The sequence below is a fragment of the Pholcus phalangioides genome, unplaced genomic scaffold (genome assembly GCF_987345545.1).
Source record: "Pholcus phalangioides strain wild (caught in Gottingen) unplaced genomic scaffold, Ppha-v1.0 ptg000039l_1, whole genome shotgun sequence".
NCBI classification, from domain to species: domain Eukaryota; kingdom Metazoa; phylum Arthropoda; class Arachnida; order Araneae; family Pholcidae; genus Pholcus; species Pholcus phalangioides.
This window is the reverse complement of record NW_028301625.1, coordinates 7,318,966-7,577,120: the sequence shown is the minus strand read 5'-3', so window position 1 is coordinate 7,577,120 and position 258,155 is coordinate 7,318,966. Positions and strand designations below refer to the sequence as shown.

General features: G+C 37.2%; 4 protein-coding genes, 1 long non-coding RNA gene and 1 other non-coding gene across 8 annotated transcripts in view; 1 reads left to right on the top strand and 5 right to left on the bottom strand.

Annotated features, from left to right (window-relative positions):
• The window catches only part of LOC149065525 (uncharacterized), an 11,775-nt gene extending 3,189 nt beyond the window's left edge, over positions 1 to 8,586 (bottom strand). Inside the window, exons 1-2 of the long non-coding RNA XR_016195612.1 lie at positions 8,447 to 8,586; positions 7,417 to 7,533 (exon numbers count right to left, since the gene is read on the bottom strand). This is a non-coding gene — a long non-coding RNA (uncharacterized LOC149065525). The remainder of the gene's footprint in view (positions 1 to 7,416; positions 7,534 to 8,446) is intronic.
• Positions 8,587 to 52,188: 43,602 nt separating this feature from the next.
• LOC149065524 (serine/threonine-protein kinase PLK2-like) lies at positions 52,189 to 179,987 on the bottom strand. 3 transcript variants are annotated; one of them, XM_089253741.1, is made up of 14 exons: positions 179,774 to 179,986; positions 178,100 to 178,273; positions 152,540 to 152,647; positions 133,225 to 133,341; positions 117,124 to 117,344; positions 85,120 to 85,215; positions 77,024 to 77,299; positions 72,978 to 73,068; positions 66,470 to 66,569; positions 66,284 to 66,358; positions 59,196 to 59,358; positions 55,773 to 55,902; positions 52,744 to 52,857; positions 52,189 to 52,472 (listed from the first exon to the last, which is right to left on the bottom strand). In XM_089253741.1, exons 2-14 carry the CDS (start codon positions 178,259 to 178,261, stop codon positions 52,275 to 52,277), a joined length of 1,851 nt encoding a protein of 616 aa, XP_089109867.1. In that variant the 5' UTR covers positions 178,262 to 178,273; positions 179,774 to 179,986; the 3' UTR covers positions 52,189 to 52,274. The 3 variants fall into 3 exon arrangements, with proteins under 3 accessions (XP_089109867.1, XP_089109868.1, XP_089109869.1); XM_089253742.1 differs by lacking the exon at positions 52,744 to 52,857 and having other exon boundaries at positions 179,774 to 179,987; XM_089253743.1 differs by lacking the exons at positions 178,100 to 178,273; positions 179,774 to 179,986 and adding an exon at positions 155,259 to 155,791.
• A 31,221-nt stretch (positions 179,988 to 211,208) lies between these two features.
• On the bottom strand, positions 211,209 to 216,244 carry LOC149065523 (uncharacterized). The gene is made up of 3 exons (XM_089253908.1): positions 213,513 to 216,244; positions 211,664 to 211,757; positions 211,209 to 211,514 (listed from the first exon to the last, which is right to left on the bottom strand). The coding sequence occupies exons 1-3, from the start codon at positions 213,812 to 213,814 to the stop codon at positions 211,482 to 211,484; spliced, it is 429 nt and encodes a 142-aa protein (XP_089110034.1). The 5' UTR covers positions 213,815 to 216,244; the 3' UTR covers positions 211,209 to 211,481.
• A 15,646-nt stretch (positions 216,245 to 231,890) lies between these two features.
• Positions 231,891 to 232,682, bottom strand: LOC149065522 (uncharacterized). The gene has a single exon (XM_089254002.1). It carries the CDS (start codon positions 232,680 to 232,682, stop codon positions 231,891 to 231,893), a length of 792 nt encoding a protein of 263 aa, XP_089110128.1.
• A 573-nt stretch (positions 232,683 to 233,255) lies between these two features.
• LOC149065521 (E3 SUMO-protein ligase PIAS2-like) lies at positions 233,256 to 244,327 on the bottom strand. Its single transcript, XM_089253980.1, has one exon. It carries the CDS (start codon positions 244,160 to 244,162, stop codon positions 241,853 to 241,855), a length of 2,310 nt encoding a protein of 769 aa, XP_089110106.1. The 5' UTR covers positions 244,163 to 244,327; the 3' UTR covers positions 233,256 to 241,852.
• Positions 244,328 to 244,498: 171 nt separating this feature from the next.
• On the top strand, positions 244,499 to 244,571 carry TRNAF-GAA (transfer RNA phenylalanine (anticodon GAA)). Its single transcript has one exon. It is a non-coding gene; the product is annotated as a tRNA-Phe (tRNA).
• Positions 244,572 to 258,155: the final 13,584 nt, after the last annotated feature.

The window sequence follows — 258,155 nt, the reverse complement described above, 5'->3', positions numbered from 1 at the left end:
CACTTTTTTGACCACCACTGAACAATGTTCAGAAAACCTAAACTGCTCGTCAATGAGAATTCCCAAATCGATGACCCTAGTTGCATCTGGGATAATGACACCATTCAACTCGTAAGAGAACTGTGGGTTGTTTGAACCAAAATGAGTGGTTATGCACTGGTCACAGCTAAATGACATGCTTCATTCATTTGCCCATGCTTCAATCCTGTTTAATTTGGTATTTAGTAACTCCCTATCGCTTTGATTCCTGATTACCCCCATTAGCTTTACGTCATCTGTGAATTTGCTAGCAATCACATTGATATATGGTATCCTATACGATTTATAACTTTAACTATTTAGAAATTATAATACAGGATGATCTAAAATGGAATTTGCAGTGTGAAAAAATAGTTAAAAAAATTAGAATCTATATAGCAATCCTGTATAAACTCAAAAACACAATTGATGATAACTTCCTAAAAGACATATTTTATGCATGGATTTATTCACTAATAACATGAAATTTATGCCTGGGGTGGGGCATATGATATAAACATACAAGAATTAAATAACACATACAATAAAATAAGGTCAATAATAAGTACTAACTTTAACAATAATAGAGCAGAGTGTCACACTCTTAACATAAAACAAATCTATATATACATATATGATTATAAAATTTGTAACAGTAAATTACACATGGCTAACAATGAAAAGCAATAGGAAATTTGCTAAATTTGCTTAACATTGTAATTTTAATAAATGTTATATTACTTTAAATTTATAAGAGTTTCGCAATACTACACATTGAAACTGACGGTTCTTTGCTTAAGTTGTCACTCTGCTTAAGCCATCATAATTTTTTGATAACATGAGCTGACGCAACTTATTGAGGTTTTACTGTATGCCATTTATTTATGATCTGGATTTTCAATCAGCTTGTGATATTGTATTGTCCTGGTGAGTAAAAGCTGTCTGCCTTTACAGGAATTTTAAAATAAATAAGGAAATGAATCCTTCGTACATTTCTGGAAGTTTTCTTTTCTTCTCTTGTATTGCTCTGAAAGCACAGTTGCAACCATGGCACCCAGGCTGGTTTCTTTTGCGGGGGCCCCCTGGTGAAACTTTTCACGGGCCCTTCTATAGTTAATTTATAGCGTGAAAAAGTAAAAAAAAAGATAATTGTGTCCCATGCCCTTAGGCTAGAGCCTTGTTAGCCCCACCCATGTGGGGGGCCATGGTTGTAACCTATTAATTTCTATAGTAAGCATAGAAGCCAGAACATAGGGGCTGAGGCTATTTGAGCCCCACCCCCCAATAATTGATGAACATACTATACAATGAGAGATAGATGGCTTTTTCTCAGCTCGAGATATCATCATCATCATTTGGTGTCCCATAGGGGAAAAGCCTAGGCAAATTTTGCCCATTGCTCTAACACCAAGTGGTTCAACATGAGTTGTGGGTCATGTGAGAATGAAGAGAAACATTATTCTGTGGAAATACCCAGAGTTTGGTGGCTGCTTCGGGGACGAAAGTTATGGTATCTGTTACCACATTATATTGAATCTCTGTATATGGGAGATTATGGAGAACCGCAACCGGTAAAGCCATGTCTGAAAATTTGAGGCTGCTCCTGTCTGCGGTGTCCTTTTAGAAAAGGAGCAGAGAAGGTCTCAGAGATATGGCTGAGAACTCAACATGAAGTTATTAAATAGTAATGCATGAAAGTTCAAGTTAAAGCAGAATTGAAACTCACCATGAATTTAGGTGTTTAGTGTAATTGAGAAAATTTACCAGGTAAATTTACCATTAATGCTCCCAGCATTGTAAATGCTGGGAGCATTAACAACTTCACTTAGTATCACCTGATGATCACCGAAGTAGTTCCTTCTCGGGATAGAGAAGGCGGGACATCGTCCCACATAGTGGAGTGGAATTTCGTCTTCTTCTCCACACGCAGGACAAATATGTGAATCTGTATAGCCACAGTTGTGTAGGTGTTTTGCTAGGTTAGCATGACCAGTGATGATCTGTATAACCTGTCGAATTTGTTTCCTGTTCAATGAGATAAGTTTTTTGGCAATATTCAGTTCCCAAGGCCAGCTTGGCCTGTCTGCAGTCCTGCCTTGAGTTCCATTGCCGCATGTGTTCGTCTTCTATCCATTGTTTGACATCTCCTTTGATGGTTGACATCGAAACAGGATAGAAAGGTTCAGGTCCAGATAGCTTCATTTTCGCTGCCTCTTTGGCTATCTGGTCTGCGAGTTCATTCCCCTGGAAATTTACATGACCAGGAACCCAGTAAAGGTTGATGTTGTTGCTCAATGCTGCCAAGTTATTCAGCATGTCAGTGCAGTATTTTACACACAGTTGAAACTTGAGGAAATTGTCAAGAGCCAATAGTGCTGCTTGGCTGTCAGAGAAGATAACAATTTGTTTGCCATGATACCCTTTGGTAATCAGACTTTCAGCCAGTATGGCTATTGCTAATACTTCAGCTTGAAAGACTGTGGGCGTTTTGCCTAGATACAAATGTATCTTATGGTAGTCGTGATCCACTCCAAAGATGCGGAAAATTGCTCCAGCCCCGGTATCAGTAATCCTTGAGCCATCGGTGTAACACTCAATAATTCCTGTTGAGATGCTATCAATTATGTGAGCAACTTCATTTCTCCTGAGTATGTGGATAGTGAAGCATTTAGTAAAATTTTTTGTTTTGGAACAGGAGTCTTTTGGCATTAGTAGAGAGGGGATCTCCACTTTTCCCAGTGGACAGCTGTCAAGATGATTCTTGAAAGAAGGTTTGTATCCCATATATGGTCGATTGCACCATGTACCATTTCTTTCCATCCTATACATAGTTTTAAATACTTCTTGTAGGTACCATCTCAGAGGTGGTATCTTAAGAGTAGTTTCAAGGGCGATGGAGGGAGAGCTGGGTAAGGCTCCCGTAATAAGAATGCAAGCTAGTCTTTGCACTTTTTGTAGGACAGTTTCATAAGAGGTCTTTGATAACGCCTGATGCCATACCACACAACCATAGCTCAGCATTGGGCGTGCAACAGCAGTATAAATCCACTGAGTGGTTTTAGGGTTTAAACCCCAGGTTTTACCAATAATTCTATTGCACAGCATAAGTATATTAGTGGCCCGTTTAGCTCGTTCTTGAATATGGGATTTCCAGGAGAGCTTAGAATCCAAATGACATCCAAGGTATTTCACTCTGTCACATATGGTTAATTCTTGTCCCCTGAGGATTAAGTTTCCAATTACACATTTTCTGTTCCATGTGAAAATCACAATTCTGGTTTTTTCCGTGGAAAATGTTAGTTGGTGTTTGTCACCCAATCTGCTGACAGAGTTTAAAATTTGTTGAGCAAGAATCCTCATTGTGGATAAATCATGCCCTTGAATGAGCACGACTAAGTCATCTGCATATGCCTGTGTATACCCTGGTCCTTTCATTAGATCAGAGATCAGGGAGCTGAAGACCATGTTCCATAGAAAGGGAGAAAGGATTCCTCCTTGTGGACATCCTCTTCTGATAGCTCTTTCAGCTTGGGCATCAAGAACACGAGCAGTGATTGTTCGGTTCCTGAGCATGTGATCAATCCATCTAATTAACATAGGTGGAATGTTAAAATCTATTAGTGCCTTACATACAAAGTCAAAAGTAATGTTGTCAAAGGCTCCAACAATGTCCAGAAAAATACCAACAGCAAATTGTCCATTGATAATTGTGTTTTCAATTCTCCAAATCAGTTGATGCAGAGCAGAGTCAGTGGAAAACCATGCTGGTTCACATTAATCTTACCCATTAAGAGAGGAATATCTTGAAGATGCCAGAGTATCAGTTTTTCCAGTAACTTTAACTGGAAAGAAGATAATGTAATCATTCTGAAGGATGATGATTTATAATAGGTCCTGGTTTTCATAGGAAGACACCTCTGGAGCTCTTCCATACTTTGGGTATATATCCCAAAACTAGGCTGGCTTTGAAGAGGCGAATCAGCTCAATGCCTATAACTTCCCATCCTTTTTGTAAAAAGATAGGATATATTCCATCTGTGCCTGGTGACTTGAAGGGAGAAAATCCCCTCAAGGCTTCGGTACATTTGTCATATTCAACTATCATGTTGGCTATTGAGGTGTCTACTGGTTCCAGGATGGGCCTAGCCTGTACACCACAGTCTGGTTCCGTTGGTTCACCTAGGTGATAGTCCACAAGACATTCCAGCGTCTCCACTGGACTGGCAATATAGTTACCATCTGGTCGTTCTATTCTATAACATTAATTTTATCATAGGAATTGTTTTTGATCAATTTGGTAACCTTGGCACTTTCTGACAGTGAATTCATCTCTGTACAGAACTTCTTCCAAGAACTATTTTTCACTTTTCTGATTTCTTTCTTGAACTTCCTTATAGTAAGTCCAATTCGATTCAAGTTTAGTCCTAACAGCCTTCCTGTGTGCCTTCCTCGTTTCTTTACGGAGGAGTTCAAGATCTTTAGTCCACCAATTTTTTGAGTAGACTTTAGATTTGTCAGGCTTGAGTGGACACGCCTGATTTGCTGAGTTCCTGATCACCTCTGTCAGAATGGCAGCATGGTGGTCCAAGTTATCTACTGTTAAGATCTCGTCACCGGGGTTGGTGAGAGTGTTGAGCTGGCTTTCCAGGTTTCTTTTAAAAATATCCCAGTTTGTGTTCTTAAAATTCCGAAAAAAGTGGGAGTAAATGTTGCTTCGTAATAGAAGTTTATGAACATATGATCAGATAAGGAGGGTTCATCACTGACCCTCCATCTCTTGATCGTGTTTGCAATATCTATTGAGACCAGGGTCAGATCAATAACTTCTTCCCGATTACGTGTACGGAAAGTTGGTGTGTGCCCTTGGTTAGCCCAAACCAGATTTGTTTTCATGAGGAGCTCTAGTAATGTTTCTCCTCTTTGATTTATGTCTGAGCTGCCCCACGCTGTGTGGTGAGCATTGGCATCACATCCAAATATCATACTTATATTGTGGTGTTTGCAGTATTCCACCAGTTCACAAAACATTTGCGGAATTTTGAGATCATAGGCCATATAGACTGAACAGATCATAATAGGGTGATTCTTGTTTAGTCCCTTACCCTTTATCAGAACTGCAACAACGTCTTCTGATGTGAATTGTGGCAGTGCCCAGGCATGGATACTTTGGCAAGGTACACACATGCTCTTGGATGAAACCCGTTCCTTTCTTAACAAAGAGTTGGGAGTTGAGTAGACGGCCCATAATCATCCCATTTCTGACCCATGGTTCTTGAATCAGAGCTACAAAATGATTATGGTTGCGAAAAGAAGCTGCAAGGTTGTAGGATGCAGCCTTGCTATGTTGTAAATTTATCTACGTAAATAACATTGGCAAGGTATGTTACAAAATTTACTTACCAGTGGGTAAATACAAATACCACGCCACAACAGGCAAATTGCCCAACGAGGTGGCTGACATCATGGATCCCGAGCCATTTTTTGGAGGCCCTACCTACTACTGCTACACCACACATGCACACCGCCCACACCCCCCCCCCCCGCGGAAACCCCAACGAATCGGTACATGCGGGAATGTACGTGAAGTTTTTGTTGTTTCTCTGTAATGCTTGTTATGTGTAGTGCTGCCATCTGCCACCAGTTTTTCTAACTATGAGTGAAGTGTTATGATTGAATGATTTATCGTTGTAGGACTGTTGCTCTCTGTGGCGAGACTTTTTAACGGGGAGATCGGCTCGCATTTGCGCCTTGAAGTTGGGAACCACAGAAAACCAACTTCAGCCGACCACCACTGTGGGGTTTGAACCCGGATCCTCGCATCGCGAGTCCGTCACTATAACCACTCGACCACCACAGCGGCCAATAACACTCGGTGTATAGGTTTAACCAAGGAGGTTGCAGAGATGTCCTAAGATAGATCAGAGTCGGACCTGGTGTTATACTCCAGGTCCAACGCCACTTCCATCTCGAGATATCAAGGAAACAGTTATTTTCCGGATATTGACTTTGACGGGATGACTTTTCTTTCCGAGTTCACCTCAGCATAACATCCGGAAAATAACTGTTTCCTTGATACTATACAATGCATCTCTTTCCCTCCTGTGTATGCCTATAATATATGGTCCCATATATACAAGATAACTGGCAATTTTCAGCCCCTACAATATTTCCTTCATGCCAACACCTCTGATAATAAGTGTATATGATGTTAATTAAATTCAAATAAAACACTTTATATATAATTTATATATAATTTATTTCTCGCCCTTAGCAAGGGCAAAATATAAAACTTAATATCCCAACAATATGGTGTCATGCTCTGTGTGACCAAGATATGTAAATCTAGTCATTCTCTGTGTGGCCAAATCCTTCTCCATTTTTTGATTATACATATTTTTTCTTGAGCGATCTCTTCATTGAATTCGGAAATCTTTAGATTAGTATGTGTGACTTGAGATTTTCTCTCTTCCTTTTTATACCACCTTTCTCCTATATCAGCAGTCCAATTTTATAGTTCAGTTCTTGATTTAATTTTGAATATCAGAATGAACTTGAAGACACCCAGGGAGAAGATGAGTTTGGTGCCCCGGGTGCTGAACTCAAGAGGGCACCAAATTCACTCTTTAACTGCTCCTTCTCCATTACACTGGGGCACCAAAATACTTGTTTGTCCCGGTTGACAAAATAAATATCTAATTGCAGCTCTGAGGACACCATTTCAAAACAGCACAATCTCTCTAAGCAGCCTGAAGTGTAACGTGGCATACCATTAGAAATTTTTTGTCTTAATTGTCATTCTATCTGGTCGATCTTATGGCAGCCTAAAGTCCAAATTATCTGGAAATCACTAGACACTTTTTCACTATATTTTAGCTGGATGTTTCAGTTTTCATCTCGCTGAACTACATAAAATTTGAATTCCGGACTTACAAATAATTTAACTTACAGAAGTCGGAGTGGCTATACTTATATATCAAAAAGTTTGAAAACAAACACAGAGCAACAATTTATACAGGGTTGCTTCATAAAACCTTGTATAAATAATAATAATAAGAAAAAAAAGCAACAAAAACATCTGCACCTTAATGCACGAACTGAAAGGTTTAAAAAATGAGCTTAAAAGTACAATTTTTGTTCCAATCATTAAATATACAAAACTGAGAATGTTACTTGATCCCTATATACTGCATAGATTGCAGAAATAGAATAACTGGCAATTATAACATCCAGTCCCCTATTGTAGAAGTGCAGAATGGGAAGGGATTTGGTCGCTCAAGAGCATGTAACCAACAACTTATTTAAGCTGTTTTTAATGATTTTCAAGACCACTTTGTCAAGGTGTCATTCGAAGGTGGCTTAAAGAGATCTTTGCAAACAATTTTTTTTTTCTAGGTTTACCGCTGCAATAGCCTGCTTGAAGTTTTGTCATACAATGAGAAAAACAGCTTTCATTTCATCCTTGGTAATACCAAGTTGGTATAACCGTGTTTCATCAGGACATATGATATGTGGGAGCTGAAAGAGAAATGAAATTTGAGAAATAGGACTATATACAAACACATTTGACAGTATAAAAAAAACCAGACATGAATTTCAACCCTTTATCTATCACATTATGAAAAATGGAATAAGAAGAAAATAAAAACATGAATATAAAATAATAATAAATTATCACAAATTATTTGGTAAGCCAATTTAATACTAATTAGAGACAAAAAAAAAAAAAAGGAAAACAGTTTTTTCATAAAATATTCGAGACGTAACAGACTGAGTGGTTTACGTTGTTTTAGGGAGTGCCGAATAGGGCCGCAACTAAGACCAGTGCCGTCTAAACGCATGGGCCCACCCGGGCACGGCCTGGGGGTCGCAAAAAATGAGAAGTAGTTGAATTTTTCGAGAATTTGCCAGGTAGGGCTTCAGAAAAATCACTTGGCCTGGGGGTCCGTGATTACGGCCCTGACTAGGACAGGTCTGGGGCCTCTGGTGCTGGACCAGAGGGGACGTAAATATCACCCTTTTATCCCGTTTTCAGCATTACTGGGGGTGCTCCCTCAGTCCCTCGGACAGTGGTCCCGTGCGGGCAGTACCAAAGCCTCCTAAACATACCTATCTAGGAGTCTTTGGCAGTAAATGAGGCCCGTAACTAGATTGGGCACTGTCCCAGGCCCCGGGTCGAATAGCCCCCCCACAAAATTTACACTTATTTTGCAATTGCATAATTTTAACACTTTCAAGAATGACTAGAAAAGTCTGCCCTGAGAAGGCTCACTGCGTATAGCCTCCACATCCTTGAGCAGGGCCAGGGTCCCTAGGCCAGACACACTTTTCACGTTCCCTTCTATAGTGACTTTATATCATGAAAAAACAATAGTAATTGTTCAGGGCCCCAGGGCTGGAGCAAATTAGCTAGCCTGGCTCATTAACGTACCGTCGATAGATATAGGGTTAGTATTCTGAATTTCAGGCACGGGTGAATCAAAATCTGATTAAAAATAAAAAAATAGAAAAGAAGCAAGTATGAGAGATAGAGGAGATGGGATTTTTTAAATAGAAAAAGGTTAGAGTTTTGAAAATCACTGATAGATGGCGCTGAGATGCATATTCGAAGCAGATTTAGGCAAATCCACAAGTCAATAAATTGGATGGATTCACATGCAGTAGAATTCCGAATATCCGGGTGGATTAAGTGGGAAGCGGATTAATCTGGGTACAGAAATTTCAAAACTATGAAAGGTGAAAACGAACTTGATTATGCAGTAATTGCTCAGATCACGTAAATTTCGGGGGATAACATTTGTGATATTCAGGAGGCAGGAGCGTAGGTGGAGATAGACTTGGAAGTCTGGGGGGGGGGCACGATGATGATGTAAATTCATATATAGATATATCCCAAGTATACATTAGATCAGTCGACTCCACCTTTGACGCTGGGGGGGGGGGGGTAATGCCCCCACCCGTATCTCCGCCCATGGGTAGGAGAGTGATGTTATTTGGAAATTAGAAGAAGGTATTGAAGTTATATGATTATTAGGTAAAAAAAAAACGAGAAGCATGACCAGGGGCGTCGGAAGTGTTTCGAACCCGTGGGTGCTCGTCTTGAGTTCCATATAGGAAATTTCGATTTCTGAATCAATTCTGTGGGTGCTCGGACCTGTTTTACAAATTTTCGTGGGTGCTGGAGCACCCACAGCACCCCAGGCTCCGACGCCACTGAGCATGACTGCCACAAGGGTGGGGGTTGACAGGGCTCGAGACGATTATTATCATTTTTTGTTTTTTACACTACATAAATGCCCTATGGAAGGGCTAGTGAAAAATCTGGAATGGAGTCCCGCCCAAGGGCCCTGCAGCTGGATGTGAAGACGGGGACGAGAAGCAGATTGATTGTCAGTAATGACGTTTCTGAAGAACAAATTTTATTGCTTTACTTGCAGTCAGGAGTTCGACTGAAAGACAGACCATAGGTGGAAATAGATTTGGGGGGGGGGCATATATATATCACATTTTTTGGGCATAGGCGGAATTGACTTGGAAGTCTGGGGGTGCAAGGCCATTATTGCTGGGGGGGGGGGCATGATGATGATGATGATGTCAATTCATCTATACATATATACATTAGATCAGTCGACTCCACGTTTGACTGTGGGGGCGTTGCCCCCCCCCGTATCTCCGCCCATGGGGGGGGGGGCACGACGATGATGTCAATTTATATATACACGTATACATTAGACAGTGGGGGATTACAGTCGATTGAGGCCCCGGACGAAAAAGAAAATATTGGGTACCTCAAATTAGAAAAAAGTGTAAAGTTTGAGTTTTTCGGGGCCCTTCAGAAGACTGGACCCGGGCGCACCCGCCGTTAAATCCGCCTAAGACAATCGACTCCAAGATCAATCGACTCCACCTTTGACACTGTCATGGGTGGAGATACGGGAGGGCATGGGGGCATGTCTCGGGCACCGGACCAGAGAGGGCGAAAATTTCACCCTTCAACCTCTTCTTCAACATTATAAGGGGTGCCAAAATGCGTGCTTGCCCCGGCTGACCAGCCAGGGCGGTCTTATGAGTTTCATGGACTCCCGGGCCAAGTGATTTTTCAGAGGCCCGACCTGGCAAATTTACATGCTTATTCTAAAAATTTTCCAGATCTCATTTTTGTGATGCTCTCGGGCCGTGCCCGGTCTGCTCATGCGCTACGACGGCACTGTGACCAACCATTTAATTGCAGCCCTGTTTAAAAATGCCCTGGAAAAAGCGGGCATTTAAGACCTGTGTGAATACGATAAAAAAAATGTTTGGTTTATTAGCGAACCGTTAAAATTTTTAAATTTAGGGTTTATAAATTGTATATTAAATATTAGCACCAACTGTCAGTGCCTTTTGGAATTTTTCTCTTCTCTCCTTACAAAACAATCCCATAAAATCGCTCTATGATCCCCATTCGTGCAAACCATAATTTTTTTCTTTTCATCATTTGCTTTTTCTTAAATGATTTTTAAAATTTTAACGAACGTTTTTTTTGACGATATGTGAATTTTATCGCGAAAGTACCTTGTACTTTCTCGATAAAATTCACATATCGTCAATGTAACGTTACGTATTAATGATAGGCCTATAAACTAAATTTAATTTTCATTAATTATTAATTGCCACGGAACATACATATTTGAACAAAATTAAATAATTTTATGTGTGTGTGTCTGATATGCACCAAAATCATTTCAAAAAATTATAATTTTTCTTGAAAAATTATAAAATTTTTCTTTTAAACTTGATAACTTTTCGCACGTGCGCGTTTTTTGATTATTTTATCATGAAAAGTTTCAGTCATTTAATACATTTTGGACATTTTGTCAATGATAAAATGTATTTTAATGAACTACGTAAACATACCATAATTAGTATGATTAGCTATGGCTAAAATATATACAGTAATTATAATGTATAAAATAAAATATATAATTATTACAAAAAAATACGTCAACGTGGCCAGGGCCGCAACTGGGGGGGGGGGGACAGGCGGGTCTCGTGCCTCGGGCGCTGGACCAAAGGGGGCGCAAATTTTATTCTCTCAAACCTCTCCATCAACATTACAAGGGGCGCCAAAATGCGCACTTGCCCCGGGTGATCAAGTATCTAGTTGCGGCCCTGAACGCAAAGACTGAATTTCGAACAGTGGCTGGGTGGACTGGACAATTTTAACTTTGGCAGTGACATAATACATCCTTTAACTTTTGAATCATTTATGATAGAAAGATAGAAACATGCATACAATTAGGAAAAATATTTAAATAGCATGTGATTTTAGATATGACATTTTTATCTTTCAGAGGGTTGTACAGTCAAACCTCGTTAATGAGTCACTCTTGGGAGAGCAAAAATATGACTTAGTAAGCGGAGTGACTCGTTAAACGGAGTAAGCTATAGCTGTGCCAATTCCTGTCTGAGGACAACTGGGACTTCCAAAAAGTGACCCGTTAAGCGAAGTGACGTGTTAACCGGATGACGCACTAACGAGGTTTGACTGTATATGGTATTAAAATACAAAATTAATTTTTTTATGCGGTCTCTTTCATCGAAAACTTATCTAGAATTTTTTTTGAGTCAAACAAAAAAAAGTTCCATATTTCAAAATGAAAATAAACGTCGAAAAATATTCTGTTTAAAATGCATGATTTTTCCTACTCTACAAAAATAAAATAAAAAAAAGAATCAATATTTTGAAAAGAAATACCAAAACTCAAACACAATACTCTCACCAATTAAATATCTAAAAAATCAGTCAATACGCAATTATAATTTTGTTGTTGTTCACTTTGCTTTTGAAATCCTAATTGATTTATGATACAGGGCTCCAGCCCTGTGATGAATCCAATTACTAGTATTTTTCATCTATGTACTTACTGTAGATAAAAGCCTGTGAAAAATCCTGGCCTGGGACGCCAACCTATGGGCACAGTTGCAGGATGTAAGAGGCAGGCCGGACCAAGCCTCAAAATATTAGGGGCCGTAAAAATAGATAAAAAAAAAGCACGTATATTTCATCAAAATTTAAATATTATAAAATTTTATTTTATAAATAAGATCCATATCTGAAACTCTGGGCCAGACTAGGATCCAAGGGGGGGGGGGGACCATCTCTTCTAAGAGCTGAATCATGTGGGAAAAATAGATCGGAGTAAAATAGGGGACGATCCAACGAACCTACATTATAAATCAATCCTCCCGACACCCTGGGTCCACCCTACCTTGGGCTAGAGTTTATTGAGCTTCTTTCTTGGGGATGTATTTATGCATGGCCGTCTCATAGATTCCGGACAAAGGGATGTTCTAGGCTCCATACATAGCTAAAAGTAATAACTTACATTGTTCTGGGGGGGGGGGGCATACTTAGCTGGAAGTAACTAACATTTGAAAACCATAGTTCTAGATCTCATTGTGTTAGCCCCATGGCTCCACATGGGGGGGGGGCGGGCTGACAGGGCTCCAGCCCTGGGGCCCGGGAGTCAGGGGGCCAGTGGAAAGATCTTTTTGATTTTCTTTTCTTTCAGATATGTCCCATAGGAAAATAGACAGGACTGTTTAATATCAATCATATCAATTTGTACTCGTATGGACGGATATCTTGAACTACGTACCTTAGATCTCATTGAAATTTTTTTAAACTATAAACATGTACAAATAAACGAACCCCCCCCCCCCCGGAAACGAAGAAAAGAACATTGTACAAGCCCCCCCCCCCGGCTCTCATGGCAGTCGTTCTCCTAGGAAGGAAGAAAAGACATTGTGATGGTCATGGCTACTGAGACGTCAAGAACACCAGCATTTCGTGTGCCCTCAGGGCTATAGCCACTAGAATAAGGGAGGCCACTAGAATAATCCTTATCCAGTCGTCGAGCGTGTGTAGGGACCTACAGGGCTACCGCGCGACCCCTGCGGTTTCAGTTCGTAGAAGGCCATAATGTCTCGATAGAATGAAAATTGGAGTAAACAGACGTCGTATTCCACAGTGAAATTGCCTCTGGGTGCTGATAAAGCACATGAACCCCTCCCCCAACATCCTGGAACAGGGGCCCGTAGGCTGCGCTCTTCAGCGGACCCCCTCTATAGTGAACTAATAGTGTGGAAAAAAGACGAAAAATGACAAGAATGGTCCAGGCCCCAGGCCTGAAGCTCCGCCAGCCCCACTCTCGTGGGCGGGTTACGATACTGAGACAGCTTTGCTGCAAGCTTTTGTATACAGTGGATCCCGCATTACTTTTTCCTCCTTGGGTCTCTGGTGCCAACTCTTATTACTGATACTCATCGAGATTTCTCGTTTAAAGCGTTTTCCCGCAAAAAGTATTGTACGGAATGGCTGTAATGACGTGTGTACTGAATCAAGTGATTTCGCTCACGGTCTCTCTAGTAACCCCCTCCCTCTCCCAGTCCGTACAAATCAAGGGGTTTTTTCCTTGCTTCTGAAAAAAAAGGCTACATTCCGCATCGGCCTTTTTTTATTCGCTGTACTGTCTTGAGGACACATCTCCCCTCAAAGCTTCTATTCACAGACGATATTGTTGAACAGAAAAATATTTACGGTTCGCGTCTGCAAAAATACAGTTGTTCGAAATCTTTTAGTAAAATAGTTGAATGAGTTTGCGTACATCAAGGATTAATTTTTTTCCCACGTGTATGAATCCTACGGTTCTAGTCCAAAAGAACGGTAAGCAAAGCTAAAAATTAAATTTTTATTTTGAGCATTAAGAGTTAACTATAATAAATCTATGTCCGAAGAGTTTGGCCCTGCCTCGAGGCCAGTTGCGATGTTTGTTGAATTGTGTTTCATAAAGTTTAAAAACGATTATTTTTAATAGGGCATATCTACAAATTGCAGAGTAACCTCGTTCATACGTCACTCAGTTATACGACTTTCATGTTTATACGACGTTTAACTTGGGTAGCAATTGGTAACAATACATTTTAAACAACAATACAACAAATACATTTTAATGTTAAAATACAGTAAAACCTCGATAAGTCGTCACCTCAAGTTATCGAAAAATTATGACGGCTTAAGCGGAGTGACGACTTAGAGGAGTTCCGTCAGTTTCAATGTGCAATGTTATGAAAATCGTATAAATTTAAAGTAATATGACATTTATTAAAGTATGAATAAAAATAACAATATTAATAAAATTTATAGATTGCGAAAGAAAAAATAATAGCAATTTTTTATCTTTTTTATCTCTTATTACTTAAATTATTGTAGTGAAATGTACTGTACACTTTGATTTATACTAGTAATTTTTAATTTATAGACTAACAGAGAGCAACTGTTTGAATAAGTAGCTTTTCTTCATAACAGAACTCTCTATTGCACATTAATTTTAAATATACATCAAATTTAATTTTAGTGTTTGAATTCTTCATCAGTAGTTCATGATGCAGCTACAAAGTAATCTCGAACACTTTTGACTTGGTGGAGGAGCCCTGGGCAGGGAAAAGTAAACAGAAGACCTCAACTTGGGAAAGAATGTCAATGTTTTTTTCAACAAAGATATTTTGTTTAAATTTCAAGCCCTAAATTAGGCAAGTCCATGCTTTCTATGATTATTTATTATCCGTGCCCGTTGCACTTTGACTTTAACTTGATTAATTTGATTCTTTGATTTACGTAATTTTTGATTTCTTTTATGTAATCTTTGACATATCAATAATTTTTGATTTTGCCGGAGATGCCGTGCCCACCCCCCCCACCCGGGGGGGAGGGCGAAGTGCTTACGTTACTGCTTGTGACAGAGCTTGGGTGTTTTGTCCAGTTTCTCCAATGGAGATCAGGCAGAAATGAGATCTAGCTTGAACAGTCCCTAACGTTCCGAAAACCATAGTCGGCAAATGAACTTCCTCATCGTAACTTTCGTTACTTAAACTGTTCCGTTTGGGTATATAGGATTTTATGGTGACTTTTTTAAGCATATGGCAATGCTGTTAACAAGCTCTTTTTTTAATGGGAGCCATAAAAATAGTCTGTTCCTCTTTCTTAAACTTTTTCATAGTGACGACTTAACCGAAATTAACGACGAGTAAACGAGGGTTTAATAACATTGTGGTCTATGAGAGCTGGAAGGGTCTGAAGAAAAATGACGACTTATCAGAGTGACGACTTAATGAGGTTTTAGTCTATTTCATTCATTTATTTAACGTAAAACTCGGAAAATTTTGAAAAAAGAAAAACGTAATTTATATCCATCAAATGCGCACAAAATTTTTGTATGCAGTGAGAAAGCGTTGCTGCAACAGTTCTTGCATATTGTCACCGCAAAAGACATAAATTTTAGGGTGATTGCTGACGTATACGAAAATTGCCAGTGAGATGGCTGATGACCATTTAGAGTGGACACTTAGGTGATTTTTTTTATTGCCTCTTTCTGAGAATACGCAGATGTGGAGAGTCCCGAAGAAATGGGTTTCAATTGTTTTGACGGCCATATTACCTTTCAGAATTTTTTCTCTCCCTATGTTTTCAACGTTATCCCGAGAGGGTGAGAAAGTCTACTGTAAGCACTTGGGGGGTACAGGTCTGCCGAAAATAGGTACACATGCACAGCAAGTTCTTTCGATCATTTCCTGTAGAACTTTCTTTCGATGTGGTGCTTTGCTTGCTGACAGCGCTGTCTTAAGAGCATCATGGGCCTCCGGGCCAATTGATTTTTCTGAGGTCCAACTTAGAGAATTCTCGAAAATTTCAATTACTTCCCATTTTTGTGAGGCCCCCGGGCCGTGCTCGGGTGGGTCCATGCGTTCAGACGGCACTGCTTGCTGACTGTGTCAAATTCGTCGTTCGTAATGTCGGAAAAACAAAAAACGCTCTCTCTAAAAAAACTGGAAATTTTGGAAGAATTCAACAAGAACTTTAAATTGATAACGAAAGTTCATCTTGGAAACAGGCCCGTCATTTGGAGGGGGGGGGGCTGGCTTTTGAAAATACACTAAAAATGGTATATATATACATACATTGAGTACATGTGTTCCCCCCCCCCCTGGAAAAAGTTGAAATAACGGCCCTGCTTGCAAACCAGTTGAATATGTTCGTTTCAACTTTTTGAAACGATTATAAAGTAGAGAAACAACCAAAGAGCAAGCTCCTGATTGAAAATCATCTACTGCCAAAAAAAAAAGTCCAAGATGGGGAAATTTTCGCAAGTCGATAAGATTTTGTTGCAATTTTGTACCCAATGTCGTGTCCCAAAGGTAATGTTGTGCATTTTATTTCTTTAAATGATTTGAAATGTGATTTAATTTCCTCTCAAGTATGAAATATTTTTTTGGAACAGAATTGGAATGCAATTAAACACAAAATTTTATAACATTTTATATGTGGGGGGGGGGGATGATTTTTTAAAAAGGCTGTTATATTCACTTCGACTTATACATAAAACGTTTTGACTCGCCCTCTTGAACGTCGTATAAACGACTGTAACAGAATTGTAAAGTTGCTCAGTTGAATAGATGAAGTGAACATAAATATTTAAATTATTTCGGTTCAATTTTTCAGGCCGGTGCTTCAACCAAGGCCAATGAAAATAGTTTTCAGTATTATTACTTTAACTCTTTAATTCCCTAAATTTATTTATTCTTTTTGCACGCCTGTAGTGAATCGTCTGGCATAACGGAATCACTTCGTTTTATCAAAAAAATCATTGCATGGAATAACTTCACGTTAGAGCAGGGCGTCTCAAACTTTTTCCACCTGAGGCGCCCTTTCCCCCATTCAATGCTTATCCGCGAGCTACACCGGCCCTCCAGAGCTGTTTAACAAAGAATATTTTCGAAAACCTCACACCATGACAAAGGTTGGAGGCGCACAGTTTGAGAACCCGTACGTTATAGGAAGAATCTTTGATGTTCTAAATTAAAGTTAAACGTTTGGATAAAAATTTTGTTTTGTGTAAAACACGTTTCAAACTGGTTCGTCATGTGTAGAGATTCTACAGTAGTTTCATTTGGTGTAGTATGAGTATACTTGCTTGCTTGGTGAACAATGAAACTATAGAGATGCGGTGGATATCTTATCTGAGAGAAACTAAAAATAAATTTGATACTGTGCATATATATCGATACTGTATATAATTGATTTTCTGTCTGTGTGTATGTTCTCTATACAAATCCACAATTTTAGATCGATCGTCGCCAAAATTTGGATATATACCAAACAGGGCCCGGATTGAACGATAGGCTACTTCAAAAGTTCGTCAGAGAAGGGCAGATACCCGAAATGGACGAAAAATCGTCGGGCAACGATGGTTTCTGGGCCTCAACAATCACTTTCGGAATGTTTACTTTGATTACCGTGGTTCCCTAATAATGCGTTTTACACGTGCCTTTACAATGACTTGTCACTTCTTTAATCCTGTCAGTATTATATATTTATTCCTTTGTAATGGTTTGTCACTTTTCCAATCCTCTCAATAAATGAAGAAAACACGGGCAGCGCCGGGTATTGTAGCTAGCATTATGCATGATAAAACTGCAGTGAAATCTCAGTATAACGATATTCTGCGGACGAAGAAAAATACCATAATAGAGGTATTATCGCTAATCGAGAGACTTTGACATTGAACACTAGCCATCAGGGCCGCAACTAAATGCTTGATCAGCTGAGGTAAGCACATATTTTGACATTACCCCCCCCCCCCGTAATTTTGAAGAAGAGGCTATAAAAGGTGAATTTTGCGCACTCTTCTGGTCCTGGGCAAGATACCTGCTTGTCTCCCCCCCCCCGCCCCCCCAGTTGCGGCCCTGCCGACCATGGATCATTGTAGATGTATTTATTATCGATTATCGTGTGTGTTGTAGCGATGTTTTGCTGCATATACAAATGCCGTATCGTATGCAGGATTTTCTCGTGGGGGGGGGGGGGGACATTCAACATTTTTTTCTTTCCGAAAGGGATTTCTTTTTTTCTTTTTTACTGAAAAAATACACCATGATCTTTTCTCAAGGGAGGTGCACAAAATTTTTCGGGAGGGGGGGGGGGTAGGGGGCCCGCGAAAAATCCTGGCCTGGGGGCCCGGCACTAGCATGTGGGGGCCATGGTTAGCCCCCTATGGATATGAGGCCCCGGGTTATACACAGATGAGCCCGTGGGTTGAGATGGTCCTGGTTCTATGAACTGCTGTGGTGGATTCTGAAAGTAGTCACAATTTTTCCCCACCATATTTCACTTGAAAGCTTTTATTACGTATATTCACAGCTCTTTTTGTGGCCCACTTCATTATTTGTCATGGCTCCCCCCTCCATCTAATTTACCTCTTACCTCTGTGGCCCTCTTAGAACATCCCATATCACAAGGGGGCCATGTGGCCCCAGGTTGGATCATTTGATCATTTTTGTCGCACCACGGTCATTTTCTGCACACGAGGGCTAATTAGACCGGGACCTACAATTTATTGTTGATTCCGAACGGCAGGCTTATTTTTTATACTCATCGAGAGGTTGGTGCGTAACCCATCGATGGGGGCTCCCTGCGGTAGCAATTTCTTCTGCGGTCATGTCACTGTTTTTGCTGTACCCCTGTGTCAGGAAAGTACGAACCGGGTATCGAACTCGCGACACCACTAAACATCCTTTGGTACTTTAAGCGAGTACCTTATTGACCTGGGCTACCGCACCCCGACCCCAGGTTGAGAACCACTGCCCTAGACCACTGCACCACAAAGGCAACGAATATCTCAATCTTTCCTTGGAGCTCGTGTGCACTGAACGGGACCGTTCTAGTGGTTTAGGGCGTTCACCCGAAAAGTGAGAGGACGTGGGTTCGATTCCCCTCAGGAGCAGTTGAATTTTCTCTTTCGTGCATATATCTTCGCATCAGCCAGCTGTTAAAAACCTTCGTATGATCCTATATGCTCAGCAGTAGTTTTTGCGAAACAAAATTCATGAAAATCTTAACATCTACACACAAATAATTTTTTCTACACAAAAATATCTTTTCAACTTTCATTTAAATACAGATTCATATTTAATTTTTTCAATTGAATATATACAGTTCATTCCAAATACATTTTCTAAAAACCAACAGAAAAATATTCTTGAATCTTACAAACACACCAAATATTTATTGATACAGCACTCGAAAAGCAATAATTCAAATCTTTGATCTGGCTAATATTTTCTAAAGAAACTGCCATAACACGACTTTTCCGTTTCCTTTTTGTTTGTGAAATCTTTTTAATATTTCGTTTTCGAAATTCACTTTTTTTCTCCGTCTGTAGGAGGAATCTATGTTTGAGGAGAATCTAAAGAAAATAGATAACGTTAGTTTTTCTGGCATGGCTTTACAAAATCTGATTTACTTTTCTTGGCATTTCGTAATATACCTCAGAGAAACACCTCACATTTTTTTTTAGTGAATGCTGGCAAAAGAAATAAAATAACAACATTGCAACATTTGGTGCGGATTCTCTTTAAGCAGCTAATGTGGTTGCGATCAGTATAAATTCAGTAGTTCCTGCTGTTGTAAAATGATTTCAAAGCTTCCGTTAGGAAATGTTTTTTAGTTTTAGTTTTTTTTTTTCATTTCTCACGCTCAAAGTGGTTTCTTTTCTTCATTTTGAGGCAAAAAGTCGGAAATAAATTCTCTTCAGTGTATTTTTATGTTTTTTCTTCAGGATTCATTCATTCGTAGCCTAATGTCTTCGGCGTTTCAATCGTTAGTTAGTGTAGAATAAAGTTATTGTAATTCTTTTTTTTTTCCTTAATGGAAATATTTTGGTTATATTTGGTCAGTCTTTATTATATAATTTTGGCAAATATATTCATCTAAGTTTATGATAAAGATTTAGCGATAAAATCCAGGAATTTATAGTATTTGAGTATATTAATGTCATTCTCAAAAATTTTATTAATGACTCTAATAATCAAACTGGAAGGCATAAAGTTTGGATTTTCTTTCATAAGACTGATTTTTACAAGAATGACTTTTACATTTGTTCAACAAAATGAATATCGTAGACCATAAGCTGATACAGGCTCGTCGAACGGGGGGGGGGGGGCGGCGAATCACCGAAAGGGTGTATTGTGAACGTGGTATGTGAACGTCAATCTCTGCCTATGATAATAATACAATATTTTTGATGAACGGGTGGGGGTGATTGCGCTCTCACCCTTTCCCTGTATCCGCCTATGTCGTAGACCGTATAAAAAAAAATCGGTTAGAAAGAAAGGTCTAGCACAACGTGGGCGGTTCTGACAGCAAACAGGACAGCATTGTGCATCGCACTTTGACGAACAAAATCCATTCATTGTATAGGTACATCCATAGCTCCCACATCTTGGAGCAGGGCCCCTAGGCTGGGACCTTTAGCGAGCCCCCGGGTCAGATTTTTCACGGGTCCCTCTATAAGCAATTTATAGCGTGAAGAAACAAAAAGAAATTATGAGATTCGTCCCGGGCTCCAGGGTTGAAGCCCTGCCAGCCCCACTCTTGTGAAGGCCATGGGTACATCGAAGCCATTAGCTCATTTGTGTACACTATGCTAAGCCATTGCACTATTCCTGTTTTTGTTTAGTTCAGCGTGGGCTCTGATCCGGACTTAAAAATGCCCCAACTTTCCTATGCAGAAATCAGACCTAATACAGAACGTACAACATATAATGCTAGTTAACCACCACGTATGGAACAAAAAAGTATGATGTACAGTTGAAAATTGAAAACCAGTTGATACATCTCAGAAACTGGTATCTTTGTTAATATTTAAAAAATAGAGGAGGGGAAAAGATGGGAGTAGCAGGTGTCTCTTTTGTTATCAACCACATATGCGCCCCTTCTTCTGTACAGGGTGAAATTGAATTCTTTATTCGGTACCCCTAGTCTTAACTTGCAATTAAAAAAATGTTGTCTTGTAAAAAAAAAGCTCCATGCATCCAAGCGCAATACTCACCGAAATATTGTTCATTTAATGTTAAGGGGGGGGGGAATCTCATCATTTAGAAAATTTTTCAGCAATATTTGACTTCAAATATATCTCGTCTTTCTTTCTTTCCAACCGAGCATAACTCAGGTATATCGCCATGGGCAATTTACTGCCTAGTGAGTTATGTCGGAAGTGTAAGTGTGTGTACCTAGCAGTCTGAGTGCGTATCTAGTGTTATGTCTGATTTTTCAGTCTGCCATCCATATTTCAGAAATGAAGTGAGTGAATTGTAATGATTGAATATTTGTACCGTTTGTAGGCTTGTTGCTCTCTACTGCGAGACTTTTAACGGAGAGATCGGCTTGCATCCGCGCCTCGAAGTTGGGAACCACAGAAAACTAAATTGCTCGTCAATGAGAATTCCAAAATCGATGACCCTAGTTGCATCCGGGATGGTGACACCATTCAACTCGTAAGAGAACCGTGGGTTGTTCGAACCAACAAGATGAATTTTACATTACATGATCCGCACGCTAATGTACAGGCACCTTAAAATATTGCTTCCAGCTAATCTAGAACGAGATATCTCGGCCTCGTATGGGAAGAGGTTGAAGAAAATACTAAGTGTTCAACCAAATTTTTCTATGCGTTAAAAAAATTCCGGATCTTATTTTTTTTTACGGCCCAAAGCAAATGCACACTTTTTACCTCCTTACAGTGAGTATAGTTTTTATACAACATTATCATACTTTTTCTCATGTCTCGCCGATTTTGTGTTTTATCACGCCCTCACCGATAAGTAAAACTTCATTTAGTTACCCAGGAAGCTACCAGAAAGGAAAATAAATGATCACACGTAGCTGCTTTCATCTAGTACAGAAAGAGATGAACTGAAAGAAAAATTGATGAGAATCACACAAGATCGCTACATCGGAAGAGTTTTATGATAGGCTCGATTCGAGCGAAAGCTTACATAAAATATGTATTATCCAATGAATCATACCAAAACCAGCCACTAGTTTTTTCGACTTAAGTGTTATTTATTGCTTTGGGTTTTCGTTTCTACACGGAGTTCTTGGCAGCAAAGAGATACCATACACACAGTATTTGTCTTTTTTTTACGTAAAAACTGATTGGGAAACATCGTGTTTTTTTTTTTACATTAAATCTGTATAAAAAGCGTTTGTGATTCTGATCAGGGCTACCCTTATCAGACGCGAGGCGAAAATAATTTCGGGGGTCCTAAGCCCCCGGATTTTATATCTTTTGTAAGGGAGGGGAATCGGCATCCAAAGAGAATTCATGTATTACTACAAAATATATAAGAACGATGAAAAAATATCTATTTAACAACGAAAATTCAGAGTTAATCGAAGAAAAACTCCCAGAATTTATAGAGATGAAAATTCAGAATTAATGGGAGAAAAAATTCCAGAATTGGTGAAAATTCATAATTAATTAGAGAAAAAAAAATCCCAGAATCGATGGGAAATTCAGAAATAACGAGAGAAATAATTCCGGAATTGATGGAAATCCAAAATTAATGACAGGAAAAGAATTGAAAATATGTTTGAGAAAAATTATATATTTTTTCACTTCTCTATTATCAAAAGTGCGGGGGTCCGGTGTGACCGGGCACCCTAAGGGCAGCTCTGATTCTGATAAACTTATACATAAGTGATTGGGCCAATCTTTTCGTTTATTATGGAAATATCTCCGATTTCCAAACCGGTAAACAATTGTCATGATTGTCAAAGTCACTTTGAACGGATAAAGGGTAATTATTATTAGAATTCTTGGAATGTGAAGAAATCTAAAGCGATTCGCATTGAATAAAAACAATAATGATATTGATATAGCTGCGAAATCATTTGGAAAATGAAAGAAAGAGGAAGAAACTATCACACGACAAAACATAATGGCCACTTTTTTCCCGAAGAGATTTGGAAAATTGATAGTAAATTTTCTGCGAGGATTATATTTTCACGCAGATGCTCAGTATTTCCTAAGGGCTTTTAAATTATATTGCGCTGCATTTCTGGGTATCTCATTAGTTTGATGTATAATCCTTTTTCTCAGAATTCTGCGATTGTGGGAGTATTATTATCTGATGACACTTTTTGTTGCTAAAAACAAATACATTAACCCTTTATCTACCACATTATGAAAAATAAATTAAGAAGAAAATGGTTATATATATATATATATATATATATATATATATGCAAATAAAAATTATAAATGTAATTATATAATAAATAATAGTCATTTAAATTATTTGGTAGGCCATTTCAGTTCTAATTAAAGACAAAAAATGTTTTTCAAACAATTAGTAACACATTATCTAACCCGGTACTTCAAAGTACCATCAGTAGATGAAGGGTTAATATAACCACAATACATGCAATAAATCTTGTAGCAGGGGCGGCTCAAGATTACTTGCCGCACGGGTGAAAAACCTCTTGCGCCGCCCCTAAAGAAGACCCTGGCGGGTGGCTGACAGGGCATTAGTCTAAGAGACCCTGAGATAAACCCGATTTTCGTTTAATACAGTGCTGCACACAATTGTTTACCGAACAAAATCTACGTGATCATACGTCCCGCTTTTAAAGAAACTGTGCCCCCCCCCCCGGGTTTTGATCCAGGATTATTTCACCATTCTTAATTACGCCAGATAACTTAATATATTAAATATACAAATCTTATTGATAAACCATCATTACCATGGCCCTTACAACCTGCAGCAGAATCCTTAGGCTGGGACCTCGGGCGGCCCTTCTATAGTTAATTTATAGTGTGAAACAACACAACGAAAATTGATCACTACCCGATTGTTTGCAAGTTACAATTTGATTTTCCTAACTTAAATAAATCTAATACAGTCGTGCATGCAATGAAAAGCTACACTGCTATGATATCATATCTTCAAAATTATAAATTTAAAACTGATAACCCGCATAGTGGACTCTTTTTTGATCACTTTCTTTCTATTTCACACACAATTGTTCAGAATCACTCGAGATATGTGATTAGTGCTTCTATAAGAAATTATGGAAAACCCTGGGTTACCAACGAAATTCGTTGCTTGATAAAAAATAAACAAAAACTGTACTAAAGACTAAAAAGTACCCTTATATAGCATCTCAGTTGAGTCAGCTTACAGAAATGTAGCATCCCTAACAAAAATCAAAAATGAGAGAATTGCCAAGAAAAACTACTACTCAATTGAATTTACTAAATGTCAGAGTAATGCTGAACGCTGGAAATTTGTTAATAACATACCGGGTGCTGAACAGAAAACAAAAATTCTCCCCGATTATCTTAAACCTCAAAACCTGGTTAATCAATTTAATTCACACTTTATTAATGTCTCATCAAACATAGGAGTTTTGGATGATACTCATAAACAATGTATTCAAAACATCAATAAATACATTTTTGTCTTTCCCTCGGATATTGCTGAAATAAAAAAAATCATAAATAATTAAATTTTTTTTTTTTTCAGTTACATCTTCTGATTCAATTAATGCAAAAGTTTGGAAACATATCCCGGATAATGTTCTACAGATATTTTCCAGGCTTATCAATGATAGTTTGAAAAATGGAATTTTTCCGGACTCATTAAAAAATACCGTCATAACCCCAATCTACAAAGCAGGTGACAAAAATGACTTGAACAATTGTAGACCCATTTCGGTACTTTGCACAGCATCAAAAATTATGGAAACAATTATGAGAGACAGACTATTTTCATATTTAAATGTGCATAATTTCTTTTCAAACAGCCAACACGGGTTTCTTCCAAATAGAAATACAGAAACTGAACTTCTCAGTAGCTATGTTGTTGATAATATAGGCAAAAATCAAAGAAAACAATAGCTATCTTCCTGAATATACGGAAATGTTTCGATAGCATTGACCACATACCATTTTACTTAATAAACTTCAACTGTATGGAATTAGAGGCAATGCATATAGACTATTTAAATCATACTTTTAATCATCGCAACTGGTTTTCTGCAAATAATCTTGAAATTAACGTATCGAAAACAAAATTTACGAGCTTTTCTTTGCATAACAATACAGATATTAGACACAATATAATTTTTCATAGCCAAAACTGCCCGTATAACTTTTCGTGCACATGCTCATCTCATTGAACAAGTATCTTCAATAAAGTATCTTGGTGTATCACCCAGGGCCAATATCAATGTTGATCGCCTCCTCCCCGTAATTTTAAACAGGAAATGAGTAAATTCTCCACCCTTCGTGGTCCAGCGTACGAGGCACCATTTCCTTCTGCCCTCCCACTAGGCTCTGATCATTACTTACACTTATACCGTAAAGAAGTAATATAACGAGGGCAACTTTTATAAAGAAATTCATTTGAAATTCGGTTTTGAAGCTCCAGAGCACATTCTTGTTTCCGATATAGAAAATTTCAAAAATTTTAATGTCTAACTACAGCCTAAGCTGCCGCACCTTACAACCTGCCATTCAGGTGCACCGCACCCCTTGCACCCTCTTGCTTAAACAAAAATTTAGATTTTTTATTTATTTTAGGACAAACTGCGTTTTCACTCTTGGAACTGGTACAAAATGACCCTTTTGAACACATTTTGAGCATTCTCTAAACTGGAATCATTCCTCTACTATGAACGGTTGATGAGATAAAGGCAGCATTAGGACTTACAGGACTGTGTACTATATAAAAAATGAATTTTATTTTAAGGCCGCTAATATTTTGTCATTTGGTGCGACTGCACCCTTCGCGCCTGTTTGAGGGGTCTCCTACCTTTTAACATGGTTAAAAAACTTTCTCATGTAGAAATATTACTAAAAATGCTATTTATCCATTGAATTATTTCACATTTTTATCACATTTATTAGATTGTGTATGCTATCCTATGCCAGTACAAAATGTTACCTATCTCCAATGCTTTATTTTATACAAATTTTCAAAAAACAAACCGCATTAAAAACAGCTTGCGTAATAAGATATCATGACATCAATGAAAAATTGAATAAAAATTGATTCAAAACAAAGGAGACTGTTCAGTTCATAGAATGATGGAAAAGATTGATATTTTATCGATTCAATCTTATTCAACTGATTTTGAAATTTTTGAAATTTTTATAAAAAAAATCTGTAAACCAATTTTTATTGTTATTTATTATATTTTATTTATTTATTATATATTATTATATTTTATTTATTTATTATATATTATTATATTTTATTATATTTTATTTTATTATATTTATTTTACAATTATATTTTAACCAAAATTTATGAATAGATATATTTTTTTGGTCATTTTATGAACTGTTTCCTTTATTTTGAACCAATTTTCATTCAATTACATCGATTCCATGCAATTTTTATCATGTGCGCAGCTGTACAAATTTTTACAAATTTCCAAAATTTGTAAAAAAATCAAGTATTGGAGATATGTAAAAAATTTTGTACTGGCATATAAGATATTATACACAATCAAATACTCGTGTGCAAAAATAAGAGAATTAGCCCATTATGTTGAATTTCTGAAAAACTAGTGGACAGATTTTAATGAAATTTGGTACGAATACACAGTTATAACAGAGAAAGATGTACCATACAAAAGTCATAGTACGCACGCATTATTTTCAGTAAAGCTCATCATTGCAGGAATGTCCAAAATCCACGTTGCGAGATAGAACCGAAAATGAGTCTAATGGACACGAGGCAGTTGAGGAGTCGGCAATCGGTCCCACTCCTGCAGCAACGCAGTTTTCAGCCCCGGGATGGTTCTCGGAGGGGGATGGCGAGATGCAATTGCCCTCCCAACAGACATGTTCCATATGGTTTAGGTCAGGAGATCTGGCTGGCCGAACATACGCCGAATGTTCTCACTTTCTAGATCATAGTTTCCCAAACTTTTCATTCCATCGCCCCCTTCTTCAGAAATATTTTTCTCTCATCGCCCACCAGGGGGCGATATTGCCCACTTTGGGAAACACTGTTCTAGATAATCGTTGACCAGGTGAGCCCGATGTGGACGAGCGTTCGTCGTCTATTAACAGAACGAACTGCGCCCCTGGAAAGTCGAACAGCAGTCGGGGACCCTATGTCAAACACATGGAGGGGTGTGCGGCCGTCCAACATGATGCTTCAAATCAGTGTTTCCCAAAGTGGGCAATATCGCCCCCTGGTGGGCAATATCGCCCCCTGGTGGGCGATGGAATGGTCCAGGGGGGGGCGATAGAAGCTACGGATATAGCATAGGATCCTATGGGTTTGCTTAAGTTGGGGGGCGATGAGAGAAAAAGTTTCAGAAGAAGGGGGCGATGGAACAAAAAGTTTGGGAAACTATGCTTTAAATAGACACAATGCGCGGTTTCTCTTAATTTTGCACACGAGTGCATATGTGGTAAAAATGAAATAAATCAATGGATAAATAATATTTTAAATAATGTTTCTACAATTTTTTTCTCGTGTCCTGACTATAACTATCGGACTCTGTATGGCAAAAATGAAAATTGCTGTACATATTCATTTTTTTTTCGAGTTTGAAAATCACTATTTCCTAATTTGACATATAGGGCTACATTCAAGCATTATTTGATAAATAATTCAAATTTTGAAAGTACGTTTTATCCGCTTCTTATTCTCACAATAGTTTAGTGGTGGAAAAGTTAGTTCATGCATATTTATTACTTATCAATATCATAACACGGCCACAGCTTTTAAGCTGTCAATACTTGATCGCCTCTTTCATATATATGTGTGCTACGAAAGAGACTGCAGTATTATTTCCTCCGCTTATATATTTGCTAAACGTTAGCAAAACCTCTTAAAACCCATGAGAGAAAGATGGTGGAAAATCCTTTGTAAACTGAAAAGCTGTGTAGACATTGGAGAAACGGAAACCTAATGGATTCCTGATATCATTGATGATCAAAGAAGAATCTCTGTCAAAAAAATACAGTCAAGAGGATCGTTAACCTGTGCCGTTTTTCGATGGCTACCGGCAGAGTTATACAGGGTGTCCTGTAAGTCATAATATGACCTTTATCATCAATCGTTCGTCGTAGAGGTATGGCTCTAATTTAACAAAATGCTCGAAATGTCTTCAGAAATTACCTTGCACCAGATTTTAGAGTGAAAATACCGTGCCTCACAAAATGAAAAATCTTAATTTTTATACGATCCCCCGTCCTCTGATTTCCAATTAAAAAGTTGTTCCTCTTTCTCTTCTGTGACACGAACAACAAGATTTCATGCCTCCAAGTGCAATATTCGCTGAGATATTTTAATTCTAAAATAGGGGAAAAGTTGGGAAAGAACAGCATAAGAATAAAATAATGGACAACGCTTCTCTTTCCCTCATTCACGTTTTTCCGCAACGTTTCTCCGGTTTTTAAGTTCAAATATCTCGAATCAGGTGAATATTAGAGACGTGAATTTGTTTTGTTGGCCTCAAAAGAGACAGGGCAACAAGTTTCTAATTGGAAGTTTGAGGACAGGGAGATCATATAAAAACTTAGATTTATTTTGCGACACACTGAACTTTCACTCTCAAAACTGGTACAGGGTGATTTCTGAACACATTTTGTGATCGTTTTTAAATTAGAACCATACCTCTGGTTGGTTTGAAGGTCTCGACGTGACGGCTTGTGTTCGATTAAAACGAGAGGCATATTCAAGAACGTCAACCCCAGAGAACTTCTAACTTAACATGATTTATTAAAACTTAAATAAAAATTATTAATAGTTAACGAAACATAATGTTAAAATATACTGCAGTAAAATATTTTAGCGTTGATTGAAGTGTGTGAGCAGCTTTCTTAAATAGTGGATGAGGGCGTGACAATAGGTAACTAGAAACGATCGCATCGCTTTGCTTAGGGAACGCAGCGCCGCCACAAATTCAAATATCTCGGCGAATATTGCGCTTAGAGACGTGAAATTTTTTTGTTGGCCTCAAAATAGACAGGGCAACAACTTTCCAATGGGAAGTTTGAGGACAGGGAGACCGTATAAAAATTTAGATTTTTTAATTTGTGATACACTGAAGTTCCACCCTGAAAACTGGTACAGGGTAATTTCTGAACACATTTTGAGCATTTTTAAATTGGAACCGTACCTCTACGATGAACGGTTGGCGAGATAAAGACCGCATTAAGATTTACAGGACACCCTGTTTAGTAGACTACAAAGTTGCAAATTATTGATTGAAAAATAAAATTATAATTCAGCATAACTATATATGTACACATACCTGTTCTACTTTTCCATAAATTATTACACTTCTAAGTTGAGTTAGGATAACCATATTCCTTCTGAAAATACGGGGCATTACCAATAGTTACTAAAATAATGCCTAATTGTTCCTGATTGCTATAAATAGGCCGTAATCAAAAAATTCCAATCGGTGGGAAATAAAAGTAATTCAAATTTGAATCTACCGTAACAAAATTAGGAAGTGAATCGGCTTCGAATTAGATTACAGATGTTTCATAATAAAAGATGAATATTCATATTTCAAGCTATATAAATTATGTAAATTATCTATACTAACTAAAGAGTGATTCCAAATTCGTAGAAAAAACCAAGAGATGATATAAGACACCTAAACAAGCATTTTTGATCATAGAATGTGCGGTCGAATCTCAATAGCAAAGGTGGTAGTGGGTGTATTTAGAGATGGTTTTTTTTTCATTACATTACACTGCACTCTCGAACGGTTGATTACACTTATTGCAACAATTGCGTCAGAAAAAAAACCATGATATTTGCTTTTGGTGAAGTGCTGTTGTGCACTCTCAAAAAAACTCCATCGCCTTTCGACCACACATTCTACGACTAAAAATGCTTGGTTAGGAGCGTTATATCATCTCTTAAAGTTTGTCCCATGAATTTAGAATCACCCTGTATACTAGGGTGATCGTATACCTTATGTTTTTCGGGACAATATTTTTAGTCATTTTTTGATAAAAATTTTCCTTTCAACGAAACTTATGTGCATTTGCAATCTTTACTGAAATAATGCATATTGAACACATAATTTGCATCCTTTTTTATATATTTGAATAATTATGACTAAAATGTATATTAATGTTTCTCTTACTATCTGTCGTGTTCTGGTTTTTTTTAGTGAAGTAAATTTTATTAATTCATTGAAGATTCGCTGTGGCCCCCTTTATTTCCCGCCCATTAACAACCGAATTTCAACAATACCATAGTTGGCAAAGGTTTTTGAAGACAATTAACGATGTTCCAGTATTGACAATCTCGATATCCTGTATTTTTCTCGATCATATAATGCGTTCATGATCAAATATGTTCATCATAATATTGAAGGTTACAGTGAAAATTAATTAAAGTAAGTTTCGTTGAAAAAACAGGATATTTTTATAGAAAAAAGAGACGGGACGACAAAAAAATGTGAAAAATATGATTGATATTGACCCCACAGTTATGACGGACATCGTTTCTGTTGACGGATGGGACACCAACTGTTCGTGGGCAATAAAAAGTAATAAGGTTTAGAATATCAGGTGCATCAATATCAGAGTGAATAATTTTTACAAAAAACCTAGTAAGGGCCCTGAAACGGCGAGTTCCAAGGGAATCATAACAGAACGATGAGCGAAGTATTTCGTTTGATAAGTAGTGATTATATGACTGATGTTTCTTAAAATATACATATCGTAAAAACCTGTTTTGAACACGTTCAATTTTAACTATATTAAATAAGCAATGTGGATTCCAAATTATGCTACAGTATTCCAAATAAATAAATAAATAAATATACAGGGTTAGCATCGCTAGGTCACGGGAATTTTTTTTAAGACAGGAAAAAAACCCCTCAAACAGCCGATAGGTGGCGCTGACGTACACGAGTCAAAGAAAAGATACGCAAATGACGAACAGAATGCCTCCAAATCGTTTATTACAGCAATATTCTAGAAACCTTGAGTATATGTTCCACATGACCACCACCACAGGGGATAACACATTGCAGGTGAGTCGCAAATACAGCAACGGCAGAGTGCAGCAGGTCCATATACACGGTTTACAACGGTGAACTGTTTTTTGTATTAGGAGCGTAAGTTCTTATAACCCTCTCATTTGCATATTTCCACCGAAGTCGCTCGTACCAGCGCCACCTATCGGCTGTTTTTTAGTTATTTTTTTCTGCCTTAAAAATTTTCCCGTGACCTAGCGATGCTAACCCTGTAAATCGTTTTTTATTTCGTTTATTTTTCCCGGTTTTTATTCATTTTTAAAGTTTCTACGCACTTTCTGCCCACTCTGTATATATAGTAGAAACAAAATCACAAGAGATATGAAGATATGGAATGAAGAAATAGCGAAAATAGCTTTTCGAATGACAAAAGCGCTATAGTGCTGCTCACTTGTTCATTAAAAATATATACCTAAAAGGAAATTATTTGACGAAAAAATGAATACAAGATGGATTTTTATGAGAGTGAAATAGAACCTATGCAGTGGGTCGTCATCAGGAGGAACCCCATGCATAGTTCGAAAAGAGTAGGCGTTTCTGAAGGGTGGCTAAGAATGATTGCATTAAAAATGCCAACCCTTGTTCCCTGACGCCTGCCTTCTCAAAAAACATGTTGGACGAAAAAATGACAATGAAAAAATATGTTGAAGAAATACAATATTATAGAAAATATATATACAGAGCTTCAGATTATAAGCAAGACGAAGCACGAGGAAAAACATATATACTAAGTTACAAGAATACAGAAATTACTGGGAATATTTTACAGAGGTAACAAAAAAATGGCAAAAAGTCCAAAATGTAGTCAAAAATCACCGGAAAGACCTTAAGAATGGGGAAACTCGTTGTTTTCAAGATTTTTTTTGGAAATGTTGAAGAAAGCGGTGAGAATACGGTTGCCAGATGTAGCTTTGAAAAGATTGAGGAGCACTATATTTTGAATTCCTGTTTATAAACAGGAATTGAATACAGTAAAATATTCCATCTCATATATATATAATATATATATTTATGCGCGTGTATGTGCTTATTTTGTTCACTATTCCATGAAATACGTATTCTTAAAATTTAATTCTGAGCCAACAACTGTATTTTATCAGCAAATGATGTCTGGACAAAAAAACATGCTTTATAAATATTCTCAAGACTATTTTTCAATTGAGATTCTTCAGCAGCTATACGAGTAAAAGTTTTTAAAAGATCTATTTTAGTTAATTAAAATGTTGGCGTTGCATCCTGTTTCCAGAAACTTGATGAATCCGAAAACGTTCGATTGACCATGAAACAGAGACTTAATTGAACGCCGCGCTGCTTCAAAAACCCTTTTTGGGCTGTTTTCATTTCAAAAGCACGCTTCTATTCATTCGGCCTTTGAGGAACGGAAGCCGTCGATGTGCGTCAGTAATACATAAAGCCCAAATACTCACTCCCGTATTTTAGAGACTGTAATTAATGCTCGCCTCCGTATACTTGTGAATCGATGAACAGAGAATTTTGAAGGTTTCAGATAAAATACCAATTTCAGTTCCGCTTGTAAGTATTGAAATGCGTAAAAAAATAGATGTGTGATAGGTGGCGCTTATACCGAGTTGTTTTCATTTGGAATCAAAGAATTAGGTGAGACCAGACAAACTGTATATTTATAGAATATCCTTGAAGAACTTTTAAAAGGTCAAAATGGAAGTCGATTTTCATGTTCTCCATTGAAAGACCGCCTATAACCAAAGGAAAACAACAAAACCCGGCAAAGGTTCCATCCGTAATTGTTAGGATTTCGGCATCGAGTTAATCGTGGTACCATTGATCTTGTTTACTGTGAGCTTAAGTTGTTGGGACCTTCGATTTGAGATGAGTGTCACGGCCACACGTTGCTTAGTGGTGATAGGTTTGCTCTATTTTGAGTATCTTTGATTAACTTTTTTTCACTCTATTTTCTATCGTAATCCAAAAAGAAACATCCCTAACTAGAAATCTTATTAATGTGTGACTATGAGTGAGCAAACTCCGGCCCATTCGAGATTTCCATCCGATCAGGGAAGCAATTTGAAACAAGTACTGTACATTTAAATTTATTTTTTAACCAGTGTTTTTCATTTCTATTCGGCCATCAAAGAAGTTATGCTGCTTTTATACGGTATTCTACGAAGTTATTACATTTTATATGACCCTCAAAGAAGTTATTCGGCTTTTACACTTTACTTTTTCATTACGTAATTAAGCTTTTACGTGGTTCTCTAAGGGGGCTTCTTAACCTTTTGTGTTCCACGGACCATTTATACCATTAATATTAAGGCTACTAACCTCTATTGCCAGTAAAATGAAGGCCACGGACCTCTTGCTAGTAAGATGAAGGCTAGGAACCCCTTAACAGAATAACATCCAACATATAATGATGTAAAAACAAAACGTTAATGGTTGATTGCTTTCTCATAAAAGCTCAGGACTCTACTCAAAGAGAGAACTCCCCGTAAAACCTCTCTAAGGTCCCCCCTCCCCAAAGGGTGCGTATCCCCTGTTTAAGAACCAATGCTCAAAACTTTTGTACGGTCCTTTAAAAAGACATTAAGCTTTTATGTGCTCCTGAAAAAAGTTTTTCAACTTTTATGTGCTCCTAAATAAGTTATTCAGCTTTTATATGGCCCTCAAAAAAGTTTCTCAGCTTTTTATACGATCCTCGTAGGAGTTATTCAGCTTCAATATATAGGGACTGTTAAAATAATCCTGTACGAAATAGTCGTATAAGTCAGAAAGTCGGCACCCATCTTACATAACAAGACATTCAGAACCTCAAAGCTTTTAGTGTCGCCTAATGGCAATTATTGGAGGATTCGTACCGATGATTCATATTTTTGGTTCATTCTGATTTATATCGAGATATTTTTAGCAGTATCGAACACGAAGCTAAGCAGAAGATCAAATCTCAAGTTCTGGAGAATATCTTACAAAAAAAAAAAAATCATCCTTTTAGCCAACGATTCTGGCTTTGAAAAAAAAAGGAATAATCTGACTAACGTGAAGTTTTTTCTCCCCAAAAACATCTCTATCGATGTATTGCCAAGTCTGTTCTTTACTGTATCACAGAAATAACCGAAAGCCAGAATATCTCGCTTCGTTCGAACTGTATTCTAGCAAGTACTGTATAAAGGATTAGACATTCCCCTCCATAAGCCGATTATGTTGCCTAGATATGTAGAGTCAAGTTTTACAAGAACTTCATCCTACCAAAATCCTAGGACGGTAGCAATCCAAATGAATGAACTCTGGTGCAAAAGTGAGTGTCGTTGAGGATATCGAATTGTATTCGACAGTAGTTGGACAGCCTGTTATCATAATGAGAGCTTTTCAAGTAGACGACATATTTCTTGGATATCATTTTAAGGATACAATATTTTTCGAACATTTTTTTGCCTCGAGCTCGTTCTTATCAAATGTTTAGTAACTTTTCATCACAGTGTTTGTGACAGTGTTCATCACAGTCAGATTTTATAGACATAATTTAATTTTAAGGAGGGCTAATTAGACGGGAACCATAGATTCATAAAAATGGTATAAATAGCACATAATATTTAGTGTCTTAGAAATCCTATTTTTTTTATACAGTAAAATTTCGTGTAATTTTGAATTCATTTTCAATTTCACATTCATTTTGAATTTTATAAATACAAATACAAACACAAAGCCCCCACAACAGGCAAATTGCAAAACAAGGTGGCTAAAAAAAAGATGCCCTTAAAAAATATGAACGTCAAATATAACTAAAATACAGCAACCCGATGTAAGAACATATATCTCGAAAATATTTAATACTATACAGGGTAATAAGGAAGGTCCCTAGAGGCCATAGTTTACTCTTGAACCGTTGATCTTAGAGACATACTTCCAATTGAAAAAGTATCCAAATACAGACGAATCCCATTATAACGAACTCCAAGAGACCGGTGAAATCACTTCGTTATAAAAGAATTCTAGGTATTTGCATTGATCCTATGTAAACTATCTGGGGGGGGGGATTTTCGCTGTAACTGTATTCGTTAAAACGGGATTCGACTGTAAACTGTATACCTCAGATGCGTCATTCATGTTGCAAGAGGTTGTATAGTTATTAAAATAAAAATGTTAACTTTTTATACGGACATCCTGTCTTATAAACCCTATTAAAAAGTTGTTGTCCCGTCTCTCCTGAGGCCAACAAAACATCCCACGTTTCAAAGTAAAATATTCGCTGAGATATTTGAATTTAAAAATTGGAGAAAAAATCGGGAAAGAACAGCAAGAAACTAACGGACAACGCTTCTTTCTCAACTTTTGAATTCAAATATCTCGGTAAATATTGCACTTATAAACGTGAATCTTTTTACCCCAAAGAAGTTAGGGCAACAACTTCCTTATTGGGTTTTTGAGGATAGGGTGCCCGTATAAACAGTTAATTTCTGTATTTTAATATCTAGACAACCCCTTTCAAAATGCATCTGAGGACCACGCGTTATTACGATAATTTCTCTAATTGGAAGTATGCCTCCAGGATCAACGGTTTACCGGTAAAATGTGTCCTAGGGATTTTCCTTACTACCCTGCATAAATATACACTGCCCATAAAAAAATTATGGTTGTCTTTATCTTAGTTTGGATATAGCTTCTCCATTTATCTCAATATATGTTTATTGTACTGCTTTTTTAAACGTGTCAATTTTGTTAGAATTTGCCATCCCCCGGAGGTAAGCTGTTCCAGTTATTAACAACCCTTAGAAAAAACTCTTTGCAACACCACAACCTAGAGTTATCCCTAAATAATTATTTGAACTGTAAAATTTCATGGAATTTTTTAATTCATTGTCAACTTTATATACTTGCATTTTCATACTTATTTTATATTTTATAAATCATCGATTTGAACTGTAAAATTGTGACTGTTTAAATCGTAAAATATGGCTAGTTTTCAACTCATTTTCAGTTACTGTCGGTCCCGCTTATAACGTTACCACTTACAACGTTTTCCAGCTTAGTACGCCTTATTTTCGTGGTCCTAACTCTAACAAATTCTCAAATTCTCATTAAGATTTCCCGTATAAAGTGTTTTCTCACTTACAACGTATTTCATGACGATTTTTTTAAAAACGTTATAAGCGGGATCCACTGTATAAATTTTTTTCCATTTCATTATCAATCTTTATTCACCTTTTACATTCATATATATATATGATACATTTTCTATTTTTATTAGTTAATTTTGTTCATTTTTAAGGTTTTTATTTTCATTTTTAATATTTTTATAGGCTTATTTTACTCACTTTTTTTAAACATCATTTTTAGTTGTTTTAATTTTTTTTGGTGTGGAATGGTTTGCTTTATTTACTTTTTTAAAATAAATTTTATTCGTAATTGGACTGTTTTTTTGTAGTTGGAATAATAATAAATAAATATTTCAATGTGTTTGTGTCAACTTTTTCTTTTGTGATGGTTTGGGATGACTCGTATTTTCTCCGTATTTAAGGTTCTCTATTTACTGTATTTTTGTCTAAGAATTATGGGCAGCCTACCCATGACCGTATTTAGGCATATGAAACAACTGCAGCAATTTGACAATTTTTTTTTTTTGTATTTTTTGCAAAAAAAATTTTCTTGCGTTTCCTCTTATTTACGAAGTATCATCGACTATTACAGATGAATTTCCCAAGGCGCGGATACAAGCGAATATGTGAGGAGGGGTGACTTATTGTGTAGGTTCTTTGGATTGTCCAGTATTTTATGGGACAGACAAATTTTCCCCACATTTGGTATAGGCCTACTCTTGCCAAGGGCGATCGCTACCCTCCTCTGAATCCGCGTCTGAGCGAAAGCAGGCATCTTCAGTTTCGAATGGAGCGAAGACAGACATCTTCAGCTCCTAATGAAGCCGAGGCAAGATCTTCAGCTGGGAAAATAGTGGATGCAGGAACGGATCCCGACCGTTGTGTCGGGAGAGGTGATTCATTGTGTAGGTTCGTTAGATCGTCCCGTATTTTACGGGACAGACACATTTCCCTCATATTATTCGGCTCTTGAGAGAGGCGATCGCCCCCTTCAGCCCTCCAAGATCCATTCCTGAATTTCTCTCGCTTTACTGATAATTTTTCCCTATTAATTTCATAGCGATTTCAGAATCAACCGCATAGGGGGACCACAATGAATTCAAGCTACTCGATGGGTGGCGAAGAGTCCCAGAAGTTCACTTCCTACATCGACTTCGGAATCACCATTTGCAATACCGGAAATTTCGACCTACATTATTCGAATATAGTGCGTAAATCGAGTCCTACGAAAGCCCTATAAAAAATGTGATACTACTACACTCATGCACGCATTTACCGTTTTTATACGTCTAATCCTGGAATATCGTTCGCAAATATGGTGTCCGTACAAAACGAAAGACATAAAATTCATCGAAAAGGTCCAGTAGTCATTTACCAAGTAGCTCTGGGGTCTTCTGTGCCACCGCCCATACGAAGAAAGGCTGGGCAGTCTGGGGGTCCACTCATTAGAATGGCGTCGCCTTCAAGCCGACTTAAAGCTGTGCTTCAAATTTATACACAACTTAGTCTATACGGGTCAGCCAACTCGATTTTTTGAAATCATTGCCAAACCATCACTGAGAAGACATCCATTTCAAATTAAAATTCCAACTGCCAGGAATAATGCTAAATTTTATAATTTCCGATGCCGCGTTGGAAGAGTATTGCCACCAGAGCTCGTATATTCATCCACATATCACAGATTTTGTCACTCTCTCGGCGCTAATCTCTCATCATTTTAGTTCATCATATTGAGTTTTATTGGTGTATAATGTATGCTTATTTATTGCTTATTTGTATGACACACACGCATGTTTGTGTTTTTTTTAATCTATTAATAGGCGTCATCTTTTATGTATTTTTTTTCGCTTTGTTTGCGTTTGTTGTGTGTAATCTTTTTTTATTGTTTTTACTGATTTCGCTGCTTTTTCCCCATCAGCTCTATTGATTATTTTAATTTGGAATGACATGCACAATGGTTTTTTAATACTTTTAATTAATTTATTTTCAAATTATACACTATTTTTTAAAATATAATATAATATATAATTATTTTATTTTAAATTTATATATTATGCACTCATGTCCATAAATTAAGGATAATGCCAGCTCCGGCAAATAAATTTTCAGAAACAAAACAAACGTTACTTATTCATAAAGCCCATTTATTAAACAAAAGACAAAGAACAAAAACGATGGTGTATGTATGATACCATTCATAAAAACTACGATTTTTGCTCGCTGGAGCAATTGTAAAAAATATCTCCTTTACAAAAACTTACTATTACATGGTTGGTATGATGGTTAATACATTGTATGTCTCCCATGCGATGAAATACAGTCCGTACAACGCCTAGGCATGCTGAGTATCAAATTATCGATCTGATCTTGGGGAAGATCACTCCACTCAGCAAGCAATGCTCTCCGAAGTTCCGGTACACATGTAGGAGGTGGTTGACGGGCTGCAACTCGTCGGCCAAGCATGTCCCACACATGCTCTATCGGATTCAAGTCAGGTGAGAATGCTGGCCATTCCATACGGGTTATATCCTCAGATTCAAGGCATTCGTTTACGATGTTTGCTCGGTGAGGACGGGCGTTGTCATCCATAAACACAAATTCTGCGCCCATGGCATCCCTAAACAAACGTACATGTTGTTCCAGAATGATGTCCCGATAAATTTGGGCTTTCATGATTCCGGTTTGAACATGCAGATCTGTTCTGGAACCCAGTATAATTCCACCCCAAACGAGCAATCCTGCACCACCTTAACGGTGTCGTTCAATGATGTTGTCTTGGTGGTAACGGGTACCTGGCGTTCTCCATATGAAAGTCCGACGTGAATCAGACTGCAAGCTAAACCTGGACTCGTCGGAAAACAAGCCCACTGTGACGATGTCCACATTGCATGTTCTCTACTCCAGGCTAATCGCTGCCGACAGGGAGTTGCCGTGAGCGGAACACATCTGACAGGCCTGCGAGCATATAGACCAATATCTCCCAAACGTCTGAACACGGTTTGCTTTGAAACTGTGGTACCCGTGGCTGCAGATAGCTGGCGAGACAGGTCGGATACTGTGCTCCGTCTGCTTCTTTTGGCAGTTACTGCCAAATACCGGTCTTCATTCGGCGTTGTAACTCGGGGGCGACCTGTACTGTAACGTCTACTGACATTTCCATTATCTTGGAATCGTTGCCAAAGCCTAGAGATGACACTTTGGGCAATTCCAAGTTCCTCGGATACTTCCATCTGAGTAGCCCACATTCCAGGCGGCCGATAATTCTACCACGTAAAACATCATCCACATGCGTCCTCTGTGTCATAACTATTCGCTTATGGCACTGAGCGCCTTACAGAACTCTTGTGAACAATTTTACTTCTTTGCCACCATTCCTTATATAGCCCCCTCTTACACTCTCGTCATTGTGACGTACTATCGGCATCACCTAGTGGCTTCCTGAAATTTGCATATCATTCTTGCAGATGTGTGTGATAATTCTACAGGTGAAATTTTTACTTTAGATTTCGATTTCCGTGTGATTCGGAATTATCCTTAATTTATGGACATGAGTGTATTTTGTGTGTATATTTTTATATATTTTCAACTTATATACGTTCATATATTGAATTTTATTTGTGTAGCCATACATGTTTATATTATTGTTTGGTTTGTGTTCGGGGATTTTTTTAAACTTATTTTTTGTGTCATATGTTAATCAAAGGCGTATGCAGAATTTTCTCAAGGAGGGGGAGGGGGGGGGGGTTCAATTTTTTTTTTCTTCTCAAGGGGAGGGGGGGGGTTTACGTTTTTTCCTGCAAAATAACACTATAATCTCGGCTTGAGGGGTGTTACCCCCCCCCCCTTGCGTATGCCAACGTATGCTATGCATTCTCCCTTCGCAGATGTTCGTGTGTGTGAATCTGTTATTGCTTTTTACTGATATTTTCTGCCAGAGGCGGAGTTAACAGCGGGCGCGCGTTCAGGTCCCCGACTTCTAAAGGGCCCAAAAAATCCAAACTTTACACTTTTTTCTAATTTAAGGGGTCCAATATTTTCTTTTGCGTCCGGGGCCTTGACCGACTTTAATCCACCGCTGTTCCCTCCTGTTCTTTTCAATTTATATTGATTGTTTGAATTGTGCACCTGTGAAGTTAGAGCCTACTGGCCTTACACACACAGGTTTGTATATTAAATAAATAAAATAAAAATATTTATTCCTTTCGCACACTCGGGTAATAGTGTGCAATAAATACAACAATGTTTGACTTTTTTCCATTTTCAGAGATAGAATGCATGGAACATATTGACCTTTTTTCATATGACTTACATGAGGAATTTTTCTCACAGAAATACCTCAGTATATTACATATATATATCTACGTATTTGCTGTTCAATAAGGTTTTGAGAAATCGAGATGGGGAAACCTGTTCACAAATTGGCAATTCCTGAATTCCCCGGAATCGAAAGTTGAATTTTTTTTCCCCCGTTTCGCTGTTGCATTTTGAGCTTTGAAAAAGATGGCAAATAGTTTCTGCGGGAAACGAAAGTGTAATATAACTCAGTCTCTAAGAAAAAAAATAGCAAAAAAAATCTATTTCTTCAGTTGTTATATCTCTTCGCGAAGCTATTTCAACTCCTATTCCCGTGATTACTCTTCAGATTGATGTTCCTTTAAAATTATTCAACGGGAAAGTTTCCTGGTGGATCTCATTCAAAAGAGCTCCTTGAAATTTATTGCTTTTATACGTGTATTCAGGGTTGTACGCTACGAGTGTCTGAAATCAATAACAAAATTCTTGTTTTTTGGTACTCAAACTAACCTAAAATATGAAAAAATGATCAACAAAAAACAGGATAATTCAGCTTTGAAGGAAAGGTAGAAATTTAAATTTTTATACTACCCCAATAAAAAAATATGAATTATTATAATTTGATAATTTGCTTCTCTCTTTATTATACCGAAAGAAATTTTTCCGGACCCCTTAACATTCGGATAAAAATTCGTTGAGACATCAGTAGTTGAAATTTTTAATTTTTGTAACTTTTGAGCGATAAAATGATTTATTCTGGAAATTAATACCGGAAAGTAAAAATCGTCAATTTCAATTATAAATAGATATATCAGTGGATTTTGCTTCAAATACGTAGGGACAAATTTCTTTCGGTGTAATGAAGATAATTGTAAACTTTATTCATGGATATTTTTTTATTGACTCCTATAAAAATTTTAATATTTTTATATTTCTCACAATTTTTTTTTTCATTTTACGGGAGCAAAACTATCAGCTTGATTTCCATTTTGCCGATCATTTTTCATATTTTTTTTGAATTTAAAAATAGTTTTTGTCCGTTCCTAGACCTTTTATGAAGTTATTCGGTCTCCTCTTGCCTTTTTTACACTTCTACCACGTTCTTTGCTCTCTTGGGAATTTCTGTCCTTTTGGCTCTGTTATAAAACTCCGCACTTTCTGCCCTTTTCTACTCTTTTCTGAATTTCCGCCTTCCCCCCTTCTGCATTTTTGTCTTATCTGCCCTTTCGTGAAATTTCACTCTGCCCCAACTTTACTTGTAGTTTTTCTAATTTCTGTTCTCTCTTTTCTTAATTCCTCTGTGAAATTCTGCCCCCTATTGCACTTATCTGGTTTTTTCTCTTGTTTTTGCCTTTTTCTGAATTTTCGTCCCTTCCTCATTTCTAGCCTTTTTTCCCCCACGCCAAAGTCCCGCCCATTTTGCCCTTTTCTGAATTTCCACCCTTTCTAGCATGGATTTCTACCTTTTTTGCATTTTTCTGAATTTTCGCCTTTTCTGCATTTTTCTGAACTTCTTGCCCTTTTCTGCATTTTTCTGAACTTCTTGCCCTTTTCTGCATTTTTCTGAACTTCTTGCCCTTTTCTGCATTTTTCTGAACTTCTTGCCCTTTTCTGAATTTCTGCCCCACTTCTCCTTACTTGAAGTTTCTCCAATATTTCTGTTCTCTTTTTTTCAAAATTCTGCAACCTACATTTTTTTTAAATTTCTGCCCCAGGGCTATTTCTTAGAATTTTTGACCCTGCGTTTTTTTGTTGTTGTTTTTTTTAGAATTTCTGCCCCTGTGCTTTTTTTTAGAACTTCTGTCCGTACCCTTTTTTTTTGAATTTCTGCTTCTGCATTTTTTTAAAATGATTTTTACCCCCGTGCGTTTTCCAGAATTCCTGCTCCCCCTCCCTTGTGCTTTCTTTAGGATTTCTGCCCCCCTTCCCCTTTTCGACTTCCTATTACTCCACACATTTGAGCCACGAAAATAATTCAAAACGCTTCAATTTCTTGCAAAATACGGAAACAAAATGAAAACGAACTCGTCCGACTCCGTCGCGGTCATCATTTGCATAAACAACCATTTCCGCCGACGCTTTCATGTTTCCGTTTTGTTTTCTCATGCTTTGATTTCGCGTAAGAGGGTGCATCAGACACGGACTGTTTAGAGATCGTGGAGCTACTACCCCAGGTCGGCGCTATAGTTTTTCTTGTTCTACCTTCGGTTACAATAGTCACGTGGTGTTAGTTGGCGACAAAATTTTTATAGTTACCATTCGTACCAAGACCAAGGTCTCGCAAAAGGAAATGACAAGCACGTAATGAAAACAAAAAAGAATATCGAATCGGACAAGTGTGTTTCGAAACCATGGCGATAGGCTTTAGCGATTGCATGACAACGAGGTTTTTTAGCATCGTTAAACAGGTGAGTATCATGGAAATCGATCGACAACGACGTCATCAGATGTTTCCGTGCAAGACCACCCGACACAAATCCGGAAAATAATTAAACTAACCTGTTTATAGTGATGAGAAAAGAGAACACATTTCATTATGTTCCCTTCACAAATCAGTATTTAATAATGGTGATTTATCTATACATACATACATATATATATATATATATATATGTAGGCCTGAATCTGAACTGTCAAGAACATCGACGAGAATACATCAAGTTGTCGAATAGTTTGTGAAGCCATCTAAAGAATTAATAGTGTATTCCAGAGGTCCGTTGTTGCTCTGGGATAACATGGGGGCCACGGGTGAAAATCAAGTGAAAGAAGAGCCATGGTAGGTAATTAAAGGGATACTGATAACTGTGGAAAAGTTTTGTTGTGAAAAATTTAAATGAAATATCACGCGGAAAAAGGAATTTTTAGAATCCAAAACACTAATCCAGCGCCGTCTTAAAAGCATCACGGGCCTCTGTAAAAATGATTTTTCTGATGCCCCTACAAGGTTATAAATGCAGGGTAACTAAACTAGAACACGAGCTTGAGATACCAGGGTAGCCAATGGCTAACCGGTTCTGTCAGGGCGATGACGTCAGCTCCAACGCGTCATGTGACAACCCTAAAGCCCCGTTCCCATGTGCAAGATTGGGGGTCGCTTTGGTGATAATTGCCGGCATGACAACTTTTTTCCCCTCGTAGGGAAGAAAAAGGTGGGAGAGAAGCTCACCATAAAAGCCCATCTTTCTTGGGGTGGATTGGTGGTCGACACCGACCTTCTCTCCCATAATCCTTTGCGCCGCGAAAAATACTGCAAGCTCCTTCATCAGCCATCTTGAATCAAGCACTTCCGTTCAACCCACGTAACCAGTGACGACTTCCGGAAAGAAGAGGGGATTACCGGCATAAATTAAACATCATGTGAATGGTTTGTAGCGAAAATCCCCGTTACCGGGAACTTCTCGGGATGTTTTATTGCACATGTGAACGGGGCTTATATGGCGCTGTTAGAAATGCCTGTCTACACCCACGCCTGCTTACTTTCAAAAGTTTTAACCAGATCTCAAGGGTAGAGGGAAGAGTCATGACAATAAGATATGGATTGAATTTTCGAGAGTAAGTGTATTGGTATAGGCTGGTATTTCTAACTAAGCAGGACTGCCGTCTCAGAAAAATAAGGTTTTCGGGGGGGGGGGGATTTAACATGTTCTTAAGACGTCCCTGGCTTTGATTCGCATCTGGATGGACAGAAACATGTCCGAAGGGTGTATACAGCCGTACCTAGTCGTAAAAATAGAGCCCGTAAGAACGGATTAAAATATATCTACACTATGAACTATACGTATTCAATTTTGGTTTTAATTAAAGCCCTAACTGACAATTTATACATGTGCCACATCAAAAATATATTGATCATGCGCCTTATCAACAACACTCGCAAAAGAACCGTGTTCCTGATACTGAGTTTTACGGGATCCCCTCACACAGCGAGACTCCTATATTCATTTTTCGGTGAAATAATAATAAAAAAAATTAAAAAGTGTAGATTCTAAGGCTAGAGCCTAGTCTGTTTCACCGAACGAGCAACTATTAAGATAGGCATTTCGTTCGGTGAGGCCTCTCTCAGTGAATTTGTAGTAGGAAAACTTAATGCTAAAATAATTGTCCTGACCCCCGGATTAAAGAGAGAGCCCTGTCAGTCCCACCCTTATGTAGCCATACAAATAGGTATCTTAGAGGGCCTCAAAATGTCTAAGCATGGCCCTGGTTTCACTCAAGTCGAACCGATCCACAAATATGGACATGATCCCGAAAACATCATTTTGCTAATGTTTTACAAGACTCATAATGATACAGGCCAGAGAAAGGGCGATCAAACACATGTATGAATAAGGTGCAAATGTAGGGTGATGTGGGAAGGGTGGCCTATCGTGTCGGTTCCTCTCATCGTCCCGTATTTACGGGACAGACAAATTTTTCCTACGTTATTCCGGTTTTTTTGGATGAGCGATCGCTCCCGTCTGGATCCGCGCTAAGTAAATACCCATTAAACGACCTTTCAACCCGAAAAATCCATTCAATATTAATTTTCCTGTCCACTTTCTGGATTAATATCGATGTCTTACTGGTCAATGGACCATGGGCATCGGATCATCCAGGCGCGAACATGTATTCACGTCAGCAACTTTTAAAAGAACTAGAGTTTTATCTTTCGCTGCCATACACACGCGTTTAAGACTTAAAAAATATATATGTACTTTTATATCGAAAAATAGCAAAAGAAGACCTTGTTAATCTTCGATTGGAATTACCATCACGTATCACCAGAAATTACCGGTAATGTTCCGGGTCAACGAAACGGGAATAAAATATAAAGATTCACGGGAACCGCTAATAATTTAAATGATTCCAGTTAATCTTCTATGTGGTTAATCCTCGAGATGGAATTCAAGTCGACAAAAAGGCTCATTGTAACGAGATTAGTCGATTTATATTTAGTTAAGATGGCAACAGTCGAATTTTCTAAATGCGAAAATATAATCTCACTCATTTCCGGAAAAAAATAGGATTTAAATCCTTTTTACTTAGAGAGGAGACTTTACTATCTTACTGGAGAATCGGGAGAAAAACAAAACTAAGTATTTCTAAAGATAATTATAGAAAAATAATTGATTTCCTGGAAGTACTGTAAGTACTTTTGATTCTATATTGTTGACTCGATGATTATTATCGTGGGTGTTTGGATTTCATATATCCATTGGTTCTAAATTTATTTTCCTTACTTTTTCCCGAGGTAAATAAATCACCAGGAAAAGGAAAGGATTTCTGAGAAATGGAAGAGCTAAAAATAGTTTTAATGGGATTGTTTTGAGGATTTGCAGTATTTCTTAATACTTACTTTCGTCTTCTCAAAAAAGCTCTTATGTGATGTTTTTAAGAGGTTGTTAACGTTTTCTTTCTGTGTGCACGTGTGTAGTGTTACACGGATTTCATGATGGAATGTACTGTACATATACAGTATTTGTGAAGAGGGATTAACATCTAAACCTCAACCGAATGTTTTAAAACTATTTTAGGATTATTATATCCTAGTATTTCTTATTTCTACGTTTTACCGAGTAATGGACTTATTCCAAAACTGTTTCAGTTGCAGCATGCAGTATAGGGTGGTAATAAAATAACTTTGCCGGCATACGAGCCCCTAAAAAAATCAATGATTGCAAATGAAATTAGAGATATAGGTGTTCGAGACCATGCACTCATGACTTTTTCGAAAAGTCAAATAGCCGACAATCATTTTTATGCATTGCAAAATGATTGGCACAGTAAAAAAACCATGAATGGTGTTGCGTGAAACGGTACCTGTATCAGCATAAACGTCGGCGCAGGACGCAGACAAAGAAAGAAGATTTCACCAAGGACTTTTCCCCTGAATATTTGACCGAGTTTTCCGATCGAGCGGTTAGCGCACCATCCCCTTCCCTTGGTGAGATCTTTTTTCTTTGTCTGCGTCCTGCACCGGCTTTCATGGTGATACACGTACCGTCTCAACGCCGTTCACGGTTTTTTACTGCGCAAATCATTTTGCGATGCATAAAAATGAGTGTTGCTATTTCAATTTTCCGAAATTTTTTTACTGTAACCGTGAGAGCTAGGTTTCTTTTCTCATCTCATTCTCGAGCGCATACTTTGAAACCAGATATATCTCGAATTTCATTAGCATTAGTTAAATTTGGCGGTCACTAGGGGCTCGTATATCGGCAAAGTTATTTTGTGACCACCCTGTACCTTCAAATGATACAGTATTAGAATTTCGAATGTGCCGCGGGACTAAAGAGTGCCACGCAACAGATTTTGGGAATCATTCTAACGATACGTATTCAGCAAAACCTTTTTCTTTGTGGACATCTGCGGGTCAAAAAAATTCGTTCGTAAAAAGCGGTGACCGTTTATCAGAGTTTTAAAATACAATAAAACCCTGGATTTGCGGACACCGGCAGGACAAAAAAAATCGTCCGTAAAAGACGGGTGACTGTTAAGAGAGGTTTTACTGTGCAGTTGGCTATTGTTACTAGCATCATCTATAAATGTTGGAATCTATCACACATCAATAACCACATTAAGTTATTTCCTTATTAAAAATAATTGATTATTTTTCGATTGGATGCGACTTTTTTCGATATGTATTTGCTCAGGGCTACATAATAAGGGCTGTTTCATGACACGCCGGAGCAACACCATCTATAACAGATCTGCTGTAGATGGTGTTGGCCAGAGTCGGTACCAGCTCAAACAGAACCGAGTGCACCCGCTTTGCTACCCTGTCAATTACGATAGTTTGGAATCGCTATAACGCATTCCATTGAATTATTTCCAGAATTGTCTTTTCAATTATTGTCATTAGTAGCTGTCTATTCATTGGTTTGCTTTTTTCAACAATTTAAAAATTTAAATTAAGAAATTTCGCATTTGCTAATGAGGTAACTCCCTCTGGAAATATTTCTCTCGGACCCATTTCACTTGAATCACGTACGTTAATTTTTTATCGGGTTGATTGAAAGCCAACTCGAGACAAATAATTTCAATTATCTTTTCAACTTTAATAACTTTTGATTATCTTTTCGTTTTCATTTGAATTAGGTGTAGGTTTTAGAAGTGTTAACTTCGTTATTACCAATACAACTGCAACATAAAAACATGGGAAGCAAAAAATATTTAAAAAAAAAATCCTAATATAAAATGTTTGAAGTAATTATTGCCATTTCGAATGCCAATATCAAAAGACATTATGACTTATCTTGTGTGTGATGAGAAAAGAGAAGAATATATTTCATTACGTTCTCTTCACAAATCATTATTTAATAATGGTGATTTATTTATACATGTACAGGGCGCATAGCAAACAGGGGGGTATGCGGGTATGCATTTTACTGGCGAACTGTTGGGCTCTTAGAGGTATACTTCCAGTTAGAAAGAGTTTTCAAATAACGTATAGTACTTACTCAGATATGTCATTCATGTTCAAAGGGGTTGTGTAGTTATTAAAATTAAAAAAAGTGACTTTCTATACAGTCCCCGCGTGGCCAAAAACTCAATTAGAAAGTTTTTGCCTTGTTTTTCCTGATGTCAACAAAAAAAATTCCGCGTTTGTAAGTGGAATATTCACTGAGATATTCGAATTCGAAAAACGGAACTGTTTTTTCCCCCCAAATTTCCTCATCATTACTTATATTCAACTACATCTTGGATTTAATCCATTTTTTAGGTTATAGATTCAAAAAAAGGATTATAAAATTACCACACGCGCATATTTGTGACACTACAATAGCATCAGATCACTCAAAATAGCGAAATAAGCAACTAAAATGTAAAAAAAAGAACACGTTTCTCGTGTGTTGATGTCGTCTGCTAAAAAAGTGTTGAGCAGTGACCTCACGCGATAGCTCCGAGACCACGCCCACTTACCCAAGGCGGCAAGCGTTCCCGGCAACCTTCCTATATAGCCCTGGTATTTGTTACACTTAAAGCCCGAAGACTGGTAAAACATAGAGGATTTACCAGTAAGAACTAAGTTCAACCAAAGTTAGACCGAAATTCCTGCCGATTATTAATTAATAAATCACCATAATTACTTAACTAAAATTAATTAATATTTAACAGATGAATTAATTAACCACCATGAACCACTGTGTAAAAAAAAATTATCGTAAATTTTTTTATTAATTGATTTAAAGTTCATAGTATGTTCGGAATAAACTAAAAAGCTTGTTTTTAATGAATCAATTGACCATAATTAATTTATTACTTCCTCTGATGCTAATTAATTAATAATCATAATTATTTAATAATTATAATTAAAGGTGAATCGATTGATTATAATTATCAGTTATTAATTTGTTAATTAATAATTGAACGCTAATTAAATAATTTAATTGATTATGAGGTCATGACAAAATAAAAGTTTCACTTAAATACTTATAGTTTTCAATGATATATAATGATCAAATAATTGCAATAATTAATTTATTGGTAAGTATCATGAATTAAGTTCATGATGGTTAATTGATTAATTAAAACGGGCTTCTTCTGTTTGGAGTAAAATAATTGATTAATTAGTGAATGATAATTAATAATTGCGGAGTTGGCGTCAGAGACTAATAACTATAATTATTCATTAATTAATAAGCGGAGGGATGGTTGATGGATTCATAAAAAATGGGCTTTGACTTGGTAAAAGTCCGAAATGAAAACGTTTACAAGCGTATATTTCGGGCTTTTATCGTAACAATCAAATTGGAATCAATTATGGAGTCGGGATAGAGTGGCCAGATGTCCCGGTTTTTCGCTATTTTCCGCCGCTTGTTTGTCCCGGTTTTCGTTTGCGCAATGAAATGGAATTATTTCAATATTTTTCCAATTTAACTTTTAGCTACGTTAGATATGCTAGGAATTCGGTATTTTACTTTTATATTTTTGTCTACTACATTGCTGATAGCTCTTATTGATATGACAGTATACTTATTGATTATACTGATTGGAAGCAAGCGACTTACAGAAATATGAATTCAGTTTTGAAGGAATTATGGCCAGATTGCTTTGCTGGCAGAGAAATTTCTAGAGCTTTGACACTGAGATTATAGATGATGCAGTAAAACCCCTTTTTACGGACACCCCTCTTTTGCGGACGAATTTTTGTCCCGCCGGTGTCCACAAAAGAGAGATTTTACTGAAGAAACCAGACATGCCCCGCTTTTGCTCCGATATGGCATATAAGCTCGTTAGGTTGAGATTGCCTACTCTAGGGAAACGCATTTTTAGTGTTAATCTAATAATTTCAATCGGTTTTACGTTATGCACTTGAGCGCAAAGCACTGCTGTGGAAGTTCACACAAAAATTATTCGCAGTCCTTGTAAGGAATTTTATATATATATATATATATATATATAATCAATTTTACATTGATTCCTATGGGGAGGGGGGAAATAAGAAAAACTATTTCGGTTTCTCAACATTTGGCCTTTTTCAGCATTAATGCATATAAATGCATAAAATTGAAGAATTTTCAGAATAAGTGCATATTTTTGGAAGTTTATTTAAGCGTAAACACTTTTTTTTTTAATGATTTTTAAAATAAATATTGCTAATAATGCAGTAACACCTCTCTTTTGCGTTCACCGGCGGGTAAAAAAATTCGTTCGTAAACGAGGGGTGGCCGTTGACCAGGGATTTGAAATGTATACATCTAATATACAAGGGGAAAATATTAGTTGGCCGTAAAAGAAGGGTGACCGCATTCGACAGGTCTCCGAGAGAGGTTTACTATTATTTTTATAACATCTGTTTTTCTGCCGCAAGAGGAATTTAATGAATTAATAGAGATGTTCGTATTTTCCAAGTATATATATCAAGTATTCTATTATTAAAACTATTTCTGGAGATATGTCAAAAGCGTTCAATTTTTTCAGAAATAGTGTTGAAATTCTTTTGTGTTACTGGTATTTCGTTACTGAGCAGCTACAACAAACTAGAAGTTAAAAATGTCTAAATAAAAAATGTGTAGAAGTTTTTTGCATATGCAGGTATATGTGGGGGGGGGGGGCATTTTTTGTAAATGAAATATGGACTAAGAAATAGAAAATATTCATTTTAAAACATTTTCATGATTTTTTAGTGTATATTTTGGGTTTTAATGCATATTTTGGCATTTTTGAGTGCATATTTTAGCATTTTTAAGTGCATATTTTAGCATTTTTAAGTGCATATTTTAGCATTTTTAAGTGCATATTTTAGCATTTTTAAGTGCATATTTTAGCATTTTTAAGTGCATATTTTAGCATTTTTAAGTGCATATTTGCATATTTTTAGAGCATATTTTGTCACTTTTTTTAGTGCATATAATCCGGGCTGTAATGATGACATTTGGTACTATGATTTCTGACAGTACTGTATGTAAATTGGTAGGCAGGTACTTCATTTCAGGGGGAAGAGAACTTATAAAATCACTTAGCCCCGGGGGGGGGGGTGGAAGGTCCCTGATGCTGTCAAGACTGTCCTACGAGGTTTAGTGCGTATGTGTTTATTGAAAAACACTGGGATACGCCGATAGATTTTCTAACAGTAGGATGGAAGTGTACGAGTACCCTGCCATATGTGTCTCTTTTGGGTGATATATGTACATACGTATATACAGGGTGATTCCATAATTCCTATTGTCGCATTTTACTGGCGAACATGAAGAACCGTTGATCCTAGCGGCATACTTCTAATTAGAAAAAGTATCCAAATAATGTGTTGAACTCGGATACGTCATTTATGTTGCAAGGGATTGTATTAAAATATAAAATTAACTTTAATAACAACTTAATAAAATTAACTAATTAACTTTTTATACGGACAACCTGTATTCAAAATTCCAATAAGAAAGTTGTTGCCCTGTCTCTCCTGAGGCCAACAAGAAAAATTCCACGTTTCCAAGTGAAATATTCTCAGAGATAATAGAATTAAAAATCGAAAAAAGTTGGGAATGAACAGATAAACGAGAGGTAGAAAAGCGTCGTTCGTTAGTTTATATGTTTTTTTTTTTTTTTTCTTTATTTTCTCAGATTTTTAAATTTAAATATCTCAGGATTGCACTTAGAAACGTGGAATTTCTTTTTGACCCCAAGAGAGATGAGGCAGCACTTTTCAATTGAGTTTTTGTTGACAGGGGTCTGTATAAAAAGTTAATTTTCATATTTTAATAAATATTTAACCCATTGCAATATGAATAACGCGTATTTTACATGTTATTTAGATACTTTTTCTTATTGGAAGTATGCCTCTTGGATTAACGGTTCAGCAGTAAAATGTGACAAGGGGAATTATGGAATCATCCTGCATATAGTTGACAAGTGCATGGTCGCTCATTTTGGTTTGAATAACCCACGTTTCTCTTACGAGTTGAATGGTATAACTAACTAGAGTCACACCGATTTGAGAATTCTCATTGACGAGCGGTAGTCATCAGCGCAGGTCAAAAAAGCGGATAGAATGCTCGGTTTCATTTTCAAAAGTTCCCTTGGCGTTCTCCCAAATTCTTCCGCTTTTCCGAAGCTTAGTTCGTCCTGGACTGGATTATGCTATAACGCAGGAGTTCTCAAACTGTGCGCCGCGGCACCCTGGTGCTCCTCTCAGGGAGCTGCGAAGCGGTGACGCTGACAAAGATTTTTCAAAGAGATTCATTGTTAATTGCATTTGTAATTTTAATAATTACCGTACAACTTAAATTGCAGCATTAATCGATTTCGGCATTAGGAATTTTAAATTATAATTGAAACAATTTTTTTTTGACGTTACTATCTGTGGAAAGACATTCCCAATCAAAAAACGGTGCGATTTTCGACCTCAAGGAATCGCGTTTCATTATTATTGTGCATAAGCGTTATTATATATATATAAAAATATAAATCAATCCAAATAAACGATGAAATCAATAAATGTTCTTTTTTATTATTTGAAACACAATGTTGTGTGTTTCGTAAAATTTTGGCTTTATTCGGATATTGGCATCTTACAGTCCCTCTTTGTCCATGAACTGTTGCAGGATCCCCAGAGCGTATCTCAGTCTGTTATGCAGTCTTCTGTTGCAACCTTTCTTTCTGATGTCTTTGAAGACGAACATGAATGTGTCCTTGTTATGATCAATGTAAATCAAGTTACCTTTTGTGGAAGCCTCCATCACGAGTTTTGTGTGGTCAGAAAAATTGACCTACCAAATAAATAATGTTTCTTACATAATAACACGCATCAGTAATTCAATTTCGATTATAAAATGAAAAAATTTGTAGTTAGATAAATTTTCAGTGTGTGTGTGTGTTTTTTTTAATGTAAATTAGAGTGATTCCATTGTTGGTATGGTCTCGTGAATGAAATGAACCAAAAATTCCGGCTTGGAATTAAATACTTACGATAAGGATTAATTTATTACGATGAGAAACCAAATGCTTAGCTATTTATTCTGACCTCCTCGTTATACGTACCTGAATGATGTTGTTACTGAGATACATGAATATGGCGTTAATTGTTCGAAACCACTTCTTTAGGTACACCGGAGATTTCTTATCCCATCGGCCTGGTGGAGGCAGAGGTCCACCCTGGAAATGGTAAAAAAAGCTAAACATGGATTTGGTTGTTTTTTTTTTTGTAGCGTTTCCCAACCTTTCTAAACCAAAGGACCAGTAGTAAAATATGTGGAAAAAATTCGACGGACCACTGACTCACAGCATGGAAAGTGTGACCATGTGATACATTTTACGGGGCACTCCTGAATTTTTACCGTTCCAACGAAGCTTCTTTGAATTTGTAAACTTTACTAAAATCGTGAATAAGAATAATTTTCATAACTTATAAATTATATTATAGCTATAAAAAAATATCGCATTCATTTTTTCAACTTTTTTTTTTCTATGAACTACATTTCAATTTACTGTTATTTCCAATAGCCTTTCACTTCCCGCTTTTTGATCATTTTTCAGCGATTTCAGCAATAATTGGTGCTGATTTTGCCAACTTACAGCAGCATTAACCATAATCTTTTTTTTATGGGCAGTAAAGCCTCACTACAACGATACTCGATATAACGAAAAATCCCTCTACAACGATATGTTATCAAATCTTGTTTGGAATTGCCTATAGTCTAATGTTAAACTTCTCTTGATCATGGGCCCCCGGGCCAAGCGATTTTTCTGAAGCTCTACTAGAGTTTACATGCTTACTCTCGAAAATTTCAATTAGATCTCATTTTTGTGAGGCCTCTGTTCTCTTGAAGCCCTCGGGCCATGCCCGATTGGACCCATGCCTTAAGACGGCCCTGCTCTCGATACAACAATATAGTATCATTTACAACGATATTTTTTTGAAGATATTTTCGAAACCACTACAACGATATTTTTCATATTTCGCTCAAAATCCCCTGCAATAAACTGTATTTTTTGATTCCTTATCAGTTTTTGGAATCGCCTATAGTCCAATGCTAAACATCTCTCGATACAACAATATCCTTTAATACGATAAATCCCTCTATATCGATATTTTTAGGAGATTTTCGAAAAACCGTTACGAACGATAATTTTTCATATTTTGCTCAAATTCATTTTGAATTTTAACTTCGTCCCTTATTTTTGTTCTTCTGAAGGCGTCTAATAGCATCAGTAATTTGCACCACAAAATCACCGAAAGCGCTAAGGAAGTTACTGCTACCACTACTTTCTGTGGAAGACACTAAAGTACAAGGCAATAAACAACTTTACAGGGGCAATGTATTCAAGTGAATTTTATTAATAAACCAATCAATATTGCAATTTTTCGCGGTGAATAAATGCATAAACGTACATTTTCTGGTGGTACTAACAACGCCGATATAAAAAGATGCCAACACCAGCATAAATCTGATGGCACGTTATGTTAATATGCCGCCTCTCGATGATATATAATCTCTCTACAACTATATTTTTCCTTGGCCCGTTAGAGTATCCTTGGCCCCAGAGTATCGTTATATCGAGGTTTCGCTGTATTTTTTTTTTTTTGTGATGTATGCTTTTATATTGGATTGCTGTATTTTGGTTATATTTGACATCCATATTTTTTATGGACAGTTACCTCGTTTGGCAATTTGCCTGTTGTGGTCTTTGTATTTGTATTTTTGATAGCAATTGGCGATTCCCCATATTTTGCCGTATGTAAAAAAGATTCGAATTTTTTCATATTTTTCTCAATATATTTTCACTCTAGCAATTTAAAATTGTTTTTTTAGTGAAATGTATTTTTTGCTCCGATTCGTAGGAGTCATTTATTTCAACGTCTTTCAGCAATTTTAGAAATAAATGACAATTTGACGAAAATTGCCTTTTTTGGGTCAAAATTAGTGGTATTCAAAATTTTCCGTATTTTTTTCGATAGAATACGGTTACCCTAAGTATGAAAGTCCAATTTTCTATTTTAACCTATGCGAACACCATTTATATCAGTTGCAGCAATTGAATAACTTCTCATTCGGTTGGAATTAATTATCAAGTCTTCTTGCTGACCACATGTCCTATCTTCGCTGACCATAGGTTGAGAAATGCTGCTTCAATGCAATTAATTCAATTATAAAATGTGATAATGAAAGTGTAAGTGGTTTGGCAAAATATGCAATAATGTCTTTCACCTTTATACACTTACCCAGTTATTTCTGCCAGATTCTGCACAACTTCTGTATACAGTGCATCCCACTTATAATGTTCTTCCGCTTAGAACGACTGATTTTTGTGGTTCCAAATACAGGCTGGGAAAAACTTTAAGAGGCAATAGTACACACCAATACAAACAATTGTCATTAAAGAATGCATGGTCTAACATGAAACGCAAACGCGCCAGCGCGTTTCGAAACGGCCGCTCCGCAAACATTAAAACGACATTCCCGTTGAAATTTATCGGGAGAAAAAGAACACCATGCATGCAAATGTAACCTGGGGAAGAAGAAGAAATCGTATGCATATCTGCGTCACAGTGAATAAAAGGCATGTCGGCTTTTCCGGTATTATCCCGTACGTTACAACTGTTAGAACGGTTGCACGCTGGAATGACTTCGCAGGGCTGGCATTCGCGCTTTTTATTCACTGTGACGCAGATTTGCATACGGTTTCTTCTTCTTCCCCAGGTTACATTTGCATATATGCATGGTGTTCTTTTTCTCCCGATACATTTCTACAGGAATGCCGTTTTAACGTTTGCCGTTTCGAAACGCACTAGCACGTTTGCGTTTTGTGTTAGACCATGCATTCTCTTTGATGACAATCGTTTATATTGGTGTGTACTATCACCTCTTAATGTTTTTTCATCTTTTCTGAATCACCCTGTATTAATAATACTCATTGAGATTTCCCGTTTAAATCGTTTTCACGCTTGCAACGTTTTGCCATGAGGGTTTTTTTTTTTGAAAAACGTTATTCAGTGGGATTTACTGTAATTACCCGCAACATGCATGTAAGTCTTTCAGACATTGAAAAACATAAAAAGAACCACTTACTTCGACCAAATTTTCTTCCATATATCTTGCAAAATGTTGCAGCACTGCCAGTCTAGGTTTTAATATCTCTGGTATATTCTCGGTTTTCATTGTAATTTTCCTTCCAGAAGTCGAAACGAACACCAAATGTCTAAAGGAAAGACAAGCAGAAAAACACAAAATCGGAATTTGAGTTTCTGGTTATGCAACAGAGGTTTAAATTCTTCCCACACTTCTCATCACGATAATAATTATAACTCTAATTGCATTATTCTATTATGCGTTATAATAAGGGGCTGGCCCGATTAATCGGTCAATTGCTAATCGCAGTTAGAAATTTTAGTTGAGTTAATCGACTCGATCAAAATTCAATTAAAATTTTCATTAAAAGTATGTAAATTAACTTTATTTTTTTATTTGAAGAAACCGATTAGATGTCTTAAACGGTGTTCCTCTTCATAGCATTTTAGATAAGTAATCCATATTCAAGTATTCTCGAATCAATTAATTCAGCAAAGTTTTTTGGGATTGGGATATACAAGTCGATTCAAAAAAAAACTGGGGAAGATTTGAGTTCCAAATTGAGTTTGATTGGAGTTTCAAAAGAAAAGCTCAAAATATATTGTCTCCACTGTTAACATCAGTTTTGGCGTTAGGGAGATATGACCCCCCTCCCCCCCAGGAGCGAAACCTCTTCTTAAATATTCCTACAGTTTCGAAAAGAAAAGAGCAACAGCATGAAGATCGAAAGATGTTTCGAAATCAGTGACTAACCTGAAATTATATCGATTTTCTAAAAAAAAAACAAGGTCCGAATTAAGAAATCCTAGGATATATATGACAAAATATGTTCAGCTTTTAAATTGTTTCATGCGGGAGGCCAGAATTTCTCAATCTATTCCTATATTTTTTCACATCTAGAAAATAGGTGCTTGAAATGAATGAAATATATTTTTATAGCATCAATTAATATTATATAGTCGCCAATACTGCGTTCGTCATGAATGGTTAGCGTTCAAAAATATTCGATTAATCGATTAAAGCTTTTTGGTCAACCAGCTATTTTTTAACCAAAAATTTTAATCGATTGCAGTAATCCGCAGATGCAAGTTTCGCTACTTTGAGGAAAAAATATCATCGCGTCATCCACATGAGAAAATTTCATTATTCAGTAATGAAACCGTAAAGAATAGAAAAGGTGTTGTTTGTCACATTTTTTGTAGAAAAAATATTGATTTTTTTACTCACATCAATACGCCATCTATAAATCTTTAAAAAAATGATTTTTTATACAAATTATTTCTAACTTCTCAAAAAAAAAAGAAGCTGTAGATAAGACACGCAGCGGTGTACAGCATGTCCAGAAAGTCCTTATCCACTGCCTTTTCTTCTCAACCATTGCTCTTAGACAAAAACTTCTAATTGTAAAAATGTTTTAAATGAAGTAAATATTCATATATTATGGTTTTTTTTTATGTAAACAAATAAATTTAAAAAAATTACAAAATTTTTAACTTTCTCTTTATTTTCCCCAGAGAATCTCCTGTAGTCATTATCTAGAAAAAGTTTACCTTTTCAGAAATACGTAAAACACAAGTTTTTAATTGACGCACGACAAATATTGACCAAGACAAGAAATTTTTAAGTTCGAGGGGTGTGGCATTCAGGGGTCGTTCTCAAATTGAACAGCAAAATAGATAAATCTTTATTTAACCAAGTAATGAGATATCCGTTCAAACCCGCCTTTGATGTTAATTTCAATGCTGTTTCGATGGACATGCGCAAGTGCAAAAAACATACAGACATTTTTTTTTTTTCATGAGTTTTATGATTGATATCTCCAAACTAAAGGATCAGAAGGGAAAATAAGAGAACAAATATTAAGAAAATCGATTCAAATCTTAATTCGGCCGGTAAAAGGTTAATATTCTACTGTTTGAAGAAAAAAAATTTAATAAACTTCATAAATAGCTTGTCTGCAAACACGTAATTAATCAATTTTGTTCATTATTGTTGGTATATGATATCGAGAAGCTATCAATACTTACTTAAGACAACCATAATCTTTTTTATGGCCAGTGCGGGCAAAAGTTTTTCAGTCACCTCGTTGGGCAAATTGCTTGCCCTTGTACTTATTACTTATTTGAAGTATGTAGCATAATTATTAAAAAATTTCACCTGCTAATGAATTGCAAACAAGTAACCCTGAAAGATATTATAGGGGGGGGGGGAAACAACCTCATATTTTTTGCACCGACCCCTCAATGACAGCTGTAAAGATGGCTTCCAGGGACCAGGATCTCACAAAATCATAGACTTTAAAATTGAATGTCTCGCTTAATTCTTGTACGGTAATGAAACTTATTTGTTTTTTACATTACTGCAAGGAGAAAATTTTTTTAGATATGACTTAAGGGGGGGGGATATAAAAAGTAAGATTTTGTGATTTTTCAAAAAATTGAATCTTTACGTAAAAGAGGAGTGCCATAATATAAATATTTCACTTCATAAACACATTTTTGTGATTGGAAGTTTTTGTCTACGACAAATGGTTGAGAAAGGCCTGGGGAAGGACTCTCTAGGCAGCCTGTATAACCTGCACTAGGAAATTGCGGTGATTTTTTTTCGACGCATAATCCGCGGTTTATACTGGTTAGTTATAAATAAACTGACACTACTCAGACATATATAGCGCCCATTCTGTGGTGGAGGTATTTTGATGAAACTTAGTATATAGGGTATATAGACCACGGGGAAAAGAATAATTCGATAAAAAAAAGTTCAATTCTGACCACCAGGTGAAGGAGTGGCGCTTTTTTTATCGCAGTTATCTTTTCCCCCATGGTCCGAATTATACCAAATTTCAATGAAATACATTCACCACAACGAACGCTGTATAGGTCGGAGTAGTGTCAGTATAATTAAGGTATTTAAGCAAGAACAGCAGAGACAAGTTAATTTTACTTACCTGGCCCGGGGCTACCACCGATAGATGGTGCCTTCATTTCCCACCCACTTCCACTTGTTGGAAATTGCAGTATGGCGATATATAACCGGAGTTGGTGTGTGGTAAAGTAGTGAAATTAAGCTAAGTAGTGTCAGTTGAATTATACTGGGACTACTCAGACCTATGTAATGCCAGTTGTGGTGGACGTATTTCATTGAAACTTAGTATGTATGTTATTTGGACCATGAGAAAAAGGTAACTACGATAAAAAGCCCAACTTTTTTATCTGATGTCAAAAATTGAACTATTTGTTTTATTGAATCTTTCTTTTCCCTAGGGCCAATACATCTTATATACCAAGTTTCATCAAAACACCCCCATCAGAATGGGAGCTACATATGTCTGAGCAGTGTCAGTTTATTTGTAACCACCCTGTACCTATCTACAATATAATTTGTGTTTTATACCCCGACAAGGGAAAAAAAACACGTGCTTACTTAGTATCAGGCGAAAGACTCAAACAGTAGCCATCGTTGAAAATGACTCCCACGCACTCATCAGACAGCTGGTATCCGAATCCAAATTTGTTCGAGAAATCCATCCATTTCGTAATGAATAGGAAACCTTCTTTCAAGGCTCTACCTTGGACAACGGATGTTTCTACCAGAAAAAAAAAAAATAACAGTCTAACATGTGCGTGATGTTAATTTGGCAACAATTCCACTTCGGAAACTACAACGATAATGATGAGGAGAAAGGAATTAATTACACCAAGGCGATCCGGTAGACATTGGCTGACCTGATGTTGTTATTGTTGCCGCTGCAGCAGAGTGAAATTAATTCGGCAAAGGATCGTATTAATCTATTTTTAGCTTTTCCCAGAATCATCAGTATCATCGATCTGTGCAGTCGGCGTTGACTGATGACTCGCGTCCGAATGTTGTCCACACTGCGTAGGCGAGACATTTCAGACTAGAGCTTAAATTCAGCGAACTGGAATGTCTAGACGGTTGTTAAAAGTACAGAACGCGTCTAGTTTTATGCACCTTTGGTTCTTCTGATGTCAATTATCGGTTCCGGGAATTGCGAGATTAAGGTTCTTAGATCTGCTAATTACTGAATTTGTCATCGATCATTCGAAATAGATGCCTTAAAAGAGAAGGCTGTAAACAACATTCGTAGGTTGAATATCGATTCGCAAGTTTGTTCAAGCGTTTGATGTGGAATTACTGAATATATTTATTTTCAGTCTTCGACTTTCAACTCCATTTTTGGTTTTTTTATAGAAAAAACTTTCCAGAAAAATTTCTCTGACAGCGGTTAAAGGAAGCGAAATAATAATTTCTCCAATAGCAATGTTCAACACAAAACAAACTTTTGCGTCCCGTTTTCATCATATTTTAATGACTGGTTTGGAGTAGTCTTCATTAATTCTCACTATCCTTCATTTTCATGTCGTAGTGTGTTTTAAGAGTTTCCTTTATTTTCAAACTTTTAGACACTCATAGTTTTAAGTACATTCATTCTAATTTCCTAGACAGGAGATAAAAATGTACTTTACTTTTCATATATGTGTAGAAATTCTTTCTGCCACGAATTTTTAGCCGCATGACAAAGATATATGCGAGGGGAAAATAAATAAATTTTATAAATGTTTGTGCGGAAGAGTCGAGACAAATGTTTTTTTTTTATTTTTTTCCAGCCCTTCATTACATTGGAGCCATTTGTCGTAAAGAGAGAAAATGTTTAAGAGCAAAAGGTTCCTTTGACGTATATTCAGCGTTGAAAATTCGATGGCTGACTGAAGTTTAAGTGCCGCACGTTTTGTGATGGAATAAATTGCTCCGAGGATTACCATTAATCAACAAACTAAGGGGAGTTGAATTCCCTACGGTTTTTACTATTTCAAAACAATATTTTTCGACGTATCCATACACCGTCTGTACAAAAATTTCCCGGAATTAATTTTTTTGGTTCTGTTTAAAACGTCATCTATCAAACATCGGTGGCACTTGTTCCTATGAAACGACATCTAAGCCCCTCAATCAATATACAGTGAAACCTCGTTATAACGACAATCGATATAACGATATATCCCGCTACAACGATATTTTTTCAAATCTTGATTGGAATTACCTATAGTTTAATGTTAGACTATACTGTCGGCCCCCTGTATTCGCGGTTTTCGTACCCGCGGTTTTTTCCTTTATTGGAAAAAAAATTCCTCGCAACACACACAAATCGTTATCCATGTGTTTTGTTTACAAAATTTGAGTTGTGCATGTTCAGGATGACTCGCTAATGCTATTACTGTGATCACTAGAGCCGTGGCAGCTCTTACGAGCGAAACAGTCAACTCGGGTTGGATTAACCCTATGGCCGCAATGTGCGCTCCAGGACACAATCATTTCTAAAGATCTGTAGAAATGTCTTCAGTTGGCTCGAAGAGATTATAAGAGACATTGTCACGGTAGCGAAACAGGTGGGTGGAGAAGGGTTCAATGTGATATGAATATAGAGGAAGTCGAACAGCTAATTAATAGCAAGGGCGTGGTAGCCCAGGTCGATAAGATACTCGCCTAAAGTGCCAAAGGATGTTTAGAGGTGTCGCGAGTTCGACACCCAGTTCGTCCTTGTCAGAAAACTTTCCTGACACAGGGGTACAACAGAAATGGCGACATGACCGCAGAAAAAATTGCTACCGCAGGGAGGTTCCCCCATCGAGGGGTTAGCGCACCAACCTCTCGATGAGTATAAAAAACAACAAGCCTGCCGTTCGGAATCGGCAATAAATTGTAGGTCCCGGTCTAATTAGCCCTCGAGTGCAGAAAATGACCGCGGTGCGAACAAAAAATGATCAAATGATTAATTAATTGCAATTCAGAGGTATTGACCGAGGAGGAATTAATGCAGCTGACTGCTCCTGAAACTGAAGCGGTACCAGATGAAGAAGATAAAGAAGTGGAAGACAAGTTCACCCCATGTGCAACATAGTGACGGGCTTCGCAAGTTCAAATCAGCAATATATTATTTTCATGATATAGATCCCTCCATGTTACGTTCTTCACATGTATAAAAATTGTTAGATGAAGTCTTGTCAACATAATTCAACATACTTGATGATACGAAGAAAAGCAGGAACGGCAAACAGAAATCACTATGTTCTTTCAGAAAACATCGCCAACAATCGCTGCACCCTCTTTTACATTCCCTTCTACCCTCTGTGTCACCCTGCTCTTTCTCATGATGTTCAATAAACGAGATATACAAAAAAAACCTATGGTTTCGGTTATTCGCGGATTTCCCGTATTCGCGGCCACCCCCGGAACGTAACCCCCGCGAATACGGGGGGGGGGGAGACCGACTGTACATACATATACATCTAATGTTGGACTATGTCTACTCCTCTCGATACAACGATATCCTTCACTTCGATAAACCCCCTCTATAACGACATTTTAAAGAAATTTTTGAAACCCTAACGCGAGAGAGAGAGAAAACTATAACTATTGAAACAACTATAATGATATTTTTTTATATTTTGCTAAAAACCGTTCTGAATCCAATTTCAGCTTTATCGCTTGTTTTCGTTCTTTTGAAGGCGTCTAATAACATCGATATTTTGCACTAAAGGAAGTTATTGGTATTGATACTTTTTGTGTAAGGCACAAAGGTGCAATGCGGTAAACTTCTTTACAGGGGCAATGCATCTAAAGTGAATTTTATTTATAAACAAACAATATATATTATACAAATTTTTGCGGCGAATAAACACATAAGAGCGTATTTTCTGGTGGTATTACCAATATCGATGTAGAATAGATGACAACAAAAGCATAAATTTGATCATACGTAAGAATAATTTTGCCTCTCGATGTAACGATACAAGGATATTTTTTTTCTTAGTTCCGCAGAATATCGTTATATCAAGATTTTACTGAGCTATGTTACTTGCATTTCGCGGTAAGTTATTAGTAAGTTATTTTAGCAAAGGTTTTTAAATCAATTTCTATTTAAATTCTCACGACTATATTTTCTATATGCAAAAATGGAACAACCGCTTGAATGAATTTTTTGAAAACACTGAAATTGAAATACAAATACAACGCCACAACAGGCAAAATGCCCAACGAGGTGGCTGAGAAAAAGATGCCCATAAAAATATGGATGCCATATACGGGGTGATTATAAAAAAACTACCCCGACATATGGGCCCCTAACTATCATACCATTCACAGAAACTGAATGAAATTTTGGCATAAGGTATTTTGATGTATGCGCTCAAGAATGATATTGAAAACAATAGTGTCACTCTAACAGTTACGGTTACAGTGAGAAAATTTCGAAAATATCAAATGGCAACACCAAGTTTTTTGTATTGGAATGTGATCTCCATTGTGAAAAACCCTAAATAGCGTTCGAACGGCAACTGTAGCATGAAAATCACCGGCGGTAGATAGGCTAAAAGTGAGGACAACCAATAAGGACAGAGAAGCAGCATAAAATAAAGCATTTTATTGTGTTTCACAAATTTTCCACATGACCTCGTTCACACACGATGACACTTTGCATGCGGCAGATGGTGGATTGCACTGCAGCACGTACTATGGCAATAGGAATCTCTTGAATCGCAGTTCTGATGGCATCTTTCAAATCAGATGCAGTTTGCGGACGATACTGATACACTTTGGATTTCAGATATCCCCACAGCCAGAAATCCATTGGTGTGAGATCAGGAGACCTTGGTGGCCACGGAAACGGGAAATGACGGGAGATAACTCTGTCACCAAACTGTTGACTTAAGACACGTTTGACTGAAGACCCTACATGTGGAGGAGCGCCATCTTGCATCCACACAACTTCAGATAGAGCATTTTGCCGTTGCAATGCGGGAATCGCGTAACGAGTTAACATGTTCAGATAGCGAGCACTCGTTACTGTACATGTTTGCAGATCACCGGCAGTAACCTCTTCAAAAAAGTAAGGGCCGAGGATGAACGTACTCGTTATACCACACCACACAGCCACTTTTTCCTCGTGTAATGGACGTGCAAGCACATCATGTGGATTATTGTCTGCCCAGTGCACACAATTTTTCGAATTCACGTTACCAGTTAACGAGAAATGCGCCTCATCTGTCCACAGAATGCGTAAAGGCCAGCTGCTATCTTCATCGTACCGGATAAGGAATTGATTCGCAAAATCCAGCCGTAATTGATAGTCTCCCGCTTTCAACATCTGGACACGCTGGAATCGATACGGAAACATGTTTAGAACAGAGCGCAGAATCTTGCGGACAGTTGAATTCGGCAGATTCAGAACACGTGAAACACCGCGTGCACTTGCGGGACGAACTGTGCTTATCGTCTGATGAACTTCTGCAACAGCTTCCACGGGAACGGAAGGTCGTCCAGACCGAGGTCGATCGCATGTGCAACCAGTTTCTTCAAATTTATGAATCAAGTCCCGTACAGCTTTAACAGTGCACGGGCCTCGCCGTAATCCATGGTTTCTGCGGTAAACACGCAATGTCTCTGCGGCATTTTGTCCATTCAGGTAATAAATCTTTACGATTTCCCCACGTTCTTTCCCTAAAAGCGGCATCTTGTTCGGAATGGCAGAAAGCAACATACGTGGCTCGCATTTCGCAGTGCCTTTTCTTTCATCTAGCGTGACGACGTCAGTCATGACTGTGTCTTACGTAGAACCCGAAATTTGCATTCCTTGGTTTCTTCTTCTCGTTTTGTGGAGGACTAATCAGGCTGGGATCTCAGCCGAAGAAACAGTGTGACGAATGAAACGAACATTAATGCTCTGGTGCACGGCAAAGTCCTTTTTACTTTTTCCTTGCCTAGCTCCGGGAATTTTCGTGCTACAGGTGCCATTCCAACGCTATTTAGTGTTTTTCAGTATGGAGATCGCATTACAATACAAAAATCTTGGTGTTGCCATTTGATATTTTCGAAATTTTCTCACTGTAACCGTAACTGTTTGAGTGACACTGTTGTTTTCCATATCATTCTTGAGCGCATACCTCAAAATACCTTATGCCAAAATTTCATTCAGTTTCTGTGAATGGTATGATAGTTAGGGGCCCATATGTCGGGATAGTTTTTTTATAATCACCCCGTATTTCAAAAATACAGCAATCCAATTAAAAATGCAATTAACAAAAATTATAAACAATATATACATACACTTCCATACAATTATTTTGAGCACCAAACATCAGGTAGATGCCAAGAGAGAGAGAGAGAGACACTAATTATCTTCAATTAATTTCATTACAATATTGCAAATTCACGTTAAATAAAGTTATTAGCGGCAGGTCAGATAGATCCTCTAAACGGCCGCATCTGTCCAGCACCTCCTAGAGATAGAAGGCCTCCGCCCGGGTTGCCATAAACGTCATTCAGACTACCCAGCAAGTTTGCCGCATTTTGAAACACAGCATCTTATTTCGTTTCTTCTTATTTTTGTGTAGAATCTTCCTGATTGGCTCACAAATACCGCATAGCGATTGGATGTGGGGCATAGAAATTGCCAATGCAATGAATTTTTTCCCTGAATATTCTAAGGGAAAATGGACTACTTACTGACGTCGCAAGCAGCGTGTGGATGCCTTCTATCTCTACATTGCTGACGTAAGCTACGATATACTGGCCTCTCTTCAAGTTTTAAATCCAAAATTTCTCGTTCCAAAATGCGACTTAGTGGCAGTTTTCTCCATCCAAAAAAAAATTGAACATAATATGCAATTCAGCCAAGTTGAGCTTGAATTTTTCTCTATCTGAACAGATACAAATTGTTCAATTAATTAAAATAATAAAAATTACAAAAATTATATTTGTGAAAATTGAATACTGGTATCATTGAATGAAATTTTGTTTTTTCGACCCCAAGAACATTGGACCACGAGCCGCCACTGATGTTAGGGATCGTTTGATGTCAAACCCACATACTGGACCTTACTACTGTGTGTTTCTGCGGTTAAACTAATAATATATTTATTTAACGGAAAAATAATAAAAATGTTACAATTTCGCAATAAAAATGTCTCACAAACACCGGATATTTATTACAACGAAATCATTTTTTGAATTTTCGCCAGCCGCATAATTTTTCAGCGTTGAAGATCGCGCGAAAAATAATAACAGTAATTAATTAAACTTATCTATCAGTATTTTTGTCGGTGAGATTGTATTCAAATTTGCGCTTACGAAAGAGATTCAAGTGAAAAGTCAAGTATCGGCTAATAACTTTATTTTAACATGAATTTGCAATATTGTAATGAAATAAATTGAAGATAATTAGTCTCTCTTGACATCTACCTGATGTTTGGTGCTCAATTTTCACGGTCCCGAAAATATTAAAGCGATGAATCCAGCAGATATGCTTCGTCATAACATGAACGAATCATATATCATAGGATAATGAACTGCATCACAATTTTTAGTTAACATAATAACAGCTGTCGAAAAATCGATTCATAAGCATTATTATAGCGTATAATATTGGTGATAATGCTTGATAGAGAAGTTGGCTAGCCAAAGATGTAATGATGCAATGTAATGAAAATACTCACCGACTGGAGGGTTTTTCAAACACAAAGTCAGCCTTTTTGTCAGGCGTGTTAGCGGAGTACTGTCTTTCAAAGCAGCTGTACAATATATAGTTAGTAACAACAGTTACAAGTTAGCCATTCATAATAAACTATAACTAATGAAGCAATGTTAACATGAAGTATAAATAAACAATACGATTAACATACATTTCGTGTTTGGAAAAATATTCAATATTTTCTTCCTGAAGCTTATTTTGAATTTTCTTTTAGGCTTATGCAACCGGAATAAAGCATTAGTTTCCAGTTCCTGTAAATAAACAAATATTTTCGTTATTTCTGCTGCTATTTTACAATCGAGATTAAACTCGAAACAATGTAATTTTATGTACAGGCTGAAAACTTGAGTCCGTGTCGCAGCTGAAATAAGTCGTGTACCACCGAGATGTTTGAATTCTAAAGACCTGAAAATGAGGGGGAAACAGCATGTATTAAGAGGCAAACGAGAGGAAAAAAGGTGCGAAGAAAACGAACTACTTTTCAAAGTTTGCAGTGCATTAAAGCTTTTCCGAAGATGTCACTCTCCGTTATCCATACAAAGGTTTTTAACAGCTGGCTGATGCGAAGATATATTTTGGAAAAAAAAAAAATTCAACTGACCCTGCGGGGATTCGAACCCACGTCCTTTCACCTTCCGGGTGAACGCCCCAGACCACTGGACAACAGAGGTAACTTCGGCCCGACGGTCTCGTTCAGTGCACGCGAGCTCCAAGGAAAGATTGAGAAGTGAAAGGACGTGGGTTCGAATCCCCGTAGGGGCCATTGAATTTTCTCTCTTTCCAAAATATATCTTCGCATCAGTCAGCGGTTAAAACCTTTGCATTAAAACTTTGCTAAAATTCTGAGATGCCCCTTTAGGTTTTAATGCATCTCTTCGAATATTGCTCGTAGAAACAAGGAAATTTTTGACGTGAATACATCTTCATCTGACGATACGACGTATTGGGAGCATTCACACAAAAAGTTGTTTTAAATTCTTTAAACGCTCATATCTCAAGAAGAACCCAACGCAAGTCAAAAGCAATGTGGTATCGTCAGATGCACATTGCAAAGACAATTTCAATGTGGTCTCACTCCGGTTTTAATATCTTTCCCTATCTGGGCACCAGGCCCGCTGCCCTGATTCGTAACAAATTGTTTTCCGCTATATCTTGAGCAGTTCGTAACGGAAATAAACGACATTGGTATCGTTTGTTAGCTATTCCAAAACAAAGCCGATGATAATGATATAATTTGATTATTTCAGTGCCTACCACGCGATTCAAGGCACAAAAAACGTATTCACGTCAAAATTTGCAGCCATGTTTATATATGACACAGCCCACCAATTTCTATTTATTTATTTATTTATTTTGTTGGGCTCAGTAGTGACAAGGTAGCCGTATAAAAAAAATTAATGTTTTATCTCAGTATACATTGACAGCCCCTCGTAAAAAATGGTTTACCAAAAATCCAAAAATGGTCACGATATTTGAATACTTTTTCTAATCGAAAGTATGTTTCTATAACCTACGGTTCACGAGTTATTTGATCTGACACGAACTTGGTTTTCACCCAGTATGCACTTCAGAAATCTTTCGATTGCGTCTTACGAGACTGTTGAAAAGTGACATTATACACATTTTCTCGATATGATACTTTTCAGCAGTTTTAAAGCGTTTCGTTAGCGCCACAGCGTAATAATATTATTTGGTTAACCCTCCATGGTTCGCTCCAATAATAACGGATTGAAATTTTTTTGTTACAAATACTGATGTGAATGTGAGTGCTGTGTGCGTATTAGCAAATTTTTAATTTAAACAATGCATCAACACAGCAATTCAGCCAATTAGAGTGGATGTTTTAATCAGTTACAATGACTAATTAAGGATGAGAAATATAATTTTCCTTCATTTTATACTGTTATCTATAAACAAATAAAATCTTGCTTAGCAAACTACCAGCAATAAATAAATAAATAAATAAAATAGCAAAAACCTTGAATTTTATTTCCGATTTCCTCAATTTGGTCCGATTTGATGAATCTCTCATCAAATAAAATTTCAGTGGCTCTCACAAAACGACACCGACAAGGAATTCGATCAAGAAAGTTTGGGACGGGACATTCCCGTAATTTTACCCTTCCCGACTTTATTTCATATAAAAATGTCCCGTTTTTCACGGGAAACGGAGCTTATTTTAATTCATAATCTTTATTAAAATCTGGGATGAAATTGATTTGCGTAATTTATAAATTTTGAGATAATGGAATACTACGTAATTTATAAAATTGAGATATGACTACAAATATAAAAATTCATACCGCAATTTTTCATGTTTAATTTCTTTTTCTTCCATCGAATACACTTTAAATCATCGTCAGACTTGTTGTACCGCTGTATTTCTCGCCAAAGGTTATTTATAAGCAATATTTAGCGATTTCACTGCCCATTGGGTACATTTTTGACGAGCATTGGTGATATACCGTATTTATTATCCCAATTTACAGCATTTTCCTCGGTAAAATATGGTCACCGCTATTAATGTTGGTTTTAGCGTAGCGTTGGTTCTTCGCACTTGTTTAAATTTAAGTTTTATTGCAAAATATGTGGGTAGTGCACGTATCATGTACGGGTAAAAATAATTAATTGCTTTAATGAAGAGAAGAAGGGTTATAAATTTTTCTAAATTTATCAGACTTTCCAACTTTACTTGGGGATTATGCACAATCGCAGGTAAAAGGGATAAATATCGTAAAATTTAATCAAACTTTCTTTGTCGAGACGAATGATGATTATACATAACCACCGGTGTATCACTTCTACACACAGTAACATATAGGAACCAATTGCGACCGAAGCCAAACGTCGTTAAAATGAGGCTATAATGTATATCGTACCTTCCTAACAGCGGACACTCCCCGTTAGCGGACGAAAGTTTTGGTCCCATGGGTGTCCGTTATCGAGAGGTTCTACTGTAATAACATTCCTTTTCCACTTTTTCTAGCCTTAGGACTGGCATACTTTCAGAATTCTTTGAAATGATTTTGAAAATAAGGTGTGGTCAGAATTGGTTTTTTTTACACAAATATGTCGTCGTCATAAAAAAATGTGTCATCATGTCATAAAAAGTAGTTACGCTTGCAGCTGAAAATTATTCTCGTAGAAATTCATCTAATGTCCGATTCTAGTAATTGTGAACTATTTCAAAAATTCTTTTTTCAGTGCCCACAGCTCTTTTACGATTCTTAGAATTTTCTTGACCGAAGATGCACTGCCCTAATTTAATTAAATAAAACTGTAAAAACCATTAATCATAAACACTGAGAGAAATGAAAAAAGCATCCCCTTTGGTGGGATTGTGGAAACGCTTACTTCATAGCATATAGGGACGCACGTTCGAAATCTGTCAAAATGCTAAGGGGCTTGAGTCCTGTGTGATTTCAGTTCCTTTAAAGCAGGCATCTTCAACCTGTTTCTCGCGAGCACCACGGTGCTCCCTGAAGCACCCAGAGTGCTCGAAGCTCCTGCCAAATTTAGTGCTCGCGAGTATTTGATCAACGTTCCAATCAAAAACCTTGTTCGAATTGCATTCGAAGATTAAAATCATCCTGATTTTTCCATGCATACATATGGTAAAACTTGCCGTAAGGGTGCTCTTCTTTCTACGATGGGTACAGAGAGTGCTCGCGACTAGATAAAGGTTGAAGACTTCTGCTTTAAAGCTTGGTACACTTAAATGTTAAAATCTGTTGTTGTGTTTGCCATGGAGACATACACTAGTGGAAAAACTTGCCCGCATTTCAGTGCGTGAATAGTATACAGATGTTGAAATAATAGATTTAAATTTCCCATTCCAAAACCAGTGTTCGCTATCTTTCAGATGATCCTGTTTCTAGTAGCAGTAAACTGTTCACGCTGAATTGTCGTAGATTCGGAAACGATGCGTTACTGCAAATCGCAATGGATTAAAATGTAGTAAACGAAAAAAAAAAGTTCAACATGACGTGTGTGATGAATATATATAGTTTTACAGTGATAATTTTTTTTGCCATATAATTAATAAGTTAAAGAAATAATTTGAATCGTAAATTTAAGTAAAGAATAAAAATTCAAATAGGCTTCATAAAAATACGGGAAAAAGGGGTATTTGAAAAAAAATTTAGAATGACCAAAATTACTGGAAAATACAGGAATTTCCCGGTCATATGGTCACTCTACGCCAGCGTTTCCCAACCTATGGTCCGCGGACCAGAAGTGGTACAGGTGGTCCACAGACAGGCTTAATTTTAACTTTTTATTAAAAATTATTTGATTAAAAAGTATAAATAAATAAATAAATGTATATATATATATATATATATATATATATATAATTTTAATTCTGACTAAATGGAATTTTTGTATTGATATATTAGTTATATCATAGTTTCCCAAACTTTTTGTTCCATTGCCCCCTTTCAGAATTTTTTTCTCTCATCGCCCCCCCCCCCCCAACTCAAGTAAACCCATAGCACCTTGTGTTAAATCAGTGGCTTCTATTGCCTCCCTGGACCATTCCACCGCCCACCGTGAGCAATATCGTCCACTTTGGGAAACACCGAGTTATATTCTTATGGGTTCAAATAAAAACCTTCATGCTGAGGGTAATCATATCTAATCAAAGAAAATACTAGGAATCACAATATTGAATATGAAGTAAATTGTAACCAGAAAATGTAATATTCATGAAAAATTTGCTAAAATTGTTGAAGAGTCAAGAAATAAAGTACTGCAGCAAATCGCAGAAAACTAAAATGTATTTCATGGAAAAAAAAAAAAACTTCATTACTGGAAACCACTTTCACTACGGAAAACTGTGATCTGAAACACGGCAAAATACAGGACAATGCTAATTATCACCAAAAACGTTGCTATAAGTCGGCAAAATCACCCACTGTTGATAAAATCGTTGAATATTGTGAATCAGTGGAAAAGTGAAGGACTACTGGGAGTCGCAGTGAATTGAAATGTAATTTACGAAAAAAAAAAAAAACGTTGAACGTGACAAAATGTGCAAGATCTAAGATAAGTATTTATATTTTTAGTCATAACTATATCACAGTGTAATTTATGTTATCAAAGTTATCTTCATTAACCATTTTAAGTAAAGATTACAAATTCGAATAAGCTTCGTTGAAAAAAAAAAAAAAAAACCCGGGACAATTATATGAAATCGGAACGGACAAAAGAATGTCCCGTAAAATACGGGAAGCATGGTCACGCTACTCATGCTGTAAGTTGGAGGTCCGTCGAACTGTCTGAGATATTTTGCTGGTCCTTGGATTCAGAAAGGTTGAGAAACGCTGCTATAGGTCGGGGTGCACGAACTTTTTGAAGCACGATCCCCTTTTGTCCAAAAAATTTATTGGCGAACCCTACATAGGATGACCATATTTCCCGGTTTTCCGGTACATTCTGATTTTTTGCCAGTGAACGTGCTGACCCGACAGCCCTTTACGTCGAAGCCCTTTTTGGAAAGCTTGTTTCGATTTTAATTAGGCGATATTGACTTCCGAAAATATTAAATTTTTTTAATATCATATTTAAATATTTACTTTTTTTTTTAATGTACTTAGTGTCCCTTATGCAAGATGGAAGTGTAGCGAGGTGTATGGTCCTTGATTTTCGTATACAAGTTGGTTAAGAATCATCTGATTTCAAAATGATTCCAAACTTGAAATTGACCATTAAAAAACCATTTACCCCGTATATTCACATATTAGTTATCATTCTATTCTGTGTTTTTAATTTTTAAGAAATATAGAATTTTGAAATCGAGTGATTCTCTCTTTAAGTCACCCTGTAAAAGTAATAACTTGATATCGTGCGTCGCATTCCCGAAGCACGAATGTACAAATTTTTATTTTTTTAATCAGCTGTTTGGATACCTTGTTCTGCTATGTAAGTTATGCCTGAAACGCGAATGTGTATCCCTATTGAAACACACGTTACAAAACATTTTAGGAAAATACCTTCCATGCAGTAACATGGGTAGAGTAAACATTCAAACGCCATTGTTCTTTGTTCTTTCGTCGTCCCACGTTCTTTGTTTTGCAAGCATATTGCACATTCGTGATTCTGACATGACGCAGCCGATACAAGTAGAATTTGATAGAATTACATTGTGTGATACATGGTAATTAGCTCAGCTGAATAAAGACATTCTTTAGTTTTGACATACTTTTAAATGAAAATGAATTTCTTATTTGGAAGCTTTTTATTTTTAAAAATCACTCGCGACCCCCTTAGTTCATTAACGAGAACCCCCCCCCCCCCCCCCCCCGAGCCGTGACCCACGGTTTGCACACCACTGCTCTAGGCCATACCAAATATCCACCATTACCCTGGAGAAAAAATAAATAAATAGAAAGCATAAAAGAAAGAGTGTCATATCACGATATTTCTCTTCTCTTTTAGTCCATTCTTTCTTATGATATTTCTCAGACAACAGGGCACAAGCTGTCTATCTTCCATGGACAGAAATCGAAGAAGAACAAAATAATAAGAAATAGACAAGAGGTCACGAGAAAGAAAGAGATAAATCCTATATCCAGTCGAATTCCTCACTGTAATATGACAAAATTGGGTTTTAGGAAAGAGAAAAAGGAACGAGAGAAAAGAGTTTTCCTGGAGCTGACCTTTTCCGTCTGCCAGAAGAGATGAAGAGCTGGCATTGAGCTGTTCATCTGGTGCACCCTTTCGATCCTTCCTGAAACTACCGGCGCAGACCTGAAATAAATCACAATAACAGTTTGTAACAGTTCTTATATGAATCCAGGAATTGCAATAAAGAACGCGAAATCGAACTTGAAAAGAAAACGGTTTTTATAAGGAAATCGTGAGAGGAATCCTTAATGGTGGTAACCTCTTGAGTAATTCTCAAGCGAATTTTTCAAGTCAGTAAGCTCTTTATGTTGGTGTTACTGTATATATATGCGTGTGTCCCGTTTTATTTTTCTTGTCCTGGTATATCTTACTTCCCTTTTATATAAGAGCGCTTGTTGAGGAAATATACAATGAGAAATCTATACAAGTCTCTATTTGATTTTCATTCTCTTTTAACCTTGGTTTCAGTTTTCTTTACTTTTCTTTAAGTAAGAATTGGAATTTTTCCAGGAATTTTTTCTTCTGCAATACATCAGTCTTTTTACTATAAATGGAATGAGATACGCGTGTTATTGCATTTCTGGACTCACAAAGACTATCCAGGAATTCCTAAAATGTTCGACGTTTCAGACGTTTTACGTTATATACAGGGTGATTCCATAATTCCTCTTGCCTCATTTTACTGGAGAACCGTTGATCCTAGAAACATACTTCCAATTAGAAAAAGAATCGAAATAACGTGTAAAACTCAGATACGGCATTCATGTTGCAAGGAGTTGTATAGTTATTAAAATATATAGATTAATTTTTTGCACGGACACCCTGACTTATAAAATCAAATTAGAAAGGTTTGCCTTGTCTCTTCTGAGGCCAAAAAAAAAATGGACGTTTCTAATTACAATATTCGCTGAGACATCTGAATTCAACTAATTGGAGAAAATTTGAGAAAGAACAGCATACTAACGGACAACGTTTCTTTCCCCCGATAATGTTGTTCTTTCTCAAATTTACTTCGATTTCTGAATTCAGATATCTCTGCGAGTATTGCACTTTTTTTGTTGGTCTCAGAAGAGACAGGCAACAACTTTCTTTTTTGAGGACAGGGTGTAAGTATAAATTTTTTTTTTGTACTTTAATAACTAGACAACTCCTTGCAATATGAATGCCGTATCCGAGTTCTACACGTTATTTGGGTACTTCTCCTAATTGAATGTATGCCTCTAGGATCAACGGTTCGCCAGTAAAATGCGGCAACGGAAATTATGGAATCACCCTGTTTATAAGGGTGTAAGGTTTAGACGTTCCGCATACGAGTGTACCATAACTCTGTTTCCAAAACGAGAGTGGTGATATAGTACACGTCTAGATGAATAGATTTTGCAATGAAATCCAGGGGTTGCAATCGATAAATTCGGTGGACATATACGACTGCATCACGATAGTTCAGAAGTCGCTAAAATATGGCAACTTTGCTCACATCATGAGACGTTAGAAGGGAATTTTAATTAAAATAAACATTAATTTTTAAAATTAACATAAATTTTTGATTTTCATTACTTATGAAATTATTTCCCTCATTAATTTTGAATTTCCATTGATTTTGAGATTATTTGTTTCTTTAAATGACAATTTTTTTTTAATAACCCCGAAATTCTTTCATTAATTGTACACTTTCAATAACTTCGACATATCTTTTTACATTAACTCTCATTATTCATCAGTTTTGAGATTATTTGCTTAATAAATTTGAAGATTATTTTGTTTAACCAATTTGGAGATTATATTTTGTCATTAATATTTTGAGATTATTTACTTACTCAATTTTAATCATCAAGTTTTGAGATAATTTATTTTATTAATTCTCAATTTACAATAAATTCTAGTTTTATACATTATACTCTAACTTTTCGATAATTTAGAATTTTTTAAAATTTTCTGCAGCCTGCTCATACAAGGTGTCCCAATACTTTACCGCCAAAATGATAAGGGTGATAGTACAGGCCAAGACAAATAATTTTCAGTTTTTTCCTGTTCAATCTTACAGACCCTCTCCCCTGAAAAATCTTTCCCAGGACCCCCAAGGGTACAGTGCACCCCTGGTTAAGAACATCTGGCTTGGACGGAACATTGCTCGAGTGACGGACCAGAGTGGCGCCGAAACAGGCGCGTAACTAGGCTGTGAAAGCCTGGGGTCCCGAGCCGAATGCAGGCCTCACAAGAAATGTACACTTATGTTGCACGTTAATAACCCATTTGTAACTCAAGAAAAAGTCTGCCCCAGGGTCCCGTGAAAGCATGCTACGGCCCAGAGCCGAAATCTCCCTTGTCTTCCTTTGACCGTTGATTCAAGATTACGCGGAGAAAGCATCGAAATGTCTACTTTCACCGGGTAATAGCGTACATTTTTGTTTCTATTTATAGTCCCCAGAGGTATACAGAGAAAAAAGCTAGTTATCTAGCTCTCTTATACAAACAATCTGAGTCTGGATAATTACTGAAACTCAATTATATTGCAGTGCGACACCTCTTGAAAATATAGGTAAATAGCTTTCAAAAAATTTCGAGATTTCTCTGAATGATTTTCTGTTTATATAGATACTGTCATCTATTTTTCAAGCTATCAGCACGCAGAGAAATAGTGAGGGTCTCATATTTTAATCTTTGGAATCTGAAACCATCATTCATTGAAAGTATTTGATTACAATGGCAATTGTACAGTATTTCATTCTATAAAGCAAGTGTTTCCAACATTAAACTTCTCGCGGAACCCTTGATAATCGGGATTTGTAAGGCTGTTTCGCGGAACCTTGATGATAATGAGGCTGTTACACGGAACTCAAACCAATTTTGAATATTTATCCAAAAAAATTTCCCGACTGCCGTTTCAACAGTATGATAGCCCCAGGGCAAAATGAAAGAGGGTTCAGAGCACCTCTGAATTTACGTATTTATTGTCATAAATCTCATTGTGTGTGATCTTATCGTGGAAGCCCCTATGAAAATAAAGTCCCCGTGCCTTGCCCGGGTGAGACTTGTGTGTTAAGATGGCCCTGGGAGTCCCGTGAAGTACACGTAAATGCTGCAATTCACGAATTTCTAACTTCTAGTGGATAAATAATTTTCCAAAAAACATCGTTTTTACAACTTTTAATTTCCTGATGAAACGAAAACTGACATTTATAACGTTCTGATTCAAAAACTCGATGTGAAAAAGTATAATGTTATTAGAGAGATAGATGGTTTTTTCTCAGCCCAAGATATCAAGGAAACATTTTATTTTCTGGATATTATGCTGAGGTGAACTCGGAAAGAAAAGTCATCTTGTCTCCGCCGGGACTCGAACCCAGGGCCTCTTGCATATCTGGCAAGCATGCTACCATATACACCATTGGAGACACGACCCTGCCTTCCTTATTTCACTCACTGTGACGTGAGGCACTGAAGTAGAGACATTAGTAGCCTCTCTTAACTTCAGGAATTGGCCCACAGGTGGGACGGTTTAGAGAGATAGATGGCTTTTTTTCTCAGCCCAAGATATCAAGGAAACATTTTATTTTCTGGATATTATGCTGAGGTGAACTCGGAAAGAAAAGTCATCTTGTCCCGGCAGAGACAAAAGATGACTTTTCTTTCCGAGTTCACCTCAGCATAATATCCAGAAAATAAAATGTTTCCTTGATATAATGTTATTGTTTTTAAGTTGTTTAGTCATCCAAGCGGTCCGGAGTTTTTTTAAACAACACTATCTCGTTAAAATTTCAAAACAAAGAACAACTTGCGAGTATCAATAACAAGAAAATTTTCTTCTTTGTAAAGCTCTCTGGGTTCCGGGATTTTTAAGGGTTCCATGGCGTTTGATCATGCAGAACCCCAAAAAAAAGCTGTCACGGAACAGCAGTTGATAACCCATGCTATAAAGAAAGGAATATTCGCGGAATTTCTTGTAATTTCGGGGACATCTGTTTCCTTTTCATAGTATTGATATTTTTCTTCACGTTTTCAATAAAGAATAACAAATTATATTTTGAAATGTACGAAACAGAATGATGATGAATAGGTTTCAAAAGAATAATCGCACCTGTTGGTCGGCCATCGATCAAGTGCGTTGCAACGTTCAAAGTAATTGTCGAATAGATCGCCTCGTGATGAGTTTTCTCGGATGAAAAATGGATGATTCAAGACTTCTGCAGCTGTTGGCCTGACTTCGGGATTTTTCTGTAATAAAGATCTGATGAGATTACGCGCCGGTGGTGCTATATGGTCTGGTATGAAGTACATGCTGTTATTTATACGTGAATACGTCTCCTTCAGGGTCGTCGACTCGAACGGTGGTTGTCCAACAAGCAAGGCGTACCTGTAGGACAGAAATTACGGCGAATTTCTCTTCTATTAATTTGTATGAAAACACTATTAATATAAAAATATCATTAATATTAAGTTTTTAAAACGATTCCCCGCATTAATGATAATCCACGGTGTCAAAAACTTCTCGAATAAAGTTTAGGAACGCGTCAGAGGATAAACTAATCGCTTGTAACTTTAGCGGACATTTTTGGTGATGTTATTAATGCGATTTTGATGAGGGTGTTATCGTTAAACAGAAAACTATTACCATAAACAGGTTTGACGTGCAATGAGTAAATTTTCTGTAAATATAGTGAAGTTTGGGCAAGTTGAATCCCTCCAAAAAGATTCTTCTACTGAAATATTGTTTTTCTCCTGCAAATTGATGTAGTAGTTATCATAAATCATTCAAGAGAAGATTATTTAAGCGAACAAATAAAAATCAATAGCGTTTATCCCCCTTGATATAACATTCGTCCCCTGGAGGAGATTTCGTAATGCTTAACGGATATAATTGCGAATTCCCGTGAATTCAGTAGAGGTATAAGAATAATCGCAAGAGTAATTATCGATCTCTATGTCGAATATCTCACTTTATCTTCACAAAAATGCGATATTTAATGCCAAATTAATCAGCACAGTGCATCAGTAATGACAATAATGATCATATGTTTAGATGTTTAACTCGAACATTAATAAAGTTGTGCTTATTAGTTTTGTCGTTGTATTATTGTAATTCATGACTAGTGTGCAAGTTACAAGAATTTATCAATTATGTTAATCTCGGATGGTGGGATTCTCAAGTAGCGGTGCTAAAGAAAATCGTGTTTGAAAAGTGATTTTCCACACGTGTGAGTTAGAACATTAATCATTCCATTCAAGCGAATGATCTCGGAAGCATTTGCCGGATCATAAAATCTGTTAATTTATTGTCATCATAATCATCAGCACCCCTTCAGCACTGCCCGTATTCTGGGTACAATTAGCCAATGTGCTAATCCACGATGCTGAAAGATTTACAAGTCCCATGTGGAAGAGTCTTATTTCTTTTTACCGAATGAACGTGAAGGCAGCTTTATTGGTATTAAGAATAATCTGGAAACATAAACGAGAAATTTCTTCACAGCTAATAAGCAGTCTAAATAATAATATAAATAATTATTCTCACTCAGTTACTGAAGGGGCCAGAACTGGGGGGGGGGCAAGGGGGAAACTGGCCCGGGTGGCAAACTTTAGGGAGTGGCAGATTTTATTAAAGAACAAAAACACCGTTTTAAAGTCATTGAATTTTCGAAGTTGTATGGGCGGCAAAATTGTGTTTGCCCTCCCTCACAAAAATTCTACGACCTTGACTGAAGCCGCATAATAATGCAATTCAGAACAAGTGAACACGGCCGGTAAGAAGCTAATGTTGTGGCTGTATGTGGGAAAAAAATTCGATACCGATTCGAGAAAGAGCGTTGATGACATCTTTGGTATTTAGGCAATTATCTTTGATGAATCGCCTAGTAGACCGTTATCCTGGACATTTTCGGTGATTTGATTTTCCCAATTCCTATTCATATTTTGTCGAGACGACGGCAATTTCAATTTATTTATTTTTTATTAAATAGAAAAACTCTGCAGTGTCAAGAACTAATTCACGATTTTTGAAGACTTTATCTGCGCTCGAAAAGAATTTATCCTGTATTTAACGCTGACATGAACTTATCCTAAGGCATGCAACGAATTTTGGAAAGTATGCTAAACATACGAAGTTTTTAATTAAAAGGCTAATAAACAACCCCTTGACATCTCCGACTTCGTCTCGGGAGTTTTACATCATAAGTTCATCGTGAATATTTATTGCATCGCTATCCTAAACTGCTTAGAAACTCCTCAATGTGTTCAGCGCGTAATGCAATAGAATAGCAAACATTTTCTCGAGGAGCAGAAGACTGTAAACATGGCGATGGAAACAATGAGAATATGGCTATTGATTCTCTCTTGACTTCCGCAGAGACTGTTCCACAAACTTGACATATCACAACGGCCTCGGCCCCAGGAACGAAATAACCTAACCGAGACGTTACTTTGCATATTGAAATCGTTAGAGGACTCCATCGTGGAAAATGCGAAAATTCTGAGCAAACAGAGAATAAAGAGGTATGTAGACCATCTATTAATATACCAGATGAGGTGGGTACACAAATCCCGAATCGATATTTTTAGACCGTTAGAAAATTCGATTTCCAGTTTTAAGAGGAGGAAAAGCTCGTCTTCGTTGGTGAGATGAAGGCGATTACTTAGTCGATGTCTCTGGCATGAATTAATGGCGCCATAGTAAAATTATCAAGCTAGATCAATGAGCACTTCGGCTTTCATATATCCCTTCGAGAAAGCACTCAGCCCTCGTTAGCAGTCCATTTTCTGCTATTCCGATTGAAATACGACGCGTGATACGAATAAGATCAAAGTCAATCTTCCAGAAAGAGACAACGTAATCATTCGAGGAGAGCATATTAGTTACAACGAGTTAACTTGATTTGCACGCAAACATCATGATTACGGAGGAAAGACACAAGAGTAAACAGTTTTTTCTTTTTAGAGATTCGAGTTTTTACAAATGTCCAAGTCCATTGCCCCATTATTAACATGAAAACATTTTTCTCACATATAATTGCATTAAATATTGGATGACGTTGTGTTAAACGAGTTCTATGTTATCAAGTGCTCCTTTACACTTGTGAACGTTCAATTTTTTACCACATCTTTCTTCGATATAGCATCGTCTTCACGGAATTTTATCAGTTTTTGATTAAAAACAACTTTGTTGACAATCTTCTAGCTCCTCAAGGAAGCCATGTAACTCTACAAACTCTTACAGTTCTCAGTTTGAAAGACGTGGAATACAATTTCGAAATAACATCACGTATCCCCCGATGATAAAAGAGAGTAAGACCAAAACTAGCGTGGCTCTTATAAGGATTTCAGACTTCAACGTGATTGGATTTTTTTTTCTCAAATTTTATCTCATTCAACACCATGGAGACGGCGCCCGGACAGGTCAGCTGAAGTTGGTTTTTGTTGTCTTCAACTTCTAGGAAAGATCAAGAACCACTATTCACTAGTAATTCGGAAGCACGATAGGATCCCCACTTACACGTATGAAGCATCTCTTAGATATACCCATACACATGTTGTTATTTAGCTTCCCACATCTCTTTAAATTTTCAAATGTATGATATGCCGAAAAGTTGGGTTTTCATCATCTCGATTCGTGTGAGAGTAGTTTAAAGTAAGATCTAAACGAAGATAAGAACAATGGAACCCCGGTATAACGAACTTCGTTTTAAATAATTACTTGATTTAACCAATTTTTTTAGAAATCCCTGTACGTATATTTGTAGCCCCTTCGATTTAACGAATAAAGATGTCGGTTTTATCTGATTTATTAAATCGGGGTTCGACTGAATTAATATACCGAATGTCCCGTAAAGACTTCGTAAATTCTGTGGAACAGGAATCTTCCTTCCGAGTAGATAAAAACTGTTAAATAATCATACCTCTTTTTGATCATTAGTTTCCGAGTTAAACGCAAAACCAAATTTTTTGACGTCACATCCGAGAACACGCAGGAGCTTTTCAAAACAGGTTCTCTCTCCCTACGCAAGTTGATTGGAGGCGTGACAGTAGCAAGTGGTAGACGTTATCGATTGTTAGTAGGGTGACCATACACCCCGTATTTTTTGGGACAGTCCCGGTTTTTGACGTATTTTCAACGAAGCCAACTTGACTTGCATTCTTCAAATCAACGATTAAAATTATCTTCCCAACTCAGAAATTACATTGCGATAATTACGACTATACATAAGAATATTTATTTCATATATTTGTCTCATGTTTTTTCAATTCGCTGCAATTTGAAGTGGCGCTTCATTTCCCTCGATTAGCTACTTTTCTGTGATTGTAGCATGAGTTGGCAACTTTGCTCACTTTTGGCACCATTTTTTGCGATAACTGGCAATGTCCCGTATTTTCCCGTATTTCGAAGCCCGATTTCACGTATTTTTCTCGAGCAAATATGGTCAGCCTAATTGTTGGGACGCTGGTTCCAATTTTGTGCCTCGGATGTGACCATGCCCTTTCCCCCACAAGGATGGGACTGACAGGGTTCCAGCCCTTAACGATTTTCATCATTTTTTTGTTTCTTCCCGCTATAATTTCACTATAAAGGGACCCGTGAAAGTCTGGTCTGGGGGCTCTTCTCCAGGATGTGGGGGCCATGGATGTGACGTCATATATTTTTTTATGCCCATCACTCAAAAAGTGTCTTTAAGGTCATAGTAGTTCTTTGAAAATTTTTCATCGACTCTAAACGAGTTTCGCAGAGTTTATGTGGTCTTCACAGGATTCCCTGTAAGTTGCGGGGCAAATCTCTAGCATTTTCTATTCGATCAAATGGAAGAAAAATATCAAGTGTGCTCATGATGATAACCAATCACCAAAGGCGTGGGATCGAAATACGTTTACTGGAGTAGAGATTTTCGCTGAGCGAAGCTCGATTCTGTTTGGCTTATTTATCGAACGATCAACGCCATTGATATATATAGTACGTACATAAGAGAAATAGTTCGGCTTCAGATTCAGATAGAGCTGACTAGAGGATTATTTAAGGATTCTTATCAGTGATCTTTAAGAGCCGTTGTCACGTCATAATAGCCAGAAAATATGATCTCCCGTAACGCTCATGATGTATTATTATTATTCATAGAACTACAACGTATTCTTATTGCTTCAACTATTCAACAACGCATACTCTTTATCCCTAACCCATAATTTCAATATTTTATTACCTCATCAGTATAATTTCGTCATTAAAATCTCTCGTTTTCCTTCAATAGTTTTTAATCTTCCTATAAAAATTCAATTCTTGGTTAAAAAAGTTTTCAACATGCACAGATTTTTCATGAAGAAAAGAAAAACACGTTCATTTTTATTGGAAAAAAATTATTTTACGTTAAATAAAAAAAAACAAAAAAACAGTAATTATGTGAAAATTGTTGAAAAAAAGACAGAAATAATGGGCAGAATTAACCTTTTTTTATCGATAATTTTATCGAAAACCTTTTTTAAATAAAAGTAGTATAACATATTTTGAAGAAAATTTCTTCTTTTATGGAAAAAATAGAATTGGAAATTACCCACACATGATTTCATTTTCTATGGCAACCGATATTCTAAAACGATACTAACTTTGTGACTAGAAATCTCTTCGTGGCCACTTATTATGATATAAACCAGGTATCTCCAACCTGTTGGCTCACGAGCACCGTGTTGATAATTAATTTCCCCAAAGGTGCTCGATGCTTTTTACCCGTGAAGTACTTACCGATCGACATCCAAATTTAAAAAAAAAAAACGTACGTTCAAGAATTGACTTTAATCCTATTTAAGTTTGAGCATCTGACGGAGTTGCCATATGGGTACTCTTCTTCTGATAATGGGCGCTACTAAAAAAAACTAGAGGATACCTTTTATTAAAAACGATGAATCCTCCATTTCGGAAAATTACCATAGTACTATAATACTGTAGCAACTTGCAATACGTCACTTAATCTTCCAACGATGGAATGGTCTGATACTAATACAAGTACTTTAATGATAGTCATGCAATTAAGTCCTTTACAGTCCACTGGACTGCATGAATGAATGTGAAACATATTCAAGAACTCACCTTAGATGTTTTTTTGGATGAACAGAGTTATAGTTTGACCAGAAAAAGAAGTCCGTACTATAGGAGCGTACTTATAAAAAACAGAAAATACTGAACCTCTTTAACAAATTTCGATCATAAAAACCATCTATGAGTAACTCACCTGTGAAGTTCTGAACGATTGTTAGACAAAAGAAAACACTGCACAATCGTCTTTATACTATAATTTTTCCAGTTGAGCAGACATCGGCAGTCATCGTAGTTAGATGTCATGTTCCTGGATGTTCCTGGAGAGTTCGGTGAAGTTGATTCACAGTTCGTTGTTACAATTCTAGAGCATGTTGAGATACCTTGCGGTTGCTCATACGAGCATACAACTAATCTCCTTCTCGGGGTAGTGGATTTGCCGCAGGAGTCTCATTCTCATTGGCGATAGATCAGAATTGTTTTCGGTTCAGAAAGATGGAAAGGAAAACGAACATTCCCATTCGAGAGCCTGTTCCACCCTCGACGATTTAAACCAGTAACAAGAAGACTGGGCGAGTCACAAAGACAACCCACCAAGTTTCAATCGCGCCTATCCAATAGCGTCAGTCCCGTAAACGTCTAAAAATAGTGATACCCAGTGAACCTTCCATCCCATAATTATTTCGAAGAAAACAGCGTTCATTTTGGTCAAACACTCATCTATGCAGTCGAACATCTTTCGAAGATTCAAATTTACCGAAATTTTAAGCCGATCTGACAGCTGAACATGTCTCAAAGATTCGAAACACTAGTCTTTTCTCAATGCTGAACTCATAACTAGTCAAATAACGCAGGAAACCGGAATCCGCAACATTGTATATCGTATATTTTATTCGAACAAGTCACATTTCCTTTCGTGAAACGTTCGGAAGTGCAGAATATTATCCATTTCCTTGAGATATAAGTTTTTTATTATTATTATGACGATACCATCTATTTTCGGTACTACGAGTGGGAGTTATTTCACGCTGCTGTTATTTTTAGTTTCCTACCAGATATATCCTCATTCCACTATTGGAAAGCCTCTTTTTCGATTTTAGAACGTCACACAGGCGGAAGGTTGATATGGAAACAAATCCAAATAATATAATAAATTTCAAATATTTCGCCATTCATATCTAATTTATTAATGGATACACACGAGTCAAGTCTTATTGCTGTTTTACAACCGTTAACATGGAAATGAGATTTAGCATCAATTTTCCCCATAACGTTTCATTTTAAATTACGCATATCCGATATAAAAATGAATTTCAAATATATCAAATACGGTAACCAAATAATCGGAATAAAGATATTACTGAGAAACTCGTATAAAAATGGCGGTCCGGATAATACTTAAGGAAGAAAATGATTAAGGTATATATGCATGTGTTATATATATATATAATACAGGTCCTTCTGTGAATTTTGATTAAAATATTCTTTCTTCATCGATTCATAATAACCGTCTCAAGAGTCCTCGATGTCTTGGTGAGTGGGAGATTAAGTCGAAGACATATGTGTTCCATGTAACTAGACCCAAAGCAAAAAAGACGATTCTCAGGAAATGGCGACTGTCAGATTGAGAAAGATAAGAGAAAACTTTTATTTTTACTTATTTATTATTTTTTTTGTTCTCAGGTTTTGTAGCGTTTTCTCCATTTATCAGAGATTTTCATCAGTTAATACGAGAAGTGGCCATCACATCATCCTCTTTTGATGCGTTTTCTTCTCTCTTTCTCTCTCTCTATTTTCTTTTTATAATACTTTTTCCATCTCTTTTATTACGAGAGAGAGAGAACTTGGATGCATGGGCGTGGATGATCAGATTCATTTTCTCTTTCCCTCCACCACTAAAAGGTAATTTGTGTAAATGTTGGATATCACACAAGATAAGGAACTCACCAATCCAGTTAATATTCTAATGTACACTGACAGTGAACGAAATGAAACGCGGGAAATGGAAAATATAATGAGATTTATTATTCATTTCTAAAAGGACTTCATTTTGCTTTTACCATATATGCTAAATTTAACTCTTTAATTCTTCGATTTTATTTAATTATAGGTATCAATTATTTTTAATGTCATTTCCAATGAAAAGAAAAATTGGATTATATACTCACAAGATACAGCCCATGGACCAAACATCAGCAGGAAATCCGTGGCCTTGGACATTTAAAACTTCGGGTGCTATGTAATTTGGCGTGCCGCAAACAGTCCTGTAAATATAAATAAAAAAATCCCACAAATGATATTATAGCGTCGTTAGTACTCGGAAAAATCGATGTTATGAATGGAGAATAAATTAATCATGTATTGGATATCGAAAGAATAATGCATGTCTTTCGTTTCGAGATATTGATCGCATTAGTTTCCAAGAAGGTGACGGCGAGTTTTTTGTCTATTTTCACGCTTTGAACGTTTCCAGAAAAATATTGCTGTACGGAAATGTGGTGGTTAACATAAAATTCCAATTCGATTGGAAATATATTACCATCACGCCCACAGTAGACGACGATAAACACAACGATTACCTCTAGAATTTTATATTTTACAACATCAACTGACTCAACTTTTCATGAAATTTCAGTTGGATCACGACTCTTATTCTATTTCAATGGTATAATCTCTCGTTTTATACCAATTTATGTGAAACAAGTCGAGCGTAATATGTTTGAAGATCTTACTAAAGTTTCTAGTATACAATATATACTACTGTACATATGAATAATACATATCTTTTAGGAAGAGATTATTTTCAAAAAATAATATTTATGCATAAAAACCGAAGAAATTTCAAATCGTTTTTATTGAATATTAAAATTGGAATTATTATAGATAATAATATAGATTATTATAGATTACTAACAGGATTAACAACGCGTCTCTTATCATTTATTTATCAATTATTTTTTTTTAATGACACAATACATAAATTGAAAAATAATTTTCTGGTAGAAAAATCTGTCACGTCAATTTTCCTTCTCGAATATTTAACGTTAATCTAATTTTGAGATAATTTTCTTTAAAAAGTAAAACAAGGGCCAAATCAGCCGCTGATGAATTGGCAGGAATACAAATTGATCAACTTCTAGTGTGAATGGTGGCTCCAATATACAGGGTAATTCAGAATTCATGGGACAAACTTTAAGGGGTCACAGAACACGCCTAAACAAGCATTTTTCGTCGTGGAATATGCAGTCGAATATGAAAAGTTTAGGTGAAAACTCTGTAATAAAACACATTGGTGACAAATTAATGAAAACAAATTCCGCGAGGTAGTCCTCAAAGGTTTCAATGGCAATCGCGTATTCAGAAGATGGGCCAACAATAAGAAATCGAGAAAAAAGAGAGATAGATGACGTGATGGGCTCACCGTATCTAATTCATTTGAGCAGAAATGTAGTGTTTGATTAATTTCGAGTTTCCATGCAAAAATGGGCCGGTTTCATCATGTTGGAACCACATCTGCCCTCGGATTTGCTTACATTTTTGTTTTTATTGGCGCAAGGACCATCAAGGTTATGCTGCGCCAAACAATGATAAGTAGTACAATGTTTTATGGTACATTTTGCGTTACCCAGGTTGAACTACGAGGAAGCCTACTGCAATGTGACCCCTGCACCTTTGGATGGTTGACAGCACATAACGCAGTAAATCTGTTGGAAAAATGTATTTGCTACTGGTGAAGTGCTATATATTGTGCAATCTCTAAAAGTATCTCTAACGCCTTTGCTATTGTGATTCGACCACACATTCTATTGCACAAAAATTCTTGTTTAGGTATCATCTCTGTAAAGTTTTTCCTATGAATTTAGATTCACTCTGTATAACCCGTCACATAGTAGCCCAGTACAGTCAGAGGCGGATTTAACGGCGCGCGCCCGGGGCCCCGACTTCTAAAGGGCCCCGAAAAACCCAAACTTCATATTTTTCTCTAATTTAAGGAGCCCGATATTTCCTTTTGCGCCCGGGGCCTCGACTGACTTTAATCTGCCACTGAGTACAGTAACCTTAGTGCAAAAAGAAAGAAGTTTTCACATGTTTATATTGATCTATTTTTTTATGGCTTTTCTTATATTGAGTCAAAATGTTTACACGTGATTCAAAGATTTCAATTTTTGGCGACTTATTGCAATTGGCGTCAGAATACATCCCTGGTAAATAAACAGAACTGCTTCGTGTTTTTAACGTGTTAGACGAATGTTATCATTACCTCGTATACCGTTTTTCACGTAATATTACGTCCGCAGCCACATGGGGGGGGGGGGGACGTATGTTATTAACAATATCACAATATCAGCGGCATTCACGAAGCATCTCGCCTTCTTTTAAGGAGACGAGATACTTCGCATTTTTATTTTAGCATTGACATTTTTATTTTCGCACTCTTATTTTAGCATTGACAAGCAGAGATATTTCGTAAAATTGGTTCCTCAATGAAATAATGTGAATAAATGGAATAGCTTGTCTCTGGTGGTCGTGAATTCTGACACTAATGACATGTTTTAAAAGAAATACGTTGCTTATAATGGAAGGAATCGAGAAAGCATCCATATCTAGATGAGACAACCATAATCGTTTTTATTGACAGTGTACATTAATTATTAGTTTTTTCGCGATATAAGGTCTTATACTGAGTTGCTGTATTTTAGTTATATTTGACAACCATATTTTTTATGGGCATCTTTTTTAAGCCACCTCGTTGGGCGATTTGCCTGTTGCTGCCTTTGGTTTTGTATCGTTATTTGTATAAACACTTTTTCCTGCACCCCTTACTTTGTACCTGCTGAAAATTGAAAGAAAGCCTACTTCATTGAAAAGATACGGCAGTTAACAGGGGGTTCAGTGATTTCTGTTATGTCGCTGCCGAGTTGTGACGTCCAAGTAATCCTCTGAAGAAACTAAAAAAATAATCTCCGCTCTTCCAAAAGTTATGTTTTCTTCTTCATCAATGTAAAGCGTGGCGAAAAGACTTGAAAGCATCTTTTATACGAGTCTAATTAGGCCAGGATTACACAATAAGAGTTTAATAAAAGATCTCTCACAAAACTTTAAAAAAAAACAACCAATAAGCCTAGGTTACATTCGAGCGAATGTAACCAATGCGCTTATTGGTTGTGCATTTTTTAAGTTTTATAAAACTTGAAAAATGCTTTCAAAACTTTCATAAAACTTTTATAGTGTAATACCGGCTTTAGTATCAGAAAAAAGAACATGCTAATTTCATTAATTCCTGTTCAACACTTTTTTCCTGGTTTCCAAAATGTGAACTAAAATCATTGGTGACTTTTTGCCAGGGCAAAGCTGAAATACATTCCACTGAGAAACAGAGAACAAATTTCATAACCCAAAAATTTCGTATGGTAGCCAAATATCTGAATGCCTGAGAATCGAATGAGAAAATGAGCTGGAAAAACGAATTTATATGAAGACGGTTTTGGGGAAAAATTACTTGAAACATTTCCCAAAGTACCTCTGGCTTCTGAATACAATAGATAATGTGCTACAATCCTTTCATTTTAAATGCAAAAACAAAAAAAACCATACATTTTACAAACGGTAGAATAACGGCTTTTATTTTATACCTTTTTTTTGCATCAAGTTGCCTGACAGAGAGAATTCGTGAAAATTTCATTCCTTACGAAGGAAAGAAAATCTAATTTCCAAACTTCGCTGACAAGATTGTTTGAATAATTTATCAAGCAGTTCTATGACAAGTTGATTAATCATTGAAGACCGATTCTTCTTCTCCCTCATCTTTATTATACTCGCCGATAAATTAAAGGATTTGCTTAATTTGTCCCACGATTTGCTTGCAATTGACAACCTCCTGCCGTTCAAGGAGTTGAGATTGATGTTATTTAATTTGCATATCCATTAAGGATTGGACTAAAAACGGTATGCTGAATAAACACGCAAACGGTATTGCGTTTCAATTTCTGAGAACGAAAAGTTATATGAGATAAGTTTTAAAAAAAACCCTCTCATTCCTGTTTCTTTTGTGCAAATAGAGAGTGTTTGAATAAATACATTGGTATATGCCGGTTGGACCAATTTGCATCCTATGTACGAATTCGAGATATGTATATTGAATTTCAAGGAAACAGTTATTTTTCCGGATATTATGCTGAGGTGAGCTCGGAAAGGAAAACTCACGTCTCCGCCGGGACTCGAACCCAGGCCCTCTTGCATACCGGGCAAGCATGCTACCATCTACACCACTGGAGACACATGAATCTGCCTTCCTAATTTCACGCACTGTGTCGTGAGGCACTGAAGGACTTTTCTTTCCGAGCTCACCTCAGCATAATATCCGGAAAATAACTGTTTCCTTGATATCTCTGGCTGAGAAAGAAGCCATCAATATCTCTCGAAACCGTCTCACCCGGGGGTCATTTCCTGAAGTTAAGAGAGGCTACTAATGCCTCTACTTCAGAGCCTCACGACACAGTGCGTGAAATTAGGAAGGCCGATTCATGTGTCTCCAGCGGTGTAGATGGTAGCATGCTTCCCCGGTATGCAAGAGGGCCTGGGTTCGAGTCCCGGCGGAGACGTGATGACTTTTCTTTCCGAGCTCACCTCAGCATAATATCCGGAAAATAACTGTTTCCTTGATATCTCTGACTGAGCAAGAAGCCATCAATATCTCTATATTGAATTTGTTAGCATAAAATGTCGTAATTAGGAAACATACAAATGAAACGGTGGAGTTTAAAAGGGATAAGCAATTAAAATTACCCAAATGCCAAAACCTGGAAAAAAATGTTCGATGTTTTACGATTTTTGATAAGAATTCATTATACAGGAGTTATACATAAGATTATCAAACAGGAACATTATACAGGAGTTTTGTTTGCATATGGTCAATATATGATAGCGTCACCAATTCTAGTGAGTTTTCTTTTAATATACATGGTGGCCGGAAATTAAAAAATATTTTGAAAATTAATCAAATAATAGTTAGAATGATGCGGTTTTTATAGAAATGATTGGCATGAAACGAAACTATTATTAGAATAGTTTACATCTTCAACCACCAGATTGCATCACATTATACCAGTAGCTTGTGTAGCGCTCGAGTGATTCAGTGGTATGATGCTCGTCCACCACTATGAAGGCTACCGTCAGTCCGTGGGTTCGATTCCGGGGCAGAACATAGACAAAAAAATTCTTCCCCCACCGAATCTCAAGTGACAACTCGATCGGTATTAAATTGCTGTATGGCGATATAACCACAGTTGGTGTGCGGTAAAGTAGTAATAGCTTGTGTTTAAACTGCAAACTACGCCATACAGCGAATTACGTAAAAAAAGTTTGGCACTATCTTGTGGTTAGAAATAACTATTCTGTTGGTAAAGTTTTGTTTTTTTATTCATATCAAATCCTGCTTCATTACACATCACACTAATTTCTGTGAAACTACATTCCAAAATGTTCTTCCCTTTACGATCACCCTGTATTATACTGGTTCTCACTTCTGATCCTCGACGAAACGTTTCATCAGGGCCGGGGGGGGGGAAGCAGGTGGGCGGGCGGGCCTGGTGCATAGGCGTACCGAGTTCACCATTTAACTTTGTTTCTTTCGACATGGCAGAGCGCCAAATGTCGGTTCACCCCGGGTGTAAACGTATCTAGCTATAGCCCTGCATTTAATTATACGGATCCAGTTCACCAAATTAATGGATGCCTTTTTACCCACGTCGTCAAACAGCATGTCAAGTCTCTAAGTTTTTTCTCTATTTGGCGACAAATTTTGTGTTGTGTTTGATATTAACCAAATTGCTTCAATTCGCAGGAAGCTGGCGGAAACCCTGATTCAAGCATCATCATACCTTGGCGACAAAACAGAAGAGAAGTTGCATGTATTTGGCAACCCTCGACACTTTCGGTTTGTAACACATTTGACCCATTCCGGTTGTTCCGCATGAATCTTACCACTCGTTATAGATATCGTTTCCAAAAAAAAAGCAAAGTATTGATATTCCATAAATATCGATACTAATGCAGCAACAAGTAAACTGAAACTTATCTACAGCAAATATGCTATATAAATCTTTCTTTTTTACTATTTTTATATGTGGATCATCATCTGTCGGGACATGGGAGATAAATCTCACCACTCCACCTTTGAATGTATGTACGTATTACTGTGCTGTTCCTCACTACGGTTTCACTTTTCTCACGTAAGAGAATCGGAAATCAATATGGAAATGTAATATTCTTGAAGACTGCGTCAAGAACTCGCATAACTAAAAGGAGCAGCAGCAAACTTTGCCGCAGCGGTTGCTCTCGTTGCAAACGTGCCACGACGTGCTTGTGATTGAAGACCCGACCATTCTCTCTCTCTCTCTCAGTTCTTATGCTTTTTGCCTTATATTTTTATTTCGCCTCCGGAATTCGGATCGTATATCATCATACAATGTCCTCTTCCGCCGAGTAATTCCCACGAATAACTAAAAGACGATCCCACAGTTCGAGAAACGCGCAAAATAAAAGACAGGGTGCGTTATAAGGTGTCAGTTTGCCAATTATGGTTGCAATTTTTCATGTTCATCGCTACCTTGATCTTCATACCCTGTTTTTACCAAAAAAGAAAAAATTAGAAAATATTCTTCGGCTCTACGTATACATTCTTCGGTATACATGCAAGACAATGTCAACTTGGTCCATCACTTTCGAATTATTTCACTTCTGTTTGTTAACGCCTAACTTACTCCATTAACTCACCGAACATTCAAGCCATTAGACAGTATTATTTTTGGTCAGTTTTCAATGATTCATCAAAGAATGAATGACTGTTTTAGAGATGAGTTACATGCTGCTATGACGGTTATGTCTTGCTACAATAATCATCGGAACCAATTTGACAGAAATTATTATCAGAATTCAAGTCGAATCGATTGCTATAAAAAGGGTTGATGCTGTGACTGATTTAACAGAACACGTAATGACGGTTGACCGCGCTGACCAGTCAGTTACCACGCGACTGGTTGGTCTAAGCATCCGTACATATGACACTGAGTTTGACCAGTAATCGATCAAAGCGAAAAATAGAACTATACGGGGTGATTTTGAACTCGCGATATAAAAAAATTTGGTAGGGTGATAGAGAGCAGGCGAAAACTCTTTTGTCAAATAATGCATGGGTGCGAGGGATGCATTTAGGATGTAGAGCAAGGGTGCTCAACCTTTTAGGGAGTGCGGGTCACTTAAATGGCTTTTAAACGTGTCACGGGCCACTTATGTGATCTATAAATGTGCCACGGGGCCCTGAAATAATCTGGAACTGTGCCGCGGGTCACTTAAAGTCTGTAAGTTCGTCGCAGGCTGCTGAAATGATTCGTGAATGTGCAGCGGGTCACTTAAGGTCTGTGAATTCGTCGCGGGCTGCTCAAGTGATACTTAAATGTGCCGCGGACCACTTACTTGAAGTGAGAATGTGGCGCGGGAAACTTACGTGATTTGAAACAGTGGCCCAGGTCACTTAAATGATCTGTAAAGTGCCTCGGGTAAAACTTAATTGATCTGGAAATGCGTCGTGGACCACTTAAGTAATGTGGAACAGCACCGCAGGTCACTTGAATGATCTGGTAATGTGCCACTTGGTTCATTTTTACAAAATCAGGTTTGAGGCTGCGGGCCAAGGGGTGCGCATGTGTGATCTAGAGGCGTATTAGGGGTTGTTAGATTAGAGCAGGGGGTTCTCAACCTGTTCTCCATGGAGCACTAAGGGCTACGCGCCATTCAGAACCATAAAATAAAATAAATCATTAAATTTGATGAATAAATTTGAAAAAGCGGCTTACGGGGCTCCGCAATAGAAATTATAGACTAAAAAGGGCCACGAGTCAACAAATGTTGAGAACCACTGGATTAGAGTGTTATCAGTAGAAAACAACACGATAGAACTACGACAAATTCCTTATTTACATCATCCCTCAAAAATTCTTATTCATATCATACCTTAACCCGTTTACATGAAAGGCTTTTGGCAACAAATTTGAATGATGTTCAAGTATCAGTGATATATCTCAGAAACAGGTATCTTTGCTAACATTTAGGAAATAGAGGGAAAAAAAGTTGAACAGTTTAGCCACATTTCCCCTGTACGATAATAATTTTATTTCGCGATAGGCCGAAGCCCTTTTTGTTAATTATACAAGAACCCTTTCCCTGTATATATATGATAATAGATTTGTTTTACTCGTCAAACCGCAGCGAATGAGAAAAAAATATATAATTATGAGGTAAAGGAGAGAAAGTTTCTAATTCTCCAGTTTATAGGATTACCAATAAAGTGTCTCGATGAGGGAAAGAAGGAAGAGAGAGCTCGAACACACACATATCTTCTATCTATTCTAGATCGAGGTATCTCGCCCTTGTACGGGAAGAGGTTAGAGATACTGATTTTTTACATCTTATCTACAATGTGTTTTTTTTTCAGCAGTCTAACGTGCTGTTTTGGTGTTGGCATTCTTCAAAATCACATCTCACAACAAAAAAAGCACTGTAGAAAAACATTGTGAATAAATAATTTTAAGGAATTAAGAAAATAAGGAATTTGTTGCAATTCTTTTGAGTTGTTTTCACCTAATAGCACTTAAATAGGCTTGTAGAACTTAAACGCGTCATTAGCGCTATTTAAATTTTGTACCACGAGTTCTAAATCACCCCAGTACAATTAAAGTGATAATAATCAGTTAATGTTGCATCAAGAGGTGCATCACTTTTTTCGTGATGTGTCCAAATTACAAAAAAGTAAAGAAGCAAGAGAAGATACTAAGAAATAACTACGGTATTTATAAAAATCATCTTAAATGACGTGTTATTGTTGCCTCCTCATCTAACCCCCGTTATACTACCAAACACAATCTATTCGAAAAAACCAAATACATATCACGAATCCATTTTTCTTAAGGATATTTTTCTTTTATTTCATTTCCCTTGTAAGGGTTTAGTGTTTTTATAAGCAATTCAAAAACAAACCAAGAAAACACACAAAATCACTATTCTTAGGAAATATCTCTTCGGAACACTTTATGAATACCCCTCTCCCCGACAAAAAAAAAAAATGGATTTCGAAAGCTAAAATACAAAGAAGAAAAACAGACACATCTATTCTCCGAAATCGAAATTAAATTCAGGGATTCATAGCGTGGGTTTTACAGAAAATTGATCGAAAATGTTTTGTTTTGTATAAAAATCGATATATGTATATATTTATCACCGATTTCCAGGAAAGTGCTATTTATCTGAATTCATTCAGCGGTAATCATTTTTACTTTACTCATCAATTCGAAAATAGTGTTCCTAAAAATTGTGGAAAATACTTTCCCCGTTAATGTTTCTTTCTGCCTTTGAGGGACAAAGAAAAAGAGGCTTAATATAAGAGTCGTGGCCGTTCTCTCCATTGGGGAATGAATGACACCTCTCTTCCTATTTTTTTCATTTATATCATTCCTTTTCCGTTATTTTTCCTCGGGAATTATTTTTTTTGTCAATTTTTTGATTGGTTAATCCCATGTTGGAATGATGGGCGGGATAGCGGGAGGAAAAAGAAAATAATGACAACTCTGAGTTTGTTGGCAATAAAACAGGCTATGGTACCATCTTAGTCAAAAAAATCTCTTTAATCTTCGAAGAAAATAAAGGAAAAAGTGAAAGTACCATTCTGTGGTAATGATAAAATACCATCGACTAAAGTTCGGCCCATTTAGTTGCTTCATTTCGTCTCGTAGATTAAGGGTATATATTAGACGATTCTTCTTGTATTTATTTTCCTCCCATCATTCCCTTCTTTTGTGATTTTTCTTGTCTTTTCTGAAGTTTTCTTGTCCGATAACGAATTGGAAATCCAATTCCTGTATCGATTCGCAAAATTATAACAACAAAAACGTGTAAGCTAAATCGAAGTTATTCACCGATAAAACGGCATCAAAGCAGAAAACCTTGATTATGAAACGAGAAAAAAAAGGTAAAATAAAAACAAAATGAGATCAATACCGGATTTGTATTGATTATTCATATCTGGTTGGTGTTTATGTGTTATTAATTTGTTAGTGTGAAGCATTAGGATTGATAAAATAATACTTAACAGAAAAGATCGATTTTCAATTAATCGATCATGATTTACAAGGTGCGCATAAAGTAAGTTGGCTGATTTTCGAAGATTATTCTGCAGCAAGTAACAGCTGGATCGATACTGAAACCTGCACGCATACTTCTCAAAAAATTTTCCTAATGAAACAAAAAAAAGTTACTAGTCACCCGATAGAGGGCGATTTATTTTAGTGCGGTGTTAGTTCACATCCACATTGATTCTAGAATCTTACTTTTACGAATAAATCAATGTCAATGGGCTTCAGACATGTTCTGTGACTGTAACTTATTGGTACAGTATCCTAGTTGCAACAAAGACCGTGTCGCGATGCCAACTCTTTTGTGCAGATGGTGTCCCTCCTAATATTCGAAAATTCTTTAATGGTAACATTTCACCATGCTCGAATGATTAATCGCATGTTGCGAACGTTCTTCAGACTTTAAATCCATATTATTTTTGGTTGTTGGGATACCTCAAGGATGTCGTGTATCGTGGAATAATGACGAAATCGGCTGAACTAAAAAAAAGTGCATCGAGCTACGTGTGGGAAACATTGACGGGTGACTACTTTATCCAGTGATTGAGCACATTCAAGTGACACATTTATGGCTGAAAACATACTGATACTGCATAGTTCTTTGAAATGATACTGGAATGCGGAATAAATATGATTTTTATCAGTTTGTTTCTGCACGTTCGGCTGTAAAAGCTCTCTTGACCGGACAATTTTTGAAATTTACCATTGATTACAGAACCGTTGAGTGCATCCTTTCGATGGTGCGTGTGTGAATTTTGACACAAAAAAAGGTATCGATCCGATTATAGATTAAAGCAGCAAAATGCTCTGAATAAAAGGAGCATAACTGAACTTATACGCATATGTAGTTGTTTTTTTTTTTTTTTCTCTTCGTCGGGTTTGCGGTAATTCTGAGTCAAACTTCGGAAACTTTTCGCATCTTAAGATGATAGCTTCCATCTTGTGACTCAAGAGTGGATTGAAACTTCAACAAGGTGTCTCTAGGAGGAAGCTTTTATTTTTCACGCTTCATGGTTTTTCCAAGTCACGTATCTGGAGCGGTTCTTGAATGTACATGGTATGATTTTACGAAACCGCCACCACGAAGTGATGATCGAATCAAACCTAGGAAATCGTGTTAAGACTTGGGAAGATGTTCAAGAAGTGAGAACGTTTGGGAAAATCACAAAATTACGAAAAAAAGAAACACATGTTATGACAAAGCTGAAGACAGAACTTAAGCTTGAAGGGAAAAATTTCGATTATATTCATTCATGTACTTTTGTACAAAAAAGAGAAAGAGAAAAGAATTGAATACCCTTTCTCTCACCTAATTTCCCAAATGGGTTTTTCATGAGAAAAGCTTTCCTCCTCTTTTCTCTCATTTTCTTGAAACACCGAAAAAAGAATAAAATTGTCGAGTTTTTTAATGAACGTACCTTTCTTTTAAAAATCATAATTACTCAAAAGGACATAAAAGTTATGGCGTGCACAACACTCGTGCTTTTTTCTATTTCCTTTGTTCTTTAGTTCTTTTTCTTTAAACAATAGAATGTTTCAGTTTCTTATCTTTTGAAAATGAATATATTTTTGGAAAGTTGTAGGTCGGCTGCATTGCAAATAAACTAGCTTCAATCAACCTTGTCTGACCTTCGTACCCTTTATCATAAACCTTTCCTAAACAGTTTTTCAAACACGAGGTTGCGAATCTCATCGTCCGTTTTATTGGAATGAACACAACCAAAAACGGTGTGAAAGTTACCAATTTAATCTGGTCACGCACGACGTTTGACTTCTTCACCGGAAGAGACGTACATTGCAAGGAGGAACTTGTACATGCCAATCTTTGAATCCAATAATGTCTCGGTTCATTAAGATCGAACGAGTCGCGACGAGAAATGTTCTAGAATGACAGATCCGAAACAACTGGTCACTTGGGATCGTAGCGTTTCTTTTTTAAACTTCAAGGAAACATTCGGCAAACAACGCCTGCGGTTTACATTAACGTTTCCGATTTCTGGCAGCAGCCGATTACTCTCGCGAGAGAGTTGTTACGTGTTTTTTGCACACATTTTTCCAAAATTACCCACGATCACTTGACGTAGCTGAATGCAAACATCCGTTACTACCACCAGGGCAGTTGCGAACACAAAAAGGAAGTCGTTAGTCATTGCATCTGGTGTTCCAACGGCAAACGCATTTATGGTCATGGAGCAGCGAATCTTTCAAAATTGATGGAAGGCTTGCAATTCGTTCACCACGTGTAAAAAGAGCGTGAAAAGATTTATCGGGAGAGGAAAAGTTTACAGACATGTTCACAAGTACAGCTGCCATCTCTCGTAGCGAGAATTCCTATCTATATTGAAAGTTTATTTTCCTCTTTCACCCCTTCTGAAAATATTCTTTCACTCTTCCACGCTCAACAATACAAGTATTTTAACTCTTTCTCGAACACTTTACTTAGGTTATTACGACATTCCGGTACTCGAACATTGTACATTGCTGATTTTAAAGTCCCGAGATATTTAGTAAATACTCAAGTATGAATGCAACGATTTATAATATGATACAATAATGAACAAATCCACAACATTAGCCTATTGAACGAGACGTCAATAAGGGACAGTAAAGGTGCTCAACCTTTAGAAGAGTGTGGGTCATTTCACTGGCGTGAAAACGTGCCGCGGGTTACTCAAGTGATCTGGAAATACGCCGCGGGTCACTTGAGTCATGTGGAAATGTGACGTAGGCTGTCTGAGCGATGTGGAACTGTACCGCAGGTCCCTCGAGTGATCTGTAAATGTGCGGCGTAATTAATTTTTTTTATAAAATTAAGTTTGAGGTCACAGGCTATATCAGATGACTCCGAGGGCTACGTTTACCCCACGGGCTATGTGTTCAGCATGTATAACCTATGTATTCATATGTTTAAACTATGACCAACATAAATGATGAATGTTTGAAACGGGTATACGATCTTTTTCGAGTATAGAGTCGGGTACATTAGCACTCTTAGTACTTTAATCCCTTTCCGACTCAGTGTGCCCGGTCTGGGCACACCAAAAAACTTCCTTTTTAAACACTGAAAATAAACGATAAATTAAATGAAAATAAGTTTGGGGATTACTTTGAACTTTCTTTAACAACACTAGATAACAGCACCCACAAGCCGATCCATACTTTTGGCCTGTGTTTTTTTTTTTTTTTGAAAACCCTTATTTTTCAAAGAAATGGATTCAAATTTCAGTTGTTTTTTTTTGCATATAAAAAGGATTTCTGAAAAAAAATGTTCGTGTTATTTTGTTGGCTGTACATAATAATTCTGTAATAAATTTAACTTTTTACATTGAAAACTTGCCTAAAATCGAGTCCCGAATTCAAGGTGTTCCCTGTTTGGGCACACTAACAAAATTAAAACGGTAAGTGCACAACTTTTATAAAATTATACCTGCTAGGCCTGAATGGACTGCCTACAATTTTTTTTTTTTTTTTTGAAATTCCAATTTTAAAGGGTAGCGTGCTGGAAAGGGTTAAAAAGCACCACGACGCGTACTTGAACTGTCATCGACACGCAATTTCGAACCAGACTCTGCTGCAGGAATATCTAAAGGTGTTATGAAGTCTTCTATTCTTTGGCTTGAAGGCGGGTAGAACAGAAAAGAAAAGGGGGCTGAAGAAATGAGAGGATCAGAACGAGACACTTTCTGTCATACTGAGGATGAAACGGGGTACCTAGCCGCAAATTTTAGGGCGGAGGAGGGGGTTGTTTTCAATTTTTCCTTTGGGGGGACAACACTGGTATCTAAAGTTTGGGGAGGATTAAATATTCCAGAAAAATTTCAAGTTACTAGCTTTCAAAGAGCATTTTAAATTAACAGAAATCGATTACAACAACATATAAAGATATTTTTTTACAAAAAAGTTTGCCTCTGATGTTTATTTATAACCATCCCGTCCTATTGTTTCTCCTGACATTTTCGAGAAAAACAAATCTAGCCAAAGCGAACAACAAACCCGGAAAATTGTAAAAATATAACGCATTCCCTCATCGTTAATTTTAAAGCCGTGGTCTACACACACACGCGCGTGCTTGATCATTTGATCATTTTTGTAGCACCACGGTAATTTTTCTGCACACGAGGGCTAATTAGACCGGGACCTACAATTTATTGCCGATTCCGAACGGCAGGCTTGTTTTTTATACTCATCGAGAGGTTGGTGCGCTAACCCCTCGAGGGGGGACTCCCTGCGGTAGCAATTTTTTGCTGCGGTCAAGTCGCCGTTTTTTGTTGTACCCCTGTGTCAGGAAAGTTTTCTGACAAGGACGAACCTAGTATCGAACTCGCGACACATCTGAACATCCTTTGGTACTTTAGTCGAGTATCTTATCGACCTCGGCTACCGCGCCCCAAGAAGTCAGACTTTGTGTATTGTTAGCCCTTGTTGTTGAACAACAAATCAAAAAATCAAACACATCAAAAAGTTTGAAAATATAATTCTGGCGTAATTTCGGCACACTATGGATGTTGTTTTTTCGATCTTCACTTCTGGTTCGAACTTCCATGCTAACACGCTATCTGCTGAGCAACGTGTAAAGAAATATGGAGCCGTTCCTGAAGATAAACAAAGGTTTTATGAGAGATAGACTTTCGATAAAACTCAAGTACCGTACTCTTTTCTTCAAAAACGGTACCCTTTGTACACTATAACCATAAAAGTCAAAACTTAATTTGTTTTTCTCACTGCATTTATTGAATCAGTTCGGAAAAAAAATTGCCGTGAGTGGTTTATTTCAAATTTGAATTGTTAGCATAAGAGAAAATACCAAAATGCTAATTGGTAAAGTTGAAATTTGTTTTAGTGTTTCCTTTTCTTTGATAATGTAATGCCTATTTTAACATTGCTCGGCTGGAGTGCATCGAGAATGCGGACCACTTGATACGAATTATGTTGTTCAACCTAGCGGTCAAAGTGTTCCATTTAAAATCTGAAACTTGTCGTCATTAAAGAGCATGGAAAGTACAAATTATGTATAATACGTTAATTAAAATATACTTCCTTAGTAGCATAAGAATGATTAGCGAAATTTGAGAAACAGTTTCGTAATTGATGATCATGAACTGTTTCCATAAATGAGGTTTTGAGCATGGTGAAGAAATTCTGCATTGATGCTGATTCTAGAACAGTGGAATGATGTAGCAGATAAGATCAATTACCATAATTATCAATTACTAAAATTGCCGTAAGTGATTCAGTTTGGGAAACTTTCGTAACCGAGTATCAAATTTTAGTAATTGATAATTATTATCCAATGTTAATCGGTCGCGCGGTAGCCCAGGTCGATAAGATACTCGCCTAAAGTACCAAAGGATGTTTAGAGGTGTCGCGAGTTCGATATCCGGTTCGTCCTTGTCAGAAAACTTTCCTGACACGGGTACAACAGAAACGGCGACGTGACCGCAGAAAAAGATTGCTGCCGCAGGGAGTCCTCCATCGATGAGTATAAAAAAACAAGCCTGCCGTTCGGAATCGGCAATAAATTGTAGGTCCCGGTCTAAAAAAAATTAGCCCGTGTGTGCAGAAAATGACCGTGGTGCGACAAAAATGACCGATGTTAATATTGATGATTTAGTTGCCGCCTGGCAGTCCAGTGGTTAGGGAGCTAGCTTCTGACAGTGCAGGTCTGGGTTCGGGCATAGATGTCTGCTAACAAATTCCCTGGACAGATCGTAAAAATCTCTTGACTAATACGTGATGATCACGTTATTAAAAAAAACATTTTATGGATCCAGGATTTTTTTGGTTGATTGGATAATTCCAATTTTTGAAAAATTTGAAATTTTTTCCAGTGACTTTGGACTTAAGAATTAACCAAGTTCGAGTGTAATATATTTTTCCCAAAATCCATACGTAGCGATGATCGTAGAATGAGGTAACTCATTATCGTAAGAAAAACTAACTTTCCTTAAGAATCTTCGAAATCTCATTAAAGTTTTCCGAAACCTGATAAGTCCAATAAGAGATGCCATTGATTTTTTTTAGATGCACTGTAATGAAGCAGACATTTTTTTTTTTCTTTTGGTTTTGAGATTCGGAAAGAAAGCCGTAATTTAATTACAGCGAGTTCTTATCTCGAGGAACATTTGAGCAATTGCGACATGGTTAAGGTTGCCTTTTTTTTTTTTGGCCCTTGAGGCAATCGAAGGAAATTTACCCTGTCCACTATTCTGAGAGTCGGGAAAATTCTACTGTATGTATAACAACTATCTAAATTATTGGAAATTTCAATGGCTTCACGGCATTTGTTCATGCATTTTGTTTGCGTTTTTATTTATTACCGCTGTTCAAATAAAGTTGACTCAGTAGTCGTGATAGTAATGGGATGTTGCCACTCCAACAAATGACCCAATCGATGTGGGACACATTAACGTAATACACGCGTTGCTCAGATATCGCTTAAGCGACTATTTCAAACCAGTGTCCATTAGACGGACAAGGCTAATTGTTTCGGTTTGCATTACGCAAATAGAGTGTTTACTGAGAGAAACGCTGTAGTTCTGCGATTGTTGTGGGGATGAATCGTGCCAAGTGTAACAGTAGCGAGACAGAGAGAGCTTACTCGTGATCATTGTTTGGCGATTTGTGTTGCGAAAACTATAAATTACCCACAATGACAGCAAATAAATGTCCCGTGAACGTAATGTTCGCAAATAGGATAAAATTTAACTTTAGGGGTTAATTCAAGCAATTGTACTATAACGTGAATATCATCATTGTTTTTTAAGAAAATGATATTTAGTGCAAAATTAAAAAAAAATTATAAAAGTTGTTTTATCTTGAATTTTTGACTTGACTGGTTTGGAAATTCCAAGAAAAATTTATATTTTGTGTACCACCTACACAAAACACTACCGTAAACACGGGTTACTTTTTGTTTAATCTTAGATCGGGATTAAACTGTGCAATTTTTATAAAACTTCGTTCTTTTATAAAACTTGAAAAATGCAACCAATAAGCGTATCAGTCACATTCGTACAAATGTAACCAATAGGTTTAGTGGTTGTTTTTTCAAGTTTTGTAAAAGATTTTTATCAAATTTTTATGGTGTAATCCCGGCTTTATGCTAGAAAATAACGAATAATAGATATTGCGATTTAAAGTAATTTTTAGATAGTTCAAACCCCTTTCTCCAAAAGACTGATACAACAAATCCATTTTCCCTCTATAATATTTTTATAAAATTTGGTTATTTTTGTTTTGGGCCAAAGTAGAGCCAATACGTTAGAGTAACTTTTCGTCCCATATCAAATATCCCTATTTTAAAACACCGTAAACCGTGCTTGAAACAAAGCAAACCCACTGGTTTTGAAGACAAAGTACACTCTCACATATCAGTACACAAAAAATACACTTTATTTATTCTTTGTTTGAATTGGTATTTTTTGTCTAAAAAAGATACAATATATTTATGATATATATATATTATGATTTAATATATATATATATATAAATCAATAAAAAAAATACTAAACAACATCAACCTTATTAGAAGTCTTACATAGGCACGGTATCTTAAGTATAATCTTTGTATCAGCCTTTTTTTTATAAGTTCAAAAACAACTTTCAATTCTTGACCATACAATATTCACAAAAAAAGTCCTTTTTCAATGATTTTGGAGGTTCTATCACTTGAGTGATATTAGACACCTGAAAAAAAGTCTATTTTCTGTTGGCCACTTCCAAGTCTATTTTGTAGGCTCACGGAATCCACAACAGTTTCTACTACTCATAACAATTCCAGGACTTGTTTTAAGTGCGGTAGAATTTTCTTTTAATTTTCTTTTTTTCCCCAAGCAAATTACTGTTATATTTCCTTTTTCCAAAGTGTTCTTTGGAGATTGTGTTTCCACAGTTTCTGGCGGAGTCGATTTTCATCAGGCTTGTTAGTTTTACCACTACCAGTTCCCAATGTTGGCTCAAGCATTTCCCGCTACTTTTTTTCCCCACTTTGTTTTGGGGTAAAGTAGTCCGTTTTTTGCAGATACCAGTACTATTTTTGATCTATTTATTTTACCAAAATATCCTAAAATAGTTCAACAAAAGCATTTTATATATTCTTAATCACGATAATACTGGCTTTAAAATTTGTTACTTATCTAAACTAAAACATGTACTGGATTTCTTGCACAAACGAAAGTTTGACAACAGCAAAACACGATATGGAAACAGCAGTGCTGCGTCCTAGCGGTGAATAACTTGAGCGATGTCTAGCGATGTGCGAACTTGAAGCAATCGGCTTGTAACACTCATGTTTCAATCATTTTTTCGTTTTGGGACAAAGTAACACTCCAGGGTCAAAGTAGCAAGCGCGTTTACATTACCGACTCATCCTCAAGGAACGCTTGATCGGGGATCCTAACATTGGGGCTGTACCATGGGGATACCCAGAGAACTAACACTTGTCCTGAGATCCTAGCCTTAAGGTACGAACATTGTGTAGGCTTGTTTCCGATTCCGCAAGTCAGTGCCGTTACGGATAGGTTGAAAACCTTAATCTCTGGTTTTTTAACCAATCCGTAACGGTGCAGAATTGCAGAATCGTGCCAGCGTGGACTATGTTCGTGCCATTGTTCGTTTGCGGGGCGTGCCATTGTGGGTACTCAGAGAACGCTTGCTCTGGAATCCTAGCCTTGAGGGCGTACCGGAGGTACTCGGGGAACTCTTGCTCTGGGATTCTAGGCTTGGGGTTGTACCAATACTCATCCTCAGGGAACACTTGGTCGGGATCTTATCTTGGGAGGGGGGGGGGGGTGTACCACCGCTGTTCGGGATCAGTATCTAAATCAGTGGTTCTCAACCTTTACAAGTCCACGGCACGGTCGATTTATTTTTTGCGAGTAGAAGGCCCGGTCATACACACAACTAATGGGAAATGCAGTCGAACGTGGTCAATTCGAAGTAGTCACTGGAAAAAAAGTTTGACTCATCTAAGATTCGAATTATTTAATTAATCTTTCCTGGATCTGTAAAATGGCTACAAATTGCAACTTAATCAACATTCACATAGGATTAAAGTTTTAATCATATATTATTAAAACTTTATTATCGGTTACGAAACTGTTTCCCAAATTTTTATAACTCATAATTATAGTAATTGATCTTAGCTGCTATTGTTCTGGAATCAGCATCACTGATGAATTTCTTCACCGTGTTCAAAGCCGGATTTACGGAAATGGTTCATGAAATGGCCATTCAAGAAAATATACTTTCATTAACGTATTGCAATCTGAACTTTCAGATACAGTAAAACCTCGATAAGTCGTCACCTCATGTTGTCGAAAATGTATGACGTCTTAAGAGGAGTGCCGTCAGTTTTAATGTACAATCTTGTGAAAATTGTATACAACTTGTTGTACATTTAATTTAATTGTATACAACTTGTTGTACAACAAATTGTTGTACATTTAATTTAATTGTATACAATTTGTTGTGGAACAAATTGTTGTACATTTAAAGTAATAGGGCATTTATTAAAGTATGAATCAAAATAACAATATTAATAAAATTTATAGATAGCAAAAGAAAAATAATAGCAATATTTTTTACCTTTTCTGATCTCTTATTACTTAACTTATTGTGGTAAAATGTACTGGTACACTTTGATTTATACTAGTATTTTTTTTAATTTAGACTAACAGAGCAACTGTTCGAATAGGTAGCCTTTCTTCATAACAGAACTTTCTATTGCCCATCAATTTTACATATGCATCAAATTAAAAATTTTAGTGTTTTAATTCTTCATCAGTAGTTCATGATAAAACTACAAGGTGATCTCGAACACTTTTGACTGGAGGTGGGGGGCCCTGGGCAGGGAAAAGTGAACAGAGGACCTCAACTTGGGAAAGAATGTCTGATTTTTTTCAACAAAGATAGTTTATTTAAATTTGAAACCGTAAATTAGAAGGGTCCATGCAGAAATGAGATCTAGCTCGAACAGTCCCCTAACGTTTCAAAAACCTTAGTCGGCAGATGAAGTTCCCAACGTAACTTTCGCTACTTAAACTGTTCCATTAGGGTATATAGAATTTTATGGTGACTTTTAAGCATATGGCAATGCTGTTAACACAAGCTCTTTAATGGGAGCCATAAAAATAGTCTATTCCTCTTTCTCAAACTTTTTCATAGTGACGAGTAAACAAGGGTTTAATAACATTGTTGTCTATGACGACGTATTAGGGTGACAACTCTCTTAACGAGGTTTTACTGTACTTTCTATACAAAAATTACGACAAAAAAATCCAGATTTCTCGAATGGCACACCTTTATCTATAGGTTGAAAAGTATAATCGGTATTAAGTGGTACACAGTCTTGATGCACTCCAGCTCAAAGATGTTAAAACGGGCATTAAATTATTAAAAACAAATAATGGAGAAAAACTGAATTTTCAAACTTATTAGTCTTTAAAAATTTGTTGTTTAGCAATTTGATCGCAAAGTCTGGCTCTTTGTAGAATTTTCCCAAACTAAATTTGCTTATACAAAAATCATGATTCCCCCCCCCCCCCAACTTCGAATTATCCAAAAAGTTAAAATTAAACAAGAAATTTTAGCATTGAATTAGATAGAAAATTCTCAATAGGAGTTCATAAAAGTTAGAACTATCCAAAATTCGAATTTACCAAGTTCTGCTGTAAATACGTAAAAAAGAAATGGTGAACCTACTCACAGCCCCCACTCCCCTGATGTCAGGGACTGGTTCTGGCCGCGGCCCGGTGGTTGAGAAACACTGATCTAAATCGACTCATCGTATATTCAAGAGAGCCTCTCTTCGAGCTTTCACATGATGCTGCCACCTGTGCCCTCCCCTATACTACTGTATTGTCATTACATGTAATAGTGCGATCGATAATAGCATTATCGCCTATTAAATTTACTCGGCCGGTTCCAGCTTGGCAGCGATAATGAATCTTCATCTCTTTGTTTGCTTCAGTAACAGTCGAGCTGATAATATTAATGAATTATCTTCATCACCACTTCGATTAAACATCGGAGGAAAGGAGGCTTTTCGAGCACGAACCCAAAAATCCTTTTCACGTCCACGAGAGATAAGTCATTCGATCGGAAACAACTTTTCCTTGCAAGTATTCATTTTAATGTTTGGGAAATGCGTCGGAAAAGAATTATCGGGAAAGACTTTCTCTGTATGTGTGCGGGAGCATTCAAATTCCTTTATGTATGGCTACTGCTGTTGCGGGGGAAGAGGCCATATAAATGATTAAGAGTGCACAAAACACACAAACACGGAGAAAAATTCCATCTGTATCTTCTAAAAATAGCACAATCAGTTTAAATCCAAGACGGAATACCATTTGAGGTATAAAAAAATAGTCTCTATTCTCTGCGGATTCGTTGATTTGAACAGTCCATAAAGGTAAAAATATCATTTCGCGTGGGCACAAAATTGTACGTAGCATCACAAAAAACACCCTATCAATGACTATTGCATAGGAATTGGAATTAAAATGATCCAAATCGGAAAAGCTGTCGTTTTAAGTATAATATCTAACATTCTTTTTCCCTAGGAAATAATAAAAAGAAAGAAAAAAAAAGAAACCGTAGCTGCGATCGATCGGTTTTCGCCTTCTGTAATAGATGTTTGCTTTGTTTCCTATACTTCGATAGAAATAAGTCTTCTTCTAGAGTTTAAAAGAAGTCTTTTTTTCAAAAGAATGAAAACTCTTTTGTGAGATATTCATGGGATAGGATTCTCCGCATCGTGAGAAAAGAAACCTTCTTGTGTATATTGAAAAAAACCTGGACAAAACCCAGCTTAAAAGAATTGGATCCATGTACGCTAGCTAACAGAGAAAATTTAGCACCATGAAGTTTGAAATTTGAAACATGTTTTAAGCATGTTATCATCATTTTGAAATCTCGCACCTGACGTGTCTAGTGGCTGAATATACGTGGTAGTATGTAAGTAAAGAACCAACATAAATTTCTATGAATTCAGCTAATTGTAAAAGGACAGATTGCAGTGGTGTCAAGCTACAGATTCCTGGAGCAATGAATGTGTGTTGTTTGGAGCAATGAATGCCAAGGATGTTTCTCTATTCTGTGTTGACACTGATAATAACCGATTAAATTTATGAGATGTCCCGGAAATCTTGCTTCTCCTTTCCTTAGGGGCCGTTCAAGTATTACGTCATCATCGATGGGGGGGGGGAAGGGGGTTTCTGATTTGATGACTTTTGATGACAAGGGGGAAGGGGGGGTTTGGATAATGCTTACGTCATCAACCACCCTTTATGAAAATATGCGTTAGGATTCAGAGGGGCAGAGCTGATGACGAAATTTTGCTGACAAGGGGGGGGGAGGGGGTCAACGTTTTGCTGACTTTCGCTAACAGGGGGGGGGGATAAAAAAATGGCTAAAAATTTGTTTACGCAATACTTGAATGGCCCCTTACTGTTGAATGTCATGCAGTTCGTCAACGTAGCAAGCAGTACGTGTATGTGTGATTTACAATTGGAATCAGCACACCGATAATAGATTTTTCTCGTGCGACTAACGGCTCACGAGCACATTAGTGATGTTATACAGCATGGTGTCTTACCGAAAAATCATAAAATGCTCGGTGGTTGTGTTTGATTTCGTACTCAAGAGTTATTTTGATTGACACACCAGAATATTAAACTTCTCATTCATTTTGCATTCGAGGATTTGCCTTAACCTGATTTGAGTTTGAAAATATGTCCGAGTTGCCGTAGGGTGCTCTTTTTCTAATAATAGGCATAAACGCATTACTTGCGTTTCGAAAAATGTGGAAGACTGATGTTGTGTGCAGCCAGTCGGATATTCGGACGACGCCAGAGCCGAACTCTGTTTCCGGCAAAATAATTCTCGCCTCCACACAGCAGGCAGTCTCTGCAAGGTGTCCAAATACTTCATCGACCAGCACGATCCCGAGACCCCTTTCTAAGCGAGAATTTTTGCATTAATCCACAACACATTATGGTGGCTCTTACTTACATACTGCCATGTAAGTTCGATCACTACACGGGTATAAGATTTCAAAATAGATAACACATTCGAAACATGTCGGGGTTCTATATATGTTTCAATCGTCAATTTCATGTTTTACTTCATGGTGTTGTCTGGTAATTAGTATATTACGGGTTCTCATTGCCGTTTACAAACCAGTATGGTTATTACTTTTAAGATATTCTAGACTTGTTATAAATATCGATACAAACTGGATAATCTTTACCCTTTTTAATGGCTACTTCTTGGTAAATATGTATTGATTGTGACTTCTATAAATTAAGCAAATTGTAATTGGAAAAGCACTTGAAGGAAGGAAATATTGGAAAACAAATTCATTCTGATCCTAAGATTGCGTGCTTAAGACGACGGAAAACAAACTGCCTCACATGCACACAACCACGTTAGGAAACATTCTTCATGTTGAAGTTGGTCACGGCAGTATAAAGTCGTAAGTACTTTGAGATCCTCCTCTTTCTGGGTAATCTTTTTCAGCAGTAAATTCACGTCAAATTAATAAATGCTCATTATTATAACATGCATTAAGATGACATAGAGTGTGTGTTCCTCGACCTTAGGTACAGTATACGTCAGTGAATAATAATTGTTTACTAGATATTAATTCTATGTCTAACGAAAAGGAATGCTTTATAAGTTTTAATTAAGTGTTGTTGAGATTTTTATCCATCTTAATACCGAATTTTGCAGCATCCCCCTATTGATCATGACAAATGAGACGGTATAGATGGCGGAATATCACGCTATCTGTCTCTATGAATAGGCATCTCAGTTTTTGAGGATTTTTGAAGTATCGCAAACGATAATAGCGAGTAATATTTCAAAAAGGCACGGTTGCGCTCATAACGAACGCTATTTTCGATGCCATAAAGAGACTCTTGGGCTAGGATTATATACCTAATTACGTGTATCAAAGAGATAAGTTGTCCTTTCATGGCGTTTCGGATGCTGGCTTGTGAGTTGTTATTATATTACCAATTACTTCTCTTTCTAGAAGTAGGAAAATTAGTTTCAGATATTTTTGGATGAATGAAGCTCAATTTTTTCCACGATGTAGTTCGTTAATATGAAAACTGTCGGTTTCAGAGATCAAAAGTATTAAACTTATTTAAACCGATTATTATTCAACATTATTCTCATAGCAAGACGAGTAACACGTCATATGTTGCTTTCATTTATCATTCAGAGAAAACGGATTTCATCTGGATGTTTACTCTTTGAGATAAACATGCTCAAGTGGTTATCAGACAGACATCAATCTAATTAACTGACTGAAAAATCTGAAAAGGATCAATAAATACAGCTTCAAGGATGCGATTGCTGAATCAAAAAGTCACCGGTAGCGCTCGTTTTCGAGTCAGTTCAAAGGTCACATCATGCAACCATCCGAAGAATCAGTGAATTATTTGAAATAATTTATAGAAGATGCCAGATGATATTTATGACATCCTATCATTTATCGGATGAAAAAGATGTACTGTAAGTGTTTATTTTTGCAAGCTTTCCAACGGCACATATGCAGGTTGGATCTCTTGAGGGGAAGCTTTTCCTTGACAGGGATGGCCCTGATAAAAGTTTGATATTCACATTTGTACGAATATACAAACCATATCATATTCTGCTTACGCGAATTCTTTCGAAAAGTCTGTCGTGAATATGACGAGCGCTGTCTGGCGAAAAAGAACAGGATGCACAGAAATCGATCTTTTTCCTCCAGGAAACGCTGAATCGTTGAATTTTGACTCCGGGTGAACTTTCTATTTTCATATCTGAAGATCTATGTTCCCTACATTTGCTTTTCTTTTTACGCATTCTTACCATAAAATTCCCTCAGGATATTATTTGTATTCGGTCTCTTACAGTTACGCCATCAAAAGCAAAAGAAAATTCACCGACTTCAAAAATTCTGGAGCATTATCATATAGATTACTGTATTGCCAAATAAATGTATTTCTTATGTTGTGAAAAGTATGATTGGAAGGAAACGATTTCTCTAACATGACATATTGTTACAAATCTAGACACTATTCTAACCTTATCACTGTATTCGACCACCATTGGGGTGGAATGGGGATCAGCCGACTGCAGAAATACGCCGAAATCGGAGCCTTACGTTTTCTATTACAACCATTCCGTGACATCTACAAACAAGTTCCGTTACGAAGTGTATGAATTGAAATGTTTGTAAGATAAAAACATGCTCAACAGTTGAATTTGAACCATTTCCGCCAAAGTCACACCCACCAAGACCGCCAAAATATATTTCTGTTTGTAACTCGGACATTCAGCCACTGTGGTGGTCGAGTGGTTATAGTGACGGACTCGCGATGCGAGGATCCGGGTTCGAACCCCACAGTGGTGGTCGGCTGAAGTTGGTTTTCTGTGGTTTCCAACTTCAAGGCGCAAATGCGAGCCGATCTCCCCGTTAAAAAGTCTCGCCACAGAGAGCAACAGTCCTACAACGATAAATCATTCAATCATAACACTTCACTCATAGTTAGAAAAAAAAAAAAAAAAAAAAAAAAAAACTGGTGGCAGATGGCAGCACGACACATAACAAGCATTACACAGGAACAAACTTCACGTCAGGTTTCACTACACGTACACACACATTCCCGCATGTACCGATTCGTTGGGGGGTTCCACGGGGGGTTGTGGGCGGGGTGCATGTGTGGTGTAGCAGTAGTAGGTAGGGCTCGTAGGTAGGGTAAAAAAGGGCTCGGGGGTCCATGATGTTCTTAAGTCAGCCACCTCGTTGGGCAATTTGCCTGTTGTGGCGTTGTATTTGTATTTGTATTTGTATTCGTAAGTCAGAGAGAAGCTGTATTTTTGAGCGAATTTCTTTAAATAGGATTTATCAGGGGTGATGTTTGGCGGCTTATTGGCAATAATCTCGATGTTCACTGACGCAAATGAGTTAATATAATTGTATCCTCAAGAACAGTCTGTTTTTTTCTTCCAACATCACTAGTTATTTACCGATTTTGTATAGACTCTGTATACAAATGCAATTTGAAAAACATTGACAATACGCGAAATAGCTTTTATCGCACATTAAAAGGAATTATTCTGCGGGGTGCGTTATTGTTGGCAAAGGAGAGAATTTCGAGTTATTTACAGGGCGATTTGCATAAAAGGGCATTTTGCGCCCATAATTTGAGTGTTTATTATTGTCCCCGTTGGCCATAATTTCATCGAAATAAACAAATGAAACGCACTTTGCTTTTCGTCAATCCATTAGCCAACTCAGTAATGAAGTTAAGCCTGAATTTAATTACTCAGATCTCGGTTTTGCTGTGAGATAGCTTTTAGCATTTGAATAAAAACACGCACAACACATACACAAAGATCTTTGTTCTCTTTTTTGCTATTTGCCCCTGTGTTGTTTGTTATGTGTGTGTACTCTCTTTCGGCAGTTTCTTCATTTTCCTCACCACCAGGTGAAATAATTGGAGTCTTTTTGTTCTTGGTTTACTCTCTTTTTTTTTGGTCTCTTTGTACGTATTTCCGAGTCGAGATAATGGTATGCGGGTTAATTAAAGCGACGATTTATTGAGGTGTAAAATAGCATTACAGGGTTATTCGAGAGGTTCTTTTGGCCAGACTTTAAAGATTCTTAACTTTCCACGTTCTACGAACTCATTTTTAGAGAGAGAATACTATTCAGTATATAACACAAAAAAGTTAATTGATTGTTTTTCTCATCCAAGCTCACAGACCCCCTCCCCCAACATTATTCCAAGAATTACCTTAATCCTATTAAGCTGATTAAGAGAGCTCCGTCTTTAGAGAGTGGTAGTGGGGATGAGGGGCATGAATTGTATATTATACGCACCAATTAGGATCCCCGCACTCTAAAGTGGGTCACAAGGGTAGAATATTTTGTGGGCCTCAAGCAGGCGTGGATCTAGGGTGATGTGTTGGGAGGGGCTATTTATTGTTTAGGTTCATTCAATCGTCCGGTATTTTAAGCGAAAAATTTTATTATCATTGTTTGGAATTTGGGAGGGACGATTCCCCCATCGCCCCCTCTGGATCAACGCATGAGATGAAACAGACATCTTCAGCTGCGAATAGAGTAAAGGCAGATATTTTCAGCTACGAATGGAGCCAAGGCAGATACCATCAGTGGCAAATAAAGCCGAGGCTACAAATGAATCGGAGGTGAAGTAGAGGCAGACATCCTCAGCGTAGAATGAAGGGGAGGCAGACATCTCCAGCTGTGAATGTAGCCGAGGAAGACACCATCAGCTAGGAAGAGTAAAGGCAGACATTTCCAGCTACAATGTGGTGGAATCAGACATCATCCGCTACTAATAAAGTCGAGGCAGATTTATCCAGCTTCTAATGTAGTAGAGACAGAAATCATCAGCTGTGAATGAAACCGTAGCAGATGTATCCAGTTATGAATGGAGCGGAAGCAGACATGTTCAACATCCATGAAGCGAAGGCTTACATCAGTTGCGAATGAAGCTGAGGCAAGTGCTGATATAATAGATGTTGGGAGCGATTTATTGTCGGGGTTTTTAGGTTCGTTGAATCGTCCCATATTTTACGAGACAGATAAATTTTTAATTCATGTTTTGGATCTTGGGAGAGGGGGAGATCGCCCCCCTCGCCCCCTCCTCTGGGTCTGCGCATGGCCTCAAGGGTAGAATATTTTGTAAGCCTCATGGTCAGAACTTTTGGAAACTACTTGTATTGATTTTCTAGTAAGCTTATGATTTTAAAAGTTGTGTTGAGATAGATTTTCGAGTTCTCCGGATAAAGACAAGTCAGCCTTTCCATTGTATAGGAGTCGTAGTATCAAATTGAAAGAGATTTTCGTGAAACGAAGTTTCTCCAACGCTAGTGGTTGGTGTTATCAGGATGTGTCTAGTTTGCAAAATCAGTTCAAATCATAAATTTCACAGTGAATTCGTTGTTTTGGAGCCAGTCTCCTTCATCTTAGGAGATCAAATGATTTATGATAAGTATATATGGCTACATATCCTTTGTCATATATAAAGAGATATGAAGTACATATCCCCAACCAGTGAGTATATTTTTTCGCAAGGGCAAATGAAGCACATGCTCGGAGCCCACGAATTTTACAGGGCTTAAAAAATTATTCAATACATTCACTTTCTCATATTGAATTCTTAAATGTTAACATATTCGCGAGTGTTATAGCATATTTCAATATATGTTTTGAAAGTACCTGAGTTACGGCCAAAGCCTGGCCAGTCAGCGAAGCAGCCAGCCAGTTTGTACATTCACTATAACTTTGATACATAGCTATCATCTAACAGTACTAATAAATTCTGAGAGAATGGTAAGGCCAAAAGAATTGGGGGCCAAAAAATTCATGTTTGCCTTGAGTCCAGTTTGTGAGGAATGGCCCTATCCCCAACGACCAATCAGGGCAAAGCCGCACCTGACAGGCAAACGTGACTATGCAAAATAGACCATTAAAATCGCCCGCATTGTGCTAGCTACACCTCAAAACCGGTTTTTGCACTGCGGAATCCTGTGGAACCGCTTCAGCGTTGAAGAAACATTTAGAAGAAAATTAACTCACACACATAAAGACAAATTTTCTTCGACGTAGAAAACTGATACAAAAAAATACGGCTGCATCAAATACAAATACAAAGCCACAGCAGGCAAAATGCCCAACGAGGTGGCTGAGAAAAAGATGTCCATAACACAAATATTGATATCACATATTTCTAAAATACAGGAACCCATTTAAAAATGCAATAACAAAAACTATAAACAATATACGTAGGCCTATATATACATGATAAAATATTATACAATGCTTATGAAATGTATTTATGGTTGTCTTGTTCTAAATATGGATAGCTTTTCGATTTACCCCAACATATTTATCGTATTTATTTTTAAACGTGTCAGTTTGTTAGAATTTACTACCCCTGTGGGTAAGCTATTGCATTTATTAACAACCCGATGTGAGATATAATTGTCCTTTACCAAATGATACTGGTGTCCCCTTGCAGCAGTTGATTGACGGCGAATTAATAAATCATGGTCCATCCTATCCATACCGTTGAAAATTTTGAACATTTCGATCATATCTCCCCGACACCTGCGTTCATCCAATGTCAACATAGGCAAAAAATAAAGTCTCTCTTCATAACTCAGAACGATATCGTCAAAAATAGCAGCAATTAATACTCGATATTTCCCCTTTCAGTAATTTATTTCGATTTGAATAAATAGAAATTTTCAATGAAGATGACTGTGTAATAAATCGATGGCGAATCGATGGAACTTCAACATGCAATTCATTTCAGTTGCGAGCATAACTATCATTTATCCTACAGCTGAGTAGTAGTCAGCGAATCAGAATTTCTGAAAGGCCTATAGATACGCAACGAGTTTTGCCAAGGATAAATCGCAGCGATGACGAAAGTACGAATTTAATTTCAAGTGCTCCTTTGGGCGAAATACAGTTACACAGTTCTCTGAAAGCTTCTACTGATTAGAAACAGATGGCTAAATAACTATTGGATGCAGCAATTAAATCTTTGAATTTCAACTACCAAACTTCTACAAATAGTTTGGAATAAATCCATTTCTAATCTGTACACTCCGTATGAAGGGAAGCACAATACCTAGAGTGCGTATATTTATTTTAATTATGCTTCACTTTGTTATTAATGCTTAACGTTCATCTCAGAAGAGAAATCGATAAGGAATAATGCTTTTGCCGCAATACTGTTCCATGGATTCATGGAAAAATTCAATTCAACTACAACGATTGAGTGGGTGCGTGAGTGACCGAATCAGTAAGTAAATGAGTAAGAGTGAGTGAGTAAGTGAGTAAGTAAAAGTGAGTGCGTGAGTAAGTAAAAGTGAGTGCGTGAGTAAGAGTGTGTAGTGTGTGAGTAAGAGTGAGTGGTGAGTAAGTGAGTCAGTAAGAGTGAGTAGTGAGTCAGTAAGAGTGAGTAATGAGTAGGTGAGAGTGAGTATTGAGCAAGTGCGTGAGAAAGTGAATGAGTAAGAGCGAGTAATGAGTGAGTGAGTAAGAGTATTAGTGAGTAAGTGAATAAGAGTGAGCAGTGAGTAAGTGAGTACGACTGAGTAGTGAATAAGTGGGTAAGAGCGAGTAGTGAGTAAGAGTGAGTAGTGAATATTGCACTATAAAAGTTTGATAAACGATCTTTTACAAAACTTAGAAAAGCAGCCAATAAGCCTATTGGCTACATTCGAGCGAATGTTACTGATACACTTATTGGTTGCATTTTTCAAGTTTTATAAAAGAACTTTCCTAAAACTTTTATAGTGTAATGCCGGCCTGAGTAAGAGTGAGTAAGTGAGTGAGCAAGAGTAAGTAGTGAGCCAGAGCAAGTAGTGAGTAAGCGTAAGTAGTGCATGAGCGTAAGTAGTGAGTAAATGACCGCGCAAGAGTGAACCCTGTATTAAGTCGGTTCCATATCCGCACTGCTACGCCACTCAAAAACCTGTTTCGAGGTGTGGCCGTGGTGATTTTAACTGATTCTGCCGTCAAAAACCAGTTTTTGCGCTTCTCGGCATAGCGTAGCACGGTATTCTGGACCCGGCTTTAGGTGTGACCAAGAAGGAACAAGAGCTGCAGAAAAATTTCGCGACCGTACTGCCGGAAAAAATGAAAATGTGAGTCAGTATACTGACGAGCGCTACATAGGTCTGAGCAGTGTCAGTGTACGGAAACTACTCAGCGGATGTAGCGTCCGTTCTACAGAATAGGGTAACTTCTGGACATATTCCATTGAAACTTTGTATATATGCAATACGGACCGTGGAAAAAAAAGAAAATGCGGTAGAAAACGCCTTTTATCCACCTGGTGATAAAAAATTAAACTATTTTTTATTTTATTAATCTCTCGCCCGTGGTCTCATTAAGATATCCTGAAAATTTGGCACTATTCGGATGAGTAATTTTTAAGATAAAAACCACTCAGGGTACGAGAATAATTATAAACACTCTGTATACAGGAAGTAAAATTGAATCCTTATGCGCCCATTATTTTTTTAACTGTTGGTTACAGAAGCATATGTTCAATTAGAAAAAGTATCCAAATAACATGCCCATGTTAGATATGTCAGTCATTTCATTAGGGGCTGTATATGTGCCGAGATACAAAATTTAAGTTTTTATACAATCGTTCCGATTAGAAAGTTGTTGGACAGTCTTGACTGAACCCAACAAAAACATTACATATGTATAAGGGTGCGATATTCACTAAGATATTGCTCATTGAAATTAAGGGGAGAACTCTAAATTCAAAAGGTTATAGAATATTTCAAACATATACTGTATACAGGGCCGCATATGGGGGGGGGGGCGAAGAGGAGCATGTGGATCTCGTGCCCCGGGAGCTGGACCAGAGGAGGCGAAAATTTTATTCTCAAACCTCTCCTTCAACCTTACAAGGGGGCGCCAAAATGCGCACTGGCCCCGGGCGACCAAGCATCTAGTTGCGGCCCTGACTGCATATATTTTCATGCTGTTTTTGTCAAGTTTGTCCCATAACTATACTGTTCTTTCCCTCATTTTTAGAGGTTTTTAATTCAAATATCTCGACCAACATAGCACTAACAAGGAAAGGGTCCCAAGGTGACATTACCACTGATTCTACTCACACACACATTTAAATATGCACAAAGATATTTAAAAAAAAGCCTGCGGAATTATTAAAAAAATGTAAATATTAATGTTGTGAACACCAGTAGAAACCAAGAATGAATTTAAAAATGCCGCAACTTAGAGTGTTAGAGTGCTATCGTTCAAACAATACATGAATCAGGTACAGCACAGACAAAGAAAGTGAAAAAACAAGAAAAAAACTAGTTTCAAGAACAGAAACGCTGGAGAAAAGAAAGTGAAAAGAAGTTTTTTATAGATATCGTCAAGAAGCGCGAAAAGCGATGAGTCACAATAAATATCGATCAACTTACGCAGCTTCAGTTTTTCCGTCGCAGAGTCTTGTGGCCAAACCAAAGTCAGCAATCTTCAACTCCATGTCTTTAGATAGTAGAAGGTTCCCCAATTTCAAATCACGGTGTACAATACTGTGTTCTTCGTGGATGTAACGGACGCCTTCAGCTAATTGTCTCATGAAATAACGAGCCTCCATTTCTTCAAGGTTTTGCTTGCGGCGAAGTACTTGGAAGAGAGACTGTTTCAAACAAAGATAAAACTAAAATTGAATTTTATATAATAAAAATTACTATTATTTATATTACTCTATTAAAGTTTTATAAAAGAACTTTGATAAAACTTGAAAATGCCACCAATAACCGTATCGGTTACATTCGAGCAAATGTAACAAATAAGCTTATTGACTGTTTTTTCAAGATTTGTAATAGATCTTTTATCAAACATTTCTTGTGTAATCCCGGCCTAAGGCTGGTACAGTGGACGCTCGTTATAATGACCCCATCGAAAACGGCCGTATATTGGGTGCTCGTTATATCGAAAGGTAAACATATAGGATATTTTTTATGTGGAAAGCATTTGGAACTTATCCTACCGGTCATTGTAATGGAATGGTCGTCATAACGAGCGTCGACTGTTTTAGGTCGGGATCACACTATAAAACTTTTATAAAAGTTCGTTTATAAAACTTGAAAAATGCAACCAATAGGCGGATCAGTTAAGTTCGCTCAAATGTAACAGATGTGTTTATTGGTTACATTTTCAAGTTTTATAAAAGAATTTTTATCAAAGTTTTATAGTGTAATACCAGCCTTATAGTATAAAAATTTAAATTGAAGCAACCAATAAGCCATTTGATCATTTTTGTCGCACCACGGTCATTTTCTGCACACGAGGGGTAATTAGACCGGGACCTACAATTTATTGCCGATTCCGAACGGCAGGCTTGTTTTTTATACTCATCGAGAGGTTGGTGCTCTAACCCCTCGATGGGGACTCCGTGCGGTAGCAATTTTTTCTGCGGTCATGTCGCCGTTTTTGTTGTACCCCTGTGTCAGGAAAGTTTTCTGACAAGGACGAACCGGGTATCGAACTCGCGACACCTCTAAACGTCCTTTGGTACTTTAGGCGAGTATCTTATAGACCTGGGCTACCGCGCTCCACCAATCAAACCGAGCACAACTCAGGTCTATTGCCATAGGCAATGTACTACCTAGTGAGTTGTGCCGAAAGTGTAAGTGCGTGTACCGAACAGTCTGAGTGCGTATCTAATGTTGTGTATGACTTTTCAGTGCTGCCATCTATATCTCAGGAGTGAAGTGAGTTTATTGAAGATATTAGATGATCTGATGATATAAAGAAGATAGTTCATCAAATCTTCATTAGTTGTTTGACGTGAAATTTTTCTTGATCTATATTCTCTGGCTTGTTTATAGTCTTGACGAGTCACACATAAGGCCATTTCAAAAATTCCTTACGTAAAAAGGGGCGGCTGGGGGCGGCTAAGCATAATGCAAAACGTTCGCCAACAACATGTAGAACATCAGGAAAAACATTTCACGATTGAACAGAGTTAAACTTTTTTTATAACTCACTTTTTGTGCTTAAAACTACTCAAAAATGAGCCAACTTTCAAAGACGAATTACGAAAATTATTTCCTCTTCCCGGAGCTTGGAAAATAACGAACCGAAAAGGACAGAAAACTAAAAATGAATAGCAAAAAGAATTTCATAGTTCCACTCAAATGCAACAGAATGACAACCTAGGGAAGTTAAGCTTTTCATCACATTTCGGCGAGAGCCCCATCTGAGTCAGTCATTACCCCCCTTTGACCCCCCGGAACCCCCCCCCCCGATGTACACAAATATCACGAAACAAATATCACCTCAAGATGCACCAGACATTTCTCTACCCACCCATATGGTTTTTATTTCCGAAGCAAAAACTTGATTTTTTTTATTTTTTTCCAGCTAATTTCCCGATTTGGACCACTGTGCGCCGGTTGCATTCGCTCGAATGTAACCGACGCGCTTATTGGTTGAATTTTTCCAGTTTTATAAAAGACCTTTTATCAAAATTCAGGCACCCCAAAATGTCGCAGATCTAGAGCAACAATTGATGAATGTCTGGCAGAATGTATCGCAAGATGAGATTAAAAATCTTTATAACGCCTTTACATCGACGTATACAAGCATGCATCGCCACCGGAGGGGGGGGGGGTCCAATCAGTCGATGTCCAAACGGCACGGGTCCAAATGTCCCGCGTTAAAACAGCTGCGTCCAAATGGCCACGTCCAAACGTAATGTATCATAAAGAGGCATGTTAACTGTTTTTGGGGGCGGACTTGATCCCCGACTTCTTATATTTGTGGGGAAAATGGGTTTGCGAGTCATAAAATTGTTACAGAATACACACAGGCGGAGATCCAGGGGTGACTGACTGACTGTGTAGGTTCGTACGATCGTCCCATAAAATACTGGACAGACCCTATTTCCCCACGTTATCCGGTTCCTGGGAGCGGAGACAAACTTCCATCGCTTTCCCGAATCCGCACCTGAATGTCCATAGAAATGTTGGAAAATATCTGTACAAATAAATACGAGCGCAATAAAAAAAAATTCGATGAAAATTTATTATTGATAAAAATTTGAAATTGATGAAAAAAAAATGGTTGTAGAATTAATGAAAATTGATAATTCGGTAAAAATTTGGAATTGATGAAAGAAGTGCGTAATTTTTTCCAGAAACAACGAAAACGTGGACTTGATGAAGAAATAATTCGCGAGAACTATTAAAGATTTTTAAAATTAAAAAAAAATTAAAAATTAATGAAATGAATAATTATAGAATTAATGAAAATTCATTATTGATGAAATGAATAATTATAGAATTAATGAAAATTCATTATTGATGAAATGAATAATTATAGAATTAATGAAAATTCATTATTGATGAAATGAATAATTATAGAATTAATGAAAATTCATTATTGATGAAATGAATATATAGAATTAATGAAAATTCATTATTGATGAAATGAATATATAGAATTAATGAAAATTCATTATTGATGAAATGAATATATAGAATTAATGAAAATTCATTATTGATGAAATGAATATATAGAATTAATGAAAATTCATTATTGATGAAATGAATATATAGAATTAATGAAAATTCATTATTGATGAAATGAATATATAGAATTAATGAAAATTCATTATTGATGAAATGAATATATAGAATTAATGAAAATTCATTATTGATGAAATGAATAATTAAAGGGAGTTAATGGAACTTCATAATTGATGAAAATTCAAAATTGATGAAAGTTCAAAATTAATGGAAATTGGAAACTATAAAAAATTCGGGATAATTGAAATTTCAGAATTTATCAAAATTCGAAATTAATAAAATAGATAATTATAGAATTAATAAAATAGATAATTATAGAATTAATAAAATAGATAATTCTAGAATTAATAAAATAGATAATTCTAGAATTGATGAAAATTAATAATTAATAAAAATACAAAATTAATGGAAGGAAAAACAATTTTTTCTAATTACCACGTCCACAGCAAAATTGGAAAATATACAGTATCAATATAAAAAGGACAGAAATTAAATATCCGAGCAATAAATAAATCCGAAACATCTATATTCATAAAATAACTCAATATTTCAAAATCCTGAAACAGATTTCATTTTTATTATTAAATTTTTAAGGAAAGAAATACACACAAAAAATTTTCGGGATAAAAAGATTTTCCACCGTTTTTGAATTTTTTCAATCAAACAGCATCAAGTTCTAGCGAAAGAAATTTTCCGAGAATTTTTGACGAAGGAATTTTCCCGGAACAGACGTTGCCAGATGATGATTTTTTCCTTTTTGAAAATAAGGTAAAATAACGAATTTTATTAACTTCAGAAAATAGGGTTTTTTTCTGGAGCTTTTTCGGTGCTCGTGTCGCAGAAAATTTTTGACATTCCTGACAGAGGATATTTTCATGGTTCTTGGAATGTCTATGAAATCAAATATTGATTAATTTTAGACAAAAAATTAGTTTTTTTTTATGTAGTCTTTGTTGTCTGAAGTCGCCAAAGTTCGGCGTCGTGTTGATCGCCAATAATCAGTGCCTAGTGCATTTGTTACAGTAAATGTGATAAATCTGGTTATTATGCAACATCGCCGAGCATTATGGTAAGTTTGAACCGGCGATTACGCATAGTACCCAAACGTCGTTAGTAAATATAATAAGTAATGAAAAATTATCACTTTTACCGGCGATTATGCGTAAGTCCCAAGTGTCGCGTCATTGGTAAACATGATAATTCGTACTATATGATATAGTATTGATAATTCGTACTATATGATATAGTATACATGATAATTCGTACTATATGATATAGTATACATGATAATTCGTACTATATGATATAGTATACATGATAATTCGTACTTGTATTGCATCATTATATCGGGGTATGACTATATATTCATCAAACATACTAGGCTTATTTGGAATTTTTTTCATATTTATCAACTTACCAAGACGATTATTAGTAAGTATGCATAATAACCGGTTATTATGCATAATACTCCCATAATATATATAACCGATTTATCACATTCACCGTAACACATACATGCTCGCCCCTTTGCGCGCAGGGTTAAATGTAGCCCTCGGAGACATCTAATAAACCCCGCGACCTAAAACTTAATTTTTAAAAATGAACTAAGCAGCACATAACCAGATCTTTTCAGTGACCCGCAGCACATTTACAGATTACTTAAGTGACCCGCGGCACATTTTCAGATCACTTAAGGGACCCGCGGCAAATTTACAGATCACTTGAGTAGGGATCGCGGCACATTCTTACCTCGTTTAAGTGGATCGTGTTACATTCTCACCTCATTTAACCACTTCACGTACGAGCATTTGTCAAGAAATTTGTATTATCTCTATTTAACGAATCGACTATAAATATTTTAACCTTGTCCTAACCTAACTATTAGTTAGAAAAACGAAGAAGGGAGGAAAGAAAAAATATAAACGAAAAAGTATAATATATAGATAACATGTGGATAAAGAGATTTTTTTTGGATCCCTCTTTTCACTCTCACCCTACGTGTTCTCTTCTGCTTTTATATGTATATACAATAGGAGAAAGGTACATTATATGCGTGGAAAAATAATGTTCCGAAGGTAATAGGGTTGCTATGAAACTTCGCGATGGTGAAGAGAGAGGAAGGAAAACACAGAGAACTCTTGCTGGAATTTATTCCCGTGGAGTTTGAACATAATATTACGCCCGTGATCGTAAAGAGGCTAAGTGACTTGCAGCCTATTCTTACCTTAATTAAGTGACCCGCGACACATTTCCAGATCACGTAAGTGACCCACGACACATTTCCAGATCACTTAAGTGTCCTGGGACGCTGTTGTTGAGCAACATTTAAGTGGCTCGCAGTGCATTCTTAATTCACTTAGGTGACCCGCGGCACATTTCCAGATCACTTGAGTGACTCGCGACGCATTACCAGATCACTAAAGTGACCCACGACACATTTACACATCACTTGACTGACCCTTGGCACGTTTACAGATCACACAAGTAACCTGCGGAGCAGTTCCAGGTCACTTAATTAATTGGCCCACGACCAGTTTTCAATTCATTGAAGTGGCCCACACTCATCAAAAGGTTGAGCATCTTTGGTCTAGTGCCGGGGTTCTCAAAATATGCTCCGCCAAGGACTTCTTGGTGCTCCGCGAAGACATCGGACGACATTATAAATAAAAGAATGTTTTTTAACAAAAAAAAAGCCTCCAAACGATTGAATGGAGCACAGGGCGAATACGAAACGGCAAATTGGACCACGGGAATCACATTCTGTGTATCGCGAGATTGTACATATCAGAAGGATCACGAAAACCACTCTCTACCGATCGCGAGATGTATATAGCAGAAGGACCACCAGAATCATGCTCTATCGATCGCAAGATGTGCATATCAGAAGGACCACGAGAACCACACTCCATATATCGCGCGATGTTATATATCAGAAAGAACACATCGGTAGATCTACATATTAGAAAGACGACAGGAACCAAGCTATCGCGAGATGTGCATATCAGAAGGATCATGAGAACCACACTCTATATATCGCGAGAGCCACGCTCTGATTGCGAATTAAACGTTGAAGAAGGACCACAAGAACCACACTCAATTTATTGCGAGATGTACCTATCAGAATGACCGCGAGAACCACACTCTATCGAGAGGTACAAATCAGAAGAGCCATGAGAACCATACTATATCGCGAGATTGTACATATCAGAAGGATCACGAGAATCGCACTGTATCGCGAGATGTACATAGCAGGAGGACCACGTGAACCCCACTCTGTGTATCGAGAGATGTACATAGCAGAAGCACCACGAGAACCACACTCAATTTATCGAGAGATGCTCATATCACCAGGACCACGGGAACCACTTTGAATCTACCGCGAGATGTACAGATGAGATGGACCACGAGAACCATTTTCTATAACGAGATGTACATAGCAGAAGGACCACGAGAACCACGCTCTATAGCGAGATGTACATAGCAGAAGGGCCACGAGAACAATATCAAAAGGACCACGGGAACCTTTTTCCTATCACGAGATGTACATAAGAAGACAAGAATCACGCTCTACCGGGAGATGTACATAGCAGAAGGACCACGAGAACCATACTCTATCGCGAGATGTACGTAGTAGAACGACCACGACAACGACAATCTATCTATCGCGAGATGTACATATTAGAAAGCCCACGGGAACAACTATCGGGAGATGTACATAGCAGAAGGACCGCGAGAACCACACACTAGGCATCGCGAGATGTACATAGCAGAAGGACCGCGAGAACCACGCTCTATCTATCGCAAGATGTACATATCAGAGGGACCATGTGAACCACAGTCCGTCGCGAGATGTACATAGACAACGAAAACCACAATCTCTAACGCGAGATGTGCGTAGCAGAAGGACCACGAGAACCACACTCTATCGAGTGATGTACTTATCAGAGTGAGCACGAGAACCACGCTATATCTATTGCGAGATTTGTATGAGATGGAACATGAAAAACACTATCGCGAGATGTACATAGCAAAAAGACCACGAGAACCATGCTCTATCTATCGTAACGTGTACATATCAGAAGGACTACGACAACCACACTCTATCACGAGATGTACTTATCAGAAGGACCACGAGACCTACAAACTATCTATCGGGAGAAGTACATAACAGAAGAACCACGAGAGCCACATTATCCCGAGATCTTCATATCAGAAAGACCACGGGAACCATGCTCTATCTATCGCGAGTTGAACATGTCGGAGAGATCCCGAGAACCACGTTCTATCTATCGCGAGATGCACATATCAGAAGGACCAAGGTAACCAAATTCTATCGCGAGATGTACATTGCATGACCACCACGAGTAAATCGCTCTTTCGCGAAATGTACATAGAAGGACAACGGGAAGTACGCTCTATCTATCGCGTGATGTTCATATCAGAAGGACCACGAAAACCCAACACTACATATCTCGAGATGTGCATATCAGAAGGACCACAACAAACACTATCTATAGCGAGATGTACGTAGCAGGACCGCCACAACCACACTCTATTTATCGCAAGATGGACGTAGCAGAAGGACCACGAGAACCACATTTTATATATCGCGAGATATACATAGAACCTCGAGAACCACATTCAATCGCGAGATATACGTAGCAGAAGGACCACGAGAACCGCATTCTACCTTGAGATGTACCTATCAGAAAGACCACGAGAATCCCATTCTATCTATCGTGAGATGTATATAGCAAAAAAACTACGGCAACCACACACACTAGGTATCGCGAGATGCGTACGTATCAGGACCAGAAGAACCACTTTGGCTATCGCGAGATGAAAATAGCAGAAGGACCACGAGAACCACATTCTATCGCATGATGTACATAGCAGAAAGATTACGACAACCTCACACTATGTATCGCGAGATTTACCTATCAGAAGGACCATGACAACCTGACACTATGTATCGTGAGATGCACCTAGCAGGAGGCCCACGAGAACCACACTCTATCGCAAGATCTACATAACAGGAGGACCACGGGAACCGCATTGTATCTATCGCGAGATGTACATATATCAAGACCAAGACAACCACCGTCTATCGCGAGATGTACGTAGCAGAAGGACCACCAGAACCACACTGTATCTATCGCGAGATGTACGTAGCAGAAGGACCACGAGAACCACATTTCTATCGCGAGATGCACCTATCAGGAGGCCCACGACAGCCACAATCTATCTACCACAATCCATCTACCTCGAGAACCACATTGTATCTATCGCGAGATGCACCTATCAGGAGGCCCACGACAGCCACAATCTATCTACCACAATCCATCTACCTCGAGAACCACATTGTATCTATCGCGAGATGTTTATATCGGAAGAATCACGAGAACCGCACTCTATCGCGAGATATATAAGCGAAGAGTGCGCTCTTCTTGTACATATCAGAAGGACCACGGGAACAGAATTGTATCTATCGTGAGATGTACATATCAGGACCAAGACAACCACCCTCTATCTACCACAAGATCTACATAGCAGAAGGACCACGAGAACCACGCTGTATCTATCGCGAAATGTACGTAACAGAAGGACCACGAGAACCAAATTTCTATCGAGAGATGCACCTATCAGGTCCACGAGAGCCACTCTATCGCAAGATCTACATAGCAGGAGGACCACGGGAACCACACTGTATCTATCGCGAGATGTACATATCAGAAGGAACACAACCACAATCTATCTGTTGCGAGATGCAATATTAGGACCAGACGCCGCCATTCTGCTCAATACAGCAGTACAGATCTTGCAGGACTAGACAATTCCAAGCGGTCACAGGTTCGAGTGGGGGCGGGGGAGTGCCATCCCTCTTAATGTTCGGTTTAATAATGGTTTATGCTATGGATACAGATCAATAGCTGCTATTAATTGGTAAACGTAGATACGCACACCCCTGACCCAGCCCCAAGGCCATACAGGTTAATTGTTGAACAGACGTGGCTCAGTACAGATCCGACAGGCGAGATGGATAAATTTCCTGAGTCGAGAGCCAGTGAGAGTCTGGTTCGGATGGGGGGGGGTGCCACCCCTCTTAATGCCCGTCGTGTGGTGTTTAGCTATAGCTACAGAGCTAAAGTCGCCGAGGCTTTATCTCAGGGCATAGTGCGACGTGCATCAAGCAGAAGCCCCACCCTACCGTGTAGATCCAGAGAACTCTAGTGTCTATTAATTGGTATGCAAAATTACCGATCACGTTATGAAAAACCTCGTAATGTTAGTTCGCGTGAAGCGAAGTATACCCCTAACAAAAACGCTATATGGGAACAAAATTTCACATAAGTGAAGGATCGGAATCCATATCCGGATCAAAATGAAGATCGATCTTAAGTGCTACACGGCAACTAAAAAGAGGGATGGTGGAGGAGAGACAGAGAATCAGAATAGATGACGCTACGAACTTCGAAAGTAGTTATGGGGCAGAGTGTTATTAGAAAGGAGTATAACAGTGCACGAAATAGTGCCGAACGGCTCGAAGTTTGTCAGATTTGCGCTAGCAAATTGCTCGCTGAAATGCAAGCCCATCACTGCTAAGGGTCGGCTAGTGTCTGCTACCTCCGTAAACTAGAACAGAGGTGGCATTCCTGCCCCGCAAACAAGAAGGAAAGTTTCTACCCAGGTATGCATACGAATGTACGTGGCTGTGCTGGTAAAAGCGCTTGTCAAAGCCCTTCGAACCAGAGTGAAAGCGGCTGTCCAAGCCTTTTGAAACCAGAACGGAAGTACGAACCCGATCGGAGAAGCGGCTATCGAAGCCTTTCCAAACCAGGACGAAAGTACGAACCCCAAGCGGCTGTCCAAGCCCTTCAAGGGGGGAAGAATTGTGAAACCGCAACTGTTCCGCTCTTGCAGCAACTGATTGGTTACCGTGGGGCTCTGTTACTTGAAAAATAGTTAAGGGAAGTTTCGTTCAAAAATTAAATTTCAAACTTCAATGGAAATTTTTTTTTTCAAGCCAAAAAAAAAATGCATTAGAAAAGAACTTAGAATGAATGTTTTCAGTGTTCTTTCAATGCATGTAAATATAAATCAACTTAATTTTTATGCTGCTTTGAGAGCTGCTAAAACCTTTCAGAGTGGCCCTCGCACATGTACGAGGTGTTTCACTTACATTTGAGAGTTGAAATTAAATATAGCAAATCGCCTGATAAATTCAATTGCAATCGCTTCATCCTTAAAATATTGGAGAGAAATACGAAAATATATATATATGATTTTTACAAATAAATTAATAAAAATTTGTCTTTTTTCAACCGAAATTTTTGTCAAAATGTCAACAGTTTGAACTGCCGCTTTTCATTTGAAAATAGTGACTAGTAGCCTACTGAATAGTGTCTTGAGTTTTGACATAAATGGTCATTTTAGTACGTGAAAACTGGTAAAAATCGAAAATTCAATCATCTATATCTGAATAAAATTTTCTTCAAATTTTTCATTACAAATTTCTTTCTCAATGTTGCAAATGTAACTGTTTTACATTTCTTGATTGGGAACCAGGTAAAAACTTTGTTTTATATTTCCCCCAATCATTATTTGAAAAAAAATATCAACTGAATTCAAGCTGGTAATTTCCCATATGGAACTATTAAATGGACCACAGAATTTTTCACTTTCCGACGCTTTTCGAGGAACACCTTGTATATGTTACGATGAATGTGATAAATCGGTTATTATGCATATTCGCTGACCAAAACGATCGTAGAATTTGCATAATCACTAAATTATACAAATACAAATACAAATACAACGCCACAACAGGCAAATTGCCCAACGAGGTGGCTGACCTAAGAACACCATGGATCCCCGAGCCCTTTTTTACCCTACCTACGAGCCCTACCTACTACTACTACACCACACATGCACCCCGCCCACAACCCCCCGCGGAACCCCCCAACGAATCGGTACATGCGGGAATGTGTGTGTACGTGTAGTGAAACCTGACGTGAAGTTTGTTCCTGTGTAATGCTTGTTATGTGTCGTGCTGCCATCTGCCACCAGTTTTTTTCTAACTATGAGTGAAGTGTTATGATTGAATGATTTATCGTTGTAGGACTGTTGCTCTCTGTGGCGAGACTTTTTAACGGGGAGATCGGCTCGCATTTGCGCCTTGAAGTTGGAAACCACAGAAAACCAACTTCAGCCGACCACCACTGTGGGGTTCGAACCCGGATCCTCGCATCGCGAGTCCGTCACTATAACCACTCGACCACCACAGTGGTCAAAAAAAGTGTAATTATCTGTAGGTGGGTGGGTTTGAACCCATATACGCTGAACTCTTCCCATCTCTAACTCTGTATCTTACCAACCCACCACTACTACTGTAAATTAATCACATTTACGTAATGTATACTGTACCAACGTATGTGTCGTCGAAATTAGTGCTCCGTAATAAAGTTTTATTCTGAAAAGTGCTCCGCGACGTAAAAAGTTTGGAAACCACTGTTCTAGTGATTGACGAATGACTAAAATTTGAAAAAATTCCATAATTGCTCCTAATGAACATTTTTGAGTTGTTTAATGGTTGTTTACAGCCCAAAACGGGTTCCAATCAGGATCAATTAACTCATCCTACTAATTTGTATACTGCAATGAACAATACGCCCTGCATGTACGGTAATATAGGCGTTTGAATCATTAATGAATGGGTGGAGATTTCGTTGCAAATTGGTGTCATTGTTACCATGAAGGCATTCCAATCGGGAATATCACAACCAACTACCGCCAAAGGCAAGCGCGGATACGGGAGGGGGTGGCTGGGAGCGGTCACCCCTCCCAAAAACCCGATGATATGGGAAAAATTCATCCGTCCTGTAAAATACGGGAAGATCCCACGAGAACATACACAGTTGTTCTCTCGTCCTGACACATCACTAGATTTGCGCCCGGTTATGGGATACTTAACTGCCCGCAAGAGCGAGCTTATTCAAATGTTTCGATAAATACAGCAGGGCTCGTCTTTACCAATGTAAGGGACTACTGAAAAAAACTCAAAGAATTATTGAAAATTCAAAAAATAATTTCAAAATCTATGCAGGTTTTCAATGATTTGTGGGCCATATTTGACCCGAAGTCAGTTGAAAATAATTGAAGTCGGACCCAGGGGCGTCATCAACGTTATGGTTCGTGCCCCGATTAAGATGTTGATCTATGGCTGTTATAATAAATTTAGTATTCGTGAGATAAGCATCATGGCCCCCGGAATAAAGGGATCTAAAATTCATGGAAGTTCAAAGAGGGGAGGGAATTCATGGTAGGGAGAGAAGCTGGAATATGAAAAGGGAGGGTGAAAGTCGTTGAAGGGCGAGGGAAAGTGAAATACCAAAAAACAACTAATGGGTGGGGGAAGAGGGTGAGGGAGAAGATGAATTATAAAAAAAATCAGTAGGGATCAAAGTTTATTGCAAGGCGAGCAGTATCGCCAATACGCATCTAGACGCGTGATTCACGCATCCAAATTCAATTTCACTCCAAATTTCGTTGAGGAGTAAAAATACTAATTCAAATTTTAGGTTAATTTAATGGAGGTACAGTGGGACTAATAAAAAAAAATATCCCTCTTTTTACAAAAATACCCCTTGAAAATTTTGGAAAGGAGTGAAATTATTCTCCAAAATTATATTTTCGGATAACACTGAGAGCGAGGGAAGCGGTGGTACCAGGAAATGGACCAATTTGGGGGAGGGGGGTGGGAATTCATAAAAAGGAGAAGGTAGGTAAAATACAAAAAAAGCTATGTGGGGGAGGGGCGGGAATTCACAGAAGGGCGAGGGAAGTGGAAATACAACAAAGGGCAATGGGGGGCGGGGGGACAAATATTCGTAAAAGGGTAAGAGAAGGTAAAGTACAAAAAGAACGATTGGGGGGGAGGGGAATTCACAGAAGGGCGAGAAAATCGAAAATGCAAAAATGAGCAATGTTCATAAAAGAGCGAGGGAAGCGGATATGCAAAAAAGGTAATGGGGGAAACAGAATTTTATAGAGACAAGTGAAGCTGAAATATAAAAAAAGAGCAATGGGGGCGGGGGGAACGAAAATTCATAAATGGGTGAAGGAAGCGGAAATTCATACAAATATACAAATACAAATACAACGCCACATCAGGCAAATTGCCCAACGAGGTGGCTGACTTAAGAACCTCATGAATCCCCGAGCCATTTTTTTGGAGGCCCTACCTACTACTGCTACACCACACATGCACCCCGCCCTAACCCCCCCCCCCCGCGGAACCCCCAACGAATCGGTACATGCGGGAATGTGCGTGTACGTGTAGTGAAACCTGACGTGAAGTTTTTTTGTTTCTCTGTAATGCTTGTAATGTGTAGTGCTGCCATCTGCCACCAGTTTTTCTAACTATGAGTAAAGTGTTATGATTGAATGATTTATCGTTGTAGGACTGTTGCTCTCTGTGGCGAGACTTTTTAACGGGGAGATCGGCTTGCATTCGCGCCTTGCAGTTGGGAACCACAGAAAACAAACTTCAGCCGACCACAAAAGGTAATGGGGGAACAGAATATTATGGAGAGGCAAGTGAAGCTGAAATATAAAAAAGAGCAATGGGGGGGGGGGGGGGGAACGAAAATTCATAAATGGGTGAGGTAAGCGGAAATTCATAAAAGGTAATGGGGGAACAGAATATTATGGAGAGGCAAGTGAAGCTGAAATATAAAAAAGAGCAATGGGGGGGGGGGAACGAAAATTCATAAAAGGTAATGGGGGAACAGAATATTATGGAGAGGCAAGTGAAGCTGAAATATAAAAAAGAGCAATGGGGGGGGGGGGGAACGAAAATTCATAAATGGGTGAGGTAAGCGGAAATTCATAAAAGGTAATGGGGGAACAGAATATTATGGAGAGGCAAGTGAAGCTGAAATATAAAAAAGAGCAATGGGGGGGGGGGACGAAAATTCATAAATGGGTGAGGTAAGCGGAAATTCATAAAAGGTAATGGGGGAACAGAATATTATGGAGAGGCAAGTGAAGCTGAAATATAAAAAAGAGCAATGGGGGGGGGGGAACGAAAATTCATAAATGGGTGAGGTAAGCGGAAATTCATAAAAGGTAATGGGGGAACAGAATATTATGGAGAGGCAAGTGAAGCTGAAATATAAAAAAGAGCAATGGGGGGGGGGGAACGAAAATTCATAAAAGGTAATGGGGGAACAGAATATTATGGAGAGGCAAGTGAAGCTGAAATATAAAAAAGAGCAATGGGGGGGGGGGAACGAAAATTCATAAATGGGTGAGGGAAGCGGAAATTCATAAAAGGTAATGGGGGAACAGAATATTATGGAGAGGCAAGTGAAGCTGAAATATAAAAAAGAGCAATGGGGGGGGGGGAACGAAAATTCATAAATGGGTGAGGTAAGCGGAAATTCATAAAAGGTAATGGGGGAACAGAATATTATGGAGAGGCAAGTGAAGCTGAAATATAAAAAAGAGCAATGGGGGGGGGGGAACGAAAATTCATAAAAGGTAATGGGGGAACAGAATATTATGGAGAGGCAAGTGAAGCTGAAATATAAAAAAGAGCAATGGGGGGGGGGAACGAAAATTCATAAATGGGTGAGGTAAGCGGAAATTCATAAAAGGTAATGGGGGAACAGAATATTATGGAGAGGCAAGTGAAGCTGAAATATAAAAAAGAGCAATGGGGGGGGGGGAACGAAAATTCATAAAAGGTAATGGGGGAACAGAATATTATGGAGAGGCAAGTGAAGCTGAAATATAAAAAAGAGCAATGGGGGGGGGAACGAAAATTCATAAATGGGTGAGGGAAGCGGAAATTCATAAAAGGTAATGGGGGGAACAGAATATTATGGAGAGGCAAGTGAAGCTGAAATATAAAAAAGAGCAATGGGGGGGGGGAACGAAAATTCATAAAAGGTAATGGGGGAACAGAATATTATGGAGAGGCAAGTGAAGCTGAAATATAAAAAAGAGCAATGGGGGGGGGAACGAAAATTCATAAATGGGTGAGGGAAGCGGAAATTCATAAAAGGTAATGGGGGAACAGAATATTATGGAGAGGCAAGTGAAGCTGAAATATAAAAAAGAGCAATGGGGGGGGGGAACGAAAATTCATAAAAGGTAATGGGGGAACAGAATATTATGGAGAGGCAAGTGAAGCTGAAATATAAAAAAGAGCAATGGGGGGGGGGAACGAAAATTCATAAATGGGTGAGGGAAGCGGAAATTCATAAAAGGTAATGGGGGAACAGAATATTATGGAGAGGCAAGTGAAGCTGAAATATAATAAAGAGCAATGGGGGGGGGGGGAACGAAAATTCATAAAAGGTAATGGGGGAACAGAATATTATGGAGAGGCAAGTGAAGCTGAAATATAAAAAAGAGCAATGGGGGGGGGAACGAAAATTCATAAATGGGTGAGGGAAGCGGAAATTCATAAAAGGTAATGGGGGAACAGAATATTATGGAGAGGCAAGTGAAGCTGAAATATAAAAAAGAGCAATGGGGGGGGGGGGAACGAAAATTCATAAAAGGTAATGGGGGAACAGAATATTATGGAGAGGCAAGTGAAGCTGAAATATAAAAAAGAGCAATGGGGGGGGGGGGAACGAAAATTCATAAATGGGTGAGGGAAGCGGAAATTCATAAAAGGTAATGGGGGAACAGAATATTATGGAGAGGCGTGTGAAGCTGAAATATAAAAGACATAAATGGGCGAGGGAAGCGGAAATACATAAAGGAGCATTTGGAGGGGATTCATAGAAGGGCGAGGGCGCATGCATTAACACAAATGGAAAAAAAATTGTCGTGGGCCTTCATTCATCAGTTCACACAATTGTCGAGGTACATTATTATAGGGCCCCCCCCCCCCAAAAAAAAAAAGTTCTCAGAAATAATTTGTTTAGTAACAACATTTGCATGGTGATAATCAACGAACATGTCACTCACTTTCTGTGAGCAGCATTCAAGCATTATGTAAATATTAAGATCATCTTCAAAATGGCTGTGGAACTTGACGATATTTCGATGACTCAGTTTCTCGTGAAGACGAATTTCTTTCAATATCTGAAAAGAAAGCAAACAAAAAAATAGCAAATAATCTTTAAAAATCTCATCAATCTTCTCTCGCCATTGAATATTTTCAAAAACCTAAAAATAATGGGCCTCCAAATGATGGGAAATTATTATTATCAGTCTGAGGAAGTGTCTGCAAAGAAGAAATCGATATGAATATCCTTCCGTATAGCCTTCGGAAGATAATTTGTTTCATGCGTGACCTAATTTGAAGCATAAATAAATTTTCACACAAAAAAAAATATTTTATTAATAAAATACTTTTTTTTTCTAATACTTGAAATATTTTCTTTTTGAAAAGACAATATTTTGGTGTTTTTAGTTTTTCATCGTTGAAAAATACTATCAAAAAACTTATATATACGAAATTTTCCATTATTAAATACAGGGTGCGCTAAAGTGAAATATTTTAAGAATTCTGAATATTTCTGAATATTTATTCCGAATATTAAGAATTCTGCTAAAGACGCGATAAAAGACTAAATAGAATATCCTATAACTAATAAAATACATATTGAATTGGAATAAATTTGTTTTGAAAAATTAAAGATCAATAAATAACTTTAAGGATTCTTGGGGCCTTGTTTGACTCATTGGGCCCCGTTCCCCATTAACATGTCGCTGTCTTTTTTTTACGTGAATTTTTTTGCATTTATTCATAGTTTTTGGATGTAAAAATTTTAGTAAAAGTGACGGGGAAAAAATGAAATTAATTTTTTGAATCTATTTGGATTTTTTTTTTTTTTTTTTTTTTTTTTTTTGCCATTTCGCTTCATAGCAGCGACGGTCTTAAGAGCAGCATGAACCCCTCGCCCCCCAGAAAAGGGATAATTTGAGGCTCTACCTTGTTAAAAGTGACTGTCTACCCATTTATGTGTGTAATCTCGAAAATGCAACACAAAATAAATAATGTAAATTAGAATAAAATTTAAATTGAAAATTAGTAAAAAAGAGGATTTTTAGGCCCTATTTGACTCGCGGTCTTTTGCCCCTCCCCCCAGCATTCCCCGTTAAGAAGATGCCACTGCCTTTTGTACATTAATTTACATCGCCGCTGTGGTGGTCGAGTGGTTATAGTGACGGACTCGCGATGCGAGGATCCGGGTTCGAACCCCACAGTGGTGGTCGGCTGAAGTTGGTTTTCTGTGGTTCCCAACTTCAAGGCGCAAATGCGAGCCGATCTCCCCGTTAAAAAGTCTCGCCACAGAGAGCAACAGTCCTACAACGATAAATCATTCAATCATAACACTTCACTCATAGTTAGAAAAAACTGGTGGCAGATGGCAGCACTACACATAACAAGCATTACAGAGAAACAAAAAACTTCACGTCAGGTTTCACTACACGTACATTCCCGCATGTACCGATTCATTGGGGGTTCCGCGGGGGGAGGGGGGTGTTGGCGGGGTGCATGTGTGGTGTAGCAGTAGTATGTAGAGCCTCCAAAAAATGTCTCGGGGATCCATGATGTTCTCAAGTCAGCCACCTCGTTGGGCAATTTGCCTGTTGTGGCGTTGTATTTGTATTAATAGTAGCTTTTCGTTGTGAAATTTTGGTAAAAGTCACGGCAAAAACCAAATTAAATTAATTTCTTGAATCTATTCGTGATTTTTATTTTTTATCGTTCCGCTTTAATGCAGGGCAGTCTTAAGAGAACCATGGACCCAGGGCCGTAAGTAGGTTGGGGTGACCGGGGCACTGCCCCAGGGCCCCGAGCAGAATAGGGGCTCCAAAAAAAATTAACACTTATTTTGCATAACAGCAACCCTTTCAAGAAGGACCCCAAGGAAAAGTCTGCCCCGGGGCCCCGAAAAGGCACACTACGGCCCTGCATGGTTCACCAGGAAAACTGATATTCTGGATATATAGGAAGCCCCCCTACCTATATAGCTGAAACGAGAGAGACTGACAACTAATTCACATATTCACTCTCGAAAATCATGCAACAAAATTATAAACGTAAATTAGAATGAATTTTTATTTTAAAAAATTCAGGGTAAATAAATAATTTCGAGGATTCTTGGGGCCCTGGTTGACTCTTTTACGCGTTGTTCTCCTCAACCCAGTGTTTCTCAAAGTGTGCGTCGCGGCTCCTAGGGGCGTCACAGTGAGCTGGAGATATTGATTTGTGTGCAAACGGTCAAAAATTAGTTAAAGAAATTTTGGTAAAAATCACAAATAAAATAAAAGTAATTTTTTGATTCTATTTGTAATTTTTATTTATATTTGCCATCAATGCTAAGCCGTCTTAAGACAACCTTGGATCCCCATGTAACGCAATATTTTGAAGCCCCTCCCTCGCTGAAAGTTCTACCAATCCACATACTTATTCTCTACAATTATGCAACAAAATAAAATACGTTTCGAAATGAATTAGAATAAATTTCTACTAAAAAGCATTTCAAGATTAATTAAATAACTTTGATGATTATTGGGGTCTTGTCTGACTCATGGGTCCGTTCTCCCCCAACTTTCTCCATTAAGATGCCCCTGGTTTTATGTATATGAATTTGTTTTCATTTATGCATCGTTTTTTGTAGAATTTTGGTAAAAATAACTGGAAAAAATGTATTGAAATTAAATTCCTGATTCCATTTGGATATTTTTCTTTTTTTTTGCCATTTCGCTTTAATCTCAAGGGCAGTATGGGGGCCTCGGTGAAATTTGAGGCTTCACCCTGCTGAAAGTAACAACCTACCATTTCAATGCTTACTCTCGAAAATTATGCAACAAAATAAATTACCTAAATTAGGATAAATTTTTAATAAGTTAAATTCAGGATTAATAAATAACTTTAGGGATTCTTGGGGGTCCTGTTTGAGTCGGGGCCCGCGAAATCCCCTTTTCTTCCCTATTAAAAGGACACTGTCTTCACGTACGTGAATTTTATTCATCATTGTTGAAGATAGAAATTTTGGTAAAAAAAATAAACAAATTAGTTTTTTGATTATATATTTGCAATTTTTATTTTTATTTTTCGCCATTTCGCGCCAGTGCACGGCCGTCTTAACAGCAGCATGGACCACCCCGGGTAAAAAGATTTTCTGAGGCCTTACCTAGCTGAAAGTGACTGCCTACTAATTCACACATATATAGCCTACTCTTGAAAATCATTACCGAATTTCATTATTACGAGTCCCCGGGCCGTACTCAGGTACGCAGGGTCATCTTAACGCATGGGCCCCCCTGCGCATGTCCTGGGACTTCAGGTGCTTAGGGTCTCCATAAGATCTTGCACTACGATTTTCGAGAATAAAAGGTAGGTAATAATTCCTGTCAGGTAGAGGGAAATCAGGGCATCACTTTGTACGGGTCCCATGAGGCTGTAAAGGTTACTTGCGGGTGGGCCCAATGAGTTAGGGCAGCAACGCTTCAATGGCAGTGCCGTCTTAACGCACGGGCCCACACAGGCACGGCCCGGGGACCTCAAGAGAAAAGGGGCATCAGAAAAATTAGTAGTTGAATTTTTCGATAATTTAACAGGTGGGGCCTCAGTGAAATCACTTGGCCCGGGGACCCATAATACTCTTAAGATGGCCCTATTCAATGGTGCTTAATATAGTGGAACCTCTCTATTAAGGACACCCACAGGGATTGAAAATTGTGTCTTGTTGTGGGGAGTGTCCGTCAATAAATTCGGAAATACATTCAAGCCCTATTCCAAGAGATTCCAAATAGTATCCGTTAACGGAGAAGACCACTGCATGTTAGATCCGGGGAAAAAAAAATCTTTTGAAGAAAAACTTCAGAAATGTAAAAAGTCTCCGGCAAAAAATGGCAATTAAACCATAAAAAAATTATGACAAACACAAAAAATCGCATTTTTTGTGGCGGATGTTTCCATATCGACCGAAATGGAAACATCAATGACCGGAAACACTCGACCAACACGTGTTATATCGAAATAAATACGCGTCACAGTCATTCGAACACGTAGAATAAACCCAAGTGTGTTATTATATACACAAAGATAATGATAAAGTGGCCAGATCAAATTGGAAGAGCGATGACAGAGAAACACCATCTGACACGTTATACGTACACGGAAAACGCTTTGCCAGAGACAGGGAGGGCCAAAGTGGAACGAGAATGAAAACGTGCTCTAAACATGCTTATATGCGCAGCAGCATATTTCAAACATGAGTAATACCCCAAGAGGATTCACACCATTGCCGTGTTTTGCGAAGCGAGTAGTATCCGAATTAAAAGCGGTTGCGAAGTGCGAAAACAGCAATTGCTGGTTGCCCGGATGGCGAATGATAAATCATCGAGTATCTCATAACACTTTCTAAAACTGTTCTCTCTCTTTGAATAAATACACAAACACACACACTCTTTGAAACTGCAATTCTAACATATCAGGGACGCCGGAAGCTGTAACAAGGGCAGAAATTTAGAAATGTAAACCAGAGCCGCCCTTAAGGGTGTGGGAAAGGTGCAGTCGCACACCGAGCCCCGCGCTTTGTGGGGCCCTGCACTCACGGTTAATTATTGTAGGCTTTTAGAAATATTCTAAGATTATTTTTTATTTTTTAATTCTGGATTTTCACCCATTCTAGAATTATCACTATTTTCTGAATTTTCATGTGTTCTGGAATTTTTTTTTTCATTAAGTTCTGAATTTTCATCAATTCCGGAATTTTTTTCTACCGATTATTCTGTATTTTAATAAATATTCTCTGTAGTTATTTCTTCAGTTAATTCTGGATTTTCATCAATTCTGGAATTAATTCTTAAATGAATGCCGAATTTCCATCAATTCTAGAATTATTTCTCTTTCAATTATTTTTAATTCATCAGGTCTATAAAGTTTTCATTCGTTTCGGAAATTGTTTCCTCTCATGAGTTGAACGTTACCATCACGGTGCTGAATTTCCATCATTTTTTGTGTTAATTTACATTTAGTTGTGCGTTTAAAATTTTTTGCATGGATTTTTCTCAGCATTCCTGCATATTCTGAAATAATAGACGCCGATACCCTTCCCCCCCCCCCACAAAATGCATAAAATCGGGGTGGTGGGAGGGGGGAATCCAAAACATTTTGGTTCCCCAAAATTCTTGAGGCGCACCTGGCCTCACTATTATTTTCGAACCGGGCCCCGCGTTTGGTAAAAGCGGCCCTGATGGAAACGAAAGCAAGAAATTCAGAAAAAAAATCCAAGTGGGAAGAAATTGCGAAAAGAACAAGGTAAATTTCGAAATAAAGTCGGGTGAGAGCCGAAATTTAAAAAATGGCAAACGAAACTGAAATTTAGATATAGGACGAGAAAGGGCAAAAACGGGCAAGAGAGGGGCAGAAATTCAGGGCAAAATAGTTAGGGGGTCTCATACCTTTCAACATGGTGAAAAACTATATTCTAATAGAAATATCATGAAAAAATACTGTTTACCCATTGATATATTTCAAATTTTTTACATATTTTTTGATTATATGTGCTATCCCATACTGATATAAAATTGTAAATATCTCTGGTACGTGAATTTTTGTAAATTTTCAAAAGAATGCATTAAAAACATCTTCCGCGTATGATAAAATACTATGACATCAATGTAAATGAATAAAAATCAATTCAAAATACATATAAAGGAAACTTCAATTCATGAAATGAAGCAAAAGTTTGAGATGTCATTGAGTCAATCTTATTTAAAATTAAATTTAAAAACGTTTAAAATTTTGAGAAAATATTGAGTCAATGAAATCTCAACCTTTTGCTTCATTTCATATGAACTAAACCGTTTTCTTTATTTTTCATAAATTTTTATTCAGTTACATTGATGTCACGGTATTTTATCATGCGTGCAAGCTCTTTTTAATACACTTTCTTTGAAAATTTACAAAAAATTAAGTACCCGAGATATGCAAAACTTTATACCAGCATAAGATAGCACATACAATCAACAACATGTGTGAAAAATTTGAAATAAATCAATTGTTATATATATATAATATTTGTAATGATATTTAAATTCGAGCACAGTTTTTCACCATGTTAAAAGGTATGAGACCCCTTAAGCAGAAATTACGCAAAAAAGCAAGGGACGGGTAAAGTTTTTGAAAAACGGGCTGGAGAGTGCTAAAACCTAAAGAAAGGGCAATGGAAGACAAAATTCTGGCTAGGGTAAAAGAGGGGCAGGAATTCAGGAAAGGGTGGAGAAAAAATATTGGGAAGGGGCTTGTAGGGAGGAGCAGAAATTCGGAAATGAGAAAGGGAAACAGAAATTCAAAAAGGTGAAGTTCGGGAAAGAGAGGAAAGAGAGCGAGGCAGAAATTCACAAAAAAGCAATTCTTGAAATCATATCAATTCATTGTTGCTTTTTTCCTTGAACGAATTCTTGAAAGTAGCAGGGATACAGGGTGTCCCAAAAATTTGTAAACAGCTTAAAAATTCAGGGGGAAAAAAATTGAAAAAATTGGTGTATTTTTGAATGCGGTTTTTTTTTGGTACAGAAAGAAATATTTCAAATTTTTGTCGACAGAGGGCGCTGCACGATCGACTTTAAAAAAAAACACACACACACTTCACGAATAGTGCTTTACCCAACAAATGGTTAATATCACAATGAAAAACGTATGTAAGCGGCAGTAACACACCTCCTCGTACACCCTGCATTTTGTAGGACTGTGATTTGAATAATTCTAGTGATTTGCTTTCGTGCAGCTCTCATCTATCGACAAAAATTTGAACTACTTTTTCTTTCTGTACCAAAAAAAAATTCTCCTTTGTGAGAACTTTTTCACAAACCTCATTCAAATTTTCCAATTCCTCCAATTCTTATGAATTTTTTTACTTAAAAATTTATGGGACACCCTGTACATGGCACATTCTGCACCCTTTCGTGAGATAAATAACTTTTCAATAACTCCTTATATATATATTATTTAGATTTTCATGATAAAAATTTCATCTTAATGAATATTTCATTCTGGTTTTTTTTTTTCATTTATTAATTGAAGAGTGGGGCCTCCACTAAGTGCAGGGCATGGCCGCTAACACCCCCTAAGGCAGAAGCCTTCAACCTTTACCTAGTCGCGAGCACTCTTTGCCCATCACCAAAAGAAGAGCACCTTTACGACAAGTTTGACATACGAATGCATGGCATCAGGATGATTTCAATCCTTCAATACAATTTGTACAAGGTGGTTTAGTTGGAAAGTTGATCAAGTGCTCGCGAGCACCAAATCGGATACGAGCATCGAGCACTCTGGATACTTCAGGGAGCACCATGGTGCTCGCGAGCAACGGGTTGAAGATACCTGCACAAAGAGATAAAGCTACGTTCAACTCGAATTCTAAGAATTTCTCGGAAAACACCATGATATCGAAATTGCCGAAAAAATAAATATGCCGTTATATCCGAGTTTATTGCATTTCATGGACGTTAAAACTTCATAAAAAATATTCTCAATGGAAACTACCGATTGTTGACGTTATACTTAGCCCTTTTTAAATTATTCATTCCAATTGTAACGAGCAAAATATTGATAATGCCAAAATCTCATTCGCGTTCTACGAAAATGAGCGTCTCTCTGCAATAATTGCTGCCACTCTCTCATTACTGATGCAATAATGACCATTTCTCCACCTACTAATGACTGTCTTTTCGACTAAATTCTATTATAGCATCCATTTGACTTCAAAACACGAGGGATGACTATAGAAACCGTGAATCGTAACACTACATGCAGCGCTGTAGTTTTCAAATGGGAGTTACTATAAATGCTTATTCAATGACTTAATATATTCATCAAAATGTCCTCATAAAATAATAAACTGCATTATTAATCCTTTTGAAAATTCAAATTCATGGCTAGAATTGAGTAGCTGTGAAATTAGCGACAGAGTCACCCTTAGGGGTGTGCCTCCTTAGGGTGTGTATCTTTCTTTTATTCTGAATTTTCACCCATTCTAAAATTATTTCTTGCATTTATTCCAAATTTTCATGATTTTCATTTTTTGAATTTTAAATTCTCCTCTCTCATTAAAAACATCTAAGGCCAAGAGGTCCTGCTATCATATTACACCGGGCCCCGTGAATCGTAAGGGCGGTACTGGGTAGCATCGAGATGTAAAGTAGGTATAAAATACGTGGGGGAGAGGGACAAAATATTATTACAAATTTTTAAAAAATAATTAATGTAAAATTAATTAATTGGAGTGTGAAGGTGTGGTTTGTGTAGTAAAGTGTAGAGAAGGGTGGGTTATTCCGGCCGAATACCCTAATCAAGGCCGTCTTAAGGGTAATTCTAACATTTTTGTGGACTCTTTTTAACTTCTTGCTTCTCTAAAAATTTCCTTTTCGTGGTGAAATACAACTGTTAAAATACCAAAATTAAATAAAATTTTGATGAAAAAAACACAAATTTAATTTTAAAAAATTCGAAACTAAAAAAAAATGATAAGGGGAACCCCTCTGTTTGACTTTAGGCCCTAAAAATTTTTATTCGGAATTTTTGGTTGGAAAATCTGCACTATATTAATTTCGATTTGGCTCGCAAACCAACGTTCGATTTAGTTGCACGCGTGCGTACAGTTTTCAGCTCGCAGAAAAAGTTCTTTAAATCTTGTATGTTACATAGTAGCGTGTTAATTTTGCTGTTTGTCATTCCGCGCAGATATCAAATTTTTATACGAGCAGAGTGGCAGCACATCCAAAAAACAACATTATGCTTGATCCACACCAGCAAGGCTACGCAGCTCCGAGATGCGCAGAATTGGTTTTCGGCAGCAAAATCAGTCAAAAAAAACTCAGATGCTCCCCAAAAACCATTTTTCGCGGCTCGGAGCGCTACGGGTGTGGATCAAGGTTTAGAGAGCTCACATTCTCTCGCGCTTATTAAATTTTATAAAGAGATATCATATACTAAAAATATGCACGAGTCTTGCGGAGTCTTATTACAAACTTTACGTCAGGTTGCACCACACGTACACACACATTCCCGCATGTACCGATTCGTTGGGGGGTTCCGCGTGGGGGGGGGGGTGCATGTGTGGTGTAGCAGTATTAGGTAGGGGCTCGGGGATCCATGATGTCTTAAGTCAGCCACCTCGTTGGGCAATTTGCCTGTTGTGGCGTTGTATTTGTATTTGTATTTGTAGAAACATATACACAGAGAACGATTACCCCGGAATCAAGGTTTTTTTAGAATACCCAAGAGGATTCCCCACAAGCCAAGACTGTTCTAATAAATTTATATGTTACGGTAAATGTGATAAATCCAGTCATTACACATAATAATCGGTTGTTATGCGTAATCGCCTAGCATTTTGGTAAGTTTGATAAATTTCCCTAAATTAATCATTTTGCTGGTGATTATGCAAAGTACCCTAGCGTCGTTTGTAACTTTAATAAGTACTAAAAAAATTATCACTTTTATATACCGTCGTTTATGCATAATACCCAAGCGTCGCATCGTTGGCAAACATGATAAATCATACTATATGATATACTATACGTAATTCATACATATATTGTATCATTATATCGGTGTATCGTAAAATTTGTTATCATTGCATCGGAATCCGACTATATTCATCACATATACTATAGACTCATTTGAAATTTTTTTTACTTTTATCAAATTCACGAATTATACTAGGGTTTTATGCATAATCGCAGATAAAGGCGATAAATTTAGAGTATTTATCAAATGTACGAACGACACTTGGATATTATGCATAAAATCTTCGGTAAAAAGGATAATTTTTTTTTAGTATTTATAAAATTTACCAACGACAGTTGGGTATTATGTAAATTCGCCGGTAAAAGTTATAAATTTATCAAACTTACCAAGACGATTGGTAAGTATGCATAATAAATGATTTATCGCATTAACCGTAACATATATACGACATTTTTGTTTTTTCGGCTAGATCCCTGTCAAAGAGATGAGGAAATGTAAATAGGCATTTTAGAGGGCTTAAAAATCATTTTCACACTGGGCCACGACATGCTTGACCTTCTTAATCTCGCCTCCTCTTAAAATCGTATTATTTTAGAAATGACAAGCCCAGATATTTTTAAAGCTGATTTTTCAATGGAAAAATTTCAACATCCCCCTCCAATTCTGCACCTGCTGAAAATCGAAGGAAAGCGTACTTCATTAAGAAGAGAATTCAGTGATTTCTACTACGCTGATGATCAGTGAAATAACTAAGCCGGAAAAAAGGATTAAGAGCATTGAAAAGAAATTAGCATTTTCATTATTTTGTCGTGCAAGAAATCTGAAATTATTTAGATTAGCCCTATGAAACGTATGTAGCGCCCGTTGCGGTAGACGTATTTCATTGAAACCTGGTATAAGCGTTATATTTGGCTCGAGGGAAAAGATAACTTTAATAAAAAGCTCAATTTTTTCACCTGGTGGTCAAAAATTGACTTTTTTTTTATTGAATCTGCGTTTTCCCCCATGGTCCATATATTCAGGGCCGGACTTAGGCAGGTGCGAAGGGTGCGGCCGCACCAGGCCGCTAAATTTTTGGGGCCGCAAAAGGGGATAGAAATGTTTTGATTGCATTTTGACTTCAATTTCTTAACAAAGCAATGCCTTAAAATTAAGTCCAAGATAGACACCTCTAAGGTTGCGGGCCTGGGTAGATAATCGGTTTTCTAGCCCCGAGAGCCCTAAACTTTCAAGTGCCTGGGGCGCACCCGCAATCTCGCAATTTTTTACTGAGAAGTGGAAACTTTTGTCCATATTTATTGCCAAATGGCATTTTTTATAACCACGAAGTAGTTTTACAGTCATTCTCGGGCACGAGTGTGAACCTGGCGGGCACCAGAGTACCCCATGGACACCCTGGGGTATTAGAAAACCATTGCTCAGAGGGGCCGCAATTTTTTTTTATTGCACCGAGCCGCAAAATACTTAAGCCCTTCTCTACATATATCCTGCATACCAAATTTCATCGAAATACCTCCATTAGAATGCGTGCTACATATGTCTGAGTAGTGTCAGTGTTTATTTGTAACCACCCTGTATATTAAGTCATTGAATACCCATCTATAGTAACTCCCACGCGAAGACAAGAGCGCTGTATGCAGTGTTGCGATTCACGGTTTGTATAATTATCCCTCGCGCTTTGATGTCAAATGGATGTTATAACAGAGTTTAGTCCAAAAGCCAGTCATTAGTTGGTGGAGAGATGGTCATTATTGCATCAGTAATGAGAGAGTGGCCGTAATTATTACAGAGAGAGATGCTCATTTTCGTAGAAGGCGAATGAGATTTCGGCATTATCAATATTTTGTTCTTTATAATTGGAATAAATAATTTAAAGTTCAAATACAACGTTAATATAATAGGTGGTTTTCATTGAGAATATTGTTGATGAAGTTCTTAACGTCGACGAAATGCAATTAAACGCGAATATAATGTCATATTTATTTTCTCGGTAATTTCGCTATTATGGTATTTTGTTAGAAAATTATAAGAATTCGAGCTCTCAACGTAGAGTAGCCCTTGGAGGGGGGGGGGTGCTACAGGGTCCCGCACGAGGGCCGGATTAACCATTAAGCAAAATAAGCACGTGCTTAGGGCATCAGGAGAAAGGGGCACCATAACGAATGATCAAATAATTGAGGTGATATATTAGCCCCTTGATGGTTATTGCCTTCTTAATCGAACACTCATCATTTCAATAGTAACCAATCACTTTTATTCATTATAATTAAATCAGTGTTGGAATAATTAATTGACAACAACTAGATATTCGTAAAGGACATCTTCGCATGTTTCTAGTGGGATTGTTCACCTCGCTCTGACTCCCACCCACGCACAGGGTAAAAGATTCTCCCTTTCTCTCCAGGGTTGCCAAAGCAAGTTTTTGTCGAGATTGGCGTGGTGGTGCGTCTTCTGTGGCGATTCACCACAGAGTACCCATTTTCTTTTCAATGTAAATTTTTTTCCTAGCATCACCCATCCTGTAGAAAAGCCTAAAATTTTGAAAGCACTTGATTACACAGTTGAAGATCTTTATCGAAAGGTTGACCAGGGCAGCTACTGAAGTAAGGAAGGATCTGATGCTCCAGGCGCTGGACCTGAAATAATGCGGAGTTCACTCTTTTTTCGTTAAAAATTACTGGGTTGGGGGCAAAAATGGATAGAGACCCTCAAGCGACTGAGTAAATTTTCGTTTCTAGTTATAACCTTGAGGATGACATAAAAGCAGAGAAATTAAGTTAATTGCTAGCAAGAACTAGCTTTAATGTTCAGTTTTTGGATTGAGATTTCACTCAATTTCCATGAACGGTCCCGAAATGCCTGAACAGCATCAGATCCAGTCCCCTCGGCCAAAAACAAGTTTTTGACGCCCTTTTCCCAGCTGCCTTTTAATACCTGCCTACCAATTTGCAGCTCACTCTCTCCAAAACTTTAATCAGATCAGATTGTCATGAGGCCTCCACGGCACTTGAGGCTCTCGAGCCGTGGCATCATAGGACTCGGGCAAAATGACTTTTCTGAACCCTCCTCCTCCCCCACCTAAAAACACCTGCTAACTAATTTGCTAACTTTTGAAAATTTTAAGCACATCTAATTGTCACGAGGCCCAGGAGATGCGTTGTGGTTAAAAGTAAAGGATGGAGGGGGGGGGGGGGTTACCAAAATTACTCACGTGCTTAGGGCCTTCATATGGGTTAATCCGGCCCTGCTCTGCACTTAGTGAAAGCCCCACTCTCGAAGTAATAGAAATGGGGGAAAAAAACGAAAATATTAATTGAAATAAAATTTTTATTATGGAAATCTGAATAATATAAGTAGTTATCAAAAAAAAACGAATCGATAATTATTTACAATATCACTGAATATTCACTTCTTGATGAAATTATTTGATACTTCAGGAATGTAACTTTTTAGTTGCTAAGGGGGTCCATTGTTTGTGTCCGGACGAGGACAGATTTCGTCCTCTTTTAGTTACGAGATAAAACTCGAATACCTCTCCATTAAGTATCTTTTTCGCTGGAGATTCCTGCTTTGTCTCGACGATCTCTATAGAAGATACACGCAAAAATCCCTACTCAGCTTATTTTTGTCTTTTTTTTATACTGTGCTTACCCTTTTTTCACGTTATTATTATTTTTTTCTTAGACACATGCCAAAAGAACTTTTTCTACAGCTTTGCCATGCGTCTTTATCGTTTTTTCTTTCCACCCGTTTACCTCACGCTATACGTATTTTCTTATTTTTATACAAAAAAGAGAGAAACCTTAGCCTTCCCTTCTTTGAATTCCAGTGAAAAATGGCATTTTTATCGCTGGATATTGGTAAAAGAAATGGATTTCTTTACCATTGGACGTAGGTGTTGACCATGAGAACCGTCCGCATAAGGATTTCCGAACTGAATAAGATTTACTGTATCGCTGTGAGATTTTCTATAAGAGAATAAACTAGATGCACCGATCCTGAAGAAAATTATTGTGCCTCGATTCAATGTCTCTGTTGGATTTCTAAAGCAGTAAAAAAATGTCAATACGTATCCTCTACTCAATGTATATAAAATAGTTTTTTTTTTTTTATCAGTGGCAACATTGTTGTAAAAGTATCCATGGAGTTCTGGATAGATGAAGGTGTCATCACCAGCGCATCCATTGTGAAAGATTGAAGGAATGGGGATTACCAGATGAAGCCAGTGATCGCTTCTTTTAACACCAGAATTGCTGCAATTTCCAAGAACTCTACTGAAGCGGCCAAAATGACCGCTATTGCAAAAATACATGATGCAGCTGTTGCTACACGACAACCGAGTGACACTCCCGCTTCTACCCAGGGGTTCCGATAAGGCAGAACAATGAAAGGTTACTAGGGATGCCATTCAATAAAGCACGGGAGGGAGGGTATATGCATGGTTCATTTTGAATTCGACTCTTTTGTCTACAACAGCGAGTAACTCCCGCTATAAGGAGTATATTTTTCGATATTTTTCTTTGTTTCTGCTACTGATGAAGGAACTTCATACAGTTCCAAAACACGTATAGCCGTGGTTCTTTTGCAATTTTGGGTTCAACTACGTCGGTCGTTCAATTGTATTATGGCTTTGTGTTCATGAATTATTGAGGACACGCTTCATAATAATAATTATTGGATGCTCAAGTGTCCTGAGTCCTTGAGCAACATCATCTATAGCAGAATGCATTCGCGCGAAGCTTGTGACGTCACTGAAGAAAGTCATCTCACCTATAGCCATTGGATATAGTAGGCCGACACATGCGACATCTTTGCCCTTTTGCAGTATATCCAATGGCTATAGGTGAGATGACTTTCTTCAGTGACGTCACGTGCTTCGCGTGGAGGCTTTATGATGGTATTGCCTTGAGGCGCGAACACACTATCGAATGGAGCCGTACGTGTTGGACCCCCCTGGAGTGATTCTAATGCGTTCTCGTTGGGTACACGAACTTCTTTTGTGTTAATTTGCTTTCCTTTGTGTTCGTTGAAAAAACCGACTCTCGGTGGCTCAGTTCGAATGGCTCAAAAAGGATTAGTTCGTCGTTCGAAACACCGTCAAAATTACTGTAACAACGTGTATGCGTACGGCTGGGTTTGATAGTGTGTACGCGCTTTTACAACGAACTAATCCTCTCTGATCGTTCGAACTGAACCATCGGGAGTCGGTTTTTTCAACGAACAAAAAAGAAAGAAAAGAAACACATAGAAATTCCTGTAACCACGAAAGCATTAAAACCTCTCCAGAAAGTCCAACGAATACCGCTCTGTTCGATAATGCATATGCGCCTTAAAAGGGTTCCGCCACCACCGCTTTCTCCCCAGCTGGAGCAGTCGAGAGATTTTACGTTTTAGCCAATAATTAATTAAGTGGCAGAAAGAACGTGAGGTGTTGTTGCAATTTTGTCGTTTTTGTTTTCAAGCTTTTGCAACAGGCAAACCATTTTATCACTTCTTATATAATTATATAATGAAGTCAAAATAGATGTACTGTATAGAAGTAAATGCACATAAACCCACAGAGTATCTTCAGTTAAGCTCTCATTCACGCTGATTTTTATATAGGTGTTCTATTATGAGCACCTATTAAATTTTTATGTTAAGGGGAGGTAAAGAACATCAAAACGATTGATAATTGCATAGAAACAACACCATCTATAGCAGAAGGCCTCCGCGCGAATCTCGTGACGTCATTGAAGAAAGTCCTCTCACCTATAGCGATTGGATATAGCAGGCCGACGCATGTGCCATCTTTGTCCTTTTAGTAGTGTATCCACAATGGCTATAGGTGAGATGACCTTCTTCAGTGACGTCACGAGCTTCGCGCGGAGGCCTTTTGCTATAGATGGTGTTGATAGAAACCCATGGCCGAAATGGCATCGTACGTCACTAGGTGGAGCTGTTCATAGCAGCGCTGAAATGGAAATACTGTATGTGATTTTCCCTTATTCCAGCGGTAGTCGCCGTAAGAGTAGGCTGACCATATTTCCTTGAGAAAAATACGGGAAACTTTGTTCGCAAATACGGGAAAATCGAGACATCTCCAATTGTCGCTAAGCAAAAGCCAAATTGCAAAAAAATTTCCAATTTACTTCACAAAATTTACCAAAACTTTCTAAAATATCAGAAATAGCTTTTTTTAAATCCCCAAGTTTGAAAAGATTTTCAGAATAAGTTCGATTGTGTGGGGATTCGAGAATTCTGAATACAGTATTTTTTGTTTCTCATTAATTTATTCAATTTTTTCCCATTCCCCCCAACCCTCAAGTGGAGGAAAAGACTGCTACCAGAATATTTCAATATTTGTTTACATTTTTACTTAGTGTTCTGGATGTGTTTACTCTGAAAAAAATTATGTAATAAAAAAGGGATTTTTGGTGAAATTCATAAGCCATGTTCATGTTTTTTTCTAAAAGTCAATGTTACTCTCAACGCATACGATGTTGAATTAAATCTGCTAAATGAATTTAATCGTTCACAGCTGCTTGCCAAATGTAAAAAGCAGAAGGCTTCTGAGAAGAAGAAAAAAATGCCAATAAGCATAATACTCTCTGTATGGTTTATGTTATTGAAAAATACCGCCTCTCACTTAATATCAAAAAATTCTTCAACTTGCTTTTTATCAAAGTAAATATAATGCAACAGCAAATTAAAAAACGTTATTTAATGTTTTATTGCAGGTTTGACCGATTTCTTAATAAATACGCTGTGTCCGAATGAATATATTAAAATCTGTCTGATGTGTTATCGAATGTGGAGATGTTGCCAATATATATACGCGTAATATTCAGAGAAAATAAAAATATATATATACACACATCTCTGAAAATATAATATCAACTCGACAATACAAGTTATTGACTTATGAAAATTACCTGAACCAACGTTTTGAAGAAAATAAATTCAAGAAAACTCCCACTAAAATACGGGAAAAACCGGAACATTTCTGCAAAAAAGTCGGGACTGTTCCGGGAAATACGGGACATATGGTCACCCAACGTAGGAGGATGTAACGTAGGAGGATGTAACGCTATACGGACAGAGGGTTGGCAGAAAAAAAATGAGGAAAAATCACATACAGTGATACCTCGGCTAACGAAGATATCTCGTTCCGGAATCACCTTCGTAAGGGTATCGACATAGTGCACGCGTGTTACCGATCCAAGTAGTGGGCGTGGTTTACTCACACCGGGAGGGTCCACATAGTGTAAGCCAGTTTTCCGTTACTGTACTTTATACTGTATATACTGTATTTTTTTTTTTTTTTTTGCTCGTCAAATCAGTGGGAGACGACTGATTCTGATGAAGATTGTGTGAAAATTCAGCTCACACACATGACAGTGTTGTTTTATGTCAGCGCGTAGATCCATATTAACGAAAATGTTCGATAGCTGAATCCGCTACAGTCTGGTACAGAATGATGCTTCACAATAGTCTTTGTTCTGGTCATCATTGCGCATGTAGTGAAAAGGGAAATGGTAGTGAATTGCACCAGCATAAGAGCTGTTTACGATTAGTAAACTGGGAAAGACCCATTTTGTTTAGCCAAAGTAGGTATGTGTAACTAACCGATGTTATTCCATGACACTTTTCACGGAGAAGGAACGCTAATGGAGATGACACGAAAAAGCGATCACTGAAGCCTTGTGGAAACCCTTTGGGCTGACTCCGTAGGCCCAAAAAAACCACGCTTTTCCTGAAATTTAACATGAGTTTTGCCGGACCGAATGCTTTTAAAAAATATTTTTGAAACCTAAAAACCAAATAAATTTGAGCAGGGCCCGGTGCGAAAATAATTTCGGATATTTAGCCCCAATTTTGTGGGGGACGGGAATCGGCATCCAAAGATTTATGTATTATCACAGAATTTTGCAGGAATCTGAAAAATATCTACAATGAAAACAATCCCAGAATTAATGAAAACAATCCCAGAATTAATGAAAACAATCCCAGAATTGATGAAAATTCAGAATTAATGAAAACAATCCCAGAATTGATGAAAATTCAGAATTAATGAAAACAATCCCAGAATTGATGAAAATTCAGAATTAATGAAAACAATCCCAGAATTGATGAAAATTCAGAATTAATGAAAACAATCCCAGAATTCAGAATTAGATAAAAATTCAGAATTAATGAGAGAAAAGGTCTCAGAAATGATGAAGATTCAGAATTAATGAGAGAAAAAAATTCTCAAATTGAAAATATATTTGATTTTTTTTTTCACTTTTCTGCTACCGTAAATGCGAGCCCCAGTGAGACCGTACCTGTCGCACACCCCTAAGGGCGGCTCTGAATTTACGCACCATGATTATCTGTTGAGTCTTCGGGCAATGATCCAATAATACAGAAAGGTAAAATATTTCCCTTATATAGGTTATTATGTTTTCAAATTTGTTTTTTTCCTTTTTGAAAGGAGGAGAGAGATCATTTGCCATCAACGCAATGTGATTGATTGAAAAAATATAAAGCTCTAATAAAGAGCAATTTTCATAATTTTTTAACTATTTATTTTGTTTTGTTGATCACTATTTTTAGACGAGGGTGTTTTGAAATTTTTTCAGACATTGTGGGTTGTGGTCTTAAGTAGGAAATTTTGATTTATGTACTATTCACACCCTGTATAAAGAGAGGCGTATTCATCTCTTAGAAACTCCCCCCAAATATTATTTGGGAATACGAATTTGATGAATACGAAAACAAGTTAATGAATACAAAAACAGCTGTTCACAATGCAGACAATTTATTTTGGTCTCGTCTTCCAAACTCCCATCAAACTCAATTTGAAGCTGAAATCATCAGTTTTCATTAACTTGTATCCCCCCCCCCCACCATGCAGAAAAATTTGATCAAAATATTAATTCAAATAATTTTCAGTTATGGTCACTTATGCAAAATGTTATGTATAGGAACACAAACATTATAAGACATCTAATCTGTTTCGACAAAAAAATCAAGTCAGTTTAAAAACTTTTAATGAAATTTTAATCGGTCCAATTGAATCGATTATCTCACCTAACATTTTTAACAGTGATTGGCGATTAATTAATTGATAGGTTAATCGACTGGTTGATTCGTCAGGACAGACCAATATTAACATGGGAAAATATTCGTTAAAAGCTATCGAAACTTCGGATAATGTTATCGATTTTTTTTACGTCGAAATGTTTTTTTTCGCATTCTGAAGCCAAGGTTTAACTGAACTCATTTTTTCCTTTAATTCAGAAACTCTGCATTGGGCATCTTTTTCTTAGCCACCTCGTTGGGCATTTTGCCTGTTGTGGCCTTGTATTTGTATAACAACAGCCTCACAATAGCAGAATTTAAAAAATGCAGGATTTTAGCTGAAAGGAAAGAAAAGTCCCGTTTTAAAAGAGAATAATAAAAAATAAAACGATTGAACATTTTTGCAACCGATTATGTGGGGAAAAAAAATTCATGTTTTACCAAAACCAGTTTACCATACGTTCCGTTCGACCAAACGGGTATATGGTCACCATACTTACAAACAGGATTTTTCTGATATAGTTATCATTAGGTTATTATTATCAAACAACACCCGAGTCCCGATGTGATCACATTAAGCGTGGTCTGTGTTTTCATCCTTGATGTTACTAAAGAATATGAATTATAACAAGCTTCACTGACAAAACGGAGCGTTTTCATTTTGTTCCGAGGTCGTTATAGCCGAGTTTGACTGCATAATAAAAAATACTCATGCAGTATATATAATACTAAAATCTTTACCTTTTCCTTATGTTCCGGTTTAGAAAGCCGGGCTTTAGAAATGATTTTCCCAGCATAAATTTCTTTAGTCGATTTCACTGACATTTCGTATACTCTGGCAAAGCCTCCCTATTACACAAAAATACAAATTAAAAATTATATTTAAAAAAATACGAAACAAATTGTATCACTCAACATACGTAAAAAAACTAAATAAGACGTCTATTTGATGATACTTAACATGTTCAAAACTAATTTAACGGACGACTTGGCTAATTAAATTCTAAATATCGTCTTCAAAGTCAACGGGTGTGCTTCTTCGAAATACGTAAAATCAAAAGAAGAAATTGCACCCCTAGAGGGAAACTAAAGTTTCAAGGTGAAACGCGTTTCAGAACAAAACTTGAAAGTTTAAAATAATTACTTCGGTGAAATTTTCCGCGGAAATATCAGGAATCTATATCCTGCAGCTACTTTTCAAGGAACCGTTTCAAAATATATCATATTGAACCGGAATATTCAATACCCTTTTTGAAATATTACCGATATTTTCAAATATTAAAGACCATTAGAAAAGTTTGTGAGACTTATAATTAAAAGAAAATATATCGATCTCGGGATTCCAGAAATAGCGTGAAATATCCATAGCAAAACTTCTTCTTCCAGCGTGATCTATTACGAAATATTCGAAAATAAAATAATTAAAAGTATTAATAAATATCACCCAGATTATTTCAATTTTTGAATAATTTATTTAAAAATTTTTGAATACAAAATTCTTTTTTTTTTGTCCAGTATTTTGATACTTTTCAAACTAATCTGTTGTTTTTTATAGGTTTCGAGTTAATTACGGAAAACTAATTGGTTTCTGGAAAAAGATGTAGAGCTTATTATGCAAATTCGGTTAAAACGAAGAGGAAAATTCCAGAGATATCGGGAAAAATGAAAATCTCTGACATATTGAAGTCACTAAAAAATTCATACAAATTTTATAATCAACACATGGTTATCGTATTAAAGATATTATTTATTTTTACTATATAAAATTTTGTATGTATAATCTTTTGAGCACTGAGCAAGAGCGTTTATTAAAGAATAATATGTATGTAATAAATCTATCTGTTCATAATTTAGCTTTTATGCCATCGGTAGAAAAGATTTTTTGAGATAAAAAAAAAATAAATCGATCTTCTTCAAACGAGACGCCAGAAATAGCGTGCAATATTCATTACAAGACGCCTTCGTGCAGCATGATCTATTGCGAAATATAATTTCGAAAATAATTTTAAAAAAATGTTGCCGAGATTATTTTAAAATTTTTAATAATTATTTTAAAATCGTTTAATTTATAAAACACATTTTTTTATACATCACTTAAAAAAATGGCACTTTCCGAACTGGGTTTCTACGAAAAAAAATATGAAGCTTATTATGCAAATTTGGCTAAAACGACGAGGAAAATTCTAGAAATGTCGAGGAAAATGGAAATCTCTGACATGTATATCGTAGATTTTAAATGAATATATGGTATATTTTTTAATTGAAGAAATCATTTAATTTTTGATTTTATAAAATGTTATGTGTATAATCTTTTGAGAACTATATATATATAAGCAAGAATATTTATTAAAGAATAACATACATGTAATTAATCTGTTCAGAATTCAACTTTTATGTGATCAGTAAAAAGTTTGAGAATTTTGATTGAAAGAAAATAAATCGATCGTTTTCCAAACGGGGCACCAAAAATAGTGTGAAATATTCATTATAAAACGCCTTCTTGCAGCAATAAAATAATAAAAGAATATATTACCCAGATTATTTTGACCATTTTAATAATTGTTTTAAAACATTTAATATAAAATCAATTTTATTGTCCCACATCAGTCTCAATATGATACTTTTCGAACTAATTTTTTTTTTGTAGATTTCAAGTTAATTACGGGATACTAACTGGTTTCTAGAAAAAAAAGTGGACCTTAACATGTAAATTTGGTTAAAACGATGAGAAAAGTTCTAGAAATATTGGGGAAAATGAAAATCTCTGACATATCTCGAAGTCATTGAAAATTTTATTATGTACATACCATATTTAATTGACGAAATTGCTTATTTTGACTGTAAGAAATTTTATTTGTATAATCTGTTGAAAATTGAGCAAAATATGAATTAAGGAAATAATATGTATATAATTAACCTGCTTAATGTAATGCAGTTTATGTAATTAATCCGTTTAATGTAATGTAGGTTATGTAATTAATCTAGCTTTTACACCCAGTGGCCAAAAAATTAGGAACTCCCTGCTACTCAGAACTAATATCGTATGAGATCTCTTCTAGCTTTGATGGAAGTAGATATTCTTCTAGGCATGGACTCTACAACTTGCTGAAACTGTTGAAGAGGAATATAAGCCCAGGCTAACGAAATGGCAGCTCTTAATTGCCTCAGATTAAAGGTTGGTGTTTCGGAGCTTTTAAGAGGCCTTTCAACCTCGTCCCACAAATGCTCAAATTGGTTGGAGCAATTGAAACTTAGATTGGTTTGAGGAACATGATACAAAAATATTTCCAGCCCAGTGGGAGGGTGCATTTTCTTGCTGGAAATAACCATCATCATCAGGAAACATTATGACCATAAACGGGTGCACACGTGGTCAGCAACGACGTGGAGGTAAGCGCTGGCATTCACGGATGTTTCCAATGGAAATAAGAGACCAAGAGTATAGCAGGAAAATGCTCACCAGACCGTGATTCCGCCGCCAACCACTTGAACAGTTGTCATATGGTATGCCGGATCCATGGCTTCTCGCTGCTTGCACCACAAACAAATCCTGTCATCAGCGTCGTGGAGAAGAAATCTTGACTCGTCAGACCAGACAACCTTCTTCCATTCATCAAGTGTCAAATTTCTGTGTTCTCTAGCCCACCAAAAACAGTTTTCTTCGGTTTTGCAGTGAAATCAAAGGGACTCTTGTTGGTCAATACCAATTCGTTTTAAGATCCGTCTTGTAGAGCGTACGGATATCCTTTGCGATAATCCTGAGTTGTATTGCGCTGCAATTTGTTGCGTTTTAGTTCTTTGTGGCTGCACACAATGCAGCGTCACTCGCCTGGTACCTCTTTCGTTCACAAGCGATTTCCACCCACTATTCCGCTTCCCACTCCAAGTTTTTTAGCTTAGCTGCCATTCTTTGAAGACTCGTGATACTGATGTACGAGAAAAGCCAAGAAGATTAGTGGCTTCTGAGATACTGGAACCGCCCCTTCTGGCATCCACAATCATGACACGTTCAAAGTCACTCAAATCTCTTGTTTTCCTCATGAACAGGCAAATTGTAACGTTAACTGGTGCTTCTGACCAGAAGAAAGGTTTCTATGAGCAAAAATCCGGTTTATTACGTCAGCGCACGTGCTGCACGGACGAGTCGAAGTTTGAGTGAGGGGTGTTCCTGAAAAGTTTGAGACTTTTGATTAAAAGAAAATATATCGATCTTTTTCAAACGGGATGTCAAAATATCTATTGTAAGACCATCTTTTCGGCATGATCAATTATTGCAAAATATGTTGAAAATAAAATAACTAAAAGACAATAAATATCACTCAGACTATTTTAATTTTTTGCATAATTTATTAAAGTAATTTCAAATATAAAATCCTTTTTTTCCATACATCAGTCTTGATGCTGAATTTTTCAAACAAATCTGTTGGTTCTCTTTTTTTTAGATTTCAAATTAATTAATGAAAACTAATTGGTTTCTAGAAACAGATGTGGAGCTTATTATGCAAATTCGGTTAAAACGGCGAGAGAAATTCTAGAAATATCGAGAAAAATAAAAATATCTGTCACATCGAAGTCATTCTTAAAAATTTATGATGAACATGATATGGTATTTAATTGGAGAAATTATTTACTTTGATTGCATGGAATTTTATGTGTACTGCATAATATTTTGAGAATTGAGCAAGAATATTTATTAAGGAATAATATATATGTATGTGTATGTCCGTAAAAGAGGGGTGAACATTAATCGGGGGGTTGAAATGCATACATTTATCATACAAAGGTAAATTATTACTTGGAGGTAAAAGAGGGGTGACTGCATCTGAGGGGGTGTCCATTACGAAGGGATTTGCTGTAACTAATAAGATCAGAATTCAGGTTTTACGTGCTTAGTAAAAAAGTTTGAGACTTTTAATTATAAGAAAATAGATTGATCTGTTTTAAACGGGACGCCAGGAATAGCGTGAAATTTCCATTGTAACAATCTTCTTCCAGCATGATATTGCGAAACATATACTCGGAAATAAAATAACAAAAAAAAAATATATTACCCAGATTATTTCAATTTTTTAAATAATTTATTTAAAATTTTCAAACATAAAATCTTAGCTTTTGTCCTACATCAGTCCAATAGTTTGATACTTTCAAGCTATAATCTGTTGTTTTCTTATAGATTTAACTTCATTACGGAAAACTAATTAGTTTCTAGAAAAAGATGTGGAGCTTATTATGAGAATTCAGTTTAAAACGAAGAGAGAAATTCCAGAAATATCGGGGGAAATGACATATTTTGAAATCATTAAAATTCGTATAAATTTATGATGAACATGATATCATATTTGATTGAAGAAATTATCTATACTGATAATATAAAATTTTATGTTTATAATTTTTTGAGAATCGAGCACAAATATTGGTTAAGGAATAATAGAGGGTGTTTCAAAAAGAATCACCCGATTTGAAATGCGTATATTACGAAAAATATTGAACATAGACACTTAAGATTAATTTTATATTACATGGCTAATTATAAAGTTTTTATAAACCAAATTAAAGGTGCTCAATATGTCCACCTTAGGATGCACGACATATGTCTATACGGTAGTCAAATTCGTCCCAAACTTTTGCGAGCATGTTTGCATCCGATGCGAGTGGATTTCTGTGGATTACGTGCGAAACTCTGTCGGATACACTCCACATTTTCGTCTGACATGCAGGGATGGCCAGGGGATTTCCCTTTACACAGACAGCCCGTGTCTCGGAACTGTTTACACCATCGCCTAATGCTCTGAGCGGTAGGAAGTTCAACACCAGGGTTTTGTCGACGAAAAGCACGATGAACAGTTGTTACGGACTCACATTTCGCGAAGCTTAGAACACAAAATGATTTCTGTTGTGCAGCCGCCATCTTAACAAGCAATAAAGTGCGGCCAAAGGAAGAGCGTTAGCGCTACCTGTCGGCAACAGCGTGAAATTCGAGATCTCCCTCTTTCTACCTATACATTACTCGATCAAAACGGATTGAAAGCTGAATAGTTATGATTTTTTTAAATCGGATGATTCTTTTTGAAACACCCTGTATTTATGCAATTAATCTGAATACAGTTTTTATGCGATAAGTAAAAAGGTTTAGACTTTTAATTAAAATGAAATAAAGGGTAATTTAATTGTTTGTTCGTAGGACCAACTTTGTTATTGCTGACTTTAGCAGTATACTTCCAATTACAAAAAGTTTTCAAATGGCATACGATTTCTTTAAATGACGTGTTTTTTTTGTTTTTTTTTGAGGGATCGCACACATAAAAAAATAAAGCGTTAACTTTTTATACAGTCCCCGTGTGCTAAAAAAACCCAGTTAGAAAGTTGTTGCCCTATCTATCCTGCGGTCAAAGAAAAAATTCCACGTTTTTAAGTGCAATATTCACTGAGATATAAAAATTGATTGAAATGTCGGAGAAAAGTTGGGGAAAAACAGCATAAATAAGGGAAAAGAGCGTTTTCCGTTAGTTTATGCTGTTTTCTTTCCCAATTTTTCTGCAATTTTTGAATCCAAATATCTCAGCCAATATTTCACTTAGAAACTTTGATTTTTTTCCCCCCCTCAGAAGAGATAAGGCTAAGTGTAATTTCTAATTTGATTTTCGGGCATATGGGAACTATAAACAGTCAATGTTTTCACATTTTTTTATGTGTATTATCCCTCGAAAACATTACGTCATTCAAAGAAATCGCATGTCATTTGAAAACTTTGTAATTGAAAGTACACTTCTAAAGTCAAGGGTTACAAAGTTGGTCCTACGCAGGGCCGTAACTAGGATTTTTGCGGCCCGGGGCAAACATTATTTTTCGCCCCCCCCCCTCCCCACAACTTCAAAATTCAATAATTTTGTAAAAAGATATTCTTTGTTCCTACCTAAAACTGCCGCCCCCTAAATTTTGCCTCCCGGAAATGTTGCCCCCCCCCCCTAGTTATGGCCCTGGTCCTACGGACAACAATCTGAATCGAACTTGTATATCGATCTCCTCAAACGTGATGCCAATATATCCATTGTAAGATCCTCCTTGATGTATTGCGAAATACATTTTCAAAAATAAAAATAAAAATGAATAAACATTACTCAGATTATATTTAAATTTTTTCAATAATTTAGTTATAAACTTTAAATGTAAAATCCATTTTTTTACAGTGTAATCCCGACCTAAGGAAGAATAATACATGTATTCAACAAAAAATTTGCTCCCAATTCACTAATATATTCATATATATTTTTATCGCTATCGAATATGATTCGTCCCGGAATCGAGTTCGTAAGCCGAAACTTGCTTTCCCATATTTTTTGTCTTGTTATCCGTTTATTAATGTCAGGTAATGTTCAAAATTTTAAGATAAGTTTTTTAAGACACCCAGGAGCGCTATAAAAAAAGACTAAAATGGACCGAAGTCAGAAATGAACAGCTTCGAAATTGGATAAATGAGAATATATAGGAAGATGCGATACTGAAAATCGCACACACACACATTTATCTCACACTATCTACACGGCACCAGCTCTAGGTTCACAGGTGTCCTCATCCATTTGTGATTTGATCAGTTCACCGTTGTATTTGATACAGAAACCTGTCAGTTTAGACACCTCTGTATCCTGGAGACCTTCCTACATTGGACGGTTTTAAATGGAACCGACTATAGTCGGTTAATTAATTAACCATTAAATCCTATAACACAGTGTGTCTAGCTCAATATCGTGAACACATCTCTAACTTGGACAGATTTTAATGGAATAGATGTTGAACTTACACTCTAAAAGTTTTACATTATAAAAGTACTTAGGCTGAGATTACACTGTAAAAGTTTTGTAAACGTGCTTTTATAAAACTTGAAAAATACAACCAATAAACAGATCGGTTGCATTTGCTCGAATGTAATCGATCAGCTTACTAGGTTGTATTTTTGAAGTTTTATAAAAGCACTTTTACAGTGTAATCCCACCCTTAGGCCAAGATTACACTATAAAAGTTTGATAAAAGTCATTTTATAAAACTTGAAAAATCCAACCAATAAAGTTATTGGTTACATTCTAGAAAATGCAACCGGTGACCTTATTGACTGCATTTTTCAAGTTTTATAACCAAACTTTTATAGCGTAATCCTGGCACCATTAACACTATAAAAATATTACACTATAAAAGTTTGATAAAAGTTCTTCTTTAAAACGCGAAAAATGCAACCAATAAGCGCATCTGTTACATTCGCTCGAATGTAACCGATACGCTTATTGGTTGATTTTTACAAGTCTTGTAAAAGATCGTTCATGAAACTTGTAAAATTCAACCACAATAAAGCTCGTAGGTCGAGCAAATGAAATCGATAAGCTTATTCGTTGAATTTTTCTTGAAATTTTATAAAGAACTTTTAGAAAACTTTTATAGTGTAATCCCGGCCCTAGACAGGTTTTCTTGTGCAGATGGAAAAAGATAAGCTCCTAGAACAGTCATCTTCAACCCGTTACTCGCGAGCACCATAGTGCTCCCTGAACCCCCCCCCCCCTCTCCCCCAGAGTGTCCCACGCTTTTGTCCAATTTTGTGCTCACGAGCACTTAATCAACAATTCAAATTAAACGCCTTGCACACATTACATTCAAGGATTGAAATCATCCTGATTTCATGCACCTTCGTATGTCAAACTTGCTGTAAGGGTGCTCTTCTTTTGATGATGAGTACAGGCAGTGCTCGAGTCTATTGAGAGCCTCACCTAAGACCTCTCACCTAAAATATGCAGACTGTTCAGTTTGATGCGAGGAGTTTTTCGCTGAAAGAACACGTGCTCTGAAAACATAACTTGTTTTCTGTTTTTCAATTCATTTTCTATTAGCTGACTCACCCACATAGTTTGCTATCTTGCAGTTTACGTGAAATTGTGCAAAAACTTTCAGAAAGAAGTGGAAGTACATCTAGAAAAAGATTCCGAGGCGGACATGAGTTAATTCGGCTCGAGTGACAGTAATCTGATGATGATTGGCGGTAAAATTCAGCTGACGACGCGGCTGTTTTATGTCAGCGCGAACATCCATATCAACGAAAGTGTTCGTTAGCCGAATCCAGAAAAATCACTAAAAAAACTCTTTGTTAGCCGAAAAATTGTATAATTGTATACCAGAAGTCTTCAACTTTTATCTAGTTGCGAGCGCTGTCGTTACCGATCACCAAAAGAAGAGCACCTTTACGACAAGTTTGACATACGAATGCATGGAATCAGGATGATTTCAATCCTTGAATACAATTTGTACAAGGTGGTTTAGTTGGAAAGTTGATCAAGTGCTCGCGAGCACCAAATCGAATACGCGCATCGAGCACTCTGGATGCAGGAGCACCATGGTGCTCGCGAGTAACGGGTTGAAGATATCTGCTCTAAGGGATACGCTACGTTGAACTCGAATTCTAAGAATTTCTCGGAAAAACACAATGATATCGAAATTGTCGAAAAAATAAATATGCCGTTATATTCGAGTTTATCGCATTCCATTCACGTTAGAACTTCATAAAACATATTCTCAATGGAAACCACCAATTGTTGACGTTATATTTGAGCCCTTTTTAAATTATTCATTCCGATTATAACGAACAAAATATTGATAATGCCAAAATCTCATTCGCGTTCTACGAAAATGAGCATTTCTCTGCAATAATTGCTGCCACTCTCTCATTACTTATGCAATAATGACCATTTCTCCACCTACTAATGGCTGGCTTTTCGACCAAATTCTATTATAGCATCCATTTGACGTCAAAGCACGAGGGATAACTATAGAAACCGTGAATCGCAACACTACACGCAGCGCTGTAGTTTTCGCATGGGAGTTACTATAAATGCGTATTCAATGACTTAATATATTTATCAAAATATCCTCATAAAATCATAAACTATATTATTAATCTTTTATATTATTTAGATTTTCATGATAAAAATTCCATCTTAATCAAAATATTTACGTTCTGTTTTTTTTTTCATTTCTATTAATTCAAGAATGGGGCATCCACTAAGTGCAGGGCAAAGCCGCTTACACCCCCAAAGCAGATGTCTTCAACCTTTATCTAGTCGCGAGCACTGTCTTTACCCCATCACCAAAAGAGCACCTTTACGACAAGTTTTACATACGAATGCATGGAATCAGGACGATTTCAATCCTTGAATGCGCTTTTTTCACGGTGTTTAGTTGGAAAGTTGATGAAGTGCTCGCGAGCACCAAATCGGATACGAGCATCGAGCACTCTGGATGCTTCAGGGAGCACCACAGTGCTCGCGAGAAACAGGTTGAAGATTCCTGCCGTACACTAAAGACTCAACAACCCAAAATAAAAGAAATTTTCATGAAAAACTAAGAATCAAGGATCAATGTTTATGTAATTAATTCCTTTTATGTGATTAGTTTGTCGTAAGACCCCCAAAAAAAAATATATATAAGCAAATACAATGCTTAAACTCACCCACAATAACACCCGAATGTTGTTCAATATGTATGCCCTCGAGTTGTTGGCTAGAGCTAGAATTTCGAGCCGGATCGGAATAAACAATAAAACGGGGCGGATCAGATTTAAGCACGAGTTCTCGAGCTGTGTTGCGCTGGGATTTGAATAACTTGGGCTTCTCATGAATAAGTATTACGGTATGCATATATATATACATACAAACGGAATTTTTCCCAAAACACTACCGAAAACAATAAATAATACAAACCCTCTATTTCTCAGCGCAAAAATATTTCCTCAATTTTGAATGCAAACTATACCAGAAATATATATATTTTTTTGTTTTCCCTTTAATTAAACAAATTTTATTTTATGAATTTAAATACGGGGGGTCATGATACTTATATTGTTATTGCTTATATTATATACAGGGTGCCGTGTACAGTAAGTGCTAATGCGGCCTTTGTCTCATCAACCGTTTGTCGTGGAGGTGTGGTTTCAGTTTAAAAAATGCTCAAAATATGTTCACAAATTACTCTGTACCAGTTTTGAGAGTGAAAATGCAGTATGTTAAAAAAAGCCGCTGTGGTGGTCGAGTGGTCATAGTCACGGACTGGCGTCGCCACAGTGGTGGCTGAAGTTGGTTTTCTGTGGTTCCCAACTTCAAGGCGTGAATGCGAGCCGGTCTCCCCACAGAGAGCAACAGACCTACAAACACCACAAATGTAATTCAATCATAACACATCACTCACTTCACTTCTGAAATATAGATGGCGGCACTGAAAAATCAAACACAACACTACATACGCACTCAGACTGTTAGGTACACACACAGTTACATTTCCGGCAACTACTCGCTAAGTAGTAAATTGCCCATAGATGGTGATAGACCTGAGTTGTGCTCTGTTTGAAAGGAAGAAAGTATGTTACAAAATAAAAAATCATTTCTTAATATGGACGCCCTGGACCCAATTAAACCCAATTAAAAAGTTGTTGCTCTGTTTCTTCGGAGGACAACAAAAAAAATTGCACGTTTCCAAGTGCAATATTCGCTGAGGCATTTGAATTCAAAAATATCGGAGAAAAGTTGGGAAAGGACAGCATAAATGAGGGAAAGAAGCGCGTTGTCCGTTAGTTTTTGCTATTATTTCCCAATTATTCTCTGATTTTTTCAAAATCAAAATATCTCAGTGAATATTACAATTAAAAACATGGGGTTTTTTTTTTTTTTTGGTTGGCTCAGAAAAGACAGGGCAACAACTTTTTATTGGAAGTTAGAGGACAAGGCGGCAGTATAAAAATTTATATTTTTATATTTTGTGACATACTGTATTCTCACTCTCAAAACTGGTACAGGGTAATTTTTGAACGCCTTTTGAGTATTTTTTAAATTGGAATCATACCTCTACAACATTCTCACGACAGCTCTCACGTGACATATGCATATATTACATGCACCCTGTATGCTGTATTTATACAGGGAGTATGCATACAGTATACAGTGTACGGCCTATATATATACAGGGAGCAAATTAAAATCCTTAAATATGGGGCTGCTATAACACGTGTTTTTACGTGATTTTAGCCATCCCGTTTTTTTCAACATTTCTACTTGAATTTTTAATCTTTACTGAAATTGTGGATGAAAATGATTTTTATTACTTATTAATTACATTACGATAATCATCACTATAAATATGAATATTCATCTCACGTTTTCACGTTTTGGTCATGTTTTCAGGGCTGCAACTAGATGCTTGGTCAGAAGGGGAAAGCACGCATTTTGCCTCCCCGCGTAATGTTGAAAGAGAGGTTAATGGGTGAAATTTGCGCCTCGTCTGGCCCGGGGTACCAGACTCGCTTGCTCCCCCCCCCCCCCCCAGTTGCTTTTCCGTGAAATACAATTTCATTCACTGCGGTTTGCAGTAGTCCTTAATTTCCTGCCCATTGACAGTTTCTCAGAAATTTTAGCCCTAATTACCGATGTTTTCTACGTTTGGCAATTTTTTTTCCTGATAATTGGCGGTGTTCCGTGTTTTACCGTGTTCACGCGTCTCATTAACAGATTGCAGTAGCCTTCAATTTCCCGTACATTGACAATTTTTTAGCAATTTTAGCCGTAATAAACAATTTTTTATAATTTCTGCAACTTTTTTAGTGACATCCCGTATTTTCCCGTATTCGTGTCTTTTCTAAAGAGAATGTGTAGATATTTTTTACATTGTGTTTCGCAACTATTTATAGTGAGAATTGACTATGTATTTTTCCTATATTTATCATCTCACTACTCATTAGTTGTTTTTAGTGGCTCTAAATTTGATGTTCATTGAAAAATCTCTGCAATTTCTGCAACGTTTGGCAACATTTTCAGGTGATGTTCCGTGCTTTCCCGTATTCATGTCTTTTCTGAACAACGTGACTATTTTTTACATTCGTGTGGAAACTTTTTTTATGGCGAGAATTAGGATGTCACGTATTCGCCTATTTATCATCTTATTAGCAGTTTTCAGAAGCCCTTAATTACCTACCCATTGGAAATTTTTTAGCGAATTTTCCGTAATTAGCAACTTTTTCTAGTCTTAGAAACTTTTTTTGGTGAGAATTGTTGATGTCCTGCATTCTCCCATATTAAGCATCATATTAAGGGAGTGCAGTAGCCCTCGATTTCTCTGGCACATTGGCAATATTTTTAGGCCGTTTTAACCCAAATTAGCTATGTTTTTCCACTCTGGCAACTTTTTTGGTCAATATCCCGTATTTTTTCGTATTCATATCTTTTCTGAACAACATGTTCATATTTTTTACATTACGTTTGGCAACTTTCTTTTGCCAAAAAATTTGCCATGTCTCGCATTCTCTCATATTCAGCATCCCATCAGCGTTCGCAGTAGCCTTTAATTCCCCGGCCGTTGGCAATTTTTTCTACGTTTGACAACTATTTTGTAATATCTCATATTCATTTCTTTTCTGAATAACGTGTGGAAATTTTTACATCACATATTTGGCAACTTTTTAGTGAGAGAATCGGCGATGTGCCGCATTCTCTCATGCTTAGCCTTTCATCAGCGGTTTGCAATAACTCTTAATTTCCTGCCCATCGGCAATTTTTTAGCAATTTCAGCCATAACTAGCAAATTTTCCCACGTTTGACCACTTTTTTTTTATGTTGTCCCGTATCTCACGTATTCCTATAGCATATTTTTGGTGGTTCATATCATTGGTTTGATTTCAGTGAAGAATAAAAAATAATTCAAATAGCTCCATTGATCAATTGAAAAAAACGGGACACTGCTAGAAAAAAAAGTTAAGATGGTTAAAAATAAGGGGAAAAATACGGGAATGTCCCGTAATATATGGGTCATATGGTTACTCTGCGTATAAGAACTTTAGTTTGAACCCTGTAGATTCGTGCACCGTATAGTGTAATATCATTTGTCCGGATAATGCGATTTATCTCAGCAAGAGAAAGAAAATAGAATGGCTGATCAGAAATGTTTGTTATCGAAGACGATGAAGCCGCCCCACCCCCCTAATAACATCAGACGTGACTTGACGCTTACGTACGTGACCGGACTCGTCAATACTCATCAATGGATGGCACCACAGTCTTCTTGAGAGAACGGTTCACATGTAAGAATTGGAATAACCAATAATTTTTCACATTTCAGATGGAATGAGGTATGGACAGATTTCAAACGATGTTGACCATCTAGGAGCCGAAAATATTTACATTTCAATTCGGTCGTAACAAACACCTCGGTTATAACGTTAATAATTGGTAGTCCCGGCTGATTCCCATAAAGAAAATATTAATTACCTTTGCTTATAACGTCAATGTGTGAAAATACGACGACTTTGACTGTAAGGGGGTCATTCAAGTATTACGTCAGCATCGCTGGGGGGGGGACGGGGTTTCGGGTTTGTTGACTTTTGATGACAAGGGAGAGGGGGGTTTGGATAATGCTTACGTCATCAACCACCCATTATAAAAATATGAAATATTCTTAGTGGCATCTTACTCGGTGTGCCGAAAACGAGAAAAACCTTTCGCTAGTTTGTGGGCACCTGAACTAACATGCTCCCTATTGATAAGTCCTCTATAGTGATCTCTAAATGTTCCGCGGATTCTTCAAGTAGACCGCAGGAAAAAATTGCTACTGCAAGGAGTTCCCCCATCGAGGGGTTAACGCACCAACACCTCGATGAGTATACAAAACAAATCTGCCGTTCGGAATCGGCAGTATATTGTAGGTCCCGGTCTAATTAGCCCTCGTGTGCAGAAAATGACCGTGGTGACCAAAAGTGATCAAATGATTCTTCAAGTGATCTGGAAATGTGTCCGGGCCGCTCAAGTGTTCTAGAACTGTATTGCGGGTCACTTAGGTGCTCTAAAAATGTGCCACATGTCACTCAAGAGATCTCTAAATGTGCCACACGTCACTTAAGAGATCTCTAAATGTGCCACATGTCACTTAAGAGATCTCTAAATGTGCCACATGTCACTTAAGAGATCTCTAAATGTGCCACGGACCGCTTAAGTGTTCTGGAACTGTGCCGCGGGCCACTCAAGTGATCTGTGAATGTGTCTCGGGCCTACTTGAGTGACCTGAAAATGTGCCACGGGTCACTTAAGTGATCTGTAAATATGCCGCTTAGTTCATCTTTACAAAATTAGGTTTGAGGTGGCGGGCCGCATCAGTTAACTCCGAGGGCCACATATGGTGCACGGGCCATGGGTATTAGCATATATGGGTTACAGGGTGGGTCGCAATGAATTTCTTAGAGAGAAATTTTGAGTTTTTAGCCTTCCAATAGCACAAATAGCATTGAAATATTAACAGAAATTTATTATAATAACAAACCATATCGAGGTATTTTCTCCCGAAATTTTAATTAAAAAAATATTTTTTGCATCAAAAAAATAAAGTTTTCATTATCCGGGGGTATAGGGGGGTTCGTGCCCCCCCGCGTACGTCTGTGATCTCAATATGCGATAGATGGTAGGGGGCAGAGCTGATGAAATTTTGCTGACAAGGGGGGAATTAAAGTTTTGCTGACAAAGTGACGGGGGGGGGGGGGAAAGGAACTAAAAAAAAAGTCTGCTGACGTAATACTTGAACGGCCCCTAACGACAGGTTTTTTAGCGTTTATCATAGTTAAGCCGGGTTTTCCTAGGAGCAGGTTACCTGCACCGTTTGCAGCGTGAAAACGCTGATTGGTTAAAAAACGTGAATTTCAGGTTTTCAACCAATCAGCGATTTCACGCTGCACGCACCGTACAAAAGCTTTTCCTAGGAAAACCCGGCTTTAGGGGTGATGTACAGTAATATGACACTTATGTATATGTTACACATTCCGTAATTTTGCTCTTTCCGACTTTTTTTTTATAAAAATGTCCCGTCTTTTTCAACTTTAATTCATAATCCTTAGTAAAATCGTTGACGAAGATAATTTGCATTATGTATGAGTTATTTTATAATCAATATGACTATAAATACGAATATTATTATTATTATATTATTATAAATGTATTATCTCATATTTTTGTCAAGTTTTTTTTTTTCTTTTCAATTTCTGTTCTCCGTGAAATATAATTTAAATCAATGCAGTTTTGCTGTAGCACTACATTTCTCGACAGGAATTATTTTTAAGGAATAATTGATAATATCGGTGACAATTGGCAACTTTCTTAGCAAAAATTTCGATGCCTCGTGTTTATGATCCCAATTTATACAAATATAAATACAAATACAAGGCCACAGCAGGCAAAATGCCCAACGAGGCGGGTAAATAAAGATGCCCATATAGCACACAAATATGGATGCCATATATTTCTAAATCTATAATTCATACAGTATAAGTCATAATTTATAGTATTTCTCTCGATCAGATATGGTCACCTTGATCATAATGAAATAAACAACTTCATACGCAGTATTTTATTGCATCTGGTAGAAATTTTTCATCAAAAATTTGTTGAAAACGTCAACTTTCAATATCGCTTATAACGGCAACATTTCAAGGAATATTCGATGTCGTTAAAACCGAATTTGAATGTATTTGTTTATGCAATCAGTGCAAAAGATGCGTCTTTTTCCTACGCTTGGAGCTTAGCATGGACTGAAGGTTTTCCGCCCCCCCCCCCCAGAGATATAGGAGGAGGCCTTCATATGACTAATGGCCATTTCCAGAAGTGGAGGATTGAGATGAACTTCTCCTATTTTTATTATTTCAAAATGAAAGAAATTTATTTTCCTTGCAATTTCCGATCAGCCACGAAGAGGGATTTCGCTGTTTACACTGACTGCAATTACGTGTTATCGTGATAAAGCATAAGCTGTGCCTGATTTATGCATCATGTTGAACAAGAGTAATTTCCCAGGGCCTCCGTACTATGAGTACTTCAAATTCGCATAATATACAGTAATACCTCGAAGTAACGTGATAGATGGGACCGATAATAAACGCGTGAGTCGGGGGTGAAATTTTGCGAACAAAATACATTAAATATTGGTTGATTGGAACCAATACTTCCGAAAAACATCAGTCTTTTCGAATATGTTAATCAAAAATGCGGGTTTTCTCACAAACAGTAGCGCTCGAAAGTGTTTTGACGAATGCAATAATATTTGTAGCGCCAACTCATTTTCATGCACTGCCCTCTGCCCTCGACTTATGTAAAGCAGAGGAAAAATGTTTATCGACACTCGCAACTGAAATTTGCTTGTTTGGGATTAGTAAGCTTTTATCGCCTAATTTTTGTTTTTGGGTGTATCGATGTTTTGACAAATATAGTTTAATCAAAGACGGAACTAATTAATTCTTATTTAATATGAATTTATAGTAGAATTATGCAGAACACATAATGGGAACTCTGAAACATAAGAAATATTCGGTGGATTCTTTTCGGGAAAGCTTAATTAAGCATTTAAATAAGGGTTGAAGAGGCAAGTTCAAGTGGCAGGTAATTTTGGTATTTCATGAGAGACAGTTCATAATTTTTAGAAACATGTTCATAATAATCTCGGGAACCTGTAAAAAGTAACTTTCTTTCAAAACGGCCGAAGAAGACAATAGATAGGATAGGTAGAACAATCAAAATGCAAGCAAAGAGTTAAAACTAGGCAAAAAAATCTGATGAATTTAATTCGAAACATGATCTTAATGTGAGCGTACCACTTGTAAAACGTTGGCTGAACATTATGGGTTTGTTTGGTTGTCTTCCGAGTGGAAAAAAATCGTTATAACTTAATCACAGAAGAGAAAGGGAGAATTATGCCAATCTTCCTTTTGACAAGAGAAACAATCCAAGGGATATAAATAGATAATATATGTATAATACACCATATATGAGGTATTACAGGCTCTACGGGTAGTTATAAGGTAATTATTAAGGTATTGTAGGTTTTCTTACTGTTAAACACGAAGGCGAAAATGGAGATGCTTCTCCGCAGATGACGTTGGTACTCTTTACCGTTTGAAAAAACCACGAGGGACAGGTTTCGTTACAAAAATGTATTTCATAACCACAATGTCGTCCTTCACGACGTGACACTTGCCCCTCTTACCGATATTACAGCAAAATGACCGTAAATATAATTCAAAATTTGTCAGAAATTGCATGAAAGGCAACAAAAGAGAGTTTTATTGATGGTAAAATCAGAGCCATAACTCGAATTTAAAGCATCAAGCATTTATAGACTGAGTTTGATAGACGAGTCGGAGAAAGAAATTATTCATTACTTCAATTGTACGAAAAAATAATGGAGAAAAGCATTCACCGACCATGGAACAAACTCATTGAGTCCATACCAAAAAAAACATGGCTAGTAGTTTTACAATCTAAACTGCTTCCAACAAACTGTGTTGACGTATTTTAGTACTTTGTTATAGTGCCCAATGCATGACTGATTTGATTATTTATTAGGTGTTTTCTTTTTTTGTTTGTTTTTGTCAAAAGACTTTTGATCCAACATAAAAGTAAATTAATTTTTTTCTTCTGAATTTAAATGTTTTTAGATACGTGATTTTTTGTTCATAATAGTTTTTAATGAGACTCGGTGTTTGTTTCGTAGGATGGATTTCATTAAAAAATTCAGATATAAATTTTGCTGACACATTTATGGTTGTCAAAAGACTTTTGAGCGCTACTGTATAATATTACAAAATTATCAATTTTTTTTTTCAAATTACCCTAAAATATGTACAAAGGAACATCATGTGTAATACAATATTTGATAACCTTTGGTCCATTCAAAGAAATGAGCTGCTTGTGTTAAAGCAGGGTAACTTTGTTATAAGTATTTGTTTCTTTGCATAAAGTCAAATGACCAAATTTGTGAGAGTGTCGAAATTATAATTAGAGTGGCAGGTGAGTGACCGGGTCAGTAAATAATAAATAGCGTAATTTTGAATTCAACGAATTGAATGGTGGCAAACCGTTATTAAGAAATGATAAGTAAGTTTCCTAATGGTTTTTGATGCCCAAATTGATTTCCAAAATCTATGGGAAGTTTTAGATCTTCAGCTGCTCTTTCCCTGTTTCTACTTTTAGCATCTTGAAAATATGCTCAGCTTGGCTACATGTGGTGTTCTTACCTGATTCATCACCATGAACCATTTCAATCCACTGATGGATGAAGGTTTCCTCCAATTTTTTTCCATTTACTCTGTCCGATGCTTTTGCCATCCAGTTGACTCCCGCCACTTATCTGATCTCGTCGATCCATCTTGTTTAGGGACGCCTTCTCGGACGTTTAACACCACGGGTGTACCAATCCAGAATACTTGTGGTCCATCTGTTGTCCTGTCTTCTTGTAATATGTCCAGCCCATTTTCATTTTAAACGTTTAATTCTTTCCATGATATTGTATACCTTTGTGTGGCTTCTTATCCAAGTGATTCGTTTTCCGTCTCTCCTTGTGATACTTAACATGCATCTTTCCATGCTCCTTTGTGTTGTCTGTAGCCTTTGTATCGTCTTGCTTGTGAGTGTCCATGTTTCAGCTCCATACATAAATCAGTGCTGGTAGCACACACTGGTTAAACACTTTTCTTTTCAGGTATAATGACATGTGGCTTTTCAGAATTACAGTTTTTGCCAAAAGTGCTCCATCCGATCCTGATTCTGATGTCCATGGTAATTGCTTGTCCCGGGTATGCATAGCTTTCTACTTCTTTTAACTGTTATTGAGCATCTTCTTCGTTGAAGATCTTCTTCAAAGCAATGGAGTCAAGCATAACTTTAGTCTTTTGTAGACTCATTTTCAAACCCACCCGAATACTTGCTTCGCCAGCTCTTGTATCATTTCTTCCGGTTCGTCTGGATTACTGCTGATAATAACAATGTCGTCGGCAAAACGCAAATGGTTGAGAAATTCTCCATTTACTTTAATTCCTTTCTTATCCCAATCCAGTTTTCTGAATACTTCTAAAACAGCGGTAAAGAGCTTTAGTATCACCCTGTCTGACTCCTTCCCAAGTTTAATCTTTGCTTTTCCTTTATCCAAACGGATCGTTACAGTTGCTTTTTGTCATGTACGTATTTCCTTAATGATTAGATGTAAGTCTTCTCTGCCCCAATTTCATCAAGAGCTTTAATAACAGCAAATGCTTACCTGATTATCACATCATAATTAAATTATTATTTCCATCCCAGTTATAATTCCCATAATACAGTCAAACTCGGTTATAACGACACCTTGGTTATAACGCCAATAATTGGAGGTACGGGCTGATTATCATAGAGAATAATGTTGATGAACTTTTCTTACAACGTCGATGAAAACGCAACGACCTCGGATATATAACGACAATGTTTTCGTTACGTTTGCTTCCATTTATATGGAATTTTCCCCCCAAGAAATTCCTAAAATTAGAGCACATCACTTTGAGTGTCATCAGCTTCAATGTGCAATACTGTGAAAAAACCGTGTAAAAATTTAAAGTTATATAACATTTATTAAAATATGAATTAAAATTGCAATATTAACAAAATTTATAGATTAAAAAGAAAAAAATAGAAATTTTTTAAATCTTTTTGAGCTCTTGTACTTAATTTATTGTGCTAAAATATACTGATACACTTTGTTTATACTAGTAAATTTTAATTTAGACTTATCCGAGCAACTGTTAGGATAGTTAGTTGTCCTTCACAACAGCACATTAATTTTACATATATATGAACTTTTATTTTATGTTTTAATTCTTCACCAGTGTTGATGTTACAACACATGATATAAGGTAATCTTGAACACAGGGTTCTTTTGAGTTGAGGGGGCTCTGGGCAGGGGAAATCAAACATTAGAAGACCTCAACTTGAGAAAAAATGTCTGGTTTTTCAAAAAAGATATTTTGTTTAAATTTGAAGCCCCAAATTAGTGGGGCCCATGCAAAAGTCAGGTCCAGCTCGAACAATCCCTAACGTATTGAAAACTTTGATCGGCAAATGAACTTCCTCAGAGGGCCGTCTTAACGCATGGGACCACCCTTGCATGGCTCAGGGGTCTCGTAATAATGAGATCTCGTTAATTTTTTCGAGATTGAGCCTGCAAATAGGACGCAAAATCATTTCTTGTCAGCTAGGGGGGGGCTCAGAAAAACAATTTGCCAGGGGGGCTCCACGATGCTCTGAAGCCCTGCTTCGTCAGCGGAACTTTTATTACTTGAGCTATTCCGTTTTGGTATATAAGGCTTTTATGGTGACTTTTAAGCATGTTGCAATGCTTTTTTATCAAGCATCTTTTTTTAAAGGGAGCCATAGAAAAATCATCTATTTCTCTCTCTCTCTTTTTCTTAATGTCGACTTAACCGAAATTTGCGACGAGTAAACGAGGGTTTAATAACATTGTTGTCTATGAAAGCTGAACGGAACCGAAAAAAACGACGCCGTAACCGGAATGACGACTTATTATGGTGATGACGAGGTTTTACTGTAATGCACCACACCAAAAAAGACTCACGAGCGCGAAAAATAATTCGTTATATCCAAATTCGCTGCATTTCCATTGGTTTTATAAGCAAGGTACGTTAACTTTTGGGATTTGCTCAACACTCTCTGTGGCAGTAGTTCCCAAAAGTTTTGGAATGTGACTCCTTTCTGACAAGAAATTTATCGGTGACCCCTACATACAGTGACCATACGTCAATTTCCGATTTTTTGCTAGCAAATGCGCTATCCAAAAAGAACTTTTCGGGACGTCCGTTTCTCTCGGTTTTAATTTGGTGATACTGACTTTCAAGAATATTTATTATTATTTTTTTAACAATATTATATAACTATTTTTTATGCAGTTAGTGTTCCTTTTGCAAGTTGGGAAAGTGTTGGAAAGTTAGTGTAGTGAAGTGCATGTTCCTTAATTTTGATATACAGGGTGATTCAGGAAGAATCATCCGATTTCAAAATAATTCTTTACTTGAATTTGACCATTAATAATATTGTTCATAAAATGTAGACACATTTCTTCCTGTGTACTTATTAATTTAAAAAAATATATATAATTCTAACATTGGATGATTTTCTATGAGTCACCCTGTATAAATATTAACTTGAAATATTGATTATTGTACAGATAGAATTTCATAACATTACATTGTGCCTTATGATTAGAGCACGGAAGTTCAGGCAAAATTCCATAAATGCCTTTTTTTGCCTATTTTCAAACCTTTTTGTAAAAATGCCTATTTGAACTTTTCTTGCCATAAATGGCTATTTTAACGTAGTTTTAAGTTTATCAGTGAATTTCAGAACCCATAATCTGCAAAACTTGGATATTTTGAGCATTGAGAACAAAAGAATTTCTCTTTTTAAAATTTCCAACTCTCAGTATCAGTTATCATCAGAAAGCCCCCCCCCCCAGCCCCATTTGAACGAGAATAAATGATCTGAGAGATAGGAAACTTGGTGTTGCCACACATGCATTAACTTTTCTTTGACTGCATGGTGTTAGACGTGAATGATTTCGCTTCAGATGAACGCAGCCCATGCTAGAAAAACAGAGGAAGATTAGAAATTTTTGTTTCTCCACAACCACTCCACTTACAAACATATTCAGCATTCGAATAAATTTATCAGAGTTGCCCTCAGAAGTGCGAGTCAGATGCGACCACACAGGGTCCCGCGCTTGAAATAGTTCCGCATGTGTGGCAATATAAAAAAAGTTATATTTTTTTACAAAAAAGAACGAAGAAGCTATGTTTCAACTATATAAATGACAATGATTATTCCAAATAATATAACAAATAAACGAGAATTATTCACAATTCAAAGGAGCCCCACATCATCTTCTCTAAGGGCTCTGCGTCTGATAGCTCTGGAATTGATCTAATCCTGATAGTCCACTAATATTTTATTTTGGGTTTGAAATCAGTTTGCTTGGATAATGATGTTATTATATAAACTATAATTAAAACAGTACACGGATTAAGTGCAACCAATTTTTCAGCTAGTTTTTGGACCCATAATACCATAGTTTTCAGTTACATTTTCTTCCTCCCATAAATTATAAATGCCTTTTTTAGTGCATCTTTTAGGCATTTTTAGTGCCTTTTTGCCTGCCTATTTTGATCATTTTTAGTGGCTAAACTTCCGGGAACTACTTATGATATACTACTTATGTAAGTAGCTAAGCTAAATAAAAACATTTTTTAGTTGGGACAAATTTTTATTTACGTTGCAAAAAATAAAATATATTTCTAACTTTGACGTTTTTATTTTGGAGAATCTCTCGCGAGCCCCCAGGGGGGTCACGACCTACACTTTGGGAACCAGTGCTTTATGGGAATCAGTCGGGACCGAAAATTATTCCCGTTGTCGTTACAGCCGATTTTGACTGCATATCAGCTAAAGACGGCAACACTTTTTCCTAGTTGTTTCCCTTTATCGTTGGTTTCCTCTTTATTATGTTAGTATCAGGCAAAAATTTATTGCTCTTCCACACAATTAATGTTACACGAACTCTCCCTTAAAAGAACAGGAATATTTTATTTAACAATAAATAGAGAATTGTTCCCGAGAGAGAAAAAACCAAAATCACTAATGAACACAAAACTTGCTTATCATCATTATAAACGAATTTACACTCGCTTCTTCCACTTTTAATCTTGTATTTAAATTAGCCGCTTATCAGTCGTACATAATATACTTAAATGAGACAGTTTTATAAAACATGAAAGTGGTTTATTCATTATAAAGATGAAAAAAATTGGACTAATTATCTCGGACTAATTATCCACACACGAGAGATAGAACTAATTCTTCTAATTTTTCTCCCATGAAATTTAATATTCAATAAACTAAAGTAGAAAATTTCAGGCGCCGAAAATCTAGCCGTATGTGATATAGAACCACACCCTTGAAGCGGCACGTGGGGCCATCTTTCCAGGCCACACTAAAACCAATGGTCAGATATAACAATAACATATTCAACACTCGTTCGTTGACCATCTTAGATATCATAAATATTCTTTTATGTTTTTCTCCCTCGAGTCATATTAAATGTCTTTTTCATGATAAAAATGGAAATTTATAATATATATCTGTTCGGTGTATGGTCAAGAAACTTTTGGACTTCATAGGAGAATACTTTTAATGGACTATGAATGATTTCGACGGTTATTCGGGTGTCTTTTTCTGAATAACGTGTGGATATTTTTTCGAATAGAATGAATGCTCCAATTTTCTAACAGTGGTGGATATTAAAAGTACGTCTATACAAGTTTGAGTTTGGATATGAAAGCTATGTCCTCTGGGCTGGGATTTTTTACGGGACCCTCTATGGTGAATTTAGACTAAAAAAAATGATGAAAAATTCGTCCGAACCTTCTAGATAGAGCCCTACTAGTCTCACCCATGAAAGAAGGCAATGATGGAAATTTCAGTGTACCTGTTCCGAGTTGTTTTAAACTAAGTTTCCAGTGCTTGTTTCTCGCATGGGTAAACGGGGCACGTACCCAGAGCCCACAAATTTTCGGGATGCTAAAATTAACATTTTCTTTCGATATTTTAATTTTTAACAAAAATATAAATTATTATTAAATATTTGATTTTTGATCGTCTTGGGCAACATGGGCCCTTCTATGTCTCTCTACCCTGCATACGCCTCTGCCTCAAAGAATGCAATACATAAGAGGCCCTAAAAAGACTCTTCCTAATGTAATGCTCAATATTATACCGGGTGATTCAGAACTCATGGACAAAGCTTTTAGGAGTGATGGAACACATCCACATAAGCAAGTTCCGTCACACAATGCATGGTCGTAACGGAAGTGGTGAACGCTAGACGCGGCGCTGTCACTGAACACATAGCGTACTGGTTTTACCACTTAAGCGTACGAACATAATTCCCGCAGGTTTTCGATTTTTCGAGTCGGCGCCTTTACCTGAATTTCAGGTTTTTTTTAACCAAGACCCGTAAATAATCAGCGTTTTCGCGCTGCATGCGGAGCAGAAAATCTGGTCTTAAGGTGCGAACATAATGCACGCTGGTTTCCGATTCTGCAAATCCGCGATGTTACGGATTGGTAAAAAACTTGAATTTCAGGTTTTTTAGCCATTTTGTAACGGCGCGGACTTGCAGAATCGAAAACCAGCGTGCACTATGTTCGTACCCTTAGGAAAACCCAGCTTTATCGTCGTTTCTATCGTTGATTGCAGAAGGAATGGCTGGTATCAGGAAAAGGCGGACATGCATTTCATGCATGGCACTGAGAACGGGAATGTTCTGGAAGCACAAAGACTGCACTGGAAGGGTTTTCTGACAAGACTCGTGCCAGGTCGAAAAACTTTTGATCCATTAAACCGGAGTCTGTGCAAAAAGGACTTTTTGTAGCGTCCTCACGCTCCTGGTACGCCCTGTATCCTGCATGATGCTCATAAATGAACCAGTTTGTTCTTCGATCAATTTTACTTTATCTGTAGGCTGATGATATTTATTCGAGAAAAATACGGAAAAATTTGGATCCTAAATACGTGATACCCCAAACGTCCCCAAAAAATGCCAATAATCTGCAAAATCGTCAGTAAAAGGTGAAATTGTGCAAAAATTTCACAGAAAAATGTTCAACACAGTAAATAAGTGACAAAAATTTGCAATAAAAAGTATATATATATATATATTTTTTTATGAATAAAATAAAACATCTATTTATATTTGGGGGCTCAAAACTATCATAAAATAATTTATAAATATTATCTTTATCTACGATTTCCGTAAGGATTACGTACACATTTCAAGTGAGGTTCACCAAAAAAAAAACGGGAAAAAATGATATTTTTATTTTGAAAAATCGGAATAGAGCTAAAATTACGGGAAAATCGGGGATGTCAAGTAAAATATGAGTCATATAGTTACAGTAGTTATCTGTGAAATATATAAAATTTCATGCTCAATTCTCTTTCACGTTCCCCGATGTTTACGAAATTCTGTGTCCTGAATAATCGAGGTCCTACAATACTTAAATGGCTAAATAAAAACTACAAAAAAACATTGAAAAACCGTAAACGCATGAAGATCAAATCATTTGACAATCGTTCATGCATCAGACTTTTTTTAACATACGCGAAGTCCGTTTTGTTTTTATTTTTCTATACATCGTGGAAGCGATCATGTAAATAATAAATTGGTAATACCAACAGCTTAGTGACAAAACAAAAACTTTTCTTTCCGTTTAACCCTTTTTGTCGTTATTTAAGAAGTTTCCGAATTCCGTGTACGTATTTACGGAAAATAAAGAGTATTTTTTCCCACAGAGATATTCGTTGACATTTGAAACGCATCAACGAATGCACAGTATTCAACAGTCAGTATACAAAGCGGAATATTTCAAAGACTTACTATGCCTAAGAGTTTGCCTTTGGCGTAAGTCATATTGGTTTTTGGGTCTCGAACGAATTCAGTTTTTGAACTTTTCTTCTCATCTTCGCAGTTTTTCTTTTCCGCTTCATCAGAATCTGATAGGATTGTGCTGTTACTGCTTAAGCTTCGCAAAAATTCCATATCCACGAAACTCTAAAAATATATTAATTAATATAAATTATTAATACTGTAGTTTTAACAAAAAAAAAAAGCATAACTCTAGAGAAAAAGTTCAAAATATATCTTTTGGTTTTTCTCAGTTATTTAGGTCTGTTTTTGATCTGATGTTCTGACCTGGACCCTGAAAAGGATTGACTTGGTCAGTAATAAAAATTAATATATTTTTATTTAATGATAAAACAAAGTTGTGCCCTTCAATGAATGGTTACTATGAAAATCTTTAAACATTCTGAATGATATAATGAATGACACTTATTTTTGCATCGAATGTGCTCTGTGATTATTTCCACAAATATGAGATTTTATATTTCTTATATTCGATTAAATCTTAATTACGATTCAGAGATAATTGAAATTAATGCTGGATAAAATAAATTTTATGTTTACGAGTGTGAAAATATGTTAACATTGATATAACTTTGACAATAAAGCTTATAAATTGATTTTTTAAAGAAAAGAACTTAAATTTGGGAACCATAGATTGTAAACTGGCTATAAGGCCCACGAAAACTTCGTTTTATGCCCTAAAATGTAATTCAAGTGTCAATTTCTAAACTTTCTTTTTTTGGAATTTTTAAGCATAAAAATGGTTGTAAATTTAACATTTAAATGAAGCCTGAAGCTGTTGACGTTAAGTCCCGGTAATAAAGCAGCCTATTTTAGAGACTTTTTGTACTTTAAGTTTCGGTTCAGATGCGGCTTATGCATGCACAGAATATACTGTAACTGAATAAGGCCTGGGTCTGATATGTACCCGATTGACTGGCCCGTTGCATCGTTTGACTTTGAGATCTCCATATCGGTAATTTTAAGGAACCGAGATAGAGTGATTAATGTGAATTATTTAATTGGATCACTTCATGCATTTATTGCAAAATTTACTTCTTGACATTTCCTAATTCGGTACATGTTTTTACATGTTTTATGACAAAAAGAGATCATTCTGTAGGGTCTTTTAAAATACATTCAAAAGTTTCACAATTTATGCAGAAAAAGTTAGGTTTAGACAGTTTTCTTCCGTTTTGCAAAAACTAGTTGTTTTAACTAATGCCCTTTTTGCATAATTCAACTATTCTTTGAAATTACGTATATCGCAATAAAATAATATATAACGTGTGTTTATTTATTTATTTATTATTTTTATTTTTAGTTTATTCGAAACAATCATTATGTACATTCTGATATGCCAATCAAAACGAATTTCTAATAATTACACAGACAATCATGCTCCAAATGGGATTCAAACAAAATTTCTAAATTTTAATAACAATTCGTTTTTTTAAAATTAATCTAATGACGAATCCATACCCAACAATTGTCGAATATACCAAATTTTATTTAGGAAACACAAAAAAAATCAATTGAATATTTATTTATTTTTTGATATTAAAATGAAAGTTAAAAAATGTATGTACATATAATTTGTCTATTAACAATTAATAATATTTTATTATAATACAACAAAAAACTTACCTGGAGATGATGGAAAGTTTTCTGATTCCAAAACTATTTCATAGATCGGTTTTATATCGGGAAAAAAAAATTTACTAGATAATTAGTGGCAAAAACCTTCAACTAAAGTTCAATAAATTTATTAATTTAAAATTTATTTCATTCCATGTGCCATGCTTTAAATTTGTAGCAAAAATAGTAAATATCGTGAGGAAAAAAAAAGTATTATTATATCTTTACTTTTTCCTGTGAAGTTAGCTTGACTACTGAGCACGCACGTGCTGAGATGAAGAAGACCCAAGAAATTGGCTCGAAAATCAGAAATAGCGCCAATTCTGACGCCAAAGGTATTTTTCCGTTTAACATTAAGTTCTCGTAATGATAAATTTCATGAATTTTTTTTTTCCAACAATATCAATAACTCCTTAAAAAAAAATAAAATAAGAAATAAATCCTGGTTTCAAACAATGAATCCGATAATTTCGGACATTTTTGTGATATTTAATATTCAATCAATATTTTCCTCTTTTTGCATTTAATCTGATTAATTGCAGTTTTCTTGAAAGCAGTTTTTTTCACCCATTTTTCCGATTTCGGAGTTAATTATAGAGGGTTCGTCCGAAAAAAAAAATTTAAATCGCTGTGTAGATAGTTGATAACCTAATGAGCAGGTGCAAAAATTTGCTTTAAATGGCGTGATGGCGCAAAAAAAATGAATTTTCAGGAGAAATCGAATTCAGGAATTTGAGGATAATTATTACACGCTATTGTCATATATAAAAGATTCACTTTTAAAAATACTGAATCCATTGAATTTCATTTTTCAAGATTAATTTCGATAATGATTGATGATCGTTCGATGAAATATCGAAATTAGATTTATCGCTCGTTTAAATCAATTATAATTTATTATAATATCATAAATTTTTTTTTTAATTTACTGTATAGACCAGGGGTGATAAACTGGTGGTCCGTGGGGTCAGATTCAGTTTTGCTGTTTAGTTCCAAATTTAATTTTTAAAATTTTTATATTTTTAATTATAAATATAACTAAATTTAAATGATGCTACAACAAGTACAGTCAAGCCCCGTTGTAACGACACCATCCGTCCCAAAGAATTTTGGTGGTATAACGAGTTTGGCGTTATATCGGATCATGGTCGGAATAGCGTTTCGGAGAGAGGCTCCATTACATAAATTCACAAATTGTTATGAACCACTGTATCTCAGTGTCTTATTAGTGTTACTTCATAAATAAAATAACCTATTTTATATGTATTCAGTCTTAAGATTTTAAAAACTGTATTATTACTTAAATATTTCTTGATGTAAAAGTTAAGAGATACATATTTTACACTTACCTCTGAAATTATTTTACTTCTACGTAAGTTTAGCGATGCATTTTATAAGTACAAAAACAAAGGAAAACAATGGCGGCATTGCTCTTTTTTTCAGTCCGTATTGGTTTGATAATCACAATTTGCCGTTTCTCAGATATGGAAAGGACAATACCTGTCGACATAGTTTGAATGTACCAAATCATAGTACTCGAAATGCAATGACCAGCGAGTAAAAACATGCATTGCTGATAAAATTTTTGCAGCAAGCTAATTTTTTGTCCTCTTTCCCCTATCAATAAATCTGTTTCGTTGAATATGTAGGTTGTTTAGGTTCCTACACGCATTCAGGTATTCAATGTGCTTTTTAAGACCCCCCCTGACCACACCATTCTTTACTCTTCAAGTCATTTACTCTAAACTATTGTTATATTGATTGATAATAACAGTGGGGGGAAAAAAACGACAAATCCTGAACTCCTTTTGGAAAAAAAAGCGAAATTATGGGAGAAGAAATTTTGTGGAAATTTTCTTAGAAAATGACATAGACTATGCATACATCCAAACAACAGTTGGCGTTATAACGAGTTGGGGCTATAACGGGTTTTTTACATTATAATCCCTATATGGGAGATTTTTTTCACTGAAAATTTGTGGCGGTAAGCGGGGTTGGCGCTACAACTGGGGGCGTTATAACGAGGTTCGATTGTGTTTACGTGAGGACCCTGCAATGAAAGAATTTTTGTTAAAGACTTCTTTTCCCAATTTATGTTTTGGTCCACGGAATGAGCGGCCCCAAAAGTTCAGAATGTGATACACGGCCCACGGCTGACACATCTAGTTGACTGGGCTTTTGCTGCTCTGTTTAAATCTGCGACCCATGTTATCGGGCCTCGTTTTTTTAGGCTATGAGCAGGGCTCGGTTTCGAATGGAGGGATCTCTGAGCAAAGCAGAAATTAAAGGTCCTACGACTAGGGTCAAACATGTTTAGTTAGTGAATATGTGTTGTTTAAATTTGGGGGCCTCAAAATTATGGAGCCCTGAGCAAATATCCCACTTGTCCATGAAGAAATCATATCCCTACCATGAGTGCACAAATTCCGGCCATTGGAGATTCTCCGACCCACGAAGCATCTTAAAACAAGTTTTTTCTGTATTTTTCATTTTTCTTTTTGGCACTTGAAGAAATCATCAAGCTTTAATTCGGCCTCTAAGAAGTAATTCAGCTTTTATATTGCCCGCAAAAGTGATACTGGGCAAAATATGTCCCACAAGTTGAAGAGTTTCTGAGCCCATGTTCTAAACTAGGCATCTTCAACTTATTGCTCGCAACCACCACGGTGATTCCTGAAGCATAGTGCTCTACGCCTGTATTTGATTTCGAGCACTTAACAATCTCCCGATTAAACACCTTGTACAAATTATATTCAAGTATTAAAATCACCCTGATTTCATGCATTCGTATGTCAAATTTGTCGTAAGGGTGCACTTCTTTTGATGATGGGTACAGACAGTGCTCGCGACTGAAAAATGTTGAAGACCTCTGTTCTAAACCAAAGGTCACAAACTAGCAGCTCTCGAGAGTCGGCCCTCTTCAATCGCTGATCCAGAGTGATGTGTTAGAAGAGGTGACTTATTGTGTGTTAATGATCACAATTTCCCTGCAACCGTTATGCAAATTTCAACACCGTGGGCCCCTCGGGCAAAATTATGTTCTCGGATCTCGGTCCTTAGATGGAAGTAACAGCTACATACAGGGTGATTCAGAACCCATGGGCAAGGTTTAAGGAGTTAATACATCTAAATCAGCAATTTTCGCCATAGAAAGCATATTCGTAAAGCAAGCGGTGAACCGCTAGTCGACAATGTCATTGAACGCAACGGTTTTGCCGCTAAATTGCCATTTCTATCGTTTATTGCTGGAGGGATATTTTATTTCACAAACCAGGACAATGTGACAACACATTTTATGTATGGTGCTGCCGACGGGAATGCTCTGGATGCTCAAATACTGTACCGGGAGGTTTTCCGATAAGACGCGTTCTTACCAATGGCATGATAAAGGAGTGTGATGGCCTCACACTCCTGACACTGCCTGGCCAGGAGTGTGAGAATACCACAAAAAGCCTGTTTCGCACAGACAACGGTACAGTCACTCAAAGATTTTAAGATCTGGCGAGCGTTTCGCCGGAAAATTTTTCCGGTACAGTGTCTTTGGGATTCCAGAGCATTTTCATCCACAGCACTATACATGAAATGCATGGCCACCTTTTCCTGATTCGTAAAACCAGACAACCTTCAACAATCCACACCGTAGAAATGACAATTAAACAGCAAAACCAGCACTATATTTGTTCAATGACAGCGCCACCAGTGTTCCACCGCTTGCGTTACAACCATAAATTGCAAGACGAAAATTGCTTGTTTGGATGTGCTCTATCACTCCTTAGTTTTGTTATGAGTATTTAATCACCCATTATATTTGCATACTTACTCTCAAAAATCATTGCACCAGATCTCATCATGAAGGGCCTCCCCCAAGGATATTAGGCCTCAGGGGCAGGCATTTATATGGCCCTGGTTCTATGTGTGCGCCATATTTCACTTAAAATCTTTCTTACTTTACATCTGAATTTTTTTCGGAACTCTTTGTGGCCCCACTTAGAATATCCGAGGACCGCTAGAGAGTCATATGGCCCCAGGTTGAGAAACATTGCATTAGGCGAATGTCTCATAGACCAGGTCTAGCACTCCCCCGGTTCTAAGGATTCAGGATTGAGATGTTTATCGACTGATAACCTTTTCTATACGGCACTATAAAAACCAAAAGAAACAGGCTTTTTCCTGATTCCTAATACTGTGATACCGTAGCAGTAGGGACTTGGAACATTGATCTTCATTTCACGTTCGATGAAGGGGATCGATGTCTAACCTCGATGCATCAAGTGAAACTACTAGACATTCTCCAGGAAAGTCTCGTCGTAGTCTTATCCTCGTATGAAAGTTTGGTTCAGAGTTAAGACTGGAAAAAAACATCAAGGAATAGGTTCAACAAGGATCGATTTTTGTCCTCTTTTAAAAGATTCCAATGTATATCAAGTGTGTTCTAAAATAACATTCGGGTATGGCAGCATTTCTCAATCTACGGTTCGCGGACTAGGATGCGACAGGTGGTCCGCAGTTGGACTTGGTAATTTAATTCGAATTAAATTTAAAAATTATTCAGTCGTTGCAACTGACGATATCCTTCTGGGTTCAAATAAAAAATTTGACTTGTATAACTAGCGATAGCTATATTTTATCGATAAATATACGGAAAATTGCTTTCTTAAATACAAATACAGGCCACAACAATTTCCAAATGAGGTGGCTGCAAAAAAGATGCCCACAGCAAATATGGATGTCACATATTTCTAAAATACAGCAATCCAGTTAAAAGTGCAATTATATATAGAAACTATATATGCAATGATAAAATACAGTAGGGGAGACCTGGGCTTTTTGCCACCCGGGTAAGTTGTCACACGTCTAATTTCTCTGATTATAGATGGTGCTCTCTGTGTGTATCCATAATGGTACAGTTTGTGTATCTTGTTAAGGGGATTCTTCTTCCTAGTGTTATTCATCTGCGCTTCGGACACTTTCGTAAAGTTTTAGAAAGGTTTTTCTGAATTTTAACTGGATTAGTAATTTTTTTCGTTGTCTCGGTTTATGTTTTATTTCAATAGCATGTCTTTATTAATCGATTTTAGCGAGTATGTCTATTATAAAGTAATGTATAAGCTATTATTTTGCATAGTTGCAAACTTCCTTGTTAACAAAAAAAATAGCTGTTGGATTGAGTTTTTAAAAATTTGGATTTGGGGCTAGTTGTTCCAGACGAAACGGGGTGAGTTGTCTCATGTGACAACTTACCTTCAAGGGAATTACAGTCTGTTAATTTGGCTTCACTTTGTTGATTTATTTCTCTATATATGAAAAACTAAAGTATTGTACTTATATTATAGTGAATTCATCAATTTTATTTCGACGCCTGAGAAATTATAATTTCAGAGAATATTCTGATATATGCCCTCAGCGTTGATTCCAGGAGTGAGTCCATTTTTTGGATTCTCCTTGAATTTATTTATTTAAAATGTTGCAATGTGCATTGATAAAAATTATAAATAATTTGGGCGCTTTTATTTCACTCTGTGTGTATGGTACACGTTGCAACCCCCCCCCCCACATTTTTAAGATGCCACTGAGCACAAGTGGTAACCCTTAGCGCAATAGCCAAAATCGCTGTTCAAAAGTGGTCATAAGTAAAGTTCAAACAAATTGCAATATAATTATGTTGTCAAAATTCATAATTTTCGAGTGTAACAAGCAAGAGAAGTGGGAATATACATAAAAATATCTATATAAACCTAAAAAGCAATCAATTATTTAAGCTTTTTTTCCCTTTTGATGGGCAAGTTGACAATAAAATAGAGTTGAAGAAGAGAATTCATGACAAATTTTATAAAGCTTATTTAGTTCTACAAATTTTCAATGTTTTATAGTGAGTGAATACCTGATTAATGTTGTGTGGCAACGTACCCCATGGTCTGTGATAACTTGCCCCGTATGGTGTTGGTTGTCACACTCGACAAGAAATTTTTAAAAATTTATATTTCATAGAAAGAGTGATTTCTTTGCATACGGAAAAAGCTCTCGTACACGACGAATGTTCAAACTTGACGTAGATATATCAAGCATTTGAACTGGTTTCAATTACCGAAATCAATACCCGAAATTAATTGAAATGGCAAAAAGTGTCACGACTATATATATCTCCCCGGTCTCCCTTATATTACACTGCCCATAAAAAGTATTCATAGTTGTCTTATCTAATTATGGATAGCTTCTTGATTTACCCTGATACCGGTTATCGCTAATTGTTGGAAAAAAACGTAATTTTCGACAAAATCGTCAATCGGCGGGAAATCAAAGGGCAACTGCAAAAATTCTTGTCACGAAAAAATGTTCATCATGATTATATCATGGTGCATATAGGTAACAAACAGCACGCACGACATTTTGCTCACGAAATGTTGATCCTAAAGGCATACTTCCTATTAGAAAAAGTATCCAAATAACGTGTAGAACTCAGATACGCCATTCATGTCGCAAGGAGTTGTATAGTTATTAAAATAGAAAAATTAACTTTTTATACGGGCACCTGTGCCCAAAACCCCAATTAGAAAGTCGTTGCCCTGTCTCTCCCAACAAAAAAATTCCACGTTTCTTATTGCAATATTCACTAGATATTCGAATTCGAAAAACGGAGGAAAGTTAGAGGAAAAACAGCATTAAATGCAAGTAAAACGGTTTACTCGCATTTCGGTAAAAAAACAAACTGTGGTAAGTAAATTTTGAGGAATAAATATAAGTAAAGCGGTGTTTTTTAACTAGCCGAGGAAACTCCTTGGTCGAATGTTGATTGAACCAAGGGTCTTTCACCCTTCTGAGTGATGTTTTGGCCGCTTTGATTTCTGTTTTAGTCTGAAATATATCCCCTCACAGACCGATTAGTGGACTGTAAATCGGAAAAACAGTGAAGTAAGAAATTTTTAGCAGTTCTCGTGTTATTTTCACCAAACAACACAGTTATTCAATGGCTCACAATCATTGACGAAAACTACAGTAGAACTCCGTTGTAACAAGAGTTAACAATCGCGAGAGAAATTATCGTTGAATAAGGCCGGGATTACGCTAAAAAAGTTTCATAAAAGTTCATTTATAAAACTTGAAAAATGCAACCAATAAGCGTATCGGTAACATTCGCTCGAATGTAGCCAATAAGCTTATTGGCTGCTTTTCTAAGTTTTGTAAAAGATCTTTTATCAAACTTTTATAGTGTAATCCCGTCTTACGGACTTCTCGTTACAAACGACTTCGCGTGTACACGCGACTTGTTTTCACTCGTAGTAGCTTCCAGTGGGCAACCAGCCTAATCCTAATGAATGAACAGAACTCCAGTGGTGAAATCAATTTTTTGTCACATAGAAGTTGATTCTCTAAAGACTGAGACGCGCGTTTTTGCATATAATTCTGTATTATCAAAGCAATTTAGCGGGACCAAACAACTAAAATTCTTGACTATTGTCATCAATGCTCACTTCTCTGTCTGTGGATTCATGTTAAAATTTTCCCGCTAGAAAGGGTAAAACGTGTAACTTTTTCTGTGTCCATTTTTGTTAGAAGTGCCTCAGGAGTAGTGCTTACGGGGAGTATGGACGATGATAAGTACCATCCTCAGTTTAATTCTTGAAGAAAAACAAAGAAAAACCGGTGTTTTCGGGAATCTTCTTTTTTTTTGACGTTATAGCTTACGCGGTTTCGATTTCACTAAAGTTTTGGTGATGCACAAGTTCCAAATTTCATTGTCTCGATCTTATTTAAAATTTAATCTTAAATGAGACTGAGTCAATGAAATTTCGAACTTTTGCTTCATTTCATGAACTGCGCAGTTTCCTTTATTTTAAATTAATTTTTATTCAACTACATTCATGTCATGGTATTTTATCCTGCGTGCAACCTGTTTTAATGCATGTTTTTGAAAATTCACAAAAATTAAGTATCCAAGATACGTAAAATTTTTTACCAGCGTAGGATAGCACATACAATCAAAGACATGTGTAAAAATTTGGTTCACACAATGGTTATATATATATATATATATATATATATATATATATACAGGGTGATCAGCGAATAAGCCCTTATTTCAAAATTAAATATCTCTACAACAAAGATCAATAGAATTATGCGGTAAACGGTACGTTTATAAGCAAAACTGTAAGAATGTTGTACAGAAATTTCGAAAATTTAGTTTTTTTTTTTAATTTTTTAAAATTAAAAAAAAAAACTGGAGATTTTGGGGTTCCGAAAATCCTCATTTGCGTGAAGAGAAACCACTGTATGCGCCATGTGTGCTGACAAATTGTTCCAAAATTGTAACGTAACGTTCATTAGTAATTAGTAATCGTTTCTCGCACGAAGAAGGGGCCGATAATGCCTCTGGCGCATACCGCAGCCCATGCAGTAACTTTAGGCGAATACAGTGGTTTCTCTTCACACAAATGAGGATTTTGGGAACCCCAAAATCTTCAGTTTTTGTTGTTTTTTTTTAAATTTTAAAAAATTAAAAAAAAAACTAAATTTTCGAAATTTCTGTACAACATTCTTACGGTTTTGCTAATAAACGTACCGTTTACCGCATAATTCTATTGATCTTTGTTGTAGAGATATGTAATTTTGAAATAAGGGCTTATTCGCTGACCACCCTGTATATATATATGTTATTTTAAATGATATTTTTTTCTATTAAAGTAGTGTCTCACCATGTTAAAGGTATTAAGTTCTCTTATTCTCTTAATCCTGAAATGGGCTAGCAAATTAGAAATATGACAAAATTAAAATGATGAAATCTATTGGATTTGTTAATTTATGTGACACAAATATGGAACAAACGCTTAAATCCATGGCGCAAACGAACATCTTTTGGTTGCTAACACATCGACATTGCACCCAGAATTTTGATCAAAGAAAACCATCCTAATTTAATCTGCAATTTTCATATGTATTTGCGAGGGATATTCAGAATTCTCCAGCTTTGCTTCTAAAGCTTTCGTAAAAAGACGAAGATTGCTGCTTGTCAGCTGAATCTCAACTACTTTCATTAAAAAGTTATCAGCCTAGCCTATCAGGCTCTCTTCGAGAAAGAAAACATTCACACTCACTACAATTAATCAGAAGTAGCGAATGCAGAAGTAAAAAGTATTAATTAAATTTTTAGTTTTATAAGTTTGAATAATTAATTCATTGAAATATTTTTATTTTGCTAGAGTTGGGTTTACTTTTTCTTATCCTTTGCAAGAAAACCCCTGTCTTACTCGTGTTAAATTTAACTCACTTTACGCGATTATTTTGCGGAACCAATTAATCACGTAAAGCGAGAGACGCCTGTATTTTATGTATCTTCAACATTAGCTCTTAGACAATCACTCGTTATATCGAGATTCACGTTGTATGCCGTACTCGTTATATCGAACTTTTACTGATTCGGAGGGCTCCGTCACCCCCTTAAAGTTTTTAACATGATTTCAGAATCACCCTGTATATCAATAACTGTAATTATTTAATTCGAATTCCACGGCGTGGAATGATATCGTTGAATTCGCCGAACTTATCCATCAGACAATATTTGAAACTGGACTGTTTACGAAGACGCGTGCGATTACATTTGCAGCCAGTCCGATCAATTTTACCTAATGAGAAAACTGTCAGTCATAGCAATGACACGCGCTGCCAGTCCCCTCCGCAGTCCTCACCACCACAAATCTACTCCATCTGATTTTCCGGTCGCTACTTTTCCGGAAGCATTTACAGGACGAACTCTTTTTTTTTTCTCCCCCGGATCGTCGATGTTTTCAGGCGAATGTGGACTGTGGAACGAAATATTGCTCCAAGATGCTGCAATGAATCCTATCCCTAAAATGGGAATAACGTTTCATCTCTTACTATTGACTTTTTCTCGTGGTTAAAGTGTGAATTTAAACTCGCGCTAGACTTAGACTTGAATAGTATCGTTGTTTTTCTGATGATGAGAATGCGGCCATTTCACTGTATTACACGTATGTACAGGGTGTTCCAAGAGGAGCGTCCGAAAGAAATATTATTCTGTTGTCGATTATGAAATTAAAATAAAATACGGGAAATGATCAGCAAAAAATAAGCGATATTCGTAGTTGCACCCCTCGATAGTTACACTGAACAACAATGAAGTTGCGTCCGACATAAAAATATAAAATTCCGAATTATTTTGACCTGTTTAACTCGAATATGACAATGAAAAAGTTTTGTTTGTTCTCGTTCAGGAAATAGAAAAGGAAAACAGTATAATAGATAAGAGAAGTAACAGTAGATTTCTCTTTTTACCTTCACCTATACGTGCTCTCACATGTATACAGGGTGTATACTATCGACCGTCCAACAATCACACACGTCATTCCTTGTGAAAAAATAATGTGGAAAGTTGTTTTCCATTTTAGTATCGGACAAATAATATTAAAGAGAGTTAAAACGTTTTGAAATTTTGTGACGTGTCATTTTTTTGAATATGTTTACATTGGGTGAACGCAGGTGTCGAGGAGATATGATCGAAGTGTTCATAATTTTCAATGGGATGGATAGGAGGGACCATGATCTTTTAGTACACCGCCAATCCACTGCTTTTACAAGGGGACACCAGTATCGATTGGTGAGGGACAATGCAAGGCTATGGTGTCGCAGAGAATTTTTCTCTAATAGGGTTGTTAATAAATGGAATAGCTTACCCCCGGAGGTGATAAATTGTAACACAATTGACACGTTTGAAAAGAAATACGATGAACATGTTGGGGTAAATCGAGAAGCTATCCATACTTAGGATAAGACAGCCATAATATTCTTTATGGGCATTGTATCATGTGTATATATTGTTTATAATTTTTGTGATTGTGTTTTTAATTGGGTTTCTGTATTTTTGTAATATATGACATCCATATTTGTTATGGGCATCTTTTTCTCAGCCACCTCGTTGGGCATTTTGCCTGTTGTGGCGTTGTTTTTTGTATTTGTATTTTGTAACGGTCAGTAACGCGCCAAACACCCAACAAACTCCCCCCCCCCCCCCCACTAATTGAAAATGAACTGAAATATTCAACCCCGTTAGAAGACAATTTCAGTTATTTTCTTTCACGATTGGCGATTTTTTTCCTCTTCGTGTAGAGCAGTGTTTCCCAAAGTGTGCAATATCACTCCCTGGTGGGAGACGGAATGGTCCGGGGGGGGGGGGGTAGAAGCTACGGGTATAACATAGATCCTATGGGTTTGATTGAGTTGGGGCGACGAAAAAACATTTTTGAAGAATGTAACAAAAAGTTTGGGACACTATGGTGTAGAGCAGTGGTTCTCAACCTTTGGAAGCCCGCGGCCCGATTGAGTATTTTTTTCTCGAAAGGAAGACCCGGTCAAAAACACGACTAATGAGAAGTAAATGGATAAGAATTAAAAAATGAATCACTCACGGGGTCCAGTTTGACTGATGCCAGGGCCCGGCGGTTGAGGAACACTGGTGTAGAGTGATTGTTATTGTGAAATAAACTCGCTCCATTATATTGGCAAATTTATCACCAGATCTGTAAAGCGTTAGCTAAATATGATCTACTGGAAAAACTGTTTTCCCAAAATTAAAATTTTTTTTACCAGATTGTGGTAATTTTTTTTCCTTCACTGTTAACTGAAATTTTTTGAGGGAAGGAAAAAAACTGGTTTTCATAGCTTTAGCTTCCTTGATAACGCCCAGGGTTATAGTATTAATATCAGCATAAAAACTCCAAGACATAGGGTAGGGGGGGTTTTAAGCCATTATTTTAATTAGAGGACTAATTCGTGTATAATTTTCCTAAAAACAGTTCTAATCGATTATCTAGACTGTTATCCAAAAATAAACTGAAATACAACTCTACTACATAATTTCAACACACCCAAAAAAAAAAAATTCGACTGTGGCATTTTTCCTGATGAAAATAAAAGTGTTTCTCATATCGCCACTATATGTTCCTAATATCGCCTACGTCTAAGATGTGTTGAAATAAAGTTTAATTTATGTTATGATCTTATTATCATACTTGATTTTTTAAACGTGAACATAATAAGGCACGACGGAATTGAAAATAATACAAGACAGTTTTTTATACTTTTAGAAATATAGTTAATATATACCCTTTCTTAACACTTTTCCTAAATACAACATCAAAATAAATAAAATTGCTTAGAAGCATTCTACACGAACGTAACTTTTTGTTTTCTTTGCTTTCCTCTCATCTCATTTTTCGTGAGACTATTTGTTTTTCATTTTAACTATATTTCTCTACGGCAATCGTTTGTGTAAAGTCCATCAGAAATTGAATATTGGACATCATTATCTTCTTCGCCACAACTGCTGTCGTTGTCGTCAGTTGACACATATGGCGGTTCTTCATCATCTTCTGAAAAGGATGAAACTTCCTTCCGTTTTTCCGATTTACGTTTTTTTGGAGCTGGTTCCTTTATAGCTTTGCCTGATGTTTTTCCACAAGTTGACGGACTTTCAAGTGATAGTGCTTTTCTCTTTTTTTTTCTTTTCCAGAGTCAAGGTCCCTTGAAAAGAAGAGGAAGCCATTCCCTACCTGAACTTTTGGTTGTTTTTTTTTCCAGAAAATGGGTGGCATGAATTGTTTCTAATGGCTAGTTGGAATGCCATCCTTTTTACGTCCTTTGTTCATAATAAGTTTATCCATTTGTAAAAATACTCAACAAATTGATCTTCTACATCAGGAGATAAAACAGGTCTTCGTCCTAGTGGCACATCAAGTAATTTTTGAAATTCATCTTCAGGATTTATCACGTAGTCTTTTAATATAGATCCAGGTACTTGAAAAGCTTCCGATGCTTTCAATAGTCACATCGCTTTATTTTTTACATCTCTTTCATTTTAATCTTGTCCTGCGTCTTTCTATGTGACATCTGAAAAAAAAACCTACTTCGAGAGTGTTCGTAAAATCGACTAGGGCAATAATGGGAACACTTAAGTGGGCGATATTGAGAACAACCTCTCAAACATCGCGGTCTCAACTTTCGGAATCGAATCACAAACCAAGAAAACAAACTACACTAAAATGTGGCCTATCACAGTCGCTTCACTGCCTCAAATGATATAACATTATCACATTATTATTGATTATACTAAAAATAATTGAACGTGTTTATTAACTAATCGTACTTTCGAGTACGATTCGGAAAAAATTCCCAGAGAAAAAAAAACAACAACACAGATGCGTTTAGCTTCCACGAAGAACTACTGAAAGGAAGTAGAGTAGTTTCGGTAGTGGCTACCAGCATTAACCAACAAGCAACCGTGGTAGACGATATTAGGAATATTTAATAATTTTTATTAATAATATTTATTAATAGTAGGTGATATTTGGGCCCCCTGCCCTACTTCTGGTTCACGTTCGGTGAATTTGTAGGTGACGTTTTTATGGGTCAAATCATAAAAACTGAAAGCACTTTTCCATATTAGTTTTTCACAAGGAATGAGGTGTGTGATTATTGGGTAGTTGATGGTATCCCCCCCCCGTATAGTAGAAAGATACATTATATGGGGGGGGGGAGAATCATTAACAGGAGTATGGAAAAATAGGGAGAAAAAACAACTTCGGTTCATAGGGTTATAATAAAGCTTTGCGATGATGAGGAGAGAGGAATTTATTCCTCTGATGTTTTGGACGAAATATTTCGCCCGTGATCGTAAAGGGGGTTAATGCCTCTAAATATTGGGTGAAGTTTCTACATATTTGTGTTGTTTTTCATGTATATTTATTTAGTTATCTGTATACGTATGTTGTGGTTCAATGCATCGTATTGAGTTATTATATGTGTACCAATGTGCGATTTCAGAAAAAACCGTAGCTAGCTTTTTTATGATCAAATTCGTGTTCAGCAACCCGAATTACAAAAGAAATTACTATTTTTGTTTCGGACGCAGAAACTTTGTCAAAATTTGTTGTTTAGTGTTAATTTGAAAAATATACAGGTTATAATTTTTTATACGGCCATTTTGGATAAATATAATTTAAAAAATACGTAATTTTACGGTTATCCTTAAAATTGGGAATGACTGCATATGAGAGAATTGTTATTGAAACGTAAAACGTAAGTTAAAAAAAGTAATTATTCTTTGACAGTAAAAGAAGGGTGACCGCATCTGATGGATGACTATTAAAAGGGGTTTCACACTGTATATTATTCATAAATGTTTGAAGGAATCATAAAAAGTCTGAAAGTAAAAATTTTCGCTTCTATTGTACGGATAGAAATTTACTCCGCGACGCACACACACACATTTTGATAAAAATTCATCGAAATATCGGTGGTTGAAATTCTTGATTTTTGCAATTTTTTATGATTCATAAAATAAGTGGGTCTCAAAATCTTTTAAAATTAAAAAAACTAGGAGAGTGACAGAACTCAAGAATCTCAAAATCTCGGCGAATTTTTATGCAAATTTCACGGAGTAAATTATCCAGAACAAACAACAAAAAGAAGCACAAATTTTACTGATCGACATTTCTTTTTATTGTGGGTCGTATAAAAAATTTTAATTTGTAAATTTCTCAAATTATCATTTTAGGTAAGTGGCACTCTCATATAGCTCTCTCTCTCTCTGAACCATTCTTCATATATTTTTCATTAAATTTTAGAATCAACACCACAGAATTTTTATTCCTTACTTTTCCTGAAACGCTCAGTTATACAGGGTGTCCTGTAAGTCCTAATGCGGCCTTTATCTCATGAACCGCTCGTCATAGAGGTTCAATTTAAAATACTGCATGCTCAAAATGTGATCAGAGATTACCCTGTATCAGTTTGAGAGTGAAAATACAGTGCGGTTTTTTTTCTTTAAATGACGTACTTTTTTGAGCGATTATACACATAAAAAAAATAAAAGCATTAACCTGTTATACAGTACCCGCGTGTGAAAAAAAACCCACAGTTAGAAAGTTCTTGCACTGTCTCTCCCGAGGCCAACAAAAAGAATTCCACGTTTCTAAGTGCAATATTCGCTGAGATATTTGCATTCAAAAATGAAAAAGGTTGCGAAAGAACAGCATAAACTAACGGACACCGCTCCCTTCCCTCATTTATGACGTTTTTTCCTAACTTTTCTCAAATTTTTAAATTCAAATATCTGAGTGAATATTGCAGTTAAAAACATGGGATTTTTTTTGGGGGGGGGGGAGGGGGCTCGAAAGTGACAGAGCAACAACTTTCTAATCGAAAGTTAGAGGAGAGGGGCCGTATAAAATTTTAGATTTTTTTTGTATTTTGTAACACACTGTATTTGCACTCAAAAATGAATACGCGTTAAATACCGAGAATTCGTAGCATTCGGAGCAGCAACCACGGTGGTCATCTCACTAAAATAGCCACTTCATGGGCATAAGATCAGGGCAGTCTTAACATCATCGTGGGCTCCCGAACAAAGGGATGCTCCGGGGACCTTACCGGACCTAAAGTACCAGCAACCTCAATTAGAATCTTTTATGTTGTATTAAGCACAACTTGTTTTTAAATTCATTGATCTCATTAATCCGAGGTTCTATGCACATGGGGAAACTCCTAAGCTGTGCCCGGGTGGACCCATGGGTCGTGGTGGCTCAAGAAAAAAATCTCTACCCGTGCGGCACCTATTTCAGGCGTCTCCGACCGCACTTTTTTTCACCCTTTCAACTATTTGGCACTCTTGCTAGAGCGGTGCCTGGTGTGGTAGCACTGCCCAACAGCTGTCTCTACCCTTGACTTAAGACGGGTCGTGTTCATGGCAATATCTGACTTCATATTTTATCCAGTATCTTTTTAAGATACTGGAGACTTTCAAGGCAGTTCTCTACCCAGAACTGCCTTGAAAAAAGTATCATGAGACCCTCCGGAAAACAGATGCTCTGCCCTCTACCCAATTTCGAAAACTATTTATTGCATGTTTATGTCCATAACACGAGGCTCCCTCATACATTTGAGACATGGCTCATGTGTTAAGACGACCCTGCTTCTACCTCAGTTTTAATTTTAACGAAACAATAACTCATGATCGCTGTCATAATCGAGTTTGACTGTATGTATGAAAGCAAAGAACTCATAAATTTACAGCGAAGTGATGGCCTTCCCTCAAGTGGTGGACTGACAGGGCTAGAGCCCGGGGCCAAGGATGATTCTCATAATTTTTCTACTTTTTTCACACTATAAAATCGCTATAGTGGAGCCGGTGCAGAATCTGCCGAGGGGGCCCGCCAAAGATCTCCAATGGTAGGACTAACAGGGCTGTAGTCACGAGTCCCAGGACGATTCTTACTTTTTAATCTTTTAGTACTATAAATTCATTATATATTGATGGGGCCCGTCAAAAATCTAAGCCGAGGGCTCCGTTTCAGGATGTAAGGAGCTCATGCCTAGGAGCTCTGATGCAGTATATGGGGGCCCATAAGTAAAGTATCATTGAAAAGCAGTGTTAGCAACAGTAAAAAAATTAAGCAGAGCTTTTGAAATTCACATAAAAAAACTGAAATCGCGATCTTGAAGAAAAAAAAAGAAGTTTTTTATCAGTAATATTTCATTCATTTTCTAGAACTCCTTGTCCGTTTACCTTCGGTTACCTGATAAACAGTGGAAACGTTTAATTTTTCTCTCTCTCTAGTTTTAACTAATTAACCTTTGTGAAGACACTGAAAAGCCCGAAACCACATGCAATTAGCACCTTTGGCACACAATATATGGTCTCTTTAGGGCCTGGATATCAAGTCAATATACAATAAGTCAATTATGTAACTTACAAAACAGAGCCGTCCTTACCAGACGCGGGGACTGGTGAGAACTAAAATGAAAGTTCAGAATCAATGAATTGAAAATAAAAAAGATGATTGACAGAGATGATTCAGCACCTTTGAAAATTCAGAATTTATGAAACAAACAATTCCAGCACCCAGTGCCGTAACTAGGCAGGTGCAACAGGTGCACCCGCACAGAGCCGACTTGAAAGGTGGGGGGGGGGGGGAGAATGAGCCTAAATGCTAATTTTTGCACTGGGCACCGGAATGGCTAGTTACGGCACTGCCAGCACCCACGAAAATTCAGAAGAAATGAAAGGAATAATTCCAGAAATAAATGAAAATTCCGATGAAATTATTATTACCGTAAGTGCATTCCCTCCCCGAACTCAAGGCCCGGTGTGACCACACCTGTCGCACACCCAACCCGTAAGGGTGGCTCTGTTACAAGGAAAGGGTCCCAAGATGACATCTTCAAAAAGTTTTGAAAAAAATTACCACTGATTCTACTCATTTAAATATGCACAAAATATAAAAAAAATCCGGCGAAATTATTATGGGTTATGGGTCACTCAAAAAAAAAAAACCTTTTAATACTTATATTTCGAACGCCAACAGAGCGACCAAGGAAAATGATGAGGAAAGAGGTAAAAAAAAAACACGGAGAACTGGAATGAATTTCTTCCAATCACGTTTGGACGAGGTATTTCGCCCGTGATCGTAAAGGGGTTAACAGACAATAGGTGACAGCTGTCGCAAGTCTCGCCGCACCGTAGTGCGCGAGCTCAAAAACTTTTCAACAAAAATGCATTCAGTCACCAGGGACAAACATCTATTTTTGTGTTTCCCTCCACTCTTATGAATTTGGATGAACGAAGGGTGAATTTAGCACCCTGGGCAAAATACCTTTTTCTAGCTATGACCCCCATGGTGTGGCCCCTTTCGCGAGAAGAAGAAGTTGCCTGATATTAATATTTTCACAGGTGAGATTCAGACACCTTGTTTTACTCATTACAAAAAAAAATTAATTGATATACTGAGTGGACGAGAAGTCCTGGACAGGTTTTAAAAATCAATAGCAAATCAACTAATTGACATAAAAGATCGGTTTGCACTAAGATACTTATCATGGCCTTATGCAGCGTTCCTTAATCTATGGTCCGAGGATCAGAGGTGGTCCTCGATGGTGACAAAGGTCGTCCGCAAGCAGACTTAATGATTTAGTTGTAGAATTGTTCAATTGTTTTAATTGATACTAGAAATTATCCTTATGGATTCAAATAAAACTTACAGCTTCATACGTGGCGTCACCATATCTCATAGAGAAAAATGCGGGAAATTGCGACCCTTATATTCGGGATATAATTGTAGCCAAAAAAAATGCAATTTACGGCAAATTTGCTAATTATTGCAAAAATTGCTGAAATGAAAGGCTGTCGCAGTAAACGAAGATGTATTTCTTCAAAAAACACTTGTCGTGACTTAAAATACGGGAAGGTTGTGTCTTAAATACGGCAAAATACGGGACATTGTCAATTGTCAACAAAAACGTTGCCATAAATCTAAGTCGACAAAATCAACAATTGTTGCTTATATTGCTAAAAAATTACAAATGCTTAGGAAATGAAGGAGTACTGGAAATCTCTGTGAATTTTGAAATGTAGCCATATGATTTATAAGCTATAAAAATTATCAGCCTTCACGATTTTAGCAAGTATCACAAATTAAAATAAGCTTCGTTGAAAAAAAACGGGACAACACTGCATAAACTAGTCGGAATAACTAGAAATCTCGACGTTCCAACAGTCCCGTAAAATACGGGACACCATTTTGTAAGTTTGTGGTCCGTCGAATTGTTTCAGACATTTTACTGATCCTTGGATTCCGAAAGGTTGAGAAACACTTTCCTAGAGTTCTTTTCGACAAATTAAAAAAGTTCAAATATCCCTCACAGGTGGCGCTGTGAAACGAAAAATCAGACAGAACACATAAAATGCACCACAAAGAGTGCATAATTAACGTTTTTGGCAACTTGCGTTACATAAAACTACCATATTTCAATAACAGCACTTTCTAACCCGTTCAGATGTACCTCAAGCTAAAAGAAGCACTCATATTGGAATGTGATAGTTTCATGTGACGCTAAATATGCGTTGTTTGTGTTATATTCTATGTGTTATGTCGAGTTTTTCGTTTTACAGCGCCGCCTGTGAATGAAATTCGAACTTGTTTTTTTTTAATTTATCAAAAAATAAACTCAAGGCGATGATAAGTATTTCAGCGCAAACCGCACCTTTTACGTCGATTGGTTGATTTGCTATTGATTTTTAAAATTTGCCCAGGACTTCTCGTCCACCATGTATATTTTTTCATTTCTATTACCATTATATTGCGGGGGCCCGGTGGCACCTGCCGCTCACCCCTATCACTACATACCGACAACTAATACCACAGTTATACAGAGAAAATCCGATATTTCTAAGTAAATAATAAACCTATAGAAAGATAAATCTGATTAAACGATGAAATATTCCTAAATATATTGATTGATGGTGAACACTGAAGTCCTCCATCTCCGTTCCTAGAATAAATTATCGAAGGTTATAGTTTAATGTAAGTTATGAATTTCGCAGCTAGAGGGAGCTATAGCCCACCATCGATTTGTTATGAAGAGCAAAGTAAAGCATATCTGCTGTTCCTGGGGTTTTCATTTTAGTCAGGAAAAGGAGGGGTGGGGGATGCGTTGAGAAAGGCAAGCTCCACTCTATATAGGGTGGCTAAATTTCCCATATTATGGCTATTTTTTTTTGGATGCTCCGATAAATACGCCCATAATTTTTCATAATAAATCGCTGTCATTATTTTTCAGTTTCAATTTTAAAAATTGAATCATTTTAAAGTATAATATTCAGTATATTATTACCGGTCGATAGAATTCACACTGACAAGGAAACAGGAGTGGAATTTAATGAGATGTCTCTTGATTGTCTTCATCTAAGTGGTGGCTTCCGGATGTTGTTACTTTCATTTATATAAATACAAATACAAAGGCCACAACACACAGATAGAATGCCCAACGAGGTGGCTGAAAAAGATGCTCATGAAAAATATGGTTGTTGAATATATATATCTAAACTATATCAAAAATACAGCAACCCAATAAGAGCAATAAAAAACCAATAATTATAATAAAATATAAATACACTGTCCATAAAAAATTATGGTTATCTCATCTAAGTATGGAGTTATATCACGATAAAAAAAAAATTTCCTTGATTAGCACGATTTAAATGCAAAAATTTTACTTTATATTAGGTAGATTATATAAATTACGATTCTATAATGGATGTTAGAAGGCGATGAGATGATTTAAAGGGTTTTACGCTTTTAGGGGGGGAACTAGTTTTTTTTGTGTATATTTATATATATACTAGTAAAAATACCCGGCGCTTCCCGGGTTTTCTTTAATTACTGGGAGGATTGGAAAAGTGACAAACCAATGTAAAGGCGTGTGCATGTCTGAAACGCATTGTTAGGGAACCATGGCAACCACAGTAAACATTCCGAAAGTGATTGTTGGGGTCCAGGAACCATTGTTGCCCGACGGAATTTCGGGCATTTTCCCAGCTCTGATGAACTTTTAAAGTAGCCTATGGTTCAATCCCAGTCGTGACAATCCAAGAACTTTACCTGACCTTAAAGGCAGCAGCATTTCACGCCACGTGCTGAACATTTCCCCGCACACACTTCGATTAGTTGTGGAACATGCCATCTTGCGATTTCACATGGTATCTGAAAATGATGGTCATCATGTGAAACATGTTTTGTTGCAATAACAATTGTAAAAGTGTTAAAGCGGCTGTGGTGGTCGAGTGGTTATAGTGACGGACTCGCGATGCGAGGATCCGGGTTCGAACCCCACAGTGGTGGTCGGCTGAAGTTGGTTTTCTATGGTTCCCAACTTCAAGGCGCAAATGCGAGCCGATCTCCCCGTTAAAAAGTCTCGCCACAGAGAGCAACAGTCCTACAACGATAAATCATTCAATCATAACACTTCACTCATAGTTTGAAAAACTGGTGGCAGATGGCAGCACTACACATAACAAGCATTACAGAGAAACAAAAAACTTCACGTCAGGTTTCACTACACGTACATTCCCGCATGTACCGATTCATTGGGGGTTCCGCGGGGGGAGGGGGGTGTTGGCGGGGTGCATGTGTGGTGTAGCAGTAGTAGGTAGGGCCTCCAAAAAATGGCTCGGGGATCCATGATGTTCTTAAGTCAGCCACCTCGTTGGGCAGTTTGCCTGTTGTGGCGTTGTATTGTAATGTATTACAAAATTGTAAACGTTTGCCTAAATGTGTTATTTATTGATAAAACTCCCTCTGGTGGCGACATGTGCAACTAATTTTTTCCCCCTGAAACAAATTTCCATCACTTTATGAAGTCCTCCACAAAATTTCACAATTTTCTGATGACTGGTTTCGCCTGTAGGCTACTTTAAAATAGGGTCTTTTAATTATGGACGCCCTGTATATATAATGTGCGTTTTTTTTTCTCATTCTGAATAATTTTTTACATAGTAAAAGTGATTCAATCAATTCTGTTATTTTACACGCCATTGATAACAATACCATTGTTTATTAATATTTCTAATTTTTAATTTTTGTACACATGATTTTTTAAAAATATTTTTAACATCATATTTTTCGAATTTCACGATAGTGGAAAGGCATCGTTTCTCAACCGGACCAGAGGTGGACTACGACGATGGCATAGGTGATCCGCAGGCAGACATGGTAAAATATTAATCTTAAATAATAATCCGTAAAATACTGGACATTGCCAATTGTCATCAAAAAACATTGCTAAAACAACGCACAATCGACGATCTTAATTAAAATTGCTGAAAAATTGAGGAAAAAACATTAAACCTGACAAATATGTGAGATGAATATTTATAATTTTTGCCATAATTATCATAATATAATGGCATTGCTTACTCATAATATACGGGGTGATTATAAAAAAACTATCCCGACATATGGGCCCCTAACTATCATACCATTCACAGAAACTGAATGAAATTTTGGCATAAGGTATTTTGAGGTATGCGCTCAAGAATGATATGGAAAACAACAGTGTCACTCTAATAGTTACGGTTACAGTGAGAAAATTTCGAAAATATCAAATGGCAACACCAAGTTTTTTGTATTGGAATGCGATCTCCATACTGAAAAACACTAAATAGCGTTGGAATGGCACCTGTAGCACGAAAACCCCCGGAGCTAGGCAAGGAAAAAGTAAAAAGGACTTTGCCGTGCACCAGAGCATTAATGTTCGTTTCATTCGTCACACCGTTTCTTCGGCTGAGATCCCAGCCTGATTAGTCCTCCACAAGGTCATGTGGAAAATTTGTGAAACACAATAAAATGCTTTATTTTATGCTGCTTCTCTGTCCTTATTGGTTGTCCTCACTTTTAGCCTATCTACCGCCGGTGATTTTCATGCTACAGTTGCCGTTGGAACGCTATTTAGGGTTTTTCACAATGGAGATCACATTCCAATACAAAAAAACTTGGTGTTGCCATTTGATATTTTCGAAATTTTCTCACTGTAACCGCAACTGTTAGAGTGACACTGTTGTTTTCCATATCATTCTTGAGCGCATACATCAAAATACCTTATGCCAAAATTTCATTCAGTTTCTGTGAATGGTATGATAGTTAGGGGCCCATATGTCGGGATAGTTTTTTTATAATCACCCTGTAGTTACATTACGTAAACGCTGTGTGCATGTGTATTACGACTGAAGTAATTATTGCAAACTCAAATAAGTATCGTTAAAAAAAACGGGACAAAAATATATGAAAAATTGGAACACGAAAATTACGTGTTCGTTTTTAGAAAGGTTGAAAAACACTGATCAAGAAGATTACTGAAGGAAAAAAGCGGATAAAATGAATTTTTTAGGCATGAAATAAATAGCAAAAAATTTACTTTCAAAAATCCTTTTTTTTTTCAAATTTTAGAGAATTATGTTAATTGACCAATTGGCATTTTCTTGAATTCGATTTTCCATTAACAAGCATTTGGTGCTACAGGCTCGTCGAACGGGAGGGGGCGGATCAGTGAAAGGGGAGCCGCATTTTCCGCCTATGCCAGAAATACAAATTTTGAGGAGCGGGAAGGTGGTTGTCCCCCTCCCCCTCGCCTATATTCACCTGTGTCTCTGAGCCGCATTTACATTTCACTGTTTGGGATTTTCATCACACAGGGTCTACATAAAAAGTTAATTTTTATGGTTTTTTTTATGTAAACGACCCCTGGTAAAATTTAAGACATTTTGAATAACCGCACGTCATTTGAAAACTTTTTGTAATTGAAAGTATGTTTCTAACGCCAACGGTTGCAGAGATATCCGCTGTGTAAACAATTTCGGACAGCTTGTATTATAACCACGTCCAAAAGTTGGTCACTTCAAATACGGCATACGAAGATTTCAAAAGAAATTTAATACCCCTCATTAGATTTGATTTCTAACAACAACACGGAGATTTAAATAATGACAGCAAGGATCTTCCATAGACTTCAAAGCCCCGAGCTGATTTATCACATGAATATTCTTCAACGAATAATCCACTTTCACTTTTATGAAATATCCCAAAATGAGGTGATAATATATACAGTATATAAATACGTTTATATCCTTCCCCAAAACTATTTCCATGAAGAGAAACTCCTCTTTTTTTTCCCGGAAAAATTTCTCCAGTAGCCCATAATCGACATTCTTCGGATGAATACATAATCACATGCAAAATACTCGACGATAAGGTATTCTCTTGTACGAACTAAAATTTATGTGCTGCTGATTGTGAGTTGCGTTCATCAATCACCCACGATGGAGGATCGGAATATATTCTTATTTCCTAATAACAAAAATATATATACATGGTTTATACGGAGCATCAGATGGTATGTTTTATTTCTGTTGCAAAATCCAGCTAAGCAAGAAGTTAGAAAGAAAAAAGAATAAATGGATAGAGAGAGGAGGAAAAATAGCACGAAGTTTTAGGCATTTCGGCCTGAAAAAACAAAGTTAAAACGGCTGGAATTTGCGTCAGTGAAAAACGAGCATTCCTGGTACAGAGTGAATTTGGCATCTCTAGAGCTGTGTATGACGTATTTACCATGTACTTTACCTTACCATCTGTGACTAGATTCGGTAGGAAAAATGTTTTTTTTATTTACTAGAAGTCTCTTGTTGGTACGGTAGTTTGCACACACACCCAAGGTGTTTTTTTCTTTATTTTTAGAGTTAAAGTTTAATTTTTTTTCAAGCTCTTCACAAACCATTATTTAGATGTAACTTGCACGTTTACATTCGGCTGTAAGTTACAGTTACCGAATTTAGGCAACACTAATGCTTTAGCTGGTTGAATTGATTTAGCTGGCCTTAAATTAGGCCGATGCCAGACGAGCGCGATTATCACCGTACGCCGAAGTTGACGGAACGCACAACCAGTTTTCAGACGAGCGCTGTTTCTCACGGACGAACCTATTTCATAATAGAAAAAAATCGCCCGTCCGTCAAATCCTGCGCGATTTTCGGCGTCTGCGTTCGTCTGGCAACTCTAGTTTAGTAAAAGCCTACGCCGAAAATGCGTACAAGTAATGCTTGTGTGTGTGGCATCAGCCTTAATACTTCTGTAAGTTCAATGTCATTTATACATTCATGTCCTTATACTTAATACTGCTCTAAGTCCAATGTATCCAAGTATCGAATCCTCCAATGGTGTGTTCAACATTGCGAATATTCAATGAAAAACTGAAAATACACTCAAACTCGGTTATTACAATCTCGATTGTAACATCAAGAACAGGTGACTCCAGCTGATTCCATAGAGAATAATGTTAATGACCCTGGCTCATAAGCAAGGTTGGACTTTGCCATACTCGATGCGAAGTGTTTTGCGGCCCTCTTCAATACTTATATGAATGCAGCTCTCCCATCCCATGAGCCTAGTTTTTAGTCTAAAAACCTGAGGTTTAACTCATTTTTTTCTCTATAACACATCCACCAAAAATTCATTGGAGAGGGCACGGCGTTAAAATTGGGCTCTCGAGCCAATCGGGAAGCATCTTCCGGACGGTGGCGGGGGGAATTTCCATCAAGCAGGGTCGTCTTAACACATGGACATATTGGGTAGTACTGTATGATAAGAAGCTTCATGTTAACGAGCTCATGTGCAAAGTAAAATAATATTTAATCTATATTCAGAATTATATAAATACGGGTAAAACGGTTGACTCGCATTTAATATTGTTTTTTGTCAACTTTCCTTTCCTTAATTCAAATATCTCAGCCAATAGTTTAATTCCACTTAGAAACGTGGAATTTTTTTTGTTTGTTTGCATGAGGAGAGACAAGGCAACAACTTTTTGATTGGGTTTTGAGCACATAGTGTCCGTATAAAATGTTGACGTTTTTATTTTAATAACTAGACAAAACCCCTTACAACATGAATGACATATCTGAGTACTACACGTTATTTGGATACTTTTTCTAATTGGAAGTATAAGACCAACGGTTCACCAATAAAATGACATGCGCCATATTATCTATGCGCCCTGCGTATAAAATGATATATCCTGACTGATGACTGGTTCACCATTGCCGAGCCGAAACCACTAAAGCTATAAATATGAAATTTGTTCAGTAGTTTCATTTTATGATGTAGGGACTCGATAAGAAGTGAGTTTTTTAAAATTCGACCCCCCCCCCCTAAGGGCGGTCATGAGGGGGTTCAAAGGTTATATAAAGACAGACATCATGCCGAGCCAAAACCGCTGAAACTATAAATACAAAATTTGGTTAGTAGTTTTATGTCATTTCATGACGAAATTCAACCCCTTAAAGGGGTCATGAGAGGGTTCAAAAGTTATATGGAGAAATCACGCCGAGCCGAAACCACTGAAGCTATAAATATGAAATTTACGAAGGTTTTTAACAACTGGCTGTTGCGAAGATATATTTTGGAAAGAGAGAAAATTCAACTGCCCCTGCGGGGAATCGAAACCTATGGTAGCGGAGAGTGACGTCATCTTTGTATATGAAATTTAGTCAGTATTTTCATTTCATAATGAAGACACTCACCAAAAAAGGAATTTTTCAAAATTCAACGTCTACGGGGATCATAAGTTGGGGGATTCAAAGGTTATATGGGGCAATTTCGCTGAGCCCAAACCGTTGAAGCTATAAATATGAAATTTGATTAATATTATATTTTATAATACAGAGACTCAAGATGGGATTTCTGAAAATTCAACTCCCCCCCCCCCTCTCACAAGGGGGGTTCATGAGGGGTTGAAATGTTACATAGGGAAATCATCGCCGAGCAATTTTCAGTTTACCAAATGCACGCGAGTGAAGCCGCGGGTAACAGCTAGTATATCATACAAGATTTCGAACTTAGGGGAAGATAGGCTAGAGAGCATCTTTGTTCAAGGGCTTTTAGTGCCCCCCAACCCCTATAATAGAGGCTGACAGGGCTTTAGCAATTTATTTTGTGTATTTTGAATTTTTTTTTTCTACAAATAAACATTCTTGAAAATCGATATAAGGAACCAGTCAAAAATCAAGGCCCCATTCGAGGATAGAAGGGGTGCCCAGGGCTCGGCTTCCATATGCGTCTGTTAATAAGGCCCGAGACACATCGGGCCTTAAAAAATTTTCCATCGGAAAATTCTATTGGATAGAATTTTCCAATCTATTACTTTATCCCTCGACAGTTATAATAAAATATAAATCGTAATCAATTTGGTATAAAATCCAGTTTTATGGCCCTTCCAGTGTAGCAATTTCCTATGCCCAACACCTCGGGGTAATGTGCTTATAACCCCCATGGAACAGAGCCCTGGTCCATGTCTGGCTCTACAGTTTTATGACCCTTAACATTTTGTGGCTAAGTGTGGTTGCGAAAGCTTCGCACCTGCTCCAGTCCGGCCGTACTTATAACGTTCTCGCATATAACGACACATTTTTCGCCGTTTTTGTATCCATTTTATGGTATTTACCCACGAAATTCCAAGAATTAGAGCTCATCAAACACTGAGAAAATGTTTGGCTGTTGTCCTATTGGTAAGTTACCTTACGTTGAAAAAAAAAAGGTTTATTACATGTGTGTGATGCTCTTCTGACTTACTCACTGACATGACCCGTAAACTGGACATTCCCGTATTTTCTCGAAATTTTGCCTTTCCCAACTTTTCTTTTATAAAAATGTGCCAACGAAGTCTGGTTTGATTTATAATTTTTATAACGGACCCTTTTTTAGTTTGTTTTGTTCTTGTTCACTAGTTATGCGGATTTTATTCAACTTCGAGACAATTTCCTATGCCCAAACTGCGCTGCTTTCCTTCACTCATCGCGTGATTGTACTACCTTCAGTTCCATCTCGTTGCATTTTTTTCATCATTGCTCTCTTCCATGGCCCCCATATTTTGGAGTAGGGCTCCTACTCCCCCTAGGCTGGGATCTTTTGCGGGGCTTCCAGACCAGTCTTTCACGTTCCTCTTTATGATGAATTTATAGCATGAAAAACAAAAAAGATGAGAATCGTCTTGGGCTGGAACCCTGTCAGCCCCAACCTTGTGGGGGCCATGCTCTCTTTGTATAAGTTATCACTTTTGTAACGTGTTTATCAACTTCGAAATTATACATTATACTTATTTAATACTTTTTCTCACTCATATTTTTACTTGAAGTGGCCAACCATGTAGATATAAAGTGTAAGGCGTATTCTTGTAGCGTTGATCGAGGTAACAAAGAATCCCTGACAATGAAATTTTCATACCAGTTAGAAATTACTGGGTTTGAAGGTGGAATGGCTATTGTTTTGCGACCGGTGTGTGTCCTTCTCAAGGAAAGTCGTAGGCTGTGAGGACGTCTGGCGTTGACCCATGTTCTTTCAGATCAGTGTTTCCCAAAGTGGGCAATATCGCCCCCCTAGTGAGCGATGAAATGATCCGGGGGGGGGGGCGATAGAAGCTACGGATTTAACAGGGGGATCCTATGAGCAATATTGAGTTGGTGGGCGATGAGGGGTAAAAAATTTCTTAAGAAGGGGGAGATGGAATGAAAAGTTTGGGAAACCATGTTTTTTAGATGCTAGTCCGGACGCGTAATTACAAACCCTACATTCTTAGTAACACAAGAGGCATTAGCACGCCGGTGATTGGTTACTACGAGCAAGAAAGATGACGAAACGTCACTGAGCGGAGCTTTTGATGGAACTCAAAAATCGTTAAGTTTATTAACGAAAAATGAAAGCATTTTTAGTGAATCAATAAATAATAGCAGAGCCCAGCTACGCTTCGCGAGCAGCTATTATTGTCATCTTGATGCACTTGAACCGCATTTGATTAAATCAGAAAAAAAAATTCCTCTAATTTTTAGTGAATCATTAAATGATAGCAAAGACGAAAGAAGGAAACCTCGGATGTGGGTTTGAGAGGGAATCGAGTTCACAACCTTCGCCACATGTGTCCTGTGCTCTAACCATTGCTCAACTGGGGATGTCGGACGCACGTACAATTAAGTATAATATCTATACTTAAGTATTAAGTATTAATTAAGTATTTCACTACGAGTGACGCAATAGTCCATCACTCATTTCGGCCAATCACGATGCGCTAAATTTCTATAATGTAGAATGTAGGGTTTGTTTATAAGCAGTCTGGACTGTAGGACGGGTGTACCAGTGAAATTCGATAAGAATATTGTTTGCTGGAACACGTGGGTGGGGATGGACTAGCATGGGAAAAAACAACACCCAAACTCGGCAGTCCAGAACATTTGTTGTTTGCGGCATGATGTTGCAATGGCTTATGGCCAGCCTGACTGTTGACTGTATTCAAAGAAATCAATTAACAGCAGTCAAGGAGAACGTCTCTAGAGCTTAGCAATCCGTGCGACCGCCGCTGAAGGAAGTGCGGCGATTCGGGTTGAGGCGGAATATATTTGGGAAAATATGTTTAAAGTGTTCGGCTGAACAACGGTCTATTCCGTTTCTTTAGAGGAGACACAATTAAAGTCATCCCTGAATTTGGAAAACACCTTTTTTGGATTGCACAGCTGTTTAAAGTGACATATCAACGTCAACTGTTGGTTTCTGCAAGAACTGACTTGTGGAACGTGTAGCGGAAGCTACATGGTTATTCAGTCGAAAAAGCTGATTTCGCTAAAATATAACATAGACCGTTATTCGGCCGAATGCTTCGTTTGTAAAATTTCGACTATGAAAGCATTAAATGGAATTTTTGATGCATTGCATCTAACTGATAACATAAGCCCAGGGTAAGAGCTTTGGTGGCTAAATTGTCTGTGTTAACTGTCAGAATGTTGGGCATGGTCACTCTGTCTATTAAGATGGTTGCCTATTAAGATGGTCAAATATTGCTATTGACTATTGAGTTCTTTGTCATCAAAGAAAATGACCAAGAACACCTGCTGATTGAGTTGATTGGTGATCGAAGATCACTAGGCTGAACCTGTTAGAGTAACCTAAACAGCTAGCCTACTCGTACTGCTTTTTATCTTTGGATGCATAATATCGAGTGATGCAGTTTGCACGTAACATCACCCACATCTCACGGTACAAAAAAAACACATTCGGATTTTTCATAATAAGACGCGAATTTTTTCTTCAGCTCTCGTCACCTTTTCATTTGATCACAACGGCTTTTTCCAGCTCATCAAGTGATCATGTGACTTTCAATCTTCTCTCATAGGTGAGTTCCACTACTCGTGTAAGTTGTTGAGCTCGCGAGTACGTGATGACACGCAACGCGCCAGGATAGTCGGTGGTTTGTTAAAGAGCGCCTACATGCTCGGGCTATACATTTTCCTTGAATGGTTTCCTAAAATTATCATCCATGTGTACGGCTGTCATGAAATCTTTCATTTCGAGCCAAACAACGTGCACTAAACGAACGTCAAATTTAGGCCGACCCGCCGCCGCTGGGTTCATCAAAGGGACTCGTGGCGCTGCGATTGCAATCGGTTCGTCCGGGGTAAGAGAAAGAAGAGTGAAAAGGCAGGGGCTTTTTTATTTATTCATCACCCCATGGTCAAAGCGAACAGGTAGTGTATGTAGGTGCATCTTTACAATGTCTCCTCTTGTCCTCTTCGAATTACGTATGAACAAGGCCCGGATATTGTTGACCTAAAATATGGCCTAAAAACTCGAAAAAATGCCTTAAAAATGAAAAAAAATGCCTTAAAAATGAAAAAAAATGCCTTAAAAATGAAAAAAAATGCCTTAAAAATGAAAAATAAATGCCTTAAAACTAAAAAAATAAATGCTATTAAAAATAAAACAAATTTCTTTGAAAACCGATTGTGTTCTAAAGTGAAAAGGAATTTTTTTTCCATAGTATAATGAAAAAACATGTAAATTTATTCTCAACATTTCATTTAATCAAAAACTGCCAAAGGAATTTTTCGAATAAACAATTTCTAATTTATGGGTGAATTAGAAAATCTAAAAGACAAAATAAAAATTTCCGTAAGCAGTTTTATACCTTACGGAAAAAAAGTTAATTCCTCTTCAATTTCAAAATTTTTAGACGTTCCCGTCAAAACATCAGAAATTCTTCTAAGTCCACTGGTTTTTTTTCCATTTGATCATTTTTGTCGCACCACGGTCATTTTCTGCACACGAGGGCTAATTAGACCGGGACCTACAATTTATTGCCGATTCTGAACGGCAGGCATGTTTTTTATACTCGTCGAGGGGTTGGTGCGCTAACCCTTCGATGGGGGAGTCCCTGCAGTAGCAATTTTTTCTGTGGTCAAGTCGTCGTTTCTGTTGTAACCCTGCGTCAGGAAAGTTTCTGACAAGGACGAACCCCGAATATCGAACTCGCGACACCTCTGCACATCCTTTGGTACTTTAGGCGAGTATCTTATCGACCTGGGCTACCACGCCCTTTTTTTTTTTTTCATCGTTTCGTTGAATTTCGTTGAAGCAAATTGGCCTACCACACACATCTGTAGCACATATGAAGACTGACTTTATCTATAACATTAATTAGCTGCATGTCTTCTTTCTGTAAGGCCTATGTTTCGTGTAGTGTGAAGTGACCAACTCTTGGAATTTTTACTAAGTACTAAATTAAGTTTGAATTATTACTAAATTTTGCCTGTTATCTATAAAGAAAATTCCAAATGAAATGATGAAATCAATGCATCTTTTTAATTAAATAAGATATATAGAAAAATTGTCTAGTTTTTATTATTCATGAAATGCTTAATATTTATAGTTCTGTGACTTTTTTTTATTCTGAAAAAATTTTAAAGTGAAAAAATATCCTTAAAATGAAAATAAAATGTTTTAAAACTTGGGAAAAATGAATTTATAGTGGAGAAATGCAGAAAATTGCAAATGTTATCAACATCCGGGCCCTGGTTATGACTTTTGTTCGAAATTACGGCATGATTTTTGCTAAACACTTTTTTTGTCACTCACAATTTCTCTTTTGAGTAGCCCACCAGAGACATCTAACCTATTCTACATCAAAAACCGTTGCATTAGATAGTCATACGGAATCAATCAGTTCATGAATAAACGAGCGCGTCGAGACAAAATAAAATAAAAATAAAAACCAACACGATGTCCTTCATGTCTTTATTACATTTTTCGAGTGTATGGTTATCTTCGTTTCTAAGGAAAAAAATATCGTTCAAAATACAGCTCTCGTTTCCTCTGCAATTCGTGATATCTGTGAGGTTTCTGTTATCGGGAAAGCTAATCTCGTTGCTCAAAAAGACTAAAAAGGCGGCAACTGCATCCTTTATTCTGATATTTCCCTTGAGTCTTGTACGTGATTTCTTCTCTCTTTTTCAACGTCTTTTTCGTAGTCTAGAAAAACTCACAAATCTCTCTTCAACAGCACATCAGCGAAATTCAAAGATGGGAGGTTTCTTGAACTGTGGTAAAAGAAAACTCGAAACGTTTTTCTTTATTATTATTATTATTTTATCATCATTACTATTTTTCTGGGTTTTTGACTAAAGGGAAAAACGGCAGAATATATAGTGAATAAAACGGAAATACACATATACTGTATAATACATACCCAGGATATTCTAATGTATGCAGAGACTGTGGATAAGATTGAAGCAATACTTTCTGTCTCTTCATTGTAATTCCATCTTGATGGCATGTGTTTCCTTCAAGAAGAAAGATATTTATACTTTGAAAAACTGACTGAAAAATATTTACCGTGAATTTTCTCAAAAGTAAATTCTTTAGAAAATTCGAACTCAATTTTTACGTTTTAATTAATTACGTTTTTCTTTTTTTTTTTCAAAACTGAAGACGTTGACATTAATTAGTTTTCTGCGAACGCATTAGTTCGAAAATAATTACTATCTAGTAACTAACTAATCGGTGTTGTCACAACCGGGAAGAAAAAAATTGACATGTGGATAAAAGAGCTTCGACTTTTGACTCGGGGCCCTTGACAAAGCAATTTTAAGGTCTTTCATGTGACTAAGGTGAAAAATGTGTATTTGGTCAGTGACTATACAGGGTGTCTGGCTAAAAATATCCAAAAGTAATGGTTTGTACTGAAAGAAATACATGGACTTGGTTATGAAAGTGCTGTACCGTCGATCGGGTGATTGCTCCAAGTTTACTACAAAGGTCACGCATGTGTTATGCTTTGAGATTCTTTTCACAGCAGTGACGCACCGACTGCCAGTCAGTATGTGCAGAGGCGGGCTTGAGCAGGTGCGAAAAGTGCGATCGTACCGGGGCCGCAAAATATTAGGGGCAGTAAAATTGGATTTTATTGCATTCACTACGCATAATATTTTACGATAACTGCTTTAAAAAGCCAGAACTTGAAATTTTATTGATGAAAAATATGTCGATTTATTAACAGGCACACATATGGTAGTGAATCCGGTGCCCCCACATCTTTGAAGGGAGTCTTCATTTTTGACAGGACCCCAGACTAAGATTTATAGCCGGCTTCTTATATTGATTTTCAAGAAAATTTAAAAATTCTAATATAAATAATTTAAAATTTTTCTAAATTTTTCTAAATAATTTAAAAAATTTAAGACAGATACCTAAGGCCCCCAGAGCCCTGTCAGCTTTTCCAAAAGTGGGGGGGGGGGGCATGGTCTTAACATCACCATGAGCCCTATGGAAAAGAGTTTCTCTGACCCGTCACCTTATCAGACTTGAAGTGCCAGTCAACCCGATTCAAAATCTTACTTCATGTATATAACACATTATTTTGTTTTCCATGTGTCGTTAACATCAGGCTCCTCATCGACTTACACTATACAGTATGCCCATGCGTTAAGACGGCCCTGCTTTTTGGAATCTCTTCAAAAAGGTTTTCTTGATTGATCCGAATTCCAAGACTTTTGCCTTCCTCCTCCCCCCCTCCCCAAATTGAATTTTGGTGGATGTTTAGAGCAAAAATGAGTTAATTTTTGCCTGGGCCTAACTCCTATCACATCATCTCTCGTAATATTGAAATATTGAAGAGGACCGCAAAACTGTTCTCGCGCCTTGCCGCTAAATTACTGGCCGGTCCTGAGTATGTGGACGCCAGACGCTTGTTAAATGCAGTGTATGAACTGAGTGGAATGTGGAGCTTCCCACATCCTTATCCACAGTGTATCTCTGCAGCAGTTGATTAAATAACACCTCAAATGCTACTAAACTCTTGGCAAGAGATCGAGTTTTTGCATCTGCAGAGCCACTAATGGTGTTCCCATTGAACTTTATGAAAATACGAATAAACTTGACGAATTCATGACTAATCACACACACATAGACGGTTTTCTCAATACAAGTCTTCACTTTTGGATATCTTCAGACTGGACAACCTGTATTGTTTAAATTAAATTGTTTAAAAATGAATAGTCCTGTAACATTAACGTAGATGAAATGTTAACGAAAGTTACCTTACTGTCCTTCGAAATACATAGTCACCTCCCATTACTATGCACCGCTGAGATCTCCTATACATGTCCTGGAAACTTTGCAAGAAGTCTTCTTTTGGGATGGAGTTCAAAAGCCTCGTCACGTTTCGTTGGATGTCAGGAATATCATCAAATCTCTTTCCTTTCAAAGCGAGTTTGAGTCGTGGGAATAGGAAGAAGTCTGGAGGATGAGAGATCTGGCGAGTATGGCGGATGTTCAATTTGCGCCACCCCCTTTTTTGCCAGGAACTGTTTGACGATATTGGCTGTGTGAGGGCGAGCATTGTCGTGAACAAGAAACCATGAACCTTGTTGTGCGTACTGAGGTCGTACCCTGCGTAGACGTTTCATGAAACGGGTCAAAATTTCAATGTACCTTGCAGCATTCATCGTCGTTCCCTCTGGTAGAAATTCCTTGTGGATTTTCCTGTTCTCAGTTAAGAACCAACGCACTAAACAAGCACTTTGTAAAACAAGTCTTTCACGGAACACAAACGACGCTCAACTGAACAACGGTGGCGGCAGATGGTCAACACCTGCCGCTACGCATGTGCAGCGTTTTGCTTCGCCAGTGTTGCCAGATCGGCCGTTCTGACTTCATTCACCGAACTTTATTGTCAGAGGTTGTATATCCCGATGGGATTGAAAGAGGTAGGTCCTGATTATGCAGGCACTGGATTGCCCCACTTGTCTGTGAGGAAAGCGAAAATAAATCACTAATATTTTCATAAATACATTTCACGGATTTATAAATCGTTCAAAATCTATTATACGTCATTCATATCTAAAAAGTAAACATTATTTTCGGTTTTATGCAAAAACGAATCGTTTTCACTTCTAGATATCCATCTTCATGAAAAAATAATAATAATAATAATATCCCTCCCCTTCTCAAGGAATATTATTGTATCGAATGTGAAATTATTAAGAATTATTACAAGTGGAGAGCGACATTCATGTCATATATAAGAAAGTTGTCAGATTCTTAAGCAAATACCAAAGAAAAAAAAGATAAATAAGTTGAGTAAACAGTTGTCCTGTAGAACGAACTTAAAAGATGTTCAAGCACATAATGCTTCACGAAATCTACAGATTCTTGTACCTCAGAATCTTTTTTCTTATTTTCAATCCAATCAAGTTCCCGCTGCAGGCTGCACACACATAACACACGCACATTCCTTGCCAGGAATCGATTTTTATGGGTACCAAACCGGAATTCTGGAATTGGTTTTTATTATTTTTTAGATTTAGTAATTTTATTTTTGTTTAGCTCCTCCCATTTTCGTCGCTTTTACACCGTTATGTATATATATATCCTTGAGAGATTCTTTCTTTCATCTATAAGAAAGCTAAAATTTTGGGCAGAGAAAATGTTATTTTCCTAAAGCTATCTACTGTGCAATGAAAAGGCATATTCATGACTTGAATGCATCTTGTAAGTTTTTTTTTCCCTTCTCCTATTTCTTGGAAAAAGGAGAGACGATTATTTTTCGGAAATTTTGCCTCGAAGGTATCGTAAGAAAATAAAAGCACTTTTTGAAAATATACACTCGATTGATTTACATTAACGTAACCATAAGCTAATATCCAGAATAACGCCTTTGTGCTGGGCCAACAGCAGCTAGACCACACATACTCAACCCGTGGTCCTCGGAGTCCTTTGATGTAGCCCGTGACAAATAATAAAACCACTAAAATGCCAACGAAACATTATCAGATCATTTGATGTGACGCATGGCACGCTTCCAAATTACTTTATTGTCTCGCGGCATATTTCCAGACCATTTAGGTGGCGAACGGCACATTTCCAGATCATTTTAGCTTCCGACGGCACAGCTAATTTAAGCTGAAATGGCACGTATCCAGATCACTCAAGCTACCCCAAGCACATTTCTAAATCACTTGACAGACCCTCGATGTTCACTCAAGTGGCTCATGGTACATTCGCCGATTACTTTCTGGCAGCACATTTCCAAGTCACACTTGAGTGGCTCACAGCACACTTACAGATCAGTTAACTTGAACGGCCCGCGGCATTTTCATACATCATAATAGAGGCTCTTGGAACACATTTCCAGATCACTCAAGTAGTCCGCGGAACATATCCAGATTACTCAAGTGGCCCGCGGCATACTTTCAGATCACCTGAGTGAATCAAGGAACATTTGCAGTTAATTCAAGTGGAATGCGCGGGTTTACAAACTAATGAAGTGGCTCGCACTCCTCAAAAGGTTGAGCACCCTCGAGCTAGATGGTGGAAAGAGTTAGCACTGTTTATCTACTTGACTACTTAACGGCCATCTCGTAAACATTTCTCTGAAGAATTTCAAACGAATTGGTACATGCCGGAACGTGTGCTTTGGGTGTATATGTGACTAACGTATTTATGTTATCGCAGTTACGCGTGTTTCGTGTTATAATGGTACTGCCATCTGCCTTACATGTTTTGAAGTGAAAATGGAAATGTCAGAATTTTTGTGTTCATCTAAATATCGTTGTCGCGGTAGAGAGAAAAGAGGGTCGATGATGTTGGCAAATATATTGAAATCTCTCCGCGAACATAATAAAATATTTAATTGAACAATTACTACGACGAAAACAAAAAAAGGTAATTATACATCGAGAACATACACGCGAGCTGCCGCTGGCCGTGTCAGCCACATGGGGCCATTCAAGTATTACGCAAGCAGATTTTTAGTCATTTTTGACCCCCTCCGCCCCTTGTCAGCAAAACACTGACCTCCTTTCCCCCTTGTCAGCAGCTTAGAATATTTCATATCGTGAATAAGGGTGGTTGATGACGTAAGCAACCACCCTTTTTGAAGGTATGAAATATTCTAAGCTGCTGACGAAATTTTGCTTTTGAAAATACACTAAAAATGGTATATATATATATACAAATATATATACATTGAGTACATGTGCTTTGTTCCCCCCCCCCCGGAAAAAGTTGAAATGTCGACCCTGCTTCAAATCCCCCTCCCCCGTTGTCATCAAAAGTCAGGAAATCCGAAACCCCCTTTCCCCTCGATACTGACGTAATACTTGAATGACCCCCCATGGCTTCGTATGCAAAATCTCTAGCTCTATTATACAGGTCATTCGGCTCTCTGGGCCAAAACATGCTTTATAGCAATAATACAACGGATCCCCACATCGTGTTGAAGTTCTGCCTACTCTCTGCGGGGAGACTTTTTCCAATAAACAACCGGTTCGCATTCACGCCTCGAAGTTGGAAAACCAACATCTGTGCCGCCAACACGTTCGAACTTGGATCCTCACGATGTCCATGACGATGCCCACACGACCACACGGGAGTTTCTCTTGACTGCAGACTGCGATCTATTTAATACACTTCTAAAACGGAAGACAGATGGCAGCACTTCTCAAACACAAAACATGCGTAACTCTGACACCATTACTAGATTACATAAAGGGTGTATTCGACCTATTCTGCCAAACGAAATGGGGTGATAGATGAGCCCAACTGGATCATGAAACATTCCACCAACCCTATCCTATCTCAAACCGTTTGAGTTATGGTAGATAATTGATTATGGAAAAAATATGTGTCAAGTCTAAAAAAAACCCGCGTCTGTGAATTTTCTGAAGGGCCTGCACGTAAACTAAACTCATATTTGGAAAGAATGGGAAAAAATCCTCGATGATGACATCATTTTCATTGAAATATCTAGATTTACTGGCGAGCTACAAGTGCTGAAAGATTGGCGAAGTTCCAAAATCGAATTGTCGCCAAAATTTTTCATCGCCAATTACGCAAATATCCTTCTGGCTACAATCGGTCGAATTTACCAAAAACTTGTGCATTGTACCAGCTTTCAAAAGAGCCTGCAATAAACCATATCGGTGCTCTGGTTTAGGAAAAATTTAGCCCTTTATTCGCAATACATCACTGAAATCTGAGTTCGTCGAAGTAATTTCAGTAGGTTTTGTGTCATCTTTAGGGTTATTCGATTTTTCACTTCACCGATTTCTCAGCGATTGAACCTCGTCATTAAATGCAGATATCCTGTAGATGTCGATGATCCAGTAATATCACCTTATATGACTTTTTTCTACAAAATCAAATTGTCGTTAAAATCTGTAACCGCCAATTCCAAATTTTCGTCGAATATCCACTTCGACAAACGTTGATTTCAGTGATGTATTACGAATGAAAGGCCAAATTTCTCCTGAACCAGAACACCGACATGGTCTATAGTAACCTATTTTGAAAGCTGGTACAATGCACAAGTTTTTGGTAAATTTGACCGATGGTAGCCAGAAAGGCATTTGCGTAATTGGCAATGAAAAATTTTAGCGACAACTCAATTTTGGACTTTGCCAATCTTTCGCGAGCGCTTGTAGCTTGCCAATAAACCTAGATATTTCGATGAAAATGGTGTCATCTTATAGGGTTTTTCGTTTTTTCCAAATACGTGCTTAGTTTGCGGATAGGTATTTTAGAAACTTCACATATGCAGGGTTTTTTTAGACTTGACACATATTTATTTCATAATCGATTATTCACCATAACTCGAAAATGGTTTGCCATAGGACAGGGTTAGTGGGGTGTTTCTTAATCCATTTGGGTTCATCTATAACCCCCTTTCGTTTGGCAGAATAGGTCGGATTCACCCTGTGTATGGTATATATGTAACATATATATATATATACACAAACACATACGCTAACGAAAATCAACGTTCATGGATGTTTATAATATGTAAGAATGCGCGTTCATAATAATGTCAGTTAAGGCCGCGCATATAGTGGGACGACCATGAGGTATAGAAGTGTATAATCGACAAAAACAGTTGTTCTACACCGCACATACACGAGAAGTGAGACAAAGAAGAGAAATAGGTCACTCAACTAGGTGCGCGACTTGAAAAAACATGTTTGTTTTCACCTCGATCTGCTGATTTTCACTATCTACTGATTGGTCCGTTTTTTCCCGTTTTCTAAAAAGGGGGGGAAGAGTTTCTAGGATGGGATCATTATCATCACACCCTTACATTTCAGAACACTTCCCGTCATTTTCTCTATCCTCCTTTACTATATGTGCAGACATCTCTTCCTCCACCCCTATGCAATTTTTTCTTATTAGTCGCAATTCTTGTAATTCGTACTTCTTCGTCCTACTATGAGCGCAGCCTTAGAGTGCCTTCCATAAATATGGGTATACCCAGGCAAAAAAAAATTATTGACAAAAATGTTGCCATCATCCGAGCTATATCCTTCTGATGATATATCCTCCAAAATCGCACGACATACTCTTGGCTTAACAGGCAATCTTCTTCCCCTTCAACTGTTTTCATCAATAAACGCTGACAAAGCCCCCCCCCCCCATTCTTAAAGTCCAAATGGTTTTTTCCACTATTTAAGGTACCCAATGATCCCGCAAGTTAAGGACAGCGAACGTGGCGTGTTGAAATTCGTTTTTTGTTTTTTTTCGAACAAAGGGTATGACGACATGCTAAACAGAGGAAAATTTCTCCCTGAATTCCATTTATTGGTTTTTTTACCACCTCAACTGATTCTAACCGGTATTTGAAAATTAACGCTCCAAGTTAAAACAAATTAAGAAGTCCTACCAAAGCAAGGATCAGTCTTTTATATGAGATTTAACCACGGAAAAAGTTACAAAATCGTTTAGTTTAGTTATCGTTTAGAGTTTTTCTCTAATAGAGTTGTCAGTAAATAGAGCAGCTTACCTCCGGGGATCCTAACATAACTGACACGTTTAAAAAGAAGTATGATAAACATATTGTGATAAAACGAAACGATGAACATCTTCGCTGATTATACGAAGTGCAGATGACTGAATACCAAGCGAAGATAATTGGAAAGAAAAGTCCTATTCCTCTATGGGGAGTAGAACCACCAACCTCGAACTTTCCAGGCACGCGCTCTACCATTAAGCTACAGAGGACAAACATTTCCTTTCCTAAGAACACCGTGTTCCTTTGGGCTGAACGGGACTGCGCAATAGCCTAACTCAGCAATAGCTCGTAACGAAGTTAGCCTCCAGACAGTGACATAGAACGAGTTATTTCAATTATCTTCGCTTGGTATCCAGTGTCCTCTGTAGCTTAATGATAGAGCACGCACCCGGAAAGTGCGAAGTTGATAGTTCGAATCCCCAGAGAGAAAAGTGACCTTTCTTTCCAATTATCGTCGCTTGGTATCCAGTGCCCTCTGTAGGTTAATGATAGAGCACGCGTCCGGAAAGTGCGAAGTTGATGGTTCGAATCGTCAGAGAGAATGTGACTTTTCTTTCCAATTATCTTCGCTTGGTATCCAGTCATCTGTACTTCATATATTGAGATAAATCTAGAAGCTATCCATACTTTAGATAACAGACAACCGTAACCTTTTTTATGGGCAGTGTATTACATATTATTAGTTATATTCGAGATATATGCTTTTGTATTGGGTTGCTGTGTTTTAGTTATATTTGACATCCATACTTTTTGTGGGAATTTTTTTTTCAGCCACCTAGTTGAGAAACTTGCCTGTTGTGGCCTTTGTATTTGTAGTTAAAAAGCAAAACACGATCATCTCTAGAAGAAAAATTGTCTTCCACTAAAACATGCTTAACAAGGTGATCAGAATATTAGCAAGAATCATACTCAAAAATGCTTCAGTCGATTCTGAATATTTCCCCACTTTCGGTCTTATTATTTTCACTCGCTACACCATCTTCGCTGCGATTCCCTCTATAATCGAAAACCCAAGCGAAGCCTGTCATAAACCTCCCTGACGCTCTGATATTATATTTCTGATCAATGAATTAAAAAAAGAAGGATCTCACTGTATTTATTGGATTCTAACGATTTTGAAAAACATTCCGTTCTTATTTTTATTTTTTCTGACTCCCTCCAAAACATTTTCTATTTTTCTACTCAAACGAAGCTCTCTCTCAAGTCCTCAAATTTAACGTCATTTTTTCACAGCTTCGCTTTTTTTTATTATTTCATTTCGTCTCATTTCATTTTTCATGGTTAAAATAAACAATAGATGTTTCCCGGTGTCGTTTCACTTATTTTATCGGCCGTTCACTGCGAGAAATTCAAAATGACGTGCCCTCGAAGACGCTTTTTTTTGAGATATTTGTGTGTGTGTGCGCGTGCGTGCGGACGTAAAAAATTCCTTATTTTTTCGTAGTATTAGAACAAGGTGTTTTTCTCTCTGTTTTCACTCGCACAGAAAAATTCAATTCGAAAAACCCTATTGCGAATTGATTTTTTTTCAATTTCATCCACAAAATTTCACCAGAGAGTCATATAACCTGTAAACAAAATTCGAGTCACTCGAAGAAGAGTAAGAAAAAGCCCTCAGAGTGCTATCTCTTACATTTCATTTTTAATTAATTTATAATCTCTCAATGATTTTTGAAGTGCAGTGAAACTTGATATAACGATACTCTGTGAACCAAGAAAAAAATATCGATTCTCTACATATCGTTATATCGAGAGGCAACATTATCATCACGTGCCACAGAATTTGTGATGGTGGTGACATATTTTCTAAACCTGCGTTGTTAATACCTTCAGAAAATGCACTTTAAAGTGTTTATTCACGGCGATTGAATTAATTGATTAATAAAATTCATTTAGATGCATTGCCTTTGTAAAAAAGTTTACCGCGCATTGCACTTTTGTTTTATCTTACACAGAAAGTGGCAATATCGGCAACTTCATCAACACATTCAGTGATCATGTGGTTCAAAACACCGATTTATTAGACGCTCTTGAAAGAACAAAAACAAGGGACGAAGTTAAAATGGAATTCAAGATGATTTTAAGTGAAATATAAAAAATGTATCGTTCTAGCGGTTTCAAAATTTCTTTAAAGATATCATTATATGGAGATTCATCGTAGTAGAAAATATCGTTGTATTACATTACGGGACATGACTGTAATTTTCGTTTTGCTGATTTTTTAAATATTTTTCCCTTTTGCTGACACTCATTTGAATTTGTAATAAGTAATAACATCGTAATGCACAGCGTTTTAATAATATACATTATATTATGAAAATTATGGCAAAAATTATAAATAATATTCATCTCATGTATTTGTCAAGTTCAACAATTTTTCCCCAATTTTACAGGATTTTAATTACGATCGGTGATTGTACCTACTTTTGGCAATGCTTTTGATGACAATATATATATATTACTTTTGGCAATGATTTTGATGACAATTGAAATATTGTCATCAAAAGCATTGCCAAAAGTAGGTACAATCACCGATCGTAATTAAAATCCTGTAAAATTGGGAATCACCGATTTTATTTAAAACATCTTATTATTTAAAACATCAGTTGACCGTATTTTTCGTAATGAAATATGGTCATCAGATCATTTGAATATTTAAAGCAATAAGTTTCGATTTTTGGCAAAATTTAGTAATACCTCCATGAGGTATGGTATAACTAAGTATGAATTTTATTTGAACCCATATGGATGTTACTAATATCAATTACAATGGATGAATAATTTTATCAAGTGTGCCTGCGGACCACCTATGCCATCATCACGTACCACCACTGGTCCGCGGACTATAGGTAAAAATATTGAGAGTTGTTTTAGAGAAACTATGAAGTTTTTCGTGATACATTTTTGGTAAATGTTTGGTCGTTGGCTCATTTTTGAATATCATGTAAAAAATTTTCACAAAAATTGATTTCTGTATAACAAGAGAAAATCTATAAAATATATATTCATTCTAACCTTTCAAGTACTAAATTAACTTTTCAAAGAATTTTTTACATAATCTTTATATTATATTTTTTATTATGTAGCTTTCAATAGCAAAGGGAAAAGAATAAAAGCAGTTTAATTGATAAGAATTTCCTTGTTTCTAAGTATTCACGGAGATATTTGAATTCGAAAATTGGAGGAAAATTGGGAAAAAAAAGCGGCAAAAACTAACAGACAACACTTCTTTCCACTTTTCTCCGATTTTTGAATTCAAGATATCTCTGTGAATATTACACTTAGAAACGTGGAAATTTATTCGTTGGCATCAGAAGAGACAGGGCAACAACTTTTCAATTCAGTTTTTGGGCATAGGTTGTCCATATACAACGTTAATTTTTTTTTTCAATTCTAATAACTATATAATCCCCTGAAACATGAATGACGTAGCTGAAATTCTTGACTAAGCACATTTACATTCCGCACAGAATGACTTTAATATCTGTCGCCGTTTTCTTGCTATTCCCATTTTGAAAACCGTCAGGCGATTGTGGGACACTCTGTATATTCAAGTAATGCAAGAATTTAAATCATGAGTGCGCAAACCACAGACGGGCCCCGTCTAGAATTTTAATAGGTCCACGAAAAAATTTTGAAAAAGTATTTCATTATTTCAAAATACACTTTAAGATGGGCGGTTAAAGATAATGTGTATAGATATCATATAATGCATTATTGATTTTTTTTGCTTCAGTACGCTCGGCACCATTGATTGGTGCTGAGATACTTTCATATGCGAATGTATGCACCGCACATTGGAATTACATTTATCAGTGTTTTTCCTCGATGTGTAGACGCCTACGACAGGAGATTGAGCACGAGTGGCATGGTGGTAAGATGCTCGTCTACCATCGTGGAGGTTGTTGTCAGGGTCCCGGGTTCGAACCCAAGGTAGGATATCGATAAGATATTTTCCCTAACGAACTCGAGGCGACCACCGATAGACAGCGCCTTCACTTCCAACCCATCTCACTAATGGCAGTAAATTGTAGTATAGCGATATGGCCAGAGTTGGTGTTTGGTGAAGTAGGAGATTGAGCAGTCCCCTCCCGTTATATGGCAGTCATTATGGATCGGAATAGGATACAGGACAGAAAAGTGAAATTTAGGAGCAACAACAGTCGAATCCGGTTATAACGAACTCCAAGAGACCTGAGAAATCCCTTCGTCATAACGAAGTTTCGTTATAAAGAAATTCGAGGTTTTTGTGCATTATTCCTATGAAAACATATCTATGGGATTAGAAAAGTGTTCATTGAAACGAGATTTTTGCTATAACGGTATTCGTTAAAACGAGATTTTTGCTATAACGGTATTCGTTAAAACGAGATTCGACTGTATATACAGTACCACTTTTTTGTCTTTTGTTTGTTAATGATTTATTAGTAATGGCATGGGAGGGGTGGAAGTTGGTAAAAAAGTTAGACTGCAATGAGAGGGGCGGCAAAATTTGTATAGCCCACAGGCGTCAAAAACATAAATACGGCCCTGCACGTAAAACGAAACCGTCTCTCCGAATTTAGCAATCATCTTTGGACCGTTTGCAGACATCGGACCAAATACCCTTAAATGTCCGGAATTTCTTTAATGCAGATTCCAGTCACCGTTCTTGTAAAAAACGTTTCAAAAGCAGAGCCCGATCCTTCAATAACAACGTCATGACGACCTTCTCGCATGCAGAGAATAACAGGAACTGCATGTCCCCCCCCCCTCCACTTTATCACACTTACAATGTGCGGTGCGTATGTCATGTCTTTTAATTTGCATCTTATGACGAGTACAGCACCATCTATCGGCCAATTTTGGAACTATATTTCTCTTTTGCCATAAAAAAAAATCCCATTGCTTCGTGTATATTCAGGTGAAATATCAGGTAATTCTGACTAGTGGTTCTTATTTTACAGCCTTTTCAAGAACGAACTTTATTTATAATCACCCTGTATATTTACTTGTATTTATAATGCAATGGTTTTCCGGTCAAAGCCGTATCTAAATGTGCAAAATCAAGCTCTGCTTTGATTGAAATAAGTAATAATAATACTTACTCTTAAAAATGCTGGATTTATACAGCTCAAGCCAAAAAAATATTAGTTAAAGAATGAGTTTAATTTGCGTATCAACAATTGCTGCATGAGAATTTTTAATATGGAAAACATTTTTGGGTAGAATAGAAAATTTAAAATATCAAAATAGAAGTATTTTATACTCAGTAATCCAGACTGACGAAGTTTCTTTGAGCAGGGAGGGGTCTTTTCTTGTTTGCCTGGCCAAATTCAAAAGTGTCTCTTCTTTTGTTCACTGAGACCAAGTGAAGGGGGGTCGCATGACACCAACACGAAAGGAAGCCCAAAGATGTGGGGTGGAAGAGGAGCCGACCATAGCCCACTAAACAATTAAGGCGCATTGCATTGTTTTTTCGGAAATTATTGGGGGGGGGGGGGGCTCAGCCCCCTTACAAAATTTATTGGGGGGGGGGGGGCTCAAATATCCTCAGCCCCTAGGTTCCAGCGCTTATGTGTGGTGGTAGTGGTGGGGTTGAAAATCGGAAGGTCAATAATATTGAAACCAAGATAAGGAGATTGATAAGAATTTCCTTGTTTCTAAGTATTCACGGAGATATTTGAATTCGAAAATCGGAGGAAAATTGGGAAAAAAAAGCGACAAAAACTAACAGACGACACTTCTTTCCACTTTTCTCCGATTTTTGAATTCAAGATATCTCTGTGAATATTGCACTTAGAAACTTAGAAATTTATTCGTTGGCATCAGAAGAGACAGGGCAACAACTTTTCAATTCAGTTTTTGGGCATAGGTTGTCCATATACAACGTTAATTTTTTTTTTCAATTCTAATAACTATATAATCCCCTGAAACATGAATGACGTAGCTGAAATTCTTGACTAAGCACATTTACATTCCGCACAGAATGACTTTAATATCTGTCGCCTATCCTCTGTACAGGATAGGTGGCTGAGGCCATTTAAGCCCCCGCAATAAATTTTGTAAGGGGACTGAGCTCCCCCCCCCCCCACAAATAATTTCTGAAAAAGCAATGTAATGCACCCTCCCTCTCCTTCGTACGCGCTTGAGTCTCGTATATACGGGAAAACCAACAATTTTCAGCCCCCCTCCCCCAATGTTTATTTGAAAAATATTGGGGGAAAAACAGTACATTCTAAATGCCCATTCACAACAGAGATCCGAACGACCGATGCCGAAACATTGTTCGAGCCTCGTTGCAACAAAATTTGACTTGGCGTTGGGGGTATAACACAGAATCAAATAAACAAGTGAATTATAATATTGATTTAAAAAGGGAAATGAAAAATAAACAAACAATTTTCAAAGGTTCTAGAGCCCCTCGGCTCCTCAAGAACTTTAGAAGATTATGGTGATTTTATAGTAGATTTTTTATTGTATATAAAAATGATCCACCCGTTGACGAGTGTTGAATATGTGAAAAAAAAAAAAATTTTCGGCCACACCCGTACTCCGGGTATGCTTCGATATCTCTTTCTGAGATGAGAAGCGGGGTGTGTCCGGTCTTCAAAAGTCGAAGGAGCCCCTAGGCAGGGCAACTGCCGAGGTCACCAAAATTTAGGGAGGTGGCAATTTTAGGTGGAAGCAAAGAACACCGTTATAAAATTATTGAATTTTAAAGTTGTATGGGTAGCAAAGATCCTAGTTACGTCCCTCCCACCCCTTTCAAGAGTTCTTCCCGTCTGGTTAGGTGTTTCGAAGATGAGAAACGAAACTAAAACAAATTCAATAAAAAGCTATCACTCAATCATTGTAAAGAAAACCTACTATACATTATACGTGTGCGCGGGGGAGTGACCTACAAGTTGGACCGAAACTGATGTTTGGAAAGAAAGTTTCAAATATCAGTTTCAGCATAACATCCAGAAAATTCAATTTCTCAGTATATTTCAGGCCGAAAAAATATATCTTCATAAATTAAAAATAATTTCTTCGATTGAAAAAGTAAAAATTACCTAAGGAAGTAGGTTGGCTACCCCTTCATAAATAGTGAAATGCATGCACAATATGGGTATATAAGTGACGCAAAATGTATCTGTCTATTTATAATTCAACAAATCATAAATAGTGAGTCCTCAGTATAATGTCACTCGGGGAACAAATAAAAATGACCATAATCGGGGATAACTTGATAACGAGTAATCCCAATTCACTAATTATGCAGGCAAGCACTAAAAAAAGGGGACGATGTAGGCATCCCCCATCCTGCAGCAGGGTATCAGGATGGGTTCTTTGGTGGGCCATAGCTCAAGGGCCACTCTATAGTGAATATTTTGTGCGAAAAAAAATGATAGCGAGAGGAATCGTCCCGGTCCCCCGGGTGGTGAGGGGCATGTTGATAGTGAAATGTATGGCTGGATGACGTTAATAGTGTTGACGTTACGGGGTCTTTATTGTACTTTGTCAAGCCTCTCTCGGTGTCATCCTCATTTATGATTTTAAATTGACAATTAATTTAAAAAAATTATGTATTGATAGGTTTTCTTTCCATGTTCAGCGTGACGTTTTCCTTCTATGAACACAGGGTCGTAGCGTGCCTTCTCGGGGCCCCAGAGCAATCAATGCCTCGGTTCGAGGGCGTAGCGGGGAGATTAGGGGTCTGGTCCCGTCCCCCCCCCGAAATGTGAGAAAGTGACCGAAAAAAGGGGAAAAGATGGCCAAATCTATTGTTCTATCACTTCGGTTCCCCCCCCCCCAAACGAAATAATTTCTGGCAACGCCCCTGCCTCGGCTGCCCCAGCCTAGTTACGGTCCTGTATAAACATACAGTACTTATTCCTCGTTGGCCATTTTGCCTGTTGTGGCGTTGTATTTGTATAAAAATATGCACTTAAAATATAAGATGTGCACTGAAAATTCCAAAATATGCATTAAAACACCCCAGAATATGCATTAGAAATCGTGAAAAAGTCAAAAATTCCGAAATATGTATAAAAAATGAGAAAATGTGCATCTGTGGAAATCATACTAGGAAATTCCGAACTTTATAGACTATGAAAAACCGAACTATCCGAACTGATCAAAAGACCGCGAAGAATGAAAATATCCCCCCCCCCCCAGATCGCCTGCACAGGTATAACTGAGTAGCGTGGATGCATAGAACCGTTCAGTTATGCCTGCGCTGTTATGACTGTGCAGGTATAACTGAGCGTGTGTAGGGACCTTTAACAGAAGAAAATGCCATCGATGAATCCTCTTGAATGCTATGGCAGATACCTATTATGAGTTTAAAAAAGAGGAGAAAACTTTCAACAGAATCGCCGAACCCCCTTCACTTGTTAAACGGTGAGTGGTGGGAACTGGTCGATGGGTCTATATATCGCTTCCTGTACGATCTCATTCCTCATTGTGTGTACAGTACAGCGGCGTCCTTTCAGCGGGGCTTTGACTATTGAAGTAGCCTGTACTAGAACCCCTATATCAAGGCGAATCTGTACCAAAGTAGCATGACGCGTCTCTACAACTACCCTGGAGCGAGGGGCCAACATCTTCCAAAGCAGAAGCTTTCTTCTCTAGAAGGTGTTGGCGAGGCGGACTAAAAGGCACACTGCAGCGAAATAGGAAATTCTTTTTTTTTAACATCCCGTGATTTTCCAATCTAGCAATCACATGCAGAGAATGTTTGGTGCCAATACCGATTTTCTAGTCGCCATGATGGCTTGAAGCCTAGGATTTGTCAAGCTCTGGCATAGGGATCGTATCCTCCTTGAAAATCCTTGGGAAAAAGTTCATTTTCAAGTGTTTCAAATTCCTTAAAAAACTTTTTTTTTTTAAAGCACTTAAAAATGATTAAAAGTGCTTGAATTTTTATGTGAATTTCTTCCATCAATTTTTGTCTTACCTCCTTCAGCTAAACTACGTTCTGCTGAGATGGAAACGAGCGAGACAACGAGTTACGGCAATGTTTCTCAAAGTGTGCGTCGTGGTTCCTAGGGGCGTAGCTATTTTGTCAGCGGCAAGGCCGTAACTAGAATTTTTGTCGCCCCCACCATTTTAAAATTCGATAATATTTATATGGTGTTCTTTGTTTCCGCCTGAAATTTGCCGCTCCCTTCTAGTTCCGGCCGTGGTCAGGAGCATCGCGACGAGTTGGAGATTTATTGATTTGATGCTTATTTATTCTTTGACGTGGTTCTTAAGTAAAAACGTCTACCGAACTATTCTGGGGAGCCGCAGATGATGCATGAATTGGGCAAGACTGGGCCGCTGGTAACAAAATGCTGAGAACCACCGATTTACGGGACAATGTTCAAAACAGAATATATGATCACGCATAACTGAGGTATTTCTCAACATTGGTGTTGCCTAAAATTTGACAGAAAAACACTGCACTTAAGATTTTGCTGCGAAATTATTTCAAACTGTTAAATTTATGAATGACAGTTACATACAGGGCCACAACTAGATACTTGATCGGCCGGGGCAAGCAGGCATTTTGACGCCCCTTTGTAATGTTGAAGGAGAAGTTAAAGGGTGAAATTGGCGCAGCCTCTAGTCCAGCGCTACCAGACCCACAGCTCTCCACTAGTTGCGGCCCTGCTAAAATTTTCTACATTTTTCTTAAAACTCTTCCAGATTGTTCTGCAGTAGTACTAATTGTTCTGCGCGTAGGTCGCAGATTTCGGCATATTCTGCTTTGGGGATTGTGAGAAACGTTAGAATGAACCCCTTAAACTGCAATTTATTTTCAGGCAACACTGCTCAGACAGACAATTTAATTTCCTTCATTTCAAAAGGATTGATATACACTGCTCCAAGCAATTAGGGGTGCACATGATTTTAACAAAAGTTACGCAAAGATGTACACCGATAAGTAACATAAAATGAATCATCCATAATTTAAACTTTTTTTTATCGTTTACATGTAACCAAATTGTTGCCCTAAATCATCTTTTCATGTTTTTTCCATATTTTCAAAGAATTAAAGCTTAATTCCAAATTTTTTTACGTCTTTTTCTGTATTGCGCATTGATACGCGTGTACTATCCATTGTATGCCAATACGTGGCTGTCTCGCTCGGTTTTCTTCACTTTTTTGCTTGCTCCCCTAATTGTTTTGAGCAGTGTAGAAACTTAGGGTTTTCTTGCTAAAATAATTTGTAATTAGTAAAAAATATTTGCTTCATACATTTACATGTGTGTTTGTTATATATACATAATAGAACATAATTAGTGTCGAAATATTTTTCAATAATGTTTAAAAAAGTATATTGCAGTTCTAGTCTTTTAAAGAAAAAAGTATGTATTTGCAACAAATTCAAATAATGTAAATGTAAATCCATCCTCACCTATATTCGGGTTTATTTTAAAATACTAATAAACTTCAGGTGTATACTTCTCAAAACGCTCCGGAACATGCAGTGCTACTTGACATCGTTTGCGTCTTTTATGCAAATTACATGACTTTTTGCTTAGATATAGAAACCGAACAACAAAACACGATATTTTTTGTTTAAGCTTTATATATATATATATATATATATATATATATATATATAAAAAATGTGTTTTATATATATATATATATAAAACACATTTTTTTTTAATTTTAAATATTTATCAAAACTGATCAAAAACATAGTGTTTGAAATTTAAGAAATAGTAATGTTATGTCAATCTTAGCACTGTTTTGAGTAATTTCTTTGTAATAAATTTTTTTCTTGATTTTATGAAATGTGATTTTAAATTACAATAGTTTTTAATTTTTGATTCCGAGATTTCCCTAGGGAAATGTTTAGGGAAGAAGAGTCAGTTGGGGAAGTCATTTCAATAAGGTTTCAATTATACGATTTTTGCATGTATACGACACTGACCCGCTGTTTCGGCGGCGTGATTGAAATCTCGTTTATACCGCGCATCGCATAAATGAGGTTTTGTTATTGGGACTTGAGCCCCCAACATTTTCAACAACTTTACGTTTATGCTGGGTCTAGAAGCCTAGACAAGGTCAGAGTAAATGGCTGTCACTTCCCTACTTAAAAAAATTCTTCCAAAGGATAAACCAGTCTTGAAAGAATTGTTTTCACTAAATAAAAAATTAAATCAAAAACCCTGAATTGCAAAAATTTAAAGAAAATACTTTGTACAAAGTATAAATTTTATTTGCATGACATAAAAGCCATCATTTTGACACTGCAAACCAATGGAAATTAAATAAAACTGTTATAAGGTTTATCTGTTCATTTCTTAGAAAAATAATATTTTTGGGGTATTTAAATAATCACTATTTTCATGCATGTAAATATAATTTTTAACGCCAGTGTATTTTCCATTTAAGTATGACAAGCAAATGTTTTTTAACACTAGAAAGACAAACTTAGTATATACCTAAATTGCCCAAAAGCAGTCAAAATGACTGCATTGTGAAAGAATAATATGTAAAGAAATTTGTTCAAAAGTAATTTAATATTTTTTATATTATTTACAGTTATATAACAAGTTATTAGTAAATATTAACAATAAAAAAAAATTTACTTCACTTGGAAAAAAAAAATAATTTATGCATTATTATTTGTACATTTTATGCAAATGAAAGTGGAAATTTTTTTATTTGTACATCTTCCGCAAACATACTTTTGACATTTTTCACATATATTATTTGTTTTGTTGTTGTGGCAAAGTCGTACTTGACAAATTTTGCGTTTGTTAGAATGGGTTGCATTTGATGATGTTGCAGTTGATCTTTGTGAGTCATGTTCTGATGAATTTTTCTGTCTTGCAGCTCTGTATTCGGTGGAAAGCTGTTCTGCTAATTGAAACAAGAACTCTTTTCATTGTATTTCTGTCGTTTCTTTGTAAAGGATCCAAGCATTTATAGCAGCCAAATCTAAAATATTGAAAAATATTTGGAGGGGCCATCTACGAGAACTAGCTTTTACTGTATATTTTTTGGCCATTTGATCCGCCATATCAACTCCAAATTTTGTGGTTATAAAATTGAATAGATTCCGGTAACATTATTTTATTACTTTTATCAATTTTCACAAATTTATGCTTAGAGCTTAGAACAGCTACTCTTTTATTTGGTTTGCTTTTATATATTGTAAGAACACAATTCTCTGATTTATATAGCAGAGTGGAAAAATGAGGCATGTTATCCTTCGTTTGTTTGGCTGCTTTGGGTAGTTCTCTTTTGTTTGCTCTAATAGTTCCAACTAGAGTTGTTTGTTTGGCCAATAATTTTGTCGCGAGTGACATGCCAGTGAAAAAGTTATCGGTCGTGATATTTCTTACACAGCCTGTATATGGCTCGACAAGTTTCAGAACGTGTTCACTGAGAAGCATTGAGTGTGACATGCTAGTGAAAAAGTTATCGGTCGTGATATTTCTTCCACAGCCTGTATATGGCTCGACAAGTTTCAGAACGTGTTCACTGAGAAGCACTGACGATGGTCGTTGTTCATCTTTCCCCAAATAAGGAAAGCCATTCAAAACATATTTGCTACTAACATCTGATGCAAGCCAGAATTTGATGCCAAATTTGTTGGGTTTATTAGGTATATACTGTGTAAACCTGCACCTGGCTTTTGACGGAAATAATTGCTCATCAACTGTTATATTTTGCCCTGGTTGATAGCAAGCTTGACTATTTTCAATGAACTTGTCCCATATTTCTGAAACCAAGGCAAACTTATTTGTTTGTAGGCGCCTACTTCTTTCGGTTCTTTTGTCCAAACGAATAAATCGTAGGATTTGCTTGAACTTTTCTCTGGCCATAGTTTTTCTAAAAAATTCGGGACACACTTTGCTGACCATAAATAACTCAGTTTTAAATTTTTCGCCTCGTAGGCTCCACGAGCATATAAAATCCCAATAAATGCACATATTTCCGGTAATGTTGTTGTCCAATCGTTCCTCAAAATTTGGCGGCCTTCTTCTTCTGTGCACTTTTTTATATGTTTGATAATATAGTTATCTATTATCAATGAGAATGCACTGATAAGATTATCTACCATAATATTCCTTTTTGCGTAGCCTGTTGGCCCTTTCACACCCTTGAACATACAAGTAGATGGTAACCTTCCAGGAATACCACCTTCGTCAAATTTTGACCACACAGTACCATCGGCAGCTGTTTCGGTCTCCTGAAAGGGGTTTTCGGTTTCTTCATCAGGGTCTGAACTACTTAGCATCCTACACCTTTTCCTGGGCATATTGATGACACTTTCATTTTCATCATTGGTGATCGACTCTTCATCGCTATCTTCAGTGTCAGATGTTTCACTTTGAATATAATCTGCATCATCTTCAGATGATAGTTCAGAATTTGTTGCATCTGATTCTATATCGGAGCACTCTTCACTTATGTTCGTTAGCTTTTCCAATAACTCACTTCTATTCGACATTTCTCTCATGAATTTAGGGCGCAAAAGAAATAAAATAAACTTATTAAAACAAGTATCACTGCATAAAGATTCGAATAACAAGTACTAGTTTAGCTTATTGAGCAACTGCAACTTATCAAGTATTGACAATTTATCATGTACTTGTATGTTATCATCTGACGGTAATCGACAAAAAATGAAAACTGTTATTTTAATAGAGAGCCGAACTGGTCATATAAGAAATTTACTCAATTCAATAATAAGAGTCATTTGATTATTTAAAATTTCCCACTGCTTTTGGGCAATATAGGTATAACACATATATATATACCAGAAATGAAGGAGGGGGGAGGTAACTACAATTATTAATAAACGCATTTATATGTTATACAAAAAGTCACAAAATTCTAAGAAATTGTGTCATTATATACATAATTGTTTTTCTAATTGAAATCAAAAAGCAGTCAAAATGACTTCCTTGGGCAATCTAGTGTTAATTAATTTTTGCTTCATGTATTAAAATTTCATTTAAAAATATTAACGGTGGCATATTACATCAAAATCGCAAGTGATAATACCTCAATCAATCAAGCATTTCAGCCACAAAAGCAATTTTATTTCTCACTTATTCATACACATTGCAACTAAACTTGTGAACAATAACTGATGCAAATAGCAAAAGAAAAAAAAATCTTCACAGCAATATAAACTGCAAAGTAATATTAATATCAGCATTAAATGTTTCACAAACACACATAATCTTGGATATGAGTTGCAATCCATTCCTATTTTACACCCACTGTAAGCGTCATACATTTGATCTCTGAATTTGCCAAAAAAATGTATACAGTCGGACCCGGTTATAACGAATACAGATATTACAAATTTTCACATATAATGAAGTTTTTCCATGCTCCGTGAATTTCGTATTGCTTATCTATGTTATTTTGATTGCTTATAACAAACACTAATATCAGCAAAGTATACCTATAATAAATTTTTAACTGGTTTTCAAACAAGAATTTGAGAGAATTTCTTTGTATTCTTTTTAACCAAATCTTATCTGAAAATGTACCTTTCTACAATGCATAGTTACAGCAGAAAAAATTTCCCGGAAAACATTCTATTTATGAGTTTTTTTTAGTATTTATTGTAGTCTTTATTTTTTTCACTATTCTCCATTGAGTCCTATTTTGCTTCATGAGCGTCTCAGAAAAAAGGGTTATTTTATTCCTTCCAAAATCCCTCCGATACATTTGCTACCAGTGGCGTCAGAGCCGGGGTGCTGTAGGGGCTCTCCCTAATATTTATTATGCACCAGAGCAGCCCCAGAATCGATTCAAAATCAAATTTCCCTATGTAAAGGCGCGTATACACTAGCGCACAGATCATGCAATGATCCGTAATTTGTACGGTGTTGCAAACGATTCTTGAGCTGTTTTCACTGGACCCACCTGGAATCGGTTTTTTTTCAACGAACACAAAGGAAGTTTGTGTACCCAAGAGCGGATTAGAACCGCTGCAGGGGGGTCGCGTGTTGCAAGATCAGCGCGCTAGTGTATACGCACCTTTAAACTCCATTCAAGCATCCACAGGTCTAAAACACTTCGGATGCCGCTTTTCTTTAGCTAGATCCGGATATAGGTTGTGGTAGTGTTATCGTATGCGAGTAATGCCCAAGCACAACACGCTTTCTATTGCTTTCAAAATCGAAGATATACAGCTGGCTTAAAGTCAAAACTGGGCAAAAAGTGAGATAGGAAAAAAATTAGAGATTACTCGAAGTTCGTTATTTACAATTTTCAAGAACAAAGGAGAATTGAAGAGAAATTCCAATTGAGAGAAGAAAAATCCGATGGTGATCTGAACATTTGTAAAAAGAGATTCAGAGAAGGAGCTCACACACTGATACAGAGGCAGCTCTTGCATTGTTCGAAAAACGTGAGAAGAAAATACTGTATGTATGTTCCACTGACCAGGACTCTACTAAAAGAAAAGACTTTGCATTTGACATGTTTATTAGGCAGATATGTTTTTAACAAAATATTCAACGTCTAAAATAATATCAAGGAAAAATAAACTAGTAACGATCAACATATTTTTCTTCATGTATTTAATTATGTAAAATTTAAATCAAATTTATATAATATTTTTTTAAATACACAGAATTAATTTTTTATAACAATCTAATTTTGAAGTACTTATATTATTAAGAAATAGGCGTGTGCTTGCAAATTATACTTCATTTGTCTTGATCGTACCATTTTCCAAGTCATTACATATATAACGAAGTTTGCATATAATGAACAAATTTGCTGGTTTTTTTTACTTCGTTATAAGCGGGTTCGACTGTATATATCTATATATACACACACACAGGGTGAATCCGACCTATTCTGCCAAACGAAAGGGGGTGATAAATGTGCCCAAGTGAATCATGAAAACCCCACCAACCCTATCCTACCTCAAACCGCTTGAGTTATGGCGGATAATCGATTATGGAAAAAATATGTGGAAAGTCTAAAAAAAACCTGCACCTGAAGTTTCTGAGAGACCTATACCTAAATTAAGCACACATTTGGGAACAATAAAACTCCTATAAGACAACATTTTCATCAAAATACCTGAATTTATTGGTGAGCTACAAGTGCTGAAAGATTGGCAAAGTTCAAAATTTAATTGTTGCCAAAATTTTTCATTGCCAATTACATCATTCTGGCTAAAATCGGTCAAATTTACCAAAAACTTGTCCACTGCACCAGCTTTCGAAAGAGCCTGCAACAAACCATATCAATGTTTTGGTTCATGAGAAATTTAGCCCTTAGTTTGCAATACATCACTGAAATCTGTATCAGTCGAAGTAATTTTAACAGGTTTTGGTGACAATTTGATTTTTTACTTTACCAATATCTCAGTGATTGAATCTCGTCATTAAATACAGATATCCTATAGATGTTGATGATCCTGTAATGTCACCTTATGATTTTTAACTGTGAAATCAAATTGTTGCCAAAATCTGTAGCCGCCAATTCCAAATTTTAATCAAATATCTACTTCAACAAATGTTGACTTTAGTGATGTATTACGAACGAAAGGCCAAATTTCTCTTGAACCAGAACACTGATATGGTTTATTGTACTCTTTCAAAAGTTTGTACAATGCACAAGTTTTTGATAAATTTGACTAATTGTAGCTAGAAGGGTATTTGCGTAAATGGTGATGAAAATCTTGGCAAAGTTCCAAAATCAAATTGTTGCCAATATTTCAGCACTTGTAGCTGGCCAATAAATCTAAATATTTCAATGAAAATGTCATTTTATAGGATTTTTCCTCATTATTTCCAAATATATATGCTTAGTTTGCATGCAGGTCTCTTAGAAACTTCACAGATACAGGTTTTTTTTAGATTCGACACATTTTTTTCATAATTCACCATAACTCAAAAACGGTTTGAAATACGACCGGGTATAGTGGGGAGTTTCCTGATCCACTTAGGCTCGTCTATCAATCCTTTTTGTTTGGCAGAATAGGTCGGATTCATCCTGTGTGTATGTATGTATACATAATCAACTTTAATTAAATACAAAAATTTATGAATTCAAATGTCAAAATAAAAATTAAAAAACATTGTCAAAAGTTAATCGTGCAATTTGTGGACGGAAAACCATGAAAATAAAGTTACGAAATATTTATTCAATTTAAGTTGAAACACTTCTATGACACCACAAAGACTGTTCTGAGCTTTCAAACATGAGAAAATATCAATAGCAGAGAATGACATCTTCTCCAAGTACAGATGACTGGATACAATAAAGATAAATTTTCACATCTGTACTTGCTTTCAAACAATACTTCCAGAATAAGATGACCAGATTCAACAAACTTATTAAGTGGTTATCATTAATCATGTGGATCTGAATGTGAATAAGAATTTTTTTTACTTTGATTGGAATACTTAAACTCTGTTTCTGATTTCATATAGAGCCAGGTGTCAGCAAACTTTGCTGAGTCTAAACTAACGTATGCTCCTTTCCTTCATTTATGCTTTTCTTTTGACACTTTTCTCAGATTTTTTAATTCGAATCTCAGCGAATATTGCACTTTAAACATGGAATTTTTTTGCCTCAGGAGAGAGAGACCAACTTCCTAATGGGAAAGTAGAAGACTGGGGGTTATAAAAAAATTAGATTTTTATTTTACAACGCACTGTATTGTTACTCTTCAAACTGGTAGTGATTCCTGAGCATACTTTGAGGATTTTCTAAAATTGAATCATACCTCTACAATGAATGGCTGATGAAATAAAGGCTAAATCAGGGCTTACAGGACACCCTGTATGTATTTTTACATTTGTAGAATCATCTGGTCAAATCCTCTCTTATATTCCGCTTAAAAATCCAAAACAGTATTTGTGATTTCGCAGTTATGTAATCCATGAAATCTTACATGGTTCATTAAAATATTACTATTTAAGCTATGATGATAATCTCACAGAATAAAAAAATTCAAAATTATTGGGAAAAACTGAATGGGTCTTACGAGATATCTGATTTATCAGAAATTGAGCAATTTTCCAATTCTGATAAATCAGATTTCTCATTATTCTCATGTAATTTTGATCATACTCAGAGATCCCAAAATACAGATAAAAATACCTTTAAAATTCTTGACGTTGGCACAACTCGTAATTCTTTCTCAATCCTCAATAACAACAATATATTTAAAATTTCACAACATCAATGAATTACACACACTACAATATTTCAGGGTTTTCAAATTTATCCTGTACAAAGAACTTTAATTCAAAGAACAAGCCACAAAAAAAATGGAAAAAATAATACTAACAGTTCTTCTGGGAAGATGAAGTTTAATGAAGCGTGAAATTTGGTATCGTTTTTAGTAAAAACTTTTTCTCTCACCACACTTATATATCTTTCATAAAAAAACTAAATGAATGGATAAGAAATAATTTTGGTCCCCTATACATTTTTTATTTGGGTCCTTTGCAAAAAAAGATCAAAAATCATGTTTTAGAATTTATATCTGGGACTAGTACACATAGGTTCAGGGCTGCAACTAGGGTAGGGCAAGATGATCTGATGTCCTGGGCCCCCCCCCCACAAAGGAAAAAAAGTACATTTATTTTGCTTATTTCTTGGAAATTTCGTTTTTTGAAATAATCTGCAAGAGAGACTCACTTCTAAAACAACTCATTGAAAAAATGAGGGGGAGCAAACCAGCACCTCTCCTAAAGATAGGCCTCTGCACACTACTCATGACATCAGCAAGTAGTCCATTTTCTCCCGGAATATACAGGAAAAAATTCCCAGTTCATGCCAGTATCATTGTTGTACGAAAAAGATACGATAGGGTTCAGAATTGACGATTTCCATGCCCCACATCCAATCATCAGGGTCGCAACTAGGGGGGGGGTGCAGGTGGGTTTGGTGCCCCGGGCGCTGTACTAGAGGGTCACAAATTTCACTCTTTAAATCTTTCCTTCAACATTATGAGGGGGTGCTAAAATGCATGCTTGCCCTGGCTGACCAAGCATCTAGTTGCCGCCCTGCGAATCATCATGCAGTATTTGTAAGCCAACAAGGAAGATTCTACGTCAAAATAAGAAGAAATGAAATAGGATGCTGTAGTTCAAAATGTGGCAAACTTGCTAGGTAATCTTAATGATGTTACAGATACACTTGGCAACCTATGCAGAAGCTTTCTATCTCTAGAGCCCTGTTCACATGAGAAATAGAAAAAGCGGGTTTTAAACCTGCTTCAAGAATTTTCACCAATGACTGCTCTTCATTTCTTTCCTTATGAAGAAAAAAGTCGTCAAGCAGGTCCCGGAACTTCAATGCTATCGCAATATTTGCACATGTGAACAGTGCTTGGGAGGTGCTGGGCAAACCCTATCCAACGAGGGATAGTGTTATTCTCAGAACATGAGAAGGCACACCGGGGCCCTGTGCCCCGGCTGCTGGTCCCAGATGGGCACCAAATTTACTCTTGATTCATTCGAAATTAAAAAAAAAAAAAAATGGGGTGCCAAAATGGATAATTGCCTCAGGTGACAATCAGTTTTTGTTCCTAGTTGTGGCCCTGTACATGCTAGATTTGATTTCTATGGAGCATGGTTCAACAGTGAATCATGGTAGTGAGAATAAACATTGATAAAAGTAATACTTTTGACTAATAAAAAGTGTTTAATAAATTTAAATGGACTTCTTTTGCGATGAGAGAAATAGTTTTTGATTTAAATCATTGTATGGTCATTGATCAAAAATTCATTCTAAATTTAGAAATTTAAAGAAAAGTCTTTCCTTTTATACGTATAAAAACTTATATAAGCTGGTTTATCATATTAATCGCATAAAATTCACATTGTATCTATTAAAAAGAAACCTTGACTAAATATTTTACTGCTAAAAGTTGCTCACATACGAATCAGAAGCAAATAGCTAAACATCAAAAAGCACACCACATAACCAATATATAGAGAAACACATGATTGCTCAAAATTAGGGAAAAAAGTCCATCAAGTAGACAACAGAATAGTTTTACCACATCAACACACACACACAAGCACGCCAAAAAACATTAATGCCTTCATTGAATCTATTCTTTAAGCCAGCGCCTCATCTCAAACAATCAAAGAATCTGCCTACCATAGGCCAGTGGTTCTCAACCTTTGGAAGCCCATGGCCCGGTTGGTTTGTGAGTGGAAGGTCCAGTCATACACATGACTAATGTGAAATAAATGGGTAAAAATGAAACGGTGAACCACTGACGGCCCGGTTAGACCGATGTCAAGGCCCAACGGTTGAGAAACACTGCCATAGGCTATTTTGTATCATATACAAAGTTAAATTTAAGATTTTTTTCCTTCAAAATAAAAATTTGCTAACTTAATGATCAATATGGCAATGTTCATTCTAGAACAAAAAAATATCCTGAAAAGTTATCGTGCAAGTAAATAGGTTTTCTTTTTAATAAAAAAAATTTCTTGAAAAAAATATGTAAATTTGACAAGCTCTTCACAAATTCTCATGGAATCACATTAGTTAAGACTTCATCACAGCAATGTTGCTTGCTATAAAAAAAAGTGATGATGAAATTCAATGAATTACAAAGAAATTAACAATAATTAAGTTTCAGATGATCAAAAAACCAAAACATACACGAGAAAAACAATCTTTCCCACATTCCTTAGATATATATATACACAAGAAACGCTTATAAATACTCTAGTGATATTTAGTTTCCATTTAATCAAGCCTTTAACATTTTTAAACTTTTCACATCAAGAAAAATTTTACAAACATATAGCTCAACCAATGACAGTCACACTAGAAAAAAAAATCCTGATTTCAAAAGGTAATTTCACATTTAGTCTAAAAATTTAGATGCAAAAAAAAAACTTCCAAATACACTGGGATCATCATTTTTCTCCACTTTCACATATTGAAGACAACGCTGAATATTAAAAGAACACTGTGGATTTGTACACAGTGTTGTACACTTATTGGATGTATGGCAGAAGACCATAAGCAGAAGTGATGTAATGCACATGTGTGCTACTGCCAAAGTTGATGTACAATGTTTTATTAGAACTGGCAAGGACAACTGAATTTAACCCAGATGGTAGCACTTCCCCCCCCCCCCCCAGGGCAGTCTTAAGAGCATCATGAGCTCCCGGGGCAAGTGATTTTTCTGAGGCTTTATCTAGCAAAAAATTCCCAAAAAATTCAACTGCTACTCATTTTTCTGAGGTCCCTCTTCTTTTGAGGCCCAGGTGGGCCCATGCGTTAAGATGGCACTGCCCCTTCCTCGATTTGCATAGATTTTAACGATAGTCTCTCTACTGAACTGAATTGAAATCACAAGCAGGGTTGGGTTTCTTACAGAAAAAACTTATTTCTTGAGATATTACTTAATGAAAACACATAGCACTTCCGTTACGTCAGCTGCCATACACCGAAAGAACGTATGCTACCATGATATACTATGCCTTAAAAGAATGGATACATATAATACATGCTTGACAGTTTAAAATAAAAAAAGATATACTCCTTCCTTCTATAAGCAATTGTTATTTGTGCTGCTATGAACCACTGGGTTATAACAGCTAGACCCAATCAAAGGATTTAACTTTGAATATTTTTTCATCCAGATGTTGAAACTACATTTATGGGTACAATACTTTCATATTAAATCCAACACTTTTCTGTGCTGTTACAGACAAAAGTGTTCAAAAAATGAGATTTTTCACTTTTTATAAGAAGCGCTTTTAAAAATGTAAAAATGCATTACAACCGGTTTTTCAACATTTTCAGAAAGTTTTTACATAACAAATTTTTAAAAATTAGTGCCTAGTTCGAAGAACAGACAAAATCATAGTTATTTCTCAAATTTAAATATATTCTCAGAAAAGCAGTACCACTAATGATTTGGTGATAATTTAATGATGGGATGAAGTCAGCAAATTGGAGCTAGCAAGAATGATACAAGTTGAGAATATTACTGAATCATGAGTGGTACAACTATCCTGCGATTGTTCTCAAATTTGAACAGTTTAAAATGATTGAAATAAAACTGCAATGTAACATGTCTCTATAAATTAAATTTTTTACCGAAAATCTCAAAATTACTACCTTAAAATTTCATAAAAAATAATTTTTTTTTAAAAAGAGAAATGACTGCTGTATAAACTCGACCAGACAATCTAAATTGTCCAACAAAGAAACATTAAATTTCCATAATAAATCAATCAACAAAAGTGTGTATGTGTGGTATATATATAATTGACCATTGATATGCAAAAAGTGCTTTAAGTGCATTTCTTACTTCACCAAACAAAATAACAAAAAATATATAACTCACAGGTTCTGAAGGTCGTATGAGAGAATGCCTTGGTTAAAAAAAAAATAAAATACCTCATTCCAGATTTTTTTCTCCCCCGCTTTAAGATCTAATTTACTACCTTTTAAGTAGCTACTTAGACATTTTTATCCAAATAAGACTAAATGTTTTACATTTTGTAAGAATTCAGTCATTCCCTTGACTTTGAAAGAAAATGGTTTTTTTTCCTGTAGATCTTTATCATTGGTGTAGAAAATAAAATGTCCTTGAATATGTGTTTACTGCATTCATCATTTCCTCAAAGGAAAGATGTTTCTCTCTTCTTGAATTTACTCCAAAAAAACTATGTCTGGAGAATCACTACCCCTGAAAACTGAAGGATTCAGGAATGAAGATCTTTGGCGAATATCTCTTGGCCCACGAGACTGACGTCTTTCATCACTTTCAAAATCTGGATTGCTCAGCCGAGCTGGAATCAAACCTTGGTCAGGACAAGATGGAGCAGCCCTGTAACTCTGAATTGGCAATAAGCATGGCATAGTAGAGTATAACGAATATCTATTTTGATTTGACGATCCAGTAGAATTTCTGTTGAATGTGTCATCTCTGCCTTGATCAAAAAATGAAATGCCATCAGCTCTTGAATAGCTTGCTCTTGGAAAACCTTCTTGCTCAAGATTAGGATTTCCATATACTCTGTTGTGATGTCCAAGGAAGGGAACAGATACAGTGTAATTATTCTGCACAGACATCTCTTCATGATCAGATGCACTCGGGTTTTGCCCATAATTGGTGTTTCCTCCATTACCATGATCCTCGAGGAAAGGAATTGTTACGTTGTATCTATCCTGCATAGCCTTATTGTTCTCATATGATGTGATGGTGGCAGTTGGGCGTGGGCGTGAACAGTTCCATCTATAATTATTGGGTACACACGACTGGAACCCGATCGGGCTGTTTCTATCATATGAAGTTGATGCCACATCATGGTTCATGTATGAACTTGATGCAGTCATGTGCTGACCACCATATGATGACTTTACAGACTTCTTCATATAAGGATGAGACATTGAAGCAACAGAATTGGTATATGAACTAGCTGTTTTGGCACAGTACTTGCTTGAAGATGTGATATTAGAGAATGACTGCTCTGGCACCTGCGCATGATTTTTGGTAGAATTCACTGGCGAAAACAATGATGAACCATTATATTTTGTGGCCGTTGAAACTTCAAGTGGAGGGTCAAACACGATTCCCAAATCGTCATCATCTTCATCATCATTATTATCGTCATCAGTTTCTTTGGTATTACTTGAACAAACAATATCTTCTTCATCGTCAGAATCTAAAGTGAGATCAATTATATCGAAGTTCTTTCTGGAATTCGAATCATTTTCATCAGAAACACTTACTGATGTTGCTTGCTTCTTACTAATTACTGGAGACCATTCTGCTTTCTCATTAAACTGAACTTCAGTGCAATCATCATGAGTTGCATTAAGAATTTCCAAAAAGAAGCCATCCACTGTTATATCTTCGAATTCTGCTGGTTTGTCGCAAACAGGACACAGCCATCTAGGATTTCTTTCATTCATTTTTAGGTAAGTAACTGCATCAAAACACTGCAGATGAGCACACGTTAGCGGACGACAAGGCAAAATAATTTTATTTTTTCCAATCGGACAAGTAAGAGAAGCTCTGAGAACGGTTGCAGCTATTTCTTGATCATCACGATGATGCAACTTTTCCTTAACCATGGCTTTAGTAAAGTGAGGATTTCGCTCTTTTCTCGATCTCAATCTTTCCATCAATATGGTATGATCCAGTTGCTTGACCAAATGTATCGTAATAACGTGGCCAGGGCTGCTTGGCTCAGACAACCATTGGCACCTAACAGCATTTGCCATGAATGGCGAGAGATGACAATTTTGTGTTATATCCAGTGGTTTACTGATCAATTTTGGCTCAGCATTCGATTTGTTGCTGGTTATAAATGGTATATCGATTGATTGACCATTGACATGCAATGTCATCTTTCTCGGAAATTGGTCAAGCTGCTCAGGAAAGGTATTCAACAGGCATATTCGCACCTGAATCTGTAGGTTTTTTCCAAAAATGCTGCCCATTTCAATTACCTGGCTTGGAGTGAGATGGAATTGAAATAATTTTTCTTCAGAAGTATCAATCTGCGTAGGTTTCAAAGTAGAAGGGCGCAACAGTATCGCCAGTATATCGAAAAACGGAAGCTTTTTGAATTTGACATCGGGATGTATTGGGAATTGACCCTTATTCTTGTTTTGAGATGGCCCCGAATAAACAAGAAGAGGCTGCTCCGAAGGAGAAACTGTAGTTTCTCTTGATCGTGATCGTTCACGATGAGTACTAGTACTGGGAGTCGGCTGTGCCCTAACAGCTTGAGGAGGCTGAGGCTTTGTTTCTTTAGCACGGCGTCGCTTAGAAAGTGACTGAATTTTGTCACTTACCATTGGATTTGGGTCCTTCAACAACTCCATGGCTCGTTCCAGCAAGATGTCTTTCTTACCATAGCGATTTTGACCAAAGAATGCCAAGAGTTCCTGTAATTCCGACACACGAAAATGGCGAATCATTTGCTTGAGTTCATTCCGCCTTCCCATCATCGCGGGAACCAAACCTTCTTAACAACACCAACGTAAATTTCGCAACCTTACACAATCTTTCCGATCCAACGTTCGTTTTACGACTGACTGCGAGAAGCTCACAATAACAACTGCGACAAGAAGCAAGTCTGACCAGTCAATAATACCAATGAGGTGTCACTTTCTTCTTTTTGCTGTTTGTTATTACGGGTGTTGCCACTTGTTAGGACGTAACGGCATGACGCATATTTTCTTATTTGAAATGATATTTTTAAAAAATTGTAATGGCCATATAGTGTGAAAAACAGGACATTTTATTCATCTTTAATTCTGCTGACCATATTTTCTCGAAGGAGAGCCGAAATAGCTCAGTTGGGAGAGCGTTAGACTGAAGATCTAAAGGTCCCTGGTTCGATCCTGGGTTTCGACAAGTGGAAAGTTTTCTCGAAGAAGCTTTTTAAATAGACGTCATAATCAGCATCACTATGAGGGACAAGCACAGGATGAGCCAATTGCCGATTTTACCGTAAAAATGCGGAGATTTAGTGGGGTTTTCCACCACGTCAATAATTTAAAAAATTGAATTCCCGATTTTAAAAATATTGAGTTCACCTAGAGATACGAAGCCCAGAAAATTAAATATAAAATAATTAGCTGGATCTACTTTAGAGTTGGATATTCATGAAATAACATAGATTTCAACTTTTTATTTGCATCTTCTCCAGCACGAAAATGAAAATTAATATGTCTCCATATTGTCTTATAATATCCAACTGCATCAATTCATTGGATGTTTTGATATTAATTATGAGCAAATAAATTACATTGAAGAAATTCCGCAGCTTTAATGAATCATTTTTTGAAGCAAAAACGGGCAGATCGATAACGCGAACCTCAAGAAAATGAAATATTCGAATATCTAGCTCCCATCAAAAAGGAGAAAAAACGGTTCATTTCTACGTTTCTTTAATTTAAATTTGTCTCTTTCATGAGTCGCGCAGGAAGTTGACATATTGTTTACCTTGTCTACGGTTTGCATGTCCCTCAAGAAAAAGGAAAATATCACGTCTTCCAAAAAGCCTCAATGAGACTTCAATGTTTTATTACAGATTTGACCGATTTCCAAACAAATACGCTGCGTCAAATACAGTCAATCTTCGGTTTACGAACTTAATTCGTTCCTGAAGTCCATTCGTAAACCAATGTTCGCAAACCGAAATAGTTTTCCCATAGCAATCGATGTAAAATGAATCAATTAGTTCCTGGGACCCCCGAAGATTTCTAGTCTCAATTTTCACAACATTGCTTTACTCTCAAGTGCCTAATGTAAAACAAACTGAAATCATCGTACTGACACTGAACACACCTTCTCCTAGAGAAAAACCATCCCAAACTTACGCGATTACAGGCTTATATTCAGTCGAACTGGTGTTTAGTCTTATTGATTTCATCTATTAATCACAATGTCAAAGCATCGAAATTTCTGCCTGCAAAACAATCTGGTCACAATGCCCTCTAAACCAAATTTGCGGTTCTGTAGGTCACTTTCTGCTGAGCTCTATCAATAAGCAATATGAGTGTGCTGACCATATTTCTGCAAGAAAAATATATTTCTCCATATTTCTACAGAAAACTCCGCCTAAACAAGTGGAAAAACCAGGACATTTTTGCAAAAAAGTCGGGACAGCCAGAAAAACAAGAAAAATCAGGAATGTACTGGGACATACGGGACGTATGGTCACTCTAAATATGAGCGATGTGGACATAATTATGGTGTTTTTACATGTCAGTCTCTGTTAATTCTTTGTCAGAGATTCTTGCAAAAAACATCTCTGAAAAATTTCTTTAATGTAAACGTTCTCAAATTTTGTGAAATGAGACATGTTGATCCATGAGCTGCATAAGAGGAGTCGTATTTGGGGAAAGGAACTTTAGAAAAAATAACTATGTGGCCATTGAATTCTCAATTTCTCTATAGCTCCATCGGATTTAGTCTAATTTTCCCCGCTTACATGTTCGTAAGCCCACAGACAAGTTCGTAAGCCAAATCATTTTTTTTGTTGTTCGTAAACCGAACTACTATTTCATTCTAATTCACATATTTAGACAAATAGAGATACAAGGCCACAACAGGGAAAATGCCCATTGAGATGGCTGACAAAAAGATGTCCATAACAAATATGAACGTCATATATTTCTGAAATACAGTAACCTAATTAAAAATAAAATTATAAAAACTAAAAACTATATGTACATGTGATAAAATGTAATACACTGCCCATAAAATTATTTATGGTTGTCCCATCTAGGTATGGATAGCTTCTTTCTTCACCCAGTGCCGTCTTAATGCATAGGCCCACCAGGACACGGCCCAGGGGCCTCACAAAGATGAGATATACTTGAAGTTTTCGAGGAGTATGCATTAAATTTGCCTAGTAGGACCTCAGAAAAATCATTTAGCACAGGTGCCCATGGGGCTCTTGAGACGGCCCTGGCTTCACCCCAATATATTTATCAATTTCTTTTTAAACGTGTCAATTGTGTTAGAATTCACGATCTTCGGAGGTAAGCTATTCCATTTATTCACAACTCTGTAAGAGAAAAATTCCCTGTGACACCACAACTTAGAATTGTCCCTTACTAATCGATACTGTACAAAGGTTTTAACAGCTGGCTGATGCGAAGATATATTTTGGAAAGAGAGAAAATTCAACTGCCACTGGGGCGAATCGAACCCACGTCCTTTTACTTTCCGGGTGAACGCCCTGCAGCCAGATGTTAAAAACCTATGTATGGATAGTGAACAGTGACATCATCCACGGACAATCGATACTGGTGTCTCCTTGTCAAAGCAGTCGATTGACGGCATATTCATAATTCATAGTCCATCCAGGGCCATCTTAAGAGTATCTTAGGCTCTCGGACCAAGTGATTTTTCCCACGGCCCTACCTAGAAATTCTCGAAAAATTTAACTACTTTCCATTTTTCTGAGGCCCCTCTTCTTTTGAGGACCTCGGGCCGTGCCCGGGTGGGCCCATGTGTTAAGACGGCACTGGGTCCATCCTATCCATCCCGTTGAAAATTTCGAACACTTCGATCATATATCCCTACACCTGCGTTCTTTCAGTGTAAACATATTTAAAAAATGAAGTTTATCGTTAACAAGCTCCGTGGGTTTTGTAGACAAATCAAATAACTTCATACGTAGTCAAGAATAACGCGCCGATTGAGGTCCTTGTTGCGAGACATTCCATGTTTTCCTTGATGAGAAGCGACGTTACCGTCCTGTAACAAATTGTTCTCTCATATCCACAATAGAAGTTCTTGGGATGGGGATGGTAGGTGTGGTCGGGGGTCGCCCTTCGCGGGGCGTGTTGGAGCGCTGTGGTCCGCTCCGTGTCACGGGTGTCGGGACGGAGGGGGAATCGCACTCACGGTGCTGTCCTGACTTTGTCGAGTGGTGATGTGCCCGGGGATTGGATGTTTGGGTGTGGGGGTGTTGTTGTGCTGCTTGAGGGGTTGGCGGGATGTTGGTCCGCACCGGGTGTGCTTTCCCGGCCGGTTTGAGTTTTCTCCGGCACGCCCACGATCTCACGATCAATGAGCTTATATCGCAAAAGCGACAGAGTTTGGGCGTGCTCGGTTCAAAACAAAACTAAACAAGCTCCATGTGCCAACAATAACACGCGTAGCTCTTCTCTGCACCCATTCAACCAAGTGACTAAAATAATATCAACTCGTCAAAATCATAGTTAGGGCATCTTTTTCTCAGCCACCTCGTTGGGCATTTTGCCTGTTGTGGCGTTGTATTTGTATTTGTATTTATGGAAATTACTTGTATCAACGTTTTTGATTTAAGTAACGAATTCGAGTGAACGCGTTTAAAAAACGGTAAAAACTGGGACATTTTTGCAAAAAAATGGAACGGCCGGAAAATTGGAAAAATCGGGATTGAAAAAAGAAGCTGCTCGCTGCAGTTGTGAAATGTGAGAATGCGCATGCGCGTGACTATCAAAAATAGGTTGCTATCTTAGAGGAGAAATAATATACACTGCTCAAAACAATTAGGGAAGCACATGGTTTTAACAAAATTAAGCCAAGATGTATACCGATAAGTAACATAAAATGAATCATCCATAATTTAAAGCCTAGCAGGAAACGGAAGAAGAAAACTTCATATGCAAATCAAAGTTCATGACGTCAAAAACCAGAAAAAGGAGATAAGGGCAGAAATCGGGATGTTGCAGAAACCTCTGTTTTACTGCCGTAACTGTGAAATTCGATTGCGCAGTATTTTTTTTTTTGAGACAAGGTGACTTGAGGATGTCTCAACAACGTGATTTACCGGAATCCATGGCATGGCGTGTTATAGGCAGACTGGAATCAGAGCAAACACAACGTAGTGTCGCGGACGCTGTTGGAGTCACCAGAAGTGTTGTTGCAAGGCTGTGGAATCGATTCCAAGAAACAGGAAATGTTAGACGTCGACCAGAGCAAGGTCAGCCACGCGCCACTACAGCAACGTATGACCGGTATATACGGTTAACAGCCCGTCGAAACAGAACAGAGAATGCTACGCAGCTGCAAAGACGGTTGCTCTTGGTGACAAGACGAAGGGTGTCCAGCCAAACAAATACAAATACAACGCCACAACAGACAAATTGCCCAACGAGGTGGCTGACTTAAGAACATCATGGATCCCCGAGCCATTTTTTGGAGGCCCTATCTACTACTGCTACACCCTGCCCACAACCCTCCCCCCGGAACCCCCAACGAATCGATACATGCGGGAATGTGCGTGTGCGTGTAGTGAAACCTGACGTGAAGTTTTTTGTTTCTCTGTAATGCTTGTTATGTGTAGTGCTGCCATCTGCCACCAGTTTTTCAAACTATGAGTGAAGTGTTATGATTGAATGATTTATCGTTGTAGGACTGTTGCTCTCTGAGGCGAGACTTTTTAACGGCCACAGAGAGCAACAGTCCTACAACAGAGAGCAAACAGTACGTAATCGGCTTCATTAGGGAGGGCTCTATGCACGTAGGCCAATGGTCTGCATTCCGTTGACCCCACGCCACCGCGCGGCCCGAAGAAGATGGGCTGCTGAACATCGAGATTGGGAGCAACATGATTGGAGCCAAGTGCTGTTTACAGACGAGTCCCTATTCAGTCTGGAGTGTGACACCCGACGTGTTCTGGTATGGAGGGACAGGGGCACTTGAAATAACCCCGCATTCGTTCGTGAAAGGTCACAATACAGACGAGCTGGTTGGATGGTATGGGGTGGAATCAGCATAGGCGGACGTACGGACCTGCATATCATTCGGAATGGCACTTTGACGTCCCGAAGGTATGCAGACGACATACTGCGACCTCATGTCATCCCTTACGCTGGAGCCATTGGAGATTCCTTTGTTTTCCAGGATGATAATGCCCGACCGCATAGAGCTCGTCTGGTGGAGAACATGCTTGAAGCCAAGGGCGTAGCAAGGGGGGGGACTTGGGGGTCTGGTCCCCCCCCCCGAAATGTGAGAAAATTACCGAAAAAAGGGAAAAAGAATCCATTGTTCTTTCACTTTGGTCCCCCCCCCCGAACGAAATTTCTGGCTACGCCCCTGCTTGAAGCTGAAACAATACAGCGTATGGAATGGCCAGCGTGCTCTCCTGACCTGAATCCAATCGAGCATGTCCTGTTTGGGACATGCTCGGACGACGCATTGCTGCGCGACCAAGGCCGCCTGTTACTGTCCGAGACTTGCAGATTGCACTTCTTGAGGAGTGGAACAGTATTCCCCAAAGTCTGATCGATAACCTCATCGCATCCATGGCAAACAGGTGTGCAGCAGTCTTAGCTGTTCGAGGAGACTACACGCCCTATTAAAACTCATGCATCATGTCTAAACAGTACTTTTTTTTTTATCGTTTACATGTAACCAAATTGTTTCCCTAAATCATCTTTTTTTGAATATTTTCAAAGAATTAAAAGCTTAATTCCAATTTTTTTTACGTCTTTTTTCTGTATTGCGCATTGATACGCGTGTACTATCCATTGTATGCGAATACGTGGCTGTCTCGCACGGTTTTCTTCACTTTTTTGCTTGCTCCCCTAATTGTTTTGAGCAGTGTATTACATTTCTTCTCAACGGTTGTGCTATACCATTGAGTTTATAAAAGCTACTCTCAATTGGCGCTGACTGGCGACTAGCGGATTTTTAAATTTTTTATGCATACTGTACTTTACTACGACTCTACATGCTGCCCATCGATGGCACAGTTATTCATTGTAATTTTTTTTAAACCATCGCACAATTGAAAGAGAAATGTGGTTCATTCTTAAATGCTGGTGTAACCAAGTTTATGTTGACTTGTTCTCAAAGCTGATATTAAACGTTGCGACATCCTCTAGGGGTGCGGGGTCATGATGTGCTTGCTGCGTCGGGCAAACTCGCCGGCCCCACTCGAGCGACGAGGAACAAATAATAATAGATTTTTGTGATGTAGACCTTTCATAATCGGCAAAAAGTAACCGTCGCTCCACGGCCAGATTAACCCATATGATGGCCCTAAACACTCAAGTGATTTGATGCACCCCTCCCGTCCTCTTCACTATTAACCTTAACGAATGGGCAATGGGTTTCATGACTAGGGGACCATATTTCTTCAAGAAAAATACGGGAAATTTGGTTCGCAAATAAGGGGAAATACAGGACATCGATAATTGTCGCCAGAAATGCCCAGATTACGGCGAAATTGCCGATTAAGGCACAAACTAATCAGAATTTTCTAAAATACCACAAATAGCGGTTTTTAATCCCCTAAGTTTGAAAAGATACTTAGAATAAGCTCGAGGTCTTCCTGGTCGAACGCTCTGAGCTTCGAACCTTCCCCCACCCCTCCTTAGTTGCAGCCCTGGTCAACCTTTCAACTAAGATCTTCAACTCTACAATCAAATGAACTTAAAATTCTAAGATTTTCTACTGCATGGTTTATGCTGGGGGAAAAGTTGTGCATATTAAAAAAAAGGAAAAACTGTGGTACTCCTTTCCTCCTGGTGCCTTAAGAACGTGCTTATTTTGTGTAGCACATAGTCGAAGCAACATCATTTCTGATCAGCAATCCTGTGCATGTGCATCATGGGCGGATATGTGGGGAAGCACCCCCCCCCCCACCCCCAGCATCAAAGGTGCAAAGGTGAAGTCGACTGATCTAATGCATATATGTATAGATGAATCGACAACAGCATCATCTTGCCCCCCCCCCCAGCAATAATGGCCGTGCCCCCCCCCCCAGACTTCCAAGTCTATCTCCGCCTATGATGTGCATGCGCACTACTTGGTTCACGTTTTTTACCACTTGCGTTTTTCTGGCGACTGTTGGTTTGCTCCAACATATTTCCCTTAATAAGTCAATTTTTCTTAATAGTTAATTATAGTGACCCCTGGCTGCTGGTGTCGTCTCCTCATCTCGGCTGTTATCTTCATCCAGTTTGGCTTTTTCTGGGTGATTCTTCAAGAATCTCACCATTTCCACTAGCTTCCTTCTAGAGTCAGGTCTGTCAAGGACAGCTTTGATCCAGGCGGCCTCGTATTGTTCATCCGGAGCCCGAAAGTGAAACGTCCTCATGTGTTCACAGGTAGTGGCGTAGTGCCATTTAGAGCCTGTCGACCACAACTGCACTTGTACAAATACAAATTCAACGCCACAACAGGCAAAATGCCCAACGAGGTGGCTGATAAAAAGATGCCCATAAAAATATGGATGTCATATATTTCAAAAATACAGCAACCCAATTACAATTAACAAAAATTATAAACAATATATACACGTGATAAATATCATACAATGCCCATATAGAATACTTATGGTTGTCTTATTCTAAGTATGGATAGCTTCTCGATTTACCCCAACGTGTTTATCGTATTTCTTTTTAAACGTGTCAATTGTGTTACAATTTACTACCTCCGCGGGTAAGCTATTCCATTTATTAACAACCCTATTAGAGAAAAATTCCCTGCGACACCATAACCTTGCATTGTCCCTCACCAATCGATACTGGTGTCCCCTTGTAAAAGCAGTCGATTGGCGGTGTACTAAAAGTTCATGGTCCATCCTATCCATCCCATTGAAAATTTTGAACACTTCGATCATATCTCCTCGACACCTGCGTTCATCCAATGTAAACATATTCAAAAAATTAAGTCTCTCTTCATAACTCAAACCCTGTGTGCCAATAAGGACACGCGTAGTTCTTCTCTGCACCCCTTCAACCAAGTCTATGTCCCTCTGTAGGTATGGTCTCCAAAACCTTAAAACCTTGTCATTCGGGATCAGTTTGAACCTCCTCAAATTTGCCGAAAATGGCCCATGTCCTGTGACAAACATTGTCACTTCCCTCACCAGTGGCTGCTTTTCAGGCCCACAGTTCTCAGCACCTCGTAGGCGGAGCAACCGTTGGTCTCCGGGTTGTCCCATCTTCCCAAGTTGTCGCCTGACGTCAATAGAAACGTTTTTTGAAGTCATAAAATGTCTCAAGCATGACGTGATAAAATGGTCATTATGTCCATTTTGGAAACGTCCAAAATGACGTCAGTAAAATGACCACTTGCAAATAGTTGGACTTTCGGAAGATAGATGGCGCCATTCAAAGAGACGGAAGGCATCCTCCGATCTTCCATAAAAAACATGATATGGATGCATTTATAATTTATATAACGTTTGATAAATTTATATGAACAATTACTCATTGAAAAGTTTTACATTTTCATTTAAACAAAATCGCAATTAAAAGTACTTCATTTTTCTTATGACAACCAGTGAATAGGCTTAGGGTAGTGTCGTATCAGGCACGTGCTAGTGTGCTCTAGTGGTTCGGTGTTATAAATTGTTTTATATTTTATATATTTTTTTTTCTTTCTCGCTTCAAAGTGAATTATTATATAGTTAAGTCTAAAGGTAAAGGCTTAGTTGCCCCACGTGGTCATGTTATTTGTAAGTTCAATGATAAACTAATTCAATCTACGGCTGAAGGTGCCAAAGAGTTCCCAAAAACCATGTGCTCTGCCAAAGTGGACTCCTTTTCTTCGGCCAACAAAGGTAAGGTGCCCAGCCTTTCTAATGTTTGGTCGTCCTCGATTTGTGATGCTGAAATCATCGATCTTATTGAACCTGCGTGTTTGTATACTATCAAAAATCGGGTCCGGCAGCCGTTCCGAAAACAAGACCTATTGAAAAAATTAATATGTGGCCAAATTTCTAACGCCAAAGATATTCATGAAATCCGCTTCACACGTGCTGGTGAGCTTCTTATCACCATGGGTAATCCACAAATTGCGAAGGAATTCTTAAAGATTGAGAATATATTTGATATTCCGGTTAAACCATTCCTTCTTACGGAATCTATCTCATCTAAGTTTGTGCTCAATAATGTTCCTACTAATATTCCAGTCAGCGAGATTGCAGAAGAGCTTCTTCGTGAAAACCTCCAGGTTATCAGTGTTCGTCGTTTCATCAAAGATAATAATCCCTTACACACGGTATTAAGGGCCGTTCAAGTATTACGTCATCATCGATGGGGGGGGGGGGTTTCCGATTTGCTGACTTTTGATAACAAGGGGGGAGAGGGGTTTGGATAATGCTTACGTCATAAACCACCTTTTATGAAAATATGAAATATTTTTAATGGCATCTTACTCGGTACCCCAAAAACAAGAAAAACCTTTCGATAGTTTGTGGGCAATTGAAGTAACACCCCTCCTATTGATAAGTGCCCTACAGAGCCACTTTAGTGACCTCTAAATGTTTCGCTGATCCAAGTGCTCTGGAAATGTGCTCGGGCCGTTTAAGTGCTCTGGAACTGTGCAACGCATCACTTAAATAATTTCAGAATGTGTCGCGGGTAATTTGAGTGATGTAGAACCGCACTGAGAGCCACTTAAGTGCTCTAAAACTACGTCACATGTCACTCAAGGGATCTCTAAATGTGTCACGGGTCGCTTAAGTGTTCTGAAAATATGCCACGGGCTGCTTAAATGTTCTGAAAATTGTACCACGGGACACTTAAGGGATCTGTAAATGTGCCGTTTAGTTCATTTTTACAAAATTAGGTTTGAAGAGGGCAGGCAGCATCAAATAACCCCCAGGGCCATATTTGGTCCGCGGGCCAAGGAACTTTATGTGATTTATCATTATATGACGTAGAGGGTGGGTTGCGATGAATTTATTAAAGATAAATTTTTTGAGTTCATAGCCTTCCAATAACATTGAAATTAACAGAAATTGATTATAACAACATATAAGGGTATTTTCTTCCGAAATTTCAATTTAAAAAAATAAATTTTTGATCGTGGAAAAGGGGCACGAGAGAACCCCCCATGTCCCCTTCCCTCGTGTACGTCTCTGATCCCAGAAATGCGTTAGGATTCAGAGGGGCAGAGCTGATGACAAAATTTTGCTGACAAGGGGGGGGGGGGTCAGCGTTTTACTTACGGCCCCTTAGTCACGATTCTTGGTAAAAGTATACCAAGTGAGGTAAAATTGTGGTTCTTGATTTTCCATCCCTGTCGTTTCATCGATCATCCATATCAATGCCCTAGATGTTTTAGTTACTCGCACCGCAAAAAGTTTTGTAGGGCCTCTAATCAATTATGTAAAAAGGGTGGTGGTGATGACCATGTCTTTGAGCTATGTCAAAATTCAGTTTCTAGTATAAACTGCAAAGCTGCACACCTATCCACTGACCGGAATTGTTCGACATTTATTTTTGAAGCTAAAGTCCTCAAATACAAAGCTGAAAACTACGTCCCTATAAACTTCGCACGTGCAAGGTGTAAAATCAAATAATACGTCGTATGCTGGTTGTGCTAATATTTCAACGTCGTCGGATATTAACTCTTTGAAACTTGAGAGATTGACTTGAGATCAGATCTCTGGTTCATGAGGAAATAAATGCGCTTCGCGAAATCGTTCTCAAGGAGCTTAGCTCCAGTCTCCAAGAATCCCTTCATAACTCAATTTGATCCTTGATACTGGTGATCGTGAATTCAGTTAAATCATCTCTCCAAAACACGTGTTCGTTTCATTCGTCACACCGTTTCTTCGGCTGAGATCCCAGCCTGACTAGTCCTCCACAAGGTCATGTGGAAAATTTGTGAAACACAATAAAATGCTTTATTTTATGCTGCTTCTCTCTCCTTATTGGTTGTCCTCACTTTTAGCCTATCTACCGCCGGTGATTTTCATGCTACAGTTGCCGTTCGGACGCTATTTAGGGTTTTTCACAATGGAGATCACATTCCAATACAAAAAAACTTGGTGTTGCCATTTGATATTCTCGAAATTTTCTCACTGTAACCGCAACTGTTAGAGTGACACTGTTGTTTTCCATATCATTCTTGAGGGCATACATCAAAATACCTTATGCCAAAATTTCATTCAGTTTCTGTGAATGGTATGATAGTTAGGGGCCCATATGTCGGGATAGTTTTTTTATAATCACCCTGTATTTACATGTGTATATTTATATATATAATTTTTTTTTCCTCTCTAGTTATTTCCATACTCATAACCTTGTACTGTTATAACTTTTTTTCAGTATCTGTGACTATGAGGCATTATTAATGCTTTTGTTATTTTCATTGTTTGTGAAAATGCTTTATTTATGGTTCTTGTTATGATCGGACATCTTCTTTCCTGTCAATTTTCTCCTCTGTTTTTTCTCATGATCAGGGTATGGTCCTAGTAATCGAGAGCCCTGTATAATTATTATTGTATTGTATTGTAGGCATAGGGTAATTTTGAAACACCCTCTGAAGGTTCATTGACAAATATTTTGGATAATTTTGATATTTTCATCCGGAACAAAATTTTTCAGTTCAAAAGAAATTCGGGATTTTTATGATGCAAAATCATTTATAGCCATTTAATATCACGTCATTTCATTAAGGTCATCAAGTATCACGTTATTTCCTGACCTTTATTGATCGTGGTCATTAAATGACTTTGAAATGACGTGATTCTTTTTTTGACTGACGTCATTCAGAGAAAATGACCAAATTTTCACGTCATATTTGACGTCAGGCGACTACTTGGGTTGATTGTCACTTTCTAAGGAGGTCCGCCCGTAGCATCGCTTTCGCCGCTGAGTGTGGTAGTTTGACCGTGTTCCATTCAGTTTCGCTTATAATGGCGTCCTTTGCTATTTAGTCGGTGACATCGTTGCCCCAAGTGCTATCGTGGGCTTTGACCCAAGAGAGCTAGATCTCTGGATGTCTAATCAGTACGGAGCCAGTGTGCTGGAAAGGCTGTCCGTCCTAATGTGTACAGGGCTCCTCTCCTTGCTGCGTCCTTGTCTTCTTCCAGTATGGCCAGAGGCTCCGCCTGGAAAACAATGTTCCTGGACCTCGGCTTGGCTTTCCAGGTAGCGATGATCTCCTTGACTGTCGTGATGACATAGGCGGCCCCCGTTGCGTCCTCTAATCTAGACCCGTCCATGTAGTAAATTCTGTCTTGGGCTATGTGAGTGACTTGTTCCGCGGAGATTTTCCCGTCCGGCAGATCTTTGCTTGGGTATGTCGTCCAAGCCTTCACGAACCAGATGGCCGCACCGTACACTGCAATACTTTCCGCCACGGTCAGTACAGACCCTTCAGCTTTTCTCAGACGCCTCCGTGTCGTAAGTTGTCGAAGGCTGACTGGAAGTCCACCGAGACCACCCCCACATACATTTTGTGTCCCCGCTGTTTCCGGATCTCCTCCAGCAGGTCCTCTATTGCCGCCTCTGTTGAACGCTCTTGCCTGAAGCCGTATTGACCTCCGTGCCACCATCCTCGTTTATCAAGGTAGAAGTTGATCCTCTGGAGCAGTAGGCGTTCGAAAACCTTCCCGATTGAAGAGAGAAGCGATACTGGACGGTGGATCTCAGAACCCCCAGGTCCCTTCCTTTCTTGAGGAAGAGTAGTAGTTTGGCCACACGGAAAACTCCAGGAAAGCACCCCAGGTCTAGGAATCTCTGGAACCATGTTACGAGGAGTTTGGGGTTTGTTGTTGATCTTGCTATACAATAGTCTTGGACTTGAAACGTCTCTCCATTTTGACGTAGGTGAAGTGTTGAAGTGTCAAAATGTTCCCAATACATGTAATATTCAGAGAAAAGGCATATATATATGACAAATATATTGTATTTGTAAACTCGTAAACTAAAGTTACTGAGTTATGAAAATTACTTGTATGAACGTTTTTGATGAAAATAACAAATTCAAGACAACTCCATCCAAAAAACGGGAAAAACCGGGACATTTTTTCAAAAAAGTTGACACGGCCAGAAAACACAAAGAACTGGGATGTATTATCGCCCTGGCTTGAAAACTACTGTCACCACAGTAGTGACCACACGTCCTGAATTTCCCAGGTCAGTCCATTACCTCCTAGAGATACAGGACAAAACTGCTTGAAAGGTATAAGTAGAGTGACCTTACGTCCCGTATTTCCGGGAGAGTCCCGGTATTGTCTGTTTTTTTTTGGCCGTCCCGACTTTTTAGCAAAAGTGTCCCGGTTTTTCCCGTATTTTATACGCAGCCCGCTTCATCGGGAAATGATCATCAGTGATCATTTCCCGCCATTGTTATCTTTTCGTAACTTCAGCAATATTTGGCAACTTTGTTCGGTTTTGGCGACATTTTTGGCAGTAATTGGCGATGTCCCGTATTTTTCCGTATTTAGAATCCCAATTTCCCGTATTTCCCTCAAGGAAATATAGTCAGCTTGGGTATAAGGTGAGTAGATAAAACTCGTACTGCAGCTTTGATACAGGAGGATACATTTATCTCTAGGAGGTGTAATGGTCAGTCCCGGTTGCTTATATTTTTCTGGCCGTCCTGACTTTTTTGCAAAACTGATCCCGATTTTCAAACAGAGTTCCCTCGAATTCGTTACTTCCATCAAAAACGTTGACGCAGTTAATTTTCCTCAATGCAACATCTTACGCGTGAGTGTATATATGCTTTTTTTTATTGTATATT

Bases quoted from the DNA above. Each gene is read 5' to 3' on its own strand.
- LOC149065521 (XM_089253980.1), bottom strand. From the start codon at position 244,162: ATGATGGGAAGGCGGAATGAACTCAAGCAAATGATTCGCCATTTTCGT.
- LOC149065524 (XM_089253741.1), bottom strand. From the start codon at position 178,261: ATGGAATTTTTGCGAAGCTTAAGCAGTAACAGCACAATCCTATCAGAT. The intron at 66,570-72,977 runs GTCAGCTCCAGG...GTTTATTTACAG, and splicing joins TCTTCTGGCAGACGGAAAAG to GAACTGGAAACTAATGCTTT. The intron at 52,473-52,743 runs GTACGTATAACG...TTTATTTGGTAG, and splicing joins TCAGTAACAACATCATTCAG to GTCAATTTTTCTGACCACAC.
- LOC149065522 (XM_089254002.1), bottom strand. From the start codon at position 232,682: ATGTCGAATAGAAGTGAGTTATTGGAAAAGCTAACGAACATAAGTGAA.
- LOC149065523 (XM_089253908.1), bottom strand. From the start codon at position 213,814: ATGCTCGCCCTCACACAGCCAATATCGTCAAACAGTTCCTGGCAAAAA. The intron at 211,758-213,512 runs GTAACTTTCGTT...TTCTTCTTGAAG, and splicing joins GTATTTCGAAGGACAGTAAG to GAAACACATGCCATCAAGAT. The intron at 211,515-211,663 runs GTATGTATTATA...CTTTTACCACAG, and splicing joins CATACATTAGAATATCCTGG to TTCAAGAAACCTCCCATCTT.